The sequence below is a fragment of the Talpa occidentalis genome, unplaced genomic scaffold (assembly GCF_014898055.3).
Source record: "Talpa occidentalis isolate TD23 unplaced genomic scaffold, MPIMG_talOcc4v2.1 talOcc4.3, whole genome shotgun sequence".
NCBI classification, from domain to species: domain Eukaryota; kingdom Metazoa; phylum Chordata; class Mammalia; order Eulipotyphla; family Talpidae; genus Talpa; species Talpa occidentalis.
In genome coordinates this window covers 144,189,848-144,473,142 of record NW_023603184.1, presented here as the reverse complement: position 1 = coordinate 144,473,142, position 283,295 = coordinate 144,189,848, and the positions used below count along the sequence as shown (strand labels likewise).

The 283,295-nt window shown below is 42.0% G+C and overlaps 4 protein-coding genes and 2 long non-coding RNA genes across 18 annotated transcripts; 4 read left to right on the top strand and 2 right to left on the bottom strand.

Annotated features, from left to right (window-relative positions):
* The first annotated feature begins 7,492 nt into the window (after positions 1-7,492).
* SLC19A3 (solute carrier family 19 member 3) lies at positions 7,493-25,652 on the top strand. The gene is made up of 7 exons (XM_037521920.2): positions 7,493-7,525; positions 10,440-10,533; positions 17,148-17,299; positions 19,493-20,321; positions 22,088-22,280; positions 23,720-23,861; positions 24,662-25,652. The coding sequence occupies exons 2-7, from the start codon at positions 10,473-10,475 to the stop codon at positions 24,836-24,838; spliced, it is 1,554 nt and encodes a 517-aa protein (XP_037377817.1). The 5' UTR covers positions 7,493-7,525; positions 10,440-10,472; the 3' UTR covers positions 24,839-25,652.
* Positions 25,653-129,415: 103,763 nt separating this feature from the next.
* On the bottom strand, positions 129,416-202,071 carry AGFG1 (ArfGAP with FG repeats 1). Of its 5 annotated transcripts, none has more exons than XM_037524165.2 (14): positions 201,828-202,022; positions 185,351-185,444; positions 160,558-160,673; positions 156,807-156,969; positions 155,646-155,799; positions 148,377-148,496; positions 147,662-147,733; positions 146,174-146,383; positions 144,585-144,765; positions 141,964-142,043; positions 141,668-141,757; positions 133,175-133,333; positions 132,186-132,277; positions 129,416-131,567 (listed from the first exon to the last, which is right to left on the bottom strand). In XM_037524165.2, the coding sequence occupies exons 1-14, from the start codon at positions 201,992-201,994 to the stop codon at positions 131,508-131,510; spliced, it is 1,758 nt and encodes a 585-aa protein (XP_037380062.1). In that variant the 5' UTR covers positions 201,995-202,022; the 3' UTR covers positions 129,416-131,507. The 5 variants fall into 5 exon arrangements, with proteins under 5 accessions (XP_037380062.1, XP_037380063.1, XP_037380064.1 ...); XM_037524166.2 differs by having other exon boundaries at positions 132,186-132,271; XM_037524167.1 differs by lacking the exon at positions 147,662-147,733 and having other exon boundaries at positions 201,828-202,071.
* On the top strand, positions 201,814-218,311 carry LOC119256273 (uncharacterized). Of its 5 annotated transcripts, none has more exons than XR_008553677.1 (7): positions 201,814-201,877; positions 203,053-203,186; positions 212,337-212,417; positions 212,668-212,777; positions 212,918-212,999; positions 213,370-213,492; positions 213,891-215,190. It is a non-coding gene; the product is annotated as an uncharacterized LOC119256273 (long non-coding RNA). The 5 variants fall into 5 exon arrangements; XR_008553678.1 differs by lacking the exons at positions 201,814-201,877; positions 213,891-215,190 and adding exons at positions 202,490-202,706; positions 217,720-218,311; XR_008553676.1 differs by lacking the exon at positions 201,814-201,877 and adding an exon at positions 202,490-202,683.
* A 9,248-nt stretch (positions 218,312-227,559) lies between these two features.
* On the bottom strand, positions 227,560-256,429 carry LOC119256272 (uncharacterized). Of its 5 annotated transcripts, none has more exons than XR_005127679.2 (8): positions 256,353-256,429; positions 248,476-249,134; positions 247,650-247,800; positions 244,517-244,598; positions 241,998-242,199; positions 236,758-236,845; positions 234,548-234,628; positions 227,560-229,838 (listed from the first exon to the last, which is right to left on the bottom strand). It is a non-coding gene; the product is annotated as an uncharacterized LOC119256272 (long non-coding RNA). The 5 variants fall into 5 exon arrangements; XR_005127680.2 differs by having other exon boundaries at positions 247,650-247,797; XR_008553672.1 differs by having other exon boundaries at positions 247,650-249,134.
* A 7,392-nt stretch (positions 256,430-263,821) lies between these two features.
* LOC119254870 (60S ribosomal protein L21) lies at positions 263,822-264,349 on the top strand. Its single transcript, XM_037521918.2, has one exon. The coding sequence runs from the start codon at positions 263,860-263,862 to the stop codon at positions 264,340-264,342; it is 483 nt and encodes a 160-aa protein (XP_037377815.1). The 5' UTR covers positions 263,822-263,859; the 3' UTR covers positions 264,343-264,349.
* A 7,963-nt stretch (positions 264,350-272,312) lies between these two features.
* Positions 272,313-282,992, top strand: TM4SF20 (transmembrane 4 L six family member 20). Its single transcript, XM_037524164.2, has 4 exons — positions 272,313-272,580; positions 277,538-277,603; positions 280,900-281,051; positions 282,632-282,992. The coding sequence occupies exons 1-4, from the start codon at positions 272,386-272,388 to the stop codon at positions 282,912-282,914; spliced, it is 696 nt and encodes a 231-aa protein (XP_037380061.1). The 5' UTR covers positions 272,313-272,385; the 3' UTR covers positions 282,915-282,992.
* The last annotated feature ends 303 nt before the right edge of the window (positions 282,993-283,295 follow it).

Here is a 283,295-nt window from a genome sequence, read left to right as displayed (position 1 = left end):
GGACAAAACTGTTGGGGAAGAAGCTAATTTTCCTCTACCCTACTAGGTCCATATGGCTAGAAAATAATTAAATTGACACAGAGGAGATTAGCAAGAGAAAAGATAAACTTTAATTAAATAGATTCAGAAATCACATATAAAATAATGGAGCCGATCAAATGAGTATTCCAGGGAGAAATAGCTAGCTTCTAGAAAGTGGTGATAAAATTTGAGAGACAGGGCAGAAAAAAAGAACTTTGCAATTTAAAAGAAGTCTTGCAGAGCAGCTACAATGCACTGGAAACAGGCCTTGCAAATCTTAGTGGAATGATAAAACTGTGTCTCACCTTCAGGGATAGGAAGAGAAGAGTTATTTCCTGTTTTTAGGGAAATAGATAATTAGAAAGACATCATTCTTGGAGCTGCTCTGTCTTGGTTTATTTCTTTTCAAACTAATCAATATCTTGAGCATCATCCAAAGCACTTGAAACCTTCAATCCATAAAGTTATATGCTCTACAATGTTTATTGCAGCATTACTTACAATAGCCAAGCCATGGAAACAGCCTAAATGTCCAATGATAGATGACTGAACCAAGAAGGTATGGTATGTCAACACAATGGAATACTATTCAGCTGTTAAAAAGACAAAATGTTCCCATTTACAACAAAAGGGAAGGAGATGGTGGGAATTGTATGTTGTAAAGCAAGACACAGAGACAAATATGGGACATTTACATATCAGGCAATTCAGCAAGGCAAAAGACATAAAAACTAGCAGACACTAAAAATAGGAAATGAGATTTCTGACCTTAAAAGAGAGGGGAGAGGGAAAAAGGGGTCAAAAGAGATGGTAGGGGGATAAAAGAAAAAATGTCAGCCTGGAACTTTTGCACATCCTGGGGCAGCCTCTCTCCGCCACCCCTTTCTTCACCACTTTTTTTTTTTTTTAAAGATAACCTCTTTTTTAAAAAAAAAAGATTTATTTATTTATTTATTTATACAAGCACTGGGTACAGTCAGAAGCACGGGAGGGTGAGAGAATTCACCAGAGCCAGAGTGGGGAACAGAACAGGCAGACTGATGATACACTGCAGAGGGGAGCAGCGGGTGAGGCAGGAGAGATCTGGGTGCCATGTGGGACCCTCCGCCTGGTGGTCGGGGATCAAACCGGTGCTTCAGAGGCTGCGGGCAGCTTCGCAACCCAGCGATCATCTGCTGCACCACCATGGAGGCCCTCTTCGCCACTTTTTTAAAGAGGAGAATATTGGGCCTTCCATGTGGCACAGCGGGTTGAGCGCAGCCCTGTGAAGCTGGCCAGGGAGCTACCCACATGGCACAGCAGACCTCTCCTGTCTCGCCCCTGCTGCCCTCAGCAGTGTTTTTGGTCCGTCTGCCTGTTCTGCTCGCCACTCTGTCTCTGGTGAATCCTCTCACCCTCCCATGCCTCTGGCATGTACCCCAGCTCTTGCATAAATAAATCTTCAAAAAATATAAAAATAAAGAGGGGAATATTTTGCTTTGCTATTATGCTTAACTGCCTGTGTGCCTTTGGTTTCTGACACTGAGAAAAACTAGATGAGAGTACGAAGCAACTTACTCCAACATTTTTTGAGTACTTGCTGCTTGTAAGTATGGCATCGGGCATAAGCAGAGCAGTGAGCCGCTCCTGTTTTCTTCTACCAGCCACTAGGTATCAGCCCCGTCAACAGCATGTGTCCCTGGGATTCTCTCCAAATATTTCAAATGAAAGATCATATTCTGGGCCTCCCCGGTGGCGCAGCAGTTGAGCGCTGGGTTGCGAAGCTGCCCGCAGCCTCTACAGCGCCGGTTCGATCCCCGGCTGCTCCCCGGCCACCGGAGGAGGGAACCACATGGTGCGCAGACCTCTCCTGCCGCCTGCTGCTCCCCTCAGCAGTGTACTTTGGTCTTCTGCCTGCTCTGCTCCCCGCTCTGGCTCTGGTAAATTCTCTCACCCTCCCGCGCTTCTGACTGTACCCAGTGCTTGTATAAAAATAAATAAATAAATAAATAAACAAATAAATAAACAAACAAACAAACAAACAAAAAAGATCATATTCATGCAACATCATTTTGCAGAACTCAAGGGTTTATTTTGGGGGACCTGGGTGTTAAGGCCATGGCCATTTCAGGCCATGGTATTCAGCCATGTCTGAAGAACTTGTTACTTGTCATGAGTGGGAGACAGGCTGTCATTACCAGTGGCTGGAGAACTGGAGTGCTGCTCAGAGCCTCCAATCCACAAGTCATCCCCCCAACAAGGAATTGTCTGACTCAGCATGTCAGTTATACTGAGGTCGGGAAATCCTGCTCACATGTTTTTTCCATCTGTCATTCCAAACAACACAGTTGCCTGAGACTTGTCTAAATAGATGAGTCAATGTTGAGATATCGAGGCCCTGATCTGCACAAGGTTCTTTGATGCAGTTTCTCTAATGGAACATTTTGTCATTATGTGGGTTAATTTAGAGCAGGAAATAAGGCTATGAGGTAGGACCCCAGCATCAGGCCATATCAAACTGTGCAACAGAGGTCATATCAGTCACTACGTGTTGAATATTAATATTAAAAATACAGGGCCTCTTCTGGTGGTACTGGTTCGTTCCCCGGCTGCTGGCGAGGGTCCCACCAAAAAAAAAAAAAAATTAAAAATACATGTACAGTTAACATATTTTGCTCTATCTATTTGCCATGGTGGGCCATATTATTTTACATGTAGCTTTTTCTCTTAGATAGCAGTTGATAAAAACATCAAGATTCCAATTCATTTTTCATTCTAATTAGAAAATATCTTGTGATTTTAATGCAATAGGAATTATCAGAAAAAGGATAAGCCATCGCCAAGATTTATTTTTGCTTTCTAAGCAATCACACAATGTGAAATATACTTAATAATGGAACACAGAGATCTACCTTACTAGTGGGAGATCGACCTTACAAGCATGAGTGGGAGCTATTCCCTGTAAAGCACTGGGAGGGTCAAAGCCGACTGTGCATGTGACAATCCCCCTTGAGCCAGACCCTCCACTCCTGGTTGACAAGAGGACTCCCGGCTGCCCCAGGAACAGCTGTCTGGGAAAACCAATGCAGTCAGTTACCACAGCATCAGCTCAGACACGGCATGTGGTGTGATGTGGGCTGACGGCTGTGCACGTGGCTGGTGACAGCCCCCCCTTTTCTGGGTCCTCAGGTGCCTTGTTGGAATTTATAGGGCATCTGACTTAGAAAAGTATGCAAGCATTCTAACCAACCTAGCTGGCATTCTAAAACAGGAAGGTTATTTGTGAATTACAAGATTCTTCCATGACAACTGACCCAAACAGCAACAGGGAAGTTGTCATGTGTCCTCCCTCCCCTAACCCCAGGTCGGTATTTAAGGGCCTCCCCCAGCAGAAGGGGCATCAGACCTTCCTCACCTCCTGAGTCTCTCTCCTCACCTCTCCTGAATCCTCTCTACTGACACCATGGGTTGCTGTGGTTGTGGTGGCTGCGGTGGTGGCTGCGGTGGCTGTGGTGGCTGTGGTGGCTGTGGTGGTGGCTGTGGTGGCTGTGGCGGTGGCTGCGGCGGCTGTAACAGCTGCTACAGCTGCAGGTGCTACCGGGTGGGCTGCTGCTCTGGCTGCTGCCCCTGCTGCAGAGGCTGCTGTGGGGGCTGCTGCAGCACCCCCGTGGTCTGCTGCTGCCGCCGCACCTCCTGCTGCACCCCCTGCTGCACCCCCTGCTGCTGCAGCTCTGGCTGTGGGAAGGGCTGCGGGAAGGGCTGTTGCCAGCAGAAGTGCTGCTGCCAGAAGCAGTGCTGCTGCTAGGTGGGCGGCCCTGACGGACTCTAGGGTAAGAAATGCTTGGGGCTTTACATGGAGACTTGGTAAGTCTCTCCTCCATATTTCCTGCCTGTTTCTCCTGTGCATGTGCCTCAGTGTCTTAGAGCTGCTTGTTCTGTCCCTCGTATTCTAAAGTTTTATGACTGGTTGGTTTTTATCCATCATTGTGCTACCCGAAGACATCAGCTTCTCCCTGTATCTTCTAGAACTTAGCATCAAAGAGTTATCTATTCTGTCATGTTTACCATCTTGTTTCCATCTGGAAAAAATCAATAACAAAGAACCAGCAAATATTGTCCCTAGCAGCAGCTGAGGACACAGCTGCATGTGCAAAAATCTATTGATATGAGCTTAGCAAAATGAAATCATAGTATCAAATATTTCACTTGGAAAATGACTTATGATGAAATATTTAAATTTCTTATATTGGACATTCACTAACTTCTCTTACCTTTAAGTCTGTAAAAAAAAAAACCTCTTTCTTAATAAAAGAAATCTTACATTATTCTGATGTGTCTCTTGTTTCTATAAAATGCATATCCTCTTATGGGTGAAAATAATGGTGTAAAGTAGTACAAGGTGATATATAAAGACTCAAGATAGACAATTGACCTGACACTTTTTTTATACTGGGTTTTATAGTAAAAGTAGAAATTAAATGAAAAATCTCAACCTTTGGTCATAAATATCATTGAGAAAAATTGCTGCACTCTCCTTAGCTGCACTGAAGATTTCCATCGCTGCAACCTGGTGTCAGTTTGGACAGCTGCAGTGTGGCAGGTCAGGACTTCATGTCTTTACTCTGTAATTTTTATTCATTCATTAATTCATCAGGAAATGTACACATGCTATGTCAGTTAAGCACTAGAGATCTAAAGATAAATAAACCCTTGCCTCAAGGAGTTAAAATATAAATGGGAACAAGGTCAATTCAATACAATCCCTTATGTCATTTTTTTTGGGGGGGGTCTGGTCACTTCTCCACTTCTATATCATTTATTCATATAGATTTCTGTGTACATGGTTGCAGCCAGATAGTTGAACTCCAACACAGAAACCCAAATCATTGTTAAATAAGCCAGCCAAGTGACTAGTGACTCTCTACACTGTGATTTTCTTTTTTTTTTAATGTTCCTTTAAAAAAAAAAAAAGATTTATTTATTTTTATACAAGAGCTGGGGTATAGGCCAGAGGCGTAGGACGGTGGGAGGATTCACCAGAGACAGAGTGGGGAACAGAACAGGCAGACTGATGAAATACACTGCCGAGGGGAGCATCGGGCGAGACAGGAGAAGTCTGCTCACCGTGTGGGTAGCTCCACTGCACGTCAGTTGGGGATGGAACCAGCACTGCAGAGGCTGAAGACAGCTTCACAGCACTGCACTCAACTGTCTGCACCACCAGAGAGGCCCACAGGGTGATTTTCAATGGGCTCTCCCAGCAGCATAGCTGACCACTCCCTCCTAATAACTCTCCTCCCACCCTTACCGCAACTCTGCCCTTTGCCTTCCCGGTGGGTTCCTACCCAATCCCAAAGCTCAGGTTCCATCCCTCTTCTCCATCATCCTACATCCTCATCTGATGGCTGCTCTTTTATTTTCTTCTCCTTAACCCTTCCTAATGTACCATAAAATACATGAGTTTATCACATTTATTCTACAGTTTTCGCTCTGCCTTCCCCACGTCAAACTAGAATGTACATTCTACAAAATTTTCTCACTCTCTTGGCCACTTATATTGCTCAAGCACCTAGAATAGCATCTGACACCTGCAATAAACAGCTTCACCACAAGTAAATGATATTTTAAATGTTTTTATTGTGGAAAAGGCTAATTGTATATAAAAGTGAAGAATAGAACACTAAATTCCTAAGGACTAACACCCAAGCCAACAATTATCAACATGGCCAATCGCTTGTCATCTGTGACCTCACCCACACCCCTCCACTGGGACAGGAATCAAGGACAGAATTTGCAGTTCCCACAGTTTTATTGGGCTGGTAAACAAGATGTTAAAAAAAATCTCATGACTCCATAAATTTCCTTGGTCCATAGTTTGTTTGTTTGTTTGTTTGACTAATTTTTCCTCAGCCTGTACATTCCTGAGCTATCTTTCTGCAGCTTGTCAAATTGGCTACTATGGAAGGGGCTGCAGACCCTGAGATCAGACCAGGTCAGACCAGACAGTGTGCAGGAAACATTCACCCATGAGACAGTCACGAGTGCTGCATGACCATGGAGTGGCAACTGATGGGTGCTTACAATTAGCAACAAGAAATGGGCCACACTCAGATGGACCAGTGGACCGTAGCCAAGTCCACCCTCTTTGTCATCTCAGCCAGTAAAATTTCATTCCTTCGTTCTGAAATCCCAGCTTTATAACCTACATAGGGCCCTTAGCCCTGGCACCTTGGAGAGCCTCTTTGTATCAGGAGGTCTCCCTGGGGCTCTGTTTTTTTGCTCTGTAGCTTTTCACTAAATCTCTCCTTTAACCAGTGTCTTGAGTTCCTCATTTTAATCTTAGGTTGCAGGTACTCAGTGGCCTGGGTTTCCTCTGGGGAACAGGACACCTGTTTGTCCAGCTGCCCCTGGGTTTACAGCCTGGATCAAGACTTCTTGGCTCCCGGCAGGTGAAGTGGCAGGATTTTCGCTGCAAGGGACTTGGGTGAGACACTTCCTTCCAGGTTACACTCCCCACCCTGGAGCCAAATCCACACGTCATGTCATCTCAAAATTATCAAAATTGTCAAAAAATGTGTCTACATGTCTATGAATGAACGGATTCCTCTCCTCTCTCCGGCTGAGGCTATGACTGAGAGATATCAGAGAAACATAGCATAAGCTTCACAAGGTACATCCCAGGTCATCTCTCCGGATTATGAGGAAGTCATGACACCCTTGACCTTCAACAGAGTCTCACAGTGTCCTCTGGGAGGGCCCAGCGACTTGCAATCTCTTGCACAACAGGACGGCACTCCCACAACTGGGAGCACCTGAGTAATTTCTAAGCCAACTTTCCACAAATCATAGGAAGGTGAGACAACAGAAAACCCAGACCAATAAGACAGTGACCCCAGACACCAGGGGACATATTGAGTCAACTTTATTTCTGCTAGTAACCCATACAGCCAGCAGCGTTAATCTTTAGGGAGGTCTTCTATTTCCACTGACAGATAAAAACAAAATTTTTATTCCATTTTAATCAGAACTCTTTATAATGCTTAAAATAAGCTTCCACTTGATAAAGTCTTTAAATATATGAACTCTTTATATTAGAAAATCCTCAAAGTCACCCACTCCACCATCTTTAATATATATTTTTATATAGTGATTATAAACATGCAAATATACATGTAAGTGTACACATAGTGATTATAAACAATTGCCTTGGAGCCAGGATGTCCTAATAAAAAAATCCAGACTCTACTATTTTTACTGCCTTTTGCCTCCCTCCCTTTTTTAATGCAGAGTGGGGATCATAGTGTCTCATGCCTAAGTTTTAAGGAGAAAACCTATAGGATAGGGCATATTGCAAATAGAGCAAATGATAGACCCTGCATTCAGTTCATCCTGCTTTTCCATGCTGCCCCCACCCCTGCCTGCAGCACCAGGTCCCAAAGCGGTCGGGGTAGCCTTGGGTGCTGTTTCCTGGGACTAGTTATCCAGGCATCTGAGAGCTTGGAAGAGCAGAAACCCCCTGATACAGGTAAGAATAATTCAGGAAGGTGGATTAATTTAAGAGGCAGCATCATCCCGTGGTCACCGCACATGCCCCTCACCCTGGTTTGGGGGGCGCCGGCCTACAGCAGAGGTGGGGACCCGCCTTGATTATGTCATGCAATCCGAGGTGGAGCCCTGTGCAGCCGCCTCTGAGCTCGGCCAGCCCCAGGCTGAGACTCGCCCAAACACCTTTAGCCAGAATTCTCACTCAGTCATCTGGAAAAAGCCGATTAAATAGGGCCAAGATTCTGGTAGAGCCAGTACCCCCTCTGGTTACACCCCTGCTCACAAAATTTCACTGAAAAGGAAACTTACCACAGAATTCCAAAATCAGACCCAAGAATGGCAGAAAGATGCTTGCGAGGAAAGAAGGAGACACTGAAGGTAAGAGGCCCCAGCTCTACTGTGACGTACTAAAGGGTCACACCGGGTCCTTCGCAGGCCCCCAGAAAGCCAAATTCTGAATCACGAGAACTGTCTTCACAAGTTTTATTTGAGATGGCCATCAAGGAAGTCAGCGTGGAAGGTACCCCAAAATAACCCGTTCCTGGAATGGAGGAAGTGCTGTGATAATATAAGGGGGGAGGAGAGTGCGGGATCTCCCCTTTCAGGTCGAGGAGGTGCTAGACTGTCTAGGGGGTGTGAGTCCAGGAGCTGGACTTTCCCAGCAGGGTGTTTTCCCAGCACATTTTCGTTTCTGATGCCACTTATCAACCCTAGAGGGGCACTGAGGATTTATTAGGGATGTAACACAACCAATTTTCCAAGGTCCCAGGAATGCAGGTGGAGCCAGTTAATGGTTAATCAGGAGAGGGGGGTAGAGGGAAGAGAGGACAAAGGGTGGTTACACTTTAATTCCGGTTATTCCAAATTTTTAGTCTAGAGAAGTTTTTTTGTTTTTGCAAAATGGAGGGGATCCGGCTACACTTTACTGAAATTAAAAGAAAACACAGCCATCCGCTGGAAAGGATACCAGATTAGTCCACTGATTTGTGGAGTCGGAGTGGCTGCAGTAAATGTGCAGAGTTTGAGTTTGCGCAGTGCTTGAAGTTTGTAAAGGGTGGAGGAAATCATGTTGTCTAACAATACACAGAAGCGCTTTGCTCCTACCAGTATCTGAACACATTGGTGCCTCCTAAGGCAAAAGGCACTTTAAAATAAGGTTCATGTTGTAGGTCGTCCATAACCTAACCACTAAATGTGGGGTTTTTTTGGTTTTTTTTTTTAACCTTCTTTGCTATCTTAGTAGTAGCTGATTCCATAGTCATTATTGGTAGAGACCAACAACAGTTGGTAATGGTGAGTGCAATTGGATCATAAAGATTCATGCATGAATTCCTTTGCCTGCTGCTGCTTAGCAGTTTGGGTGATGCTGTCTACTGGGTAGCTTTCTGAAATTACAGTTTCTGAACTATGAATGGCCTGCTACATCGATTCTGGTGGAATGTACAATGTTTGCCTGAAGAATTGGGAAGGAAGTTTTATTGAGCCTCTACTATGTGCAAGTAGCAGTCCCTGAACAAGCTGAAGGGGTGTGATTATCCACATTTTAGAGAAGGTTTGAGAGGTTAAGTTCTCATCACAAACAGTGTTGGGACAGGGGAAGAGGAGCTACGACTCCAAAGCTCTGTCCTTCCCAGTGGACACAGTGGACACAGCAAACCCAGACTTGGAGTAAGAAAAGAAAACCAGCCTGAGACTAGAAGACCTTCGGTGAGATGTCCAAGTGTTAAAGGTTGACTCAGTCCTTTAGTAACTATTAGCAAAGCATTTAAATTCAGAGCAAAGAATTGTAGATTATTTGGAAAGACCAGAGCTTCAGTGAATGAGAACAATATTAAAAGATAATTTGGGGGAAAGAATAAAGTCATGACTTCATGCTGATACGAAAATGAAAACACATCAGAGTTTTTGTTGTTTTTTTAACTCATCCCTGAGGAAACTGATGATACTTTCACAACCATATCAAAGTAGAATCCAAAGAATGGGTACATTTATAGATCAGGAATGTCAAATGGAGGAAAGCTGGGTTCCATGCAGGAAAGGGGAAAAGCATTGTCTCTTGACTGAATAGAATCATTTGCATGTCTATTGACAAGAATTCTTTCTCTTTGGTGTCAGTTATCAGAATTTACCCAGTCATCAAACAACTCAAAGGATGCTCAGTTTTACCTTGAAGGGCACAGTGTCCCCATGCCCACCCCCACCCCCACTCCTGGCTTTTGACCAGTTACCCACAGTGCATTTCTGTGGCTGGAAGTGGCCAACTGACTTTCTGTGGGAGCTCTGCCAGGACTACAGTTTTAATAGTCTGGTTCCTTCTGCTGCATCTGAGACTACACTGAGCTAAACTTCGGCTCACAGAGAATAAGCAGCTCGGGAGGGGATGATTGTTTTAGGCAAGTAAAAAGGAATGACGCCATAGATGATAACATGGAATCCTAAGTATGTACCAACACATGCAGTGGTTTTGACCCAACACACACCTGCTCTGGCCTGCATATTAAGTATATGGACCTAAATGAAGTTGAAATTGCTAAATTTCAGCAATGATTCCCTGATTTGGGTTTTGTTTGGTGTGGGGGGGGGTTCTTTTGGTGGGTGTGGGACATGCACAGAGAATTTCTGAGTGAGACATAGGTGATAGGGCTGCTTCCTGGTTTCTGAGGTTCTAATACAAAGTTCCAGAGCAACTAAATTAGGTTAATTTTGTTTTAACATTCAGGAGACATTTTTTGATATGTTTATTTCCCTAATTGTGTTTTAGAAAGATCTGCATCGGGTGGTCTGTTTTTTAAAAAGGGTTTTCAAAGAGGGTAGCTCCGGAAGGAGCTGGACTCCAGGGAATAAAGCCAGCCGAAGGGGTGGACTTTGGTGCATAAAACCTTTGATCTTGACAGCCCAGTTCTGAAGGAGGAGGACTGGCAACCCCAATGGGAGCACAGAGCGTTGTGACCAGGACTAGCAGCTGCTGGCACCAGGAGGGAGCTGAAGGTAGGAAACTGGATTTAGTTCTAGGAAAAAAGAAACCCAGGCTTGGAAAAAACAGGTAACTCTGAATCTCTCTGAATTATTTTCAAGAATGTTATATATGGACAGACTTATAAAGCTTGTTGACCGGCCCTAGATTTGAATTATGGGCACTGTTTCCACTCTCAATTTTCTGAGACAGACCTAATTTCAAAGATGCTGTTTTGGGTTCAGATTAAACAGAGGCCTTGCCCCCTTGTGGAATGTGGAAAAAATGACAGTAAGAGCTATCTAGAGTTGTGGAGTCATACAAAGTAAAATGTTTTGTAAGAAGGAGGATAGGATATTATTTTCTAATTGAGATATAATTTATATACATTATAAAGCATAGCTTTTAAAGCTGAGTGTTTATAATTATATACATCCATGTAATTATATCCCATTAAGATATAGGATGTTTCAACATTCCAGAAAGATCCCTCATAGGGACCGTCCCACCGACCCCACCTCATAGGTGACCACTGTGTAAATTTTATCAACAATGGTGTCATATATCTTCTTTATGCCTGGATTCTTTTTTATGCAGCATAATATTTGAGATTCATTGGTTTTATTCCATGTTCCAGTGATTTGTTCCTTTTTTAAAATCATCTTTCTGGAGGTCGAGTTTACGTGTGATAACATGTGCTATTTGTGCCTTATTATTCAATCCTTCCTCTATCTTCTATCCCAGACAACACTGATCCAATTTCTTCACATAGATTCATTTGACTTGTTTTAGGAATAGATATGAATAAAGGAACCTTGCAGACTTGTATCTGGATTCTTTGGCACAGCATAATGTTTTTGATATTCACTCTAGTGTTTGCAATAGTTGATTCCTTTCTATTACTATATGCATTTTTGATTCATTCACCTTTTAATGGACATTTCAGGTTCCAGCCATGTTTTCACTACTATGAACATTAGAACTTTCCTGTGTAATATGCCAAATGGTTTCCAAACAGCTGGTACCATTACACATTCCCACAGCACACATATGAATTCAGGTGGTCTAAATTTTTGCCAAAATTTGATTTGCCATTCTTTTGTACTTAGATGTCCTCATGATTGTATGAAGTATTCTTTGGTGGTTTTGCTTTCCAAATGTATATTTTTGATGAAATCCATTATCAATTTTTTTCAAGTTTAGTCCTTTTTATCATTTTAATAAAATATTTGCCCATTTGTCACAAAGATCTTTTTTTTTTCTAGATGTATTCTCTATGGTACTAAAGTTTCTTATGTCATTTAAATTGTGTGTAGAGTGAGGGTGAGCTCAGTATAAAAATGCATATGAAGTAGGACGAAGTCACAGTTAAAATACAGTAACTTCCTAGAAATTGGGGACACCCGCTTCAACCCTGGTTTTGTATCCGGGGACAGTAATGAAGCATTTCCTTGAATCCTTTCTCTGCCTCCCATAACCCAGGTCACCTCACCTTGTGTAGTCTGCAGCTCTTTGCTTTACCTAATGGTTAACTCAAAGTTATATTCTCTTTTATTTTACTAATATGTAGATTTAAAGGCATAATTAGTTGTTACATTCTAATATCAGGGAAAAGCAAATGTGTCACCCATCAGTAATCAAGCATGTTGTTTGTGCTTAGTGAGGGGCTGTGTTGAAAGGTGGGCTGTTTGGCAAAAACACCAAATCCTGACCCTATTGTGTTGTTTTCAGAGGGGTTGGCCCTAGGGCAGGTAGTCATTATAAATATAATTTTTCTTGCCAAAGTGCTTTGGAATTTAGAGGCTGTAAAATTCCTGGGTTTTTTTTTTTTTTTTGAAATGATCAATCTATTGTTCTTTATTTGAGCTGGCTATTTTCACTGTGGTAAAGGTTCTGGGGAATAATGTGAAAATAGCCCAGACAGTCAGGCACCCCTGAGAGGTCACTGGCAGAACTAGCGAAGAGGGGTGAACAAGAATTTGTTGGAGGTGGGATACTGAAGAGTCTCCTTCCAATGGCATATTGGTTTGCTCTGGCAGTATCTTCTAAACAAGCACAGAGACTTGATAAAATGACTGCTTTCATTGACCTGGTGCTTTATGCTCCATGATATGAGGAATCGCTGCCAAACAGGTTTGGGGAAGGGAGGGCAGCTGCTCTGACTGGGTCATCTGGTTTCCTGCCTCAGGGATCCCTACAGTCTAAAAACTTGGACTGTAGGAGGAAAATTCCATCTTCTGGAATGGTTGGAGGAATCTGATCTACTAAAGTCTTCCTTTGGTAAGAAATATGTATTTTTTTAATATTTGTGGCCATAGAGTTTTTCTGTTAATACATTAGGTGTGGATTAAGAAATTGGCCACTGTTGATGCCTGAAATTTAGACAAGGTCTGAGTGGACTTACACCAATACAGTTCCCCACATCATATGTAAATAAAATGCAAAAATAATTTGGCATGACCTTGCAACTCCCAGCAGTCATTTTTTCTTTCCCAATTAAAAAATGTTTCCCTTAAATCATAGAATTATTATGACAAGTGAACATTTGTAGTCACTATAAGAAAATTGGAATTTTCAGAGATGATATGACAAATCAAGAAAACAATTAAGATTATCATTTTAAAAAGCACATTTATAGAGAAAAGAATGTTGACTTGAAGCCAGCTGGAAAGATGTAAGGATGAGGCTAAAGAACAAGGAAGGGGGAATATCAGTGACATGGAAACAATTGGAATAAAAAAGGAGGAGAGGTAAATTATAAACTTTTGGATTAGGATTAAGGAAAAATCTATGAGCACCTTAAAATGAAGTCAGATGATTTGTACTAGCAAGGGATTGTTAATTTGAAGCATCTGCAGTATTACACATATGCTAAGAAGGGTCCTTCTGGAAAGGACCCAAACTAGAGACTGGAGACTTCATAGTGGAAGACTAAAGGGTCCTGGTGGCAAAGATGTGGATTTTAGTGAAAAATAATCAGTAGTCCTCTCGCAGTAGAAAGAGAAAGGAACACGTCATTTCTAAAGTAATTTAGATGGGTCACTTCCAGCGCCAAAGTGTGGGTGGTCTTTGGGTCAATCAAGGTTTCCCAGGCTGTGTAGTAACCCCAACTTTATCCCAAGACCACATGACATGCTACACTTATGTGCAGATGGCGCAACCGAGAGGGAGGCAGGTGCTCTGGCTGGCTGGGTGGGTGGAGCTGGAAGACTGAGACCTTCCCCGAGGCCGCCATGGTGTGAGTGAACCAGACTGATGTCAGCATTTGCCTCCTTGATCAGCTGTTGCCCTCTCTCCCCAGGAGCTCCACAGCCCAGCCCACCAAGGTAAGCTGTGTGGTGGAGTTAGCTACTCCAAGTCTCTGCTAGAAGCAGCAGCTGATCCTCCTGTTCCTTCTAGCACCTTCACTATAGATTGCAAATTATGGTAGCCTGATAGATTGACTTTTGTTTGGAGAATGTCCTTTTCTGTCCTTCTTTTAAGCTAAGGACCACATGGTGGTCCAACCTTCAAGCTAAGGTTGAGCCATTTTAGAGGTGGTGCTGGAGCATGTGAGTGAGACGTGAGAGGCAGAGCCACGGAGTGGCTTTGGAAAGGTATAACTTATTTGGAAAGCACTAGGAAGGGAAGCGACATCTTACTTTTGGAAGTGCTTGCTCAGAAAACCACAAACTCATGGCACCAAGTTAGATGCAGTGAAGCAAAGGGATATTGAAGGTGCTCTTTGGAGAAAGATGAAATTAAGGGGCATAAAATGGAATGAAAAAAGGCAGCCCATGGAAAGAAAAAAATTCCTCCTGCCTTTCTAGTTTCTTTGATTGGTCTGATAGCAAAATGACAGAGGATAGATTAAGAGGAGAAAAAGAAATTTAATCATGTATACAGGACCCCCACAAAGATATGGGGCTGATCATTAGGTAGTTGGGTTTGCATGCTATCCTGAGTCAGGGGGAAAGGGGTAGGGCCTGGGACTTCAAAAGGGCAGAAGAAAATTTCCAGAAAGATGGGGAATGCCAGTGTATGGTAGACAGTTGTTTTCTGTGCTATGGAGAGACAAGAACAGAGAAGTATTTGCACAGCAGCCTTGCTAACTTCCTCCCAGTCTATCACATTTAGCTCATAATCCTTTTAGTTCACTCTGGTGATAGCTGCTTCCTGGAACAGGCTTTCTAGCTACTTAATTCAGGCACATAAGGGAGACATAAGGAAAAGTGCTCCTGAGTCAGTTGGGGCCTCACTACTTTCAACTCAAAATAATCCACATGGCAAAGTGGCAAAGTTGGGGAGTGACCTGTTCTCAGCTGCTCTGAGTGGAAGAAAATGTTGCAGGGGGGTGTTTTGCCCTAAGGCTGTGGCCCTGCAGACAGAGCAGGTCTAAGAGGACATAAACAGGTGTGTTTATGAGGAGCAGAAGTAGACCTTGGGTCCTCTTCTTTCCTCTGCTACTTTGATGCCAGTGACAGCAGCACAGTACTAGACAATGTAGTGGTCACATGCATATATTCACACATGGATAACACACACATTTCCGAAAAAAAACAGCTGAGCTCTGAAGTTTAATTTTATATGTAATATTTTTGCTACATTTTAAAAAAATCTACTTATTTTAGCACCCATGTCTGAAAAATAATATTCTAAAATTAACTGGAACTGGAGATTGGAGGAAGGGGGGATGAAGTAGTCAGGCACTGTCAACATGGTATAAAATGTTGAACCTGCAACATGAACTTGAAAGTAGAAAAACTGAGTCCAAGCCCAGTCTCTGATGTTGGTTCAATGTGAAAACCAGCACAAATCTCATACCTCTGGTCCTCAGTTTCCCCATCTGTTAATCAAGGACAAGACCACTTTCTAGACAACTCACAAAATGGTTAAAAGTTTAATAAATTTTCAAATGTAAATAGAAGTAGAAATCACCTACGAAATCTGATGCTCAGAATCATAGGTGGAGACAGAGCAGAGCAACGTCTCCTCCATGCCAAGACAGAAAGAGCAGACAACGCCCCTGGTGGGCACAGTCGCACCATCAGCTCTGCCCACAGCTGTGCCCGGGTGGCTTGAATCGGCCCTGCGTGTGGATCCATCATCTCTGCCCGGCCCCATTGAGGGTGTTATTGACTAAAAAGAAACTGCTTTTACCTGATTTAACTAGGAGAGCAACTGGGCACCTGTCCGGGGGCACCATGGGAAGGTGGGTGGGGGAGAGTGTGCTGCGCCTCTGGGGTCCCTCCCTCCAGGCTGCCTAAGTTTCTGCCCAGGGGACTTGCTTTCCTAGAGTGAGCTTTATCTTTCTTTCTCTCTGTCTTTCTTTTTTTAAGATTTATTTATTTTTATACAAGAACCCGGGTACAGGCCAGAGGCACAGGAGGGTGAGAAGATTTACCAGAGACAGAGAAGGGAACAGAACAGGCAGATTGATGAAATACATTGCCGAGGGGAACAGTGGGCGAGACAGGAGAGGTCTGCTGCACCATGTGGGACCCTCACCGGCCGGCCAGGATCAAACCGGCGCTGCAGAGGCTGTGGACAGCTTCACAGTGATGCACACAACCTGCTGCACCACCGGGGAGGCCCAAGCATTATCTTCTTTCTGACCCACTGTCAGACTCATTGCCTCTGGGAGCTTTCTATATATTAAGCCATAATGTTTAGTGTTGGTGTGTCATAAATACTTCCTTCCCCACTGGAAGGACAGGTCCTGACGTTAATATCAGCTGATGAGGATAACTGGATGCAGATTGTGCAGAGTGGAGCAGCTGGAAGGGCCTGATGGCCTCAGGGCAACCTGGGGTCAAATCTTGACAACATGACTTGAAATCATTTTATAAACATCCATATACTCACTTGGGAAAATAATATATGCTTGCCTGTTATTATAAGGATTTAAGAAATAATATGTGGAAAGGTATCATGCACAAAGCTTTCCTATAAATTATCAGAACTTGACCACATCCAAGAGCACAAAAAGTATAAACTTTGCAGAATAAAACCCCAATCCAAAATATGAGAGGCTAACAGTCAATTTTCCTGTGCACATTGAAGCCACATGAAAAGCAAGATGCTTTCAGATACTAAATGAGTTTGCTTTGTTTTCTGTGCAGTAGCTAATGAAATCTCCCACCAGACTTCTTGTTTGAAGTTTCAAGCAACTTTATTTCTAGGTTAAGAATAGATATGAAGGATTAATGCTCTACCTTCCCCACCGGGTGTGAAACTGCAGAGTTGCAGGAGAAATGGACCCACAAATAAAAAAAAACATAGTATAAGAACAAATACCTTCCTTTCCCAAGACAGGCTTAGCGCCAGTCCAGGAGAGGGAGGACCATGGAATTTCATATTGTTAAAAATGGCAAGTCAGATCTTTAAACAATTTACTTTTTTAACTGAAGAGTAATTATCCTCAGACACCCAGCAAATTATCTTAGAGGTCTATTTTGTGTCGATATGGACAAAGGACAGACTAATGGAAACAATGGGGGTCATAAACAGGCTATTCCAGTGCAAAAGATTTCAGAGGTACAGGGCAAATAGAGAGGGACATGGAAGGTTTGATCACTCCTGCTGCTCTCCTGGGGTGGACCCCTCCCTACCCCTCTGCGGCCAGCCAGAATAAATGCTGATTCATTGTGCTTTGTTTTCATGTGACCAGTCATGGATTGTTTCCAGACTACGCCCAGCTCCTCCTGGGTTTATCCCACTGTGATCCTCTGCTTATTTGGATTCTTCTCCACCATGAGGCCCTCAGAACCCTTCCTCATCCCATATTTAATGGAACCAAGTAAAAACCTTACCAGCGAAGAGGTAAGTGAATGTACACACATGTCGTGCTGCACTTACAACGTATATAGGACAAGGACAAGGGGAGAGTTGGGATTTCCTTCTACTTGAAATAGACAAACACCCCAAGCTCGATCAGCCCCACTTTCGTGGCACCTGTCAGGTAATAAAACTGTTCAAACTACTCCTTCACCCTCACGCTGCAAAATGAGAAACCAAAACACACGCACATGTCACACGTATCTACGATTCTACAGAGCCCCGACACAGCCCTCGTGGGGAGAGCCCCAGTCTCCACCAGTTCTGTCACCCCCGAGCTGACACAAAGTCACTCAGGCACAGCATATCACTGTAATGAACTCTCAGGCCGCTGAGGAGTAAGCAGCATCTGACAGAGAACCGCAGGGGCGCTTTAGGACATCACTAGGTTTTGAAAACGTTTACCAGCAGATAAGACATTGATTGACCTCTAAGCTTTATCTTGCCCAGAAGGTCAAATTCTCTCACTTAAAGCTCTCCCTCTTTTTCTTATAACAAGCACAACAAGAAAATGCACTGACCCAGCAGGAGAATGGCCCCAGCCTGGTTGTAGAACGATAGCTCAGGGAACACTGCAGGGTGTGTGGCTTCAGGAAGGCCTGGTTTATTTGGGGGTGAGTGGTGAGTAAGCGGGAGCTGTTCTGCTATGTTCAGATCATGTAGGGACAATTCTACCTCAGATTCCCAGGGGTCACGTGTCACAATTCAAACGGATATACAGGTTTAGAATCAACCCAGAACCCACGAACCCGCTGGGTTGGTTCTGTGATCATTAGGAATTAGTCAATGTCCCACCCTCAAAAGCCTAGCTCTGTCCTGCTAGACTTTCAGATCACTGAGTGTTCCTCATCATTGGCAACTGAACCAGCCTAGGATGTTATAGAAATTGGGGGGCACAGAACAAGGCAGGTGTCTTGCCTGCAAACATCCTGCCCAAAGACCTACAGCTTCTTCAGTCTTTTCTTTCTATGAATGAACAGGCAGATGCATGCCTTTCTGGCTCAGTCCAGAGAGACCCCTAATAAACAGAAGCCAGTACTAAGGTGAAATCACTGCAGCTGGAGGGAAAGGGGTTTCAGAGAGTGGATTGCCCAGCCCCCCTTGTCCTCAGAATATTGCTTGGCACCCAAAAGTTGCTACTGATTGAGCTAAATGTAGAGTCTGGCAGGGAGCCTCTCACCAGGACAAAGTCTTGGTATGAGGATATCTGCTGAAAACAGCTGACAGACATTATGGTCAGATTAGCATAACCAGCTGGACCACCTTGACAGGAAGTTAAGTGTAAACAGGGACTAGAGAGAGGATGTCTGGGTCAGCAGCAACAATGGAGCCCCCAGGCCACGCCCCTCTTCACTTCCCCCCAGCTTGTGCCAGACAATTATGCATCCCCAGTCCTCCTCCCCCAACACACATTCCTCCACACATTCCTCCACAGACCACAGACTTGCCCACCTCCCCTGAATCTGACCCCCACATAAATGTGAAACTGGGGAAAGAGGGGGCTGGGGGAAAGGCGCTGCATCTCCATAGGCGTGAGCCCCTCTAGGTCTCTTTCTCACTACTTGGACATTGAGTTGTTTTTTCTCCGTCCCACGCCACTCCCAGCACTGCAGCCCAGCCCTACCCTGCAAGGTGACATCAGAGCACAAAAAATTTGAGCATGAGAAAATGAGTTGCATTGTTTCCACACCATAATTCCGCAAGCTGATTTGCTCCTTGACATCATTACATGATGTTCATGCAGACTTTAGGAGGCTGGAAGTCATGAAATTTTTCTAATATTGTAGGTGCTTGATACAATGTTAAGCTTAGAACGACGTGGGAATGGCTGTCATTTGGGAGCCTAAATAACTGGAATATGTCTATGAACAATTTTCAGCTAATGCAAATGTGCGTGCTACTTACTTAATACAGCTCTGACTGCACATTAAGCCAATATTCTACTGCGATGCCTCTAAGTATGGGAAATTTTTTCACGTTGTAAGGGAGAGGCTGTTTTCCTGTCCCAGGGATTTTTTAAAATTATTATGTGCTTTTCTATGATATGACAGACCACCTGTTCAGTCAGATTCAGAACTTGTTACTGGGCCCAAACGTTGGGAGGAGCAAGCATGTCCGAGAGGCGACCCTTCTCCCTTCCCGCGCCTTCACCTCACCTGCCCTGTCTCCACTCCGCAGATCACAAACGAGATCTTCCCGGTGTGGACGTATTCTTACCTGGTGCTGCTGCTCCCGGTCCTCGTCCTCACCGACTACGTGCGCTACAAGCCGGTCATCCTCCTGCAGGGGGTCAGCTTCGTCGCCACCTGGCTGATGCTCTTGTTCGCCCGAGGAGTGGCGGCCATGCAGGCCATGGAGTTCTTCTACGGGGTGGCCACCGCCGCCGAGGTGGCCTACTACGCCTACATCTACAGCGTGGTCAGCCCCGAGCACTACCAGCGGGTCAGCGGCTACTGCAGGGGCGTCACGCTGGCGGCCTACACGGCGGCCTCGGTGCTGGCCCAGCTGCTGGTGTCCCTGGGCCGCCTGCCCTACTTTTACCTCAACGTCATGTCCCTGACCTCGGTCTCCCTGGCCTGCCTGTGCGCCCTGTTTCTCCCCATGCCCGGGAAGAGCTTGTTTTTCCATGCCCAAGGCAGCCTGGAGGTCCCGAAGTGGCCCAGCAGGGAGGCGGTGGAGCAGGAAGCCCCTGGGTGGGAGGCGCCCGGCGGGGATGCAGAGAAGCGGCCCTCGTGGGTGCCCACGGTCTCGGGGCGGCTGGCTGGCGGCCCGGGGGGGCGCGTGCGGGCCCAGGGCGCAGCGAGGCGGTTGTGCGAGCAGTGGCTGCGGGACCTGAGGGAGAGCTTCTCCAGCCGGCGCCTCCTCTACTGGTCCCTGTGGTGGGCATCGTCCACGGCGGGCTACAACCAGGTGGTGAACTACGTTCAGGTCCTGTGGGATGACAAGGCCCCGGCCCAGGCCTCTGTGGTCTACAATGGGGCGGTGGAGGCGCTGGCGACCTTCGGGGGTGAGTGCGCACCTGCATCTTCTTTCAAGGCTGCCCCATTTGCTTAATGGCTCCAGCTGGTAAACGTCTGGGAAATTCAGAAGGAATAGTAACATTTTTTAGGAGTGGAACGCTCTGGAAAATAACATGACTATTAATGTTTTAAAGTAATAATGATAAGTAAGTCAGGAGCTCGGGACTGAGCAGCAGACAAATTCATACCAAATTCCTAGGGTTCCATTGCAGCATCAGGAAGTGAGTTAGGGGTGTCCCACATTCTTCGAGAATTATTCTGAATATCAGAAGGAAAAGACACATTTGTCTATAAGTTTTTATTATTTTAGGTAATGAATTGAACTATGATGACTTTGAAATTATTGCTGGAATATGTACATTAGTAAATGATTTGACTTCGCTTGCCCACCTGTAGCAATTCTGGGGTATACACCAAAAATCTTCCATGAGAATTTTCTTATGAGATTTTAATGAGTGGGAGGTACGTAAGAGTGGGGTTTCTAACGCCAGAGGGAAATCTGCCTTTGCATGTACAATAAATATTTGCATCCTGGTAAAAAGAAACTTAAATTTAGCAGAGACTTTGAAGATATTTTCTGGGAAGTAGGGGAATTCCACACCCTATTTGCAAAAAGCTTCAGAAAACTTGTGCAGCATCTAGCATCTGTTTTACTGCTGCATCCCCTTGGGGAGACCTTGGTTGCTTCCTGGAAATGACTGCGCTGAACCGGGTCGCTGAGATGCTTCCACCTTCATCCCTAATTCCGGGTGGAAGGTTGTTTCCTTTCCTCTGTAGTAATGGTTCTTTCCTAGATCATCTGTGGAAAAGTTCATCCAATCTCAATAATTTGCAAGCATGAATACGTTTCATTCTGCTAAAGAGAACTATAATTACTAACTTTAATCGCTGTTAATTATTCAGTCTCTTAAACGCTGCAAATCAATCTAGGTCTGCTCACCCAACACTTAAAGTAAATTAGGCCAGATTTCGAGGACCTTAAGGAATGAGACCGCATAAGATTATAATTAATGATAGAGACTAAAACTTACTGCCCAACAGATCATATCTGTTACCTGTCATTTAAAAATATGATAAAATTAGACAGGTATGGACAGACCCGGCACATGTGCAGAGCCCGTCTCTGCTACCCCGCGCTCAGCTCCTCCTGTGCAATGACTCTTTGGTGTCTTCCTCCCACTCCTCCCTGGCAGGGATCTTTCCTGGCCCTTTTGCTTAGTACAGTGCTTGGAATGTCTTTGATGCTGATTAAATTTTTGCAACTCACTGATTGAAAGAAAAGCAAAGAGAAAAGCCGAAAGAAAACTGGAGAAAAGGAGAAATTCACATTTAAGCAAATCACACTGTTTTGTGAAAATAATATATAATTCACCTTTCAGAATTACTGGAGACCTGTTTTTTTGTTTGGTTTGGTTTTGTTTAAAGATTTTATTTATTTTTGCGTAGCAGTACTGGGGGTGCAAGGCCAGAGGTGAGGGGGCTGAGTGGATTCACCAGAGGCTGAGTGGGTAGCAGAACAGGAGGATTGTATTAACTGAAACACACTGCTGAGGGGAGCAGTGGGGAGACAGGAGAGGTCTGCTGTGCCCTGTGGGTAGCTCCCTGGCCGGGGATGGTACTCAGGCCGCAGTTGGTGATAGCACTGAGACTTACCCCCTAGCCCACCAGGGAGGCCCAACCTGAGTTTTAAAGGAGTGTGTTGACATCTCCCGTTCACATCTCAGTACATTCCATCCTCCTGTCTGTTTCTCAGGGGCTGTGGCCGCCTTGGCAGTGGGTCATGTGCATGTCAACTGGGATCTTCTGGGGGAGCTGGCGCTGGCCATCTTCTCGGTTGTAAACGCAGCCTCTCTATTCCTCATGCATCACACCACCAACATCTGGGTGTGCTACGCTGGCTATCTGATCTTCAAGTCCAGCTACATGCTTCTAATAACCATAGCCGTGTAAGTATTCCAGCACTTCCTTCCCTCCTAAGACTAAATCACTTTCTCTTTTCTGATTCCTATAGTTCCTTTGAAAACTTCTGAAGGATTTTAATGAATTGCAATATTACATGTTGACTACTCCCATCAAATTAGATACAGTTAAACCATCTCTGGATCAGCAATTAGTCTTCTGAGTCTTGCTAAGATTTGCCATCAAGGAAAGCTTGCTGTACAGGCCCATAAATCAGGAGCAACAAGCCATTGTCAGGCTAGGACAATTTTTTTGGAGTAACTTGCCTTCACATGGTGATGTGGTATGACCTGAATTGGCTTAAGTTTACCTTTCATCCCTGATTTTACACAATTGCTTGAGTTATTCCAGGCACATACATTTGAGTGAAATAAAATCTTCTCAGCAAGTTATTAACAGTAGGATACTGAAAAAACTGGATGTAACGATCACCAAAATAAAGAAACTAAATACCAGAGATCATTTTTTAAAACCACAAACATTTTGGTTCCATTTACAAATGTAGGCAAAGCTGACTATAGAAAATGTGCTTTGATGTTTACCCCCCCCCCAAAAAAAAAGAAACATTGGGATTTCAAATCACATGGGAGAAGTAGACAAAAGCTTTGTAAATTTTGGTTTTTAATTTGTGATAATATTTGCTACACAGTAGATAAAACATAAAATGTAAGTACTTGGGAGGAAATCATAAAGAAAAGAAACAGGATAAAACTTGTTGGCAGGTTTGTCAGTTTAATCGAAATGTGTCAGTTTAATGAATCAAACTTATATGTGTTGAGTTTTTTAAATGTGAGGATTTTGTTAAGGTAGGATTATGTTATCACTTTCTATTTTAAGATATCAAGAACCCAGTCTTTTACCGTTTTACCGAAGAAGGACCCTAACTTCCAAAAGCTGTCAGGATTCATAGTGTTTTGTAATCGGATTTCAGTGTCTTTGTAATTATTAAAAATAAGTTAATTACAAATTCATTCAGCTGTACAACCTATCTCTGGATTTTACAAAAAACAATTCACCTACCAAAATTAGAAACTATCAAAACAAATGGTAATATAAAAAATAGCTCTTCAAAAATTCCTCATTTTGGATATTGCTTGCATTTTCCTAAAAAAATTTACTGTGAAACAGAATCTATGATCAGATATCATCCAATGTTCTCAGGTTATGAGAACCTAGAACACTTAGCTTTAATCTCTGGAAATATTAAATTGGAGAGGAGGAATATTGCCATATTTCCTTTAAACATATTTTACTTCAATATTTAATTGTATTTTTTTGCTCCTTCTCTTGCTCTGTTTTTTGTCTATACTGGAGTGATTGAGGCAAAGAGCTCTGATGATAAGAAACACTTTCTCTTCAGCTTCAGTCTATTAAGGATAAGAATCCATGTGTGTTCTTGTCAAAGTGCATTGATGTCTCCCGGTAGCTTTCAGATTGCAGTTAACCTGAGCGTGGAACGCTACGCCCTCGTGTTTGGAATCAACACCTTCATCGCCCTGGTGATTCAGACCATCCTAACTGTGATCGTGGTGGATCCCAAAGGACTCAACCTGCCAGTCAGAATCCAGGTGAGCTGCCAAACCTTTGGATTCCTACCCATGTCACTGTGGGACTGTGGAGTGGCCAGGTAATCTTCAGCTGTTCTTCAGCCTTGCCACTGCCAGTAATTAGATGCCTTCAACTCTTGGACTGGGCAGATCTAAAAATAAGCACTTCCTCTTATCAACACAGCAAGTAAGTTTTGACAATTTCATGACAGGTCAGCACTTACCTTTGGCTCCCACAATGTCATCAGCTGCCATGCTCACCTTGGTGTCCCCGTGTCTCCTCTCCCTGCACTCAGGTCCCACGCTCACTGCCATTTAATTGGGCTAGGGTGGGGTTCACGATGCAGAACTCTTGTCCCCTTATGCCTGCTCCATGAAGAACATAAAATTAGCCCAGTTAGAATTTCACATACTATGTTTGGATCTGAAAAAAGGGGAGATGAGGCAGCTATGAAATATCCTCAATGTGGAAAATCAGTTGTGGAGCCCTCACACACAGCACTGCACTGTGCTCCAACATGAACACTGAATCAATGGGTTTGTTGTTTTCACTGTGGGTGATGTCAGCTAAGTTTGAATCCAAGCAGCCCTGGCTCCAGAGCCCATACTTATCTTGTTCCTGCATCTCTCACATGTTCTTGCCTGAGTCATCTGAGATGAGAAAAGAAGGAATTGTAGGAATCTAAATGACCCTCATTAACATGCAGGGTCTCAGTTACCCCATGATCCAAGCAAATCAACAGCATCACCGTACACTGTCAGTGACATAGATGATCAGATTTTATGTGAGTCTAATTAATTTAATTCTGTGTTTTCTCCAGTTTTTAGTTTATGGTAGTTATTTTGCCGTCATTGCTGGGATTTTCCTAATGAGAAGCATATACATTATCTGCTCAGTCAAATGCCAGAGGAATGTGCAGCTCTCAGCTCCAAATCAAAATCCATATGGGCCACCACCAGAGATACCAGGGAATGTCACCGCTGGAATATGGCTCTAATTGATGTCACCTGCTACTGCCGCCAAGGAAGGTCTGTGCTGTTTGCAAAGTCACTGAGTATCATGAATCCACACACTTCACAGGGAACTTGTGAGCCCACTTCCAAGAACCTACTCAAAACCGCAACAAATCCAGTGGCGGACTGGACATCCATGCGCCCAGGTGGAGGGGATATAGTCAGTGGGGCCTGTCATATCAATTAAATAATCATGTCAGGCCCTCAGTGGATGGCAGTGACTGGACCATCGTTGCTTTGAGCATGTGTGGACGTGACAATGGCATAAAGTCAAACCACGAGACACGTCCCGCCATCCTGGAGTTGGTGCCCAGACTTGGCCTGTTTCCTGGCTTGTGTGTTTATTTTACCAAACACTGCGTGGGAGACTTGTTGCCACATTTTTCTTCCTCTTTCATTAAGTATATTTCTGTATATTGTAGAGTTCTCTGAGAGAATTGCAAGGTTTAGTCCCATTTCTGAGGACAGCTCTGTTAGCTGGCTGTATTCACAAGCTACTGTTTAATAATATCACCACTTTATTTTTTCATGGTTACTTTCTTTTTGTGCTCTGTTGAGCTTTGTCATTGTAACTCTACCTCAGGAATAGTTCCAGACATGTCTGTGTGTCCTCAGAAGAACATTCAGGTCAACTACCCGGGGCCCCACAGAAGCCCATGAGCTTTCCCCCCACATGACCCCAGGTATACATTTTGGTGCTAAGTCAGTGTGATGTCTGTCTAAGAGACAGAGAGTTCTATACATATTTGTCCAGAGAGTTCTATACGTATTTATAAATAAGAAAACATTGATGTGTGGGCGTACTCCTAATTTTTAAATGGTAGAGATTCTGCTAAATAAAATAATGTTTGTAAAAATATTAAAGAGTCTTTCTACTTTTTTCATGGATTGGCTGAAAATTGTCTGAGCTTATCTTCCTTTGAAACTTCAGTCATAGATGCATTGAGTAGTCTGCCACTGGGAATAAAGAATGCTGAGTAAGATTTGTGCTTCAAACATACTTTTCTCCAAATCCCAAAATTCAGCCTTTGGACTGAAAACAAAGTACAGCCCAAAAGTCAACACACTTAGTGGAGAAAATTAGTAATATTCATACAGACATCAGAAGCAAGGAAAGGATGACTGCTATCCTGCCTTAACTTTCAGTCTAGAGTTACTAGCCAAACCAATGAGACAGACAAGTGAAAAGAATGAGAAGTCTACAATTGGAAAGGAAGAGGTAAAATCATCACCCTTCCAGAGGCTGTATCTATATATTCAAGAGTCAACTAAAAACTGAGATAGTGGCATAAAAATTTGTATATAGGGGCCTTCCTGGTGGTACAGCGGGTTGAGCGCAGCACTGTGAAGCTGTTTGCAGCCTCTGCAGCATGGGTTCCATTCCTGGCCAGCCAGGGAGATACCCACATGGCACAGCAGACCTCTCCTGTCTCTCCCGCTGCTCCCCTCAGCAGTGTCTTCAGTCCACCTGCTTGTTCTGCTCCCCACTCTGTCTGGTGAATTCTCTCACCCTCCCATGCCTCTGGCCTGTACCCCAGTTCTTGTATAAATAAATAAATCTTTTTTTAAAAAATTGTATATAGACCAATAGTTTTCACAATACAACATTTATTTTGAAAACATGGGTATAAGAGGCCACATCTATAGTAGAACAAAAATAATAAGATTCTAAAAAAATTTTACCTAGTAATTTAATAAATATATTATATATGAATAAGCTTGAAAACACTTTTGAAGATTACAAAATTATACCTAAACATATGTAAAAATAATAATAAAAACTACCTTGTGCTTGGTTAGGAAGAAAAATTATATAAAGATATCAGGTCCCCTAAATAAAATGATAAGTTAAATCCTAGCCAGATAAAAAAAACACAACACTCTATTTCAGAACTAGTAAAGATGCTTACAAATTTCCTTTGGAAAATTAACAAAGAAAATACCTTTTAAGTGGAAAACTCAGGTTTTCATGGAGAATAAAATCCTACTGTAAGTTCTTAATTAACAGTAACACTCAGAACATGAATGAGAATCCAAAGTAACACGTAGAAATTCTGAATTAGTCCCTAATTCATGTGGGATTTAGACCATGAAAAATGTAATATGCCATAGGGGAAAAAAGATGTGATATTCAATAAGTAAGATCGAAGTAATTTTTTTCAAAGAAAAAATAATAACTTGGACCTAAGAGGGCTGGAATGACTCTACTAATCTGTAATATATAGCCAGTTGTGGGAAAAAATGAAACTGCAAAAGTACTAAAGAAAGCATGTAAAAAATTTTTTATAAATACACCTTTCTAAAGTAACATAAAACCTAAAAGTCCCCCCAAAATAAATAAAAGCAAACTTATGCATTGCAGAACTGCAATAAACAAAGCCAAAGAACAAAAGATCATCCGAGGGAAATTATTGCAATTTCAAAGTTACTTTCCCAAACTGATAAAGAACCAACACAAATTGATAAGAAAAAGTCAGTAGCCTGATTAAAAAAAAATGGGCAAAGGATATGAACAGAAAATTCAGAGAAATACAAATGACTCAGACTTATAAAAGATGCTTAAGTTAACTCAGAGCAATATAAATTAAAGATACAATGAGATATGATTTTTCACTTGTCAGACTAGGGAGTAGTCCAGTGTGACAATACACTTCATTTTCTGAGAAAGTGTCAACAGGCAACCTCAAAACTTGTCGGTGTGAGTGTAAATTAATTCCATTGCTACAAAAGAAAATTCATCATTTTCAAAATTATAAATATATGTATCTTTCTACCTATATAGCTTTCTCTATTAGATGTATATACTCCCGTGATATTTGCGTGCCTGGAAATAGAGTTGTATAAAGGGTTTTTCATTATAGTACTGTTTCTAAGAATAAAGGGTTGGAAGCAATTTACGTTTTGTTGACTAGATACAGGGAAATATAATCCAATAATATATTCACCTATAATATCAATTAGTAAAAAAATAAGGAAGATCTTTACAAAGTCATATAGAAAGAGCTCTAAAATATACTATTAAATGGAATAAAAGTCAAAAGTCAAAGTAATAATAAATGTAAAAACTCACCTTTTGTGTAAAGGTAAAGAGAAACATATATATATATAAATACTAGTATATATATATATATATATATATATTTAACTTTCTTGGAATGACAAGCACAACTAGTAACAGTGATTACCTGCTGTGAAATGATGACAAAGGGAAAATGCCACTTTTTATGAACTTTGATGTTTGCACCCTAGAAAATTACCTACCCACTTTTTAAAATTAAAATTAGCATTTTAATGCTAATTAAATTTGATTTAATGCTAATTAAAATTAACATTTTAATTTTTAAAAGTGATCTCTCATGAAATAAATTAACATTGAAGAATATAGAGCTGGGGATATTTTTTATGTAACCATCCTGATGCTTTCCCATCTTTGCAACATGCACAAATAACTAAATGTTCATTTGCAATAAAAATAAACAACAGAAGAAAAATTAAGTCAATGTGGATGTGAACAATTTAGTTGAATGGTTATAGAAAAAGACTCCTTCTTGTCTTAAAGCTCCTCACATTAAAACCAACCGCTTTAGGTTGTCAGTTGATTATCAATCCCAACTATAATTTCTCAATTAGAAAAGTGGATCATAGACATTCAGAAATTGGTCTAAGGCTCAGCAGGAAGGAAATAGTGAAGGTGCAATGTCTGACCATGAAAGCTGTGGTCTTCCTTCCTACCTTCAACTATAAAATGAGTCACATCATTTATGAACCCCAAGTAAATTCTAGTACTGGGTGCGGGGTCCAACAATTTTTTTAATTTCAGTCTATGTTACCTTAGCAGGGCTTACTAGTGAGTGAATCTGAACTGTCTGACTCCTTTAGAACATTAACTGAAGAATAACATTCTCCGGTTTCTTCAGGCTCTAATTCTTTAACAAATTTAAGTTGATGCTAATTTGTTCCCCATCAAATTTTGTTATCATGTAAATCCAAAATACTATAATCTGACTCAGCACAAGCGCTTCTGCCTGATCAAGTTCTCTGAGTATGACAACTTGTGTTCAAGTGTTTGACATCTAGTGTTCAGTAGAGACTTAGTGGTGATGGGTGGGGGGTAGATTTTAAGGAAGTCTTGCCCATCAGAAATTCATCTCCGGGATGAAATATGCCTCCTGGCTCTCATTTGACACAGGATCAGTGGCATCTGAGATTTGTTTTAAAAATGTCTTCTGAAATTGACAGCAGTACATAGGACTTCTCCCTGAGATCAGATTTCTACTGTATTAGAAATTCTTTTAAATGTCATAATAGACTCAAGAATTCCATTTCAGTGATATTAACAACATAATATATGCTGCAGATGTAAACATTCTCATCTTTGCCTTATGACTTCAGTTTCCTTTTTGATTTCTGACAATTTTATATTAATATCTCATAAAAGATTCAAATGGGTGAAACCACTTTTCATTTATATCTACAGTTCATTCCAGCTTCCCCTAGAAGTGTTTATGAAAGTCTTTCCTTTCTTAAATAATTTATTTAGTTGTCTTCATCATTTGAGGTTTATATGTTTTATTGCCTCTTAGAAATTTGATTAAGGCTTAAGAGAAAGAAAGTTAGAAGGGAAATGAAAGTCATATTGGCATGTTTAATATTTCGTGCAAACACTTTGAGAGAAAGAAGGAACTGATATTTAAAGTAGAATGAAAATTGTCTTACATTCCCCCGAGTTGCTCCTACCACAGTTACACAGAAAGTCAAAACGGGCACTTTTTATTCCTGAATAGTCACAGGAGTGGCCAAATAGTACACAAAGGAGACAAAAAGTTGCAAAGGAGACAAAAAGCTTACTTTGAAGGTGAAATCATTTCTGATGTTAAAAAAATGCACCTGCTCTGAATATCTGTATATTTATACATACACATAATATTAAAGAGGTGAAACACTAAGCCACATTTTTTTTTTTTTTATGAGACATAATGGCTAAATTGGCAAGATTTCACTCAGGACCCTGCTGGCCATTTTAGTGAGTCAGACAAAGTTCTATATTAAGCAACTTAGTCAAGATGGACCTCCCCATAAGGCCTCACATGGTGCCATTCCATCCTCAGGGCCCGCTGGGTAAGACAAAAGCCCTAATCCTGTTTGGGTAACTCGTAAGGGACACCAGGCCTCCTCTCAGCTCCTGCAGCTCTCAGACACGTGGCATTTGAGTAACAGACCTTGTAGTTTTCTTTACTGTGAACACGACTGATTTTAAGAACTTGGAAAAATAAGTTCTGTACAGGAATTGCAAAGGCCACAATCATGCTGCTTCCAGATGGCTGGGTTTCCCCTCAAAGCCAGCCTCACTCAGATCTTGTCCAAACACAAGCAGTCACTGGTGAGAGATGTGGACACTCACCCAGAGTAAGTGAGGATGCGACATGCACACTAGACAGAATCTGTCAGGTGGGCCAACTGGCTTTTTGAAACATCCACTTGGTCCAATTCTCATCTAGAAGGAATAATGCTTATTTCAGCAATCTGATAGGTGTGACTGATACGTATATGGTGGCTGATATGTATGATTGGTTCACTGGCATTTTTGTAGTAAAATGTCTCCCTTCTGGGGCTGTAAACATCAAAATACCTAAAACATACAAAATATGTCCTTTTATGAGAGCCAATTAAAATAATTTGTACTAGTTTATTCTTACATCCTTTCAAAAGACAGAACTATAAAAATCTTTCTAAATTACAGAGTCACTACTATTCATTTTCCCCTTGTTTTGATGATTACTAATAGGATTTGAAAATTAAAAAATTATTTGCATAATTTGAGTACAATTATTGCCAGTCAATGAAAAACAAAAGTAACTAAAATTTTACCAACAGTAAAATTTGGAACATCTTAGATATAAATTTACCTGCCAAATACTTAGTGTTAAGTTTAAAAATTCATAATAAAGTGAATAAATTAATTGAATTGACAATGCTTCCATTCACTACTTTTTAAAATGATTTCCAAGCAGAAGCCGAAGCCAGAAGAGAGCAAGACAGTTTCCCAACTTAAACTGAGTGGTTGGAACATTCATGATTAGCTTGACATTAAAATGTTTCTACAGAAATTTTACAATGATGTGCTATGCATAAAAAAAGAAACTTTTACTATTCAATCATGTTCCTTTCTTCCGTCTAATTGTTTCTACTGCAAGAGATTTAATACAGAGGCTGTGGAATCAACAAAGAACTTCGAACAAGGTAGCTCATCACATTATCTTTTCTTCTTGCTTTTTAAGGGAAAGAGACTCTAAATTTTCTATTACAATCTTCAGGCTCTGTAGCAGCTGTCACACATCCCAAGAAGTCCTTGCATAATTCTTCAACCAAAATACTATTCCCTACGTGGAACCAGCGTCCTGATGTCAAGAAGCAGTTCTCTTACTACCTCTCTGGCTGGTCCTCACTGCTACTGTGATTCAGGACAGAGGACAGAATGGGGGGCAGAGGTCTGGGGTTAAGGGTTAGGTAAGGTTCACTAACTCTGGCCTTCTTTTGGCATTGCGGTGTTATTTTTTTTAAAGATTTTTTTTAATCTAAAGAAAAGAGCAAGCACTAGGATAAACAGTTAAGTGTTTTGTGATTTCAAATATAAAGAATAGCATGTGAATGGCTGGCCAAGGCTGAACAGTCCCTATTTACATGATTCTCAGAAACCACTGCATAAGGAAAAGATATTTTCTAAGCCTTGTTTTTCACATCTATAGTCTTCTCATGGGTACCAAGAAAACAACTGCATTGTTTAGTAGTATCAGAAAATATACTTAGATATATACTTAACAAAGGAAGTATAAGACTTGTACACTAAAAATTCTAAAATACCATTGAATAAATACCTTTATATTTAGAAGAATCGCCAAAACAGTCTTTTAAAAGATTGGGAAAGGAAAAAGGAGAACTGATTGCTAAGGGGTTTGTGGTTTCTTTTTGAGGGGGAATGTTCTGAAATTAGGTTATGTTGGTAGTTCATCAGCCTGTGAATATACTGAAAAACATTCAGTTGCATACTTTAAATGAGCGAATTGCATGTTATATAAATTATAATTCAACAGAACTTTTTTAAAGTGTGCCCAATACCTTGGATATTATTGTATATAGGAGATAACTGGGTACTTGAATGACGCAATTAGTATTCAATAAAGTTAAACAGTTTTCAAACAGGTAACATCACATCATATATTAGCCTATGAATATATGGAATTTCAAAGTAATTTTATCTTACTTCATTTTTCATTGAAGCGAAAATTCAGGAACAGACTCTCATGCTACCACTTAAAATCTTTATTAAAAAATAACTGATTTTTTTTATTTAGAAATCAGCATTTTTCATTATACTTCGGCTCAAAATTTTTAAAAAGTAGAAGTCAAATTGTTTCATTGTGAATATAGCAACTGTACAAACAATGACGTTTGGGTTTTCTCACGTATCTGTAGTTGTGCAGAGGAAACTGGTTCCACTGGGGCTTATAACCAAGGAACTTAACCTCGATGGAGGTGTTAAATTAGTTAAGCAAGATTGCCATTAGACTCGGGTGACCCTCATACCTTAGTAGCCTACATAAGCAATCCAAGCCTATAAATGCCCAAAGGTTAGGAAATCAAAACCTGAACACAAACAATCACAGTCAGCTAGGCTTTTCCAAATAAGACACAGGTTTAAGGTATAGCCCATCAAATTTCCTCACTTGGCTTCCACCTGAACTCTATAAAGGTCTTTCCTCCAGCTCCAGTCAGTGGAGTTCTAACCATTTCCAGTTTGGTGATAATGGGTTTAAATAGATTTTTGCTCAAATAAACTTAAAAATTTTAATATGCTTCAGTCTATCTCTTTTAACAGGATTTTCACTACTATGCACCAATGGCATGAATGAGAGAACTATTTTATGTAAGAACTATTTTATGTGTCAAGGTAGTCTACTCAAGCATAACAGAATGAGCATATTGATTTAGCTAAGCCTTCAAGGCCAAGTTTTCAAAGTACTGTTTATCACTGAAATACATATCCAAAAGCAGTTGCATTGAAGGAAAAGAAGAGAGGCAAGAAACTTCTCAATTCTCTTGTCTAAGTCACTTACTATTATGACATTTGTTCTTAAATGAAAAGAACTGAAGAAAATTCCATGATGGTTCTGTTGGCAATCAGACATGAAGAGAAGTGGTTCTAGCAGGAGAGGTTTGCAAGGCTGGCTCAGAGAAGGACGTAAAGACAGGAGGGTAAAGAAGCAACTCAGCTGTTTCTTAGAGTCTTAGGAAACACTTCCAGTTCTTGACAGTTGTCTAAGCACTGGTCTTTTTTCAAAGGTTAAAAAAAAAATGCCAATTTACAAAAAAAATGAAAGTGTCCCCTGAAACAGTATTATGTCATTCAAGTCAGCTGTTCACCAGAAAATGACATCCCTGCATTCACATCATCAAAGTATAATTTTTAAAAACTTAAATATGAAATCTCATTGCCATATAGCATGAGTATATAACGTTCTACATAGCACACCACTAAGAGAGCCCTCGGAATGGCAAAGCTGGTTCCGAGGAGAATTAGAACAGAGAGGACAGAGCCTGCCACCACAGACACAGGGAATAAGTTTGCTGACTTAAGGAAGAACCTGGTCAGTCAACTACAGGGCAATAAAACTGTAACCACTGGGATTATCTTTTCTCCCACACAGAAATCATTTGCATTTCTACCAGACAAAAGTCTGTGAGTTTATATGCTCTCACCGAGACTGGGCTCTAATGAACAGGAAATAGGAAATCAAATAAAGGAACATTCCCCTACACAAATAATTTTTAGGTGGATCTGTTAGTTCTCCAATATGACACCAAGGACACAGGTCCATTGGCCTTATTTCTAAATTTTGGTGATTTTTCTCAACAGCAAGTTCCCAGATACATTTGAATTCTTAAAGTTCACTATAAAATTCTGAGGGCTGGTATATTTCTTTCTTTTTTTCATTTATTTTTACCATAGCAAAACACAGGTTTAAATATACTATCTTAAATATTTTTAAGTGTGTGGTTTAGTGCTATTAAAGATTCATTTTGTTACATAACCATCACCAACATCTTTTCATTTTGCAAAACTGAAACTTGATACCCATTAAGAATTATCTCCCCATTTGCCACCCCCCTTTCCCCCATACGAGTCCTTGGTAACCACCATCTATTTTCTGTCTCTATGTTTTTGACTATTCCATCTCATATAAGTGGAAGCATACAGTATTTATCTTTTTGTGACTGACATTTCACTTAGCATAATATCTTCAAATTAATCCATGGCACCATATATCAGGATTTCTTTCCTTTCTAACACTGAATGCATGTACATACAAGCACACCCTTATACATATATAACCTTCCGTCCTATGGCTGAACCACATTTTGCTTATCCATTCAGAACTTGATGAGCACTTGGGCTGTTACCATGTTCCAACTATTGTGAATAAAGCTTCTATGAACATGGTATACAAATATATCTTCAAGACCCTGCTTTCAGTTCCTTTGAGTAGACACCCATAAATGAAATTGCTGGATTGTATGCTTACTCTTTTTTTAATTTTTCAAGGAAACTTCATGGTGATTTCCACAGAGGCAGAAACATTTTACATTCTCAACAGTACACAAGGAATCCAATTTCTCCACATCCTAGCCAATACTAATAATTGCCATGCACTAATAATTGCAATAAAGGAGGCAGATGTTTGAAACTGAATCCTAAAAGACTAAATCAATTTTAAGACCCTGGAAAAGGAGACTTTATCAAGGAAGATGACATGGGGAAAAAACAACCATGTTGTTTAAGGGTTAAGGTTAAGTTTATGTAGAGGTTGAGGTTAAATGCCACAGAGAAAAAGGACAAATGGGTAGGCTCTTAAAAACTACCTTAATTAGATGTTCCAGGATAAATCTTGACTTTGCAAAAGATCCATAGCATGAGATTAAAATATGAAGCTGGTGAAATGGTAGGAATGTGACCAATCTTTGGTCTGTAACAAAATTAGGTGCTGAGAAAATCCAAAAGCTTGACTTCTCTTAGAAGCAGTTGATATAAGAACAGTACTTATTTTTAATGCAAGGAAAAATCAGTTCCCAAGGCAAAGATTTCATGAATCTGTTTCAGGAAAACTTGACTTGCCCTCTCCTGCCTGCCTTACAGGGCAGCATGCCACTGCATGCTCTTTGCTCAGTCAGGATTTGTGACAAGTGTTATCTGTCTGCCTTAGAAGACATGACCTTTGATACTGGCTGATTGTGTGTTGGTGGAGCAGAGTACAGAACTCTAGCTCACCTTGTTAATTCCATTTTTTTGCTGAGTAACACTCTCCCTTTGTGTAAAGCCTCTCCTTTTCTTTTGCTTTCAAGACCACAAAGATAAGCTCAGATCAGCTCTACTTATCTGCTGGAAGAAGCGGCTGATAAAAGACTGTCTAGTTTTTGCTTCAGACATTGGTTTCACAAAATATCAGACCTAACTTGCTCGATCCTAATAAGTTAAAGCATGGAAAATTAATGATTCCCAAAGAGAAGGAAAAAAATGTTTCTGAACAGAAAAGGCAATAACAAAATAGTTATATGGAATTCTGATTTCTAGTCCTCAGTGTCTGTTATGGAGAAGCTTCACAGGAGTCATATAATAATTAAAGTGTCATCAATTTTTATAACTTGCCCCAGTTTAGAAAGAGGCTGCAACATTTACTGAAAATTATATGCTCTTTGGTGCAATAAGATAGGCAAAGCATCTTTGAAGCTATCTCCAAATTCACCTAGTTGCACAAGCAAGAGGTTAGAGGGGAAAGAAGGGACTTTACCTTTGTTGCTTCCCTGGACCTCAGATAGAGCCACTTTCAATGCAGAAGGTACAATGTCCTTCCCCTTCCTCCTGCACATTCAACTTAGGAACTTTTTTTTTTTAAAATAATAAATTTTATTTTTATATTCCCCATACAATTGCAACCCCCCCATTCTGACCCCAATCCCTCCCCTCCCGCCCCCCACCCCCAAAAAGTGTCTCTGGTTCATAGTTTTTTGTTGATTTTGATTTTCACTTTCTTATAGTTATTCATTTTCCTGGTCCCTTATTTAAGTTTTCTAGATTCCTGCTATGAGTGAGACCATCCGGTATTTTTCTTTTTCTTTCTGGCTTATTTCGCTGAGCATGATCCCTTCCAGTGCCATCCATGTTGCTGCAAATTGCATGTGTTTATCTTTTTTGAATGCTGAGTAATATTCCATGGTATATATGTACCACATCTTCTTGATCCAGTCATCTATTTTTGGGCATTTGGGCTGTTTCCAAAGCTTAGCTATTGTGAATAGTGCTGCTATAAACATAGGGGTGCAGGTGCTCTTTGGAATTGATGTTTCTGTGTCCTTTGGGTAAATACCTAGGAGTGGAATTGCTGGATCATATGGAAGCTCTATGTTTAGTAGGTCCAGAAATCTCCACACAGCTCTCCATAGTGGTTGGACCAGTTTGCACTCCCACCAACATCAACTTAGGAACCTTTACAAACAGATGTGGCGCAGCATCTTGCTAGAACTTCACTGGTGGATGCCACGAGCCGTAAAGAGCTCAGAATTACTTTGGCCTAAGGAACATCTTTTGGAAACTTCCACTAGTCAAAGAACAATTGTGAAAGTCCATTGAACTGATTTCAAGAATGAATGCTCCATTTATGTCTCTTGGCATAACAGATGATCTTTTAACGATACTTATCATTTTAGATGGCAACTTGAAAGCCATATACCATGCAGATGCAACTTTTGGGTGTAGCCAGTAAGGACGGAGGAAGTAGCCAAGACCATGGAATAACGTGAAAAGAATATGAAAGAACATGCTCCACACTAGCAAGTAGAAAAAGAAAAGAAAAGGTCGGGGGGGGAGCTTTGCAGCCCTAAATGGAATCCAGCCCTAAAACGGGACCCTAAACTGTGTAACGCTGTTAAGTCATTACCTTCCTGCATTTCTGCTTTCTCATTCACCAAATGGAGACAATAATTACTTTGCAAACTTTTTCAAAAGATCAGAAACAGGGCAGGAAAGCAGAGTACAAGCACCTGTCCCAGCAGGATTAGGTAAAAAATGGCAGCTGCCCCCCAGGTTAGCTTCATGTTCTTGTTGATAGCATCAATATGAGTCAGAAGGAACTGATGTGGTTTTGACGGAGAATTTTGCTGCCATGCAATCTGAGCACTCAGAATCTCAGAAAATGCAGGCAGACAACTACAGTCAGACTGAACTGGGTTGCTAGAAGCCATACCTAGGGGTGTTCCATTTAAAGATATAGTAGAAGAAAATGGGTTGGTTTTTCCACTCCCAGGAATGCCAGCAGGTGTGGCGGTGGTGAAGTCCTAGGTGGGCTGAAGACCTGCAGCTATTTCTGTGCCCATCTCTGCCCCATAGAGCCCTTTCGTGCAGCACTAAACTGGGGGGCAGTCTCATTTGACACTCAGATGGTCCCCTTTTTGGGAAAGCTACCTGGACAGGGGTGCCACAGCCATCTCCAACTTGGGGGTTGAGCACATGTAAGCCAGAGAATCATTGAGTAGCAGCTGAAAAGTACTCCTCTGGGGAGGGCATTCCAGGGTCTCCATGAACCATGGGCGTGCCCTGATGGAAGCCTCATGGCCCACATTTGTGGGGGGCCACAGTGCTGTGCACCCAGAGGGCTGCCCAGGGAGAGGGTAAAATGCAGTGTTTCTCAGTCCCCTGCATCAAATGCAACACATGGCAACACCAGGGCTCCTTCCATATGCAGATTCCTGGGCTTCGAGCCTGACCTGCTCAATCAGAAGAGGACAAGCGTATTTCACCAAGATCCCCAAGTGACTCTGATGCCAAGAACTATTCATTACAGTCCTGCCAAATGGCCTGCATGGGAAAGGATCAGAGATGGAGAGAGCATATAAATCATTCATCCGGGTCAGTTATTCAAACATTGGATAAGGTGAAGTTGGAGGTGTGCCCATCTCTGACCACTTGAGAGGTAGGATTCCAGGCTCAGAAATTGCCCAGCAGCTCTCAGGGTTGAGGTGAAAGGTCACCTGGGACAGGTGCACAGCCAGGAAGTGCTTCTCACCAGGGTGCTTCTCTGATGGCTGCTGAGAACCTCAGCTCTTCTCTGAACCCCAGATGCTGGCTGCTCTTCCCATCTTCCTAGCAGCAAAATTGCTTCTCCCTTCCAGGCTGAGCTCGAGGCCACTTCAGGTGCTCAGGCAGAAATAGGAGCAGGGATTGCGAATCAGAAGAAGCACTGCCGGCAGCTAACCCTGCTTTCCTTAAGCACTGCAACCTTCCCTGCCAACGTTTGTACAACACAGAAACAAACTCTGGGCGTTCTGGGGAGATCGCTGAGGTTAAAATTCCGGCAAACTGGCTCTCAGAAGAGCCCCTCAGCTGTGCCCTTCTGTGCCCCAGTGCCCCCAGGGCTGGCGGCCCCTCTGGCCTGCTCAGCAACTGCAAGACCCTGTTGGGATCTGCGGAGCCTGGCAAGCAGCGCTGACATCCAGGGTAAAGTTAACTTGCCCTTGAAGGGCCACGAAACTGTCATTCTCGTTCAGCAAGTTTCTCAGGCAAGTCCTGCTCACACTCCCATATCAGCTCCTGTTCTTGTGCCCTGAGGACCTCTTGGGAGGTGATTTGCGTGGGCCGCAGCCAGTCTGGCAAGTGAGTTCTGTTCATTCTCCTGGCATCTCTGCTTCCTCTGCCTTCCTGTCCAGTCCGGCCTGTGTTTCACCCTGTGACGTTCCAGCGCTGTGGCCACTCCAGCCCCCGCCCGCTCTTCTAGCGCCACATGCTGCTCTCCGCGGCTCTGTGCTGCCAGCTCTGTGTCTCTTTGGCCAGTGCAGCAACACACAAAAGCAGTGGGGCTCAGACCCCCGTGGACAGCGCGTCGGCTAGGTCAGTCCTCATCCCTTCCACCCGCAGGATCTGGGGTGACACTGTCTGGTTCTCATTTGACGTCATCCCGGGCTGGGACCACAAGCGTGTGGTGCTGAGAGGCGACCTTGGCTGCACCCTGGGCTGTGGGACGCCGTTGACCTCGTCACTCGATCAGGTCTAGCACTGTGACCTTTCTCCTCCTCGGCAGCAGGTCGTGGGCTTTGGCCCTAGCATCCTTTGTTCTTTGCATTTGCAATTATACTTTTCACTTTCCCTCTTCCTTGGCTTTGAGAAGGGCCACAACAGCCTTCCTTCCACACACCGTCCGCTGTGTGCTGCTGAGCCCACTTCTTTCTGCAGCCTCAGAGATGGCCACAGCAGCTTGCAGTACGTGGTGGGTGTGGACAGCCTGGGCCGCAGCTTCCGGGGTGCACTGGCCTGCACAGTAGCAGAGCAGCTTGGTTCAGAGCCTCTTCTCAGCTTGGCTAGAGCTGCTATAGAAGCTGGTGTGCCTCACTTTTGTGCTTCGCTTTTGTTTTCGCAGTTGTGAGACTGTGTAGATTCGTCATTGCTTCTGTTACACTAGAGATTTCAGGTAGGCCAGGCTATCTAAGCTTCTCTAGCCATGGAGCATTATAAAGAAGCATTTCAAAGAGTTTCTGAGTAAGGAATGGGTTTCTCTGCACACTCCCACAATTGAGAATCCATCTGGCACACAGGATAACAACAAAGACCCAGACCCTCCCAGAGCAGAGTATCTAGGGCAGGGTGGAAGGCGGAGGGCACACTTCCTGATGCCATGTCTCTGGCCGGGGTGCCATGCCCGTACCCAGCAGGACCCCAGCATCTCAGCCCCATGGCCAGCCTGCTGGTGCGTGAGGGAGCAGCAGAGGCCCAGCAGGCAGGGAGCCAGGACAACACTCCCAACTACAGTCAAAGCAGTGTGGGCTTTGGGCTCAGAGAGCCCTACAGACAAGTAGGATGCTCGTTACTCTAATATAGCTAAATTCAAGCTTCCTGAAGCCTGTGAGAAAATTCTCTAACATAATCATATTATATAAAAATAAAGCACCATGAAATTTAAACAATTCCTGGAAAGTGTCCAAAATCATACTTTTAACATCAGAAACGCAGTGGGAATTTTCTAGAGGCTTATATGGTGTTGAGATTGTGTAGCTCATATTAGAACTATTTTCTAAAAATACCAGTTTTTACCATTTTCACACATTTTATATGTTACATAGAAATAACATTAAATAGCACCTTTCATATCTCTCTTTGTGTGTATGTTTGTGTGTAGGATACCTTTGTTTTTTTCTGGCAACTCCTGACAGATAAAATATCAATCTGCATAAAATGTTCATGGAAGGCCTCCCTGATGGTCTAGGGGTTAAGTCTAAGTGCTATCACCACTGTGGCCTGAGTTCTATCCCCGGCCAGGGAGCTACCTATATGGCTCAGCAGACCTGACCTGTCTCTCCCGCTGCTCCCCTCAGTAGTATAGCTCAGTAGAGCCACCTGTTCTGCTCCCCACTCTGTCTCTGGTGAATCCTCTCACCCCCTGTACCTCTGGCCTACACCCCAGTTCTTCTACACCAAATAAATACATGAAATCTTTTTAAAAAAATGAATGTTTATGGAGTATCTACTAAGTCCTAAGGATAGAGCAGACACTGAGATGGATAAAGTCCCTTCTGTTATGGCACTTTTATTTTCAAGGAAAGGAAAAAAAAGTTTAGCACATTAGTATGCGCCAGGTCATGACAGCTCGGGATGGGGAAATGGAGAGATGCAGGAGGCCATCTTGGACAGGGGGCTTGAGAGAGATCAGTCTACCCAGTGACGGGGCACCGCCTGTAGGTGCCTGAGAAAGAGTTCCAACAGGCAAGTGAGGAAGAAGCAAGACCCCACAGCGGGAGTGGGTGCAACTCCCCGGGGTGTCATCATGGACACTGCTCGTCCACCTCGGCCCTCGTCCTGTGAAAGCGCCCTGGTCTGCAGCCATTTTATCTCCTGGCTTCTGACGCCTCATGGAAGTGGTGAAGGATTAGGACAAGACCCATCTCCTTTCCAAAATACCCACAGTCAGGGCCTCCCTGGTGGCCTAAGGGTTAAGTCTCAGCGCTAGCACCTCAACCGCCCACCATGACAGCCAAGTGCTATGGCCAGTGCCCTACGGCCTGAGTTCGATCCCAGGCCAGAGAGCTACCCACACGGCGCAGCAGACCTCTCCTGTCTCCCCATTGCTCCCCTTAGCAATGTATTTCAGTAGATCCACCTGTTCTGCTCCCCACTCTGTCTCTGGTGAATCCTCTCACCCGGACACCTCTGGCCTATACCCCAGTTATTCTATGCAAAGTAAATAAAATAAATAAAAATCTTAAAACAGACAAAAAAATACCCAGCCCCAAACATTCTATGTCCTCTTCCCAGTCATTCCCATTGTTCGAATGAAGGCTCCAAGGAATATTCCAGAAAAGGTCCTTACATAATGTAATTTAACCCAATGTTTCCAAACTTGTTTGGTATGCAGAACTTATTCCCATTACTGGTAGAATCTGGAAACATTTTTTAAAATTAATTTTAAAATGGATAGGATTTTTTAACACTTTTGGAAATATAAGACTCTGAGAATCCAAATATATGTCAATTCTACATTTGTCTGAATAACAGGGCATAAAATCACACGCCCCCATAGCCCCTGCTGACATGTTCTCTAGCTTACATGTTCTATGACTTTAAAATGATGGGACCCAAGAAAGAGAAAAAGAGAAACTATATATAAAATGTACTATTTTAAATATATTCTCACAGCAGAACCTTTTGTATATGGACATGTCCATGTGAAATATCAACGAACAACACAGAGAGAAGTCCAGGATGCCTGAGCTGAGGCTGGGTCATCAGTCACGTGGTCAACACTGGTGTGGACTGACTGCCCCAGCCTCTGGCTCTTCCCAGGGTGCTGTGACCACAGCGCCCTCTGGTGTCTAATCTTCAGAGAGAGAAAATCACCATTACTATGGCTCTCACTTGCAGCCTGAGACTTGACCTGGAACGCTGTTTGCTAAGCAGAGACTCTTCAAGGAAGGTCCCAAACAGCAGTGCAGCGTCACCTGGGGCATTAGAAATGGAAGTTCTCAATGAGTCTCAACCTTTTCTCCCAAGACCCACAGAATCAGCAAACCAGGGAGAAAGTCAGGAATCAGGGTGAGGCACTTGGGAGGAGGAACAAAATCACAGCTCGGTCCCACTGGGAGTCGCAATCTACTTTCTACCATGTAACATTCAATGGAAAAAAAAATAGGCTTGTTGAAAACCAAATACCCTTCACCAAGAGAAGTTTCTATACGTAACCTTTGCTCAGCAGTTTTCAGTCGATGCTGGACTTTCAGACTCAAGATGAGGTTACTTTACATCCACTCAACAACCCCACCACCAAGACCCAATGACCTTGCAGCACTGCCCTAAACAGCCAAGGAAGGCTCTAGAATGGACCTGGTCTCTTTCCTCAAAAGAAAATTTTGGGGTGATGATGCCCCTGCCAAGGAGCAGGGTTTGCTCGAGCAGTAGACAGGAAGCCCCTGTGCCCCATGTCCAACATGCTGGGAGGGCATCTCCAGCAGGTCTTGCTCTGACCAACCATGAAGCCAGGCTCTGCTCATGATGAGGGACACCCGGGGACATGCATGAATGTTCCCTGCAATGTCACTACCATGACTAGACAAAAACCTTCCCCCGGTGGATGTCTGTTGTTGGGAGGCACAGACCCGACCAAAGGGACCCCAGGAGCATCAGCCAGTCAGGAGACTCCTTCCTTGCCTCCTTAGCATGCTTGTCTCCAAAACTTGATAAAGAGGCATGTGAAAATAGAGAATAACGGTTATAAACATCAGTATTGGGCCTCCCTGGTGTCTTAGGGGTTAAATCTCAGCACTATCACTGCTATGGCCTGAGTTGGATCCCTGGCCAGGGAGCTACCCACATGGCGCAGCAGACCTCTCCTGTCTCCCTGCTGCTCCCCTTAGCAGTGGATTTCAGTGGATCTGCCTGTTTTTCTCCCCACTCTGTCTCTGGTGAGTCCTCTCACCCCTGCATCTCTGGCCTACACCCTACTTCTTCTATGCAAAAATAAATAAAATATTTTTAAAAAATAAGTTTCTTGTGGGGGGGGGGAATCAGTATAAAAGAGATAAGTAATGACTACACTAAAAGGAAAATTATATATTTTTATTTGAAAGGCAACTCCCCTAAAAGAGGACGTCACCCCTTTGCCATTTCTGCATTTTTTAGGACATTGCATTTTTTAAACGAACATTTAAGTCTTTTATGAGAACACTTAAGTTTTCAAACAACCACCATATGGGGTAGAAGCAATCAACATTCATCACCTACTGGAAGATATTTATGAGTAACTAAAAAAACAAACCGGGAAATTCCACTGCATGTGCAAGTTAAGATGCATTTGTTCCATTAATATTTAACAATAAAGTAAGTGTGGCTAGATGGAAGTCTAGGATAGAGTATATTCAATTAAAAAGTTCCAATGTGAAATGCATTATACACTTTGTCCAAATTATCACAAATTCAGATGAAGTGTATAGAACGTTAGATGAGTTTCTGGGAAGCTATTATAAAATACCATAAAACTGCATGATTGATAAACACAGAAGACAGTCTCACAGTTCTGCAGGCTAGAAACCCAAGACTCAGATGTCAGAAGGACGTTACAGGACCCTCAGGAAGGTCTGTAGGTGTCTGAAGCCCACACAGGAAGCCCCTTCTGTGCCTCTGCTACTTCCCGGTGTTTGCTGGCAATACTTGGTGCTCCTTAGCTGGTAGGTCATCACTCCAATCTCTGCCTTTCTCATCACATGGTCACATTGTCCTTATGTGTCCTTGTATCTTGTCTCTTCTCCCTATCAATGCATATCATATTGGATTGCAGAATGACCTACTCCAGTACCACCTCATCTCAACGTAGGCCTCACCCACCCCAGCCATATTTCCAAATAAGATCCCATTGTGAGAACTGTGAGTTAGGACTTTGAAATATCTAGGGAGGTGGACAACTATACAGTCCACCCTCTAATCCCCCAAATCCATGTCCTTCCCATGTGTACAATACATTCACTTTCTTCCCAACATTCTCAAATGTCAGCCACTCCAGCATCAGCTCTAAGTGCCTCAGCTAAAGATCATCACCTCAAGGCCCCCAGTTCTATCATCTAATCATCTAAACCAGTATGGGCAAGAGCCAGGGTATGATTCATTCTGGTGTAAAATTTCTATCTATGAATCTGTGAAGCCAGAGAATAAGCTATCTGCTTGCAAAATACAACATTCAGGCATAGGATAGACATTCCCATTCCAAAAGGGAGGAATTACAAAGGGGAGCAAGAGGGTTAACAAGTCATAATAAAGTTAAAGAACTAGTAGTGAAAGTTCCACTAGATTTCAGGGCCTGACAATAGACCTTGGCCTATCCTCTGGGCCGGACATGAAGTCAGCTCCTCCCTTTCAGCCCAAGGAGGTACCAATTGCCCAATGGCTCCATACCATGGATCTTTTCTAATTCATTTCGTGCTCTCTCTACTGCTTTTAGTCAGCTTGGTGGTGTTTCTGCTTGTACCAATTTCTCAGCAACCTTGTCCCATGCACTGAGTTCAGACAAGTAGGTCCTCCACAGAGCCTTCCCAGATAACCCATCTCTCCTCCTGGCTTCTGCCGAAATGGTTGATTGGATCCATTAGTCACATAACTAATCTCTACCAAATGAATGTCAGGTCACACTCTTAGTTGGTGCTTCTAAAGCACATTATCTTGACACTCAGAAAATCTTTCAAGTTATCAAGTGCTAGTTCTTTTTTTGTTTTGGAGCTCCTTCCTCAATTTATCTCTTTCTTTTACATTTTATAGAAGCAGCAAAGAGAGTTACCTTTCATACTGCTTGGAAATCACCAAGCAAAATATTCCAGTCATTGCTTACAAGTTCATCCTTCCCAACATAATTCAACTATGACATTATAATAACATAATTCAACCATGTTCTTTGCCATTTTATTACAAAGATAATCTTTCCTCTGATATCCACTAACATGTTCCTTCTTTCCATCTGAGACTCACCATCCATCTTTCTAGCAACCTTCTGACTTTGATGATTGGTGTCCGCTCTAAGACAACAGAAACTTTCTCTGGCTTTCCTCACCAGAATTTCCTTCAATGTCCCTATTTCTACCAACAACCTCATCAAGGATTCTAAGTTTTGTCTACCAAGCACACAATACTCTTCCAGCCTTTACTCATTATCCAGATCCAAAGCCAGTTCTACATTTTTAGATGTTTGTATAACAGCACCCCGCTTTCCAGTACCAAAGTTAGTATCAATAATTCATTAATTCTCATGATTCTTGGGTGAAAGGAAAACCCACCATTGATATGAGTCCCTACTTCTGGCTCATGTATCCAAAAAGCAAGATGAGTCCTGATTATAGAAATTAAATTAGGATAATATCTATCCAATATCCATTTTAAAATGATGAGGTGACAGAGTAGGTGTGTATTAACCAAGGCTGCTGGTTAGAAAAGGAAGGGCAAGGTTCAGATGGGAAATGCTGGCTGGAATGTTGATTTAAGTGATCTGGTTAAGAATTATTTAATACTGAGTTATGATGAGCTGAAATACAGACATCATTTCCTCCAGTTCTTTAAAAAGTATGTACAGTAAATGTCCACTAATTTAGACTGTGTGGAGAAGAATCTAAATAAATTAGCAAAACACATGAAAGAAGAATTATGTGTATGTACAGCAAGCATTTTGAGTAGCACACAACCAAACTGACCAAGCACTTCCTATAACAGAAAACTATAAAGGTTTGATTATAAGGGACCTCCCTGGTGGTACAAGGGGTTAAGTCTCGGCATGATGAAGCTATTGGCAGCCACTGCAGGACAAGTTTGATCCGCAGCCAGGGAGGTAACCCACATGGCGCAGCAGACCTCTCCTGTCTCACCCGCTGCTCCCCTCAGCAGTGTATTTCAGTAGATCTGCCTGTTCTGCTCCCCACTCTGTCTCCGGTGAATCCTCTCACTCCCCCCACTCCACACCTCTGGCCTACACCCCAGCTCTTGTATGCATAAATAAATTTAAGAAAAAAGATTTGATTATGAGGCAAATAAGTGTGATTTCTTATTTTTCTTCATTTAAATGAGTATGTACAGATACTTTCAGACAATGTAATTACTTTTTTAAAGATTTTCTTTACAATTTTACTTAAACTGTCGATTTACTTTCAATCTCTCCATATTCTTTTGCTATAACCTTGAAATTAGTTACACATTTCATTTTTGTTTTTATTTTTGCATAGAAGAAGTGGGGCACATGGCCTCCCTGTTGGCACAAGGGGTTAAGCACAGCATTATGAAGCTATCTGCAGTCTCTGCAGCATGAGTTCAATCCCTGGCCAGCCAGGGAGCTGACCCACATGGTGCAGCAGACCTCTCTTGTCTCACCCGCTGCTCCCCTCAGCAGTGTATTTTAGTAGATCTGCGTGTTCTGCTCCCCACTCTATCTCTGATGAATCCTCTTATCCCCTGCAACTCTGGCTTTTACCCCAGTTCTTGTATGCATAAATAAATAAATCTTAAAAAAAAAAAAAAGAACTGGGGCACAGGCCAGAAGTGCTGGGGGTGAGAGGATTCACCAGAGACAGCGCGAGGAAGAGAACAGGCAGATCTACTAAAATACACTGCTGAGGGGAGCAGTGGGTGAAAAAGGAAAGCTCAGCAGTCTGGCCAGGGATGGAAGTCAGGCCATTGCGGTGGGCTGTGGGGTGGTAGTGCTGAGCCTTAACCCCTAGGCCACTACAGAGGCCCTAGTTACACATTCCATACTGATGATAAGTAATTCAGTTTAGCTGGACCTGATACTGTGAGCTTGTGAGCTTTCCTCTATCAGCAGTTCATTGCTCCTTCTAATTTCCAGGGTCATGGAATAAAATCAGATTTCCATGGAAAGGCAGGGGAAAGACATGGTTATTTACTGTGTTTGGGGCTGCCCAGGTCCTGCCCTGTTGATCTCATTTACTCCTCATACACAATAAATCGACCAGTTTTATCTCCTTTTAATCAGTATGACTCAGAGAGTTTAAGATATTTTAGTAACATCAAGCAACTATGATAAAGCCCAGTAGAAAACAACATACAATCTGATAGGTCATATCACAGCAACAGCCAGAATATTCACTAAGTGCCCACCCGCGTGGCCCTGTGCCAGGTCGCGAGCAGCCAGGGCCCCGGTCACCAGGCTGCCCAGCTCACGCAACAGTGGGCTGCACCAGTATCCTAAAACAGGCTCTCAACCCACACAACTTCCTCAGTCAGTCTAGACATTTGCATTTCAACAGAATTAGGAGCAAATCAGGCCTCTGTTTGGTAACATTTTAACCCATGCTCCCATGACCTTTGAGGCAACAGATTAAAAATTAACTAAAAATTACCACTTGTTTGAAATATTCGAAATGACACCACTGGGATTGTAAAAATTCAGTATTTGTCTCTTTCATTAACTTATCATTTCATATCATTAATATGTACATATTCAGCATCATTTTATCATTAATTTCAAAAAGAAAAAGATGCATTGGAATAAGAGCAGCTCTAAGAAGGAGAGTTTTCATCTTTCACGTTGAAATTTTTGCTCTCTTTGATCTCAGCAGAGACCACATAGCTGTGACATAGATTGTGGCTCATGTTTTCAAAGTTCTGCCTGGAGTGTGTCAATAGTTTTCCACAAGCTATAAGGGAAGCCATTTTTATACAGAGGGGGCTGTAGACAGAAAACCAACAGATAAAATAAAAACATACGTTCTCGTTGCAATAAATGGAGACGCCAGCAGGGGGCAAACTTGGAGGCCGCCCTAACTGGAGCAGTGACATTTCATCAAGATTTGTTGAGGCTGTTTCTCCCCCATCACTTGTTAATGGACACTTTCCCTTGTGATGATGATGGATTCCCTTATGTAGTCAAACCAACCAATCCACCCATTTTGAATTCAACATTCTGCTTTCATGAACTGGGATGGAATAGGAAGTTATTGCCAACATAAAAACCTGAAGTCCTGGTATCTTTGAAACAGAAGTGCCTGATCTCAGAAAGGGTGAGAGTTCTCCCTCACACCAACATGGAGATAGGGATTCAGAAAGAGGATTAGAGATTTTCCTGTAACAACCAATGTTCGAAACTGCTTCTGCTTTGCATTTGATGACTAGTACTGCAAGAATCGCTACCTTCAAATAAGCACTTTCAAAAATCGCAATGGATCTGACAGCGAGAAATGGTGTATATTTATAAAGGAAACAATTATATAATATGCCACTCTGGAGGTGGAGTTACTTCTGATGAATGAAAACTCCTCTATCTTTTCCCCTTAAGTTCCTGCAGAAATGATCCCTGAAAATACCAATGTCAATCACTAACCTCACTTGAGACCTGATCGCCCCAGGTTATAGGACCCATCCCAGACTTTCATACGGAAGCATTTTGTAATGCATGAGAGTGCTCTTACATCAGGGGCCATGCCATTCCAATGGAGATGAGACTGAATTCTTCCCTACAGTGCGGGTCATTTTTTAATTTCAAGACTGGAGGGGGAGAGGAGCAATGTGTTTGATGGAAAGAAATGAACTGGATCAAAGATCAGTACCTTACTTGTTTTTTCCTTTTATGCAACAGTTTAACCACCCATGAATTGTTAAACATCACCAAACCACGTCTTGGGTCTTTTCCACAATAAATGTCTACTTATTTGGATTTCTCTCAATGATGAAGCCATGAGAACAGGACCAGATAATATCAGCCTCAGGTGGGGAACTGACATGTTTATCTTACATTTCAGTCTAGTGAGAACTAATGTCTAAATCATTAGGTAAGAGGAAAATATCAGCACTTCTTAACCATTTCAAAAGTGAACAAATGGGTCTTAATGATTTTCATAAAATTGTCATGTACAAATATAAATTCTACCTCTAGCAAGTATAAGATAGATGCAAAACAACCTTGCTCTAATCTTCCGGTTGTACAAAACACAACACTGCAGGACTCCATTGTTTATTATCAGAACCTAAAAGTTATCCCTAGTTATGAATACAAGGTTAGTGTAAGATTTGAAGTAAAGGGCCTCCCTGGGGTTAAGCACAGCACCATGAAGCTATCTGCAGCCTCTGTAGCACGAGTTTGATCCCTGGCCAGGGAGACAGCAGACCTCTCCTGTCTTGCCCGCTGTTCCCCCTCAGCAGTGTATATCAATTAATCCTACTGTTCTGCTCCCCACTCTGTCTCTGGTGAATCCTCTCACACACACCCACCTCTGGCCTGTACCTCAGTTCTTGTACGCATTTTAAATCTCTAAAAAAAAAAAAAGATTGGAAAAAAAGCTACATTTAAAAAAGCTACATTTTAAAAATGTGAAAAATCCTCTAAAAATGTCCCCGTCTTTGCTTTAAATTTTGAGTCAGATCTTAGGTGCCAACCCTAATAGTCAGTGGTTCTCAATGTGTAGTTCTTGGGCCAGTACATCTACATCATCTAGAGCCTTATTAGAAATGTGAATTCTCATTTACGTTTACATCCAGGATCCATTGATTCAGAATGTCTATTTTTTTAACAAGCCTCCAAGTGAATCTGACACTAAAATTTAATACCTTAAGCCACTGAGCAAAAATAAGATCAGATAAGGAATTGTATCAATTCACTTTCTTTAGGAAAAATATTGCAAACATCAGTTTGACAAGTTGGTTATTCAGTAAATGGGACATAGCAATTTTATCTCCCTTTGCTGCGTTATCTCACCCAGCAACCACATACCTTACCCCACACCAAGGAACTGCCCTCTAAACCAACCCTCCATAGCAAACATAAGGATGTGCCCATCTCAAATGCCTTTAGGTTCAAACTGGCTTAGCTGGGAGATATCACTGCACTGTTTAGACTCCAAAGGCTAAAAAAAAACAGGTCCAGAATGCAGCTCTTGGCAAATCTTGCCCCTAGACTGCCCGCCTGTGTCTATGCAGGTGTCTCTTTTTTCTAACCAACCTGCCCTTTTAAAATGCAAAATATCCGGGCTGGCCACAGAGCAACCCACTTGGCACTGCAGACCTCTCCTGTCTCGCCCGCTGCTCCCCTCAGCAGTGTATTTCAGTCAATCTGCCTGTTCTGTTCCTCGCTCTGTCTCTGGTGAATCCTCTCACCCTCCTCCACCTCTGGCCTGTACCCCGGTTCTTATATGCATGAATAAATAAAATCTTTAAAAAAAAAATTGTGGAATATATACTCAATGTAGTACTACACAGTTGTGAAAGAAAAGATGAAATAGTGACATTTGGAACAAAATGGATGGATCTCAATGTGATTATGCTGAGTAAAATAAGTCAAAAAGTTAAAGACAGATATTGCAAGGTTTCACTCACCTGGCATACAAATAACAACGAAAAAATACACAAGAAATGTAGAGTAGCAATAAATCTTGACCTCAGTGAAAGAATATAATAGTTACCAAAGGGAATGTGGAGGAGATAAGAGGCGGTAGGGGACAGCTTCACAGCACTGTGCTCAACCACCTGTGACACCAGAGAGGCCCTATTCCACAATTTCTTTGTCCATTTGTTGAAGCGTAATTGGGTTGGTTCCATAATGTGACAGTTTTGGACCGTGCTGTTGTATACATAGATGTTGATAAGTCTTTTCACATGGAAGACTCCATATTATTTGCATAAATGCCTAATAAAGGTATTGTCAGATCATTTAAAAAATAAAATGCAAAATATATAGAGAGGATGCAGCTCTTCCAGGGTTAGTGATTGCACCTGCCAGGAAGAGCAAGAATACAGTTCTGACCAACTTTTAAGGACACTCAAGTAAACATCTCCCTGGAAGCTCAAAGAGGGTGGCAGGGATTGGCCCCAAACAAAAGGACACCCAGGCCCAGTGAATACAGAGAATCAGTGGGTTTACTTCAGTCCTGTGTGAGTCCCTGGCATTTGAGAGGGGCAGAGAGACACCAAGAGACCAGGAATGTGAAAGTGTCGATAGCCACCTCTTAGACCATCTTTTCTCCACTATCCATTCCTGTTGTGGAAACTGCAATAATCATGTACTGTTGATTAGTTCAGAACATTTGCTAATACAGCCAGTGCTTCATGGGAAATCGTGCCAGAGTTGACTTAGATAAGAGAGCTGCTGAGCAGCTTCTCCTAGTTCATCCACAGAGCCCAGTAAAGTCAAGAATGTGGACGAGCACCTTTCACTCCTGGACACTCAGTCTCAAACTGGCCATTGGCTCCATATGCATCTAACCACCCAGAAGATATGTATCCCAGCAACCTGTCTATCATGTCCACTATAGATCAAAGGTGAAGACACTAGGTACCTCCAGCACTGAAACATCTTTTTAACCTTATGTTTCTAACTTTGAAGATGAATGAACTATTTTATCAAGAGCTCCCAGGCAGTGGCCCCTGAGCAGCCCTGCCTGCTCTGGAGATGCTGTTCAGTGTGAAAGACTGACGCAGGCCGATGGCCTCTTCTCCAACCGCAACACTCATGCAAATTATATTTAAAAAAATAAGAGATCAGGGCCTCCCCTGGTGGCGCAGCGGTTGAGCGCTGGGCTACAAAGCTGCCTGCAGCCTCTGCATGCCGGTTCGATCCCCGGCCACCGGCAAGGGTCCCACATGGAGCGCAGACCTCTCCTGCCGCACCCACTGCTCCCCTCAGTGGTGTGTTTCGTCGGTCTGCCTGCTCTGTTCCCCACTCTGGCTCTGGTGAATTCTCTCACCCTCCCGCGCTTCTGACTGTACCCAGTGCTTGTATAAAAAAAATTAAAAAAAAAAAAAAAGAGATCACTTACAGCAATGACTGCTCATTCTTCACTGTTGGAGTAACGAATCTCTGATCCTGGCAGTTTGTATCCTTGGATTTCAGTTTCCCAGGCTTTCCATGCTGGTGTCAGAAATTCATGTCAAGTATCGAAGTGAACACGCTTCGGCAACAGAATCTTCCAGGGAGCTGACCCATATGGCACAGCAGACCTCTCTTGTCTCACCTGCTGCTCCTCTCAGCAGTGTATTTCAGTAGATCCACCTGTTCTGCTCCCCACTCTGTCTCTGGTGAATCCTCTCACCCCCTCGCACCTCTGTCCTACACCCCAGTTCTGGTACGTATAAATAAATAAAATTTTAAAAAGGGCCATGAAGTTCTTCTGTGGGGTGGTCACCACCACCAAGGTGGTCTACTGAGCCTACATTTACAGGGAGCTCGGGCTAGAGCAGTATCAGAAAGTCAGCAGCTACTGACTTTTCCACAGCAGATTAAACCAGGTGTGGGCTATGCTCAAATCCTGTTGCAATTACAAGGCACGATCCCAGACTTCAACAATATGTCAAGGAGAGGCAGAGGCAGACATCTTGCCACCTCTAGGGGTAAGTATGCAAGACTTGATTTATCCATGCGCACAAAATGTATTCTTAGATATTCTTTGAAAAAGATTTCAAAAAGAAAGTGATACGTAGAAGGTTGATAAAACTGCATGTGGAAAATAAAGTTCCACCCATGCCTTAAAGAAGGGACTGTGAATTGATGTCCCGGGAACCAAATACAGTTTGGTATTTCAAGGTTTCAAAGGTTCCCAAGAAAGACAACCTAAATAATATGTTTGTACCTTATCTCCACAAGTGGGAATTTGCCAATGCTGGATGCCTTCTAAGTAGTACTATTTTTCACATCCATCTTCCCCCTTCTAGATATCTGGTGGATAATTAACCACACTGAGTTCTTACACCCAGTCTCTCTCCACACCCCTGTCCTTTTATTGTGTAATGTTCTCTCTGCCCTTTTATATATATTATACTTTCCTTCACCTGCCCTTAGTAAGAACCAGGGGCACAGAAAGTCCTTGATGATGGAGAAAATGGAAACAGATGACAAAGGTCACTGTGGAGAAAGAAAGCTCTGAGAGACGGGTCAGGTCAGGAGCTTTCAGGAGGATGTGTGTTTACCTGGAGAATTTGTTGCTTCTCCTTGAGTTGGCTGGCACGCGTCAACTTTGACCTTGTTTACCTACAGGTGCATTTCTGATGTTGCATTTTGTCCCATAGGGAAAAGGCAGGGAGACTGAGTGCCCTGGAGAAAAAGGAGAAGCTTCTGGGATATGGAGGGTTTCCAGCCACAGCTACCATCACTCTCAGGCCTCTGCTTTCAGCTGCACCTGCTTCTAAGCAACCCTGGTATTTGGAAATTTTAGATACTTATCTGGGCACTGTTCCTTTGTCCCCAGAACATATTTTGGGACATTTGAGATGCAAAACGAATGAGGTCAGAAAGGGAGGGGTGCTGGGCGGAGGCAGGAGAGGAGCCCAGGGAGCAGCAGCGTTTGATGGTCGCCCCACGAAGAGTTCCACTTCCCTGACGTCCCAAAGCGCCCACATCAAACGGGACTTTGAAGACACTTATTTTTGAAGTCAGGGTGCTCCACCCGTGTGTTTATTGAATCTTCCAGGGCCCATTGTTGAGCTGATATTCTTCTCATTTCCCTTCCTGAATATTCCAATCTGACTCCTAGAACTTGTGCCAGGATCTGGTTCCCCTTAAGCCCGTGTCCTCCTGATTGCTCCCAGGCAGAAGGGGGAGGAGATCGTTGCCATCATCACCCGCCCTTACTCGGGACAGCTGCGGAAAGGCCAAATTTTTATGAAAGTCATTATTTTAAAGCCCTCGCCACACAAATATTCTTCAGCCTCTGTGATTATAAACACCCTATGTAGAGGCACATTTTAGGGTTGGTTTTGTTACAGGACAGGGAGAAGGGCACCCCAGAACCCCCAAACCTGCATGCTTTAAATAGGTTCTGCCATCCACTGCATATAAGAACTTTAATGGAAAGGAATTTTAATACAATTAGTGTGCAATACAGAAAGACAGTTTCCAAATTAGTTTCCAAATCAAAGTGACCCGTCCCCTCGTGGGTAAAAGTCCACCCACATGGGATTGGCCCAGAGCAAGGCCCAAAAGTCTGCCACGAGTCTAAACCACCTTCTGACAGGGACCCGTAAAAAAGGATCCGAAATGGTCAGAGAAGTCTGGGAGGAAAAGTGCAAAATCAAAATCAAGGTAAAAGCCACCATTGTCACCTCCCCACGGGTCTCTCACCCACGTCTGTTTCAACCAGTCCAGGACCAAGAAGCAAGGGCAGCTTCTTCACATATCTCTGCTCCATGTGCCTCCTCCAGGTCTCCTCCTGCTCGCCATCCTGCTTCCTTCCTTCTCAGTCTCTTCTCCAGCTTTTCCTCCTCCTTGCTCAACTCCACCCTCCTTTGGGTGGGGCGGGGAACCTGGACCCACCCCTTATCCTGGGGACCACCCTGTTCCAGTTGGCTGACCTAAAACCTCACATAAGTTAAATCATGTCCTTAAAAGAGCAAGCTGAGGGCCATAACAACCCAAAAATGGATACCGCCTGGCAGGAGCCCATCTGATGGATGACCAGACAGCTCACTTTATTAACTGGGTTTCTTCTGGGGATTTGTCTTATGGCCACATGTGTCCCCAAACACTTAGTGGGGTCAAGATTTCTCATCCTCAGCTCTGATGACACCTTGTCATGGGTGGTGGCGCTGCTGTGCCTTGTAACACTGGACTCTGACCTGCTAGATTCCCATTGCAACACCTCGGCAGCTGAGCATGACCAGCAAGACATCTTCAAATACTGTATTCTGTCCTCTGGGGAGCATTCCCTGGTGGGGGCCACTGAGGATGAGATCAGATTTGAGTTAGGGTAGAGCTTTTACAAGCCTTACTACATTGTATTGAAACTACAAACTCATTTATAGAATCGCTATATTATTTTCAAGAGCAAAGATCCAATGTGTTGCACATTTTCTCACCAAGAATCTAAAAAACACTTTATGGTCAAGTACGAATGAATGAACAAATAAAAGCAAATGCTCAAACAAACCAATGGAGGGAATTGTGTAAAGAGAATTCTTCAAGAGACACCTGGTACCTGTTAAGGATCTTATGGAAATTTTTTAAAAGATGTCACTGCAAAGATGGAGAAATCTGAGATAAGGTTAAAGAGAGGGCGGCCATCTTGCTTGCTTCCCGGTCAGTAAGGGGCCAGGAAAGCTGCTAGACAGTCGACTTGTGAGTTAAGAACCTGTACTTCATGGGTCTCCCTGGTGGTGCAAGGGGTTAAGACACAACCTATGAAGCTATCTGCAGCCACTGCGGCATGAGTTTGATCCCCCGGCTGGCCAGGGAGCCACCCACATGGTGCAGCAGACCTCTCCTGACTTGCCCACTGCTCCCCTCAGCAGTGTACTTTGGTCAATCTGCCTGTTTTGTTCCCCACTCTGTCTCTGGTGAATCCCCTCCCCCCTGCACCTCTGGCTTGTACCCCAGCTCTTGTATGAATAAATAAATAAATCTTTAAAAAAAAAAAAAAAAGAACATGCACTTCACTCAGTCCCCTAAGCATTCACAATTGCCCATTTCTTTCTCTCTGCCTTCACCAAACTTCCAAACTTCCTCAGGCTTCTTTCTTTCCCTTAGATTCCCAAATCCGCCTCATTCCCAACCCCGAGCAAGCACAAAAAAATATGAAATGTGCCATGCCTCCCCTTATCAGCTTCCCCTGGAATTGGCTGACCACAGCTGGACACTTTCCTGTCACCCCCACTGGTGGTTTCCCCTGCCTGTCCAGCTTCCCCTGAAAAGACCTTGTTTATATCTGCTTGCCCCTCCTTTACCCTTGAAAAGAAACCTTATTTCTCTCTGATTCTGAAACACTTGCAGATTTCAGCAATTAGAGCAGCTCCCTGTCACAATGGTCTGTTTTCTAAATAGAGTTTTTCTCTATTTGACAAGCTGAGTGAATTTATTTTTATTTGATACCAGGTTGCTAAGCCTGAGTTTTATTTTTTGCAAAAGGACAAGGAAAGAAAAAAAATGGCCTCTAGGGGTCCTTTGCAGTCTAGGGTATATGGAAACCCAAATTCACTTGATCTATTTCAAACTTTTAAGAGAAAAAAATATGTACAGTTCACAGAGTTGGATCAAGTGATTTTTTTATTAAATCAAATTTCACAAGTCCACTTGTTTTTTTTAACCATAGATTAGAAATGCCTCAATGCTTATACCATTTCAGCATTTAGAACTGTAGCAAAGCAGTGTTCTGCACTGTTATTTGTGGAATAACAAGATGCTACAATATCTTGATTCCTGTCTTTGCAGGAGCTCTAGTGACCTTCACCCTGGGCTATGTGAAGGTCACTGGGATCTGAGGGGTGTCTTGGCTTAGGGAATATTCTCAGTGCAGATGCAGGCTGTTTATTTCTCAGGCATTTTTACAACTGACATTTGGGTGTGCTGTGCTGGTCTTTTGGTATTGAGTCAAGTTACATGCTTCTTACAAACCACATTATCATTCCTTTCTTTTTCTTCTTTTTTAAAGATTTATTTATTTTTGCATACAAGAACTGGGTACAGGCCAGAGGTGCAGGAGGTGAGAGGATTCACCAGAGACAGAGTGGGGAGAGAACAGGCAGACTGACTGAAATCCGCTGCTGAGGGGAGCAGCGGATGAGTCACGAGAGAGCTGCTGCACCATGTATGTGTCTCCCTGGTAAGGGATCGAACTCATGCTGCAGTAGCTGCAGATAACTTCTTAACTCGTGTCTTAACCCCTTGTGCCACCAGGCAGGCCCTCTGGTTTTAACTTTTTGAGCGGTAACCATGCTGTTTTCCATAGAGTTGCAACTTTTTGCATTCTCATCAGTCCACCAGGCTTCCACCTTCTCCATGTTGATTTCATTGTATTTAGCAACATAAACCAATAAGCTGTGATGCTGCCTAATTTTGACTTGGTTTTCTCTCCCAGTTTTTCTTGCCTGCATGAATAATCATAACAGCTATTTCTTTCTGAAACAATTTATCAAATATTCTCAGAGCATTTATAGATGTGAAGCTGTTCTATAAAACTACATATAAAAATAATAAATACCAAATCACACAGTAGTTTAAAAGAATGAAATGTTTCAACTAGGGTAATTCAAAAGGAAAGAAAATGTGTTCAGAAAGTGGTGGCTGTTGCTTGAGAACACTGGAGGGAATTAGGTGGGGCTTCTCATTTCCTATATGGCAATGTGTTTAATTTTAATTAGAAGTTGATCAGAGATAAAATTAACATCAAAAAATGTTTTCCTTAACCTACCATTGTTGTCTGCAAAATCTTTGACCTTAAAATTTTCTAATTGATCTGTCTATAAAATGGAGGTGACACACAGTACCAATGGGTCAACAATAAGAATGAATTGTCAACAAAAATCATGGTAACAGGAAACAATAAAAGGATTTTTTTAAGTAATGACAGTAAAGAATTTCTAAGCTAGAATTTTATACTCAGCAAAAATAGTCTTCAATAACCAAGGCAAAATAAATATATTTTTAAGACAAACAGAAAACGAGGCAAAATTGTTGTGGTGCACACTAACAGAAATACTAGAAAGCAAAGGGAAAATGATCGGGTTGGAATTACAGCAGCACAGGAGAATAAAAAACACAGGAGAGAATAAACATGTGAGTAAATCTAGTAAAAGTTGATTTTTTAAAGCAGTTGAAATAAATTTCTAGTTTTAAATATATATATGTAGATACAGATATATCTCTCTATATAAATACATATGGATATATTGGGTTGTTGGAAAAGTCATGATGTATTTTCTATTTTTCAAGCAAAAATGTGTCATGACTTTTCCAACAACCCAATGTAGGTAATTAAATTCGTGACAGCAGGGGCACAAAAGGAAGGAGAAATAATGGATTCAAAGTGTTACAAAAAACTTATATTTTCAAAGAAATGGTAACAGTACTAATTTGAGGTCAAGATATATGCTGTGATCTCTATGGTAACTGAGATCATTTTGATGAGATGTGAGGTTCAGAAAGAAAAGTCTTGGCAGAGCTCACCTTTCAGTGGCACATGGCAAGTTTACCCAGGAGATGAAGATATTTGCACAGACACAGGTAGGCAAAGGTTACATTTTAAAAGACTTATTAGGAAAAGCAGAGAGGCACCTGCATAGTCACAGGCCAGCAGGAGAGCTGCCTCTTACCAGTGCAGAAATTGTCCTGAGATACTGTTCTTTTGGGGAAGGGTTCATGCCTTTGTGGGATTGTTATCTATTGTAAATTAATTACTTCTAAATTGAGACTAGGTTGATTCTCTATAATGGCCATCAATCTCCATATCACCACCCCCACCCCCAATACTTTTTAAAGCAGTGTAATACTTGCTATAACAGTTGGCACCTGAGGGTTATTCATTTCTATAGCTGATTTAACAACTATGTTAATCATTTCTACTCACATCTCCAATTTCTGGTCTCGTGATGCCTCCATCTTAAATTTTCTACTCTAAGACTCCATCAGTAACCACTAAAAGAATAGTAAAATACGTTATTTCTTGAAAGCTAATAAAGGAAGGAAAGATTTTTTAACTTAATGAACCAAAAGGCAAGAAAGAGAAGAACATAGATCAGGAAAGACAAATATAAAACCCTAAATGAGATGAAATATGTAAAACCAAATGTATTAGTAATTACATTAAATGTACCCAAAATAACTACTCCAATTATAACACAAGAAAATGTCAGGTGAATGGATTAAAAAATCAAGACCTAATTATGTTGCTTTCGAGATACACATCTTAAAAGTCAGAACTCCAAAAGATTGAGAGGAAAAGAATGGGAGAGGGTGTACTATATAACACTAACCAAAGGAAATAGTTCAATGGCTTTCCCTAATAGCAGACAAAATAAGCAATAAGACAAAAATTATTTGCCTTTACATAAAGAATAAATACATAATGATCTCATAATGATAAAGAGGTAAACACAAGTGAATAAAATTATAAATTGATAAGCAATTAACAACATACCATCTGTCCCATGTATACAGGTGGTATACATGTTATTATTAAACCTCCTTTTGACTTCTCCCCTGAAAAATATACTAAGTAAAAACCAATAATTTAGAGAAATAAAAATGTTCACAACTGATATTTTTTATTTAACCATGCCATTGTTATATAGGCACAAACTGAGGTTTTTTTTAATCTCTTAGAAAATCTTCCTATTACTCTCTTTTGTGTTACAGTAAATTTGCAAATGCCAGTCCCATAATTCCACAATACATAGAACATGACCAAATGCAATTTCCACAATACATGACCAAACGCAATTTCAAATTGGTTCTTTTAAATTATAGACTATGCCACAGGTTAGTATCTACTTAGTACTAAACGCCTAACAGAAGAATATGAACACAATATTTTTTCCAAGAATTTACTAACCCTGGGCAATGTTTTCTGTGGGGCTACCTAGCGGGTACCATTGAGAAATGACCTAATCAGAGCTTTGAAATAAGATTTCAGACAACATATGAATGTTAGGTCAGTGGGGATGTAATTTAGGTAACTGGGAAAATAATTTCCAGGTTTAGCCTGAAAAATCTTAGAATTCAATACCACTTTCAGCCTGCACTCAGAATTGTGTTTTCTTCCAAAACCACCACATGCGCAGGTCTTATCCAAGGCCAAGAAATCACTGACAAGCTGTTGAAGCATCCGTACAGATTAAATCATGACTTGGGCCTCAAATGATTTGCAGCTAAACAGGGATCTGCCATTTTATTTATTATAGGTTTCAAAAACATCCATCCAGGGTAACATTTGTTCTAAAGAAAAGTTGTTAACTGAATAAGTAACACCCGAAATCACAGAGCCCATTCGAACCACCTATTACGTTCACATCTCGTGACCTCGGATTATCTGTGGGTTTTGTTGTTTAGTTGGTAATTTTTACACTGAAATGATACATTTTTACTGAATCACATGACTTTTAAATGCTTGTGTGTGTTTTATTGGGAAGGTGTGGAAAGGGAGATAAATGTTGCTCAAACTTTTCACTTGGATTTATAGTTTTAAATAGACTCAAGTTACAAATGTTATAGCGAAATTACATGGAAGAATTCTAATGAATGTTAGTCTTGCCTGACTAAATTTTAAAAAGCACAATTATTGGAAATGAATTAATTGCCAGATCGAATCAACGGTGAAAGAAATAATCGGTAAGTTTCCAGAGAAAAATTCACCTATTACATTCTGAAACTGTTCCTTTAGACATTAGTGATCCAGTGAGCAATTTCCAAATCAGTAAAACGTCCTCAAAAAGAGAGAGAGAGAAAGAGAGAGAGAGAGAGAGAGAGAGAGAGAGAGAGAGAGAGAGAGAGAGAGAGAGAGAGAGAGAGAGAGAGAGAGAGAGAGAGAGAGAGAGAGAGAGAGAGAGAGAGAGAGAGAGAAAATAGGTGGGGGGCAGGGGCCAGAAGTAAGCAATAGTGATGAACTCTTACAGTTTTAAATTCTTATTTTAACACGGCACACTTCGTGGAGTGCTGAAAGATGGCGTTTCTCTCTTCCTTTTACCTTGTTTTCCTTTTTCTCTGCTGGAGGAGCTTTTAGCAAGAAACTGTTAACAAGAACCTGGGCTTCCTGAGCAGAGCAGCTGGGAACAGCACAATCCACAGCTCCGCATTTAAAACCCAGCGCGAGTGTTCTTTCAAAACACTTCCCATTCATGTAATGTTAGCTTTTGGATTGCCCTTGACCTCAGCATGGACCACTATACCCTTGGGTTCAGAATCAGCACCTCAACAACCTTGGGGGGCCAGAGCCTCGTGACTGACCGTGGTTGACAACCAGGTCCTGGGCTCCCAGAGACACCCAGGAAAGCACATTGCTTCTATGCCCACACTCCACGGAAGCATATTTTTAACTCAGTGTATATATATGTCCATATATTTAATCAGATCTATTAAGATATAATTTACATACTACAAATTCATACCTTTTATGTACAGTTTTGTTAATTTTGGGCAAAAATACAGCTACCATCAGAATGGAGATTTATACTAAAATAGTGCCTCACCCCAAACAGGAACGCAGGCCCCCATGTAGTTGATGTGCTCTCCACCCTACTCTCCATCGACCGCTGATCATATATAGCTGTGTCATTTCAGAAAGTTCTATAAATGGAATCATATAGTCTACTGCCTTTTTTTCTGGAATCTTTCAGTGAGCATAATGTCTTCAAGGGCATGATTTTTGTTAAGAAATATAATTACGATGCAGTTAAGATTCATTCTATTTCATGTAAAAACTTTTTAATTATATACAAGGTCTTTTCATTGAGCAGATGAAAGAATGAAAGAACTACCTTCAATACAGCCATGAAATCATTCTAGTTTCAGTGGTTCTTGTTACCTTCGTTAATGGGCTTTCCTGCTCTAGTAAAGTTCATTCTTATTAAAGCTGATTTCACAAATCCCATAATGCTACACAATCTCTGGGCAAACGGCCAACCTTATATATCTCTACAAAGAGTCAATATCGAATAGGCTACTGACCTATCTTCTTTAAACACTGAAAGACAAAAAAAATTTAGGAAACAGTTTAGTGAATACCATCAGCATGTTTAAAACATTTATTTTAATCTCACACTTGTTCAATAGAAGACTATTTTAATTTGCTAAAAATTAAAATGAAGATTCATTGACTTAAATTTTGAGATCATTAGAAGAACAATTGTTACTTTTTAAAATAAAATTTGAATGCCTGATTTATCATCCAGCTTGTGATTTGCTCTCTTGCTTTTCAGAAATTATTGTGTGATAGTATGCAGAAAGTCAAGCTCAATATCAGCAAAATACTGATATCGATCTTGAAGTTTCTTGGGGACTTTTCATCTTGAGAAATTTCAAATACAATTATGAAAGTAGAGAGAAGAGTGGAATGAAGCCTTGTTTACCTACCACCCAACTTCAGTCATAATCATTTTTTGGTGATTCTTTGTTTCATCTGTAGCCTTGCAAACAATCCTCACCCTTGCCGCAGAGATACAACATTTTATCAAATTTAATTGATTTGCTATTTGCTTACAAAACTATATAATTTGGGGTGTTCAATGTCACACCCTAGCATGTGCGGGAGCTTCTCTCACCCTCCACCAAAGCTCCAGCACCAACACCCTATCAAGTCACCTCCCTCTCCCTCCTTCACCCAGTCCCCTCTGGTAACCACGGAGGCAAAGACTTATCTTTGTCTTGCTTTGCCAGTTTGATTTCTTTGCTTATTGATAATCCACTGATAAGAGAAATGAAAAGTAGCCTTTTTCAACGTCTCAATTTTCTCACCAATAAAATGGAGAACATAGCACCCAATTCATGAGGTCTGACATAGATTAAATACCACTCTATAAAACACCATTCCTGCATGTATTCAATGTGTGGGTGTGTTTCTCTCCTTTCTTAATTGAATAAATAACATCTAGCCACATTAGTCAACACTGCTAGGATGCACTTATCTTTTCTAAGGGCTTTCCATTAATCAGCTCCAGATATTTCCTTTCTTTGTCCACAAATCCATTATGCTTTAATTTGAAATTGATGAGTTCCTATAAGTGGAGTAAGCAAAATAGATCTTGGGATGAAAATGACCCATCAATCTGTCTATTCTCCTTTCTGCCATTATTTTTTATAACCTGATTTAAATGTCTGCTTTGTTGGCAAATCAATATAGTTTGGTCTTCCTGGGGAATTCACACAAACATCAAAAGCTAGGATAAAATTAAATGTGGCAGGAAGTCAAACTTCACCTTTGTTGCTCCCGATAATTCAATATTTCTATTTTTTTGACCTTTCTTCACCAAGGAAAATCTTGATTTAAGGCACTCTTTGAAACTCTTTGTATTTCTAGCATAATTTTTCTTCTAGTCTCTGCCGGTAACCTCAGTGCTAGCACAACTTTCATTCAGGTCCTTTCATAGGAGGTTATTTTAAAACCCAGTTCCTAAAGAAAGGGCCAGTTTACCCAGGTGCCAGAGGTTAAGAAAAATTATATAGTCCACAGGCATAATAAAAGACAAAAATTCTATTTCTATAAAATATTTTCATTGAAAAAATAATGTTATTGCAGATCCTTGGTTTTGAAGAGCAAGTTGTTTAAAAATTGCCTTTGGAGAGGGCCTCCCTGGTGGTGCAAGGGGTTAAGCACAGCACTATGAAGCAATCCACAGCCTCTGCAGCATGAGTTCAATCCCCAGCTGGCCAGGGAACCTCTGGAGACCTACATGGCCCAGCAGACCTCTCCTGTCTGGCCTGCTGCTCTCCTCAGCAGTGTATTTCAGTAGATCTGACTATTTTGCTCCCCACTAAGTCTCTGGTGAATCCTCTCACCCCCTGCAACTCTGACCTGTACTTATATGCATAAATAAATAAATCTTTTTTAAAAAAAGCTATAAAAAATTGACTTTGGAGAGGAGTATAAGTAAATATGTCTGAATTAAACATGTAAGAACCAAGAATATAAAGTCATATTGATTAATAACTTCCAGATCTCAGTCATACATCATTTCTCATTGATTATGCACTTTTGATATTCCATAGTTACTTAATATAATGCCAGGTGCCATTTTAAAAGAGTAGAATCTGAAAAAAAAAAAAAAAAAAAAGGAAAAATCAAGTTGAGTCGGCATTTCCACGGACAGAGCTTCATCAGTGAGGAGGCTGGGCTGAGATATCCTGAGGTTCTCCCATTTTCTCAGCATTTCTGAAGCTGTTAATAGAACGTTGGCTCCTGAGGGAGTTCCCGTGGAATCTGAAAAAATGGTTTCAAGCACATCTTAGATTATTGAAAGGTTGGGGGTAGGGGTATCCCATGAGAAAAGCTAAAAGAAATCTTTTTGCCTCATCTGGAAAAAGCTAAGGAGCCATCTAGAGATAATCTTTGAATATGTAACTGGGTAGGTAAGGAATGGTAAAGGTCTCTGTCTCTACTGAGGTCATATTCTGTGTATATCCATGATATAATATAATTGGGGGGAAGAGAATCTTGTTTTAAAAAAAATAGATGAAATCCACACATCTAATGTCAGGGGGATGTAGAGGGAGTGGTGTGAATAACAACAAACCTCTCAAAAAGGCTAAATTTTAGTTCATTCTCTAGTTAGCTAAGTGAATAACACATTCACACACGTTTTACACCACAACGCCCAACTCCTGATAAATAGGTTACCTGTTAGCTTTTTTCCCAACCCCTCATCCCCACCCCAGCTCCACCCTGCAATTTACAGAGATTATCTGGAGAGTGGAAACAGGCTGGCTAACCATCACTTTTTCCTGTGTAGAGAACTGACAGTAAGCCCCTGTCCCCTTCTCTTCCTCCCTGGGTGATCTTGAAGATTAAGGAAGCCACGTTGGCTGCCGTAGAGGAAGAAAAACAAAATTTCCCTCCTACCCTCTTTAGTTCTTGCCTTGTTCTCTGTAACAGAAGACAAATTTACAAGAGAAAAGCTCACAAATTTATTTAATACAAGTATTTTGTCACACGGGATCCTTCCTAAGGAAATGAAGAGCCAGGGAAATAGTTAAACCTGAGGGTTTTTTTAATTCTAGATTTGATAGGAGTGGAACGTCACAGAAGCGGCTTCTCGGCGTGGAGACAGCCGCAGCTGCTGCTCCGGCCCTCGCAGGCCCGCTGGGAAATGCAAAGCGCCCCTGGGCATTCCCGGCAGAAGTCCAGCCCCCCAACCCTGCCTCCCAGGCCAGCAGACGGGGGTCTCATTAGATGGCCTCATTAGATTATCTAGCTAGCGAGACTGCTGCTTTCCTCTGCCTTAATTTAAATAAAACTTATAATCAGGAAAATGGATTTTTATTGTAACCCCAAAGGGCTTAGCAAGAGAAAGGGCACTTTAAACAGAAAGATTACCCAGAAAAAAGTAAAACAGTGATGTCATTGTTTTAAATGCACGCTATGGGGATTCGTGGGGGCTGGCAGCAGCTCACACACATCAAAATTGAAATGCTTCAAATCTGTTTAAAGCAAGCAATATCTTCCAGTCTGGGCACTCAGATGAGTGTTTTCTGTTCATATTCATAAACTCAAACGTGTGGTCTGTGCGGTCTGCCAGGCTTTGGATTTACTAGTTCATAGACTATTTTGTAGTCTTAACTCTAGACTATCTGGAGTTGAAGGTTAGATTTGCACTATCAAATAGAATAACTACCTCTATGGAATTTTCCATGAGTTTGGGTCCTGGTCATTCAGGCAATTCTTGTTTACTCACGTTTCTATTCCAATGCAGATGGCCTCAGGGAATGGGGCTGAATAATTGAGCTCTAAGACAGAAAAGGGCATCAGGTGGGTGTTTGAAATTTAACAAATGTCAACAAGTGTTTTTAAAAACTCTTAAGTGAAGAAAGACTTACTTCCACTAAAGCAACAAGAGATCATCAGGAAAATCCTATAATTTTGAATTCTGACTATAATATGACTATAATGTTGAATTCTGACCTTCCCTCCCTCAGATTTATCTTGTGCCTCTACATTTGTTTATTCAAAAAATGCAATTAATTGTGACAACAAAATAGACTAAGTGCTAAAACCCTGAAGTTTACTATCTAGTGAGGTTGGTGGGAAATAAATACAAGTAATATAAAAAATAAAAATCCTCATTCTACAAAATGCCTAAAATTCCTGGGCATAAATTTAATTTTTTAAATGAAAGGCTGAATTGGTAGAAACAAGAAAAACTCTCATAGGCCAAAGCAAAAACAGGAAATCGAGTAGACAAGGCAGTTCTGTCATGTCCTGAAGGCAGATGTGATTCTCCAGGGACCTGCAGCTTTTGGCAACCTCAAAGGACTACAACCCCAGCCACCAGTGGAATGGGGCAAACTATGCAATTACTAGGGGGAAATAAATAACCCCAGCAAAAAAGACTAGCCTGGGTGGTGTCAGAGGCATGTACCCTAGGAATTTGCCTTCCCTAGTCAGCACTCACATAATCGGGGGCCTAATTCCTGCAGACTACGTTTTTTAAAAGCTAAGGATTTAGTTTCCAGTGGTCCTGATTGTACTGATCTGCCACCTCTTCCTAAACCACTCCCCTGTCCTTGGCATGTTGTTTCCATAGCCAGGCTGCGGTGAACAGTGCTGCAATGAACACAGGAGGGCAGATATCCTCTAAATTAGTGCTTTTTGCATTCTTCAGGTAGATATGTAGGAGTGGAATTGCAGGATTCTCCAGTAGATCTATTTTTTAATATTTTGAGAAATCTCCACACTGTTTTCCTTAGGGGATGGGCTGTTTACATTCCCACCAACAGTGGAAGAGGGTTCCTCTTGCAACAGGGTGGTGCCCAGGAAAAGGGGAGGTTTCGGTTCCCTGCCCCACCCAAGGGAGGGTGGAGCTGAGCAGGGAGAAAAAATAGCTGGAGAGGAGACTGGAAAAGAAAGGAAGCAGGATGGAGACCAAGAAAAAGACCTGGAGGAGGCACATGGAGCAGCGAGACATGTAAAAAAACTACACTTGCTTTTTTGGTCGCAGACTGGTTAAAACAGACATGGTGAAAGACCCGTGGGGAGCTGACAATGGCAGCTGTCATCTTGATTTTGATTTTGCTCTTTTCCTCCCAGACTTGTCTGATTCTGATACTTTCCTCCAGGTCCCCGCCAGAAGGTGCTTTAGACTTTCAGGCCTTGCTTTAGGCCAATCCCATTTGGGTGGACTTTTACCCATGGAGGGATGGGTAACTTTGGGTACTTGATTTGGAAACTATATTCTTTGTCTTTTCTGTATTACACACTAATTGTATTAAAGTTCCTTTCCATTTAAGGTCTGTATGTTTTGTCTTGATGTGGCAGATGGCAAAACCTATTTATTTATTTATTTATTTTAAGATTTATTTATTTATGCATACAAGAACTGGGGCACAGGTCAGAGGTGTGGGGGGTGAGAAGATCCACCAGAGATAAGAGTGGGGAACAGAACAGGCAGATTGACTGAAATACACTGCTGAGGGGAGCAGTGGGCACGTCAGGAGAGGTCTGCTGCGCCATGTGGGTTGCTCCCTGGCCGGGGATGGAACTTGTGCTGCAGTGGCTGCGGACAGCTTCATAGGTTGCGTCTTAACCCCTTGCACAACCAGGGTGGCCCAACAAAACCTATTTAGAGCATGCAGGTTTGGGGGCTTTAGGGTGCCCCTATCCCTGCCCTGTAACACTTTTTCCTCACCAACACCTGTTGTTTCTGATCTTTTTGATAGGAGTCAATGACACAGGTGTGAGGTGGTGGCTCATTGTGGTTTTGATTTGCATTTCCCTGATGATAAGTACGATGAGCATTTTTTATTTGCCTGCTGGCTAGCTGTATGTCTTCTTTGAGAAGTGTCTATGTACCTCTTCTGCCCATCGTTTGATTGGGTTTTCTTTTCTTGAGCTGTGTGAGTTCTTTGTAGATTTTGGATATCAGCCCCCTGTCAGATGTATGTGTGCTATAAATAAAGGTAAACTCTTGACTTTTGCAGCAACATGGATGGAATTGGAGGGGATGATGCTAAGTGGAATAAGTCAGAAGGGAAAAGATAAATTCCACATGTTGTCCCTGTTATGTGCAACATAGAGAAACAAAGGGTCAGACAAACCAGCACTAAGACCTAGAAATCTGACCGCAGAGTTGAGGCCACCAGAGGGCAGGGCAAAGGGAGAGGCCCAGTGCTTCGGTGGTGGGAGTGGGGATGGTAACATACATCTGAAGGGTGCAACCCTATGCCTCAAAATCATACACAATGTTGTAAAACAGTGTCACCTCAATAAAAATATATTCAACTTAAAACTCAAAAGATTAAAAAATGAAGGGGTCCTGATTGGCAGTGGCCCCAGACCCCTGTATGCATCAAAGGTCAGTGCTCTCTGGAAGACTGTCCCCCAATGGAGGACTCAAAAAACTGCCACAAGCAAAATTCCATCAAATATAGGCTTATGCTTAAAAAAAATCCCAAATCATGCAACTGAAATAATAAATAGCAGAATCAGACCAACAGAGAATGATAACATAAGAATAAAGCAAAATGCATCATAAATTATCATGACTATTTGGGAAAATAAATAATTAACCAGAATCAGAAATTAAATAAAAATGTGGTTTAATAGATAGAGATGATACAGATTATATAACTGTAGTTATAAATGGAAATCACCTAGAAAGCAGCCCAAAGAACAGAAATGGGGAAATTGTTAGAGATTAAAGTAAGAAAGTTCAACAAATATCTATTTGGAGATCTTTGAGCAAATGACAGAAGTAGTGGAGAGAAGCAGATAAGGAAATATTCAGAGAAGTTTCCTGGAAGAATAAAAGATATGTATTCTGAGAATTAGGACACCCAAAAAAATTCTCAGAAAGAAAAAAATGAAAAGAATTTTGTATCTACATACACTATACTGAAATTGCAGAGAACCAAAGAAAAATGTTAAAAACATTCAGAGGAATAAAAAGATCATCCAGTAGGAAGAAATAACAATTACATTGACAACTAACTTGTCAGTAAGGCGCACACAGTGGAAACCAAAAAAACTTGAATAATGTCTTCAATATGTTTGAGAAAATAATTGCTAATTATACGCAGAGAAACTACATGTCAGAAAAGAGAGCAAAATGAAGACATTTTCAGACAAACAGCCATGAAACGAGTGTGTGTGCTATCACCACTGACCGTTACAAAAACAGTGTCTTAAAAATTTACTTGAGGAACAAGGATCGTTATTCCAAAAGGAGGAAAGGTATATGATGAGAGAAGGGATTTCATTTAAAAAAAAAAAAAAAAAACCCCAGACCTAATGTGTGAGTCAATCTAAACCAGCACTGACCATGTAAAGAGTAATAATTACATCTTATAGCTTAGGAGGATTTTTTTTTTAAAGATTTATTTATTTGTTTATACAAGTACTGGGTACAGTCAGATGTGCCAGAGGGTGAGAGAATTCACCAGAGCCAGAGCGATCAGGGAGCAGAACAGACAAACTAACGAAGTTCACTGCTGAGGGGAGCAGCAGGCGGCAGGCGAGGTCTGCGCGCCATGTGGGACCATCGCCTCGTGGCTGGGGATCGAACCGGCGGTGCGAGGCTGCGGGCAGCTTCGCAACCCAGCGCCCAATCACCGCACCACCGGGGAGGCCCTAGCTTAGGAAGGTTTTTAAAAATGATTAAAACACTGGAAAATAATAGTAGTCAGTAAAATGGTTTAATGTTAAAGATTGTACCGTTCCGGATGAGGGTAAAAATCACTGATGAGCACTAAAAGTGTGCCAACCTTCTGCAGAATGAGACAGCAGCCATCTGGCAGGGAGTGTATTTTATCACCATCATTGCGTTGAATCTCTGGGCCGTGGCAATGACAACATGCAGGCAGACTTTTAATCATCCTTGCTGTTGTGTTAAAATCCTTGCAGACAATTCTCCCCTTGCTGCCTGCATCCAGGGCAGACGATTCTTTTTTTATTTTTTTTTATTTTTTTTTTTATTTTTTTTTTTTATTTTATAGAGGCATGTTTATTTATTTGTTTGTTTGTTTGTTTTGTTTATACATGCACTGGGTACAGCCAGAAGCACGGGAGGGTGAGAGAATTCACCGCAGCCAGAGCGGGGAGCAGAGCAGGCAGAAGGACCGGAGTACACTGCTGAGGGGAGCAGCGGGCGGCAGGAGAGGTCTGCGCGCCATGTGGGACCCTCCTCTGGTGGCCGGGGAGCAGCCGGGGATCGAACCAGCGCCATAGAGGCCGCGGGCAGGTTCGCAACCCAGCGCTCAACCACTGCGCCACCAGGGAGGCCCCAGGGCAGACGATTCTAACCACCAACTCCTTCGGCACCACTGCTTTATTTACTGAAAAGTTACCATTTTAAGTGTACCTACCAAAAAAATTAGAAATAATAATACAAAATTTCTAAACTGAAGAGAGAAGTAAAACATGTAGCATGGAAAAATAATAACACAAATATTCAAGAAAGGAGGGAGGAAATTAAAGAAAACCTGAGAAACAGGAAACTCTGATGGTAAAAAATAAATATGTCAGTTAGGCCTAAAATAATACATGAACTTCTAAATTTAAATACCAATTTACAAGATACAGAGGATATGGAAGATCTTAATTAATGACATCTACAGATAGCACCAAAATCTGGGAAACTACAGTTTTTTCAACAAATAAAAAAAAAAAAACTCAAGGGAAAAAGAAAGGTTGATTGACGGTGTCCTAAGAGATCTGTCCATCCGTTCACTGTGTGGATCTTATTTGGATCCTAACTCATACCAGGAAACTAAAAATACTATGAGACAATCAGGGTTATTTGAACACTAGATAATATTGACAATATTAAAGAATTGTTCACTTTGGTAGATGCGATACTTTCTGATTATGCTTTTTGAGTGCTTATTTTTGAAGAAATAATTTGAAATATTTGCTATTATTCTACTACTGGTCAAAATCTTAATTGATACAAGATTCAAATTTATCTATGGGAGAAGAGTGTATGATTGCGGCGTTAACAAAACAAGACTGGTTATGAGTTAATAATTGATGAAACTGGGTGATGAATATATAGGCATTTGTTATCTATTCTGTCTACTTTTGTTGGATTTGTAATTTTGCAAAAATAGAAATAAACTATTCTAAGCTAAACAACCCAGTGAAAAATAAAAATAATAAATAATGTCAAGTTGTTTTCAAAAGGATCATGACTATATTCTCTTTACAGGGAACATCTAATACATAAGGACTCCTAAGGTTTGGGGAGGGAACTCACACCACACAAACAAAAAGTGTTTAAAGTTAAAATGCGCCTCCCTGGTGGTACAGGGGTTAAAGACAGCAGCAGACCTCTCCTGTCTCACCTGCTGCTTCCTCAGGAGTGTATTTCAGTACATCTGTCTGTTCAGAACACTCACTCTGGTGAATCCTCTCAGCCCCGACACCTCTGGCTTATACTGCAGTTCTTGTATGCATAAATAAATAAATCTTTAAAAAAATAAAGTTACTATAACCAAATTTCACAAAAGATAAAGCATAATTGAGATCTGTTGAACTAGGGATACATAAAGGGAATCATTAAAAATTATCAAAGGTTCAATTAGAAAGATTATGAATTCTAGATTTTTATTAACATAATTTTAATATTTCTGGATAGAACTGCTACAATTTTTTTCAAGTGTATTATATCTAGGAAAATAATTAAGCTGCCATTTTCATATACTAAATGTGAATGTGAAAAAAGAAACTATCTACATGCATAAAGGGAGAGTTTCAGGACTATAAAAACAGTTAAAATTTATTGAATTCTTACGATTTACTGTTCTGATAGTAAGAATTTTTATACCTCATATGTAATAACTCACTTAATCCTCTCAACAATTGTGTGAGTAGGTATTGATACTCTTCTAATTTTACAAATGAGAAAGTGAGACAGAGTCAGTGGCCTGCTTAAGATCTCTCAGCTATTATAAAGCATCATTAGCAACCTTCAATGTCAAATAATCATTTTATGTGGTTCACTAATATCTATCCTTACTCTTTTTTAATTTTTAGTTATTTTCATATTTAGTTATTTTTCTACTATTGCTGGGATTTTCCTGGTGAGACCCATTTTCATAATCTAATCAGTCAAATAAGAAGAAAAATTTGTAGTTCTACTACTGGCCAGAATCTTAATCCGTTGGATAACTCAGATCCTGCCATGAGCAGAATAACATGGTATTAGCCTGACCTCTCCTCCATGGACTCAGAGGACAGGCTACTCTGAATACACAGGACATAAACTACATGGCACTTTAATGTCCATGAATCTCATCAACACCACACCTAACTGGCAGAGCTATTGGCAGGTGAACAGGCTACAGCCAAGCGTGGAATCAATCAAATGGAAACAAAACAATCTATATAGTTTTAGTGAAGAACTGGGACCCCAGATATGGTTATAACATTCTCAAGTCCACCCCAAAACAAAATGGAAACCAGACAAGTAGAACCATGGAAACATGTCAGTGAGTCATATATGTTGTTAGCCTTCTTGTGACCTACCTCTTAAGGTGAAATTTGTCTTAACTTGGATAGTAGATAAAAAATGGATAGTGCAGAAAGTCAATAAAGAGAAAACAAGCAATGGCAAAAACAAAGTCAGACACCTCTCCAAAGAAGACATACAAATGGCCAATAGTCAACACGAAAAAAACCCTCAACATCATTTACCATTAGGGAAATGCAAATCAAAACTACAACGAGGCATCTCCTCACTCCCCTTTGAATGACCTGTATCAAGTAAATAAACAAATGAAACAGAAACAACAAATGTTGGTGAGGATGTGGAGAAAAATGAACTGTCACACACTGTTGGTGGGAGTGTCCACTGGGCCAGCTCCTGTGGAAAACAGCATGGAGGTTTCTCAAAATATTAAAAATAGATCTACCATATTGCAGGGGGCCTTGCTGCCCCAGCCAGCTAAGACTCTGGTAAACAAAAGAAAGGGCCTCACACAGTGGGGCTGAAGAGTCCCTGCACCCCACACCATGGGGCCGAAGATTAATCTGCAACCTACAAACATCCCCTTGTTTTTTGTTCTTGGTCATATAAGGAATAACTTCTCAGAAAGTACATCGGGCAGTAAATTATATGTGTAAGAATACTGTAAGTAATTGGCATACAGAAATACCTGCTTAAAAATTAAACACTGTAAATTTGGGAAAGAATTTGTTATACATGAACATGCCTGTCAAGCAATCCAGGACAACAATTATAGTAAGTCCTTCTTTTGCTTTTTTTAGAAGTTTCTTAGGAAAGTTTGTAAATGAAGTTAACTGTGTTAAGAAGTTTCTAGGTAGAAAACCCTGTTAGCTGATAACCAGAAAGCAGCTGGTCTCCAGCTGAAGGCCATGTGAATAAGAAGAATCTTCTGATGCTTAGGCTTTAGCTGATAGGAGTGTACCGGCGGCTATCGACTGTCTTAGATAATTTTCTAGCTGAAATAATGAGTTTTAGTGTAAGATTTAGTTTTTTATCTATTAACCTTGAAGGTTGCTAACCTTCTTGCTAAGAGCGCTTAGCAGCCAAAAGACTATGGGAAAAAATAATACACTGATTGCTTTTGCTTTGCTTCCATGCATATGATGATGTCATCTCACTGCTTGCCTTAGTGTATAAATAAAGACCCGCTGGGCCCTCGGAGGAGATACTAACAAAAGACATTGTGTGTGTCTGCCTCATTCCTCAATTGCACCGACGCCATCCCATCCTTCAGGAACCCCTGACACCCAGTTTGCCGAGGCTGGCTCCCGATACCATATGATCTAACAATTCCAGTCCTGGGTATTTATCCCAAGAAAGCAAAAATACTAATTTAAAGGGACATACTCACTCCTGATTTCATTGCAACACTATTTACAGTGGTCACCCAACAGGGGAGTGGATACACTGTGGGATACTACTATACACTATGGGATACTATTCAACTATTACAACAGGTGAACTCTTGCCACTTGTGACAACATGAATGGAACTGGAGGTAAAAAAAAGCTGGAGGGAGAAAGACAAATGCCAGGTGAACAGGAGACATGTGGAATATAGCAAACAAAACACAGGAACAGACAAAGCTAAAGCAAAGCAAACCCTAGAAATATGACTGCAGAATTGAGGCTACTGTGGGTCAAAGGGGACGATGGAAGGAAAGACAGGGTGGGGGGAGCCCAGTGGTCTACAGTAAAGGGAGGTGGGTGCTCTAGTGGTGAATTTATCTGAGGTGTGAACCTACCCCCTGAATCATCTGCAGAGCTGTAAACCAACGTTATCTCAATAATAAAATTTTTTAAAATTTAAAAAAAAAAAAGAAATAGGAAAAAAGAACTATCCGAGCGAGCAGAATGTGCATTAGGAGAACAGCTCTCCCGCCTGCTGTGCCTAGGCGGGTCCCTTCCTTTTTCTCCTTGTCCTAATAAACCTGTCCTTTTAGGAGATGAAAAAAATATATGAAGGGATTAATATCAAATGATCATTATTCTTAAATTAATGTCATATACTACCAATAAAAAAATTAGAGTGGAGGAAATATTTCATTCCCACAAACTGGGGCAAAAAAAAAATTGAAGGAAAAAATTTCAATTCAACTTTTTTGTGAGCTGACATGGAAAGACCGGTCGTTACTGACTTCAATCTTCTCACGCTATTTTGTAAGTTCATTGCAACTTGTAGTGTTGGTTTTATGGTTGACTTGTGGAGGTTATGTTCCTCCTTTATTCTATCATGATGTTTATTCTAATCTAGGTGTTGCTGGGGGGTATTTTGCAGTTGTGCTTAAAGTCCGTTTCAGCAGATTTCAGGGAGGGAACCTAACTATTCTGGATGCACTTGATTCAATCATTTGAAACGTCTTTGGAGCAGAACTGAGGCTTCCTCCAACAAAGAAAACATTGCATCCTGGACCAGAGCTTCAGCTTGTGCCTGAGGGCGCCAGCCCGCTCATCCCACAACCAGTGCTAAGACTTTTGGACTTCACCTCACAGTGAAGTAAGTCAATTCCTTGAAATAAATCTCTTTTATCTCTCCTACTGTTTTGAACCCTCACTGATTTAGATTCTGGTTTCAGGAGAAACCAGAGAATAGAATCCTAAGGTGAGTTTTTTTGAACTGTTTTGGAGTTTTCTGGAACAGGTTATCTCATCTTACTAGATTGACAGCCACCAATGAATATTCCCAGTTGCGAAGAGGGCACTAGCTCTCAAGCAGTGATGTGGCCCCTTGAATGCTCCTAATCAAATGCTCATCCATTTCCTAGGGCAATCCCTACAAACAGAGTGGCTTAAAGCCACAGGACCTTACTCCCACGCAGGCCTGGTAGCTAGATGCCTGAATCCATGCTCTCGGAAAGTTCAATTAGGGGAGGATCCTTCTTTTCCTCTTCCTAGTGCTGGAGTTGCTGGCAACTCCTGGCATTCCTTGTTCTGCAGAAACATCACTCCTGTCTCTGCCTCCACCATCGCATCACATTCTTCCTGTGTGATCTGTGATTCTATGTCCAAATTCCCGCTGTCTTCTACGAACCCCAGTCACATAGGATTTAGAGCCCACACTAATCTGGTATGACCTCACGTTAACTTGAACACCTCTGCAAAGTTCCTAATTTCCAAATAAAGTCACATTCAGAAGTTCCAGAGGAGCATACATTTTGAGAGGACAATATTTAGCCCAATCTAAATGCCTATAGAAAGTAAAGTTCTGACTTGGCATGTATTTGTTACCTTGGAAGTTTTCGTCAAAGCAAGGAGTCTAATGGAATAATCTGGTTGCTTCTAAAAGTGCTAGGGTGGGGGGCAAGGATGACTGCAGGGCTGTAAACTGTTGGCCAAATGCTGCCTTAACCGCCTGAAAACTGCAGAGTAAGTGGCTGAACCGCAATGCAAATAGCAAATCAAGCAAATCAAGCTTCTCGCCCAGCAGGATGTCTCCAGATAAAGTGAGGACATTCATTGGGAAGGAATGGAATCCTAAAAATTAGGATGGAGACAGGTGATGAGGTCCCCATGATCTTGTAGAAAACTAACCCTCTAACTCCACATCCTTGTCAGTACAAGCAGCCCGTCTAACCCTGCCAAGGAGGTTGTCCTGTAATAATTTCCCTTGAGGTAGTGCTTGAAAGGCACTTCTGAGTCTCCTCAGAACCCACCCGCACCTCTCTTTGTTTCTACCTCTATGAAAAGACTCAGGTCTCAGAGGACCCCAAAAGAGGAGGTAAAAGATGTGAGCTACAAAAAGATTCATCCAAAAGAGTCCCACGAATCTTCCAAACTATATACTGAACTCTGGAGAGCACGGGCAGTGATGTATCTAAGGTATCGTGGTGGAAGGAACGTAACGTTGAATTGAGCAGAACGTGTTGTGTGGGCTGACTAAAGGTTCTGGACTAGTGTTTTAGCATCGAGAAGGGCTTATGACCTCTAAGAGTGTGAGTGGTCAGCTGAAACAGGGAGACACAGGAGGCGCTGGCCCCTTTCAAGGGGACAGAGCATTTGTGAGGAAACCCCAGCATTCTTGGAGAACGCTGGTGGTTTTCTCGGCAGGTCACACATTACAGTGAGAACTGCTGCCATGGACCAGGGAAACTTCAATGCAAAGGAAATAAAGGGTCCTGGGGTAACAGGCACCAAGTGGAGCAGTTACAGGGTGCTCCCCAGAAAAAGGGGAGGGTCCAGGCTCTCTGCCCCATCCAAGGGAGGGTGGAGCTGAGCAGAGAGGAGAGGAAGCTGGAGAGGAGACTGAGGAGGACAGAATCCAAGGGCACGGCATATGCCTCAGTGACACAGGCACAACACCCTGGCAAGGCAGCCTGGGGTGTAAGGAAGGAGTCTCTGAGACACAGGGATGTTTCACTGAAGGAAGAGGGTGGACATGCACCCAGCCAGAACCTCTTCTACGACCCTTGCTTATGAGGTTCCATTACAGATATTTTAAAGTCTTGGTTGAGAGACATAGTCTCTTTGAAGCTGCAGAACACACGAACCAGGATTCAGAGTACTCAAAACAAAGGCACAAGGAATGCTGTTTACAAGCAGATACTTTATATTTTATTAGAATATGTCAACAATACCATGTGATAACTCAGAACAAACAACACGAAAAAGAAAACAAATTATGTAGGAGGACAGAGAAGATACAGCTGAAAGGCAGGGACATAGACATCAAAACAAACACTCAAACTGGTGTTGTTCAACTGAGCAGAGAGACTTGCAAAATCACTCACCTGCTGGGTTGTATACGTACCTCGTCCACGGCTCATAATGATCAGTTGGGAAAATACTTTGATGGAAAACCAAGGGATGGCAACAGCAAAAGACTTGAATAGAATCCAGAACCAAGTGGAGATGAAAGGACATGAGATGGGGCGAGGGAAATTTTACCAGTCAAAGGGGAGCACCTGCAGACCACACCCTAGCAGCAGCACTGCTTCTGGCAGCAGCACTTCTGCTGGCAACAGCCCTTCCCACAGCCACAGCCCTTCCCGCAGCCAGAGCTGCAGCAACAAGGAGTGCAGCAGGGGGTGCAGCAGGTGGTACGGCGGCGGCAGCAGACCACGGGGGTGCTGCAGCAGCCCCCACAGCAGCCATTGCAGCAGGGGCAGCAGCCAGAGCAGCAGCCCACCCGGTAGCACCTGCAGCTGTAGCAGCTGTTACAGCCACCACAGCCACCGCAGCCACCGCCGCAGCCACCACAGCCACCACCGCAGCCACCGCAGCCACCGCAGCCACCGCAGCCACCGCCGCAGCCACCGCCGCAGCCACCACAACCACAGCAACCCATGGTGTCAGTAGAGAGGATTCAGGAGAGTTGAGGAGAGAGACTCGGGAGGTGAGGAAGGTCTGATGCTCCTTCTGCTGGGGGAGGCCCTTATATACCGACCTGGGGCTGGGGGATGAGGACACGTGACCACTTCCCTGCTGCTGCATGACTAGACTGACATGCAACGATCCATCGCCTCTTGTTTACTTCCCTCTGACATATCCTTGTCTTCATCACACTTTTAGATTTGTTATTCTTTCATAAAGCTCTGTCAGAATGCACACAAAAATTCAGACGTCCTAAGGGAGCACTGGGGCCAGCGGTCACCAGGAAGGGTACAGCACTCATCGCCCCAGGGGCCAGCAGCCTGTGCTGTGCCTGGCAATTAGGCCTGGGCGGGTACCCCCAGCCTCAGGACACCTGGGACAGGATGTCACTGAGCCACAAGTCTCGTTCAGGGAAGTTTCAGGCCCAACCTGACCTTAGAGAGCTTGCAACAGAAATGAACACACCGGGAGGTGAAAAGGCCAACAGGCTCCTGAGCCACGGCCAAGGCCCAAGTCTGTGTCTGAGGGAGAATGTGAGCACCAGGGAGTGAGGAGAGAGAGCAGAGGCTGACTTAGCTGGAAGGTGGGCCAAAGCCCGAAAAGCAGCGGCAGACATGCTCCCTGACAGGAACTGCATAGCCAGTTGCTGGGGAGTGAGGAGGACGAGAACATTCCTTAAAGGCTGTGGCTTGTTCACTTTGGATATTCATTTCAACTGAAAATGAGGAGAGAAAACCACCCAGGGGGAAGGAAGAAGGAGCTGAGCAACCCCCTGCCTTCTTACTTCAAAATCCCCAAGATTTAGCTGTAATTCTGTGAAAGTTAAGATCCCCCCCAAAAAATATTAGCCCTTTGGTTTGTTTCTCAACCGGTTTTAAGAAGCAAAGCTAAAATCAGCAAATGCATTGGGTCAAATATAGCCCAAAAGAATGTCAACAAGGACTCACCTGGTAGCTGCATTTAGCCCCTGCAGTGGGAACACGAGGAAGTCTCCTGGTCACGTGTCCTGGGTCACTCCCTGTGTCCTTTCCCAGGGTGGTATATAAGGGCCTCCCCCAGCAGAAGGGGCATCAGACCTTCCTCACCTCCCGAGTCTCTCTCCTCACCTCTCCTGAATCCTCTCTACTGACACCATGGGTTGCTGTGGTTGTGGTGGCTGCGGCGGTGGCTGCGGTGGCTGTGGTGGCTGTGGTGGCTGCGGTGGTGGCTGTGGTGGCTGCGGCGGTGGCTGCGGTGGCTGCGGTGGCTGTAACAGCTGCTACAGCTGCAGGTCCTACCGGGTGGGCTGCTGCTCTGGTTGCTGCCCCTGCTGCAGAGGCTGCTGTGGGGGCTGCTGCAGCACCCCCGTGGTCTGCTGTTGCCGCCGCACCTCTTGCTGCACCCCCTGCTGCGTACCCTGCTGCTGCAGCTCTGGCTGCGGGAAGGGCTGCGGGAAGGGCTGTTGCCAGCAGAAGTGCTGCTGCCAGAAGCAGTGCTGCTGCTAGGGCATGGTCTGCATGGGTGCTTGCTCCTGTTGCTAAGGCTCCCTCCATCCCTCTGCTCCTTGCTGGCTCCTTGTCACTTGAACCACCTGGAAATTTTCTCTTCCTGGGAATTTTCTCTTGTTGAGTAGAGAAGAAAAACACATTTCTGGTTTGCTGGATTGTGAGTATCTTATAGTCTGAAGCTTTGGTGATCTGCATATCTTGAGAGTGATAGCAGAACACCTTACTCAAGGTCATCATGGAGAAGGATGGAGACATATTGCTTATTCTCTCTGGTGGCTGGTGGCTGTAGCCCTTGGCGATGCTGACAGTCCTGCTCCTTTGGGGGCGCTGGCCTGGTCCTTGGCAGGGCTTCAGCTGTGAGGGGCCAGATCCCTCAGGCCGTTCCTGCCTGCTGTCCTTACCCTCTGGCCCTGCCTGGGGGACTTGTCTCTCTCATCTCCGTGTGGGGCCTGGGTTTTATGCTCTTCTCTTTTTACCTTGGGGAGCTCAAGTCTTCACAACTGAAAAGTGTCTAAACCAAACCAGGAAAGTATATCCAAGGCTGTGAGCACCTGCAGCACCTGAATAGCAGCCCACGGCCCAGATCCCAGACCAGCAGCATCGAGATCCTTGTACTTAATTCTGGCACGTGTTCACAGCCTTGTCTGCCAAAATCTGCTTTCCCATCTGTAAGTACAACGGGTTCCTGACTTCTCAATTGCTGACATGTATTTCTAACTTCTAAATATTTAATAAACTTTACTGAATCATCCTTCTAATACTGACTCACAGAAGCTTCTTGTCTGGTGGTTCCCTCTGGTGGGGGGGTGGGGGGATGGGCAATGCTGATGGGGGAGAACGTGTCCCCCATGCACCCCTTCTGTAGTGGAAGGCCCTCATTAATCAACACCACATTGTCAAATGGTTTCTCTGTGTGAAATCTATATCGTGACATGAATATTTTATTGCTTTTTTTCCCAACAAAGTCTTAAGTTGACAATAATAGGCAAGCACACACATAGTTGAACAAAAGTTACCTTGGGCTTCAATTTCTACCATTGCTATTCATGTATATTCCTTCTTAGACAAATAATTTGATGAAAACAAGGATTTCACAGTGGCATCTTTTTGAGAATTGGATTTTCTCAACTGAATTTAAAATCCTAGTTTAGTCACAAAAACTAATCTCTATAGATTCGTAGTCAACTCCAACTCCACTTATAATGTAAACATTTCCTGTAATGGAGAAACACAACACCACTCCTTAATTTAGAACTTTGTTTTTTATTAAATACAAATTACCAGCTTTTAATAGTCTAAAGCCTTTCTGCAAACTCTGCATGATTTTGGCACAAGTGAATTTTTCATAGAGAATATCACAGAAACACAAACACACACCACCACCACCATCACCATCAGCAATCCTTAAATAAGCATGAGTAGAGATAACTAGGAAGCTCATCCTTCAAAAGTTCCTCGATCCCACTGGCTGTTTTGCAAATGAACCACAACCCGTTGTATGCCCATGGGGATGGTGTCATTCCTCTGCAATATTGGCAAAGATGCTAAATGGCACTAATTCTTAGGACATTAAAATTGTATATGCCTTCATGTCCTAGGCAAAGACATATAATTGAGAAGTCTGCTCATTGCAGTGTAGCAGAAGACTAGAAAAACCTAAATGTCTGCCCTTGTGGTCAGATTAAATGTTCTAGCTATACCACAGAACACTGCACAGTTGTCCAGGATACTGTGACCTGAGAAGGAATGACCCAAGATCTATAAAATGTTCAAGATGAAAGGTGGAGTAGAATGTGTACAAGATCATTTGCATAAAGAAAAATTTATCAAAAAATTGTATCAGTCAGTGGAAAGATACCAGCAAATATGTGAGGTTCTGTGTGGGTGCCTGAGAGGAAACATGAGATTAGGGAAGACTTCGGGAAGAAATGCCTCATCTGATGGAAATCCTATAGGCTTCTGGATGTCTGAGACATGCAGTGACATCACACATGAGCTGTAGGCACGACCAGGAGCACTTAGCCAGGGATAGCAGTGCTCTGAATTCTCTTTTGTGGGTTCTTGATGTCTCTTCAAGGGCACAGAGATGCTTTGGCACCAGGACTGATAGAATCCAGTCACAGCAGTGATAGTGTGACCATGGCTGCCTTCACTTCCTGTAGGTTTTCCAGTTTCTATAGGTCCCATCCTAAAATAGCTTCTGTAATCAAGGAATTAGACCTATGGTGGTCCCTTAAATTCCTAGGGAAATACACCCAAATGAGTCTTATTGCCAAACACACTGAGAACAGAGCAGAGGATTGTCCCAGAATACATGCTACTCTCCATCACTGTGGATTAGTATGGTGAAGTGACAGATTAGCCAATCAATGCACAAAAGTCTGTTGTATTCCTAGAGCAAACAATGAAATGGAAGAGAAAGAAATGAAAACAGAAATTCCATTTAAATCACATTTTAAAGAAATAAGTATCTAGGAATAAACTTAACAAAGGAGATGTACAATGAAAGCCATAAAATATTGTGAAAAGAAATTGAAGAAGAACACAAAGAAATGGGAAGATAATCCTTCTCATAGCTTGAAAGAATAAACATAGTCAAAAAGGCTGCCTTACACAAAGCGATATACAAATTCAATGCAATCCCTTTCAAAATTTCATGGCATTCTTCAAGAATTAGAGCAAAAATCACTAAAATTTATATGAACTCACACAAGACTCCAAATAATCAAAAAAATCTGACAAAAAGTGAAATATCAGATTCCCAGACTTCAAATTCTACTATACAGCCAAGGAGATCAAAACAGACACATAGACCAATAAAATAGACTTGAGAGCCCAGATATAACCCCACACTTACATGAAAAGTCAATTTATGACAAAGAGGCTAACAGTATACAATGGAGACCATCTCCTCAATAAATGTTGTTAAGAAAACTGACAGTCACTTGCAAAAGAATAAAACTACACCCCTTTCTCACATCCTACACAAAAATTAAGTCAAAATTTATGAAAGATTTGGATGTAAGACCTGAAATCATAAAATGTTTATAAGAAACTACAGATGAAACACTTAGATTTTGAGAGGGAGGTTGTATTTCAGGACTCAACTATAAGAGTTAGGGAAATGAGAGCAAATATTAACAAACTATATCCAGTTAAAAAGCTTCTGCACAGTAAAACAAATTATCCTTAAAAAGAAAATCAGGGCCTCCCTAGTGGCTCAAGGGGTTAGGCACAGCACTGTGAAGCTGTCCACAGTTTCTGCAGCACGAGTTCGATGCCCCAGCTGGCCAGGGAGCTGCCCACATGGTGCAGCAGACCACCCACTGCTCCCCTCAGCAGTATGTTTCAGTAGTTCTGCCTGTTCTGTTTCCCACTCTGTCTCTGGTGAGTCCTCTCACCCCCCACACATCTGGCCTACATCCCAGTTCTTGTATGTATAAATATATAAATCTGTAAAAAAATGAAAATCAGCCCTTCCAATGGGAGAAAATATTTGTACAACATATATCCAACAAGGGGTTAATATTCAAAATCAATAAGAACTCATACCACTCAACCAAAATAAAACAAAGAAACCAATAAAAAAAAAGAAAATGGTCAAAAAAACTAAATAGACACTTCTCCAAAGAAGACATACAGATGGTCAACAGGTACATAAAATATAAATAATAAAAAATAATAAATATAAATAATAAAAAATAATAAATATAAATAATAATAAATAATAATAATAAGAGTTGGCCAAAAATATGGAGAGAAAGGAATCCTCACACACTGTTGGTCGGAATGTAGTCTGGACCAGCCCTCCAGGCAAAACAGTGTGGAGGCTTCTCAAAATATTAAAAATAAATGTACCATATGAACCAGCAATTCCACTCCTTGGTATTTATGCAAGGAATGCAAAAACACTAATTTAAAGTTCATTGCACTATTTATTCCTATGTTCATTGCACTATTTATTCCATGTCAAATCATGGAAACAACCTTAGTGTCACCAACAGATGTGTGGATTAAGAAAGTAATATATATATATATATATATATATATATATTACTTTGTGATATATAACACAATGGAATATTAATCAACTCAAAAGAAATAGAAAATCTTACCTTTCGTGACAACATAGATGGACCTGGAGGAAATTACTAAGTGAAATAAGTCAGAAGGACAAGACAGACACCAGGTTGTTTCACTCATTTGTGGACTACAAAGAAATAAAACCCTATGGACCTTTGGTGATGGGCAACAGGTGCTTTGGTGGTGAGAACATTAGGGTAACAGCACCAGAAGGAGGGATTCCTGTACTTCCAAAATATAAACAACGATGTAAACCAATGTCACTTCAATTAAAAAAAGAGTTTAAAATTCCTCTAACTGTTGGGTAAAATAAGAATAAAACTAGAATTTCTGAATATTTTAGAATTTTATTTACATTTTTAAAAAATTTATTTAATTTACTTATGCATTCAAGAGCTGGGGTACAGGCCAGTGATGCAGGGGTGTGAGAGGACTCACCAGACACAGAGTGGGGAGCAGAACAGGCAGATCCACTGAAATACACTGCTGAGGGGAGCAGTGGGTGAGACCAGAGAGATCTGCTGAGCCATGTGGGTCACCTCGCTGGCTGGAGATGAAACTCATGCTGCAGAGGCTACCAATAGCTTCATAGTGCTGAGACTTAACCCTTTGCGTCACCAGGGAGGCCCTATTTTAGAATTTTAAATGTAAAAAGATCTGAAATTATAAGAAAGAGGAATAGGCAAAAATAACCCAAAACAAACCCTAGAAATATGAGTGCAGAATTGAAGCTCACAGGGTGGGTTGTGTTGGGGGGAAGGGGAAGAAAGGCCAGTGGGCTGTGGTGGGGGAGCTACAGGGCTTTGGTGGTGTGTTGTGGCACATACATGTATCTGAAGAGGTGAGACTCAGCACCCCTAAGTGTCATATAGAGTTATAACCGATGTTACTTCCATAAAAATAATACAATTTAATTTTAAAAGACAGAAATTAAAAAGTACATAATAACCAATTATGTACATATTTTCTAATTTTCTTTTGTCTACCAGAAAATACAATTTGGTCATTTAGCTAACATTTGAAAATTTAAACTCAGATACCAAGTGTAACAAGAGAAAAAAAATATTTTCTTATTTTGAAATTTTCATAGTTATGGCTTTTCAAAATATGGTGAGGTCCCTTGTGCTCCTAATCCAGCTTTTCTCAAAGGTAAAATCAAACAATTATAGTATTTTATAATATAAAGGGATTTTTGAAGTATCAACCTAATATTCCACCAAATCTCCATAAACTCCAAATAAATAAATTGCTGAAATATGAAAACTAAAGCTGTAAGTATAGTATAAAAATACAGTAGAATAATGTTACTTTCCTAGGGTGTGGAATGCTTGGTTAATATGACACCAATGCCAAAAATCATAAGGAAACATTGATATAAATGAGTTATAAAATACTGAAAAGTCCGTAACATAAACAAAATATTAAAACTCAACACCATTTCAAATTTTTTTCAGCTAGGAAAATTGTTTGCTCATACACTAGAAAAAAGATTAATGTATTTATATGTAAACAGACCTTCTAAGTTCATGTGGGAAACTAATGACCAAAGGACAGAAATATAAACTATGTTTCCTAGAAACATGAATAATTTCTGGCTTGGGTCTTAAAATGAACAAGATAAGCCCTGCACACTTCTCACACTAGGAAACCAGGAAGCTACCAGGGTAACAGTTTCATATTGAAAGAACAATTTGAATTTCAACAAGAACAATAGCTACAATGAGCTGAAACACATAAAATATTTTTGAATTCATGAGTTCATAATAATATCCAAAAATAAAATATAAACATCATTACTCATCTTTGGAAGGGACTAGGAAATTAACACATTCTTTTAAAGTGGCTTTTTAAAAATGGTGACAGTAAGAGCAAGACATGTATTCTGCCTTTTCTAAATAAACTTTACCTCAGAGTAACCAAAAGATTGAGGATGGAGCATTTCTTTCTAGTATAGCCCAGGTGAAAAGAAGAAAGAAAATGAAATATCACCATTTTGCAACTCTATTGAATTAATGGATGTAACAGTGACTAACACCAGATGTCAATATCACACAGCAGAACTATGTGCCTCTTTATGGAAGATTCAACACCACCACCAATGATGCAGCCTTGCCCCAAAATAGCAATGGAATCATAACATAGTTCTAAATCTAATTATGCTTCACTGGAAATGTAGGGTGTTAAATGATCCCATGGGGTGCAATCATCAAACTTGAAAATTCAGCACAGGAAGCCCCAAAAGAAAAGCAAATTTCAAGGCAAAAGAGAGAAAGAGCAAGAGACAGAGAGAGAGAAAGAGAGAGAGAGAGTGTGTGTGTGCTCAGAAGGGAGATGGTCAGATTAGAAGATCTAAGAGACACTTAAATCAATTGCAGTGATGTCAGCCTAGAACCCCAAGTCACACTAGATGACTGCGGGTTTTTTTAATGAAGAAGATTTTTTTTAATTAAATAAGTAATTAAAAATTAGTGGGGTAATGAGCATGACTAAATGTTTAAAGATAATAAAAATTACTCACAGGTTTTAGGCATGGCAGTGGTCATGCATCTAGGCTTTAATTCAAGCTTCATCATTTTGATATGTACAAAAAAGAAGCATCTATGAAATAGTATCATAGAAATTTGCTTCAAAATGAATGGCCGTGAATTGTGGAAGCTGGAGCTATGAGAATTTATTCTATGCATTTAACGTTTTTCTTTTCAACAAACAGTTTTAAAATATGAAAGATTGTCCTCGCTGCCTCGACTGCTGCCATCTTCCCAATGAAAAATCTTACAGAGATGGGAGAAAAGAAAAAAATAAAGAGCAGGTGCAGGGGTTGGGGTCATGATTTCTCACCTGCGGGGTGTCCAAGACTCCCTGGCAGGCAAATTACAGATCTGAGACATACAACAGGGCAGGGAGGACAGAGGGGGTCAAAACAGGGGAGGGACAAGCACTAGGGACCCTGGTGAGGGCTCATGGGTGATGTGGTGGTGGGAGATTTATAGGAATTACACCTGACGGAAGAAATCAAATATTGTACAAAAATGAACAATGATATAAGAAAATAAAATAAAGTAAATAAATAAAGAGAAAGAGAAAAAAAAGGAGGTTCTGAAGGTCACCCCAGATGGAAGCTGCAGCAGATAGAATGAAGGAGGAGCCGCCACCTCAGGAGAGAATCACAACTGAATGGAAAAGCTGTAACCCTAAGAGCAAATCACTGCCACTGCCGAGGTGCCTTTTTCCAAGAGGTGTTTGAAATTGCTCACACACACACACACACACACACACACACACACACACACACAAAATTGAAGAAATCTACGAGATTGGCCTGCCTGGGCGCTGACAGCAAGGAGTCACCAATTATGCTGCTTCCCGGGTAACCTGGAGGAAGAGACCGAGGAAGCGGAGGATAAACGCTCATTTATCTGAAATATTTTCTATGAGTTCTTGAATTAAAAAATCACAAAAAAGACAAAAACAAAAAACTACCCTGCTCCCAGATACAAAAGATGGACCAATGGTATAAAATTGCAAATAGAAGTTCAACTCTCCTCAGGGCCAAGAAAAACAATAATTCTCTCACCTGCTCTGTGAGCAAATTGACTGGATTCTGCCTAGGATGGGTCACAGCGCGCAAGGCAAGAGCCACGCAGTCAGGGCGGGGATAACTGGTGGGCATTTTATAGAGGCCACTTTTGCAACTTTTATCATTTTCAAAACCTGGCTGACTTTTAACCTAGTAATTTCACCTCTAGGAATTTGTCCAAAGGAAATTTTCAGAAGAGAAAACGATGCCTTTTGTTTAGGAAACGATTCCTCTAATCTGCAAAACGACCCCGGGGATTTGCTGTTGGGGTGATGGTGAGTAAACCGGTCAGCGCTGGAGCTGGGGACAGAGCTCAGGGAATCTGACCCCACGGCGGCTGGGTTGCGTTTGGACAACCATTACAGCGTCCTTGACAACAGTAAAGCCTCGGAAACCACCCACAAGTCCACTTATAGGACTTGGACCAAATAAACTGTGCTGCCTGCACCGACAGCTGTTACATGGGCATCAGCAGATTTTACTCTCACACCTACAGACTGGGCACCTGCGAGCGTGCAGCCAGTGCGCCCTAGGAAACAGCATGCGCTGGACCCAAGCACAGATGCTGTGGCCACGAGCTTCGTGCAGCCCAAGTCCAGACCCTCTGCTATGAACAGGGACACATTTCCAGGAAATGCCCCTGGCGATGCTGGTGAGGACTCCTCCACCCCGGACTTGCTGAGGCTCATTCCCTCCGGTGCTCGGGGCTCTGCTGCCCTTTGCGGGTCTCATCCAGCTTGTCCTGAGAGAGCCCTGGGGTGGGGTCACACGGCCACCCTCCCTCACCCACATTGCTCCAGTCCTGGCTCTGCAGGGGGAGCGCCTGCTGCCTGGTTCTCGGAGCCCCAGCTCTGCTGGTGGCGCTCCTGGCAGTGTCCCCGGGTGTGCCCCCACTCCTGCCTCTCCCCTCTGCTGCCTGCAGCCCAAGAACGCGGCAGGGTTTTCCTTTCATTCCTGCAAACTTTCAAATCCCAGATTCTAAGCAAGAGAATAACTTGGCGTGCTTCAAAGCCGTGACCCGGTCCAAGCTCTTCCGCTGGCCCGCTGGGCAGGCCGCAGGGGTGGGAGGTGGGGTCTGGGAGGGGAGAGTTTGGGAGGGAGGGGGGCTTTGGAGGGGGCGGGGGGGTTAGGGGGGGTCGGTCAGGGGACCGGACCCCAGCGGCTCCCCACCCCCCACAGAGCACAGCGGTGCCCCCCTTGGGGCCCACACTCAAGCACAGCTGAGGTCCTGTGAAGGGAGGAGGCTCACCCCACCTCCCTTTCTACATGCGCCCCAGATCAAGGCGGGCTGTGGGCCTCGCTGCTCCCTGCAGGGTAAATCCCAATTTCTCCCACCCACACGGCCGCGGTCTTGCCTTGGTTTTGGTCCTGCCGAGGTCAGAGCAGGACAATTAATTCAGAGCTTGATAAACATCTGTCCCACGGGGTGCACCCAGCATTTCAGTTCAAGTGTCACACCGTGGAGGAGCGTTTTACCTCTGCTAAGAGGTGCAGGTGCTGTCCTACTGTGCACACGCTGTTCTGCTGCCTCCCTGCCCTTCACTGGGGCTTACAGAGCTCGGCCCAGGTCCCAGATCACTCGTGAGCACGGGTGCGCAGGAGCCTGCACACAGCACCCCCAGGTCACAGGGTGTCTGAATCAATAGAGGAAAAGAACACCTTCCCCACAGGCCTCCACCTGCGCACCTGAAGTATCTGCCCAACCTCCATGCCTGCTGGAACCCCATCTGTCCAGCAGTTTGGGGTGAAGCTGGTCCACTGTCTGCATCCAATCAACACAGCAGAAGCACAAGAGTAAGGAGATCCCTCATCCCAGACAGACATAGGTTTAATGTTCCTGTAAAAGCTTTCCTGCCCCCACCAAGGTTTTATGGAGGCCCAATTATAGGGGGGGGGGTGACAAGGACAAATTAAGCTTTACATGTTTGAAACTGAACCCTTGATCTTCCCACTGGTAAACACCTCCCCCGCCCCCCCCCAGCTTTTCCACAACACCCCCCTCCCAGTGGATCTCAGTGGACAGCTGCCCCCGACTGAGGAAGTTACCAGACCCCAAGCATCTCTTCACAGCATCCATCACCCCACCCTGCTCTGCCAGGACGAGAGGGCACACAGCTCCTACCCCTTCATCACCGGCGTCAGGGTGCTGTGGAGACAAATCCTCTCCTCACGCAGGCGGGCGCGCGTTGCTCACCCACCCTCCCTGCTGCCTGCTTCACCTCCAGTCGAAGGTGATGCTCGCAGTGACGTAACACGGCACCCACAAAATGCAAGCCCCCGTGATCTAGCTGACCCCCTCGCCACACCCTCTTTCTGCGCCTCTGAGGGCCCTGCCCTCTCTCTGCCCCCTCCTCGGCCCATGCTCTCCTCACCGCCGGGCGCGTTCCCCCCCATCACCCTAGTCGTGGCCCAGACGCCACCTTCTCCCGGGCCCTCTGGGGTCCATTCACCCGAAAACTAAATTCCCAGCACCCAGACTGCTCTCCCCTCCCTGGTCCCCCCACCTCCCCTGTCCGGCTGGGTCCCCACCTCCAGGGCGGTCCTGGCCCTCAAGCCCGAGCCCCTCATACCTTCGCTTCTCTTCAGACGGACTTAGCACATCCCTGTGCTCTTCTCTGGGCATGAACTACCTTCCACTTGTTCCTCTTCTCTCCGGATGAAGGGAGTTTCCTCAGTTTCAGGTTTTTACTACGTTTGACCTGCGGCCACGGACACCCTGTTCACCTCTGCTGGGGCACTCGTGTAAGGATCGCCCCACACCTAGGAGTGGAAGTCCCGATCCTTGTGGAAATGAGCGAGACCAGCCGAGGGAACAGGCGGAGCCTCTTTGTTCGGAGCTGCTGGAGCTGCTGTTGTGGCTGCAGAGATGGGGAGGCAGGCAGCAGTGGGGAGGCTTTATGGGGCGGCAGGGGTGAGCCCCGGAATGCTCTGATAGGAGACTGTGGGATGGGGAGACTGGGAGGCCAACTGGAAGCGGGGTGTCCTATGTACTGGTTAGGGTGCATATTTAGCTTCCTTTGGTTGGTTCAAGATTGCAAGACAGGGTCCTCCCTGGTGGCACGGGCAGTTGAGCGTCACTGTGAAGCTGTCGGCAGCCTCTGCAGTGCAGGTTCCATCCTGGCCGGCCAGGGAGAAGCCCACATGGCGAGGCAGACCTCTCCTGTCTCACCCGCTGCTCCCCTCAGCAGTGTGTTTCAGTAGATCTGCCTGTTCTGTTCCCCACTCTGTCTCTGGTGACTCCTCTCACTCCCCCCTGCCCTGCACATCTGGCCTGTACCCCGGTTCTTGTATAAATAAATAAATCTTTAAAAAAAAAAAAAGGTTGCAAGACAAGACATTAGGGGAGCTGTTGGTGATCCATCAAGTCCTGTCCATTTGGGCTAATGGTTCGAGGGGTCACAGCTTGGTTTATAGGACTGTTTGTTAGAGGTCGTGTCCACGCGCATGGGCCATGTGGGCAGAGGGCAGCGGGCGGCCTGGGCTATCAGCAGACAGTGGGCTGGTCTCTGGGCTGGACGTCAGGGTTCTGCTATCATCTGGAGTCTGGCCAGTGCGTTTGTATGTTCAGCCCTATCCCGTGGTACGTAATACATGTATGCACTATGTCATCACTCTCTCCACTTGGAACGAGTTCAGGGAAAGGAATCCCCACTGTTTTGTTCACTGAACTACAATTCTGGGTGCCTAGAACAAAGCCTAGTACATTACGGGTCCTTGATACGTAGTTGGAAAGTGAGGGGGTATAATCTCTCTAGTAATACATACCTGTAAAAACACTGCTGCACGTTGTTCATTTTGCTGGGTCCTTGAGTGAGGACACACTCAGGCCTGACTCCCTGAGGCAGGCAGCTCTAGCCTCGGATTCTCTCTGTGAATCCCCCCATTGCACCCCCCAGTGTCTGATGGAGCTGAGGGTCATCAGCACATGCTGAAGTGAGGCTTCTGTCTCATACAGTTGGATTCCTTTGATGCTCACACTAATTAGGGGCTGCCAGGAGCAACCAGTCAGCCATCGCCCCCGTCAGTGGCAGGATCACCTGCCATCCCCCGGGACACCCAGACACAGACTTGGGCCTAGAGGCAGCGCCCGGTTTCCTTGAGGTATGTGAGGCCCTCGCAGGGCTGCACCAGGAAGCTCCCCTGACTCTCTTCCTGGGGGGGTGCTCACCTGGCTGGCTGAGCGTTCCCCATCACACCCGGGAGCACCCTCTGTGGGAGTACAGCCAGGAGTGGACAGTGAGGACCCCTGACTTCAAGGTTACCGGGCATGGACAGAGGCAACACTGGCCCCTCCCCCATCTCCACAGCCACCCAGAGCAGATTTAGGGAGAAAATCCTGAGGAGAGGCCCTGGTTCAGGGGGGGCTCACCAACCGCAGCCTGTGTGTGCGTTCACCTGCTGGGAGCCGAGACGCGGCTTGAAAGCATCACCCTGACGTCTGTGCTCAATGTTGTCATGTTCTGCTCACTCCTACAGGGTGGCCAGCCTGGGGAGGGGGCTGGTGACTCCCTGCTCTTCCTCACAGATTTGTTCCTGGTGCCCAAGTTTGTATTTGTGACCATAATCTGCAAGGAGACAGAGCATGGATGAAGGGGAAACTTTCATTAAAGTGATAAAAGCTGCCAAAACCCGACCTAGGTGGACACGCACAGTGGTGAAGGTGTTGAATTTCCGCTGGTTGTAGCCCAGAGGATCACACTGTTAGAAAAGCTGAGCCTGGGGTTTGAAACAAAGTGATGAACTAACTTGCTTGACACAAAGCTTCAAGAATCTTCTCTCTAACTTTCTTCTAATTTACATAAGCGCATAGTTGAATGCATCCAATGTTTGCCATCCCATGAACATCTGCAGAGACAGCGCCCATGGACTATGGTCAGCGCGTTGCTGACATGCAGCAGGGTCTTACTCGCTTTACGGAGCTTGGGGCATCTTCGGGTTAAAAACATTCTAAGAAGAAACAAAAAAAGAAGGAGACCAAGAAATTTCATGCCAATTTCTTTTGCTTTATTGAGAACATATTGTCTTAGTTTTGTAGAAACAGCAAGAAAAGAGACAGCGGATATAGACACAACAGAAGACGAGGAAAGGGATAGAAGCAAACCTTTGAGCAGAACATCTCGGGAGCACGTGGCCTCCAACCACCCACCTGTTTTTCCGGCTCCCACTTAGGCTGCGGGTGGATGGAGCTTAGTGTGGGTGTTTCTGCATCGGAGGCAGGATCTCAGGGACCAGAGGGTGTGGATAAGCTCCTCAGCCTGAGAGCCACTCATGTCCCCCTGGTGACATTCAAATCAGGAGGGACTGGCAGACAGAGGGGAAATCTTACCAAGGACACAGTTTCAGGCAGCACCTGCGCGGAGGCTGGCGGCCGCCTAGCAGCAGCACTGCTTCTGGCAGCAGCACTTCTGCTGGCAACAGCCCTTCCCGCAGCCCTTCCCACAGCCAGAGCTGCAGCAGCAGGGTACGCACCGGGGGGTGCAGCAGGAGGTGCGGCGGCAACAGCAGACCACAGGGGTGCTGCAGCAGCCCCCACAGCAGCCATTGCAGCAGGGGCAGCAGCCAGAGCAGCAGCCCACCCGGTAGCACCTGCAGCTGTAGCAGCTGTTACAGCCACCACAGCCACCACAGCCACCGCCGCAGCCACCACAGCCACCACCGCAGCCACCACAGCCACCACCGCAGCCACCGCAGCCGCCACAGCCACCGCCGCAGCCACCACAACCACAGCAACCCATGGTGTCAACAGAGAGGATTCAGGAGAGGTGAGGAGAGAGACTCAGGAGGTGAGGAAGGTCTGATGCCCCTTCTGCTGGGGGAGGCCCTTATATACCGACCTTAGGCTGGGGGAGGGAGGACACATGACTGCTTCCCTGTTGCTGTTTGGGTCAGTTGTCATGGGAGAATCTTGTAATTCGCAAATAACCTTCCTGTTTTAGAATGCCAGCTAGGTTGGTTAGAATGCTTGCATACTTTTCTAAGTCAGATGCCCTATAAATTCCATCAAGGCACCTGAGGACCCAGAAAACGGGGGCTGTCACCAGCCATATGCACAGCCGTCAGCCCACATCACACCACATGCCGTGTCTGAGCTGATGCTGTGATAACTGACTGCATTTGGTTTTCCCAGGCAGCCATTCCTGGGGCAGCCGGGAGTCCTCTTGTCAACCAGGAGTGGCGGGTCTGGCTCAAGGGGTATTGTCACATGCAGTCAGGTTTGACCCTCCCGAGGGTTTGCAGGGAATAGCTCCCACTCCCTGCCACACATTTCTTAGCTTTGTTAGCTGGATCACTCTTGGTTTACTCCGAAACAAACCTCAGAAAAGAGGGCAAGTGCAGAATGTGTTTATGTGAAACCTACCTGCATCCCTGAATCCAGGGCTGACAACCCGTCACTCCCAAATAACCTCTGAAAGATCATCCCTTCATTGTACAAGAAGGGGAACCAGTTCCTCCCATGGGAGATATAAGGTTTCTGGATCCTGTTGCTTGCTGATTTGCCAGCAGTGGTGGGGGTGCGAGCACGGAGGCCAGCCCCCGGGAGCGCCCCGTCTGTGGCTCTTGGTCATGTGGACACAAGTGGCGCCCCCTCCAGCACGCACACACTCACACTGTCCCCCCTTTTCCCCGCACCCCAGGGTTCCCTCCCTCTCTGGGGACTGCCCTGCCTCAGCACCCATCTGCTCCCTCTCTGGGGCCCAAAGGGCAGATCTCAGCCTCTCAGGCCACTCAGCAGGGGGCAATTCTCTCGGCCATGGATCAAAATCATATCAAGCCAAGGACAAATAACCCCTGGTGCACAGCACAGCGCCCCAGGAAGACACCCTCAGAGACGAGACCTTCAGAGCGTCTTTCTGTTTTACGATGATGATGGGCCTGGGTAGGGGGAGAGAAAGCAGTGGCATGCTTGACTGCAGCAGGAGAAGGCTCCTTCCCAGCTGCTCCCACCATGAAGGCCTCTGGCCTTGGCCGTGGCTCAGGATCCTGTTGGCCTTTTCACCTCCCGGTGTGTTCATTTCTGTTGCAAGCTCTCTGAGGTCAGGTTGGGCCTGAAACTTCCCTGGACAAGCCTAGCGGCTCAGTGACATCCTGTCCCAGGTGTCCTGAGGCTGGGGGTACCCACCCAGGCCTAATTGCCAGGCACAGCACAGGCTGCTGGCCCCTGGGGTTATGAGTGGTGTGCCCGTCCTGGTGACCGCTGGCCCCAGTGCTCCCTTAGGACGTTTGAATTTTTGTGTGCATTCTGACAGAGCTTTATGAAAGAATAACAAATCTAAAAGTGTGATGAAGACAAGGATGTGTCAGAGGGAAGTAAACAAGAGGCGGTGGATCATTGCATGTCAGTCTAGTCATGCAGCAGCAGGGAAGTGGTCACGTGTCTTCATCCCCCAGCCCCAGGTCGGTATATAAGGGCCTCCCCCAGCAGAAGGAGCATCAGACCTTCCTCACCTCCCAAGTCTCTCTCCTCACCTCTCCTGAATCCTCTCTACTGACACCATGGGTTGCTGTGGTTGTGGTGGCTGCGGCGGTGGCTGTGGCGGCTGCGGTGGCTGTGGTGGCTGCGGTGGCTGTGGTGGCTGTGGTGGCTGTGGTGGCTGTGGTGGCTGTGGCGGTGGCTGTGGTGGCTGTAACAGCTGCTACAGCTGCAGGTGCTACCGGGTGGGCTGCTGCTCTGGCTGCTGCCCCTGCTGCAATGGCTGCTGTGGTGGCTGCTGCAGCACCCCCGTGGTCTGCTGCTGCCGCCGCACCTCTTGCTGCACCCCCTGCTGCACTCCCTGCTGCTGCAGCTCTGGCTGCGGGAAGGGCTGTGGCTGTGGGAAGGGCTGTGGCTGCGGGAAGGGCTGTTGCCAGCAGAAGTGCTGTTGCCAGCAGAAGTGCTGCTGCCAGAAGAAGTGCTGCTGCTAGGCAGTGCCAGCCTCTGTGAGGTGCTGCAGGTAAGGCCTTCTCCTCCTACCTCTGTGTTCCTTTAATGAAAAGCCTCACCTGAGATTTATCTACATCTCAGAGTCATTTCTGAGGTTTGTGCTACGGCCTGCATTGAAGTCAGCATCCAAAGCATAAATGTGCAGTCTTCTGTCTCCATAACCATTTGATTCATAGTTTTACAGTATGGAGTCAAGAACATAATGGCTTCCTCCTACATAGGCCTCTTTGTGTTTATATCTTAACCAGAACTTTGCCATGTTTATATACAAAATGCAACTTAAATAATAATAAAATTTGCTAAACCAGTCTCAACAAGTCCTCTTTTTCTTTCTAGTTTGTTGACTCTCCATCGGGAGAATTGCATTTTACATTGTGTGTGTGTGTGTGTGTGTGTGTGTGTATTTCATATGCAAAGGCATTAAATGGCATCCTACTGCACATTACGTCCACAACAGTCTATGTAATGGGCATTCCTGAATGATTAATTAGTTCTTTATCAAGAAGCAAGGAACTTGAGGCACTTCTTCATTACCAACCCTGCCATTGACCCCACGCTTCCCAGAGCTCCCCACTGATAGACTCTCTACAACAGAAGTCAGGGGTCTGGAGGTTTTGGTTGTCATGGTTATGTGAGCCCCTAGGGCGTTGTCACGCTGGAGGCTCATCGTTGGCAGGGCCCCATGTTGCCTCTTCCCAGAGTCTCTCTCTGCAGACTGGTCTTGGGGGCCGCGACCACCGAGCTGAGCAGCGCTCGGGAGGTGCATGGCAGGGGGCGGGACACCATGCACTTCTCGGCCTGTCAGCGCTGATGGACCCGCAAGTCTGATGGGACCATTTTTCAATCCTGTGACTGATTGGACCATTAGCACCAATCAGCTCATAGCTCGCACATGATTGGTCAGTCCACAATCCGAAAGAGTATAAAAGAGGCCTGTGGCGCATCTGCCGCAACTGGCTGGAGGAGGGGGGCCCTGCACCTGCCCCCCCAGGCTGGGGGTAACATGCCTCCCAGCACCCCTGTTTACTCTCAGCCGTTAGGATTGACCCCCAGCACTCCACCCTCTGACTCCTCCTTCCCCTCCCAGACTCACCCTTAGGGCACCCTTGGCCACTCACCCCGGGTTTCCTCACCGAGGACCCCTTACAACCTGCTTCCCCACAGAGGACGGCCCCCACACAGTGCACTCCCAGGCAAGGTGCGGGGCGCACGGATGCGTCGTGTGTCCCCCTCGGGCCGTTGCTCTCCCTGCCCCCGTCAGGGACACGTGGGCTAAGGCGCCCCTGGGGTCCTGGGGCTCTCCTGCGGCCCCCTAACCCCGCTGCTGACCTCCTGCTGTGGACCCGGCTGCTGACCCCTGGCTGCTGACCCCTGGCTGCTGACCCCCACTCCTGGCCCCCGGCTGCTGACCCCCGCTGCTGACCCCGGGGTGTGTCATAAGGACCCCCGTAGCAGGGAAAACAGTCACTGTCGCTGAATGTTGGCTCACCAGGCAAGGCGCTGGTCCTCGAGGGGGTCCAGACATGGGCCCCCCTGATCCGGGAGGGGTGATGCGGGGCAGCGCGTGGGGAGCAGCCGCCGGGCGGGCGGAGAGGCGGCCCCGCGGGACGTCTAGTCACTCCGTGGCCGGGATTGCAGCCCCTCAGACGGCGCGCACTGAGTTCCTCAGGCCCGGGAGCTCAGAACGTGGCTGTATTTAAAGAGGTGATTCAGTTAAGAGAGGTCACGGGGCGGGGGACCCGACAGGTGTCCTGACCCCGAGCGCACGCGCGAGGGGGCTGCGAGGCCACAGGAGAAGCCGGCCCGCCAGCGCCCGGGACGTCGCCTCGAGCGCCAAGGAAGTGGGTGTCTTTTGCCGGAGCCCCCAGTCCAGACCCCCAGTCCAGACCCCCAGTCCAGACCCCCAGTCCAGCGCGCGCGCGGTGCCCCCACTCACCCCCTGCTCGGCGGAGCGGGTCTCTGCGGCATCGCAGCGGCTCCGGCCGCCCCGGACGCTCGCACTCGCTGCCCCTCCTGAGTCTGGGCCACACGACCCAGCTCGCCGAGCGGCCGTGAGAGCCGCCGTCAGGGCCCAGGCCTGGGGTTCCGGGCCCGCCCGCGGTTCTGGAACACTCTGCGGGCCCACATTCGGCTTCTCAGTGCGCTTGGTCAGTGCGTGGAGCCAAGAAGGAATAATATCAAACTGAAAAATAAAAATATTTGCTGAGCTTAACTGAACTAGGGAAATGTTTTCTTGTTGTTTTTTTTTTTTGAATCCTGACCGCTTTTTTCAGTCCTAAATCCACCAAGAGAAATTTATACCTTGTGTCACAGGGATGAGAAAGTTCGTTGCAAATGACAAAATTTACTGTCGGTGACAATAGCTTTTGGTACTCTCTGACTCTGTCCAAACTAGAGGAATCAGGACGGGAGCACAGATGCTGAGCGCCCACAGGAAGCAGCCCCAGAGCCAGTGCCTGAAGCCATCAAGCTGTCTCATCAGGGGGGGCTCTCGGGGAAGGGCCACGGCAGGAGGCACTTGGCCTGGGAGTTCTTTGTGCACAGCCCACCCCACCCAAAGACATGCCAAGCAGAAGCTACTTCATCTTTGAATGGGCCTTAGAAGTGTCTGTATAACTGAGAGTTGCTCAAAGAATATTTATCAACAGAAAGCAAAGATGTCTCTAAAAATTTTAAGTCCTAAATACTACTCACATCTGGAATCATAGAATTCATTTCAATTTGTATCTTTGAAGTGAATGATGGCTACTGAGGATTAATTAAATGAAGGAGACCTGTCCCCATATAATAGTTTTCCTGTTAGGAATTCTCTGTTGCAGTCCAGGAAAATCACACCCATAAAATGACTATGACTAGGCTTATGAGTCTAGAAAATAGAAAGAAATAAAAACAGAAATCACAGCCTAAGTTATTGAATAAGATCTGAAATGGATTTGAAAACTTACACCTTACAATACCTCCTTGTGAGGTCATATTATTTTTTTTAAAGATTTATTTATCTATGCATACAAGACCTGGGGTACAGGCCAGAGACACGGTGTGTGTGTATGTGAGAGGATTCACCAGAGACAGAACAGGGAACAGAACAGGCAGACTGACCAAAGTACACTGCTGAGGGGAGCAGCGGGCAAGACAGGAGAGGTCTGCTGTACCGTGTGGGTTGCTCCCTGGGGGACCGGGGATAGAACTCGTGCTGAAGAGGCTGCTGTTTGCATCATAGTGTGGTGCTTAAGCCCTTGTGCCACCAGGGAGGGCCGAGGTCATATTAATTTAGACAGAAGCACAACTAGCAATTGGTGAGGCCCCAGTCCAGGGCAGGACCTGAAGGGATGAAGATCAACCCTACGGAGACCCTCAGTGAGGATCTGACGCTGACTTACTCAGCACAACTGCATCCTATCACTTTTCATAATAGTTGGGGAGATGGAAAAGCTGAACCGGCCACGCTCAAGCTCCAAGTGTGCACTGCTGGCTAAACTGATAGGGGAATACTAAACAGAGCTGCAGTGAAGTCTGCCCTCCAAACAAGGGTAAATGGATAGCTCCAGCAGACAGGACTCTATGGCAAGTTCAGTCAGCCACAATTTTCAAATTGGTTCTTTGTGAATAAAGAAAACAGGATTTTAAACATCTATTTGTAAACAAAATTCTCATCTCAAAATAGAATTCAAGTTGTAGAGAACAGTCACACTTTCAAGGGTTCTGGTTGCACTGGCATCTGGAACGCACAGACACCGTCCGTGGCTTGCTCGGACCTTGCTACCATCTGCCCAGGGCCTTTCAGAGGGAGTAAGATCTTCCAGGAAGTGGGGTATGGTCAAACCAAAATAAAGGCAAAGAGAAACTTTTAATGATAAATTGATTTTATTAGGAAATTTAGAAAACATCCATTAATGAGTAGGCAAACAAGCGAGAAAGGGGACAGAGAGAAAAGCACAGATGTGACTATAACACATCTCGAGGACACGGGGAATCACCATCTTAGTTGACTGAGCTCAGGGCTGCCAACTAATCTTGGGGAGCTGGAGCTCCATGGCTGCCAATGTTTTGGTGGCTTGCTATTCAGTTGGAGACTTTTCAATGGGAAAACTAAAAACACCAAAAGCAGAAAAGACAGGAACCCAAATCCAGGAATGAGAGTCTCAGTCCAAGAGGTTAAGTCTTAGTCCAAGAAATTAAGTCCCCGGCACAGATGGCAAGAGGTAGGACAGGTGGACAGAATAGAGGACATTTCTCAACATGTCATGCTTGGAGGGCAGAGGCTGAAGCCTCCTAGCAGCAGCACTGCTTCTGGCAGCAGCACTTCTGCTGGCAACAGCCCTTCCCACAGCCACAGCCCTTCCCGCAGCCAGAGCTGCAGCAGCAAGGGGTGCAGCAGGGGGTGCAGCAGGAGGTGCGGCGGCAGCAGCAGACCACAGGGGTGCTGCAGCAGCCCCCACAGCAGCCATTGCAGCAGGGGCAGCAGCCAGAGCAGCAGCCCACCCGGTAGCACCTGCAGCTGTAGCAGCTGTTACAGCCACCACAGCCACCACAACCACCGCCGCAGCCACCACAGCCACCGCCGCAGCCGCCACAGCCACCGCAGCCACCACAGCCACCACCGCAGCCACCACAACCACAGCAACCCATGGTGTCAGTAGAGAGGATTCAGGAGAGGTGAGGGGAGACACTCAGGAGGTGAGGAAGGTCTGATGCCCCTTCTGCTGGGGGAGGCCCTTATATACCACCCTGGGAAAGGACACAGGGAGTGACCCAGGACACGTGACCGGGAGACTTCCTCGTGTTCCCACTGCAGGGGCTAAATGCAGCTAACAGGTGAGTCCTTGTTTCATTTTTACAGACTGTATTTGTTTGACCTCATACATTGGCTAATTTTACCTTTTCTTGTTAAAGTCATTTTAAAAGAAATTTAAACAAAATTAAATCAGCAAATTTGATAGCTTTTTAAATGAACAGAATATACTCAAAACTGCTGGTGGTGCAAAGAATGGCAGAAACTGCCCTAGAGAAGCTTCTATTCCACTTAAGAGACAATATCCATCAGACATGAAAAATGCTCAATGACAAAAGATTTCAAAACTTTTTACACAAAAATAGAGGCATGATGAAGAGGAACTGATTTCATTTTTAAAATTGAAATGGACCTGTTAATAAATGTCCCTTTGGTAATCAAAAAAAGAAATGAAGACTCAGAATATACTAATAATAGATCTCCAACCATTACATTTAATCCTAATAATAATAATACCTCCTATGTAAGAGTGCCAGGATCATTATAGTTATAGTTATGCAAAGACTAAATTATCTTCCTACACAGATGCCATCTAATGGCTTCTTTGTTTTTCTTGAACTTTTTTACCAAAATTAGAAAAAATAACATCAGGTAATGATCAGAATTCATTCCGTGTGTCTCTATTGAGACTCACCTACATCCGGGACCATCAGCTTGGCTCCACTTCATGTGGAGAGACTACAATCACAACCCCAGCCCGTGCAGCCGACCAGGTTGGTGGAAACCACAGGACATTCTCATGTGACCCACCAGGCAGCAGTACAAATCCCTACATAATCACAGCTCACATGCATAGCATGCAGTTAAAAATAACCAGGTGTGCCACTCATAAAGAACACTACGTGGCCATCCGTCGATCAACTTCCTGCTTGTAGTTCTATGGAGAAAGAACAAAATTAGACCAAATCAATAAACATTTGCTGAACCCATATTATATGCCAGTTAACATGGTTGATACAAAGAAATATATTGATACTTTGAAGTCATTCCAAACTAGTAAGAAATAGTGGGGCAAATTAAGAAAGAATAAAGATTTAAATAACAGTCCAATAAAAATCGACACACGGTACTGACTGACTGAGTTCCAGAGGAGTAGTAAGATTTAAAAGAACTGCAAGGAGGGGCTAAATTTCTTCTGAGTACATAGTGAAAAAAAGTTTTCATGAAGAACACAGAGCTTGAGCTGCATCAAGAATGAGAGATGAACTGGAGAGAGGAGGAAGGAGAGGGGAGAAGAGGAAGCATCCTGACTTCCTTCCTGCCTCTTCCCCCTCCAGGTAGGTGACCTGCTCTTTCTCTACCTCAATCTCCTGAGGGAAACAATACCTGTATCATAAGGTTATTGTGGAATGTAAATGCGATAACACATACAAGACACTTAGAAAAGAGCTTGGGGTATGTTCAATCAATGTTAGCCACTATTAGTGATTCAAGGCAGGTTACATGCTATAAGGGAAAATATAAGACTTATTCAGGAAGCAGAAAGGAAAGCAAATTTGCATTTAGTGGAAAATTTTTCAAGGATGTTAGTAGCTGGAAATAAAAACTGAAACTAGTTATGAGCTTTAGCATGTGGAGACTGATATTTCTTTTGCAAGTGAATTATGCTATCTAGCGTAGTAACACATGGTATTTCAGGAAGATGTTTCTGGCTGCAGCCTATAGGATAAAGTAAAGGGGAAAACCTAGAGAGAGAGACCAGGTAAAAGATTACAGGGGGAATTTTATCCTCATTAAATATTCAAGGCTCTCAACTGAGAACATCTTATTAAAATTCTTGTTGATCACAACATGTTACACCAATGGCTACATTGAAGATATTTCCACAAGCTGAAGGCCTTTCTTGGTACTTCCAGCTGACAGATCACCTCTATGTTGGATGCTTCTTTGCCAAAGGTTGTGCTGGGCACTGGGCTGTCAACAAAGTCTACTGAGACAGGGTTCCTGCCCTGTGCTGCTCTTGGCTGAGGGGAAACTGAGCAGATACGCCTAGTCCAATGTCAAAGCTCTTAGCTAGAGATGTGTGGGGAAGAGCAATCACAAGACCCCATCTCTGGAGACAAATGCCATTGAGCCTCCCTGTGGGGTCCTGCCAAATATTGGGGTCTCCCAGCACATACCTGCACAAAGAATGTGTTTTTCCCAACTGCAGAGAAAGTTGTGTCCATATTACAAGTTCTTCCTCCGTAATGCTTAACCTGTTTCTGGGTCTGTGATCCAATATTTTTAGCTCTTACAATGTCCCAGGCACCGTTCTTTACATATATTTCTTGATTTAGTTTTTGCAATAACCTCCCAGAGAATATACTGATAATACTTCCCAAAGATGAAGAAGTAAGATACTGAAACATTAATGGTCTAAGATCGGAAAAATATTAGAGGCAGGAAGGGAGCCCAGGCCGCTTGAGCTCAGAGCCAGCCCTCCCCACAGCCTCGCAACCCAATTCTTACCTTCAAAGTTCAATGTGTAGATCATGGAGCAACAAACAAGGCCCACTTCTAGCCTGCCACCTGCTTTTGAAAATGAAAGTTTTATTGGAAGAAAGCCATGTATACATGGAAGCACTGTCCATGGTTGTTTCAAGTTATAATGACTGAACTGAACAATATAACAGAGATCACATGGCCTGCAAAGCCAAAAATATTTGCTCTCTGCTTCTTTACGGAAAATGTTTTTCAAACACTGGTCTAGATCACACAGAACAATTTGTCCAAAAGGGATTTTTGAGTGCAAAAATGACATATTATGATGAGCTGCAATGCAATGCAAGTTTGACATTCTCGTGCTTTCTCCTACTTGGAGAAAGCCACAGGCTATTCTGTGTACTTGCACTTGACTTTCTCTTAAGTGGGACCTGTGTTGTTCCCATAACCATAACTTCCTATTTGGAAAGTTCCAGTAACTTTCCTGTTTATTTGGGTCACTGATGGCTACTCATGGTCTGAGGATAACCAACCTGAAGTAGTCATTCTTTCCTACCAGTGAATATCATTCCATGTGGAAAATTTATTTAAATCTGCACAGAAATAACAAGAGTGGTCCGGGTGGGCAATATCCAGACCCATGTAATATATCTTCCCAGGGCCAGGACTAGGGTCAGATGAGCGAGGCACTCCCCTGGGGCACAGATTTTAAGGTGGCATCAAAAACTCAGCCAAGATAAATATTTTAATGCAATATTCTTAAAAATAAAAACATAATATCAAAATGTTACATACAAGACCAAACCTTGCGCCTGCCTGACTCAGCCTCCCCCAGGCTCAACCCCTCTTCTAACTTCATGAGAGTTTTGTACCAACTAGGAACCAACTGGGTATTTAATCATGTCAAGATTTCGGCAAATATAAACATAGCTCCACTTCCACCTATTAAAGACGGTGGCTGGAGGGAAGACACATAAGGTCAGCAGGAATCCAAAGAACTTAAGTTTCTACTTCACATGGAATGAATTTTCTTTTTCTTTAAAAAAAGATTTATTTTACTCATGCATACAAGAACTGGGGTACAGGCCAGATGTGCGGGAGGGTGAGAGGATTCACCCAAGACAGTGCGGGGAACAGAACAGGCAGACTGACTGAAATACACTGCTGAGGGGAGCAGTGGGAGAGACAGGAGAGGTCTGCCGTGTCATGTGGGTATACCTGTGGCTGGCTGGGATGGAACCCGCGCTGCAGGGCCTGCAGACATCTTCACGGTCCTGCCCTCAACCTGCTGCACCACCAGGGGGAATGAATTTTCAATTCTACACACTCTAAGAAGTATTTTTGGAGGCTTTTGCCATGTGCCAGTTTCTGCAAGACACAGAGAAGAGCGAGGCCCACTGTCAAGCCCAGCCATCCTGGCTCAACCATGTGATGACTGAGATGTCCTCCCATGACCTAGACCTCCTGAAGTGAACAGCTCCACGAGCTGTCCCTGCCCCACCCACCCACAGCCAGGTCCAGTGTCCCCCTGTCTCTGTGAGAAACAGGCTGCTGTGAGCCAGCGTCAGAGCACCATGCCTACGTGTGTCTCCCACCAGACGGTGAGCGCCACTTACCCTCCAACCCGGCACCTGCACAGTGCACGTGCTGTGAGCAGAGATTCAAGCGGGAGCCCAAGTGGACACGTCAGTGGAACAGAACAGAGGGCGTGACTCATTGTGACACTGATGGGAAAACAGCCCTGGCTGACCTTGAATGGAGCGACGGTACCTGCTTTCCTCAACATAGAACATACATGGTTTCCAAGACCTAGCCACACTGTTAAGTGAGGACACTGAGCATGTATGTGTGTGTGTGTGTGTGTGTGCCCGTGCACATAGGTGTGTGGATATGTACATACACATACATGCAATTTTATGAAGAGCAGCGTCTACTTAGCTGTCCATCTATTTACCTATTTATCTACAATCCCATGAAACCATGCTACCTCTAACTGGCCTTAAGTGGATTCAGAAGGCCTAAGTAATAAGGCTTCAAGCACATGGAAGCTTCCACGTGCTCAGGCCACTCCTCCCAGATAGGGAGGCTGAGGCTACCCATCCTGTGCCATCAGATGGGCCCCAGGATGCAGCCGGCAGCCCCAGGGCAGTTGTGGACTCTGCCAAGGGACTCATCTTCCTTCCAGTGCTAAGGGTAGACATCTACCCCCATCAGGGGTGAGTCGACAAGGCAGCTGTCACCTGGTAACAGATGAAAGGGGGTAAGAAGAAATGACTGAGGAAACGGCAGGAACCGATACAGTATAGAGAAAGGGCAGTAGGGCTGGTGCCAGGGAACGTGGGGTTCAATCAGAATTGACGAGCTGTTGGCCAAGTTTCTCCCCGCTGCCTCCCCCCACCCAGGCCTGAGTCCCTCACCTGTGAAGTGGGTCGAATGCATCCCAGCTCGATGGTTTGGAATGAGTGACAGAAGCCACCCTGGGTGGTAAGTGGGGCTCAGGGAGCTGGTCACCCACTCCTTCTTCTAAGAGGAGCAGGAGCAGGGTGCAAATGGAAGAAGAGGCTCCTTCTGCTTCATGATTGCGCGGCTGGGCTGAAAACTAGGGCTGGTCCTGATGTCAGGACTGTTGAGCTCACCGGACAGAAGCAGCTGGGACAGCGAGGCCCCTGCCTGGGCCTGCCCAGCGAGTGCACTCCATGAAATCAACAGAAGCAGGGAGAAAACAGAGTCCTGGGATGCAAGGCCCAGGAAGAACCAGCAAGAAAAAGAACACCCCCACTCCCACCCTGGGGCCCCATGGTTTTCAGAAATAGACATGCACAACAGAGGCACAGGCAACGCGTTCTCCTCTCTCCCTTCCTTCGGGCCCACTTTCCATTTCTTACATCAGTTTCAAAACAAACACCCACCCCACAACCCGCTACTGTCCCCACTCTCCACCCCACCCTGGAAGACACTTGGGTGAATCTGAATCCTGAGGCCCACCCCCCCACCCCCAGGTGAAATGTCATTTCTGGGCAGCAGCCAAGGGAGAGGTCACCGCACTGAGTGGCGTTGGGTCCAGTCCCGGCCAGCTCTGGCCTTGGTGCAAGGGCTGGAGAAGCCAGCTCAGAAACTGATCAGAAATGGACTCATGAAGGCTGTGATTGTGCATTGAGTCATTTTATTAGGAAATTAGCAAATCCAGACAGAGCAACAGCAAAGACTGTTGCTCCAAAATGGCCTGATGCAGCCTGCATGTTTGCGAGGCTGAGCACTGCAAACCAACACGTGGTTGGGCCTCGGACACTTGGGCTTTGCCCAGTTCTCTTACCAGTGGTTCGTTGGTGGCATATCTGTTTCCCACCGTGTGTTTTGGGCAAATGTGTGCCAAGTGTGTGCAGAGGAAGATCTCACTGAGCCTGCAGCACCGGAGGCATGAGGGGAAGAGCCGGTGACAAGGTCAGGGAAGGGAGCAGGTGGAATGGGGTGAAGCAAATTCTTACCAGCAGGACAGAGTGTGGCCTCCCACTGCTCCTGTGCAGAGGCTGGTGGCTGCCTAGCAGCAGCACTGCTTCTGGCAGCAGCACTTCTGCTGGCAACAGCCCTTCCCGCAGCCCTTCCCACAGCCAGAGCTGCAGCAGCAGGGTACGCAGCAGGGGGTGCAGCAGGAGGTGCGGCGGCAGCAGCAGACCACGGGGGTGCTGCAGCAGCCCCCACAGCAGCCTCTGCAGCAGGGGCAGCAGCCAGAGCAGCAGCCCACCCGGTAGCACCTGCAGCTGTAGCAGCTGTTACAGCCACCACAGCCACCACCGCAGCCACCACAGCCACCGCCGCAGCCACCACAGCCACCGCCGCAGCCACCGCAGCCACCGCAGCCACCACAGCCACCACCGCAGCCACCACAACCACAGCAACCCATGGTGTCAGTAGAGAGGATTCAGGAGAGGTGAGGAGAGAGACTCAGGAGGTGAGGAAGGTCTGATGCCCCTTCTGCTGGGGGAGGCCCTTATATACCGACCTGGGGCTGGGGGAGGGAGGACACATGACAACTTCCCTGTTATTGCTTATTTCATCTACTCCAGGAAAACCTCAGGCTCCTTTTACCAGTACCCTAATAGACACCTTTATGTCTTATGACAGTCTCATTATGTCACGTATTTTCAGCTTAGCTAAATTTAGCTGTTTCACTCAGTGGGAATATTTAGCAAAGGATCTGTTCCTATTTTCAAATGCAACTGGTCTTGGAATAAATGAGTCAGAGAAACCCATCTTCCATTGATGTTTTCCTCATTAGCTAGTATTTTCCCAGGATAATGTCCCACCATCTCTCCAGGGAAAATTCCTGTGGATCCTTTCAGAAGGAGAAACATAGACTCTTAAATGAATGATGTGACTTGTAACACCTGCTATTGTCACCATTACTGCAGACACCTTAAATCAGCAAGGGCACATCTCTCTGGTCTAGCGGATGTGTCTGTTCCTTCTACCTGGGATAGAAGCAAAACCTAGATGATGCCCTGAGTGCAGATGTGAGCTCATTTGGGAAATGGCCACAAACACCACTCCAGGGAGTCCGCGGTCTTTGATCCCTTCTCGCCCTCCCATCTCTGTCTGGTAAACTGCTCCTCTCACACAAGTCACCTCGGGAAGAGCCATCCTCATCACAAGCAGGTACACGGCAACCACAAGGTGAGGGTTCAGTGCCCCTAGGAAGCTCTTGTGTCCCCTAAAGTGTCCCTCATAGATATCTCACGTCTGCAGCCTTAACTCACATACATAATTGACCGCAGAAGGGCCGTAGTCTCCACTAACCCATACAGATGCGAATGAATGAATGAAGATGAGTGAATGAAAGAATGCATATCTCGACCTGATCAGAGGTAGCTGCATTGCTCAGCAAATTGGTCCTAGCAATTTAATCTGTACCCAACAGAATATGGTAACTCCAATCACTCGACAGCCTCACCAACATTTGGTATCATCAAACTTGAACCTTTTGATTATCAACGGGTATACAAGGTGGTTTTAGTTTGCCCTTTTCCAGTTCTTAATAGAGTTGAGGTTCTCCAGTTGTGACTTCTGGAGAAATTCTCAATTCAAATCCTTCATGGGCTTTTCTTTTGTTTTCCTTTTTAAAATTGATTTGCTTTTTAGCTTGGGGCTTATTTTAATTTTTGTTTTCAGCATCTTTTCTTGTAAAGCCATTTTCTTCTCTTTCATATATTTTCTATTTAATCAGCCTCTTCCTTTCATTTTAAGAAATAATTTACTAATTTATGTCATAAAGATAGTTTCCCTTATCTTCTTAAAATCTCAAGTTTTTCCTTTTGTTGTAGATCTTAAAATCATTTGATATGTGGGATAAAGAAGGATCGTCATATTAATTTTATCAGCATGAAAAACCAGTTATTTTGGTACAAATATTGAAGAATCAATATTTTCTCCTGATTTATGTGTCTGTCACATACCACATTTCAACATATATGTGACTTTATTTGGGGGCCACTTGAGTCCATCAGTCTACTTCTCTCAGCAATAACATATCACACTGTTTTAATGATCATAGATTTAGAACTAGTTCCAGTATCTGATAGATGAACTTCCCTTTTCACTGTTCTTTAAAAATGTGACTTTTTTTATCAAATGGATTTTGATATTTTAACATTTTGTTTTATCAAATGGATTTTAGGGGAAACTGTCAAGTTAAAATCGAACAATGAAAAAAGATAAATTTTTGAAAATCTCTGAGATTTTTAATAGAAAATAATTTATTAATTACTTTGAGAAGGATTGACATCTGCATTTATCGGGATAGAATCAATAAGATACATAGGTAAAGATGCAGAAATACAAACATAGATACAGACATAGACATATGATATAGATATAGGATAAAGGAACTGGCCCAAAGGATTATGGAGACTGAAAAATCCCACAATCTGCCACCTGTAAACTGGAGAAACAGGAAAGCTGGAGGTGTCATTTGGTCTGAGAACCATGGGAGATGCTTTTATAAATTCTAGCTCATGTTCAAAGACCTAACAATCAGGAAGTTAGGGTGTGAGTCCTGGTCTTAGCTAAAGGCTCCAGAAGCAGGAGCAGTGATGGTCAAAGTTGGGAAGATGAAGTCCAGCCTCAAAAAGCAAGTCCCCACCTTCTCCCCTTTTATGCTATCCAGGCCCTTGATGGACTGGGGGCACCCTACAGTGGTGAGAGTGATTTTTTTACTTATTCTACAGATTCAGATGTAAATATCCTATGTAAATACCCTCACAGACACCCAGATATGATGTTTTACCACATAGTGAGGTTCCCTCAGTGAGTCAAGTTAATACATAAAATCGAACCATCACATTATCTTTTTTGCTATTTTCATCAGTTCTTTCAAACATTACCTTTTCTATTGATACATTAGATATTTATTTATTGTAGAATGTTGACTTTTTAGACTTTTTTTCTCTTTAGTATGCTAGTGCCAATTTCTCAAATGGAGATATAATAAATAGCACTTACAGGGCTTATTCAACTATAAAAACCATTTTAATAGAAACCCTATGTACTAAATTCGCTGGTTTTGTTTAAAGGGTGACTTAATGAGATAATGTACATAAGATGTAAAATGTACATAAATGAAAGATATAATTGGTGGTAACTTTCCTCTGGGAAGTTGCTGACCTACAAAAGAAGGGAACCAGGATCCCCTCAATATCGATCATCTGGCACAATGCAAAGAATTACTCTCCACAGACATCATGAAAATGCAGTATTTTACTAATTACTTCAGTCAGTTCTGATTCCATTTTTAAAAAGAAGTGGATCTGTCTAAAATTGGAAGACACGAAGTTACATGCATCCATGAGGAAGTAACAAAAAGGAAAGAATGTCCTCTACAAACTGTTCAAAATAACCCTAAGGAAGTGAATTCATACCATGTGCCAAGTCCCCAGGTGGATATTTAAGGGGCCCTGGCTGAGATAAGCATCAGACCTTCCTCACCTCCCAAGTCTCTCTCCTCACCTCTCCTGAATCCTCTCTATTGACACCATGGGTTGCTGTGGTTGTGGTGGCTGCGGCGGTGGCTGTGGTGGCTGCGGTGGCTGCGGTGGTGGCTGTGGTGGCTGCGGCGGCTGCGGTGGCTGTGGTGGCTGTGGTGGCTGTGGCGGCTGTAACAGCTGCTACAGCTGCAGGTGCTACCGGGTGGGCTGCTGCTCTGGCTGCTGCCCCTGGTGCAATGGCTGCTGTGGGGGCTGCTGCAGCACCCCCGTGGTCTGCTGTTGCCGCCGCACCTCCTGCTGCACCCCCTGCTGCGTACCCTGCTGCTGCAGCTCTGGCTGTGGGAAGGGCTGCGGGAAGGGCTGTTGCCAGCAGAAGTGCTGCTGCCAGAAGCAGTGCTGCTGCTAGGTGGCCGCCACTGGCATCTTCCTGTGATGGCACTTGCCCCCAACCCCACCCCACTGTCCCATTTCCCTTTCTGTGACCTAGAAGTCACTCACACACTTGGACCTAGAAGTACTCACATATGCTGTAGTGCTGTAATTTGATGTAATTTGTCACATCACAAATAGATCATTTCAAAAGACCCTGCTAGTGATGTAAAGAACTGTGAAAACCAGAGACAGCCCAGCTGCTGGAGAAAATTCACATGTTTAACAAGCAAAATGGAATCATACTTATTAACCTTTTGTTTCGCTCAAATTCTTTCACACAGCTTCAGTGCTTGGACTTTTCCCATCATGATCTTATAATACCTGCATTTTCTTCTATATTCTCATGTCCAGAGGGCTGTGTGTTCCTGAAAACTAAATGCACTGATGAAATAATGCAGCAAACATTGATGGCTAAATAGCTCTTTTTTAATTTTTATTGTCTTGCTATGAAAATACCTTTTGTATTCTATAAACTCATGCAAATTAAATAAAGAAATCCTTGTTGGGAGAATTTCCTTTGTGGACAGATTCATTTCTTGTGTGATCACAACTGCACTGCAGTGCATTATGACCCCAATACCTGGGGCAGAAACACTGGTCTGGGTTCATGGACCTGAGTTCAATTCTCTTGTTTCACTGTTTGTGACGCGCATTTCTTTGACGTCAACAGAAACATTATTATTCATCCCCAAAATGCTTCCGACCCACCGTGGGTTGAAGGAACCAAATTTGAGATGCTGCCACTCCAGGAGAAGAGCAAATGTTTCACCCCAAATCAACTTAATACATTCCTGAAAAGCCTATTCCTAAAAAAAGTGCAATATATCTTCACGTGTAATATATTTTCAATGTGCCTTATATGGCTTTTAACACAAAATGGTTATCACAGAGAGTGATTTGGGGAAGATGACTGGGTCAGGCAGGCAGGTAAATAGCTATGGCTGCCGTGGCTGGAAGGAAGAGGGGGAATATGGACAAGAATAGGTGTGTCCACAGGTGCTCTCAATCCTCACTGATTCATGTTAGGCCTATAGCTGAAGCTTTTGGTGCCAGTCTCTTCATTGTTATTTTGATATTAATTTTAGAATTGATGAAAATATTTTACTTTGTATATGCCAGTTTCTGAGCAAATGTGAAATTGATCTAAGATGTTGACCAAGGACTCACCATACAGTATGTGCACATTTATATGGGGACTGAAGGTTTTAAATGCCCCCCATGATATGAGGGTTGGTGCTGCAATGACTCAGACAAAGAATACACCAGGTGCCTGATCGTTAAGACCCAGGAGGTGTCTTCTGTGTAAGTAAAAGAATACAAGTCAAATGTAAAGAGAAAACAGCTCTGTAATCAAAGAATTCAGTGACTGCACTTAGTAGGATTAGCATCTGGAGACAGTCTATACTGACTTTGGAGTACAATCTACATTTTTAGAAACTTAATAAATTACCTTTAGACAAGAGAACTTCTAGACAATTTAAGACAAAGGATGGCCCATGGCCTATGGCCTATTTTCTCTAGAAGAATCCTGATATAAAAAACCCCCTGCCCACAACTGTTGGCCCAACCTACTGTACTGCCATCCTGCACCCAAGGTCTTCTATAGGAAGAGACACAAAATCTTCCCGGGTCTCATGCTCTGCCGTGTCCACTGCAGACCCAAGAACGCAGTTCTGCTTATCTAAAGTCAGCACAGACTTGAGGGCAGTCTTCAGTCTTTTTGTTGTAATATTCAACAACCCCAAATTCTTAGCTTTCAGTTATCATCACTCAAACTGGGGCCTCTGGGGGTCTCCCCTGGTGGCGCAGCAGTTGAGCGCTGGGTTGCGCCAGTTCGATCCTCGGCCACTGGCGAGGGTCCACAAAAAAAAAAAAAAAAAAAAAAAAAAAACGGGGCCTCTGGGCCCAGCAGCACCAGCACCACCTGGTACCTTGTTAGAAATGAAACTCCTCAGAGAGCCCAGGAGTGGAACACGAGACCCATGGTCTCACAAGTCCTCCAGGGGACCCTGGCTCACGCTCAAGTTTGGGAACTTTAGATTGTATCAACATGTAAGAAACTTTCCTGTTTAGACTTGGAGTACCCTCCCATTGAGGTAGGCATCTAGTTAACCTCACACTTGGTGCAAAATTTAACTGAAAATTGAAGATGGATGTGAATGAAAAACATAAAACTCTACAATTTTTAGGGGAAAAAAATAGGTTAAAATCTTCGGAATCTAAGGCAAGCTGAAAAAGAATTCTTAGATGTGACACAAAAAGCACAAACCATAAGCAAAAAAATTGATAAACTAGACCTCACCAAAGTTAAAAATGTGTGTGAAAGACCTTCTTGAGACTGTCTTGAGAGTATGAGAAGAGAGGCTTCAGACTGGTGAAAATATTTGCAAGCCACATAACTGGCAAAGAACTTGTATTTAGAGCACATCAAGAGCTCTCAAAACTTAACAGGGAGAACAAACAACCTGTTAGAAAATGGATAAGAGGCATGAACATTCATTTCACCAAGGAGAACACACAGGGGCAGATAAGCACATGGGAAGGCGTCCAGCATCTTTAGGAAAACGCAAATTAAAACCGCAATGAGATACCACTACACACCTGCCAAATGGCTAAAACAAAAATAGAGACACCACCAAAGGCTGATGAGGATGCAGAGAAGCTGGACAGCCCATATCCAGCCATACCCGGTTAGCAAGGATACAAAATAGAATAGCCATTCTGGAAACTATGCCACTATTTCTCACAAAGCCAAATATGTGCTTATGTTATAATTCAGAATTGTACTCTTGGAAATTATTCCAGAGAAATAAAAAGTTATGTCCACACAAACAACCATACAGAGCTTTATCCATACTAGCCAGAAAGTGGACACCACTCAGCTGTCCTTCCAAAGAACAGTTACGCGAAGGTGGTAAGCCTGCGCACAGCGCCCTCTCCCACATAACAAGGAACTTGTGATTCATGCAAGACTCCAAAGCCCTCAAAGAAGTGATACAAAGTGGAAGGGCCCCGCTCAAAAGGACACAGACTGAATAATTCCTTTGCTGTAACACTGCTGACATGTCAAAGAGGCAGCTGGAGAACAGATGCATGGTTACTGGGGAGGGGAGATGAAGGGTGGGGACTGAACGGTGTGACCATAGAGAGTGGTCCCAGGGGTCCTGGCAACAGGGGCTCTGGGGCTTGGGCCCAGGTCCACACAGGCGCTACAGCCTCATCACCGGCAACCTAGTGAAGGCTGCCTGTCAACCTAGTGGGATCTGAACACCCAACGTGATGCCTGTCTCCCGGCTGTGCCACTGTTCCATCACCATGCAAGATGCTGCAGTGGGGGGCACTGGGCAGGGCGCTCAGGACCTCTCGGCATTTTTTCTTCACATGCATGTGAATCGACAAACAGAAGTTAATAAAGTGCTAGAGCAGGTGGAGGTGAATTGTGAGTTCCTCTGCAGCGCCTCCACACACACCCCTGTCTCTCTCTCTCTCTCCCTCCATCCCTCTCTGTCCCCGACTGCTGTCTCTTTTCTGAACTACCGGTGTCACCTCCCCACTAAGCAGCTCTCCGTGCTTTCCCCTTCATCCACTAAATTCCAACTTCCACACGGCCGTAGCCTCTGGACCACACACATCTAGGAGTTGCTGCATCACCCCGGCCTCGGGGTCCTACTTGGTCTGACCCTGCCCACCTCACACCCCTGCCCCCCTTCTTCCCTCTCCTCAGACCTAAAGCCTATGTCTAGCTGTTTCTTCAGCCTGGAATTTTTTCCCAAATCTTTGCACAGTGGTCTTCCCTCATCACACATCTGAAAAGCCCTTTGGTTCTGTTGTCTGTAAACAGCCGATATTTGCTTGTCAGTCGACCCTGGTTACTTGTTCTCTTTCCTTTTGTAGAGGTGAATCCTCCCTGCCGATCTGCCCACCAGATGAGTGTTCCGGTGCCTGCAGCATGCCAGGCTGAGGAGACACACACTGAGTGAGCGGAAGGCAGCTCTAGAGGCAGGCTCTGACCTGCTGTCCTCCCAACCCCTCAGGCTGTTTCCTCCTACCCGAGCTGGCACCCACCTTTGGCATGATCTCAATAGTGTGCTGGTATGTGTGTTGGTATGTGGACACTATCACACATTTTGTAAGACCTTGAAGCTCTTGAGGGCAGGGTCCACGCGTTTTGGGTTTTGAATTCCCAGGCCCTTTCATGGCATCAGGAACTGATTAGTAGTTGATGAAGGAATGACTTCACCCTCTCTGTGGGGGGTGCGGGGTAGGTGGGCACATCATCAAGAATTCATTAAAAGCTACGTCCCAGGCTGGTGATGAGTATTGAACAACGTCTTTGTCAGCCCTAAGGGTCAGACACAGAAGACCCAGCACGTCCTTCTCATCTAAGTGCACAATCAGCATGTCACTAAAGCTTCTGGCCAAAGATATTTGTCATTGAACACGCACAAAGCAAAGGAGCAGACAGCAAATGAAACTGTCTCTTCTACAGACATTTTAAATACAAAGGGCACATGATCTAAAACAGCAGGAAAAGGAAATGACAACACAATGATTTTACTCAAATGAAGTTGCCAGTTTTTGTCAGAGGGGCTTGGGTCACCTGCACGTCCAGCAAGGTTCCTGGGCGCCCACCTGGGCAGGTGATCGCAACTCATTGAATAAAGTCACCTTGAAAGCAGGTATTCCTTTCTTAAATCCCCACTACTATAAGGCCAAGCTGATAATCTAAAAAAGACATAATGATGCTGATTCATCTCCAGATTTTGTGACTTTTATTGCTTGTTGCAAATATATAATTAGGTATAAGCAAAATGGAGCGACTAAGACAAATAATTACAAGGCTCACAGATGAGCAATAAAAAGAGAACCTTGGGAATGAGGGACCTAAAATCTCTAATCAACATGGGTACTTTGACACATCCTCCTTCCAGGTTTTCAATAGGCTGGAAGCTCATTTCCAGAGAGGACTGACCCCAGCTGAACCGGTCTGCACCGTGGACAGTGCTACTTCCAGAGGCTGGTGGGCGACTCCTTTGCCCTGTTCAGCCCCCAGTCTCCCAGGCCTGGGGTAAAAAGTCTCACCGACAGGATGGAGGCAAGAACAAAGGCAAACACCTATTCCCTGAGACCTTCAAAATGGCTGCTGTTTTTCATGGAAGATGTTAATGGATATTCTTTTCCTCTGAGTTATTCATGGGACAGAATCAAGAAATCAAAACTGGGCCTCCCTGGTGGCGCAAGGGGTTAAGTGTTAGCACTAGGAACCTATCCACAACTAATGCAACACTGAGTTCAATCCCCAGCCAGGGAGCTACCCACATGGTGCAGCAGACCTCTCCAATCTCACCCATTGCTCCCCTCAGCAGTGTATCTCAGTGGATCTGCCTATTCTGTTCCCCAATCTGTCTCTGGTGAATCCTCTCACCCCCACACCTCTAGCCTGTACCCCAGCTCTTGTATGCATTAATAAATAAATCTTAAAAAAAAAAAGAATTTAAAACTGAGATCCATTGACAGGAACATAAACCAGGTGTCAGGGAGACACCAGTAAGCCACCAGCCACCAGCAGGTAGGACCCAAGTCCTCACCAAATACTTCTTGATGAGATCCAAAGTCTATGAGGCTGAGGGTTTTTACCCAGAAATCACCAGCTCTGTAAATGTGCATGGCACCGTGGGGATACAGTGGGGATGGTTATAACCACCACTGGCAACTCAGTGAAGCCTTTGAACTTGAGGTCCGAAGGGATTCTGGGTGTCATGAGGCTGATAGACTAGGAAGGGTTACAAGGATGGGAGAGAAGGGGGATGAGCCCTGGTGAGTTCAAACAGGTACCTCAGGGAGAACAAAAGGAAAACCCCCAAGACAAGTGACCAGTGTCATTATCTGTTTCTTGGCAGAAGGGCTGACGCCTCAGGACAAGCCTTGAATGGACACAGAGACGCCCGGTTCTGCCGTCTCGCTGTGCAGCTGACGGTGGATGCGTCACTAGCCTTCTCGAAGCAGCCATTTCTTCCCTTGCAAACACTGGGCTCAGCAATTAAATCTCCAGTGAATTCAGTGACAAAACATTTTAACTAAAAAGCATTCCCCGGATACATGCAGAGTTTTGCCATTTGTAAAATGAGGATCAGGTTTCTCTAAAGTGGGAAGGAGGAGATACTTTCATTTGACCTGGATGGAATATTTCATTTTTATTAACTTGGTGTATACAACTAATGTGTGAAGTGATTTACATCAAATTTATTTTCAGGACAAGAAGTTAAGCACATAGAACTGTCATTAATTGAAGTAGATAGACCTAAATTTTTATTTTTACAAATTAGGTTAGATGGAAAAGGAATTTAGACTCTGAACAAGTAAACACTTGAAAAATAAAGGTCATGATGACAAAATGAAGGTGCAATAATAATTACTATGTGTTGAGGACACATGATATATAGGTCAATCCACTTTCCTCCCGATGACAAACCTGAAAGCCCATTATCAGACCCACATTTTACAAGTGGAAAAATTAATGTTCAGAAAAATTAAATAAGCTGCCAAAGGGGCAGGGTTTTTCTGGGGTGTGGAGCTGGAATTTGAAACCAGATTTGACAAGTCTCCCAGCCCATGCTTTTAGTCACTGCACAGCAAAACACCAGCTGGTGAGGGTGTGGTAGGCTGCTGGCTACACAAGGACAACTGGGAGTGGGGGTGACCGTGTGTCTTCAACGTGTTTTAGCAGAAATTGCCAGCATTATTCATTCTTTTGAAGAAGGAGAATCAATGTACCAGGAAACACTTAATGGACAACTATACTCTTTCTGGATGCGCGTAAGCTCAGCACCCCAGGACTATACAAGTAGGAGATAAAGGTAGATCCCACCTAACCCAGGCACAAGATGCCTGCCCATGTGTACCTTGGCTGGTCCACCACTGACTTTTCTCTCTGCCACTCGGAGCTTCTCCTCCTCCTCATTGCAGCCCAGGCCCAACGTGGTAGAATTAGTCAGATTCTCTCATCACAGGAAGGTGCCATCTAGTTTCTTCATCACTGTTACAGGGTGTCCTGAACAGATCTTAAAATGATCTCCAACAAAGTGCTGGGCCATTGTGAGTTGTTACCAGGCAGCTCATCCTAGCCACTGGAGCAAGTGGTCAGAATCTGGTAAGTGGCTGTTGGCAAAAGTCATTCCAGGAGAGGAAGCAGTAAAACCACCAGCGGGAAGGCCTGAGTCATAGGGACCCAATTTTATCACCCCTGGGAAATGAGTCAGAGGAACTCTATTCAGGATGATGTGTGCATTTAGTTTGCTTGCTTAATTGCTTTAAAAAAAAAAGAGAGAAAGCGCCTACCACTTGCTCGGCACTGGTTTAGGGGTTAGGGATTTGGAAGTTCCCATTGTCCAAGGGGATATTAAATATTTGAATAACTTGTTCATTCATGCAGTTCCTTTATTTTTGAATTAATATATAATTGATGCAGTATATTCATAATATTAATTTCATAGCATTTTAATCATCCCCAAATGATACTCTAGACCCATTAGTGGTCATTATAACCTCTCTGGCCCAGGCTCTAAAACCAAATTCTACTTTCTGTCACTACGGCTTTGCCTGTGCTCAGCTCTTCATGCACATGGAATACATGTGACCATCTGTGTTTGGCTTTGTTTATTTAGCATGAAGTTCCAAGGCCCATCCATGTTCTGACTGGTAGCACAACTTCATTCCTTGTCGTGGCTGAGACTTTCCCACTGTGTGACTATCCCATGTGTTATGTCCCCATCTATCAAGATGATATAGACTTGGGTTGTTTTCACTTTTTTGGCCACTATGAATAATACTGCTGCAACCACTCATATGCAAATCTTTGTGTAGACACATTATTTCTCTTAGACATATACTTACAGTGGAATTGCTGGGTCATATGGTAACTGTATATTTAACTTTTTGAGAAACTGCCAAACTGTTTTCCAAAGCAACTGTATCATTTTACATTCCTAACTTCTCCACATCCCTGCCAACACTTGTTATTGTTCATCTTTTTGATTGTAGCCACCCTCGTGGATATGAAGTGGTATTCCATTGTGGTTCTGACTTGTATATCCCTAATGAGTAACTAATGATAGTGAGTTTTTGTGTATGTTTATTGGATAAATATCTAGTCAAATCCTTTGCCCATTTTTTTTTTAACTTGGGTCATTTGTCTCCTTGTTATTGAGTTTTAAAAATTGCTCCAAACAGTTAAAAGAACATTTTTCTTTTTATATGTTATGTTATGCCAAGTTTGTGAAATAATGTTTATAACTCATATGGTAAGCATATTTCTGTCTTCAATTTCAATAATTTTTTGTGAATTGCTATTATGGAAATTAAGTTCTGCCTATGGTTATCCTCTAAATAGTAAACGTAAGAAATGTTAAAATCTCTAGCAACTTTTAAATAGGGAGTAATAATAAAAGTACCAAATACATTTAGATCTTATTCTAAGAAAATAATTTATTTGCTATCATATTTGGTCACTATTACACTCAATAAAGATTGACCACATGACTTTCCAATAGTAAACAGATGTCTAGCAACCATCAATAATTGTCTTCACAGTATTTGAACCACAAATGATTCTTCAAAGTCAAATTCATTCCTTTTTTCCCCACAAGATGTCAGAACAAATGTTATGTGCCTCTTATTATTAGAGAGATTCAAATCAATTTTTCAGTTACCTCAAATAATCTTTTTTTTAATCTTTAAATCTAGATAATTCTTAATTACCACAATGGTTGGGTTTTTCTGCATCATATATACTATTCAGGTCCTGGTTCCCAAGCGAGGACAAGGAGATGAATGATATCAGATTTATTTCTTACAGCAATGAATGTCCAAACTCAAATGCCTATCTGCAGCTGAGACCTTTCATTTGAATCTCTGTAACCACCTGCTGGTCATGTCTGTATATGTGACTTTCAAGAACACATCTAAATCTGAGTGCCGCACTTCATCCAATTACTTAATTCAGCCAATATCACACTTGTCCATCCATCTAATTCCTGAGCCACAAGTTAGGAGTCATTCGTGATTATTCTCTCATCCCTAAAACTTACACCAGCTCCCCATTATGCTGGCTCAAGTCATCATTTCTCACAGAAATGACTAAAATCTCTTAAGTGTATCCCTGCCTCTACTTGTTTTTTCTGTACATTCATTCTCCATTCTGCAGCCAAAGTCATATTTTAAAGCAAATCTGATATCATTCACCTCCTTAAAACTCTTCAACCCTGAGTCACTTGCTCCATCCTCCCCCCACCACCCCGCCTCCGCTGTAAGCAAGTCAAAACTCCAAAAATGGCATTGGAAGGCCTTCAAGATCTGGCCTCTATCTGCTCAGTTGGATCGCTCATCAGCTTGCCCCCAGTCTCCATACTTCCCATACTTTGACATTTTTCTAAAACCTTGAGTTTCCCGCTAACCCCAGATTTTTGCTCTGGGTGATTTCAGGTCTGTGTTTCCTTTGACCCAAAACTAGATTATCCCTGCTGTTTATCAGGTTTCAGCTGGTTTTTCATTTCTGTAGAAAACCTTTCTCAATGCTCTGGTTTGCTAAGGTGCCCCTCCTTCCTGTACACATAATACCTGGATCTCCACCAGAGTTCTGAAATGATGGAGCACTTGTGTCTCCACGTGCCTGTACCCCATACCATTGTGGCTTACAACACATGATAATTTCTAGTTTCCCACCAGATCTCAGGATAGGCACTGTTATATCTTGTATTTACTGTTATATACTGTTAAATCTTGGTACTTAACATAGCTCTGGGCTCCTTGCACATACTTGGTATTTATGTTAATGAGAATATTTCCAAAAATTTTAATGAAATAGTTTAAGAACCATTAACATTACAGTATCAACTTATTTTCCCCTAAGCTGACCACCCCCCCCCCAAAAAAAAACCCAACTCATTCATCCAAGCAACAATTACTGAATAGTTAGGATCTGCCTAACCCAAGGGTGGTCACAGCAATCCAGGGATAAGAACAATTTCTAGAAAACTATAACATGAATTAAAAGACTAGGAGTTTTGTATACACAAAGGCTCCCAAATACCCACTTTCAGGGATTAAGTTATGGACCTACCTGATCAGAGATGCTGGAGTGAATACACACTTAAAGGTTGTTCAAGCGAGGGGGGCAGGGACAGACACCATGTTGCAGACTTACTGCTGAGAGCGGTTTTCACTGCTCCAAGCCTTCATCTGGTAACTGCAACAGAGATCACAATGCCTGCAACGTCTAAACACAAATATCTGGTCATTTAAGGTTTATAGACCCTTCAACCGCAGGACTAGTAAAGAAAGATATAGTCTGACCAAAAAAAAAAAAAAAAAAAGCTATCATAGAGCCATTAAAAATTTGATTTTATACTCTTATGATGGGAAATGTACTATAAAATATTAAAAATGTAAAGCTGATGACACTGCATTTACACAAATTTTACAAAAAACAGAGTCAAGGAAAATTCTACATCCTTTAAAATGTTGATACTGGCAATCTCAGGGTGATGAGGCTATTTTGGGGCCGTGGGTTTCCTCTTTTAAGTTTTCTCTAATGAACACACCTTACTTTTGTAAAAAAGCATAACAGCAGACCTGTAAAGTGACTACCTTTAAGTTTTCAAAGGTAAATGGTTAGGGTATAAGAAGGTAAACACCATTGGCTCAAAAAAAGCAAGCAAGCACAGGAAACCGCAGCCCTCTTTAGTCAGTTCCTGGGGCTGGGACTCCCCTGGGAAGCAGGGTGCATGTGTGAAGGCGCTTCTGGGCCAACCGCTCCAATGTGGATCAGCCTGGTTCAGCCATCACCAGCAAGTACTTCAGGTGACCTCAGGGCTGCAGAGCCCCTGCCCAGTTCCAGGCTCCACGCTGACACCCAGGCTTCTGCTTTTCTGGTTCACAACACCCTCTGTGGCCAGAAAGTTTGCTTGTGATAAACTGTGTTTGTTTGACTCACTCGATAAAGGCCAGGTCAGGATGTGATGTCAGGAAAGATTTTTTTTTTGGGGGGTGGGGGTACATATTTGCCATTCTCTCAGATTGCTGGCTTTCCATAATAAAGAATGCCTTATGGATACAATTCAAGTCCCTGTCATTGTTTCCTGCCAGTGACAGGCAGTTCAAACACAGCATTTCCGGCTACACCTCCAGAGAAAAGGCCTGCCCCCTTCACACCAGAGCAGCATCTGATGCCCAATCTTGTGTTATTGTTATAGGGCAGCCGCTTTATGGTGACCAATGCAAGAAAAATTACTTTGGGCTGGTCAACCACGGGTGAAGCTTGGAAACCACATTGGGCACCAAGCTGTTATAGGGCAGCCCCAATATTGAACGGGTTGCCTGGATGTGGGTCCTCACTGGCGTGCTTAAAAGGGACTTATTAATACTCTACTACAGGCACACATAAAAGGTTAATAAAAGGTTTATTTACAAGGGAAAGGGAATTAAGGAAATGTACAACTCAGGGAGAAAATAGGGAAATAAAGTCTTTAATGCATCCTACCCGATCAGCCGACCTGGAAACCCAAAGGCTCTCTCCGAGCTGGCCGAACCCTGCGAGCTGGCAGGGAGCCAAAATGGGGGAACCCCTCCAAAGCCCACATGTCTGGCTTTATACCCACCTGGCTGCTTAACCCCACCCTCCGGTCCCAGCCACCTTCCCTTTGGTGGTGATGGGATTTGGAGTGGGGAGGGTGGAGTCCACAAAGCCTGTATGGAAATAGCTTTAGGACATCCTTTTCCCCCTAACATTATGAGATCAATACTGGCATATTTCTTTACTAATTAATTCCTTTTTTAGTAAATAAAACACCCTCCACACACTCATTCCTAAAACCGTATTAAAACTAAACATGCCTGAATTTAAATGTGCTTTGCCATAATTACTAATTACTTCATGTTTTTCCCCTAAATTTACCTTTTAAGATTCTCTAGAGCTATTAAGCAAATTAATTTTTGTAAAGATTTAAAAACCTAAATACCCCAAAAAAAAAAAAAAAGGCTTATCTAGGAGACAGTACATAAACCAGAGGTCTTGACTTGAATACACATGCAAATCATCTGAGATGTGTCAAATGCAGATTCCGATTTACTACCTGGGAGATTTTGCTTGGCCAACAAACTCCCAGAAAAATGACCATAACCATCTTCAATATAATCAGTACAACATATAAACTGCAGAAAATTCAAAAATGGAAGTACTCACACACACACACACACACACACACACACACACACACGCCCTCCGGAAAATACTAAGTGTCTTCAAATAGAAGCTTCTCCATCAATTGTGGGGTACCCACAATACATGACCTCGACTTCCTTCTGCTCCCTAAAATATGTTTAACCTTTCCCCTCAAGTCTTAAAGTCTCCTGTTCCATCAACGCTACTGCTCATTTGTAAATCTGTTGCACGCAGCCATCCTTTCCTGTCCGCGAGGGACATTGGCACACCTCAGCCTGGTTCCTTCTGGAGTGGCGGGGAAGGTTTCTGAGCACTAGCACCCAGTCAGAGCTGAGCTCAATGCTCAGTTCTACCACTTGAGTGAGTAAAGCACTGCCTTGGTCTGCTTTGTCTGGTAAAATAGGAATCACTCCTACATGAAAGGATTTGAGGACTGTAGGAACTGCTTAAAAATCATTTAGCAAAACAGCACCAAATTAATACCCACCAAGTGGAAACTACTGATGACATATAGCATTACACAGCAGTTCTCACACATCACTTCAAAGGTCAAAACTGTCCTGATTTTAAAGGTCTTATTTCTAAATAGGGAGAAATTCAGAATACTGGGAGTCTCAAAATGGCCCACTAGAACTTGCAGCTTCCTGTAAGTTAAAATTCTCAGTTCAGGATGTTGAGCATCTTACCTGGAAGGCCTGGTAATTCCCCTGTCCTCTGAGAGCATTACCCAAATAGTTAATAAATCAAATAAACCATAAGCTTGCAAGGAACTGTATTGTTGTACAATACAGTAAGCATTGTATTCTATAAATTTCAGATACTCTTCTGTGATACAATGGGAAATTAGTCTGAATTGACATTTATAACCTTAAACATTTAAAATATTTAAAATCCGAAGGTTCCGTAGAATTCTATTTAGTTTACTAAAATTCTCTTAAAAACCTTAGAAGTTAATGCGGAGTACATGAAAGAAGTATTTGAAGACAGAGGATCAAGAAACTTGCAAAACTGGTAAAAACTGCAATTCAGACTCAAGATGCCTATCACATTCCAGTACAAGATAAAAAAATACACACCCACATCCAGATACATAATGAAACTAACACATGGGAGAAGTGTCATATCTGTGTGCAGCTAATACAGGACCGGGAGAAAAGACGAGCTTGTGAGCTTAATATGGCTAATTCAACTATTATCTAAGTAATCATTCTCTGTTAAAAAAAAAAAAATTACAGAACTGTTCAATATTAAGGAAATTTGGCACTAGTCTAGATTTGGAATTCCATTACAGGTAAGGTTACTCAGTCTAAGAGTTAAATGACCTCATTAAGTTCTCATTCTTGCCTCTGGAAACTCAAATCAGTACAGAATGAGGTGAATAAAAATATCAACTTAGATGATAGTTAATATTCATTTAAGTTTTAAAGCAATTCACCAATAAGAAGATGCAGCTTGTAAGTCCCAAGGAAAATCACCTTTACCAGTGACCAAAGAAACAAAGTAAAATGAGGTATTACTCCATATCCTTAAAATTAACCATCTCTGCCACCTGAAGGTAGAAGTCAAAATGTCCCACATGCCCTTTCAGCATTTACAAATATTAAAACACTCCCGTAAAATTGTAATTTAGTTGAAAGGATAAAATGTTAATCCTTATAAGCCAGTAGTGCGATTTTATAAGAATTTATTCCAGGACATAATACATATGAAAGATGTATATATACAGCAAGATATTCAATTAACATTACATTATAAAATGATAAACATGAAAACTACATAGCAATATAATATTTGGATGTCTGTAAGTTAAGATGTACATTGGTCGGTAACTTCATTTCTAAGAAAACATAACACCAAATCAAAACGTAAAGGCAAAATTCCTGTTAACAAATGAAAACTACCTCAGTCTCCACCCTGGAGATGCAAACACCATGCAAGGAAACCTCAGAGGCAGGTCTGTATTTGAAATTGAAACAAATCCATGAGATGTCAGGAAAAAGGTAACACATAGCATGATTCCATTCTCTGAGAGGTTTTTAATAGTTACTTATACATGGAACAAGATCCAGATGTACTTACAAAATATCTACACAAGATTATCTTTTTAAAAAATAATTTCATCTATTTTCAGATTTACAATAAGCAGTTAATTTCACATTCAGGAAAAATAAATGTATCCAGTTTAGAAGACAAAAAGTGCAATTAAAAATTAACTGGCTATGGAGCACAACACAAAATGTCCCATGGCAAGAAGCAAATGCTTGTGAGTTTTTTTTTTAAACCCATACTCATTTAAAAAATGCCGAAGTAGGAGCTTCAAAATAGGACTGTTGATAGAGGATGAATTTAGACAGTATTTTATTTTTCCCACTAAGTAGCTATACAATCCTGAACATCTATGTTCCTGTGACCAACAACGCCTGGAAGCGCTGGCTGCTGTGGCCACTGAATGAAATCAACAACCAAGATGCATGTCACAGACGAGGGCATCAACAGTAGCCGTTGTATTAAACTACGCATTGCTGACACCAGCTAGTTTTGATCAACAGAAACACCAATTTCTTATATTTAACCTAGCAGCTATTCTGAAATACTCAGTTCTAATTCTCAAAGTTAATTACTAACTTAAACATGTGTTCCAGATGGCTGGCAGGAATGAGGTTTTGCAACAGGGTGGTTTGACCATTTGGAAGAGATCTCATTTTAAATTGGGGAACTTGGGAACATCTAAGTAATGTGACCAAACACTAGATAATGGCATTAACTCAAGACCGGCTCACTGAGACCTTGACTATGGGGTCTAGCCTAGTGCTTCTCAGCCACACATGCTCTAGTTCAACAATGCCTGTCAGCATACCATTCCATGCAAAAGAAAAAAAATAGATTAAAAAATGTGAAAATAAAAGACTAATTACAACATTACCTTCCCCCAGTGAGAGGGGCCAGGTTTCAGTGAAAATACTGATGTTAAAGTAAATTTTCTTCTGTGTTCTGGTGGTTACTAAAAACAATTTTAACAAAAATAAAAATGTAGAGCATTGGGACTGATTCACAACAAATATGAAGATTTAGAGTGTGAAGTAAGATTAGGGTCGTGAAGACTGTTCACTATTTACCTTTTAAATTTCTATAGACACAGTAGGTAAAAGCCAATTACAATAAGTCTTAAAAACAACCCAGATCAACACGTCTGGGGACAGGAGGGGCAGGGGGGAACACATCAGCCTTTGAGGAAAAGAAATATTAATATCGGAAGTTCCATAACAAGCATGTGCTTTCAACAAATACAGGTGTTTTGAATGTAAAAAGCAGACAAATACTGATAAAGCAGTTACTAATGTAAGGTTAATGGAATAGAAAAAACTAAGCTGGAAGCAGATGCGTGAGCTAATACAGAGAAAAAAAGATTCTTCCAATATTCCAGTTATCTCATTATATAATGTGACAAAGAGGCTATCTCAAATGGTACACAAATTCAAGTCTTTATTTTAAAAAAATTCAACAGTATTTCACAATGAACAAAAACGTATTAACCAATTTACAATACAAAAAAGGGCTTTAGAAGTGAGTATCGGAAGCAGCCTGTAAATTTTCATACAATACCTAAAACCACCTCCTGCAGTCTGGTCCGCCTTCCTACCTCTCAGCAGGCTGAGCTGCTTCCTTTCAGCCTTCTCAGGGGATTCTTGCTCCCTGCTCCTAGCTTTCCGGTGGGAAGGTACTTTTTCTCTCAGCTACTAGGAATGTCATTCCTCATAAACACACTATTCCAGGGGGCAGATGCTGCCCTTAACAATGGTAAATACATTCACTGGACTTAGGTCTTGTGAGGAATGAAATCAGAACTCCGTTACTATTCCAGTCGTTTCTAAGGCAGAGAGGCTAATTTTGGAAAAAAAAAAAAAAAAAAAAGACTAAAATAGGTGGTCATGCCAAAATAGATTTTGCTATAGCAAATCTGAACTTTCTTTGCTTAAAAATCAGGTCTATTCTAAGCTAATGTAAGGAAGGTACAATACCATCTAGGATCAATAGAAAATAGCCTCAAACTTCAAATTAAGGAACTTCAAGAATCATTCATAGGGACAATAGAAAAATTAAGGTGCAAAATCGAAGTGAATTTGCACCATCTTTCAACATATTGACTGAATGCCTTCATACTTCAATCACAAAACATGTTTTTCCCCCCAAATCTTATTTTAAGATAATCAAGTTGAGAGACTTTTCCTTCCTCAAATGGAAGAATGTCCTAAATGGAAGCACAAGATCATTACACAGCTGGTGTGCCTCTAAACAAAATGTCTCTCTATATTGAGTTTCCAGTCAGGCAGAATCGAGTCATCTTCATATATGCATAAGGATATTCTCAATGCAACAATGCTTTTAGTAGAAAAAAATCTACAAATGTTGAAAAGGGATGTCCAGATAATGATACCTTGGAGCCATTAAAGTAATGAGCCAGGTAGGCAATGTGGAAAGGCAACCAAAATTAACAAGTTACAAAATTGTACATTTAAGATAATAGAGGACATGAGAGACATACAAAATAAGCAATTACAGAAGAATACAAGAAACTATCCTCTGGGTACAGAAATGAAATCACAGGAAGCAAACAGTTCTTCATTTTATACATAACTTGGTATACTGCATATTTTTAAAACTCATAAACATGTATTTTGTAACATAAAATAACCTTAAAGTCTTTAAAAAACCTGATTGTACCCAAAGCATTCTATGCAACACTGACTATATAGCATCAGCTTGCAAACCCTTGCTGTCTTTTAGTGAATATAATTTAGTCAAAATTAGAAGGCTCATTGGTGTTTTGCTTTCTCTGCCCTTCCACCCAAGATTGAAGGAAGATGTTGAAAATTTAAGTTTGTATCTTAAACTATACCTTGGATAACATTTACTCAAGATTCCAGAGAACCAATTTAAAAAAACATTAATCTATGAACATTTTAATCACCAACAAAAATGTTATCCAGTATCAATTTTCCTTTTAACAAAAGCCTGAATCACAACATTCTGTTTTCATTAAACTTCAGTCCTGTGAGTTAGATAAGCACAGATTTCAAGAGTATTTAAATATATGTTGAAATCTTATCCTTCGGCATAAAGTAAGCAGAATATGGAGGTTATCAGCTCTGAAAGGAAACACATTTTTTGACAAGTTTTCACTAGTAATTAAGATATTAAATTCAAATCCTATATGACTTGATTCCAAATCAAAACTGTAAGTGATGGCGTAAGAGCCCTTAATGTCTACTCAGGACCTGCCAATCCAAGGCCTTAACACAGAGTTAGGTGTGGAAGTAAGAAAATGGGTTGTTAAGGCCACCTTGAGAGTACAGACCCTCCAATTTTTAAAATACTGTGCTGGTCAAACAAAACACAACTCTGGGGAGAATTCAGAGTATGTGCCATGAATGTGCAACCCCTCTTCCAGCACAATAAATGAACTTCAAAAACCGGAGTTCACACTTGGATGTTTCCAGATTAATTACCTCAATGTCCAGTACAATTCTAGAAATGAACCAGGTACAAATGCTTGCTGATTTAACAATATAAAACAACAGCCTCTTTAAATACTGGATACAATCGCCAAATAACCAATCTACTTTTGAAGGCATAGAACCATGTCGGTGCTGTGCTGGATGGAGCTCGTTCACGAAGGCTTGGAGGGAATTGCTGGCTCCATCTATCTCCCGCTCCAAGCTTCATGGCATCAGATGGGTAGCTGCAGTCAGCTGTGGTGAGAGCATTTTATACCACAAACATCAAGGAAATAGTACCCAACAGGTCACTTTTCATTAGAATAAGTTGCTAAACAGTTACTAACACTGGATTGCATGCTGGACATGTAATCTCATTTGCTGAAATACACTGAACCAAATGTCTAATTAGTGGTATTACAACGTTTTAAAGTATACAAAGAAAAATTAACAAATGAGGATGAATTCATACAATTGGCTAATTTAATACAAACTTTAATAACAGCATCCTTTACAAAGTAAACTTTAAAATTATCTAGGGCACAAGCTATTGTCAAATTGGAATGTCTCACAAAACAGAGTCATTGCGATGCTTAAGGTCTCTAGTTTAAAAGATGCCCCACTAATGACCCACTCATTTACTTTTTATACTTTAAAACCCTAGAGAATAAGCTGTACTGATTTCATCAAATTATGAATGGAACCCAAATGAAATGACTAATTTTATAAGGTACATAATACAGAGAAAGTAACTCTCTTGAAATTTCAAGGTTTTTTCTTTTTTTAATCTGACTCATAAATGTGGCTGCATTTTATTCCAATGAGAGACTGTATTTGCTTCCTCAGAGCAAAAGCCTTGTCATGAGTTTAATCTCTCAATGTGTTATCTGAGTCCACTTTAAGGATTATATAATGAAAAGCATTTAGCAAGCTTCTGATATACTGAAAGGGCTTAAAACACCCTGCCCCATAATACCATCACTATTATTATTTTGAAGTCATTATTTTAAAAAATAAATATATTCATAATGGTCCCCTAGGTTAATTCCCCAATTTAAGTCTGGGATTGTAAGAGGAGGCCAAAGATGGAGTAAGCCATGCAGTGCGGGAGCAGAAAACATGGCCCAAGAGGCCCAAGAGGCAGGGCCCAGGGTCACCCACGATGAAAGCGGAAAATTATCTCAAGAAAGCACGTTTACACTACACCACCACCAACAGCAATGAAGCAAGACTTTGTGGTGACTACTTATCCTAAGCCACCTTTTAAAATGTCACTGTGACTTCAAAAGAATTTCAAAATATTTTGTTTAAATGAAAAAAGTAACAGCAAGGGTTCTCTTTAAAAATAAACTGTAAAATCTCGTTGGGAGATTCTGAGAAAATTCAGAGGAAATCTTTTTCTTAAGTAGACACATTCCCTTCATTGTACTAGCTGACTTCCTAGAAGAGTTACTTTTGTTTGAGGAATCTATTTGTGTGTGTATGCGCGCACGCGTGCAGCTGAAATTCTTTATTAAATATGAGATTAAGAAACTATTCTTCATTTTGAAGTTTTCTTCAGTAAGGTGAAGAAAATCAAAAATTTTAAATAGCTATTTGATAATCCCCCAATTATACAATCTCAAAGTGGTCAGAATAGTAAATGTTCCCAAAATAAACGCCAATACCTAAGAATCAGAACTTGCAATATCCTTTCAAAAAGGAAATATCCACCAATATCATCATCATTGAAATAGTTTCAAATAGAATTAGAAAAACATTAAAATGTTTGCAATTTCAACTGTAATTTCAATTTGTCCCCCAAACAAAAAAACCTTAAAAGTTCAGAGAACAGTAAGCTTACCCTCCTACTAAACACTGTTGTTCCAGGAACAAGCAAATTTAAAGTGTAGTGCATAGTTCTCAAGGTATGGCCTGAGGACCCGGGAGAAGGGGGGAGGAGTCCCCCCAAACTCAAAGTAGACACTAACTTCATAATACTCAGATATTAATGCCTGCTTCACACAGGATTTCACAAGAACACAGAGGACTTTTCCAGTACCCACATGCCATGTGATACACAAAGAACCACGAGGCATAAGGGGATGAGAATCCCACTACTTCTACTAATAGATATTAGAGATATGAAAATGTAAAATAATGTCCTCTAATTAAACTTTTTGGAAAGTCATTGTCATCAACATGGCATTCATGTTAACATGTAATGGGTTGAATATTATTATTATTACTGTTATAATATTTAAATGAATAAACAGGTTTTTTAAAAGTCTCAGTATTACAGTAAATGCTGACAGATACAAGCTACATAAACAAAAGCTCTCTGGGGATCTTGAAAAAAATTTAAGTTATTGTCCTGAGACCAAATATTTCAGAACTGTTAGTGTTAAGGTACAAAAGCGGTCAGTTACTCACCATTTTACCAATTTAGAGCAACTGCACCAAAAAGGATGCACCTGGGTAACTCACGGATAGAGAAACTATATACTCCTTCACATTTACAGAAGGAAATATTTTAAGGAAGAAAGTGATTTCCTGATCTCTATTTTCACAAAGAGAAGATTAGGTCTTTAAACTAGATCAAGAAAGTTTGCTACCCTAAAAGGAAAATTTGTCTGAGCAAAGACAGGAGAGATTTGATTCAACCAGTAAGTCGGAAAAATTGAAAACTTTCTCTTTTTGAGCACTCAAAACAATATATAAAAAATTAGAAGCAAATATGAATATGAAAAGTCTAACAAAAGTTGATTTAAAGCCACATCAATCTGGCCTCTTTCTTAAACTAAGCATTTGGATTTTATAAGCACTCACTTGAAGTCAGTAAGAGGTCCCAATTAATCACAAGCTTCAAAATTTACCCAGGAGATGTCTTTAAAATTATTTTAATAAAAATTGTTTAATTTATTTATTTCATAGATGGAGAGTTCTGGTAGGTTATTTGGGAAATGACCTAAAATTATGTAGCTTTGTACATATGAATTGACTGAGATCCAATACAATCTAAAACACAGAAATTTTACCTCCATGAAAAAGTACTAGAGGGAGGAGAGCCCAAAAACAAAGTCATTTCAAGTATACACCAACACACACCTAGACCTTTGCAGGATCCATTTAATTCTCAGAGAAGAGGCACACTGTTCAGAAAAGGGGCAGAGACCTCCCAGTCATTTTACTTAATCAGAAGGGTTCAGATAAACCACATTCACTTAGATACAGAGAGCAATGTTTTAACAAGCCTGAAATACTACATAGATTTTAATATATTCTTCTAGGAATTCATGCAGTCACCACTGAAAAAGGTATTCAACATGAATGCAATGTTTGAGGAAACTGATGTTCACCTATTTCAACATCAAAGCTTTAAAATTATTTTGATCATTACAAAACCTTCAAAAATGTATTCTATATTTGTAAATGTAATGTCACCTTTCTTGATGACACAGAGTTACAACAGTAGACAAATATCAGAAGATAATTTAGTGAAGTCCTCTTGGCTGGGCTGTCTGTCTCTGGATCATAGTATCTTCTATCTCCTTCCTTTTAAGCCATTACATCTGACCTGCTAATATGCTATGGGCTAGAAAATAAAATAATCAAAATTTCACATAAAACAAATGTATGAGTCCTGAACATACAGCCTTTGTGACTTAGGTGAGTTGCTCTAAGCCATTTTTTAAAAAAACCGATTCCAAGTTTCTCAGTTGTGTTCCATTTTGAGGAGACTGCCAGGTTATCTCTGGGTGAGTGAGGCATTACTTAACATAAATATTTAAACAAATTTATCTGAATATTAACAAAAAATACAACTAAAAGATTAGTATCTTTGTCATCTTAATCCAAGTACTCTATAACTTTGACTGGGTTTCCAGTTCCTTTCACCCCAGAAATGAACATGAACAAATGTCCTATTAATAATATCGGTTTGTCCAAAAGAAACAAAAAAAACCAAAGAAACTGAGGTGCAATGGTATCACAGTTAATGCATGTATGCTTCCAATACATTCAAAGACAATATTTTTTTTAAATCAAGTTAAAATAGGTCTTTTGCAGTCGGAGAATTCAAGATACTTTAAAAATTTGTAAATACACATGCATGCAAATTTATATATACAAATGTTCACAAAATTAAGTTGCAAAGAAATTAGGAGGATTATGGTAAATCTGATAAGCTACATTTAAATGCTTTACCACTGACATATTCCTGAATATAGATAGCAGTCATAGTTTCAATAACTTTTCTACATGGCCTTTTATAAAATTTTCTCTTTTAGACATAAAAGTTAGTCACTAGAAGTCTTTTGAAATTCTAATTTAAGAATTCAAGATGTTCTCAATTCACTACTCATATTTAAGGCCACTTTGGTAAAGGCATTGCAGCAAGAACACAAAAACAATAGCATATTTTCTAATATTTATTTTTTTCACCCGCAAACTGTAGCAAAACATGATCAACTTTATTACGCAGACAGGTATCCCTCTACATTTTTAAAGAATTTAGGCATGTATAAATAGAAGAGCTCTTTAGAAAGGAAAAATTCAAGAATGAATAAAACCTTCCAATTTTGACTTTGTAACTTTCTAGTAGCAATGGTTAAAATGATTTTAGGTCATTCATTCCAAGATATATGACAGCACCTTAAAAGTGGCTGATCTATTTCCCCAGTAACATTTCTCACATAACAATGTGTTAAAGTTACAAATACTGATATGCACAAATAGCTAATTTCTAAGAAAAATATGTACAGTACTGCAGCATAATGAATGTGGTATCTGCAATAACTTAATATTAGCCAATTTTTAATATACATGATACCGCTACCTTTTTTCTGCCAATTCACAGGTTAAAAGGTGTTACTGGAGCCCTCTGTTTTGCACATATTACCTGGTGTTTAATACACAATGCAGGCTTTTTAAAGACTTCTCTTGTGTTTAAAGCTAAGATCAGTGAAACAAGACAACAGTGCAAGAGGCGGAGAGATGTACTGTGACCACATAAAAGTTCGTTCCAGTAAAGTGTCTATATAAGGCTATAAGAAAGGATTGGTTGATGAGCTTCCTGTTGGAAATTGTCCCGTTGGTGCACCGGTCTAAAAGAAAACATAAGACAAAACAACAGAAAAGACAAGTAAAAGTGGTGTGTGTGGAAAAAAATGAAAATAATAAAATTCATTTAATTAAATCTTGCTTTAAATAGTATTTAGGTTAGGTATTGTTTTGTAAGTATTACATTATAAATATTGGCAGTAATTCTGACTCATTATGACTACTAGAAACATACTATAATAAAATTATTAGGTGTCAGGTTCTGTGTTGTCTCTTTTATACTTATTATTTCATATAATTCTTATCCACGAGAAGGGACTTGGCCCTAAAACAAATTAAATTTATGATTCAAACCAAATCTGACTCCAAGACCCCTTTTCCACATTGTTCACTGCTGTATAGGTTCTCGTAAATGCATTATTTTGTTAGGAAAACAGGTTAAGTTTCATGTTATGAAATAGTTTATTTACTATCAATGCTTTGATTTGCAACTGATTAATTTTGTTTAAGTCACAACAAGGATGTGGCTGCTATGATGTGTGATCTAACTACGCCATAGCTCTAAGAATACCAAACAGCATCTAGGAGCTACATCCTGCTTTTCCTAATTTTAAAATGACATGCAACAACTTGTAAGTTATTTAAAATAGTATCTCTCTTACCATAAATGGGTTACTAGATACTCCAGCAGCTGCAACTTGACCAAAAGGGGTCACCACTGGCTTTGTTTGTCCAAATGCTGCAAAACCTGCACCTTGTATGAACAAAACCATCAATTATAACTCAAACCTTTGAAAGACACCAGACACAAAGTTTCATAATGAGTTTTGAAGGAATCTGACCAGAAAAACAATAAAAAAAATATCAGTGTTAAATTGGTGGGCCTCATGCTTTTTCAAATGCCAGAAACAAATTTCTCTGCAGCATGTTTTAAAAGAGCTTTCATTCAGTTTTCCAGAAATGTTTAATTCCAATTGGTCTCAGCTGTGAACTGCTGACATTCAAAGGATTTACCAGATGAGCTTGTGACTATTTCAACGAGGCCGTGAGAACAACACAGTGTGTTTCTGTGTGAACATCAGGAAAAAATTTATTGTTACGGCTTTGTGAGGAACCCTATTTCCAAATTTTACTTAATCCCTGACTTTTAGAAAGAAAATATATAACTGTAAATCAAGAATTATCTTCAAATGTATGGAATTCAGACTTAGCAAATGAACAAAATGGGTTTTTAAAAAAACCAAACTGGTCCCAGTGAATCTTCCTGAAAACAAGTAATACATTCTAACCATAATATAATTGCTTATTTAGAAAATTAATCTATCTCACTAAAAAAGAAAACTCCTGGCACACAAGCAATAGTTTGCTGATATAAAACAAAAAACATACTAGATCTATTAAAGTTTTCTTCAAAAGTCAAGAAGCATATTAGAATATAGAAAGTAAGACAGACAAGACAGACAGAAGAGATTCTGAGATAGAAGTAGCAGTCTTAAATCTAATCTGGCCACAAAAACTAAGTCACTCAATTATCTGAGGCCAGTAAACATTCAGTAGACAACAATACAGCATCTTTAGAGAAGTCCTTTTATCCAAACACAGGATATGTAAAGGACCCCATCAGCATACTTACACTTAGCCTACATCTTACCATTAGGCTGTTGAGAAAAAGCTGTCTGTTGAGGGAAAGCTGCTTGGGCTGGGAAGGCAGGCTGCTGGAAGCTGCCACTAAAACTGGTGGGAAGACTATAGGGTGCAGGAGTACCGAACCCCGCAGGCATGCTCATGGACGCAGTGCCAAAGGTCGCCGCTGCCAGGAGAAAAGGTAGATAGTGGTTTTGTTTCTCATAGTATTATACAAAAGACATCATTTACCCTGAAGAATATTAACATGTACATTATTACATTATGCTATGCAGCTTAACACAGCCTAAAAATCTCATTCTTCTGAAAGCAAATAATTGCAATGAAACAACAAAGCTATTCATGGAAATCATAAGAAAATTTCTCAAGTAATATAAAGTTCAAGTCTAAAGAGCAATCTACATAGCCCATCGTCATGCAATTCACATGTATACTAGTATACATTTTTGCTTTTAGCTTTGATTTGCTATATATAGTAAAATAGTCAAAATTTAATTTCACCTACTAATTTTTTTGCCACAATGTTAATATGTGCATTCCTGAAAATAAAAATTTCAAGCCTCTGCAAAAGAGTTCATTAAAAATAACAAGGCTTATAAGAGAAATAGGGTTAGAGGCAGGTCACTCAAAATCTATACAGCTTCCTACCTAAAAGTCAAGAAAATGGGGGATAGTTCTAATACAAAAACACTAACAAAATTAAAATGACATGTTAAATTCCTAGTAAATCAACTCCAAAATAAATATATGGACTCCCACTCCTTTTAGGGAAGGTAAATGAAAACTGCTTTGGATGAGGGATAGAAGGAATATCAGGACTGCTAAATTACAGAAATGAAGGCAAAATGCACAGATTGAAAAGGAAACTAAATAAACATTCCTAAAATAGAGAAAGAAAATGAGAACTGTGTTTACTACTGTACTCCTCCATAAGTGGCATGTCTAGCCACTATTCCTCAGTGGACCAGTTTTCCCATACTTGGGAAATCTGGGTGTGAACTATAGCTACTCATACAGTATGCAGCTATGGTTCCCCCCTGGTATGACTACTTATATACTAAAATGCATTAGCGAAACACATGTAGTGGCATTACATTATATTACTTATTGCAAGTGAACATTAAAAACAACATTCCAACTGTATGTTTTAGGAAGGCCTCAGTGAAATAAGTGTCCTTTTAATATAAAATATTAGCAATTAGTAAAATACATTTAGCAGGATATATCAAAAAGCAATCTCTTGCTTTAAAAAAAACTACCAACTTGATTGCATACTAAAGGCACAGAAATTAATACTGAAGATATTGCTTAGAAATACTTTAAGGAAAAAAACGTGTTACGGATGTTGCCCAAATTTCTACATTGCTAATGTATGTAACAATGCAATTTTCCAAAATGAACCTAATTAGAATAACAACTTTTTTTTTTTTTTTTTGTGGGACCCTTGCCAGTGGCCGGGGAACGAACCAGCGCTGCAGAGGCTGCGGGCAGCCTTGCAACCCAGCGCTCAACCACTGCGCCACCAGGGGAGGCTCTAGAATAACAACATTTTTAAAATTGCTTTTTTATTAATGATGACAAAGAAGGGAAAACAAGTCACTGGATAGCAAGAGAATTAAAGGATAAGCACACTGCAAGGGAAACAGGAGGGTTTCATAACAGACAACAAAGCACTGACATAACTTAGACAAATCACTTTTTTAAGAAAGCACTGAGAAGCAAAACTTGAATACAGTTAAGCAAAACCAAACTCCATGAAATAATATGGTAAAATGGCTTGGTACATCAAAAAGGTGTCACTCAACATATTATGAATTTTCAAACTCAGGAAAAATAATCGAAAAAGCTATTAACATTCTAATGTGACCATGGAGGTAAGCAATAATGCTTTTCGGCATTAAAACATGAATCCCCACAAAATTTTTTCATTTAACTTTAAATACAACGTAATCCCAATGCCACACATCCATGCCCACTCCATTTGAAAACATGGAAAAAACTTAATTCCACATGCAGGGATCGAGAACACTAGCAGAAGCTTCCACAAGCAAGTAGACAAATTGCCACACAAATCTAAGTATTAGTTGTGGCCACCTACCAAAATGAGCGTGAGGAAACACTTGAGAATGCATTGCTCCAGAAAGGAAAGCCATAAAAAGACCAATGTCAATTAACTTATGGGTAACTATTGTCAAATTTGTTTCATTATAAAGTTCTAAAATGAAAATGTACTGTTACATGGTGGATAGCATAAGAATACATAATAAGAACACTGAAATATATATAAAGGGGAGATAAGAATAACAAATAATGAAGAAATATTTATAAAATTCATTTTAAAAATAAACAGCAACATTTCTTTTCATGTATAGATAGAACTGTAACAAAAAAACTTTGTAGGTCTCACCATTCACATCCTAAAATGCTATTCACAGGGCCATCTAAAATTACCTGGCATCCACTTCAGCATCTAAAGTCAAACCTTGGAAAGAGCATCTGATTGTTCTTCAAACATTAACTAGAAATTTATAACAACTCCAGTGAACTCAGGATTTAGGGTAAAATTAGTCAATGTAGTTCATTAGAAAGTCATGCAATGTGCTCAGTTTAAATGTGCTTGCGAAGAGAAGAAAACTGCATCTTTGCATAGATCTTACCTGGCATTAGATGAGGTCAAAGTTATATATAAATAAGTTTAATAGAAAACAAATTTAGACTGTTAGTTCTAGAACCGTTCTATTTTAATTGTTTTAACCAACCAGAGTGGGATTATTTATTTTTATTTATTTATTTTTTTGGGGGGTGGGGGGAGACCCTTGCTGGTGGCTGGGGAATGAACCGGCACTGCAGAGGCTGCGGGCAGCCTTGTAGCCCAGCGCTCAACTGCTGTTCCATCAGGCGAGGCCCCAGAGTGGGATTATTTTTAAAATATGTGCCCTTGCATTTTTAAATGGCATACTTAAGCAACTAAATTTGGAGGGAAAGAGAGAGAGATCAGTGTGGTTCCGGGTTTCAGTTCTATCATTTTTCTAACTATAGGAAGTTACTTAGTTTCTATAAGCCTCAGTTTCCTTATCTGCAAATGGGGCAGAGATAGACAGGGAATGTAGTGGTTACTTTGCAAAACTGCCATGAAGATTAAAAATTAAGCAATTAATTTTAAAAGTGATATATACCAAATACTCAATGAATAAGTATTTTCTTGGTAACTTAAAAGTCTGAACACTTCACATTCGCCTCCGTTCTTAAGAGCACACCGAAGGCTCTGAGAGGTCCTACATTATTAATACTAGTTATATTTTATTTATCTCAGAATTTCCCACATGTATCTGGGCAAAGCACCCTTTTCCATGGAGTACTGATAACGACACTTCAGGAGAAATGTTCGGCAAAAATTGACATTTAGTTAACAGTGACTGCTGCCCACTATTAACCACCGTAAGACAGTTTGCAAAAACGATGCCCTCTTACACTCACTCCCAGGCTGCTATAAGAAGTTTGTGTACTATTTTTAACAGTTTTGCAATATGTAATTCACACATCACATAATTTATCCACTTAGCAAAATATTCAATGTAAAGGCTTTTTGAGATATAATTACATATCAAAGAACTCATCCACTTAAAAGTATAGAATCAATGTTACTTAATATATTCATGTTTGTAAAATCATCATCAGAATCTAATTTTAGAATATTTTCATTCCCCCTAAAAGAAATTCCACACCTATTAACTGTCACTTCCATTTCATCCCTTCTATTCCCCGTCTCTATAGATTTGCCCATCTGGCATATCATATAAATGAAATTATGTCATTTGGCTCTTTGTGACTAGCTTCCTTTACTTAGCCTAATGTGTGTAAGAATACCCAAGTACTTTGTTATTTTTTATCATCAAATAAATTCCGCTATATGGTTATACTATTCCTGGTTTTATCCATTCATCAGTTGACAGACATTTGGGGTGTTTCCATTTGGGGGATATTGTGAATAATATTGCTATTAATATTTCTGTATAAGTTTTTGTATGGATATATATTCTCATTTCCTTGGGTATATTCCTGAGTTGAACTGCTGGGTCCTATGATAAATCTGTTTAACTTTTTTAGGAGCTACTCAATTGTTTTCCAAAGAAATCACATCATTTAGCATTTCCAAGAGCAACATTATCTAGTATCTAATTCCTCAACCTTTATTATTGTCTCTTTTTGATTTACAGACATCCTAGTAGCCATGAAATATCTCACTGTAGTTCTGATTTACCTTCCCTATTGGCCAATGATGGTCAACATTTTTTCATGTGCTGTATAGCTTCTTTGGTGTAATGTCTATTCAAATCTTTTGTCCATTTTTTTTTTTATTTGAGTTGTCGTTTTATTAAGTTGTGAGTGTTCTTTTTATATTCTGGATACAAGTCCCTTAATAGATACATGATTTCTAATTTTTTCTCCAGACTGTCCTAAAGTTTCTTTTTTTGTGTATGAATTTTAAAAATTTTACTGTCTCTATTGGCTGCTACAAGCACCCACTGCAGGTTCAAATGATAGAGATATTCAAAGATCCAAGCACTAAGCATATACTGGGTGAGAATGTAAATCAGTTCAGAATCTAGAAACAAAATGTCCTAAATAGCTCATGTAACTTTCTATTTAGGATTCTATCTTTGCTTTTCCTCATCTACACTCATCCCACTTATCCTATCAACACTCATTTTCAGAATGTTAAACAGGTAACATGATACTGAGTACTTAGATATAAGCAAGAATATAGCACATGTGCTCACTCATAATATTTCAAACAATGTAAAACTAAATTAAAAATATGGAGGCTAGGGCTTCCCTGGTGGCACAAGGGGTTAAGTCTCAGCACTATGAAGCTATCAGTAGCCAATGCAGCATGAGTTCAATCTCCACCAGCGAGCTGACCCACATGGCATGGCAGATCTCTCCTATCTTGCCTGCTGCTCCCCTCAGCAGTGTATTTCAGTCAATTTGCCTGTTCTGCTCCTCAGTCTCTCTGGTGAATCCTCTCACCGCTCTCCCCGCCCCCCTGCAGCTCTGGCCTTCACTCCAGCTCTTGTATGCATAAATAAAATAAATCTTAAAAAAAAAATGGAGATTATATACCGTACTGGAATTGAAACAGTGCTGATCTAGATCAGTCATTAAGTAAATCTGAATGCTTAAGGCAAATTCCTTAACATCTTCACAAGTAAGGTTCCACCTACATAATAAAACAAAATGCTGGGCTAGATGCTATCTATAAATTTCTCAGTTCTATATTTCCTTTTTTTAAAAAATGATTGATTTATACATACAAGAACTGGGGTACAAACCAGATGTGCGGGAGGGTGAGAGGATTCACTAGCAGCAGGTGAGACAGGAGAGGTCTGCTGCGCCATGAAGGACCCTTGCCAGCCGGCCAGGGATCGAACCGGCGTTGCAGAGGCTGCAGACAGCATTACAGCGTGGCGCTCAACCACCTGCGCCACCAGGAGAGGCCCTCAGTTCTATATTTCTATTCATTCATCATTCGTTCATTCAAATGAATGCTAGGAAATAAAGCACCTGGAGAGATGTAAAAGTTACGAGAGAATTTCTTAATAGAAAACTACATTAACTCTACTAATTACATTTGAGGGCTCAAGAGCTCTGAGATAAAGAATTATAGACTCTCAACATTATATCATGGTCTTAGATCATATTGATTAATCTCCTAACAAAGATTTTTAACATGGCTGGGTCTCCCTGGTGGTGCAAGGGGTTAAGCACAGCATTATGAAGCTATCCACAGCCTCTGCAGCACAGCACAATTTCGATCACTGGCTGCCGAGGGAGCTACCCACATGGCGCAGCAGACCTCTCCTAGCTTGCGCCGCTCCCCTAAGAGTGTATTTCAGCCAGTCTGCCTGTTCTGTTCCACTCTCTGTCTCTGGTGAATCCTCTCAATCCCCGTACCTTTGTCCTGTACCCCAGTTCTTGTGTGCATAAACAAATAAATCTTTGAAAAAAAAAAAAAAAAGATTTTTAACATGGTAAAAGGAAGATAACGTATCAAAACTTTGTAAATGGAGGGGGGGAGGGGGGATTAAAAAATATATATATACATATTTTTAAAGATTTATATTTTATTTATACAATAGCTGTGGTACAGGCCAGGGGTGTGGGGGGGTGAAGAGGATTCACCAGAGACAGAGTAGGTTACAGTACAGGCAGAGGGACCGAAAGCACTGCTGAGGGGAGCAGCAGGCGTGACAAGAGAGGTCTGCCGCACCATGTGAGCATCTCCCTGGCTGGCTGGGAATCGAACCTGTGCTGCAGAGGCTGCGGACAGCTCCACAGGACTGTGCTCAACCTGCTGCGCCACTGGGGAGGCCCCTAAAATGTATATTTTTAAAAATGAAATTATCAATAAAACTTTAAGAAACAAAAAGTATTTCCTAAAGAATTAATATTAATTTTGATGATATAAAACATTAGAAAGTCCTAGGCATAATGTATTTAAGTATTGCTTGTATTTAGATTTAACAAACATATGTAGTGAACACTTATTTTGATTTAGTTAACTCAGTAATAATCTAATAAAGGTGATAAAGGTGATGAATTTAAAATAGTTTCTAATACAAAAAATATTTTACCTTGAAATAAAAACTGCATGGAGGCCTAGGCTATTATTAAAATTATTTTTTATCATCTGAGCATACAATACATTTTGTTATTTTACACCCTATGAAGAACTTCAATTTTAAAGGACCTACATACTCTAAATAAACAGAAAAAAGTCCTTAACACTAATGATAGAACCATCTCAGAGGTGCAGTCATGAAAAGAACAGAAAAGATTTACCAACTATAATATGACCACACAAAGGACATGCAAAGTGTTTGGCAACCTCTAATTTTCACATAACCTTGTAAAAAGGGCAATAAGGCTCAGAAAAGGTAAATCACTATCTTAATCAAGGCATAATTTGAGTTTCCACTCTACAGGTGTTAAATGGGGTTATGATAACTATAACATCTCAACATTACTTTGCAAATAACTTTAAACATTTCTCTCAATAAATGTGAATATACCTCCCTATTACCTTTACTCCATTCATTAATAAATAATATGCAAATAGCTTTCTTAGGATTCAAGTAACAAATACTAAATCAGGATTTGAACACAAATATGTTTAAACTCAAAACACACAACTTTTCTAAGCCTGTTTTCTCAGCTGTCAGAGTTATTAAATATTTATGTGATGAGTGTTAAAGGATTAGGTTTGAAAAATATGTAAAGACCCATGTGCTAAGAGACATTTTACAAATTCATTTTACCACATCAAAATAATATGCTAAGTAACAGAAATTTTACATATATCACAACTGCATAGTACAAATGCTTTTGTCCAAAACACCATCAAAATTAAAAATAATCACTAATTAGGTATACTTGAATTAAAAAAAAACTTTTAAAAATCAAATTATGTGTTAAAATTTAAATACTTAATGAGTTGGCAAGATACTCCTAGTATCATAATTGTTAATCTTACCAATGACAAAGAGATTTGTTAATGATTACTAATTCTTAATGGTGCAGGTTTAATTGTGAAGTTACAAGTAGCTTCTTTCAAGACTTCTCATCAATATATGCTATAAATGAGTTTAGATTTTAGCTCTAAAATTACTGGGACACTTACAACAAAACAAAGCTAACAAACTCTAGATCAACAGGCACTGAGTCACAGCACATTGACTTGCTGACACTCAAAGGCACTGGCAAACAGGGCTGGTGTTTTAGGTAGCAAGGTGAAAAGTCAAAAAAGTTCAATACCAGAAAATTAGCTGTCTTACAGTATGACCCAAAAAGAAAAGAAGAGACAGGATTACAGTAGATTAAGAAAAAGGAAAAAAAAAAAAAAAAAAAAAAACAAAACCCAAAGAAAACACATTCAAGTATTATACCCAAAATGACGACTGATTCCCACAATTTAAATCTGCAACACTTTAAAAGACATGTTCTGGAAGGTCTAATAATCAAGACCTCTTGTGACCTTTTGTAATTCCATGAAGAGGAACAAAAGAAACAAAGATAAAGATCTTCTCGTAATTTTTTCTATTAAGAGTGAATGATTTACAAGCAGTAATTTTAACACAGACAACGACGTAAGGTAGAATCCCTATGCCCAAGCCGCAGCTCCGTCCTAAATGCCCTGTGTGACCCTACGGGAGTCTTGTCGCCAGGCCTGAGTTCCTGCACCTGGAAAATGAAAGTCTGGCTGGGGTTGGGGGACCCTAGACAATGCCAAGCTCTTTCTCAACATTCAATTCCAGAATTACAAATTTTGTCTAGTTTTTGTTTTGCAGAAAATTTCTAGGTAGTTTTTTCATTGCAGACAAATTCTTCCATACATTTCCATTCACTTCAGTAAGAAAGCAGCCTCATTTTCTGATGTTCTTTCACATGGTGTTTTTGTAATAAATACTTTTGCCAAAATTTACTGTTCTGTATTTCCTACCTGTTGTGCCTCTGGCATTAGTCTGAAATGGATTTGTAGATGATACAGAAGGTCCAGCAGCAGCCACAAATGGATTCGTGGAAGGCGGAGCTTTAAAAAATTATAAAATACACTATTAAATTCCACTACTTTTGGATTTAATTACTCAAAACATTTGATTCATAGTTATGGAAATAGAAACTAGAGCTTCTGGGACTAAATCACCTCTTTGACTTTCTCTAGTACCCCTAAGAAAATGCTACACAATATGCATTTGGGCTCTTTAAAAAATACGGTATATATTTAGAAAGACATACCTCCAAATGCAGCAGGCACACTTGAAGAAGCAGGCTGTGTCTGTGCAGAAGCACCCACTGGCACCGTTCCAAACACATTGCTGAAAAATGAAGAGTTCATATAAAAAACAAAAACAAGTATAATCTATATCTACAGGGTGGCCATAAAATGATAAAATATCAAAGCAGAAAAATTATTGAGAACTTCAAAGGAAGACTTAAGTATGCTATTACAAAGAAAATCTTAAAAATATTTAAAAGTAACAAAAAGCCATTTTATGCTAACATAAGTAGTATTTTTAAGGACAAATATATTTTGCAAAAAGAAAAGAAACTTAATGAGGAAACTAAAACACTATTTGATTATTTTTGCAAATTCCTTTAGTGGCTGGATTAACAGAAGACCAATCTGGTGTGGCACGTTATTCAGGTTGAAGTCCATGGAGAAAAACTGGCTTCACATACAGACACAGTTGAACTGGAGTATTTCAATAGCTGTTATCAAATAATTGCAGATATTTTCTTTGATAGCATAACAGAAACAGTGAGCATTTCCTAAAAGTTAGTTGCAATGTGGAATTTGAAACCCTATCCGTGAATTTTTCATTCTCCATTAAGGTAACATCTGTGAGGCATTGTGAATGAATCTTTTAGTGAATTTTATATCACTTAGAAAACACTTGATGCCGGGCCTCCCCAGTGGTGCAGCGGGTTGAGCGCAGCGCTGTGAAGCTGCCCACAGCCTCTGTAGTGCAGGTTCGATTCCTGGTTGGCCGCGGAGATTCCCACATGGCGAGGCAGACTTCTCCTATCTCGCCCACTGTTCCCCTCAGCAGTGTACTTTGGTCCTTCTGCCTGTTCTGTTCCCTGCTCTATCTCTGGTGAATCCTCTCAACCTCCTGCACCTCTGGCCTGTACCCCAGTGCTTGTATAAATAAATCTTTTTTTTTTAAAAAAGTATTTGATGCCAATCTTCCAAATGTTGACAGACTTCCTTAAGCAATATGAAAAAATCACATTCATTAAAACATATGTCATCTGAAAAGTAATGGGAAGCTGATATGGTCATACTGGATCAATAAATTTTCCAAAATTTTACTAATTGCTGAAGTTATTTTCTTTAAAGTGACAGAAAAATGGTCCAAATCTGATTAACAATGATTTTTCTATTAGTCATATATTCAAAGAAAAATGTTCCATAAAACAATTCGCTGATTCATTTCATAACTCATACAACCACACAAGTTGATTTTCCTCTAAATAGTCATCAGATTTCAATATAAGTATTATCTGACATGTACCTTACTTTTTAACACATAGAAAATTAAGGAGACATATTTAAAGGTTAAAGTTTAATAAAATTAAGTTTACTGAATTAGCAAGAACACTTATAAGAAAAACAATCAAGAATATTCATAAATAAAAGGAAATGCACATAGTAAGGGAAATAATGGGCATTCAATGACCACTTGTACACCTCAGTGCCATGCCTTGATTTGTGCTAAGGTGCCAAGAAGTTCTACCCGCCACTGCTTTTGCTCAATCAACACAAATTTCAATTTGTGCAAGCACAACCTCTCAGAAGGATTATGAATAAAGTTTTATTAGCCTCATGAACTTTTTCTCAAAGGGTCTCAGGTAACCAAAACATTTTGGGGACCACTCATGTGCTCTCATGCAGCTATCAGCAAACTCCTGTCTGTGTTCTCACACTTTACAACAACCTTTTTATAGACTGCTATTACGTATGTCTAATGTAAGTAACACTCACTAAACAAAAAATATATACATATTCTAAATTTTATTCTTTGGATTCAATTTTTCCCATCTGTCACTGAAAATATTTATTACTAAAGAGTCCAAATAGTGAGCACTAAAATCCTACATTTCGCTCTAGAAAAGGAGCTAGAGAGAAATAAAAGGTTACCAGAGTAACAAAAGATGGGAAAAATTCAGGATGAAAAAGATGGGTAAAACGCTATACAGGTAAGACGATCTTGTACTTCTAGGTTGGTTCCCTTAAATCTAAAATGAAGTGGTCACAACTAAAATGTGTTAAGACTCTCTGCTGCCAAGAATTCCTGTATACCAGACATACTGGAGAGGTACGCAACAGATATGACTATCCATAAATACCAGTATGACACTGAAGAGATATGGAATTTGCTAGGTTCTGGCATAATCATTTCTAAAAATTTTTATTTACAACTAAGGCTAAACACAATAAGGCTACAACAGACCACTATTAGGTATGTCTAATGCACGTAACACTAACTAAACAAAAAATACACACTCCAAATTTTATTCTTTGGATTCAATTTTTCCCATTATGTCACAGAGAATATTTATTATTAAAGAGTGTTAAAACTTCGTGACTGAAAGCTGTACCTAATAGCTTGACTGCTAAAAGGATTCTCTGCTGAGTATAACTATGTATATAACAGTCCGTGTTGAGATATGTACATAGTCATAATTATATTCTATGTTAACTAGCAAGGTATACTGTTTCCTTAAATTTACCAAAATATTTATCAATTTCAAAATTATGCCCCAAATACTCATTATTTAAATTATTACTCAAGGTTGGAAAAAAGATTTAACAGCTAAAACACAAAGCAGGAGCACTGGCTAAGACAAGGTACCTGCTGGCATTACTTGTAGAAGTGTATGCATTACTAGAGGTGGCTGCAGAGCTGAATACGCTGTCTAGTTCTGCCAGGGCTGCATACTTGTCTGAAGATGCACTTGACTGACTGGGAATCGAAACCACAGAAGCAACAGGAGCTTTACCTGTGGTCCCAAAGCCACTCCCCTGATCACCACCTGTGAACAAACAAAAACAAATTAAATCAAACTTCAAGTTATATTTTCAATTTGTTATCAAGCACAGCTGCCATGAAATACATATACACTTAAAACTGACTGGAGCCAAACAAATAAATGGACAAGATTCTAGAGTCTTATCTAATAAATAATCTAAAAAATAATGGACAAAATTAGCTAGACATATCATGGCACAAAGACAGAATACTGGGGCCCCCCCGGTGGCACAGAGGGTTGAGCACAGCACTGTGAAGCTCTCCGCAGCCTCTGCAGCACGGGTTCAATTCCTGGCCAGCCAGGAAGATACCCACATGGCATGGCAGACCTCTCCTGCCTTGCCTGCTGCTACCCTCCGTGTCTTCAGTTCATCTGCCTGTTCTGCTCCCCACTCTGTCTCTGGTGAATCCTCTCACCCCCCCAGGCCTCTGGCCTGTAGTTCACCAAGTTCTTGTATAAATAAAAAATAAATATATTTTTTAAAAAGACAGTATACTGTTTCTATAACAAAAAGTAAGACTCTGTACTGACTACATATTCTACATAAAGAAGAAATGCTCAAAAATGCTACATTAGTATATCCACGATAGGTAGATTTCATTCCAGTGAACATATAAATTGACAAAGTGCTGGATTTAGTATGAACAGCATTTAATATGAACAGCCTATTAATATCATTTCCCAGGTTTTTTTCATGGCAACATCACCATGTATTTACTATGTAACACCATGTATTTACTATGTAGTAAACACCATGTATTTACTATGTAAATACATAGTAAACACCATGTATTTACTATGTTCCAGGGACTGTTGTAAATGCCTTCCATCCAGTAACACAGTAATACAAAGTCATGATTCCAATGCCATTACCACCCACATTTTGGAGATAAGAAAGCAGGTCCACAGATAAAGTCACAGAATTCAGTCTGACAGCAGACTCTTACTATTCCAATGACACAATGCACTGAGAGGCAAAATATTGGCCTTAACATCAAAACTAGTTATAAATATATATTGTAAAAGTCATAGGCTTTAAAAGGATAAAAAAAAAAAAACACCCAAATTGTTAATAGAAAATAGTTCCAAATGAATATAATGTAGAAACCACCAAATAACCCTCCTATTAGCGCTAGCTATTAGTAGGAGTTCTTGGCCCTTTATGGCCTTAGGACAGTAAAGCATACTTTCTAATACAAAATTAAATCTGCCAATTTTTTTTTAAACTATAAGTTTACAAGTTTGTTTCTATGCCTTCAGATTCAAAATCTACCAACTAGACATGGATATTTAGTATACAAACAAATTTTCCACACAACTAAGCATAATATCCTCAGATTTAATGAATACAATCAACTTTAGAGAACTATTTAATAAATGAATTTGCATTTGTTTTGTTTAAAGGTGATACCTTGCCCAGCACTGAAGATATTGTCTAAATTGGCAAGTGCCGCATATTTATCTGTAGTCTGTAGACCAGCTTTATTCATTGCAACTTTACTAACAGTTGATGTTGTTTGATGACTCTGGGTAGTACTGAAGGTTCCAAAATCAGCACTGGAGGATTTGGGGAAGTTATCAAAATGAGCAAAATTAGCATTTACTGATCCAGCATTTCCACCTGTAACAGAATAAATAGAACACCTGAAATTTCTAGACTTTTCCCAATATACTGATAGATTTTATAATTTCTTCCTAAATTAAGCATCCTATAAACAAATCCTGCACTCCTAAAATTAACAACTGGCATATGGCACTAGCTTTAATTATTTACATATGACTTTTTATAATTCTCAAACAGATATTCAAAGGCTCTGACAACATAAAGCTTAATTTTAAAGCTTAAAGCTATCGGTAATTTTAAGTTTCTATGGGTAATTACCTATCCAAGAGTGAAAAATTCAATTCACAGGTGAACAACTCCATGCCACCTGGTTTGAGACGGTTTACTTCATAGAACATTCCAGTTATATACTAAGACCTTTCATGATTTCTCTCTAAACAAACTCTGCAAGCAAGAAGCAAAATATCTTACACAGAAGCATTTGTAGCTGCAATGGAGACTTTGTTGACACAACCTTAAAATCGAAATTTAAAACGTACTATTTTGATGCAGAATTTCTTAAAATGTGGTGTTTGAGCTTTGTACTTACTAGTTCAAGGAATAAAAATTATAGTACACAATATATAATTTAAATATTATAGCTTTTTTTTTTTTTTTTACTTTATAGAATACATTTAACCAATGGTCACTGTGGTGTATATCTTCCTAATATAGTCTGTTCTGTATTCTACAGACTTCCCTAAAATACTACCAAAAGACTAAAGCCAGTGTATTTCATTCTATGCTTTTGATCCTACATTTGATAGTGACTCTACTCCTAAACATTAGTTTCAGCAATCCAAATAGGATATACATGTGTCTACATATTAAGGAGACTGCACACAAGTATTTTTAGAACAGACTGTATACACCCCAACTAAAATCCACAAACAACTTTCATCAGTTTAGACATTCTAAAGCAAATATATACAATAAAAATCCTTTCAAGAATTTAAAATCTTTCTTTTCAATTAAAGTTAAGCACAATATGTTTGTGTTTAAAGGACTGTGATCTATTACAAGTAGCTGATGAGCAAGTAGCTTAGAACATACTAAGCTTTCAAAATTTGTATGAAGGAATTTATTTCAAATAAAAAAAACCTCAATAATTAAATCAAGTACTTATTGTATACTGTGTTCTCTAAGCCTGAATTTAGTAATAGTGGAGAGGAAACATGAAAATTTATTAAGAGCTATTATTAAAAGATGGTTAGCATTTTCTAAGTGAAAATACCAAGAAAGATAGCATAAAACATACAAATTAGTAAAAGATGCCTACTTGACAATAGAACTTACTGTTGGTGGCCTGGAGAGGAAAAGCTGAAGTAAGTTCACCAAAACTGCAGCTAGATGAAAGCATTCTAAATGCTGGACAGCAGAAATTATATAAATGATGAAATTTAAAGAAAAAAAATTGAAAGAAAAGGCTTTGAGCTAATACACAGAATTAAAAGTTGAAAAACAAGTAATCAGACAAAGCGCTAAACAAAGGTGCAATGAGTTTCTGAAGACAACAGTGTGTGGGGAGGAGTATTCAATATTTGAAGAACAATTTCTGCACAGAAAACTACTTCTAAGTTTAATTGCTAAATAATATACTCTTGATTAATAACATTTTCTTAGGCCTGTTGTTCTAAAAACTACTTATATTTTTTAGTTCAATGAAAGCAATCAGATGGCTTCATTCGTTCAGAACCTAAATTAATGTATTCTGTGAACCTAAATAAAATTTAGTAATTTAATTCTTCTATATATAGAAAATTTAAGAAAGTTTCATGTGCAGGAAAAGGAGTAGGTGTTGTGAATTAGACAACATATCAAGGAGTTCAGACAAACAAATACAGAAGAAAAAAAACAAAAATGTCAGGTTTCCCCAGAGCTTTGTAAGATAAACTTTTAAAAAATCAGATAATTAAAGAATTTAAGTTTAAAGTAATGTTTCAAAACTACATCTAATTAATCTTGTTTTATTAAAAGTAAACATTTAAGTGTAATGCTGGAGAAGCTCTACCTGTAGTTTGGGGCTGAAAAGGAGGGTGACTTGCTGTGGGGAAACCTCCAAAATTACTCGAGCCACTAGACTGTCCAAATGCATCAAAGTTTGCAAAATCTGCATTTGCAGAATTCTGAGCTGTAAATGGTAAGGAACAATAAATGTTAATGAATGTGAAACTATAAATGAAAACTATGACAAATGAATTTAAGCTATTATGAAAAGTTTCTATTATCTCATGACTTACTTTAAAGAGGATCCATTAAGAAATCAGATTTTAAATCCTGCCAGTGTTTATCCAAATTACATGCCATTTAGTAAAGGGTATTCAGAACTTTCCAAAAATGCTTTGTACAACGCCAAATTTATATACAATACCCTCTGAGTAACTTAGAAATAATAACATGACTATTAAAGGAAACTGAGTTAAGAGCACTAAATACATGAATTACAGTAGAACAGACAGTGATGTAGGATACAGAATGTGTTCTGAAAAATTCAGATGCAAAATGGTAATGAGTAACAAGTGAACCTAAAATACTGATATAAAGGTGGCTTAATTACATTAATATTCCTACTAGTTTATTTGGAGTTTACAAATATGGCATAAAATAAAGAAAATTTAAAAGGATATAACCAAATACAAAGAAGATATTCACACTGTATTAGAAGCCTACCATTGTGGAGCATGTATTAAATTTTAAGAAATAATGAAAACTAGTAAAGCTTATAATTGCACCTCATACTCACTGGAAAAGACCAACTGGTGATTCCCAACTGGTCATCATCTAAGAGCAAAATTCTAGGTTTCCCTAAACTTAATAATTTTTTAAAGGTGGAAACAGATGCTGGGTAAGAATTTTATAGAAGATAAAGTGAAAAGGGAACTGATCAGTGATGAGTTAAACAAAGCATGTCTAAAAAGATGGAGCAAGGGTAAGTATCATCAACACAGTAAAAGTTACTTTAAATCTTTTGCAGGCAACCCTACTTCTAGGAAGTTTTTATAAAATACAATCTTGCAAATGAATGAGTATGGCTAAACTCTAATAGGTAGACAATGTTATCTTTTGTAATAATGAAAACATTAGAAACCCCAAATGACCAGTTGCGTTAAATATATTATAGAACATCATATAATGGAAATACTGCAGCCATTTTAAAATCATGTAATGCTGAGGCCTATGCAAAAATGTATATGACAAAATAATATGAACAGGTTAATAAATTCAAGATACATTTTCATATAAAGCCACTAGACATAGTATATGTACATAGAAAATACATACTTTAATTAACCTGCAGTACAATTTCACCTAGGTAACATTTTCTTGTTTGTATAATCTGGTTTTACCAAGCTTTTGCAATGAGTATGTATTCTACCCCAAAGAAGTTACATAAGCAAATAAATTTTTCCATTACCAAAGTAACAAACATTTTTCTAAGGAAGAGAATCAGGAAAATATATAGTATTTTATGTAATTACCGTTTGGCATGTCTGAAAGGGTCTAACAATACGGAAGAAATACACCTAAAGTGGACTTCATCTTACTAGAGACTGTTCCACCTCCCTTGAGTTCTCATGTCTAGCATTTCTGAAATGCAGGATATACTATCACACACAACACTGCTCATACTTTGTTCTTGAAAAACTTTTAAAAACATGTTTGTCCTATCTCTCAAACACTACACAGAAGCACCTAAATTAAAAAGCCTGCTTACTGCTCGATTGAAACAAAGTAAGTGTATTTTCCAAATACAGTGCAATCTTTTGTCCTTCTTTTACCTAATATAATAAAATTTCACTTCTTCATAGGCTGAAATTTTGCTTTCCTATAATGAAAAAAAATAGATGAATTTAAAATTTCTTTAAAAATATTTTATAAAAAGTGTCTATAGGAATATGAACAATAAATAGACATAAGTTTAAACGGTTATTACCATTTAGTATTGCTTGAGAACACCAGTAAAGTAGTACACTTGTTCCATGAAAAGGGAATCTGAAATCTGACTCAGAGTTCCATCCTAACCTAAGTAACTGTACAGCACTGGACAACTCCCTTAATTGTTCTGGCTCTACCAATTTTCTCACTAGCAAAACAAAAGGATTCACTAGATGATCTTTATTGCAAATCCACTGGTTCTGCAGTATGTCTAAGACTTTGAAATACTAACCCAAGATGAAGAAAACTCTTTTAAAAGACAAAATATACTTGTTTAAGACCAAATATAGACTATAGAAACAGCTCAACTATAAATCAAACAAATTGACAATATGATACAGGGAATTCTCACATTTTGAGTGGGCTATTTTAGAAAAGGCAAGTTTCTAAGTTTTTTTAAGCAATGCAGTTGTACATTTGAGAACAAGAAATGGAACACATTTGCCCTTGTACAAATCAGAATTAGGTCCATAGTTTTATCATTTATAACTTCAAATGTGTATGAGTATATAGTATATAATCATAATGTATATAGCACTTAACTTAGATCTAGAACATGCTAGGGAGAGAAAAATAAATGCCTTGTATGTTTCAAACATCTATAGGGAAAGAAACATTTCAAAACAATTAGGCAAGTCTATCTTATCAAGCTAATAGATTTCCAAACAGAACACCAAACTAAACATTAATGAAATGCCTACACATTCTTGCCAAAGAGGAATTAGTGATACTTCTACCAGTTCTTATTTGCAGACACTTAATCTATTCCTTGTCTGCAACAACTGGTTACAGAAATGTCTACAATGTGTGTGGTCTGTGAAAGCTTGCATGTTTTCCCTGACTTTTGCAGGGCACTCCACTTTCCTCTCATTATCGCAAAGATGTGTAGGTTAGATTGGTAAGTGCATCTAAACTGTCCCAGGCTGAATGAGAGTGACTGTGTATGAGAGACGCGTCACCTGAGATAGAACGGCCCCCAATCCAGGGTTAGCTGCCACCTTTCACCCCGAGTTGCCAGGAGAGGCTCCAGCAACCCTTGAAAACTCAAATAAGGAAAAGAATAAACTAATCATTTAACAAATTACTGGTGAATAGTGTTTTAGGTCTCGAAATAGAAATTTGGTAATGCTTCCGTGACCAGAAAATATGCCATAAAAACTTAACTCTTCGTTAGAGCTGACCTTTGAACAATGTGGATATGACCTGTGCAGGCCGACTTACAGATGATGTAGACTTACAGTATCAACACACACAGTACCATTCTGCAAATGTACTTACTTCCTTATGATTTTCCTAATTTTCATTTCTCTAGTTTATTGTAACAATCCAGAATGTGATATATATAACCTATAAAATACATGTTAATTAACTGCTTATATATAACTGGTAAAGCTCTGGACAACAGCGGGCTATTGGAAGTCAAATTTCAGGGAAGTGAAAGTTCTACCAGGATTTTCTGACATTATGGGGGTTGGTTAAACTGTTTATCAATTAGCCTATGGTAAAATTGGTTCCATTATTTGTTGTTTCACTTGCAGTAAAGATTTCCAAGACCCTACTGATAATGTTAAAAGAAGACTTACTGTGTAAAGTGTGACCAAAAAAATCAGTTATAACTTACAGTTGGTAGTTTTTGTGATGTGTGCACTACCAAACAAAACTACCGCCACGTTCTGTAAGTAGATTATATTTCTGACTATATGCGTGTTTCTGTAGATTACTTTTCCTGAACACAATAACGAACCAAACAGACACATCCACAAATAAAAAAAAATCATCTCAGCTGGATGTTCAGATAAAGGAGAAACATTTCCAGCTTTTAAGTGATTAACCTATCTACAAAAGAACATTTCCCTACAAAACAATGCTAACCAGATTGGCATATCTAAATTTGCTATTAAAGGTTCCATTCACTCCATCAATCTGTTCAGGAGAAAATTTTCACCTAACATTAATGAGACAGAGAAAGAACTTCCGGGCAAGAATTGAGTCATCAATGACTTTCTGACATTGGTTTACACCTAAAAACTAAACCAAGGTAAAATGCAGAAGATGGTAACTCTATAATTGGAAAGGAAAATACTTTTATTAACCTCTTCTTGCAATATACACATATACTTTGTTCTACTGGAATTAAACAAAACAAAAAAGTGATTTAAGTAGTGATTCACAAAAAAGAACTTTAAGCTGTAAGACAACTATTTCCTGGGCAGTCTTACCTAATCTTCATTATTGGTAACTATTTCCTCACAGACTCAACTATCTTACCATTTCTATCACACTGGAAAAAAACAAAATAGTTAAGAACCCCTATCTCCTATCAATCTTTGATAAAATTATAGCTTTCTTTTTTTTCTTTACATTTTCTACAATAAATAATACATATTATTTTCAAAAAAACACGTTAAGGAAATCACTGAACGTATGAATGCAATCAAAGTATAAATTAGTCTGTGTAGTTACAGTGAATAGCCAAACTATTTTTGGCTAACATGGCTACACAGAAACATGTTAAATTAATTTCCTGACCTGTGAATACTCATAAATTGCATTTACAGATAAAAACACATCGTGTACATCTAAAGCATGAAAATATGTAAGAGTGAATTTTACAAAGTTTACAAAACTTACAAATATTTGAAATATTTGATTCTGATTTATTGGAATTCATCATTTCAAATTATATTTCTGTAAACCTTAAATTGAGATCAATGCAAAATATATTCATAAATTACAGAAGGCTCATTCTATTGAATATATTCCTTGATTCTTCCAGGTACTCTTTTTGTTAACATTCAAAAGCAAGAGATGAGACCAAACAGCTGGGGCTACTGATTGGTCAAGGGGGAACTGACTTACTTCCTACCTGGAGCATGAAGGGAAAAGTCAAGTTTTCTGGAATTTTACTGCTTAGCTAATGCAGGATAAGGAAAACCTACCAATTTAAGTTTCCTAATTTTCTTTCCCTTCTCAGTATAATCTTGCCTAAAATTAGAGATTATCATCATCCTAGGAACCATTTTAAAGCAAACACACACACAAACATACATACAAAAATTACACCATAATTTCCTTCTTCAACATATCCTTAGAATATGCTTTTACTGATATTTGAAACAAAAGCCCCTTTAATGCTTGCTAGAAAGACATGTGGTCAAAGAGCAGCTTTTCTAGACTTTTAAAAAACTATCTCAAATAGCTATTTCTCAATATGGATGCATGTATATATAAATGATATACTTTGTACCTTTACTATGAAGTTATAAGCCAGTTCAAATTGAAAGGAAGAGAAAAAAAATATAGTGTCACAATTTCACAAGGCTGAATAAATTCATATGAACAGGAAATCAATTCTGTAAACACTGTTTGCTATGTCATAAAATATATGTTTTAGACAATTTGAAAATTTTATTATAATTAAACTTATGGAAATTAGTGACAAAGAAATAGCAACTTTCAGTTAATACCCCATGTACCCCTACACATATATGCAAAAATATAAAGTTGCAAACTATCAAAAATAAAAAACTGCTACGAAATGACCAAATCAATTCTTAATTTTGTACATCTGGTTTGATGCTTAGTCTATCACTCACAAATGCAGAAGGACAAACTTTCTATGACATATATCAATGCTTACTGGCATTCGAAATAGATTCTACATAATACTTCTTATATAAATACAGTATATGCTTTTAGATTGTTTACATCACACCTTCTAAAAAAAGTACAAGGAAGCATAAAGAAACAACTGTACTAACACAAAAAATTAACGAGCTATTAAGATATGTATCTAAGCCATCTGGTGAACCTCAGTTAAGATTCAAGAAAAAAAAGGATAAAGTCTACAGATATGACTCCATATGTATACCCATACCTGTGTACGTAACATATGTACTTATGTGTACATATAAGTGCATACATGTGAAAGCAAGAATAAAAGGGTGAAAAAGGAAAAACAATATTTACTGTAACTTCTATACACTCAACCTCTTACATTCACCATCTCATTTGAACCTCACCACTTGCCCAAGGTTATACAGAAAACAAGGAACCTGGTCAGCAGTTGAACTCAGGTTGTTCTGACTCCAGAGTTCATTTCTTTTCACTACATTATGCTGCTTCATTTTCCAACAGACTGTTATCATTACAATTGGGAGAGGCGCAAATGATTACATCTATACTTCAACAATTATTTTTAAATATTAATATTTGGGTTGATGCTTATTCTATCACAGATGCAAATGAACAAACTTTCTATCACATACATATCAATGCTTACAGGCATTCAAAATAGATTCTACACAATAATTTGTAACTCTGAAAGGTTTGTTTGTATATTCATTAACAAAACTCCGTAACTTCTAACTTCAGGTGAGGTGCATTAAACTCTTCTAACACATTAAATCTGTGAATAAAATAAGGAATGATATCTCTTCAGGGTCAAATTGAGAATGTTCTTACTCTAAAGATGGAAGAATGTTAGCATCAATAAAGACTACTGACTACAAATTTGAGGTACACAAAATGCTTAAATCTATGAGTTTCTAATACTAAAGTAAAATGAGATCACCACTAGAAAATGCTACAGAATCAACTCATTATGCTGATATCTGATTGATCAGAATCATGCATTCCAACTTTAATAATTATATTACTGGAAAACCAGTTTTTTAAAGCATTTTGGCTGACAAATGAAGGAATGATATAGAGTATCACCATTTTGCATAATGGATTGAGGCATTCAGCATCAACAGCTAACGCTACAAAATCAGATTGATACTCTGTGCTTATTAAATCCTAAGAGGCTTGCCCCTTCCCCAAGTTTGTAAGTGCAACAGTCAATTAAGAGAAAATAGAGGAAAGGCAGCTATTAAATGACACCACAGTAGTGCAATCAGATTCAGACTGCTGAAAACTGTACAGGACAAATAACCTAGTAACTTCAACAAGTAAATTACAGAGGAGAAAAAAGGAAGAAGCTACAGATTAAGAGACATATCTAATAACTAATTTGTAAACCTTTTGTGAAACCCATCAGTGATATGTACATGAATTTCATATTATCCGGTCACTTATGAATATTTGCAATTTTCCATTAAAAAAGGATAAAATATTTAAAAGTCTTTTCCCATTTTCTCTGAAAAAGTCTTTATTCCAATATCTGATATAATCTCTTTTGTGATTGAAAAGCATTAGGGTTACATGATCACCTATTACAAAGACTTTGAACAGAACATGTTTATAGATAAAAATTAAGTTTACTAAAAAATGGATTATAGCCATTATACACATCACTGGTTGAAGCTGATGTTGGGGGAAGGGGGGAAGCGAGGTGACTTACCTGCATGACTGTTGAAATGTGCAAAGTTAGCAAAATTGGCCGTAGCTGTTGACTGAGGAGGTGGAGCAGCAAAGATGTCAGAGCCAAGATCACTTAAAAGGTCAAACTGCTTCTTTTCCTGTGGTGGTCCTTGAGACCGACCTACAACAGGGGACTATAAAATCATAAATTAACTACAAAGAGTTTCCAGTCAGTTCTGCTAATTTTTTATAACACTATTCCCACCACTTCAAGCTTAAAATATTGTTTAAAACTTATGTTTTATTTGTAGTTTTAAGTACTTTAATGCTTTTTTGAACAGATGTTCAATATCTATTCCCAAATTATCTCTCAACTTTAAGTACGGTCTCAAAACCAAAGACATGTAATGACATATTTGTTGCAACTCATGATACAAGATGGTCTTACTGCTAAGACAGCAATGATAAGGTTGTCATTAAACACATCCTTTATATAGAAAGTTACAATATACTGACTTAACCTTCTCTTTCTCACTCAGATCTTTTGAAAACACAACTTATCCAAATGCTCTACTATGCATTATTAAAAAGGGTGGGTTTTAATTCAATTATCAACAGTACCATGCCTCAGAACTAATCTTGTGTAGAACGCATACTCCAATGCCACATGGATAAAAGACATTTCATGTCTCAATTGTGAATGAGTAATGAAGTATAAACTTTAGGTGACAACTTATGAAGACTTTAGTTTATTCAGTTTTTTAGAATAAATTATGCAATGCAAAGTCACCTCTGTTTCAATAACAAACATACTTCACAATCAGGCATGAGGGAAAACCACTGCTTGAGAAATCTTTTCCTGTGAAAGCACACCTTTGTGACTATGCTTCTGTAACTCTGACAGTCAACATAGATTCATATATTGATAACTGTATGTTATATGATAGAGAGCTATAGCAATGTTTCTGTATACCTTTACAAAGCTATACAGAATTCAAAGAAACTCATAAAAGCATTAAGAGGAATAAAAATATATACATTTCCAACCACTTAACCAACAATATTTTTAAGATAATACAAATCATTAGAATATGATGCTATTAGGAAACAAGGTTATGCTATTGTCTTAATGAATTTTTAAATTCATGATATTTAATCCTCTTCAAGTAGAAGCCATTGAAAAAACTTAAAAATTACTCACTTGACTAGGTGTGCCCTTATTTAAGTGCAATGCTGGTGCTGAATCTCCTAACAGAGATTTCAGTGGTTTGACCTCAGGTGTGCTGCTTGTGCTACTGGCAGAGGACCCTGAAATAGATGCATGAACTGATGCCACCACTTTGGCTTGTTCTGGTGGGACATACCTAAAGTACACGAAAAGTTGAATAGGCAGTTAACTAAGAAAATACATATGGGATACATAACCAAAAATGATAAATTTAATTCCAGTTTTGTATAAGGTTAATCTTATTTTCAAATGCATCTTAGAATTGATCGTTACTTTAAATGTAGTTTAAGGTAACATTCAACTGAAATAGTCAGAAAAAGGGTGTTAGACTAACCACAGAATTTGTTTCAATTATTTACTTAATTTCCCTAAGATAATAAATATCATGTAAGAATTGCTAACAAAGAATCTACAGTTAATGCTGTAATTCTGAAATACTAAAGTACCATAAGAACGTAACATTTGGTAACACAGCAGAAGGGAAAAAATCCACTATATTACAGCTAATAGATAAAATATCAAAGCCTCTTATAAATCCATAAGTCCAACAACCCAATTTTAAAATGGACAGAATTAACAGAGACAAATGAAAACACTTGTGATGTAATAAAAATGCAAATTAAAATATCATTAGCATTTAATCTGAGTGTAAATTTCACATATTTTGTTACTATCTATTAAAACACATAAATAGGTATGCTCAGTACCTCAGAAGGACCACTGCCTGAGAAACTCACCCTTAGGACTGGGTAAGCACAGAGATACATGTAGATGCATATTGCCATAGCACTCTACCTATTTTTATTAATTTTTTTATAATCAAAAGGCATCCAATCAAGAATTGAAGTACTGATTCTTCTCCACAATCAGGGAAGTCCAAGCTGCATTCTACCAGCACCAGGACATACGGAAAATTTAAAGGACCAAGCGAGGCAGTGGTCTAGCTAAACTTATGTCACTTGTTTGAAACTTTCAGATTGGTTTATAGGAATCTTTAGGAAGAAAGCTGAAGTATGGGGTCTTCTGCAACAATTAGCACATGACCTTCCTTCCTAGTCATTGATAAGGAGAGAACTCGGTGAGTGGTCTTTCCTAGTGGCTGACAGGGAGTTGAATCAGATTGCTTACTTTTCACCTGAAGTTTTAATATGACAGACTGGATAGTCAGATTCAAAAACAGCTCCACAGTGATATCTATTTTTTTTTTTTTAATTTTACCATACATCTCTGATTTCATTGTATGATAGCACTCTTTTATTTTCAAAAAACTGGGCAAAATAAACCAAACACCTATCAGGAGAAAAATACTTCAAAAGATTATGCTAAAATTTGTATAACCCTACATAGATACTCTTATAACATGAAAAATGTCCCTAAGACTTTCTAGGTCTTTCAGGCTTCGTCCTAGTAGTGTAAATACAGGACTCACAGGAGAATGAAAAAGAAGCAGAGCCAGTAAGACATTAATGTCCAAATATTGCTAATGTTCATCTCCAGGGCCCTGTACCTGGGTTTTGTCCTACCCTACTACACCTTACCCTCCTCCTCACACTGCACAAATCAAGTAGGAAAAGAGAGTGGTCAAGGGCATCTACCTCCAGTAATGGGATTCAAATGCCAGCTCTACCATTTGATTGTTGTAGAACCTAGATTTCAACTCTTTGAAGCCCTGACTTTTTTAATCAATAAAATGAAAATATGATTGCTGCAAGGTATAGGTGAGCTAACAGTCACAAATTACTTAGAAAAGTTCCTGGACCACAAGTGTTAGCTGTGTTAGGTGTTAGCTATTATCAAATCATATAATAATCACAAACAATAAAACTGCTTTTTCCAGCAAATAAAGAATTGATGGGATTTGAAATTGAGTACAGGAATTTAAGCTTTCCCATAATTATGCATATCACCAATGATAAATTTTGAGTCCAACCAAATCTTACCAAAGGATAAAATCAAATAGTAGTACTTGGTTCAAAAGACTTGTCTGACCAAAAATAAAACTAAGTTTGTATAACACAATAAGTGAATATGAAAACTGGTTGAAAGAATAATTTCTTTTCACTTTCTCAATTCAGTGAGGATTTTTAGGGAGACTGAATTTGGACAGTGCTTATGCCACATTAAAACCCAATACATTAATCCCCAGTTACATGTCACAGGTATGCAGAAGGATAGGTTTAAAATGCACATGCTCTGAAGCTCCTGAATGTTAGTCAATCCCTCGCCCCATGTACCAATTAAAGCTTGTGTTTGCATTACTCAGTATTACTGTCCTGTTTCTTACAGTATTCTACAAAATAGAGGTTTACCGTTATTAGGGTTATAGCTTGAAAGAATATTTATTATTAATTATTATAAATGCAGGGGGAATTCCTAAGGTTTTAATATCAACTCTTTATTTTTCTCTTGCTAGCTAAAGATTGTAAAATTTACCAGAAATCCTCACTAAGTTCTATTCAAACTAACTTTCTGAAATGGTAACAGCTGTTGGGGAAATAAAAAATTAGGCTAGGGCTATACAAAGAGAAAGGTGTTAACTAAAAGATGGACAATCTAAGAAATAAAGAACTAGCATGGTGTAAGGATCATTCTACATTTCAAGAGAATCATGTGCCACCAAGTTTTCATTATCAGCTCACCTAAAATTTTCTTCTTTCCTGAGCTAAAATTTTTCTGGTTTCTTTTTAATCCATACTCACATCTAATGTGTCCAGTGTCACTGAAGACTGCCCTGGCCACACCTGCCTAGCAAAAAGTAGTCTCCGCTAGAGAACAGTAGGGACACAAAATTCATAGAACATATAAATCAGAGCTACTTCTTTCTAATGTGTCTACTAAGTGAAGGTAAAGATATCTCATCCAGAAACCACAGCAAGTATTCTCTCAGGACCAAGACAGACCCTGGACTCCATCATTCTCTGGATTAAAATGCAGCTCCTCAGGGAAACAAGAAGCCATTTATGTCCTCATATCTGATCCCCCTACTTGTGACTGTCTCCTTCATCTTCTTAACCTTTCCAGAAAGGAAAGACATGTTACTAAATACTGATTTAAAAAAAAAAAAACACAACCAAGAATTCATCATTAATGAGCTTTAGTAAATTGACTCAGTGTTCATATAGCTAAAAATGAAGTCAAAAGTAGCTGAATATTAGCTCTCAGGATACACTCCCTGCTCTATTTTAAAGGGCATATAAGCCATATGTCCAATCTGTTTTAAGGTGGATTTAGTTATGGGAATATAAATAATCCCTTCTTAACCAGGTAGTGAAATGATGTTAGGTGGGGAGTGAGGGATATTTAAGCAAAGGCTTAGTGTCACATACAATGAAGTGAATGGACCAGACAGCAGCACGAGCACAGTGCCCAGTATACAGAAAGAGTTGAGTGGACACTTGCAAAATGACAAAGATTTTAAGAAAGAAGACTTCATAGGACTAAAATGTCTAAAGAAACAAACAGGTTGGAGAAGGTAAGGAATAAAAGGAAGGATTCTTAACTTTCAAAAAAAACAGCAGGAGGCCTGAGTATGAAACCCAGGCAGCTGCTAGGCAGGCACAGATGAGCCAAGAAAAGGATTTTGAAAAACAATCTAGTGAAAAGCTCAGGGTCCACCTACCCTCCCTCCTCCTATCCATATCTTTCCTTCCTATGTCACACTAATCTTACCCATAATTAATATGATTCAGGGGAGCCTTAGCTTAAATGCAAACTATTCACTCACCATCTTTTCTTTTCATATTTCTCTTGTAGGAACTCTTTCACTTTTTGTGGATCCCTGAAGTCTGGAATTGCTGAAGATCTATCATCAAACAATCCTAGCCAAATCTGTTTACAGACCTTTGGAAAAAATTTAAAAATACAAGTGTTAAATTCAACATCTTTACTCGATGAAATTTTAACCAAAATTGTGAAAGCTCTCCTACTTAAGTAACACACTGCTTTCAATGAGGATATTTGATACAATGAGAAATGAAGAAGCAACAAATGAAGGCACTAAATTTATTTTAATAAGTTACTGTATGCAGTAAAATTAGCAGCGGTACCTCATACAGAAACAAAGAATGAAGTAAGATTCACTGTCACTGGGATTTTTTTCTTTTCTTTTTGGGTCTTGGAATATCCATAAACTGTAAGTCATTAAAAGTGAAGTCACATAACCTTTATGAACCTCAATTTCCTCACCCCATAAAACAGAGGAATTCGGTGAACAGCAATTTCATGGATCCTTAACAGATTTAACAAACAACCATCATGAACAAAAAGTGCTAGATCATAAATAATCTGTTATTAAAGTATAACAAAATACAAGGCAGACATAACTCCACAGTTGCCTCCTACGCTCTTTTATAGCTAAACATGACACTCAGAGATACTTTGTCAGAAAAACCAAAGAAGAAATAAAATGACGAACAACTCAAATGACACAAAAAGTGTAGAGAACTATAAAGAAAAAAAAAATGAATTACATCAACATTAAAGACTGTTTGTTCTTCAAAAACCTTAAAAGAAAATGAAAAGGCAAGTCACCAACTGATAAAAATATTTGCAAAATCTACACAAACTTGAAAGAACTTAAAAATGCCAGTGATTTAAAACAACCTTTTGTTTAAAGAATGGGCAGAAAATTTAAACAGACACTTCAACCAAAGATGTACAGATGGCAAACAAGCTGCCCAACATTATTAATGTGTAAGAAATGCAAATTAAAATCCCATACATAGACACCACCAGAATGGCTACAAATAAAAAGACTGAACATATATCAACAAAAATGTAGAACTGGAACTCTCAACAATGTAAAATGGTACAAGTACTTTGGAAGATAATTAGCAGTTTCTTTAAAGTCAAACATACACCTACCATATGACCAGCCATCCCACTTCTAAATATTTACCCAATAAAAAGCACATGTCCACACTCAGTTTTGTTCACAAATGTTCACAGCAGTTTTACTGATAATTCCAATCTAGAAACAACCCAAATGTCCATCAACAGGGGGATGGATAAATTTTGAAATATTCAAGTAGGATACTATTCAGCAATATAAAGGAACAAACTATATTAGCACCTACATGAATAAAACCTCAAGATAATTATGCTGAGGGAAGTCAGATCACTTCTTCAAAAGTACATAACTGTATGAGTCCATTCATTTAAAATTTGAGAAAATGTAGACTTTCCTATAGTGATGGAAAGCAGATCAATGGATGCATCACAAAGGGGCTCAAGAAAACTCCTGGCGGGCCTCCCAGGTGGCGCAGCAGTTGAGCACTGGGTTGCGAAGCTGCTTGCAGCCTCTGCAGCGCCGGTTCGGTTCGATACCCAGCTGCTCCCCGACCTCTGGAGGAGGGTACCGCATGGTGCGCAGACCTCTCCTGCCACCCGATGCTCCCCTCAGCAGTGTACTTTGTTCCTTCTGCCTGCTCTGCTCCCTGCTCTGGCTCTGGTGAATTCTCTCACCCTCCCTCGCTTCTGACTGTACCCAGTGCTTGTATGTATGTATAAATAAATAAATAAATCTTGGGGAAAAAAAAAAAAAAACTCCTGGCAATGGTGAAAAATGCATGTTATTTCGTAACTATAGTAATGGTTTCACAAACACCAAAATTCAACAGACACTTTAAAATATGCACAAGTTGTGATTATTCCTCAGTAAAACTATAAAAACCAAGTCCACACATTTCCAAAGTTATATTATTTTAAATAAGCACTAATGACACTATGAAAATAAAACACAGTATCTAGCCTGACAAAAGACGAGAAATCAAAAAAGGAAGGGCAACAGTCTTCTGATTCTTTCCCTGGAGGCTGAGGAAGAAATAAGAATAGAAGAAAGGACTCACCCTCTGCCTTTCCTATCAAGTCCCCAAACATGTTTCCAAACATTTCTTGTGGCTCCCTCCTACTCTGGGCTCAGTACAGATATAATAAAGTCATTAAGGCAGTAACAACTGACACATGTGGGCCCTAGATATGGCACAATCTCATTACAAAAACATTTCAGAGGCAGAGCACAAGAAATGCAGACACCCAGGAAAAGACATAGCTTACTACCAAAAATACTATAAACTCTGGAGAGGCCCATCTTCTCCAATAAATATTTAGCTACTTAAAAAGAACCACTTGGAAATTTCCTTAGGCAGAAACCTTAGTAATGGTTCCCTAAAACCTGAGTTTTAAAAATCTCATGGCTTTACAATTACATTCATAAAGAGAGAATGAGAAGTTTCTAATTCTTCTATTTTAAAAAGTTCCAAGCAAGAGAAACAGCAGTCATTTGCCCAAAGCCAAAGAATTATTAACTATAATTGACAGAATCAGTTCAGAATACTTTTATGACATTAGTCTTCATTCCAAAACCCTCTAGTAACTATTTTTTTTAAACTAATTAACAATAAACATACAAACCAAAAAGAAATGGGTTGAAAACACAGATCATAAGGTTATAGCCTTGGCATTTAGAATAAAAAGCAAACATGCAGTGCTTGATGGGAGCTTTCACAGCTACCTGGTGTTAGCAGAACATAGGACTCACTTAAAATTCTGTGCTAACTGCTAATGGTTCTGCTTTCTGACTGTCCAAACTGCTAGGAAAACCCATTTACAAATTCATGTTATGTCATCATCAAAGTTCTGTGAGATTATTAATTAACTCATATCTATGTTAGTGCATAAGAGTTATTTTCTAAATTGTTCCAAATCTAATCATACCTGCTACTTTTAGCAGTTAAATTCTTACTCAAGTTAACTGGCTCTCTAAATATGATTCCCTAATTCCCTGGACCAGCAGCACTGGTTGAACTAAAAATTTGTAAACTCAGATTTTCAGGAGTCACTCAAGACTTATGAAATCAGAACGTCTGGAAGGTGGTATCCAGCAATCTGTGTTTTAGCAAGTCCTACAGGTGACTGTGAAATAGGCTGAAGTTTGAAAACCAATGTTCTACCAAAATCAGCAGATGGAAACTTCCTTTTTCATATATATATATATATTACATACAGTTTTCAATATTTCTCAAATTTACTTAAGACACTAAACTTATTCCTGGGCAAGATTTATTTAGTAAGAGCCAGTGTTTCAAGGTCACATATGGAGAAATGTCAGTCCGTGTGGCCCACTCACATTTTGATCACTGAAAGATGGCCTCTACTCCCACCATTCTATTAAAACTGCTCTTTCATATTTTTCAATTTGCTGACAGGAGAATACAAAAGTCTCTATTCTGCTTATTTGATCTTTGTTGTTCATTTAGCAAAATAGTAAATAAACGCCACTGACTGAAAAGGTTGAAGGAAAATGGCAGAGTGAATGGACTAAGACTACATGCAGCACTGAGAAACTGTGGATATGTGCATCTCGAGTGAAACCAGACAGAAGAGTTTTGTGTGCTTTCCTCCATCCTCATCTAACTGTTCAGGTACAAAGTAGGTAGAGTGTTATCTTTAATCAGGTAAAATACAACAGGAGGTAAAATGGAGTGATTATAACAACTGATCATGGAATCTAAGCTAGGTGAAGTAAATGAAAATATTATGAGGGTTGACAGACAATGAAAGTCTTGCATCAGTGGACTGAGCTCCTAATAGTTTGTCCCAAAATTGCTGGTCAGAAATTAGCGGAAATGAGCTAGAAAGAAAAAGATAGAGTGATGTCAGAGAAAGGGATGCTTAAGCTTGAAATCTGAGAGATGATTATTACAGGTAAGTAATCTAAAATAAGTTAAAGGATGACTGGAAATAAAAAATCAAGAAATTCATGAGGCTGAATTATCCAGTATTATGAGAACTGTGTAGTTACGTGGATAGCAATGTGGCAACAATGATTAACACTAATGGAAAAATGACATCATGTAAGGTGCTAAATCTATAAGGAATGAGGGAGCTAACTGCTATGACTGCAACAAGGTGAAAACCCCTACTGACATGAGAAGCATGGGGCTCCTTACCCTCTGAAAGGGCTGCACACGTTTTAAAGGACATTAGTTTTAAGGATCTCCTTTGGGGGAGGCAGGTAATAATCATCTCTAATTACAGAATACAGTGATGGTTGTGGCAGCTTTGAATCTGGAAGAGGAAAACAGACTGCCTGAGTTTGAATTCCAACTCTGTTTAATAATAGAACCTACTTCATAGGGATATTAGGAAAGTTTAATGGGTTAATACATATTATACTCAAATCAGGCACATAGACAGAACTTTAAATAGTATTAGTTATAATTTGGGTGCTTGGTCTCTCAAATCATTTTCAGAGGTGGCTTATGAAGTGACAAAATAAGAAAAGTCCGGGAGGTAGATCTGTCTGGTGTAGATCACAATAAACTGTGGGTCTCACTTCACTCCTATTGCAGACTGCATCAAAGCAGTCTTGAAGGAACAATATCCTGCCTCTAAACTTTTACAGGACTTTTAACTCTCACATAAAACTCATTAAAAATTGCTTTCTATGAAAATTACAGTGTATGTGTCTCATTTACTTTGAATTCCCCACAATGCTCGAAACAACTGTTGTATCATATTAGAGGTTCAATAATATTCAAACCAGATCTTTGGGAATTAAAAATGAACTCACACACCAGCCAAAGAATAAATTCATGAACCTGTCACAATATTCTTTTTTCTTTATTTTAGTGCTAATCACCTTCGAAGTGTAATCACAATAGCCACTGACAGAATTTAAAATACTTTAAAGCACATTTATCTTCATTGCTGCCACAGGAAACAGATGGCAAAATCAATTTGGATAATTTGAAGAAAGTTTAATAGAGACTGTTTACAAAGCATAAGTAGGCTATAAGGAAACCATGCATTAAGAGTATAGTATCCTGGGTATGTAACAGCAGGACCACTGGCAGTGAAGAGGGTAGGAGAAGAAAAAAGTAAGGAGAACCTTAAAACAAAGAGGCCATACTTGATGGGAGCTCTGACCTTCAATGGAATGATAGTATCAGGCTGCAGAAATTCCACATGGGGAATGAGGAAGTAAATACCCTATCCTCTGACTCAGTCCTCTTTGATGTGCTGACAAAGTTCCCAATCAGCTGAACCCAGTTAGAAGCCAGAGGGTAAAAAAGTCTTTTTGTGTATCCAAACCAGCTGCCTAGAGCCAGAGCAGTGTAAAGAATAGGGTTAGAAGGGCAGATGGAAAGATATCCAGCAGAGCACCTAATTCATGATAAATAAATACATGCAGTACAAGTGATTTAACAAGTGCAATTGTGAACACCAAAAATAGGAAACACTCATATTAATCTCAGTTACTCACACATAAAAAGGGTAAAAAAACAGTGCTGCATCAGGCTTGAGAAGAAAAAAAGAGATGACATACTGCTCTGTAATCTCAGGGACAACAAAATAGAGTGGACACTTGTGGGAATGAAATCTGTCTTTATTCAGACAAAGCCTTATTTTCATACAAAGAACAAATAATATGACATGACCGCCTGCAATCTTTAGATAATAGATACTAAAATAAAGACAGAATGATGCCCTGAAATTAAAGAAACCTTTTTCCATTAAGCTAATCTACAGACATTCAAGTAGATTTCAGTTTTTATCGAAAGTGGACAATGGAAGATCTTCCTTCTGTTATGCCTCCTTCAGTATGTAAGATATAATGACAGTATTAGGTAATACTGCCCATAAAACACAGGAACAAATAATAGGAGACTTACAGAATTGCACGTAATGAACAAGTAAAAAATATAAACTTTTTTGAAGCAGAAAGAAAAAATGAACAGAAATAAATATTAATAAAAAGGAAATACCACTAGTCATTCTCTAGTTATACCCTAGGCCTAATAAAACTCTGTCATCAACATAACATTTTGCCCTAAAAAGAATAAACAGTTTTGGCCCCAAATTATTTTGTCCTTCAAATACACAGAAAAATAGCTCAAGTATACATTGTGACTCGAGTAAACCGTATAATAAGTAGCATACTATTAACATTCCTTACACTCTTCCAGCCTACATTAGTTAATACAAGTACATTTCTAGAACACTACCTTGACAGGTAATCCTAATTCCTTTAGAGAGGATAAGAATGCACCAACAGTGCCTGCATAAACAAAAACACTGTCCATATTCCTTACGCAAGATAAACAGTCCTGCATTTACGCGCACCTTTTCAGGACTGAATGACTTATTACATCTTAAAATTTGGTTTTATAAAGGTACCGGTAAGAATGAGAACATATGCAACAGAGCCACTGAATGCAGACACAAGCTACACATGCAGTCAGATCACTGAGACCATGAAGCCTTTGTGAGCCAGACTGATAATGAATGTGAGGGAATATCATATTTGTGAGACATCAAATTCAATTTCATTAACCCCACTTTTTTTTTTTTTTTAAATTTTCACATAAGAACCAAAGTCTTCATCCTGGCCTATTTAGGTCCCACGGGATCTAACCCTTGATTAATTCTATAAACTCATACTGTATTATCCTCTTTCTGGCCACAGAGACCTCTACAGAAAGTCTTCCCTGAACATCCTATTCAAATAAGCAACATTTGCCACACCAAACCTCAGATGCATATTTCACAACATATTATTTTCATGTCCTTTATCTCACAATTTCTAAATGAAGCAGAAATCTCCTGATTCATCACCTGACCCAGTAAGCACTAAGTATCTGGTGCATGAGTAAAAGCAACTTCCCAACAGTCTTGAAATACAGGTACACAAGAAATTTCCATTCTTTCCTTCCTTCAATATATAATATATACATGCTGCCTAGAACACTTAGCTTACCCACTTTTTCTTACATTAATAATAAATTCACTCATCCAAATTCTATAATATACAGACCAGAGGTTAGTAAGTTAAGATGTCAAAAGGCTCAATCTGGCCTATGGCCTGTGTTTGTAGCTATAGCTGAACTGGAACACAGTCATGCCTACTTGTTTATCTATTATCTAAAGCTGCTCTGTTGGTAGTTATAACAGACTACATGGTCCACAAAGCGTAATAATTACTCTCTGATACTTGACAGAGAATGTTTGCCAACCCCCTAGCTTAGCTGTTAACCATGGACTTAAGTACCACAGCAGACATCCCTCCCCATCCCACATACTGAAGACCCAGCTACAGATTAGTTCTCCCTGACATATAGTGTCATCTACTGGAAAGTAGAAGTTCTGCACTCTTACTGTTTAGAAAGCAAATAATAAGATGAAAAAAAAAAAACAACAAATGGGGGGCCTCCCTGGTGGCACAAGGTGTTAAGCACCGCACCATGAAGCAATCCATAGCCTCTGCAGCACGATTTCGATTCCCGGCTGGCCAGGGAGCAACCCACATGGCGCAGCAGACCTCTCCTGTCTCGCCTGTTGCTCCCCTCAGTAGTGTATTTCAGTCCGTCTGCCTGCTCCCCACTCTGTCTCTGGTGAATCCTCTCACCCCTCTTCCCCCGCATCTCTGGCCTATACCCCAGCTCTTATATGCATAAATAAATAAATCTTTAAAAAAAAAAAAAAAAAAACAACAACAACAAATGGCAATCTGCATCCTCAGGGGAATACTACACCACAGAAAGAGAACAAATCTCCTGAACCAATCACAAAGATATGGAAGATCTATTCTTTCTATCAGACACAGAATTCAAAATTTCTATGAGAAAGAAACTCAAAAATGGAAGATATCATTTGTTTTATCTATTTCGCTTTATTTTTTTGATTGATTTATTTTGTTATACAAGCACTGGGTACAATCAGAAGCGTGGGAGGGTGAGAGAATTCACCAAAGCCAGAGAGGGGAACTGAACAGGCAGACCGACGAAATACACTGCTGAGGGGAGCAGCAGGCACTGGAGGAGAGGTCTGCTGCGCCATGTGGGACCCTTGCCAGTGGCCGGGGATCAATCGAACAGGTGCTGCAGAGGCTGCAGGCAGCTTCGCAGCCCAGCGCTCAACCGCTGCGCTACCAGGGGAGGCCCTCGCTTTATTTTTTTTTAAAGATTTATTTATTTATGCATACAAGAGCTGGGGTACAGGCCAAAGATGTGGGGGGTGTGAGAGGATCCACCAGAGACAAAGTGGGGAACAGAACAGGCAGAATGACCAAAACACAATGCTGAGGGGAGCAGCCGACGAGACAGGAGGTTTACCTCACCATGTGGGTTTCTCCCTGGCTGGGGATCGAACTCGTGCTGCAGAGGCTGTGGATTGCTTCATAGTGCGGTGCTTAATCCTTGAGCCACCAGGAAGGCCCCTATTTGGCTTCAGATTAAATTCTTTCCAAAACATTTAAATCAGAGCCATGGACCCTTTATCATAAATATGTCTCTCTCAAAAATAAGGGCATTCTTTTACATAATAGTAGCAGTTATTAAAATCAGGAAATTAATACTTCACACTATTATCTAATCAACAAACTAGCCAATTATCTGATGTCCTTCACAGAAAGAGGATAATGTTCTTCTCCTGTACTGAATCCAGAACTGTTTTTTGTCTTCTTAAATCTAGGTTAGTTCTTTTGTCTCTGTCTTTTATGACCTTGATATCTCTGAAGTGTACCAGTCAGCTATTTTATAGTATATTCCTTGATTTAATTTCCTCATGATTAAATACATGTTATTAAGGAATGCCACATAAGCAATGCTGTATCTTAGTGCATCATACCAGGATCATATGATGTTGATTTGTCCCACTGTTAGTGATGTCAAAATAACTTTTGACCCCTGGATTAAAATGATGTATGTTAAATTTCTCCAAAGTAAAGACACTATTTTCCCTTTGGGATTAATAAATATCTTGTAGAAAGCTACTCTGAGACTACTTTGTAAATTTTATGGCTTTGTGTTTTTTAAATTTTAACTGTAAAATCTTTCCAAAATTCAAAGACTGTCCATTTTATTGAATAATCAACTTCCACAGCAGATTGCTGAACTTCATTTATTTATAAGTTCATGTACATTTAACATACACATGTACATTTAACATACACATTTAACATACACATGTACATTTAACATGCACAAAGATTAGAGTACATCTCAGGATCTATGCCTATGTTGTACCAGCTTCAGAATGTTGAGGTATGTTCAGATATGCCTACCTTGTACCAGCTTCAGTACATCAGGATCTATGCCTATCTTGTACCAGCTTCAGAATGTTGCAATTACCATTAAGTTTATATGGCAAATTATTGCCTATAAATATTTATTTAGTATCTAGTACAGTCAATCCTATTTACTCTGATTTACAAGCTTTTCCTTGTTAGTTATGTGTGTTCTTTTGGATCAACTTTAGAATGATTTTCTAAAAAGGAAAAAATATTCTCACCAGTGTTTTGATTCTAAACTTTACTTGTGAAGTTTTCTAAAGCAAAAAAAATTCTCCTTCCCAAAGATAGTGTGATCTGATAAGAAAGCTTAACTAGAAGGAAAAAAATAACCAAAGGTTTGTGTTTTTCTCTCTCTACAGAGAAAGTTTTACATTTTTTTACATTTTCCAGATTATAACTAGAAGAAATGAGTAGCTGAGCAAGGGAATAAAATAGAATGTACAATGGCCTGGTATTTCCTTTAGAATCAAATATTAAGGACAGTTTTATTTATTTGTCTTGATATGAAATCAGAACAGTTTATAGATTACCAACGGTTTAGGGAGAGCATCAATACCACTGTTACCTCCTCTAATGTGAACACTACTCATTCATTGTTCAATCTATGGCTCAATGATAGTGATCAATCTGAGCTGACACTATCGTCTGGTTGTCCAGGTTACTAAAGACATGCATTTTCCAGGTAGTTTTGACTGAGGTTGGAAATGCAACCTTTGGACAAGGAACAGAGAAAGCATAACTGACCCTAATGCAAAACAAGCCTCTAAAGTAAGCCTGTACCATATTCTATGTAATCATGAGGATGAGGAGAAGAAATGTTCAGTTTTCTTTGAAAATCTGCCAGTGGTTCACAGGTTAATAACAAACAAGTGGAGTATTCAGGCAAAGCTCTTCTAAGTAAAAACTAGATTTCCAGCAGAGATATGTTTTAAGTAGGGTTCGAAAACATTGACTCATTGTCCACAAGGGACAATTTGAGCACCAATAAAAATGACTGCAACTGAATAACATATATCACATAAATAGTTTCATTTCATTTTTTTTTAAACCCTACTTGGTCACTGTTGGAGAATGTTAATTCATTATTTTGAAAACAGTTATACACTGAGAACAAACTGCTTTGTTTGTGTGTGCACTGTGTCTACTGGTATTTATGAGTTGCTTTATTAAACTTAAAAATAAAATGACTGCAAGTGAAAAAACTTATTCTCGAAAATAGCTACACTTTCTAAAAACAAAAGTCTAGTGAAAGAGTGGCACTATTACATATTTATAAACTTCATTAAAACCCGCTTCAATAGAAAACTGCTTATTTCTATCTGCTACTGCATTTTCTGAGTAATTTCTGGAAAAAATCCACAGTATACTCCTAAGAATAGGAATAACAACATCAAATATTAAGTTATTTTTTGACCCTACAAAGCCCCTAAAAAGATCTCACGGATCTCCCACAGGTCCCCAACTGTACATGGAAAATCACTAAGTTGGAATATCACCATTTGATAAACCCTAATTAACAGACGTAGGCGGAGAGTGTTAGCAGCTGCTAAAATCAACCCCTACACCAAAAAAATGTCTCTGATTAAAGAACACATCAACCAGCCTATGAAACGGTGGGTCTTCCCCACTGCCCAAATAAATACAAATCTTAAGAAGCTACTAAAACATAATTATTAATGTATAGGCAGCTGAGAAAACAGAAACAGTGACACTGCACACAATCAGTGAAACCCACAGTGGGAGCTGCTGAACAAATGCCTGGGCTGAGCGAAGGGAAAAGGGAAAGAGGGGGCCAAAAAAAGGGAGAGGGGGGCCCCCCTGGTGTGCAGCGGTTGAGCGCTGGGCTGTGAGGCTGCCTGCAGCCTCTGCAGCGCCAGTTCCTTCCCTGGCCGCTGGCGAGGTCCCAAAAAAAAAAAAAAAAAAAAAAAGGGAGAGGGGAGGATGAAAGAGAACAAAAGCAAATGAAGGGGCAAGAAAACTTACTGAACAATAAAAACAAACTTAAGAGCAGAGTAGATGACATCAAAGCCCAACGTGCCAGCGGGCAACAACTAGAAATCCTGGACGTTTTGTAAAACCACGAGAAAGCACTGAAGCGCAATCATGACACTTGTGAGAAAGAAACAGCACTAGGTATTTGCTGTTCTGTTGGGTTTTTTTTCCCCCAAGGATCGTCTTTTGAAAACAGACCCCAGCCAACAGCAACTGGAACTGCTAAAACTCAAATAGAAATCCACAAATTTTCAAGTTTAAAGACAAGAGCCCCAGCAATTGGAAAACGAGGGTGGAAAACCAAGAAAACAGTGGGAGCTGCAAAAACTGCTCATCAACTTTGCCCAAATTTCTGCTTCGCCCCTGACCTATGCAGGTGGCTGGCCTGACTCCAAGCATTTCAGTTAAATACTACATGAACTGACTGAGAAGAGATTTCAGCTAGCACTTTCTGGAAAAGCAGAGTCTACTAAAGTAAAAAGTGAATAAACTAAACAAACATAACAAATACACTTTGGAGAAATAAAGAATCCAGGGCCCTATATCCTACCATTTCCAAAGTTCTGGATATAACCCTAAGTCAACGGATATACAAAGAAACAGACAACTGTCACCTTTAATTAAAAGAAAAAGCAACCAGTGAAAACATCTGAGATACTAAAGACTCTGGGATTAGTGCACGATTTTAAAGCAGTTGGTAAACTATATTCGAGAGCATTAAATGCTTACCATGAGTAAAACTATATGAAATCTCAGCAGAAAAACAGACTATAGTAAAGAACTAAATGTAAATTCTAGAACTAGAAAAGCTAGTATCAAACAAACTCTGAATGAAAAACTGGAATTCAGATGTAACAGAAGACTCAGATCTTGTGTATAAACAGAAATTTTTCAACCTAATGATAGATTTTAAAAAGTAGTAAACTAAACATAGATAGCTGAAAAATAAAACGACTGTGAAAAAAAATTAACATGGTGCTTAAGATGTGCTACAATACCAAAATGTCACACGTGTAGTGTCGAAGAGCCAAAAATCAGGTAGAAAAAACTTTAAATTTTCCAACTTAATGAAAGACAAATTTGTAGATTCAAGAAGTCCAGCAAACTCCAAAATGGATAAACATGTACACACAAAGCACATATTTGTACATCACAGTCACAGGACAACAAAGAAAACAAAATGGCCTATTACCACAGAGAAATAATCCATCTATAGATGCAAGCTAGAGTGAAAATATAATGCAAACCCATTAACACTGACATACTGATATTGTGATTCATTCTGGGACAGCATAATTTGAAAATTTTAGCACATAATTCAGCTTACATAAGACTTATTTGTACAATAAAACAAAAAAAAACTAAATGTTTTTATTAACATTAAAAAATGAAATTTAAAATATGTAATAAATTAGAAAAAGTTATTTAAAAATCACTTAGGAATTTACTAATAGAGTTCAGTGGGAAAAAAAAATTCTCATGCCAATTCACTAATTCTTATGCCATCCTTTTTTAATCACGTTTCAATTAACTTGAAATTTCCTTTTTCTTTAGGACCTATGGTAACAATTTAGCACTTATTATATAATCAACAAAACCACTATGTGAAAGGACAGACTAAAAACACTTCTATACTAAAAAAGACCTTCTGGGACCCATATAGCCAAAAAAAAAAAAAAAAAAAAAACCAAACCAAACTTGATTGGCTCATATGCTACCAGTAATTCAAATGTCCACCAACAAATACCCCATCCACAAGGGCTAGTTGGTGGCAACCGTAATAGGAAGGATTTATGGTAAATTAATCTCTGGTATAAAGTGGGGTATACAGTGTAAGTGTCAGATTAAGTAAATTTCAAGGAAAAGCCTATTACCAAAAATTAAAAGAGATACTGTATAATATGACTGAATGACCCCTTTATTAAGAAGACATAAAATATTGACACCTAACAAGTTTCAAATCATGAAGTAAACAATATGTTTAGAGAACCTCAATTAGTTGGCTGACTTCTATCAACAACCAATAAATTAGACAAAATTGGTAAAGCAGATGTACAAGAGGTCAACAACACTATCAATCACAAACCCACAGATGACAAATCTCAAACATTGTACAACTTCAGAAAACACATTCTTTTCAAGTGCACAAAGTATGCTCACCAAGACAGACTATGTGCTGGACCATAAAACAGGTCTCAAAAAATAATGAAAGTACAGAGAGTCTGTTCAGATAATAACAGATGTAAATCAGAAATCAGTTAACAACAACAGAGGTAGAAATTAAACAACCTCTTTTATATAATCTTTGGGTCAAAAAATAATCACAGAGAACCTAGGAAACATTTTGAATTGAATAAAACACAACATCAAAATTTGCGCAAAGCAGTAAAAAAGAGCTTCAGAAAAATTTTACTGTTTTACAATATTAATATTAGAAAAGTTTTCAAATCAATGACCCTAGCTTCTACCTTGCAAACTAAGAAAGAGTAAGTAACCCAAAGAAAGTAGAAATAAGGAGAAATATTATAAACTCTACACGTATTAAAAATAGGAAGGGGGCCTCCCCTGGTGGCACAGTGGTTGAGTGCTGGGCCGTGAAGCTGCCTGCAGCCTCTGCAGCGCCGGTTCGATCCCCAGCCACCGGCGAGGGTCCCACATGGCGTGCAGACCTCTCCTGCTGCGCCCACTGCTCCCCTCAGCAGTGTATTTCGTCAGTCTGCCTGTTCTGTTCCCCGCTCTGGCTCTGGTGAATTCTCTCACCCTCCTGCGCTTCTGACTATACCCAGTGCTTGTATAAATAAACAAACAAACAAATAAATCTTTAAAAAAAATTATTGGGGAAAAAAAAAATTGGAAGGGCCTCCCTGGTGGCACAGGCGGTTGGTTGAGCACTGCACTGTGAAGCTGTCTGCAGCATCTGCAGCACAGGTTCGATCCTGACCTGCCAGTGAGAATCCCACATGGTGAAGCACACCTCTCCTGTGTCACTCACTGCTCCCCTCACCAGTGTATTTAAGTCCGTCTGCCTGTTCTGCCCCACACTCTGTCTCTGGTGAATCCTCTCACCCTCCCATGAATCTGGCTTGTGCCCTGGTTCTTGTATAAATAAATAAATCTTTAAAAAAATAGGAATATTACAAATAACTGTCCATAAATATGACCACACAGATTGAATGGGCAAATTCCCTAATAATTATCAATACAACTCCTCAAAACTGATTTGAGAAACACATTATCTGAGTAACAATCATCATTATAATTACTTTCACTTTCTGGTGCAGGGACATTCAGATTCTATCCTTTCTATTGTCCCAGAGAGCCCTGTAATCTCCATTTGGACAGATGGCCAAGGGTGACTGGGTTATCAACTCCCAGATAAGATTCCACTACATGACACCACAGCAGATGCCAAGGAGGGGAAAAAACTAGGGCAGAGAGGGGCAACTAGGCTTGTTCTCCATGTCAAGCAACAGCAGATTGCAGTTCACACAAAAACAGTCAACAGATCAAATTTGGCTGGAGAGTAAGTTTCCAAACCCTTTACCTATAAAATGTAAAGCAATATTCAAATAAAAAAGAAAAACTGGAGTATCTGCACTACCTGACTTCAAGACAGTATAGTACTGGCATTAAAAACCAACAAATACATGAAACCTAATAGCCCAGAAAGATACCCATACTTACATACACAGTCATTTTTCATTTTTGACAAAGGATCTAAAACAATCAATTGAGAAAAGAGTTTTAACAAATGGAACTGGAAAAACTGTATATATTCATGGAAAAATATAAACCTTGACCTCTAACTCATTTTACACTAAAATTTGAGATAAATCATAGATGTAAATATAAAAGCTAGCACCTTCAAAACTTCTAAAAAAAACACAAAAAATGAGCTCATTCTCCTAATTTGGGAGGCAGGGATTCCTAAAGACAAACAGAGCAAATAAAACAAAAATTGATACATTTCATTAAAAAGGTTAGTGGTGCAGGGGTTAAAGTCTCAGTGTTGTCAAGCTATGGCTAGTGATTCACAGCCAGAGAGCTGACCCAACTGGCACAGCAGACACATGGCGCAGCAGACCTCTCTTGTCTGGCCCGCTGCTCCCTTTCTTTAGCAGTGTATTTCAGTAGAGCTACCTGTTCTGCTCCCCATTCTGTCTCTGATGAATCCTCTCACCCCATGCACCTCTGCATTACACCCCAGTTCTTATATGCATAAATAAATAAACCTTCAAAAAGAAAAAAAGGCAAACTTCTATCAAAAGATACCAATAAGGAAATAAGAAAGTCAGAGACTGGGAGAAAAGAGTCACTCAAACTTACCTGATAAAGAATGAGCATATTCTAATTTATACAACAGACTAGTACTGGGCAAGAAAAAAAGGAACAAGCTATGTGCATCTACAAGCCTAACTCTCAAGAGGTTTTACATAAAAATACACATTTTTATTATTTCTATGAATAAAAATCAAAACAATGGTTGCTGGCGGTGAGAAATGAATAGGAAAGGATATCAGAGAACTTTTTGAGATGATAATAATGTGCTATATGTCCTCAATAGACTAGCATTACCAAACTGGATGCATTTGTCAAAGCTCATCCAAAGGTACAAAATTTTATATTTCATTATATATGAATTAGACATACAAAGCCAATACTGAAGACCAATTAATGATACACTGAAAATATTATGGGTTACAGGAACTGTTTACAAAAGAAAAATAAGATGGACGGATGAGTAGAAAAGATGAGCAAATAAGATGGTTATTATAGCTGTATAATTTTTCAACTTTTAAGCATATTTGAGTTTTTTTAAGAATAAATGGTGTGGGGGGTGCAGGGAGAGACAGGTAGATGAGCCCATAGTGCTGTGACTTTGCATAACCTCTGTCTGAGACCTGAGTCTTACCATGGTCAACGGTCACCCATGAGAGGGGGTTCTCAGACAATATAGTTGGCAGCCCAACCAGGACCCCCTGCAAACAAGGCAGCTGCTGCACCATGGCACTCACAAGACAGGAGACCCCGCGGTCCTGTAGTAAGACCAATGGCACCATGCTGCAGTTACCTGGCATAAAACAGGACAAATTCTGGAAAATGACTAGAAAATGACTGTTCACAGTCACACCATCCTTCAAAAGATCTTTGCATCACAGACCAATATTATCATCTTTGAGGGAAACTGACAGATCCAATAGAAGATATTATCTAAATCTCCAAGAAGTTCCCGCCAAGTATGACCTTTGACTACTCCTATCTGATGAAAGATAACCCAAAAGTCTTCAATATCATTACCCAATTCCTCAAAAACATATGCAGCCAGCCTGTTTCAAGTTTATTCTTACCAGCTCATAAAACCCCACACAAACCAGATGGCATCCCCTGTTGCCAAGATGAATGCCAGTTGCTGTCCTAGCAACCAAACAGGCTTCCTGTTCTGTACTAAGAAACTAACATCAATTTTCAGAAGCCTTAACAGCAGTTGATGCCAGAGCAGTGGAAGAGACTACAACTCGGACGTGGACTATGGGGTGCTAGTGCTGTGACTCTGACGGCAAGAGCTAGGAGATACCTAAGCTGTTCTACTTCCTAGGAACTTAAGCTAGCAGAGCCCCCAGATTACAGCAGCCACCTGATGTGAAGTCCCCACTCACTGTACGAACACAAACCTGGCTCTGGCCCAAAAAGAACGCAATTCAATCCCCCCAAATTTGCCTAGTTCTCGTCAAATCTTTGCAGGTAATACTGTGACCCATCTAGTCTCCAATTCTTTGTCAACAATACAGACTTTCAAAGACCATATTAAATCACTCAACATGTGGGCCACATGTCCAGTGGCGTTCAGACTATTAAGGGAAGGAAATTTATCAAATTAAAGGAAATCTGACACTGGCTGGAAAACTGGGTCATTATTAATTTTTGATAGTTAAACTTTTCATACAGTCCTTATTTTTTAGAGATAACATCGATGAATTTACAGATGAAATTTTATGTATGGGATTTGCTTCTAAATAATAAAAAAGGGGCCTCCCTGGTGGCGCAAGGGGTTAAGCACCACACTATGAAGCAATCTGCAGCCTCCGCAGCACGAGTTGGATCCCCAGCCAGGGAGATACCCATGTGGGGCAGCAGACCTCTCATGTCTCCCCTCTGCTCCCCTCAGCAGTGTATTTCAGCAGATCTGCCTTTTCTGTGACCCACTCTGTCTCTGGTGAATCCTCTCACCCCCCCCTGCATCTCTGGCCTGTACCCCGGTTCTTGTATGCATAAATAAATAATCTTTTTAAAAATGAATAAATAAATAATAAAAAAGGTAAAAGCTAAGTGTTGATGGCAGTTTGTTATACACTCTACTTGGGTAAATAATCTCATAATAAAAGGTAAAAAAAAAAGTCTAATGATCTGTATTTTTTTTAGAGTCAAGTTAAGATTTTTTTAAAAGCTAACACACCTAATGGCTAGAGAGAATTATGAACGCTAAGAGGTTAAGCAGCAGCTACGGCTGAGGCAAAGAGCTAGGCCATATCAATGAAATAAGAAGTTAAACAATGCTGAGAGTAGCTCTTTCTACAATAGCTCTTTCTACAATACTCTGGGGTTTTCAGCCATCATTCATTAAGACCCACTTTAGAATTTCACAAAATACACAAAACAAAGATAACATTTCCTACAGTTATTTTGATTAATCAATATAATTAGGTATTTCTCTGAAAGCCAAACAAGTAGTAGCATCACAGAAAGCACTGAGTATTTTAAAGATTATTATGCTATTAAGGATTAGTTAGAGCTAGATTTAAGAGAATTCTAACACAGACCTTAAAAAAATGTGCATTTCTTCATAACATGTACAAAATAAACAAATATGCTCTTAAGCAATACAATAGGATGTACCTCAATTATTTAGCTTTAGACCTCAGATTATTTCATTAGGAAGCTGTTCCCTCAAATACATTACTATGGTTAAAAAATGTAATGTCACTATTAATACTAAATTAACTTTTCACATTAATACCACTCCACTAATAGAAATTCTGAAAAAATTTCTTACACTACAGTCATTAAATTCAGTTCCAAACAGGGGCCTCCCAGGTGGCGCGCAGCACTGTGAAGCTGTCCACAGCCTCTGCAGTGCCAGTTCAATTCTCGGCCGGCCAGGGAGAAACCTACATGGCACGGCAGACCTCTCCTGCCTTGCTTACTGCTCCCCTCAGCAGTGTTTTCAGTCGTTCTGCTGTTCTACTCCCAGCTCAGTCTCTGGTGAATTCTCTCGCCCTCCTGTGCCTCTGGCCTGTACCCCAGTTCTCATATAAAGAAATAAATAAATCTTTAAAAAAAAAATTCTGTTCCAAACATATCACATAATGCTTTTTTCCTCAGCTTACAAATCAATCAAAAAGTAGTTTTGCACACAAAACTCTTATCCTGCATCTATTAATACATCAATTTTCATAATATCTTTACACACAATCTTCAAATCACCCTCATGATGTAAGGAGAACAGCAGACTCAACCTCCTATGCATTACAAAAGAAAATAAAGTGCAGAGACAAGAAGTTTGCCCAAAGGGACAGGATTTGCTAATTAGAGGTATGAAACTAGACTACACATTTGTTTTCTGTCTGAAAGTCTGAAGTCTTTAGTAAATAAACTGGTTTTCTTAAATGAAATGGTGGTCTATAGCTACCAGTATCAGAATCACAAGGGGGTCTTGCTGAAAAATGTAGACAGACACTCCTGTACCTTACGCCCTACAACCAACGTCAGAATCTCTGGGGGGCAGAGCCCAGGAATTATTATCAAAACAAATACAAAAATACTGATTTTTTTCACACAAAGTAATTCCAGTAAAAGAAAGTTTAAAAAACTCACATGGATATAAAGTTTAAAACTTCCTTGGATATAAACACTTGTACATCCCCACTGCTCCATGAGCAATGAGAAACCATGTAAGATCAAGATGGAAACACTTAAAAAATGTTTTGAGGGTAATAAGACTAATACCGAAGAAACTACAAAAGCAATAAAAATAGTGTAAATCTTACAGTGAATGCTATTAAAAAAAAAAAAAGCTTAAAATTGAAACAGGGACTATAATGTAGACACTGTGGGTGCGGGCTAAAATATTCCTGAAGACTTGTTAGAAAAGTAAAAATTTTGATAGAACTAGAAAAATATTCATAAAATATAAAACAATGAACAAAATGACAAGAAAATGGAATACAAACAGCATATATGGAAACTAGCAAAGAGATAATCAGTTAAATAATTCTGTTGGGAATGAAGAAAAAAATCAACTATTAAAAGAAACCAGGTTGTAAGAGAATTTATATTGAGAACTGAAAATTTTGGAGTTCCATCGATCAGGAGTCTTTAAGCAGCCATCTCCAGATCAAACTGGGTAAGTGACCTGTTTTTGTACTGCCCCTGGTATAAGAATGGTCTTTATATTGTTAAAAGGTTACAGAAAAAAAAAAAAAATGGTTTTTTCCAAATAAGGATATAAAACAGATATCATAGGTGGCATGCAAAAAGCCTATGTTATTTACTATCCGACCCTTTATAGAAACAGTTTGCCAACCCTTGCTATAAGCACCAAAGTAATTATAGATCCTGAAGCAATGAACAGAACTGTGCCACATAGTAGTGTTTAATATGCTCTTACTATAAAAACTGCCAATTGTTATAATTATTTAAGCTCAGAATAATACTGTTTCCACAATCCCAAGCATCTGCAAACTTCAAACTAAGGTACTTACTTCTTATTCTTATACCAAAATGGAACTGAAAACCATCTATATTTATTGTGTCCCCTCCCCCCCCATCCCCACCCCCAGACTGTCAGTTGTACAAGAGGGCAGGAATTGTATGTTTTGCTCATCACTGAATCCTGGGCCCCAAGGATAGTTCCTGACACAAAATAGAAGATTAATCAATTTCTGCTTCAAGAATGAAGAAAAGACCCCATCATAAATTTTAACAGGGAAAAAGTATACCTAACCTTATGGGTCTAAGTATTAGAGGGATTTTTAAAATGCAATAGTTTCTATCTTGGTTATTATTTTTATAACCTAGGATATATATGATCAAATAGTGCAGATCAAGTATGATTTTATTTCTAATGTGTAGACAACATGCCTTTGGAGCACTGAGAGTAACTGTTTTAATCTCAGTCCTAAAATATAATTGGGAAAGTTCACTTGCTTCTAAAAAAGAAAAACTTTCAAAATAAAATTACTTGTACATTTTCCTTTTAGTCAATTATCTACAGCATTGTTCACTGGTCCTCCTTCCATTAACTTTGACTATCAAACATTAACCCCTTGGTGAAATTCCTCTAACCAAAGGACCATGATTTACTACCCACGATGTCACAAAAATAAATATAAGGAAGACACCCAAGTTTTTTAAAAATAATTTCATGATACAAAAGAAAGCATTACAAGATAAACATGTGGAAAAGTTCTGTGAAGTATTTTACTTCAAGAAAAAATATCAAAATCTGTTTTAGCAAATAACCTACAATGTGCTTTGATTTTTGTATTTGCTTATTTCACTAATATTTGGCATATGTCCTATAATCCTAATGTACATATCCACTCCACCAAACACAATGCAGACGTCTGAGAATGCTAACCTAATAATCAAGTAATTTGTAAGTCAAATTACTGCAGAAACTAATACTAGGTTATAAATATTAAATCTGTCTTTGATACATTTATCAACAGTAATAATAACACTATTTGCTTCCCACAGCTACCAATGCAGATGTACTAATGACTCAAACACCATGAGTGGTGTTGCCATCACTTTGTGATTTTCCAGGAGTGAACAATTCTTACAGATTTCTGAATGAAAAGTGAACTGTCCTAGATATACAATGTGCTAAGCCACTGACTGCATTGATGATCTCAATTAACAGCATCCCGCTATCAATGTACTGTAAGCTAGTAGTCTCCTCCCACTTGGTTCTGGACTTGACAGCAAATTGTTCACAATACAAACACGCAAAGCACAGATGCAAAAGAGAATTAATTTATAACACAGAAGAGATTGTAAGCATTTAAATATCTGGAGGAATATTGAAAGCATGTAGAATGCAGGTTTAATTCTGTTGTGCACATTGTAAATCATCCATAACCAGAGCACTACCCTGAATAAACCTGGCAACAACCCCAAATCATGACAACCAAACATGCCCCTCAAAACACTAAGACTCCCACGAAAGGGTAGAAGACTCAAGATTGCTGTCAACGTCAATATACTTTATGAGCTGTTTTTTTTTTAATTTTTTTTAAGATTTATTTATTTTATTTATACAAGCACTGGGTACAGTCAGAAGCGCAGGAGGGTGAGAGAATTCACCAGAGCCAGAGCAGGGAGCAGAGCAGGCAGAAGGACCCAAGTACACTGCTGAGGGGAGCAGCGGGCGGCAGGAGAGGTCTGCGCGCCATGTGGGACCCTCGCCAGGTGGCCAGGGATCGAACCGGTGCTGCAGAGGCTGCAGCAGCTTCGAAACCCAGAGCTCAACCGCTGAGCCACCGGGGAGGCCCTACTTTATGAGCTTTTTAACTTGCAACAATCATCTTCAGAATTGAGCCCATTCATGCAGAAGATGTATGATAGTGCCTTGAGGCCAATATCACACTAATACCAAAACCAAACAAAGGCATCAACAACAAAAAGGAAAACTACATGTCAATCACCCTAATGAACACAGTGCTAAAATTCTCAACAAAATCTTAGCAAAGCGAATCCACCAATGCTGCAAAATGATCATATACCTTGACCAAGTGGGATTTATTCCAGGGACACAAGAATGGGTCAACATCCAAAACCCAATGTAATCTACCACATTAACAAAAAGAGAAAAAAAAAAAAAAAAAAAGATCATATCAACACACTGAAAGCTTTTGATTAAGTTCAACATCCATTTATGATAAAAGCCCTTGAAAAACTCAGGATGAAAAGAATATATCTCAGGGCCTCCCCTGGTGGCGCAGGTGGTTGAGCACTGCGCTGTGAAGCTGTCCGCAGCCTCTGCTGTGCCAGTTCAATCCCGGCTGGCTGGGGAGGGTCCCACATGGTGCAGCAGACCTCTCCTGTCTTGCCTGCTGCTCCCCTCAGCAGTGTATTTCAGTCAGTCTGCCTGTTCTGTTCCCCACTCTGTCTCTGGTGAATCCTCCCACCCTCCCGCGCATCTGGCCTGTACCCCGGTTCTTCTATAAATAAAAAAATAAATCTTAAAAAAAGAAAAATGTATCTCAACATAGTAAAAGCCATATATGACAAACCCACAGCTAGCATCATTCTCAATGAAGTGAAACTAAAAGCCTGGCCACTAAGATCTGGAAGGGTTGATGCTAATCAAATTTAGTCAAGAGGGGAGGAAATGATAAATTGGATAATCTCACTTCTGTGTGGAATATAGAAAAACCAAACAAAGGGTCAAAGACAAACCTTGAAAGTTGACCATAGATGTGAGGGATTGGGGGAGTGTGTGTGTTTGTACACACACACCATGGGGGGCAGAGGAAGAAACACAAGGAAATATGGTGATGAATTGTGAGCACTCTGATGGAGGGAGACTATATTATCACACATGAGGGGAGAAATCATATATTGTCCAAAATTAACAATGATGTAAGAATAAAATACTATATTTAAAGGCTAAAAATATTATACATATATAAAGCTTGCATACTATATATCAACTTTTTAAGAAAGTAATTTAAAGTTTGCAATATGAGGCTAACCCCAAACTTTACACAATTATCAATAGTTCAAGTATTTTTACTTGTTAATATATTATTTTATACTTACAGTGATAAAAACCTGCATTTTCACCTAGCTTTAGATTTCCCAATAATGTACCCACATCAGTCTGGAACTTGATCACTCAAAATAATTTATCACCAAAATTCAGAGATTTCAAAGTATGCTCCCATCTCTAGATGATGTATTTAAAAAAATATTTCGTAACTGTGAACTTACACATCCTCACTACTTTCAAAGTATGCTCCCATCTCTAGATGATGTATTTAAAAAAATATTTCATAACTGTGAACTTACACATCCTCACTACTTTAGAACAAAAAACACGTTGAAATTATTACTATTTTAAAGTAATACAAGCAATTGCAAGTTTAAAATATTACTATCAAAGTGTTAGGAAGAAAGAAAAGGAGAGCAAAACTTTTGCAAAACATGCTGTGAACATAAAAGAGAAAACTGAAATAAACGCTAACACTTTTCTTCTGTCCCATTTATGAAAAATATGCAATGAGTATAGTACAAGTAATAGTTTTTTTAGGGAGTGACAAGACTTCCTTGTGAAATAATAGCTATTATTAACCAACTGGGTTGACTGGCTCATAGTGACAAGATAATAAAACACGCCTATGTCTTTGTTACTGATTTTGTCCTTAAAAAAAAAAAAAATAATAAGTTCCCTACTTTCACTAATAGCAAAACATGAAATTTAAAAAAAAAAAAAAAGGCAGAATGGAATTGCTAGAAACCCATTACAACAGAGAATGAAAAGATACCCAAATTTGGGCTTCCCTGGTGGTGCAAGGGGTTAAGCACCACACTGTGAAGCAATCCACAGCCTCTGCAGCAGGAATTCTATCCCTGGCTGGCCAGAGAGAAACCCCACATGGCGAGGCAGACCTCTCCTATCTTGCCCGCTGCTCCCCTCAGCAGTGTATTTCAGTCAGTCTGCCTGTTCTGTTCTCCATTCTGTCTCTGGTGGATCCTCTCAACCCCCTGCATCTCTGGCCTGTAACACCCCAGTTCTTGTATGCATAAATAAATAAAAATTAAAATAAAAGTTACCCAAATTTTAATTTAATCATTTTCCCATGAGACCAGGCTGCCTTCTCAGAACTACTTACCACCTCCTTACTGAGGACCTGCTCAATATTAAATATCCCATGTACTTTTTAAAGTTAAAATGTAATAAAAAGGAAGGAGGGAAACTCAAGTGAAAGCTGATCAAATAACTGCCTAACAAAAGTTTACTATTTAGTACCACAAAACTAATTCTCTCTTTCTAGGTCTTTTATTTATTTTTTACATGTTAAAAGGACAGGTTTATTAGGAAAAGGAGAAAGGGAGGCAAAGAGCTGCTGCTTTTGAAAGAAAAAGGCTGTGAAAATTGCCTTTTTCTTGGTCTTTTAAAGAAAAGACTAATGGTCAGTTACTCCAATGCCAGATGTCCACCAAAAAAAGTCTTTTCCATTCAACACTGATGAAATTTAAAAATGTATGCTTCACCTCAGGTTTAAGGCTAAGTATTTATGTAGCAGACATTAATTCTAAACACATTATTAAAACAGGAACTCTAAAATAGCTAAATACACAATACAAACATAGCTCACCATTCTATATAAATTTTAAATATTAAAACGACTGACTTCAAAAAATAATTCAAAACTATAAAAATACTTACTTCATTTCCATGTTTTTGCAGGAATTCAATTTCCTGTTGTGTGAATGTCGTCATAGAGATAGATTTCACCCTGTGTGGAGGATTTAACCCTCGCCTAAAAGATAAACACATTTTAAAAATTCACCATTATATCCTGTAGTATTTTTTAAGTTACATGTAAATGCAAAACATTTTTAATCAGCATATTTAAATTTGGAACAGTATTTTTATTCCATAAACTAAAGGTACTTAAAATGTATCTTAAACTGTAATCCCCACAACAGATACATCAAAGTTATATTGGTTAGTCTCACACCTGTACATTTAAAGACAAATTCACAAAATAATGTAAGTCACGCCATTATGCTGTATACTTTAACTCACACAGTGATATACATCAATTATATCTCAATAAAATTGGAGGGAAATATGAATAAAGATAAATTCAACTAACTACCTTACTAGAAACACACAGCATCTATAAATACATGAGCTTCTAAGAAATATATATTGTGTTTCTGATGGAAGAAGAAGATTGTAATACAGAACTTCATGAAAAAGAATTCCAAAAGTAATTAATTGTTCAAATAAATATTTTCATATTTCCTAAGAAAGAGACAGCAATGTGCTAAGTTTGGAGCTATACAAATAGTCTAATCAAATGGCTGTTACCTTTAAGTGTGGAGCTAATTTAGAGTACTGAAAACTAACAAGGTTAATAATCAGTAAGGAAAATGGTCCCATCTCTCCATAAACTCAAGTAAGGACTTCTAATAAAAGGACCTTTTTTTTTTTTTTTGAAATATTTTAAGTGTATTTATCTGGCATAGGACTTTTATACAGAACTTACAAAGAGGTTTTTCAGCTCAATAGTAAGAGGACACTTAATTTTAAAACTTTAAATACTTCACAAAAACCATGCGAAAGGTCAAAAGGCACAAGAAAAGATGTTAAATGTCATTAATCCTAAGAAAAATGGAAATTAAAACTACAAGGAGATAGCATCTTATACCCACTAGAATGCAATTATTAAACAGACAGCGCCAATAATGTAGAACCACAGAAAAGCTCATACACTGAAGTTGATTGGTAGTTTTTTTTAAAAGTAAAACAAGCTTCTGCTATATGACTCAGCTACTCTTAAGTATTTGTTCAAGAGAAACAAAAACTTAGTCCACATAAAACCCCTGTACAGCAATTCTCATATCTTTATTTGTAGTAACCCCAAACTGGAAACACTATAAATATCTATCAATGGTACATAGGCAACATAGAGGAGTAAAACATTGATATACATAACAACATCAGTGAATTTCAGTCATGTTAAGACTAAAAGAAATCAATCACTAAAGAATATGCTATGTGGTTCTATTTATACTTGAAGAATGTGCTATGTTATTTTATTTTAAAAGGACCTTTTTAATCACTCCAGGACACAGCAACATAGGGAAGGGAGTCAAGAAATAATTGAATGCATAATTAAATGACTTTTACAACTTTGAAGCCTTTTCTGTATAGATGGTCTTGTGAGGAATATGTAAGTTTCTTGATGTTTCATCATCCACATGAACAACTTAATAGAAATATACTCAAGGAGAAGAACAAGTAGACATTCTAACTATCACAAAGCGGCCTATTCTACCCACAAGAATAAGGGTTAAAATAATATCTGCAAAGAAGTAAGTAATATATGTTAAGTTTCCTAAAATTACTTTGGAGTCATGTCCTCTGGTAAAGAGTTCATTTGGAATCCAGAGTAGATTAGTATTATTTTTACAGGATTGTCAAAATCCTGCAATCATCAATGCTAACTGAGTGATTTACAATAATAAAAGAACAAAAAAAAAAAACTTTCAAAAATACTTGGAGATATTTTTGAGTAATTATATATGTGTAATAGCTAGATATTCACAATATTTTAAGTGAAAACAGGGTGAATTCAGAATTAAAATCTTCTCAATTTTCACATCCTAATCCTCCTTCCTCCCCCCCCTTTTAACTGTCAGATTACATGCCTTTCAGATCATGTTTTGAATTATGATAAGTTACAATTTATCTGTTCCACACTTCGAAGTGGAAAAAAATATTCAATGGGTTTTGTTGTTTTCATGTTTTGTTTAAATTTTGAACTAGGAAATTACTTTCCTTCTAATTCCTGGTATGTCATAAAATACAGGGGAAAGGACTGCATATAAGAGAAACTGAACACAGCCATCTTCCACCTAGGAAAATTTTCAAAACTTAACCGTGAAGAAACAGCTACATTATAATTACTTTCAAATAACTTCACAACCTACATCAAAAATTAACTCCACAGGGCCTCTGGTGGTGCAAGGGGTTAAGCACCGCACTATGAAGCAATCCGCAGTCTCTGCAGCACGAGTTCCATCCCTGGCCTGCCAGAAACACACATGGCGCAACAGACCTCTCCTGATGCCCACTGCTCCCCTCAGCAGTGTATTTTGTCAGTCTGCCTGTTCTGCTCCCCACTCTGTCTCTGGTGAATGCTCTCGCCCCCCACCCCATCTCTGGCCTGTACCCCAGCTCTTGTATGCATAAATAAATAAATTAATTAAAAAAATTAACTTCACAGATTAGTTACAGATTTTCTAAATTGAAAATTTACAAAAGCCATTTTTTATTCACTTAAAGCATGACTTTTTCAATTTTATATAAGAATAAAAACTCACCATTTTCAGGGCAGCTTATTAATTTATTGTATGCATTTACAGGCTATTCTATTCCAAAACAATTTAAGAAGGAATTACTGTTCTCTCAAATTCCTCTCTTCTATTCCCTCCCTCCCACTAAGCAACTTTGTCTCTCCTTACTCCATACCCCCATTGTGTTCCAGCCAACCCCTCACTTTTCAACCTTCCTTGTAGAATCCTTTCAAAAAATAGAAAAGGCAAAGGAAATGGAAATGTCAAACACTGTTAAAAGAGTATGTTCTGGATAAGAAATTTTGAATCAAATAATTATACCATTATACTCAAATCATTAAACGAGGAAATCCCTGACTCTTCCCATGTTGTAGGTTTACAGATGTAATCTCATGAAAGCAGCACAGTACGTAGCTTATTTCATTCATCAGGAGTTCATTTACACAAAAGGTATTTATCTTTCTTACAAAAATGAATAAAACTTTGAACTTATGAAATACAACTAGGATGCATTCACAAAGTATGAAAGCCTATTTTTTCCCATTTAACAAGAACACTATTACAAGATTTCTTTAAATGAGCTCTCTCAATGCATTTTAGTATAATTTTCAACATACAAAACTAGTATACACAATTTTGTAAGGCTATAAGTAACTCCAAGGAAATTTTACATATTTCCATGTTCTCTAATTGTTCTTTTATCAATATATTCCATTATTCCATTTTATCAATATATTCCATTATTCCTATAGTCTCAATGCAAGGATATACAAAGACTTTTCCTTTTTTACTTTCTAAACTTTGTACATGGATAGTATGTGTTTATTATAAAATGTAGCTTAGTAAAAAATCTAAAGACATTCTATCAATTCTGTAAGTAGAATGTCGATTAGTCGGCAGTGATAATGGGTGGACCTGATTGATGGTGGGATAATTCAGCAATTTGTATCAAGAATCTTATTCATGCCATTTAACTCAATAATAAATACCCATTTAGGAATCATTTCTAAAGATGGAATCTGTAACAAAGCTAGCTAATTATGTACAAAATGTTCATCAAACGTAAGTCATAACAGAAAAACATTCAGTACCAAAAGGGAAGTGGTTAAAAAAATGATAAAAAATTGTATAACATTATGCATACTTTTGCTTATGTTTTAATTTTCTAAAATGAAAATTATATTCTCAGAATGACATAAAAAAAATCTGAAAACAGGAAAGCCAAATAGCCCAATGTTAAGTCTTTTGCATGTAACAATAATGGAATTGAATGGTTTTTTCCATTTATTATTTTCTATTCTTGTAAAGTTTTCCACAATGAATTTGTACTATTCTGTAAAAGGAAAAAATAACGAAAAGTCCAACTGATAAGGAGTAGTGGTCAAAAAAACTGGACATTTAGTTCTGACTACATAAATGTGAATGTGCTGAAGAATTAGAGAAGGGAAATAAAGGGCGAAGATAGGTGATGGGAGACAGGCAAGGAGGGGATTAGGGGGCACTTGGCTCTGTGCATCAAAGGATATAGAGTTACATCTCTGACATCTACTAACAAAATGTTAGTAATATCCCCAACTCAACAGCAACCATCAAAAATGTTTCCATTATTGCCAAATCTTCCCCCATGCTCAAGGAGAACAATCTCTACCACTGCTTTCAATACACCAAAATGTTGGTTACCGAGTAAAATCAACTGGTGAAACTGCTTTTGGTCCTGATCTCAGTTGAGATGTAAATTCTACCTCAATCCAATCTACTACAAAACATTCAGCAATCTCACCCCATATAAAAAACAAATAAATTTTCCTTTAACTTTACCATTTCCAGAATAACTAACAGAAAACATATATTAATACATCTTTCTATGAAATAATAACAAAACAAACATACAAATCTAAAACTTGTGGAATATTTATTAAAATTTAAATTTGAAAAGACTATGTCCACAAAAATAAGCCAAGATTGAACTACATGATGTCAAGTTCACATACACAAAGTGGTAGGCAAAATGATAAAGTAAAAGGAAATCTATATTTATAAAGTACTTAAGACTGCCACTTTGATATCTATTCTCAATTCCTACTTCCAATACTACAGCAGACTGGATAATCTAATAAAGACTCCTCTGCTAAATATGACAGATACTCCACAGGTTACAAAAAAAGATAGTAAAACAATTATTAACATATTGCTGGTGTCCCAGAAAGTAAGGGAAACTGTGCTCAGCTCCACCCTCCCTTGGGTGGGGCAGGGAAACTCCCCCTTTCCTGGGGACCACCCTGTTACAAAACCTCCAAGTACCCCTAAAAAAATATTACAACTTGAAAGTAAGCTGAGATCAGAACAGCCCATTTCATATACAAAATGCTGTGCTGCTCAGAAAGTAAATACCAACAATAGCCAAGACAAGGCGAGAGTAGAAACAAATATTCTTGTTAAAACTAAAATCCTAGATAGGGAATGAAGTAGCTTCAAGTTGGTTAGTATCCCTGGATCCCCACAGAACAATATGCAAATTCCCTTAGGAAGATTTGGACATATTAGGTTGAATAAAATATATCAATCATCATCATATAACAAAACGAGTGAACTTGAGTTAGTAAGAAATGAAATTTAATACCACCTCTCCCAAAGACTTTAGAAATTAGAATTATCACACACAAAATACCAACCAAGTATACAGAATTAATTGAATTAAATGGAATAAAAATGAGTAAGAAATATTCAGTTAGCAGGATAACCAGGCAAATCTAAAAACCAAAATTCTTAGATATGCAAAATTCTAAATGTGAGCATTAAAAATCCAACAAAGCAGTTATTGAGTTAATGAGGAGACCCACAAGGAGAGAGAAAAGAAGAGTTGTTGGGTGGGGGGCGCGGCAGAGAGGGAGAGAGACACTAGAAAGAATAACATATCTAATCAATAATTTTGCTTTTGAGAGAGAACTGAAAGAACAGTGAGGAGGAAATATTTGAAGAGATAATGGCTGAGATGTTTTAAATCCAATGAAAGGCACACATCTACAGATAGAAGAACAATTTGTCAAAATCCGGATAAGTAAAATCCATACTTGGAAAAATTTTAGCAAAACTTCAAAAGCAAACCAAAAAAAAAAAGCCAAAGGAAACAAAATAGACTTTTCAAAGGAAACTAGAAGACATTTGAATATTATCACCAAATAGGGGAAAAAAAAAAAAAACAGTTGTAAACCCAGCAAAACTGTCTTAAATAGCAGATAAACAAAAACCAAGAGTTTACCTCAGGAGATCTTCATTAAAATTCTAGACACTTTAAGAAGAAAATGACCCCAAGAAGGTCCTGAGACGCAAGGAGTGAGCAAAGGAACTAGTAAAATACAAAGGCAAATATAAACAAACAATATCATCTGATTAAAATAACTTCAATTTACTGGGGTGGGGAGAAGAGGACAAATTTAACATTTTGCCAACAATAGCACTTAAGTGAGGAGGGTACACTGTCTTCTAAGGCTCTATAGCATCAGGGGAAGTTACTGATTAACTTTAGAATATTAATATAAAGAGTAAAATTGTAATGATGACTATTAAAGTGCAAGAAATTTACAGCTTGCACACAGTACAATGAGAACATCAAAACAAAACCCGCCCCCCAAAAAAAAGTCATTTTGAAAACCAACACTTGTAAATGATCTAGCAATCCCACCCCTAGGTATTTATACAAGTGAAAAGAAAACTTACATTTACCAAAAAATCTACACATAACTATTAAAGCAGCTCTATTTGTATGCATCAAAACTGGGAAACACTCCAACTGTCCAAGAAATGGGACAACAAGCAATGGAACACTACCACTGGATAAATAGATATTCCGATAAACTTTCGAAATATGCAACAACTAAAACTCGAATAATCTTAAAGGTACCATACTGAGTGATGAGGCAATCTAATAAAGTTAGATACCATATGACTCTATTTCATATAAATTACATGAAATTTTCAGAAAGAAAAACTAAGATATTGGTGGACAGACTGTTAACTGCCAGAGTTTAAGGAGAGGAATGAAGGTCCCATGGAGTGACTGTACAGCGCCATATTCTGTTTGTGCTGGCAGTTACATGAAACTATGTATATGCTAAGGACAGAGCTGGACACTAAAAGTTAATTTTAATGTATGTTAACTTATATAAAATACTATAATCCTGACTCCCTGTTACTATGCATAATAACTACAGTTTTTATACTAACAAAAATTATTTTCTCATGAGCACACCAACTACTCTACCTACCAAGTTTGATTATTTGAATGAATGACATCCTTAGATCATCAAAACAAAATTACTTACTTACCTAGTTACTTTTAAGTTGTATTCCTAGAAGTTGATACCATTTCCCTTTATTTGCTAAGCCAAATCTAGCTGTCATGTGAATTCAGTGTTTACAGTTTACGGTAATGACATCAGTCATAACTATTGCTGGGCAAGTAAACCAAATCATTTTTGAAGTGCCAATCCTGAAGCACCCCCCATTCCATATCCTAAAATACAAATTTTAAGTCTTTAGGTTTATGCAAAAAAAAAAAAGATGAATCATTTAGTAACAGTTCTGATATTCTGAAAGTCTATTTGCCAGTTAATTGGTTTCAAGAGTTTTCAATGTCACCTACTGGTGGCACCATGTTTTGCAATGCAAGTAAGTCACATGCAGGATTCCCCAGCAGTTCCAGTTTTAATGACCCCCACCCTAGGTATGACTGACGCCAGATGATGACTCATTCTGTATGTTCGCAAGCATGCTACTCCTAACTGTGCTTCAAAGTATCTTGCAGAGCTATCTGCTGAACTCAAATAACAATGTGTACTAGATGAATAAATAAGAAAGCTTACTTAATTTTATCATTTTTCTCCTGCTTGGAGAGAAGTTGGTTAAAATATTTTAGTAGGCTGTGGAAATTTAAATGGTTGGTTGCAAACAATGTTGACATAAACTGAAGAAAGTTAACTCAACATTTACATCTAAGTCAGTCCTAGTTATTTAGTAAAAATATTATTTATATCACATTATAAAAATTATACATTTAAAATCCACAACAGATGGAGGTGCCTTAAATAGGCTATCAAGATTTCTACAGACTATTGACATCAAGACATTATAAATACTGAATACTACAAAATTTCAGTCTGCCCAGAACGCAACTTTAAAACACTGGAAATACAGAGCCGCCCTGGTGGCCTAGGGTTTAAGTCTCAGCACTATCACCTCTACAAAGCCTGAGTTCAATCCAGGCCCGGGAGCTAACCTACATAGCACAGCAGACCTCTCCTGTCTCGCCCACTGCTCCTTCTCAGTAGTGAATTTCAGTAGATCCTCCTGTTCGGCTCCCTACTCTATCTCTCAATCCTCTCACGCCCCACACCTCTGGCTTATACCCCAGTTCTTCTACGCAAAAATTAAAAAAAAAAAAGAAAAAAAAAAACGAACAACAAAAAACACTGGAAATACAAACATATACATACACATATATAACATGCTCTAAACCACAACTGAATTTGGGGGTTTGTTTGAAAGTCACAAATACTACATTGTAAGGTAATGTAATTCTTAGGAAAAACATCTACAAAATAATAGTCAAAAGCTAACGAATCTAATTAAGGTATTCCAGTTAAAAGTGGTGGACAAAACCTAAGCATGTCTTCACTATCTCTCCAAACTCCAATGAAATGATTTAAGTGAATCAAAATAGTTAAAATCCCAGTTCTCCTATAGCCACAAGACTACCCCTCCCAGGCACCAGACAGACGTCTGAAGGGAAATTTATTTTATTATTATATTTTTTATTTTATACATTTTTTACATCATTTTTCATTTTTGCACAACGTGAAGGGAAATTTACTCTGGAGATTATACCAAATAGGATCTGGATTCAGGCATAACTAAGGACCGTTATTAAGTATCAGACTAAAAACTGAGAGCTCAGTTATGAGTCTACATATGAGTAAGATATCAGATGTCCCCAGACCCCGTTCTTAACTTCCTCCCCAGAAAAGTGGTAGCCAGGCTTTTTTTTATTACTCCCAAGAGTCAATGTAACATTTCCAAACTCAAAAAAGCATGAGTTTCCAAATCACTGAGTCTAAAATATGCCTAAAATACTGAACAAAAGACTTACACCCCAAATGCTTCAATATAAATCTCAGGACAGCAGGGATAAAAAGATCATATACACTCTCAGGCATCCCTGGTGGCGCAGCAGTTGAGTGCTGGGTTGCGAAGTTGCCCACAGCCTCTGTAGCACGGATTCGATCCCCAGCTGCTCCCCAGCCACCAGAGGAGGGTCCCACATGGCGCACAGACCTTTCCTGCAGCCTGCTGCTCCCCTCAGCAGTGTGCTCCGTCAGTCTGCCTGCTCTGCTCCCCGCTCTGGCTCTGGTGAATTCTCTCACCCTCCCGTGCTTCTGACTGTACCCAGTGCTTGCATAAATAAATAAATCAATAAATCATCAAATCCTTTAAAAAAAAGATCATATATACTCTCAAAGAGGGAAGGGAAAAACGGGGCACAAAGGATCAGTAATAAGAATGGCATCAGACTTGACAGCAGCAATACTGAAGCTTTGAAAATAACTGCACAGCATCTTAGGGTAAAGTGTTTTCACCCTTGTGAATGCAGACAAACTTATTTTAAAAATGAGAGTAGAAAAACCAGGTAGCTCTTAAAAACAATCTCCAGTTAATCTCTAATCAGCAGACTATAGGGATGCCGGGTTCCTGCAAAGAGAGGGTCAAACACAAGTAAGGTATAAAAGTAATTTCCAGAATGAAGGTATAAGCAAAGTCCCACAATTACAGATTTACAGCATACAGTGCAGCATTTATAGATAAGAGAATAATAGAAGTATCTATAAAGGATTTATCAAAGAAAGGATTTTAAAAAGAGACTCAGTATGTCTGAACATACTGAAAGAACTTTTATAGCTCAGCCAGATAGCATTTATCCAGGAATATATAATATTTATGATATATATATATGGAAAAATAAGCAAATGAAGAAAACAAAGACAATCATAAACTTTGGGGGGGGCAGGGAGATGGGCAGTACAAGAAAAACAGTAATACACTACATGACTCAACAGAGAATATGCATGTAGTAGCAATAAAGCAAAAAGTGAAATGATTCAACCACAAATCTTGATACTTGAGGGGTAAGAGGAGAGTACAGATGTCAGGATGAGAAGGGGTTCAAGAGGCAAATCCTTATCTTTCTCCTTGTACAGTAGGGAAGTCAACAAAAGACAAAATTGGAAAAAAAACCAAAACTATATACTAGTTAGAAACACGAAGGCAAACATAGAAGGAAAGAACAAGAGTTTGAAGTTACAGCCCACGGTAATCAAAAATGGAGGCAGAGAAGCAGTGACTGCTTCATTTAAATCTCTGCTTTTTTTAATTACATATACATATTCTTTTAACAAAAACTGAATTTAAAATTAAACAAAAACGAACTGAAAATAAATGGTCCTTGCTCTTCAAAGTCAAACAACATCTACTTCTAAGTTGTTTTCTTTGATGAAAAAGCACCGAGAAAAAGCAAGGAATTCTTAAATTTCAAAACTATCAAGTTTCTTTACTGAACACTAGCAACCTGTATAGATGTACCCACTGAACACAACTGCTTGAAGTCTGAACTTACCACGATTCACTGAGCAAGAGAAAAAGGTTAGGAGAAAAGAGGAAGAGTTTTATCTTCCCAACATTATCGTTTTTATTGATTTTTATACTTCTCCATCAAAGATCTTATAAAATGTGACAAATATAAGGGAAATGTCTTTTCCTTTTCTAAATACATGTTTCTCAGTAACTTCCATACAGTGGTCTCATATCTTCCCCTAGGCAGCAAATGATCTCTACCAACAAGCCTTAAATTACCCAAAGAGAGCAACCATGTGCATCAATTCCCAATCCCTAGTCTTTTCCTCTTTAAGTTAATAGCATTCCTGTTTCCTGCCAAAGATTCGCATTGATAGTTTCAATCCTTATCACCCTGATAAAATTCCTTACAGTTTCAGTTTGTAAAAGGACCTCTTGAAACAAGCAACCATAATAAAAGCAAGGTGTAATTATGACTTCCTTCCCTCCAAAAAACAGTAATAGTACTTATCAAAAAGATACTTTGTCTTACTCAGGAGTGTTTGAAAAAACACGTTCTAACTTTTAAAAAAGCAGTCATTCTCTATTTCAGTTGATTCAAATTAAGTTTCCCATCCGACTATGAAGTTAAGGAAGTTCATTACAATCATGTCCAATCAGGTGTCTTATACAGATGTCACGATACTCACTGCTAATGAAAGCATCTAAAGGTATACACATGATTTACATTTTTTTTTAATGAGCAGAGGAATACAAGGCATGTACTCCTAGATAACCATCACTTTGATTACTTAAATTACAAAATGCATTAATGAGTAGGGAAAAACTGGAAAGGGTAATGAGTCCTGAATACCTCCATAGGAGTTTCTCAAGAATGTGAGCATTATGCATATTGCATAGAAAAGAGTTAAAATTTGCTTATTTTCCCAAGACAGATACTGAAATAGATACAGAGGTTTCTAAAAAGGCAATGGTTTTTATCAATTGAAGTCCAGAAGTGAGCAAGTTCCTTGAAACATTTTCATTTTTTCACTTAAAATCCAATTCACTGATACTTAAAATTCCAATATAAATTTAACATATACTAATATATACTGTACAGACCCTATTTTGAAACTGACTAAAGTCAAAATGTTTGCAATCATATTATGTCAAAAAACATAGACAAATGAGAGAACTGAGACAAATGACATGAAAATGATGCCTTTGTACCAAAGTTAAATGATGCTACTATGCCCTGTGTGCTGCAGAGTGCTTCTGGGACAGAAGGTGCTCACAGCACTGCTGAGGAGTCCCTTTTAATCAATTTACTTAATGAATTTATGTTTTTCCTTCCCAATGAAAATCCTATAGCAAATGTCTACTGTACAATGATCATTTATGGCTAGATCATCACTCTCTCCTGCTCTATCCAACTCAACTGAAGTTTATGCTTATCAAGAGTTGTTTGGGGGCTCCCCGGTGGCGCAGTGGTTGAGCGCTGGGCTGCAAAGCTGCCTGCAACTTCTGCAGCGCCAGTTCAATCCCCAGCCGCCAGCGAGGGTCCCACATGGTGCACAGACTTCTCCTGCTGCGCCCACTGCTCCCCTCAGCAGTGTACTTCGTCAGTCTGCCTGTTCTGCTCCTTGCTCTGGCTCTGGTGAATTCTTTCACCCTCCTGTGCTTCTGACTGTACCCAGTGCTTGTATAAATAAATAAATAAATAAATAAATAAATAAACAAACAAACAAATAAATCTTTAAAAAAAAGAGATTTGTTTGGTATAGTACTTCGTGATAAAATTGGTATAGTATCTGATAAAGTTTAAGTGAAAACACTGACACAAGTGAAAATTGTTTCCATAAAAAATAAGTGAAATAGGGCCTCCCTGGTGGCACAGCGGTTGAGCGCTGGGTTGCAAAGCTGCCCGCAGCCTCTGCAGCACCGGTTTGATCCCCGGCTGCTCCCGTGCCACCGGAGGAGGGTCCCACATGGCGCTCAGACCTCTCCTGCCGCCCGCTGCTCCCCTCAGCAGTGTACTTCGGTCCTTCTGCCTGCTCTGCTCCCTGCTCTGGCTCTGGTGAATTCTATCACCCTCCTGCGCTTCTGACTGTACCCAGTGCTTGTATAAATAAATAAATCTTTAAAAAAAAGAAAAAATAAGTGAAATATTTTAGAGGCAACTAAATCAAGTCACTATGAAATGTTATTTAGTTGCACACAGGAAATGTAAAAGACAAACAAAAAAGATCTAAAACAATTCAGCACTCAAACTGCTTTAAAAGTAACTTAAATTGTAAAAATCATAAATACCACACTGCAAGTCTTGGTTATATAAAGGGGACATCACATTCAAAGAACAGTCCTAGGCGATACATGGAAGTATTAGCAAATTAACAGTGATATGTGAAAATAAAAAAGCTGAATATATTTATATACACATATGTATATGTATGTCTTTATGCTGTCTTCAAATGACTTTCATAAACCTACCCACTATCAATCCTACATGCACAGGATGAGAGCTTCGAATTACAGTTCAAAGACCAACAACAAGCAAGAGAGATGCCAAATTTAAAAAAAACAGTATCGAAACAGCACCATATACCCTTTGACTCACAATATGCAACAATAGTTTCTGAATAAAATTCAGTTAAAAATATATCTGAGGTTATGAAGTTCCTTTTAAAAAAGTCTTAAATGTCTTAAATATGAAACAAAAATCTATGACGCATCCTGACTGTCCTACCTTTTAAAGTCCAGTGAAGTAAAACTTACCATTCAAATTACCGAAATACATAATTCACATTTACAGTAATTCATGGGAACTCTCTACATTTGTTAGTAGTAGAATCCACCTCTGTTTTAGATCCTAAGTTAAGTAAGGTATCACAACAAAGCACTGAGAGGATACACTAAGTTTACAATTTAAAGTCCTGGGGGTAATAGTACTTCCTCATGAATGTTACAGAAGAGTGCCTGGCACACAGCACTCCATAAGTGTTACTAGTAATTATTATTATTGTATCTTTCATTTCAATAAGCACTTTAGTTGTTGTATTCCCCAACACATGTACTACTGACTGCCACCTGATATTTGCTTTACAAAAAACTTCTGCCCCTCACAACTGAAAACATTATCAATGTTCCCACTTACACATGAAATTGTAAGTATACTACACTGTCAAAGTATCTCATGGAATATAGCCAAGTTAGAATACTAAAAATTGTGAAAAATGAATGAAGGATATAAATCACTGCCCACTGTGACCTCATGAAGTCTTCAATATTATAAACACCTCCAAGAGTGCTTGACTGTAATCCACTCATGCTAATACCTGTATAAAAACCACCTTTCAGGGCCTCCCCTGGTGGCACAGCAGTTGAGCGCTGGGCTGTGAGGCTGCCTGCAGCCTCTGTCTGCAGTGCCGGTTCGTTCCCCCGCCACCGGGGAGGGTCCCACAAAAAAACAAAAACAAAAAAAACCCACCTTTCATCAGTCCAAGTTTAATTTTAAAAATTAAAATTCTTGCGATAAGTATTCGCTATAAAGTCAAAATGTACACAAATTAATGGATTATAAATTACTATCCGTTTACTTATCTCCACCTGTGAAATTCCAAATTTAAATGCACTGCTCACATAAATAGCTTGAGTTCAGAAGGACCAAGTGTTTCTCCAATGTTATTAATTTTTTCTAAACCCTCTTTGAAAAATTCCAGAATCATTTTAAGGATAGGACAATATTCTCATATTATTTACTAATTACACTAATATTAAGTTTCCATAGAACAACTTGATCTAAAACTAATCTTTAAATCAACTAAAAGTTCTTTAAATGTATGTTTAATTGTTGACTGTAATAGTGTCCTTACATCATTTTTTCTGTAAACAGAAGAAAGCGACAAATTAAGCACTAAGAACACTCCCCTCCGCCTTACTAATAAATGGTCTGACCACATCTAAATCCAATCTATTTAAAGATTCTGATCTGAATTCAGTCACATACTCCAAACAAGCATCATATAAGACATCTAGGGGCAAAAATGGGAAAGATTAGCTCTGAAATTAGTAATGTTATTATAATTTTGTTCAATTTATTTAAACAAAGATATTGCTACATGTATGGTAAAAGGCATGCGACTGCTAAAATTTAGAGTTCATGGTACCATTTACTGTGTATGAGCATTTTCTAGGCACAAGTTTCTGAATGGCAACCAGCATGTCTACTTATTTGTGTACGTGCTTAGCTACACAGTATGTGTTCAATAAATATTCGATGAATTGAACCATTTAATCCTAACAACCTTTAGCTTTATATTACTGTCCTCTTATCACATAGAAAAGAATCATGGTTAAGGGTTAGATTCAAGCCACAGTGCATGTGGAGAGCTGGCTTAATACCTTGGCTAAGTCACAAAGTGCCAGTGTCCAAAATCTGTACTTATTTAGAATGCAAGCTTAAGAACAGCTGAACCGAGTAACACCGCGCTTCCCACGGTGTCTGACACAAGCCAAATGAGCAATAACTGTGTATGTAATAACCACGAAAGAGACGTCAGGTTCTATTATTACAAATTAAATACCATTAAATAAACTAGTGTCATACTGAGATGGGCTTTAACACAGAAGTGTTTCTGAACGGTGGACTATAGGAGGAAATGTGTAAATACGTCTCGATGGTTCGCATCTACTGCAAGGAAACCTTGCTCCGCTGTACTCACAAAGGGCGACTCAGAAACGCCACAAGCCCCCACCGCACAGACACGAATCTCTCACACGAACTCTTCAAATGCTATCAAAGGATGTCGTGTTTACTAGAAGCAGGAGATGTGCCTCTACGACGCATACAGTAACAGGCAAACACACTTAAGATAAACGAGACTGCTGGCTTCACTGAGAGCCAAGCTGCCCAACAGAAGTCACTTCCCTGCAGTCTCAAACGCTCAGCAGAGCGCGCCGTCTCCACACCCGCCTCGCCCGTGATTCCGGCCTCACCAACTCCCCAGAATCATCAACTAATGATCCATGTCTCAGGATCCTGCCTGGCTTTCACCTCTCGGCAGACACGGTTTCTCAAGTTATTTTACTGAGTGTTTCACTACTGACGCTACTACCACCCCCCACCGGAGCGCCGGCGGCGAGGCGGCGAGGATCCCGCTGTGGTCAGCGCCCCGCGGCGGCTCAGGGCCCGGCAGCCCCCAGAGCTGAAGCAGCAGCGCGAAGCCCAGCTGCCTTCCCCGAACTGAAGAAGAAAAACAGCCGCTGCGCTGCTGAACGGGGCCTGCCTTCTCCAAAAACGGATTTTCCCGTGTACATTCTGTCTCAGCAGTAACCGTACAAAAGATGGGGGGCGGGGGTGACCCAACGCCCCGGAGACGCGGGACGGCCGGGGACTCGCGCGGACTCCCACCCGGAGCCTGAGCCCGAGCCGTCGGGGCTTCTCCCCGGTTCCAGAACCATCTGTGAACTTTCCCGAGGAAGCGCCACGCTCGGAGGCCTCACCGCGGGCAGCTCCCGACGCCGTCCACACACCCCAAGCGCCCGGTCCCCCCGAGGGCCTCGGGGCGCGCACCTCCAGCCCGCGCGGCCCGTCTTGGGGCGCTGGGCGGCTCCCCGCCGCGCGCCCCCGCAGGACGGCCCCTCGTCGAGCCCGGCCCGGGGAACACCCCCCCCCACGCCTCACGGCTCCCTCGGGCCCTGCTCGCTCACCTCCGCAGCTCGCCGGCGCCCTCCGCCCCTCCACAGGGAGCCTCTCCAACTTTCTCCCCGGGGCTTCCCGTCGCGGGCCCCCGAGACCCGCTCGCCCCGCCACGACTCCCGCGTGCCCGCGCCCTCCCGGGCCCGGGGCCGCCCGCCCCGAGGGGCAGAGCCCGGCGCGGCGTCGCCGCGGTCCCGCCGCCCCAGCGGGCTCCGGAGCCCTCGGGGGCCCGCAGGTGCCGGGCGGGGGGCGCGCCGGGCGGGGCGCACAAAGGCCCCGCGGGGTGCGCGCCCGGGCGAGGCCCGAGGGCGGCGGCGCCGACTCCCGGGGGCCCAGCTCGGTTCGAAGGGCGCCCCGCGGACCCCCGCCCCGCCGGCCCCCGCAGCCCGGCCGCCGGCCCGCGCCCCCGCCCGGCGAAAGCGAAAGCGCCGCCCCGGCCCGCGGGCGAACGGCCGGCCCCACCCGCGCCCCCGAGCCGAGCCCGCGCCCAACGGCCGCCCGGCCCCCCGCGCCCCGCGCCCGCCGCACTCACAGGCTGCCCGAGCAGGACGTGCACACGAACGAGCCGACCGTCATGTTCACGTAGGTGGGGCCGCGCTGGTCGCAGTCGAAGCACTTGCGGTTGTGCGGGAGCCCCGTCATGTCCCGCAGCATCTTCAGGTGCTTCTCCTCCTGCTTCCGCTTGGCGCTGGCCGCCATGGCCGCGGCGCCGGGGACCAGGCCGGCCCGGCCGGCAGCGGGCGGCGCGGCGCCCCGGGCCCCGCGCTCCCCCCGGCCGCCCTGGCCGCGGCCGCCGCCCTCCGCCCGCGCGCCGCCCGCCGCCCGCCGCCCGCGCGGGCCCTGGCGGCCGCCCTCGGCTCGGGCGCGCTGGACGCGGCGCCGACGCTGCGGAGCGCGGGCTGACGGGCCACACCGACCGGCCGGGCCGGGACAACCGCCGCCGCCGCCACCTTCCCGACTTCTCCTGAGGGGAGAGGACGAGCAAGGGGGACGGCAAGAGGAGGCCCGCCCCGGGCGGCCGGAGGCCAAGTGCCGGCCGGCGCCCCCTGCTGGCCAGGAGGAGTCACTGCGGCCGCGCCGGGCCCGCTGCGGGAAGGGGCGGGAGCCGGCCACGCGGGGAGCCGCGCGGAGGGTGGACAATAGGGCCGCGGCGCCGCCGGGTGCCGCGCGCGGGGCCTGGGCTGCGCCCCCCGCCCCGCCTTAAAACGCGCCAAGGCTGCCCCCGGCTTTCGGAATAACTCCAAGCGCCTCATCGTGTCCCCCAAAGCGCCCCCTGGGCTAGCCCAGCCTCTCTCTCTCATCATCTTCCTGTCCTGGGCCAAACTGCCCGCTCGCTTCTGCTTCGGGAGCCTCGCCACCCCTGACATCCTGGACTAGAGGACTTTTTGGTGTGTGGACTGCCCTATACATTGTAAGATGCTGAGCAGAGTCCCCGGTTTCTACCTACTAGGTGCCAGAGAGATCTGCCCGCCCCCCAACTCCCCCTCACCTCCTTACAGCAACCAGAAGTCCCTGACCTGGCCAAAGTGGAGCAAGAATAGAGGCAGGTGACCCCAGCCTGCTGAGAAGGCTGGACGGCCCCGACTTTGAGGCCTGCATGACAGACAACTTCCCTTTGGGGAGACCGACTGAATGTTGGCAACCCACCCTCCTGGAAAGTCGCTCGCACACATGCTATGCTGTTTTTTCCTAATTCTAGTCCTTTGAGTCCAGTTTCTTCTTTAGCATTCACAGTGTTGTCTGGCTTCTCCTTTTAGACTCCGAGTTGCCCACTCTGGGTGTTTTCTTCACTCCTCTGTCGTCTGCCCTCCCTGAGCTGGAAGCTAGCTGGCCAATGTTGTAGAGTGGACGCACTGAGTATCTCATTTAATCTTTGCAAGAACCCTTTGAGGTAAGCTTTCCATTTTACAAGTTTGGAAGCCAAAACTCTGGGGGATTGAGTAAATTTACCCAAGGATACATTTGGGGAAGCTGGGATTCCAACGTAGACAGTCAGACTACAGGACCCAGATCCCTTAATCACTGCAAGAATCCATGGTTAGCAGGATGCTCAAAATCATCCCTGAACCTCATTTCCCAGAGGGGTGCAGGAAGACTCAGAGGGCTGATGTTCCAGGGTCCCTCAGCTGGTGAATGGGAAAGCAGAGTTAGAATCCAAGTTTCCGAAGTTTCCATGAAAATAACTGGATGATCGACCAAGTGAGGCTTCATATTAATGCCATATTATTAATAATAATGTTTCAATATTGAAAACAGATCAACAGATATTGGATTAGTCAATGGATTTTTATAATTTTTTATTATGGGAAAGATCAGACTCCCAAGAGCCTATGGTTTAGCTTCAATAATTCTCAGCTCATGGTTAATATTCTTTAGCTGTAATCCCACCCTACCGCTATTTTGGCTTTTCCAAAAAAATAAAATCCTGCTATCTTTGCATTCATCTGCACATACGTTAGCCTAGATGGCTAGAAAAAAAAAAATCTTATTAAAAGAACCATAATACAATGAGCACACTTAGAAAACTTAATTCATTAAAATCACCACACATCCATCAGTCTTCAAGTTTCTGATCATTTTATCTTTAAAATGATTTTTACAGTTTGTGTAAATCAACACATTGCAACTGGGTAATATGTCTCGTAAAAACTCTTGATTCTGTTTCCTCGCCAACTCTTTCTCTCACTTTGCAATTTCTTTTAGGAACTGGGCCCTTTGCTTTGTCATTTCTATTACTATATCACTTAACATTTTCCTCTCTCCTTTTTATTTGATCGTTGGATCTCTTTCACTTGTATCCGGTTCAATAATTCTTGACACAATGTATGTGTTCTTCCATGAGGAAGGCCATGATGGGAGGGGGGTTCTGTCTTTTTATGGCGTTAACAGTCATTGCGGTCATTAAGAATTACAAATTGTGACATTCTAACTCTGCCCTTGTTCTTATCAGCGAAATACCTTCCCTTTAGTTACCATTTGGCACAGTTCATATGTGAAAGACAGGATACATATTTGATTCCTTTCTTTTATTCACAAATTCACAAAACAATGTATACTGGCTTCTTATCATCTTGTAACAGTGATCAGTATTTTTTTCGGTGTCATTAGAAACTCAAGAATGGAAACCAATTTGATAGATTTCAAATTCCCTTGGTGTGCACATTGTCTTGTCATTGGCCAGTAGAGTCTCTTAAAAGTCCACTCTTGAGTCTTGTTGAGAAGACCTTTGACTTAAGGTCAACTGGGGTGTCCTTGCAGCCCACGCCTTCAAGAAATGAAGGCATCAAAATCTCTAATTCTGGACTGATCGTAAAAGAAGGCTAACTCACCAGCCCCTTTCTGGCTAAATAGAAGGCATCTCATAGTCTCTTATTCATCACCCACAAATGCACTTGCTCCACAGCCAATGGAGTACATATTTGTTTCTATATTTGTAATACTCACTTGTCATGGGTATGTTTTCTCCTTGTGCTTCTCTCCATGTGATAAATTCCAAAACCAGAATGCATGATGACATACCTTATACAAATAGTTTAATAAGTGGTTATTGCATGATTGTATTGTTGTTTCAAGAAGCAGAAGGTATTTCCAGACCATCAATCTGCAAGAAGGTAAAATTCAGGTGACGCCTAAGACATTTTCCCAAGTGAAGCTGAAAAGCCATATGACCTGCTGAGTTTGGGCTTTTTCATCTCATAGATAATAGAACAGTAGGTTTCGACTTTTAAAAATTCGAAGGAGAGCTTGCAGTGTGCCAAACTAGACTATTTATCTTAAATTCCTTAAGTCTCACAACAATGTAGAAGAAGGTATTATTATCTTGTTTTATAGATGAGGAAGCAGAGGCACAGAAAGATGGGCTTGCCCACGGCCATGCCAGAAGTAAAGCACAGAGCTGGGCTTCAAATGTAGATCTGGTTGCAAGGTGCTGGCTTCTGCTTCTGGTCACTGGGCACTGACCCTGTTTATTCTATCCACAAAGCAGAAATCACCTTCAGAGATGAAAGCACTGTAGCCCCAATTATCTTTCAAAATGCAAATACGATTCAGGCATCCAGTCTCCTCCCCTGCTTAAAGCCATGGCTCTAAGGATGAAAGAAAGCCTAGGAGGCCCGGAAGCTCTGCCCAAGGGGCCTCCTCCATGCAGACCTTGCTAGCTCTCCCTTGCTCTGCCTCAGCCCCATTGTGCCCCAATGCCCTGTGCACCACCCTATGCCTCCACCACTCAGCTGCAGCCCCACTTGCCTCTTTTATCTTTTTTACATTCTCCTCTCTCACCCAGGACCTTTGCACTTGCCCTGTTCTTCCCAAAACAGCAAGCCCTCTCCTTTTCCCCTTCTCATCCCTCCGGCCCAGCTCAAAATCTGTGTTTCTGACAGCCCCTCCTTGTCCAGTCTAAGCAAGCCAGCCTATGACATGAACCCCTTGTACCATATACTGCTCACGTAGAGCATTTGCTGCAGCGGCTGTTTATTTTGCTGGGTGACTGTCGGATAGAGTCCCTGACCCCGCTACACTGCAGACTTCATTTGGGAGGGCACAGAGCTGCATGTGCTCACCGTTATTTCACCAGCACATTGCTGGGCCTGGCACTTAGAAGGAGCTCAGGATATACTGGTTGAATGAATAAATACATGTAGCAATGGGGAGCCAGAGAATAAAGCTTCTCTCCTCTTCTGCAGTGGGCTCAGCCTTCTGTTTATTGTTGTGTCTGCTGTTTTGCTTCCCAGAATGAGGGCAGCTCCATCAAGGTAACCACAGTTTTGTTAAGAAACTTGCAAATTCTGAAACCAAGCCTCTGAGGATAAAGGTCTAAAACCTGACTTGTTGAGTGGCTTCTGTCTGTCTTATCACCAGAGGTGACTCAGGAAAAATGCCCTGAGCAAACCCTGGTATTTGGAAAGGCCCCAAGGAGCCAGCAGTCAGCTGCCAGCTCATCTGGGCGGCCCCACCCTCCATGCCTGCAGGCGGGGCCCAGAAAGGAGGCCCCTCTGTGTCATCTGGAGAGCAGAGCAGGACCTGCAGAGCAAATACTAAAGCGTGGCCAGAGGTGGCTTCCATGCTCCCTGCTTGATGCTCTGAATGAGGGCAGGGTTCCCCCTTCGTGAGGGGCCTCAAATGTATGCTTTTGACCACAGCTGAGTTACAGTGTCAAGGGGACCCACCGACTAGAAAGATGTTCTCTGACACACATGCTGTTCTGTGTCCGTCCTCAGCACCTACAATGCACCCTAAATTCACACTTCTAGTAAGTTCTCAACTTACCTGGTGAAGAAGTTTTCTTGGTTTATTTGTGTATTAAAAGGGCTTATTTAAATATGACTATGGTTAATTATGGCATGGTTTCTATGACTTTTGTCATCTTTCCATGTTTTAATATCCTAGGAATCACGAAAAAATTGAAATGGCATGCGCTCCCTCTGAGGTGGCCCCCTTTTTCCCCAAGCCCCCAGACTCCAGGCCACCTCTGCCCAGCCCCAGACCTTAAAGCACAGATCTCCTCAGTACCCCCAACCCAGATTTCAGGACCCTTGTTCCAGGATCATTGGGGAACCTAGATTCTCCATTCCAGGGGGCCTTCAGATCGTCTTTTACCCCGTCCTGAAGCTGCTTTCTGTTCCAGAAAGGAGGCACCTGACAGCAGGGAGCGTGTGCACTAGGGAAAGCTGGAGCTGTGGGCTTTTCATTAACATCTTCCCTCACACAGCCTGCTTTTTTCCAGCTCGTGGCCCAGGAGTCAAGGCTGGTTTTTATGGCCTGTTGAAGTCATGCAAAAGGAGAGTGATGTCAGTGCCATTAACTCCCGCCCCAGGGGTTTCTGAGTGGCTCCAGCCCTGCTGGGATAATATTCAACTCAAGGTTTTTTTCCCCTTTCTCTTTTGAAAGCGCCTTCCTTTAGCTGTGGTTTGATTATTTTTAACATTGCTTTCTGACTTGCTTTTTAATTCACAAGAAGCAGTAAGATAGAAAAAGAAGGGGAGAAATAGCCTACAGAGATGGAGCAGTGGGCGCACTTCCGGGAGGCCTCAGTGTGCCTTGGGTCCCCTCCACAGACCCCCAGAGTCTCCTGGCCTCCTCCTCCTCCCGGCAGCCCCGCCCTCCCACTGCCCCGGTGCTGGAGACCAGCCCCTCCTCCACCTGGGCTTACTTCACGCGGTGGCGTGCGTGTGCTCTGTCCCACCAGTGGGACACTGCCCCCTCAGAGAGCAGGGACTGTGCCCCGTGTGTGTCAGGTCACAGATGAAGCAGGTTGGCTAACCCGCCATCCATTTAGCAGAAAGACAGTTTCTGATTTTTGAGGGAAACCAGCTTTTGTTCATTCATTCATTCAGTGGATACTTACTGAGCACCTACTATGTTCCAGATGCTGGGATTTAGCACTGAACAAGAGCGAGCCCCTAGTCTCCTGGAGGTGTGGGAGAACAAACAACATAACATGCTAATAGACACAGGCCAGGGGGTGCTACTTGCACCCGGGAAAATGAAGCAGGGTAAGGGAGCACATGGAAGGCAAGGACATGGCCGAGTGGACAGAGCAGGCCCAGCAGAAGGTGAAGCCAGGAAACTCGAAGCTTGTCCGAGTCCAAGAACACAGAGTCCTGGAGACTCTGCAACCTAACAGCTTCCCTCCCCTCATCAATTTGTGGCAGAATCAAGGATCTTGGGCACCGCGGGTGCTGGTAGACTTGAATCATCATCTTCGGAAGCCAGGGGAGAGAGGAAAGGTCTGGGAAGCTGCCGCAGGAAGAAACGCTCCATTCACGATGTCAATAGACCGTTGTTCTGGCCTGTAACTGGAAAGAGAAAGGGGACCTTCCCTTCTGGCTCAGGGGAAAGAAAGAGGCCCCTGTGGGGAGAGAAACCTACTCTACTTACCAGAAAAGAAACCCTCAGAGATAGGACTCAAGGGCTGAAAGGAATGGAAAATGGACCCTACTCACCAGCTCTCCATCCCAAACGGGTCAGAGACACATTTTAAAAGTAGGTCTCTAAAAATTACCCAGCACCTTCCTTTTTTCTATTTCTCACCAAATGCCAGCAGATTGGTAATGGCTGGTGACACCATATGGGGGAACCGAGCACTTGGGGCTCTCTTGAACCCAGCTGAAAGGTTGCAACTGATGGAAGTGATTGCGCAGAACTCACTGTTCATACCCCCATAAGGATGATTGAGGCTTCTGGGCCACAGCCCCAGCCTGGAAGTCAAGCACCTTTGGTAGAGAAACTCCATTAACCAGACTTTGGCATTCGTTTCACTGTTATGCTCGTTTCACAGATGGAGAAGCTAAGGCTCTGTTGCTGAGGACCCGGCCATGGTCACCTGGCTGGAAAGTGAGGGGGCGGGGGTTCACAGGTCAGTGGTTTGACATGGGAGCCCACAATTGCACCCCATAGTCCGCACGGCCCTGTCTGCTAGAAGTTCCTGTGACTCAAACCCCGCCGTCCGTGAGAGCAGTCGAGGTCAGGAGTGTGCTCGTGCTCCTGGACTCCATCTGCTCGGGGCCTTGCACACTCTGAGGTGAAACAGGACTTACTTAGCCCCAGGATTATGCTTCATGAGGACGCCACCTCGCCCCAAACTTCAGGCTGTGCACTTGCGGGGCCTGCTATCTGGCGAGAAGTTATCCCGAGAAGGGAAATCACCTGAAAAGTTAAACACACCAACCTCCCCCAGGGAAAGTGTCCCGAATGTTCATTTAGATCATCCCTGCTGCACAGATCGATCTTACCCAAAGAGGCCCAGATGTGCCCAGATGTGCCCAGATGTGCCCAGAGCCACATCGCAAAGCCCACAGCAGAAGGGGGAAGTCCGGGGAAATTCACAGAAATACACCCACAGTCATTTTCGATGTAGGGATAACCCACTGCTTTGCTACCAGCCACCATCCCAGCCCTGGGGCTATTAATGATTCAGAAAGTCAGAAATGATCCTCACCACAGCCCCAGCATAGGTGTAAGCCCCGCTACGATGACCGTTCTGTGTTCCGTATGCCTGCTCATTCCTTCCCTTCTCTTCGCTCTGGTGTGTGTGGCTTGTAAGTCACCAAGCCAACCACAAGTGCAGCTGAGCTGAAATTTGCGGGAAGCATCTGTCAGTGAAGCCGCTGTGGGTGGGGGCTCTGACAGCGAGGCCGCAGGTTGGTTGAAATCCCCTGTGGTCTGAGTGGTGGAGAGGCCAACAGCAATGCACCCTCCTCAGCTAGCACTGGTTTTCAATTGTTCTAAGTAAATATCTGGCAACATCCAGTTCAATAGGTTCTGCAGATGAAATGCCCCAAACACGTCTGACCGTAGCAGCTACATGCTCATTTAGTGTTTCCACCCCGAGGGGCAGGCGGAGGACATGTGATTGTGTGTTTAGGAAGTGGTGGCGGGTTTCTTTGATGAACCCTTGTCCCCTCTGCTTCTGCACAAGAAGAGACCACACAAGAGAGTTTCTGAGTCACTCGGACTGGACCCCAGTGCTGGTTCTCTGCAAGTCACTTCTACTCCCTGCGCCTCCCTGGCCTTTCCTGTAAAGTGGGGGAACTAGAAGAAGCAAAAGGAGGTTCTTCTCTAGAACCTTCAGAGGGAGCCTGACCCTGCTGAGCCTTTGGTTTCAGATTTCTGGTCTCCAGAACTGAGAGCATCAAGGCCGGTGGTATTCAGCCATCTACTTTGAAACTAGGAGTGAAAATGTGCGACACAGTCCTAAGGTAACTAACACACCAATGAGTTATGCCCCAGTGTCTCCCACACATGGTCCCCCATGCACATTCCCTCTGTTCTCAGCAACTTGGCTGCCTTTCTGGATCTTTCTGTGTGCCTTGAGACACCTCTCCAGTGCATTTCATCAGTGGACGGCAGCCACATGTGGTAAATGGGGCTAAACCATTCTCATGATAGTGGCCAGTCCCTGGAGTCTTGCTGGGAGCCTGGCAGCTGGGGATGGCAGCAGGACAGTCCTGTGCAGCTGCTGTCCCAGGGGGCCACGGGACCTGTCTCCCATGAGCAGTGCTTCTGATTTACAACCATTAAAAGACAAGGAAATCCTCTAGCACCGTGTCTGCTTATTCATAACTCACAGGCTTTTAGGGTAATTTTAACAACCCCACTTCCTCTTTCTCAGGCAAGTTACATGTCGTCTACTCTGTCATCATCTACAAATCTGATTAATAGGGGTCCATTAATGTTAATATGGGTCTACTTTCTGTAACGGATGTTACCATTTGAAGAGGCTTTGCCTGCATCTTCCAGCTGGGAGCATAGTTATGGAAGGGGATCTTCAAATGCAAAGTTTCCAATTGAAAGGATATTAGAACCCCCCCCCCCAGGCCAATGATTCTTAGCAGTTTAGGGGTTATAGCCCCTTTGAGAATGTGAGAAAAGCTGTGCACTCCCTTCTTAACTATGAACAGAACGTGTATAACCTCAGGGTCACCCTCGTGCTTAGGTTAAAATCCCCCTCATTTTATGGATGAGAACAATAAGACTCCAAAAAATAAAGCCCAAAAATTGTCCAAGTCAGAACAAGAATCCAGGTTGTCCCTGACCCACCACCCTCTCCCCTTTTTGCCTTGGTTTGAAGACCCCGGTTTGCATCAAGGGAAGAGTAGCCCCGGATGGAAGGAGACAATAGTCAGAGGAAAGGGGGGGCCCAGAGTCCCCCCTCGGCACAGATCACAGATGGTGCCAGGGCACCCGGGTGGGCCCAGGGACGTGGCACCCCTCCATTCACCACCAAGGCCAGGACAAATGAGAAAGAACTTTTCATAAAGCAATGAGGCTTTGGAAAATGCAGGGAGAACTTATTTTAAGCAACAATCTTTGCATTTGTGAAAGAAGTTTATATAATGTCCTCTCCCGGCCTATTAAAAATAGAATCGCATCTCATCTTCCTAAGATGCTTTCAGTGCAGAAAGATGTGAAGGCAGAAGGACCAGGTGAGGAACATCAACTATGGGTCTGTCCACCCCATTGCTCCTTCCTGAGCCCGGCACAGCCATTGCTCATCACACTGGACCATTTCCACATCAACACCAGGTGTGGCCCCAGAATCCACAGCTCAGCACAGACATTACCCAGTTGGCATTGAACTTATTTACCTCCAACAGCAAAATGACCTTCCAACAACGTTTCCAGTCCCTCTTGAAGCTGTGTCCCTGTAGTCCCATTTAAACTTTGCGATGGCTTTACTTGGTTCAGCAGAGGCCCAGAGACCCATCTTTCTAGGCCAGTAATCTCTCTGGGGATTTCTTCTAATAGCTGTGCGCCTGCTTCTCAGTCATGTGAAATAATTAAGAGAGCCCTAAGAATTCCTGCTTATCCCTTACTGATGTGTACATAGGTGATGAAGACAGGTCTTTCGAAGTTTCCAGTCTAGCCTACTGCCCACAAGTCTTGTCTTGATTTCTTTACACCCTCTTTTTTTTTTTTTAAGATTTATTTATGCATGCATGCAAGAGTTGGGGTACAGGCCAGAGATATGGTAGGAGAGAGGAATCACCAGAGACAGAGTGGGGAGAAGAACAGGCAGATCCACTGAAATACACTGCTGAGGGGAGCAAGTGAGGGGAAAGGAGAGGTCTGCTGTGCCCTGTGGGTCAGCTCCCTGTCTGGGAATCAAACTCATGCTGCAGTGGCTGCGGATAGCTTCATAGTGCTGTGTCTTAATCCCTTGCTCCACAGGGAGGCCCCACTTTACACCCGCTTTTGTATCAGTGATTAATCTCTCTCACTCTGAATATGCCTCTAAGGTTAGAGTTTGAGAAAGGGGGAAATAGACACAGTCTAGGCTGCGCAGTGAAGTTCAAAGGCAACAGAAGAGTGAAGCAAGGCCGGGGCATTTACGCCTCATTGCTCTGGATAGTAGGGCCTGGGCCATGCGGCCCCATCAGTGAGCTACTCCAGTGCTGGGTGCTGGGCACTTTCTTGACTGTGCTGTGCTTGCATCAGCAAACATTCCAGAACTACTTCTGGAGCTTTCCAGTCTTGTTTTTGACCAGGCTTTGTCTTCTGTGATATTACTGCACTGACACGCCACCCCCACCCCACCCCCCAGGGAAACACCAGATGAACGTAAGGGGACTCCATGCGCCTCCATGGAGGAAGAAGCCTGGTGAAGGAGAAGAGTGACGTTTCTGTGCGTAGATGGAGTGGGAGGGACGGACTGAACGCGTGTTTCGTTCTGTTTTGTGGTTCTAAGTCTGGTCTAAAACAATGTTAACCTATGAGGCTTCTGATGTAACTTTAGGAGGTCACTGGTCTCCCTGCTTCCACACTCTCCCTCACTGTCCATTCCCAACCTGGTGCTCGGGACGTCCTCTGAAACAGTGACTGTGTCAAAGCCCTGTGATCACAACCCGCTCCGCCTGCCCCTCCCCCTCTTCCAGGCGCCTCCTTCTCCTGTCTGCTGCAGGCCTCTGGCCTTCTTGCCACATCTCAAGACACCTGGCTCCTGCCTGGGGCCTTTAGCCTGGCTCTTGCCTCTGCTTTAAGCCAGGTATCTTATCTTCTCTCATCTCACTTTCTCCCCAGCAGGGTCTGTCCTGGTGATACTATTTAATAAGGACACCTGCTCCTCCAGCCCCCCACACTCCATGTTGCCTGCTCCCCTTTTACTTCCATCTTTATTTTTTCCAGGGCACTTACGAACTGCCTAGATATCACATCATTCTTCCTTATCATGTTCACTGCCGATTATCTGACCACCTCCCACTAGAATGTAAGCTCCCGGAAGAGGGAATGTTTTCCTGTTTTGTTTTGTTTTTTTTTTTGAAGATTTATTTTTATTTATTTTTGCATACAAGAACTAGGCTGTAAGCCAGAGGTGGGGGTGTGGTGAGACGATTCACCAGAGACAGAGTGGGGAGCAGAATAGGCAGATGTACTGAAATACACTGCTGAGGGGAGCAGCAGGGAGACAGGAGAGGTCTGCTGTGCCATGTGGGTCAGCTCCCTGGCCGGGGATCAAACTCAGGCCACAGTGGCTGGCAATAACTTCATAGTGTTGAGACTTAACCCTTGCGCCACCAGGGAGATCTTATTTTCCTGTTTTTTTCTGAGTGTGTTCCAAGTGCCTTGAAACTTCATAGGTGCTCAACTAATATTTGATGTGGAAATGGTTGATGAGTGAATAAATAACAGGAGAAAAGCCTTGGTTCCAGGATGGCTGCTGACTCACAGCTAAAAAACATCACCTCTATGGAGTTTCTGAGGTAAGAAAATGGGAGTTGGGGGAATCCACAAGGCAGAAAAGGCTGAACATTGGTGACAGCATTTACTATGACAGCATTTACTTCTCTGCTTAATATCTACTCACTAATAGTCACGCGCTTTGATAGGAGCAAAACTGACAAGACGGATGGCATGGTCTTCCCAGTCATTTTTTAAAATAAAGCAATAATGCTTTTCTTTCTTAACAAAAAAGAAGGTTATAGCTGTTGCTTGGGTCTTTCTGGCCAGAAGCAAATTGCTAGTAGAACATGAGGCTTCCCTTTACTGGAGTGGAGACGGTCGGGCAGGCCCAAGGCAGTTACATAAAAGTCATATTTTGGCAAAAGAAAAATGCTTTCACGATTGAGTGGTGGAATAACTTATGCTAATTACCTTTCAGTGACTCTAATTTCACATGCGGAGGTGAGCTCATGTGATTAAGAGCCAAAAAGCCTTCCAGGGACATGCCCTCTGGACTGTTAATGAAATGAGGGCCAGGGGTGACACTGAGGCAGCGTCATGCACAACCATTGAATGACACCATCCCTCCAGTGCACGCCCAGGAAGCAATCTGGACTCTAAATGCTCACTCTACTGAGCTGTGTGCAAACGTCCTGCTTTCACTGAGAGCCTGACACTTGCAGCTCTATGAAATTGTGTGTGTAAAACTCAACATCTGAAAAGAGTAGAGGAAATCCCTTATGCAAAGGAGACACGAAGAAAACACCAGCATTGTGGCGGCTTGTGCTGTAAAGACTGAGGGTTGTTGTTTGCTTCGAGGTTCATTGCAGAAGTGTTCTTCACCATTAGATGCCGGTGTGATTAATTAAATATGCACACGCTGACATTCTCTGGTGCGAGCTTACAAACATTGCAAGTCTAACCTTTTAAAAAACTACCCATGATGGCTCAGGCCCAAGGAGAGGCAGCACCAAAGGAAGCTTTGCAAAAGAATCTCTGGTGAAAGTCAAAGGTCAGCAGCATTTTGTGGGCAGAGAAGGACAGAATCTTGGTTTCTGGGACAAGCTAGGCCCTGAGAAAACCCACGCCACATGTTTATACCTGGCCTGGATTTGCAAAATCCACAGCCCTGTTCTGCTCCCTGCACAGTCAACAGGCATTACCTGGGCTCGCGGGAGGCCACGCCCATGACCTCTGTCCGGCCACTATGACAGCCCTGCCCCCGCTTGCCCCGCATCCCTAAACTTTCTCATCACACAGTTTCTTTCTGACCTACCTCCTCCTCCTCTTTATATTGTTTCTTCTCAGGAGAGGATGATCCTAAGTCTTTCATTCATCTTCTCTGCTCCCCGAGTCCTGTAACCGCTCCCCAGTCCCCTGCTCCTTTCTATGCTCTGGTCATGACCTGGGGCGCAGTAACCAAACTGCTTTGATCTAGAACCTGCTGTGCCCCTCACCATCTGTAGGGCTCAGGATGAATCTCCTCTGTCTTCTCGTTAGTAAAATGTGGCAACACTAACAACATTTGGGGGCCTGACCTCTGAGATCGTCCACATAAAGTGTGGGGTGCCTCTTAGCCATTGCTATCACTATCTTCACATGCAGGAGCCCACTTATCTTTCAAGTCTCTGGTGAGACTATCATGTTCTTCAAAGCCTCTTCAGCTTTCCCCAACAGATGCAATGGCGCTTGTTTGTCAATTTAAGCTCTGGTGATCCTAGAGGGGTACTTTTCTTACCCCTTGGAAAGGTACCACATACCAAGCCTGTGGTATGACTCGATATTTCAAGCATATTATCTTATTTCGCAGATGAAGAAAGCAGCACATGATACATCGCTTTTCCAGGTTGACAAAGCAAATATGATTGAACTCATTTGTCTCCTTAACATCGCCTCTAGATTAAAGGCTCTCAGAGAGCAAGGTCGCGTCTCTTAACATCCTATTCCTTGTACCTCCTACTGAGAAGGTGCTCGTACACACCAGGTATTGATTTGAAATGAGTGTATAGTTTGGGTACTTGAGCATTGGCATTAAGAATTGGCATTTATAGAGCATCACACCTTCCGATGCATTGACACCTACATCATCTCACTAAATCTCTCAGCAATTCTGGGAGATCCATATTGCTATTCCTCATTTCTCAAGTAGGACAACAGGAGGTAAAGAGATGAATTGACTTTTCCCCAAACCAAATTGTCAATAGCGACTGAACCAGGCTCCAGCCCAGGTCTCCTTCCAGAAGCCGACCACTTTGCCTTTTCCCCAATGCCGCAAGGCCCAACCAGAAACACAATGTCTTGGAGACAAAATAAACTTTACATGCATTTCCAATACTGCTAGAGTAAATGACCACAAGTAAGTAGAAAATATGAAATTGTTTTGCCAGAGTTCAGAAGGAAATCAGACAGACTGACCCAGAGCCAGGCCTGCTTGAAGAAATCTCATTCTCATTCTATGGAGGAAAGACTCAGCTCAAATAGTTCCTTTAATCCAAGTATGGATTTATAGGAAGTAACAAGTCAGTGGTTTCTCAGGACCCTGGGACCTCTCCTCCTGTGTCAGAATTCACTGCTGGAGCACACTTTCTTCTCCAAAACATCAGGCAGATTTCTGCCTCTCTTGCAGGGGGAGAGCCACTGAGGGTCTGGACCAGGTGATGTCATTGTTTTTGCATTTCTAAATATGAAAGAGCAGGTTGGTATATTATACAACAGAGACAGGAAAAGAATGACTGTGCCTCTAGCAGTTGCCCCATTTCAAGAAGCAGCCAGCGAGGCTAGGGAGTTGGTTCTCCACATGTACGTAAAAAGAACAGAGGCAAAAATGCTGACACACGTTTGCAAAGAGAATGATTACAACATCTGTGCAGGGAGTTGAACTGCAACTGGCCTTTGCCTTTCTTCACCTGATGCAGTCAGAAAGAGGCACTATCTTGCCTTCCAGAAGGACTTACTCAGAGCAGAGCAAGTATCAAATCTGGATATGCTATCAGAGGGGCCATCATTTAACATGCTATCTACTGAACACCATGGACAAAGTCCTCAGCGACGTGGCTTCAGGAACAGAACCAGGAACCAGCTGCTGATCCTTCCCGCAAAGGGTTTCTGTACAATAGGGAAGGAAACATAAATCACCCCCAAGAAGACAAAGTGTCACAAGAGGGGTGAGACAATGGCAGTTCAAAGGCAGGCCTCATTCCCACGAATGTGGGAATAAGGATAAGAGAAGGGAGACTTCCTGGAGGAGGTGGCAGTTGAGATGGGCAGGATTTGAAGGGCACATGGCCCGGGGAAGAAAGAACACCCCAGGCAGAGGCAGTGACCCCACCATGACTAAGACTGGAGTGTAAAGCAGAGGAACCTGGTGCAGAAGGAGAAGTCACTGTGTTCATAGCATGGGATGCCTGCATGTTAGACTTAATGGCAACTGCTGTTCATGAGAGTCAAAAACCAGATTTTAAAAGTGGTGTCTTTCAATAAAATGAAGTTCTTATCAACTAGCCAGTCACTTGTCTGAAGCCCTCTTAGCTCTCCTAGCAGAAGACAATATTTTTAGAAATATAAAGCTGCAAGGATGGCAACCAGTGGGCCAGGCACCCAGTAGGAAGCATTATTCCAGGGAGGAATAATGTTTAGCTTTTGCAACGAGAGACCTGCCCTTAGTTCACACAATATGAAAAGTGTGCAGCAAGCTACAGAGAAGCTAGTAAAACCCACACTCCCTTCCTGATGAGCTTGCTAAGGCAGCTGCTGGGTTTTAAATGTTCAATTGAACACGAACAGAGAATACAATACTTGTACCGACACATCCACGACTCGTGATTGATTTCACAATCCAGATGTGTTGAATCAACTTTTCTTATATGTGTGAACACAATAGTAAAAAAGAAGAAAGAAGAAAGGGAAAATGGGGAACAATGGTTTTCCCCAAGTCTAAATTTCTGCACTTCATAATTCAGCTGAATTTAGGCAGCAGAGTATAAGTTTCCCAAAAAGGGAAGAAGGTGCTTCTGCCAAATTGAATATATAGATTTAGCTGTGATAGTTAAGCCACCTGGTAACATGTTTCAAGATCTCTTGGTGACGGTATCTCAGCTCCATCTGGACACAGACGCATACTGGACTTGAATGCAATGAAAGGCTGACATTTTTTTTTTAAACTCTGCTTTTAATCCCTAACATTTTCTGTCTCAGGAAGAACGTGTATGCAATGTTGTGTTTGGCCCAGGCTGCAGGAGAACTTGACCCTGTTCCCGTTGTTTTCTCAGCACATTTCCAGCACCAGCACATCGATTGTGCTGTCATTAGCCAGAACCCTGAGACAGGAAAAAGATCTATGAGGTCATCAAAGTCTACTGCTGGCATGGCCTCAGTGCCCTGGACAGACTGCGATGTGTCACCGAGGGCCAATGTCCCAGGCAAAGGGAGAGGCAGTTGGAACTGCCCTGCTCGGGTTTTGAATGCTCAAAGTTTCTGAAATAACACCCAGAAATTCCTCATCAGACACTGCTGAATTTAGATCTGTGGTCCTCAATTGGGGGTGACTTTGCACCTCTCCACGCCTCTCCCCCAGGAGACATTTGGCAATACCGGGGACAGGTTTGATTGTCCCAGCTTCTGGGATGGGAGGGTGCTACCTGCAGCTATTGGATGGAGGCCAGGGACGCCACTTACCAGTCTCTAATGCCCCAGGCTACACACACCCCCCCCCAAGAAGCACCTGGTTCAAAGGCCAATATTGCCAAGGTTAAGAGACCCTGTTTTTTCCCTGCTGTTATGATTCAATACTGAACTCCAAGCAAAGTGGCTTCTTGAGGACAAGACTCTGAGGAGCACATGCTATTCTGAAATTATTTCAAATAAAATTCCTACTAATTCTGGTTCTCAGTCTGAACACAAGCAATGTTTAACAATTATGTAGAGAAACAAAAGCTCCTTTTCTAGTTATTTCAAGATTTGACTGTGTTGGCTTTCATAAGATTCCAGAGGAAGTAAATAAGGAAAATGCTTAAGGAAAGGGAACGTGCTCTATTGTCAATCAGATCTTTTGTTATTTGCTTCCCAGAAGTTCCTATAGGCAGAGGAGATCTTTACAGTCAAAAATAATGAGAAGAACTTTTGGGAAGCAAGTATCTCAAGAATAGTCAATATCTGCCCTTTCCCTCTCCTTGCCCCTGCCCCAAATCGAATCCACCATTCATTGTCTTAGAAAGTAAAGAAGGGGAAAGAAAATAATAGGAAGGATGGCAGGATAGTAAGGCAAAGTAGATAGAAAAGGAGAGATATAAACAAGAGTTTTGTTTCCACAGGTCAGAAAGGACTTTGCCTCTTAGAAGCTTCCAGCTCACCTCCTCAGCCCCAACCCCTGGTGCAATTCAGCACAGGCCTTGGTCTCACCTGAGGTGCCAGTTTCAATTTCAAATTCAATGCTACTGGTCAGGGGGAGATTTTAAACAATTCTTTTTTTTTTTAAGATTTATTTATTTTATTTTATTTATTTATTTTTAAAAAAGATTTATTTATTTATTTATACAAGCACTGGGTACAGTCAGAAGCGCAGGAGGGCGAGAAAATTCACCAGAGCCAGAGAGGAGAAGAGAACAGGCAGACTGAGGAAGTACACTGCTGAGGGGCGCAGCGGGCGGCAGGAGAGGTCTGTGTGCCATGTGGGACCCTCGAAAGGAAAAACGCAAGTGGAGAAAAAACAATTAACTTTATGAATGGTCGCCAAAATAGTAGCATCAAAAAACAAGTGGTGTTTCAAATACATCAGCTGAGCAAAGTTGTTACCAATCTCAGGTTAGGGCAACATTTTGAAAATATGAGAAGCCAGTCAGATCCACAGCAATCCTTGCTAAGTATGGGCTTCTGTTTAGTTCTTGAGGTCAGTAGCATAATCATACCTGTACATTTGAAACATCAGAAGACATACCCTCTCTCCCCTCTTACGGAGTCTACCCTTCCTTGAAATGGAATCTTGGCTATGAAATTCCTTCCTCTCCCTCACCCCAAACAGAACCAAGTTTGGATTTCTACACTATTGAACTAACTTGAATTAAAATCTGTCACTTGTATTCAGTAATAACGTGGTTACATTTCCTAATGAAATGTGTCTGATCTTTGGGCAGTTCCTGGGGTATTTATGGTGCAGCTGAGACCTCATGGCTACTTCCCCATGACACTTAGTACAAGCGTCTTTACAAAAAATATAGTCTAGAATCTTTGCCCTTTATTGTTATTAAAATCAGTCACCCACATTCCCTCCCCCCCACCCCCCCAGTGATTGAGGCTGCCCAGGATAACTCAAAAAGTTCTTTACAGGAAAGACAATAGCACAGCTGATAACAGAACTTTTGATAGAGCTCGATAAATAGGGTTCTAACTTTCTCTATAAACTGGGGGTACATGTAATGAACCCCCCTTATTTTTATCTTCCTCAGCTTGCAAAAATTACAATAGTCATATAAGCTCATAATGAATGAAAAAAAAAAAATACCTACCATACAGAATGGAAGTGAAAGCAAAATTTTCTTTCTGTACCTGCCCAACCTCCAACCCCACTGCTCAAAAATAAGCACTATTAATAGTTCCTCATGTGTTCTCCTAGAAATTTTCAGAGAGAACAGAGGAAAAATGATTTTTTTCTGTGCCCCAATTCTACCTCCCTTTTTTTTTTTTTTTAAATTTCCAGAGCTCACAGTACTCTGTCTTACCACAAAATCTTTACCAGGCTAGTCCCATAAATATCTCAAGCTATTTCAAACAAGTTAGAGAGCCAATTAGAAAACAGAAGAGATGGTGAATAATGTGAGCGGGAGATGTTAAGTAATGTTTTCCCAGCTGCCAATGACCTCTCGTTCTTTATCAGCTTTTCATCCACGTTCTCAAGTTCATTTTGCATGTTGTAGCTGTTTTTCTTTAATTACTCAAAGGGCTCTATTGAGTCAAAATTAGCGGAGCCTTAAAAGAACACGAACCCCAGGATCTGCAATGGGAAAGCAGGGGATTTGGGAGCAGACACAGACCCGAACGCGGAGGGTAGTCCCAGGTGCTGGGATGTCCCGTTGCTTCAAGACCAAGACGCTGGACCCTCACTAAAGCGGGGACATGTCACTCTCCTGCTCTTCCTGGCGACTTTCCTCTTCTCCACCGACATATTTTCCTGTTTGCATTTGTAGAACACAAACCCCATTTTCTAGGTTGGCCCTCCCCACGACCCCGCTCTCTGTGGCGTCTTTCTGGCCTCTTGCTGATTTAGGGGAACCCACCAACTTCACCCAGGACGTGAAGGGGCCGCCACCTGGTACCAGTCCCTGCCTCCCCTGGCCCCAGCACTGGCTCTCGCCGTGGGTCCCTCCCCTTGACGCTTTGGTCCCTCTCAAGACCCAACTGGCTCCAGCGGAGGCCTTCGCATCTGTCACCGCAGCCAGAGAACACGTGGAACAAAGCGCCTTTCTCTTCTTAAATTCAAGTCAGCCCAGAATTTTAAACACCTGGTACAACCTCATTAGCAGACACAAACCGAGTGAATTTGCAGAGAGGCATAGAGGCCACAGTGGGAGTGAGGGCTGATGGGCCATCGGGGGGTGTATCATTAGCCTCCATCACCCCTCTAGAACCCCACATTTGCTCAGGACAGCCCTGAGGTCCCCGGGAGCTGCTGAGCCTCAGGGCCTGGCTGGTGAGCGAGGTCCCACCCCCACTGCCTGCTGGTGCAGGGATGGGCATGTAAGTCAGGGTGATGAGGGAGTTCCTGGGGCTTCTGCTGCCTCTCCTCACCCCTCTGACGTCGGATCTTCTCCACATCAGCCTGCAAATGACGTGGGACCGCAGGGGAGAGCCGAGCCCAGCGTGCAGGCGCGGCAGCGGGTGGACCTGCCAGCCCAGGCCACAGGCCCCATCAACTCCTGCCCTGTGGGCTGAGGCAGCTGCTCCCTGTTTAAACCGGTTGCTTCAGTATCTGTTACTTGACACCAAAAGCATTCTGAACGATGCACAGATAGAGAAGCCAGCATCCAAGGAACAAAACAGAATTCCAATTCCACAAACCACATTCTCTCCTCTTGGAGAGAGTTACTGCTCTGGACAAAGCACCATGTGGGTACTTTTCAATCCCCTATGGTTTCCTGGAACGGGGCTATAACTTACATTGCATTTGTTTTTTTTGTTGTTGTTGTTTTTTTTAAAGATTTATTTATTTATTTATACAAGCACTGGGTACAGTCAGAAGCGCGGGAGGGTGAGAGAATTCACCAGAGCCAGAGCGGGGAGCAGAGCAGGCAGAAGGACCGAAGTACACTGCTGAGGGGAGCAGCGGGCGGCAGGAGAGGTCTGTGCGCCATGTGGGACCCTCCTCTGGTGGCCGGGGAGCAGCCGGGGATCGAACCAGCGCTGCAGAGTCTGCGGGCAGCTTCGCAAACCCAGCGCTCAACTGCTGCGCCACCAGGGGAGGCCCTGCATTTGTTTTTTAGCCTGTTTTTTCTTTTGGTGTATAAGAACTGCGGTGTAGGCCAAAGCTGCAGGGTGGAGGGGAGAGGAGTCACCAGAGACAGAGTGTGGAGCATAACGGGCGGATCTACTGAAATACACTGCTGAGGGGAGCAGCAGGCAAGACAGGAGAGGTCTGCTGCGCCACGTGATGGAATGCAGGCCTTAGTGGTGTGAGCGCTGAGACGTAGCCCCTAGGCCACCAGGAAGGATCCTTTTTTTTTTTTCTTAATGGAATGAAGATTCAATTTATGAGGTTTTGATTTTTTCTTTCTTTCTAATTTACAATCCTAAGACATAGCTAACTATGTATATAGTCAACACACACACACAGTAAGAGTAACAATTTAAGACACTGGACTCAACATGGAGATATGGGAGGAGGTGTGAACAAAGATGAGTGGCATCCAGCTAGACTTCAGCCCATTCTGACACATCCCCATGGAATAATTGAGAAAGAAGAACTTGTGTAATTCTAACTGACCGTGGCCTCAAGTAGAGAGGTGACGTTGGACCTGAGCCTCGACGCACTTGTTTTTTAGGTAAAGGAATCTCAAACATAAAAAAAAATGCAAGAAATCACGTAAGAAGAACTCACCAATTTTTATAAATACTAGCATGTCATCATGTTTGCTTCAGATTCCCCTCTTAATTAAACTTCTTATTTTGAGATAATTGTAGATCTACATGAAGTCTAGCTCAGAGATCCCCTATAAACTTTACAAATTTCCCCCCAATGGTAATATCATTTTTTTATTAAAGTAGCATTGCTCTATAGCATTATCTTAGTTTCAAGTGTGTGTCCTTAAAAATCAATATGTATATATTTTGGTTACACCTTGCAGAGCTATAACACAATGTTACTACCAACATATCTATATTGATGTAGGAAACACCCTCAGATTCCTTTCAGCGGGTCTTATAGCCACATTAACCTCTTTTCCATTATCACCATGGACTTGAAACCTGGAGACCACTGTTCTCCATTTCCATACTTCCATTATTTCACAAATAAGTAACCATTTACATACACTGTTAACCTTTGGGATCTGCTTCTTCAATAGGTCTAGTCTCTGAAGTCCTGTTTATTATTAGGCTGTGAACATTCATGTAGGTTTTTGTGTGAACATAAGTCTTCATTTCTTTGGGTTAAATGCCCAGGAATACAATTGCTAGATCATAGTTTCACATTTGATTTTTTAAGAAGTTGCCAAATTGTTTTCCAGAGAGACTGTACCATATGAGATTTCCACCAGTGGTGGGCGAATGTTAACTTTCTCTGCGTCTTTGCCAGCACCTTGTACTCTCACTGATTTTTAATTCCACCGTGCCGATAGGTAGTTACTGACATCTCATCCAGGTTTTGATTTGCATTCCACTAGTGACCGGTGATGTTGAACATCTTTTTATATGCTTATTTGTCGTGGGTATCCTCTTTGGTGAAAGGTTTCTTCAAATCTTTTGCTCATTCTCTAATTGGATTATTTTCTGTCTGTTTTATTCTTGAGGAAGATTTTTATATACCCCATCTACCAATTTTTTTTAAGATTTATTTTTAATTATTTATGCATATAAGAACTGGGGTGGAGGTTGGAGGTATGGAGGTGGGAGTGGAGGATTCACCAGAAACAGAGTGGGGAGCAGAACAGGCAGATCTCCTGAAATACACTGCTGAGGGGAGCCGCGGGTGAGACAGGCGGGGTCTGCTGCATGTGTGTAGCTACTGGCTGGGGATCGAACCCAAACTGCAGCCATGGTAGATAACATGATATAATAGACAGGGTGATATGACAGATAGCATGATAATGCTGAGACTTAACCCCAATGCCATCAGGAGGACCCCTGTCTGCCAATTGTGGTTAATAAACATTTTCTCCTTTTCTGTAGCTTGTCTTTTCATCCTCTTAACAGGTTCTTCATAGCTCTGTGTTTTACACTGTGTGCAGGATTAATTTGGGGTCAACATTTTAATGATCTGAGACTTAGGGTGGGATTTGAATGTTTACCCAGGGACGGTTGTTCCTGTTGTTAAAAATTCTGTATTTCCTCCATTGAATTGTTTTGCACTTTTGTCAGACATCAGTTGGGCATATTTATTTATGTATGTCTGTTTCTGGGTTATTCTGTTCCACTGATCTCTGTGTTTAAGCTCCCACAAATCCCATTTTTGCAGCTACTATTGCAGCTATTGCAGCTACTCTTGCAGCTACACAAGACTTAAAATCAGACAGGCTGTCTCCTCCCATTTTATTCTTTTTCAAAATCTCTTTAACTATCCTTATTCCTTTCCCTTTCTGTATCAATTTTAGAATAAACTTGCCTGCATCTACAACAACCTGGGATTTTAATAGGAATTGTGTCCAAAACTTATATAAATTTAGTGAGAAATCACATCATCATTCTGTTTAATATACCAATCAGCAAACTGTGTCTTTCAATTTATATAGAACTTTTATTTCCTTGATTAGCATTGTGTAGTTCTCCGCTTACAAGTACTATATGCATTTTATTGGATTTGCACCTAAGTATTTCATTCCTTAGCATCATTGTGAATGGCATTGTATTTTTGATCTTATTGTCCACATACTCATTAATCACTATAGAAATACAATCGATTGTTGTAAGTTTACCTTGTACCCTAAGAACTTGCTAAACTCACTAGTTCTGGGAGGGGTTTTTGCTTGTTTGTTTTCCCCTTGGAATTTTCTATATAAATAATTATATAATCTTCATGGAGACAAATTTCAATGTTACGTTTCCATTTTCATTCAGGTAAATATGCTTCAATTCAATTTCAGTTCCCCTTGAGACTTCCTCTTGCCCCATGGATTATTTTGCAATGTATTGCTTTGTCTCTAAGCATTTAGAGATTTTCATTTTACATTTCTATTTTTAATTTCTAGTTTGATTCCATTGTGGTCGGAAAAAGTGCTATATTTCTATTTTTTCAGTTTTTTGAGACCTGTTTTGTGGCCCAGGATATGATCAGTCTCGGTGTATGTTCCATTGGCACTTGGAAAGAATGTGTATTGTGGTGGTTTTAGATGGAGTGTTCTATAAATGTCAGAGAGATCCTGTTTATTACAGCTACTGGATTCTACACCATTTTTGATTTTCTGTTTAGTTTTATCAATTGTTGAGAAAAATTGGTGTGAAATTCTCCAAACTACAATTATGTATTTGTCTTTTCCCTCCTTTTTGCTTCACATATTTTTGCAACTCTTCTGTTTGTTTTGAACACTTCTAGGATTGCTATGTCTTCTTGGTGAACTGGCCCTTTTAAAATCCTAATATCATGCCTTTCTTCTGGTGATTTTTATTTGCTCTGATGTCTACTTAATCTGATGTTGCTATAGCCATTATTGCTTAGCTTTGACTAATGTTGGTATGATCTATCTTTTCCCATCCTTTTGCTTGCTATATTTATATCATTTTATTTGAAATAAGTTTCTTGTAAAGGCATATAGTTGGGTCACATTTCTTAATCCAACCTGCAAATCTCTCTTTAAGTTTAGACCACTGATTGATATATTAGGACTGAAGTATGACAGTTAGTTGTTGTTTTCTATTTGTTCTGTGTGTGTGTGTTTCTGGGGTTTTTTTTGTTTGTTTGTTTGCTTGTCTTGTCATTTTCTGGGCTACCTGAACATTTCTTAGAATTCCATTTTGATTTACCTGTTTTTTGATTGTCTCGGTTTATCCTTTTTAGTTTCTGTAGGTATAGACACATAACTTCTTATAGTCATTTATTTATACTCCCTGGTTATAACTTTATTATCTTAAATATTTCCTCTATACAATGAGAACCACATGAGAAAGTATTATAATTTGGCCTCATAGGATAACATAATGTACAAAATTCAAGAGAAAGAAAGCCTATTTATTATATTTACCTGTGATATGTTGACAACATTCTTTTTTGTTTCCTTAAGTTCCTCCCTGTTGAGAAAACCTCTTTTCATCATTCCCTTAAAGCAGTTGTGCTGGCTGTCACTTCTTTTATCTTTCCTTCATCTGTGAATGCATTGATTGTTAAAAGACTATTTTGACTGTATATAGGAATCTGAGTTGCCAAATATTGTCTTTCAACATTTAAAAATTATTGAGCTAATTCTAATTGTTTATATTTGTTTTAAATTCCCTTGCCATAGGCATGCATCTTCATGTCATTGATATCACAGAATTGATATCACCAATGTTTTCAATGTATTTTGTTTTTTTTGTCTATCTCATGTCTAAATCTTTAATCCATTTGAAGTTTATTCTTGTGTGTGGCATTAGCCAGCCATCCAACTTCATTCTCTTATGTATAATTTTTCAGTTTTCCCAGCACCATTTATTAAAGAGACTTTTCCCCATTTTATGACAATGGCTGCTTTATCATAGATTAGGTGCTGGTATGTATGTGGTTTTGTTTCTGGGCTTTCAATTCTGTTCCATTGGTCCATGTATCTATTTTTGTGCCCAAACCATATTGTTTTTCATACTTTTGCTTTGCAATAAAGTTTGAAGTCAGGTAATATGATTCCTCCATTTCTCTCTTTTTTTCCTCAGTTTATTTTGCAATTCTAAGGCCTTTGGTGGTTCCATATAAATTTCATTAATTTTTGGTTAAGTTTACTTGAAAAAATATTGCTGGCATTTTGATGGGGTTTACATTTAATTTGTATATCATTTTGGGCAACATAGACATTTTGCTGGTGTGGTTCTCCCCATCAGTGAGCGTAGGATTTCCTTCTATCTCTTTTTATCACTAAGTCCTTCAATAATATCTTCTAGTTCTTGTCTTTTTAGGTTGATTCTGAGGTACTTAATTCTTTTTGAAGCAATCATGAATGGAATTCACTTTTTAATTTCTTCTGCTTCTTGTTTGTTTTCTGGATGTAAAAATACGTAAAAATCTATCTAAAATATAGATCTATATTTTAGATAGATTTTTACATATGTTGACTTTGCAAACTGCCACTTTGCTATTTTCATTTATTGTGACTAATAACTTTTTTGATGAAGTCTCTAGGTTCCTGTATAGATAATATCATATCATCTGCAAATGGTGACAGTTTTACTTCTTCTTTCTTGACTTGGAGTCCTTATTTACTGTGTGTGTCTGATAGCTCTGGCTAAAATCTCTAGTACTAAGTTAAACAGAAGTGGTGGCAATGTGTATCCTTGTGTTGTTCTGATTTTAAGGAGTTTTCCATGTTTTACCATTGAGTATGACACTGACTGTTGGTTGGTGAATGTGCCCTTCATTATGTTGAAGTTGGTTCTTTCTATTCCCATCTTCTTTGCAGTTTTCAGTGATTTTTTTGTAAAGATTTATTTATTTATGCATACAAGAACCGGGGTACAGGCCAGATGTGCAGGAGGGTGAGAGAATCCACCAGAGACAGAGTGGGGAGCAGAACAGGCAGACTGACTGAAATATACTGCTGAAGCGCGCAGCGGCTGAGACAGGAGAAATCTGCTACACCATGTGTGTATCTCCCTGGCCGGCTGGAATCGAACCTGCGCTGCAGAGGCTGTGGACAGCTCCACAGCGCTGCACTCAACTGCCTGCACCACCAGGGAGGCCCTTCAGTGATTATTTCTTTTAATAAATTTTCTGTCTTCCCCTTTCTCTTCTTGGAACCCTATGATATGGATGTTATTTCACTGTAAGTCATCCCCGAGGCCTCTTACACTAGTTTCAATTTTTTATTCTTGTTTTCCCTCTATATTACATTCATATGTTCTCCAAGATTGCATTTTCAAGCTCCTTTATTCTCCCCATGCTTCTGCTGTCTGCTGTCTTCTGCTCTCAACTGCATTTTTTTTTTTAATTAGCCATAGTGTTTCTTGGTTCCATTATTTCTAATTATAGCTGTCTCATATCATTCCTTATCTTTATTCTGTGGTTGTTTTATATCCTCCATTTTTTTTCTGAGTTCGGTAAGCATTCTCAGACTGTTGCCCTGAATTCCTATTCTGTTTTGCTCTTCAACACTGCTGAGCGAGGGCTCCTTTCAGTGATTATTTTTGTTCTGGCATTTGTGATGTGTTCTTCTATCTCTTCATTGTAAATTTTTAATGGGTTTTAATAGAGGTAGATTTTTGGACTGTTGTTTGCACCTGTTGAAGTAATCTGAGGACTAGTACCAGTGAGAGGCAATAGTTAAAGAAGAGTATGGGCTGTATGGCACCCAAGCATCACCTCCAGCAGATCCAGGAATTTGAACTTCCTGCTGTACAGTGGGTGCCGCAGTTGTGGGGTGGGATCCACAGAGATCCCCTCCCCTAGATCAGCTCCTCAGATTTAATGTCTCTTATTTAGTCTTGTGTCCACTTCTACTCTAGGTGGTTTTTAAGTACGAGATGAAGCACGGGACACAGATTATAGTTGCTAGGTGGTCACAGGCTGGGGGGTGTCCTCTTTTCATTTCCAGCACAGAGTATAATCCTGGGGTGTTTGCTCCTGATAATTAGTGGGTACTGGAGCTCTAGTTTCTTCAAACAGTTCTTTATTTTGGCTTTAGCCCTGGGGTGGAAAGTGGTAGGCATTTTCAATATGTCAGCCCGAACTTTGAGTAGTAGCCTCTTCCAGAAGGAAACCCAGTTGGTCTGACCTAATCCAAGCTACATCTGTCAGAGCCTCAGCTCAATTCAGTGGTCCTCATTCTGTACCCCTACCCCTGCATCTCTCCAACAGTGCTTCTTCCATCCTAGATGTCTGCTGGAGCACCCCCTTATCCAGGGCAGTGCTGGGCAGTGTTGGCATGTGCCCGAGTCTATAACTGTAGAGGGTTCTGCACAGCAGCCTCTCCTCCGTCTTGTGAGTTTAGTGTCCTGTTATCCTTGTAAACGAAAAGTTTTTCCTACTCCTCTCCACGCAGACCAAAGCTCTAGTGTGTGCTGTCATCATCTGTTTTTCCTTTGGGGTTTTTGTTGTTGTTGTTGGCTTTGTTTTACAGTGAGTATCTGGAAGATGTGAGCCCAGGGTCCTGACTCTGCTGCCATCTTGCTGACTCTTGTTCACTGATGTGCAATGCATTTTCTCCCTGTTCAGATTTTGTAATCTCTCTTTTTTATCTACCAGTTCACTGATTCTTTCCTCTGACCTCTCCATTCTGCTATTAAACCCATGCACTAGGTTATTCTAAAAGTTTAGCATTGTATTTTTTCAGTTCTGAAGCATTCATTTATTCTCATGTATCCTGACTCAGAAATTTTTTTTCCTTTGTTGAGGCTTTCGACCTTTTTTGTTACAAGGGTGTTAGTCCTTGCAGCTTGTTGTTTGGTATGATGGAAAGTTTTTGATTGTATTTTTTCATATTATGTTATGAGATTCTGGATCTTATTTAAACCTCCTATTTAAGCAGCTTGCTGTGGCACTGCTAGGCAAGGGAAGGGGGCTGTCACTTCACTACTTCAGGTGGAGCTGGCTTTCCAGGTTCCCTGCTTGGTCTCCACTAACCCCTATGGGACATGTGGCTCCTTGTTACTGCTGCTCAAAGGTAGGAGTCCTGTCCCCCTCCTGGCCTCCACTGACACTTCACAGGATGGTGGTACACGTGGGCCAGTTGCAGTTTCCTGCTTGGTGTCTTCAGACACCACCCCAGTGGGGTGCTAGGGCATGTTGCTACACTACCAATTTTTCCTGGTCTTTTGCCTAGAGTGAGAAGGCTTTTTTAGAGGTTTTTTTTTTTATGTGCCTGTTGGGATTTTCAGTTGCCATTTTAGGCATTTAGGTTGCCAATTCCAAGTCCAGATTATGTATGAGACCAAGAAATCCCACTGAAACACACCAATATGTCATTCCTTGGGCCCTGAGATTCTGAGTTGGTCTGACCTTTTTCATTCCCCTTTTTGGAATCTTCTTGTGTTTATTTTACATACAATGTCCAGGCTTCATAGCTGCGCTCTGTGAGAGGAATAGGAAAAATTACATGTACTCATAACTCTTAGATTTCATTATTTTTAAGGAAATAAAATATTATAGTTACTATTGAAGTTTCTTTACAAAGTTTACCCAAACCTATGGTTCTCTATCACATTTGCTTTTATTTTCAAGTAGTGTTTTTCTGTGGTTTAATAATTTACAGGTCAACTCTTATATGTCCTCTCTTATACATGTCTCTTAGACCTAAATATAAGACTTAAGGCTATAACCCTTTTTGTTTTTGTTTTTGTTTTTTAAAAGATTTATCTATTTATGCACACAAGAGCTGGGGCACAGGCCAGAAGTGTGGGGTGGGGGTGAGAGGATTCACCAGAGACAGAGTGGGGAACAGAACAGACAGAATGACTGAGGCACACCGCCGAGGGGAGCAGCGGGTGAGTCAGGAGAGGTCTGCTGCGCCATGTGGGTTGCTCCCTGGCCAGCTGGGAATCGAAATCATGCTGCAGATTCTGCGGACAGCTTCATAGGCCACGTCCCAACCCCTGCACCACCAGGGAGGCCCAAGGCTATAACCCTTCTTGAAGACAGCAAAGGTTAGTCAAAGTATTCTTAGGTAGGATGCAAATAGCAATGGTCTATATTAAAAAATTAATAAATTGGACTTTATTGACATTAAGAGTTTTTTCTCTGGGAAAGATACCTTTAAGAAAGTGAAAAGAAAAAGGAGAGTGTTTGCAAATCACATATATGACAAATTATAGATGATTGTTGGCCAGAGCATTAATGGGTCTGGGGAATAGGGTGAGGTTTAACCACCTAAAGGTAGCAAAAGTGAATTTGGGAATCTGTGTGATGAAATTATTCCGTATCTTGATTTTGGTGATGGTAAAATTACACTTTTGTCAAACTGTAGAATTACACATCATAAAGTGATTTTAATATATGCTACTAAAAAGTAGAGAAAAAATTTACATGAATGCCATCATGCTTTACACATCCTTCTGCAAATTTCTAATTCATTCAACATTTTTAAAATTTTCAGATCTATCCATGTCTTGGAAAATTTTCAATAGGTGAAAGGATGATCCAAATGGAGGCACTATTAGGAACAAAGGCTTAGAATTGATATGACCCTGGAGTCATCTAGACACTCAGTTCTAAAATGGAAAATGTCATTAAATGAAGCAGGTTCCAGATGATCCCCTGGGGAGCATCACTTTGGCATGAAGGTTGACAGAGGTTATCCATCACAGGCCATTGACTCTGACCTTCAAGGCTGTTATTTTCAAAAGGTGAATTCTTCCAGGGACCTCAGCTATACCAACATCAAGTGAAAAACAAGAGAGAAACTCATCTCTACATTCTCTCTAATTTGTTTCTGTCCAATCCTGTAAGAATCAAATTACTTACACAAAAAGGTAGGCTCTCATCCCCTTCTATCACCTAAAGAGTTGGCAAGTCATTCAACTACCACTGACCCTAGAACAACATAGTTTGAACAGCACAATTCCACTTATAATGTGGGCTTTTTTTTCAATAAATACACAGTTGACCCTTGAGCCCCTACAGCCAAAAATACTATAAATGTATTTTCTTTTCCTTGTGAATTTCTTAATAACATTTTCTTTTCTCTAGCTTGCTTTATTGTAACTACACACAACATACAAACTATGTATTAACCGATTGCTTATCCTATCAGTAAGACTTCTGGTCAACAGCACAGAATTAGCAGTTAAATATGGGGAGTGAAAAGTTATATGCAGATGTTCAATTGCACAGGAACTTGTCACTACTAACCTCCGAGTTACCCCAGGGTCTATTCAACTCATAGTTGTTTTGCTCTTCCATAAGAAGTTGCATTGTGCTAGATTATTTAAAATTTTTTTCTACATTTAAAAGACCATACGATACTTACTAATCAGCCTCTGAAGCATTCACTTGTCACCTGTCTCAGGCAGGGCTTTATCTAGGTGCTCTGTATACAAATCGGAATAAGGAGTTTCCAATTTGGTGGAGGCAACAGCCACAGAACTCAGCATTGGTGAAGACCTTGGAGAGGCCCAATGAGAGAAACTTTCACAGCCAATGCAGGGGCAGGGGAAGGTTGAGAAGGACAAGATTGCAAAATAAGAGCTAGACACCCCCTGGATTCATCATGGCTTCTCTGTCCAACACATGTGATTTTGTTTGAGAAAGAATAGGAAGCCATTCCTCTACTTCCCTGGCCTGTCTGTGGATGTAAATGAATAGGAAGTTATGGAATCTCGGTCAGATGAAACACTTAAGTCTCTATCCTCTCACATCTTCATTGCTTATTTTACAAAACATAAAATGTAAGCCTCTGAAACTGGAGGGCCTAGTGTTACAGTAAATGTGAATCTCTAAAAGCTTTCCTGGTGATGAGTAAGCATTTAGAATTTGGTCTCTTTTTGTTTTTAGTTTGTTTTTAAGTGGTAACAGCCTAGCTTTGAGAAATGCGTGTAGCACATTTTCCCACACTTCTTCCAAAGAAACAACAAAATAAATGAATATTCTAAAGGATGATTTTAGAGAGTGAACATAATTCCTGCCCACATGATTTGATGCCAGGATGTTCATTTAAAAACAGTTAACCTAGAAATTTAAATGACAAGGAAATTTATTGTGGTAGGAAGTGAATGACCCATTAAACTAATACAATTTCACACGTAGTGGAAAAGCATTAGAAGTTAAATATGACACAAAAATTACATTTGTATTTGGAATGTATTTGTCAAAGACAGAACAGGATTTCCTTATAGGCTGGAGAAAGTTGACTCATCACAAAACTCTTATTCAAATTTAAATAGGAAATGGGAAATAATTTTTTTTTTATAGAGGCATGTTATTTATTTATTTATTTGTTTGTTTGTTCTGTTTATACATGCACTGGGTACAGTCAGAAGCGCGGGAGGGTGAGAGAATTCACCAGAGCCAGAGCGGGGAGCAGAGCAGGCAGAAGGACCGAAGTACACTGCTGAGGGGAGCAGCGGGCGGCAGGAGAGGTCTGCGCGCCATGGGGGACCCTCCTCTGGTGGCCGGGGAGCAGCCGGGGATCGAACCGGCGCCGCAGAGGCCGCGGGCAGCTTCGCAACCCAGCGCTCCACCGCTGCGCCACCGGGGAGGCCCGGGAAATAATTTTTTTAACACTTGAACATCTACTGTTGAAACTCTGATTAAACTACAAAAGCTTTCCTGACTTTCTAAGCACAAAGAAATCATCACAGTTGAATTAATCCTTAAAGGGTGAGGTATGAAATATCCATGATCAAGGTCTATTCCTGTAGGATCCAAGACTGAAGGCCAGTACTCACAACTCAAGTGGACCTTAGAAAGTCTTTTTGGAGAGGGCCTCCCTGGTGATGCAAGGAGTTAAGATGCAAGCTATGAAGATGTCCACAGCCACTGCAGCACGAGTTCGATCCCCAGGCAGGGAGCAGCCCACATGGCACAGCAGAATTCTCCTGGCTCACCCGCTGCTCCCCTCAGCAGTGTTATTTCACTCAATCTGCCTGTTCTGTTCCCTGCTCTGTCTCTGGTGAATCCTCTCACCCTCCACACCTCTGGCCTGTACTCCAGTTCTTGTATGTGCAAATAAATAAATCTTAAAAAAAAAAAATTCTTTTTGGAGAGCTCAACCCCTGAGGCTAGCTTTAAAACACTGTTTAAATTCCCTCCTTTTCATCTTTCATCAACAGTTAGCAAAGGGCAGCTTCCACATCATCAGTTTGGCCAGTTGTGATTCTGGTGTCTTCTGAAGCATGCTCATGGGTACAGATGCTTATAAATAATAAGCTCAAGTACTAGGTCCCTCCCTAAATAAGTTTAGTTGAAAAATGTTAAAACCCAAAATTCAACTAAGTACATTTTAAAGCTCTTAATAGACTTTGTTCAACGATTTGTGGATCAGGCAACATCCAATCTCATAAGTAGACAGGAACTCCGAGGAGCTTAAGAGACTTTTTATAGGCAGAAGGCTGCAGAAACAAGAACGTTATATAAGGCAAAAAGCTGATTGGTTATCACAAGGTTACTTTCCTTAGGGGATGGCAGTGTTCTATCAGGCAGATTAAGCAACTAGTGTCCATCAGCCCATTCCTGGTTGACATTTACGTTTCCATTTCTGGAACTAAGCTGAACTTAATGAAGTCTTGGTTTGGTGATATGTGGGTTTGCCAAAGTGACTCCATTTTGGGCTGTTGTTTTGCTTTTAACAGGAGGATAAAATAGTACCTGGAAGACATCACTGTCACCAAATGACTAAAGATAACCTAGCAGCAATAGGACTAATGAACAACATGGATCCCCAGAGAGGATGCTCTGAGTACATGTCAGCATCACCCCATGCTCCAATGCATGCCCTAAATGCATGACCTGCATGTAGTCTTGAGGAAACATCTGCCAAACCTGAGTGGAGAGACTATCTACCGAGTAACTGGCCTATACTCTTCAAAATGTCAGTATCGTAAGTATGACTTTGGCAACCATTCCAGATCACAGGAAGAGATAGGTGACTGACTTCAAATTTTTGAGGCTTTTGGTATAAATGAAATTTTGGGGACAATTGACAAAATCTTAGTAAGGTCTATAGATTAGATAATAGCATTGTTTCAGTGTCACCTTCCTGATTTTGTTGTGTAGTCATGCAAGAGAATGCATGTTTTCAGTTAATACAAAGTGAAATACTTTTAGGAAATGAAAGGTTATCCTACCTGCAACTTACTCTTCAATGGCACGAGACAACTTGTGGCTCATAAAGATGTTCCATATCTTGACTGCAGTGGTTACTGTGGCTGCATGAACTCACATATTAGTCAAAGGTCATTGAACAAAGATGCATGTGTTTTATTGTTTTAAGCATATCTCAATAGCCAACACTAATTTTCTAAAAATGCTGTTCATTTTGACATGGTATGATTTTGTTTGGTGACAGAGCAACTCCAGTAATGTCACATGGACTAACTTCCTGTTCTTTGTGTTTCTGGGTTTGTATTGATTGATCGATCGCCTAGTCCAATGCATGAAATTCCATAAATGGGCACTGAACTGTTCCAAGCTCAGTCTCTCCTCATTTTATCTCATCCGTTTAAGTAGTCTGCAACTAGGTTTGTTGGTTCTCATTTAAATTTTGCTTGCTTTTTTCTTTTTTAAGAGCTGCAAATATTTTCTGTCTAAAAAAAATCTCCTCTGGCCACTAAAAGGTATCACAACATAAAACAATCCTTATATTTTATATTATATAAAAATGAAAAAAGAAAAAGGAAGAAAAGCATGTGGGCTGCTTCAAAGGAAATGAAAAACTAGGACTGTGGCCATTTTTGATCACTAAATAATAGGATTTCAGTGACTGTGTGTTTCACAGGCGCTTAGCTATTAACTCATCTTAGGAAAGGGACTGCAAAATGGACCATTTCCTGTTGTGAGAAGGTTGTGGTGCCTTTACATTGTGTTACCAAAGGCTTGAAGAAAGGTGAGCAGCCAGGGTCAGCGAATATCATAGAAACTGACGCGCAACCATCAGGGGTGAGAGGCTGTCAGTACAAGTAGAAGCAATTCTAATGAGCAGGTGGATTTGGACCTGACCCACATTAATAAGGCAGGAGGGGGCTGCAGGCTGTGGCTGCCTCCAGGGGCCAGAGTGGAACAGAGAAGTGAGCTGGAGACGCAGCTTTCCTTGGTTCTGGCTCTACCAAGTTAACTGGGTGACCTCATAAAGTCCCTTCTCTGGGGTTCAGTTTCCTCTTCTGCAAGAGGAGGGTTGCATCAAATGATCTTTCCAGCTGGCTCATGTCCTGCAATTCTGAATGACAGCTTCTTTGGTATGGAACACAGACATTTTTTTAATTTCTGCCATTGCTCCCAAATGTGGCAATATTGTCATCGTCACTGTCTTAGTGCCTCTCGGGCAATCTTTGGATAAGCGGAAATGTTTAAATTATTTCCATTGTGATTTTGCTTCCTGGGAGAGAAAAAAGGGCTTTTTTTTTTTTTTTTTTTTTTTGAGCCACTAATTCCTGAGAGTAGCTATAAAGCTCTCCACAGCACGTACAGTAAGGGAGGACAGATCCAGCTAATAGATAAAATGCTCTATGCTGGCTTAACTTATGTCCCCAGGAATTTCTAAGTAATCTAATGACATTATCTGGCAGGTTCTAATAACATCTGTGTGAATGAGCCTGGGGAGGCTCTTATCATTGTCTACAAATTAACAGATTCTAAATTTAAAAATGACTTGCTTAACGTGGGGACTTTTTTTTTTAGACTATCATCAAGAAATGGATAGGAAAAAAACATTTCAGGCAATCTATGAAACCAGTTCAAGCTTCAGTTTAGAACCTCACCCAACTTTTTGTTTTAGTGAAAATGTTGGTTTAAAGTTGGCCAAAGCTCTGAAGCTGAAAAATGCTGAAGGGTACCGGAATCTGCCACCTCCAAATATGCCTCTTTGGCATCTGGATTATTTTGAGAACCAGCAGATACAGGAAATGCATTAAAAACAGGACACAAATTTGCCTTTTGAAAAGGAAATGTCCATTTTTAGAAACTTTTCCTTCTGTACTGGGAAGAGGACTCTTATCAGAGGGAAGGTGCCCCAGTGAACATAATCAACATAATTAGCGTACTGAATCCTTGTTCACCATACTTTTCTACCTCGCCTTTACCTTCCCATAACCATCTCCTGTTTCTCTGTTTAGCATACAATCACATGGAAGCGCATGTTCTAACTGCCTGTTGGGTTCCCCATTCCTGGGCACCCCCATATGTGTGTACAATGCACATATTCACAACTTTTCCTTTTATCTGGTTGATTTGCCTTTGGCCAGTCTAACTTCAGACAAGCTGAGATGGGTAAAAGAGAGGAATTACCCCCCTTCCTCTCCAGTGCTTGGCCTAGACTAAAGTATTAAAGCAGAATTTTTACCTTCAAGAAGAATCATCTGCCCAGGCTGGTGGAAGAAGTCACTTTTCATCCTTTTAGGGTTGCCCAGCACTGGTTGGCAAAGGTCTACCTGAGAATAATAATGAGGGAAAGAGGTGCAGGTGTAATAGGGGGAGTCCCCATGAAAGGGGGAGGTTCCAGGTTCCCTGCCCTACCCAAAAGGAGGGTGGAGCTGAGCAGGGAGAAAAGAAGCTGCAGAGGAGACTGAGGGAAGGAGGATGGAGCTGGAAGGAGACCTGGAGGAGGCACATGGAGCTGAGAGACACTTGAAGAAACTGCGCTTGCCTTTTGGTCGTGGACTGGGTGACACAGATGTGGGTGAACCTCGTGGGGAGGTGACAATGGTGGATTTTGTCTTGATTTTGATTTTGCTCTTTTCCTTCCAGACTTGTCTGGTTGTTTCTGACCCTTTTATGTGGGTCCCCACTGGAAGATACTTTAGACTTGTGGCAGGCTTTGGGGCCTTGCTCTGGGCCAATCCTGCTTTGGTGGACTTTTACCCACGAGGGACAGGTAACTTTGGGTGCTTGATTTAGAAACTATGTTCTTTGCCTTTCCTGTATTGTTTACTAATTGTATTAAAGCTCCTTCCCAGTAAAGTCTCATACATTTTATGTTGATGCGGCAGATGGCAGAACCTATTTAAAGAAGGCAGGTTTGTGGGGTCTGGGGTGCCCCTATCCCTGTCTTGTAACACAGGGACAAAGGGCTGCTGAGACTCTGTGGCTGGAGAAATGCCACTGCCCTGTGCACTGGGGTAGCGTTGAGGCCACACTGGTTGGCAAGGCTCTGAGACTTTGGTATTCATTAAACACTTTCAACTCTATCAGGAAACAAGGGAGACATATATTAGAACTTCACCCATCATCAAGGATGCCATCAACTTCTTAGCCAAGTCAGATAATAGATTTGAATATGGGAAGACTATGTCTTCAAGTTGTGATGCTATTTACAATGTAATGGCTGCAGACATTATTCCCTTTAGGTCTAACTTACCTTAACATTTTCTCTACCACTTGATTAGGTCTATACCAGGAGTTAACAGTCTACTAATTAGGAGCTTTTCAAATCTAAGTGACTTCAGAAGCTTTTCCACATGAGCTGTTCGGCTTCCACAGGACACACTCTAGGTAAATCAAATTTAAGGAACCCCACTCATTTTACTGATGAAGAGCCCAGAATAAATTTAGATCTGGGCTGAGAATGCTTTCTGATTGGTCCCTCTGACACCCCCAAACTTGTTTAGGGCAGGGGACAGGGTCTACCTTGGGGTATAGCACACTGGGCAGCCCTCACTTGCGGGTGGGCACGATGTAAGGTTGGCAGAGGAAAAGGCTCAAACAAGCTATTTGCCTCCCTGTCAGTAGGAAATGGTTATGGGCAGAGTGGGGTAATAATAACAGGAGGAAAGGATCCCTGCTCTTTCTTATGACTGACTCCCTCCAGATTGTAAAACCTCAAACAGAAAGTCAGAGCTGGAAATCAGATCTGGAAGGTATGATGTTTTCAAGATAAAGATCTTAAAGTACAGGGTCCAAAGATGACTCAGCTCCTTGCAAATCGTGTGACCCATTCTCTGCCTTAGTTTCTTTGTATAAAACAGGAAGGTACCTATTTTGTTAGCTTGTTGTGAGACCTTACAGTTAGAACATACCAGAGGGGGAACTCACTTTCCTGTGCCAAACAGCCCTTTCTGTTTTCCACCACTCCAACCACCTTCTCACCTGAACCAGAAACCTTAACAATGGGTGCAGATGAATGTGTAACTACCAGCTCTCCAGAAAACAAAATGTGTGCCAATAAGCACATACATTAATTGAGCATTTCGTTAATATTAAGAATGAGAGGCACATAATTTACAAACATAATCAAGTATACAGTAGTCTTTATTGTAAATTCCATTTAGCCTATTGATTCTTGCAGAATGCGTTCATTGATTTTCACCACCCTTGGGTAGCCATGAGAGTTGGCTGAGTGTGGCTCCAACAGGGAGCTTTGCTTAATATTTTTTGTTACTATAGTGAACAGGAAAGAAAGGAGACATATATTAGACTTCACCCATTCATCAAGGATGCCATCAACTTTTTAGCAAAGTCAGATAATAGATTTGAATACAGAAAGAATGTGTCCTCAAGTTTTGATGCTATGTCTAATGTAATGGCTTCAGACATAATTCCCTTTAAGGTCTAACTTACATTAACACTTTCTCTATCATTTTACAGAGTCTACAACAGGATTTAACAACCTGTTACGAGGGAAAAAAAAAATCAGGCTGTTGTCTGGTTTTCTAAATGGGTGCTTCCCAGAAAAGGGGAGGTTCCAGGTCCCCTGCCCCACCCACGGAAAGGCAGAGCTGAGCAGGGAGGAGGAAAAGCTAGAGAGGACACTGGAGGAGCAAGGAAGGATGGGGAGTCAGAAGGAGGCACATGGAGCAGAAGAAGCTGCCCTTGCTTCTTGGTCCTGGACTGGTTGAAACAGACGTGGGTAGGAGACCATGGGGAGGTTAACAATGGCAGCTTTTATCTTGATTTTGATTTTGTTCTTTTCCTTCCAGACTTTATATTATTTTTATTTTAAATGAAATCCAATAATATTTTATTGGAAACAACCACGCTCATTCGTGTATACGTTGTTTATGGGGGTAAAGTTGAACAATTGTAGTGGAGACTGCCTGGCCCAGCATGCTAAAAATATTTACTATCTGGCCCTGTTGACCTCTGAGCTAGAAAAACCAACAAAGCAACATGTTAAACCCTGAGTGTAGCTTCTGCCAATTTCCACTATGTAAATATCCCCAGCATGGCGCTTTCAAGCTGCTCTTGCCATGTGGTTGGTTGTGGAGTTGGGAAGAGCAATGCACAAGGATGTATTTCCATCAAAAAGGTACAGCAGGTGCAAATCACCCCAAGGGTTTGGATGATAACAAAATATAGTAAAGGAATTAGGAAGCGATTATTCGAGAATTCATTACCACCTTTGTTTTTAATATATTTCATTGCAAATGTACATAATGTAATTTTTAGTGCTGGCACTATTGCTTGCAAGTGGGTCTCCTGCTGGCTTTGGCATGCCACTGCTTACAGATCAAGTAGCTCCCCAGTTGCTCCTTGCTGGCCACATCGAATTAATCCTCAAGTGCTCTGATTCTAGTCCACAAGCCTCTGTAACATCTGTTCTCTTCCTTCCTCAGTGTTAGAGCTTTTACTCTGGACATCTCCCCCTCTTACCCAGACTATGATTATAATAATTGCTTAAATCCTCTAGTTGATTGCAGAACACACCCCTCCAATCCATCTGAATCATCCAGGATTCTTGTTAAAATGCAGGTTTTGATTCAGTGGCTGTGGGAGGGGCCTGAGATTCTGCATTTCTACCAAACACAGGGCAGTGCTGTTGCTATTGGTCCTGGGTCACCTTTAAGCTGGAGACTAAATCACAATTGAAGCCCTCTGCAAAAATGTGCCTCTGCCACTGTTACTCTTCCATCAAAACAATCGCCAGCTCCTCAGCAGAGCAAGCTTCTCCACATCTCCTCGGGCTTCTTAATATGGCTCCCACTGCCTGCAGCCACGGCTCCCTCCCTCCCCCATCTGCCGGAAACGCCTTCTTCTCTTTCAAAGCACAGCTGTGTGGCAGCCTCAGAGATGACAACGCCTCTTCTGACATCCCCAGTTAGAAATAAACTCCCTCCCCGGGGTCCCGCTGCTCCCTGTCAGCACATCCATCTCTTGACGAGGCTGCATTTATTTGTTTACGTGACTTTCTCCCTCATTAAACTGACAACCAAAATTCTGTAAATCATATTCTGACCTCAACTCAAATGTCACTTCCTCAGAGTTTTCCTGACTTGCCCCAAAAGCCGGCTCACCCCTACCTTGTCACTCTCCAGTAACACCGTGTGTGTGTGTGTGTGTGTGTGTGTGTGTGTGTGTGTGTGTGTGTGAGTGCTGTTCCATCCTCTTGTTTTAGTTTTTAACAGATGTCATCTTTTGTCATGCCATTAAGATCAGCAGTTGGTAAGTTGGTAAAAAATCAGACACTAACGTTGAGGAATCATAAAAAGTGACATAATAGGTATGTTAAATATTTTGTGAAAAATCTAAACACAGGCACATTCAGTTGCCTTGGTTTTAAGCCAGAAGCAAAAACATCATCCTCAGTAAGAAGTTGTTGTGGGGTTCAGCATCATCTTTCTAGCGTAAACTGTAGCTATAAAGCATCATTTATAATTTCTGCTTTCACTTTTTTAAAGTGGAGTGTGAGCCTAAGGAAATTTGGAAAGCAAGACTAAGCTTTTTTTCCCTTATCTTTTACAATTAGGTCTTGCCCACGCCTAATTTAACAGCATTGTTTAGAAGCAACCCACCATTATCAAATCTTCCAAAGCCTATAATTTAGATTCTTTTAAACAAACATTTTATTTTGGAGTAATTTTAGATTGCAGATAAGTTGAAAAGATAATGCAGAGAGTTCTTGAACACCCCTCACCAGTTCTCCTAGTCATTAACATCCACATGTGCCCAAACTAAGAAAGCAATGCTGGGGGCCTCCCTGGTGGCACAGGGGTTAAGCCACAACCTTTGAAGCTATCCACAGTCGCTGCAGCACAAGTTTGATCCCCAGCCAGGGAGCTGCCCACATGGTGCTGCAGACCTCTCATGACTTGCCCTCTGCTCCCCTCAGCAGTGTATTTCAGTCAATCTGCCTGCTCTGTTCCCCACTCTGTCTCTGGTGAATCCTCCCATCCCTGGCACCTCTGACCTGTACCCCAGTTCTTGTATGTATAAATAAATAAATCTTTTTTTTATTTTTATTTTTTTTTTTTTTTAAATTTTATTTATTTATTTTATAGAGGCATGTTTTTATTTATTTATTTGTTTGTTTGTTTTTTGTTTATACATGCACTGGGTACAGTCAGAAGCATGGGAGGGTGAGAGAATTCACCAGAGCCAGAGCGGGGAGCAGAGCAGGCAGAAGGACCGAAGTACACTGCTGAGGGGAGCAGCGGGCGGCAGGAGAGGTCTGCGCGCCATGCGGGACCCTCCTCCGGTGGCCGGGGAGCAGCCAGGGATCGAACTGGCGCCGCAGAGGCCGCGAGCAGCTTCGCAACCCAGCGCTCAACCGCTGCGCCACCGGGGAAGCCCAATAAATCTTTTTTTAAAAAAAGAAAGCAATGGTGGTACATTATTATTATCTAAACTCCAGGCTTTAATTGGTCTTACCCCTTTTTCCATGGTCTCTTCCTGACCCAAGACATCCAATCCAAGGTGCCATGTTGCATTCAGTGCCCATGGCCCATAGTCTGCTCTGTTCTATGGCAGTTCCACAGCTTTCCTTGTTCTTCGCGACTTTGGCAGTCTTGAGACACGCTGTCTAGGTATTAGTATTAGTCTTCCCTTAGCCTGTGTTTTTCTGATGATTAAACTGATCATAAGGGTTTTTAGAGAGAAAGCACAGAGATGAAATGTCCTGCCCAGGCACATAATGTCTATTTGTATCACTTCTGCTAGTAACTTTCATGTAATATAGATTTATAATTTTTTAAATTTTTTGATGAAAGGCTGCTCATCCTTTTAGCACTTGCATTTTATTGGTTTACATACTATTTTACTAAACAGTGTAATCAGAAGTATAAATATAGTAGTTCCCCCCCTTATCTGTGGGCCACACATCCCAGGACCCCCAAGGGACACCTGAAACCACTTAATCCAATCCTACTGAAATACTACTGAAGCCAATGGAGATACTATATTTTCCTCTATGCATATACACCTATAACAAAGTTAATTTATAAACCGGGCACAGTAAAAGATGAACAACAGGGGCCTCCCCTGGTGGCGCAGCGGTTGAGCACTGGGTTGCAAAGCTGCCCGCAGCCTCTGCAGCACCGGTTCAATCCCCGGCTGCTCCCCGGCCACCAGAGGAGGGTCCCACATGGCGCGCAGACCTCTCCTGCCGCCCGCTGCTCCCCTCAGCAGTGTACTTTGGTCCTTCTGCCTGCTCTGCTCCCCGCTCTGGCTCTGGTGAATTCTCTCACCCTCCTGCGCTTCTGACTGTACCCAGTGCTTGTATAAATAAATAAAAAATAAAAAAATAAATCTTAAAAAAAAGATGAACAACAATAATGGATAATAGAACAATTATAACAATATACTATAATACATTCTCCCCCTCCCACCCTCTTCCCATTTCTCTCCTCACCCCGCCCCCCACCCCCAGCTATATGTTATTTAGGTAATATTTTCCAACCACAGCAGATCATGTGCAGTATGGTCTGCACACAGTAGACCCCGGAAATTGAGATCACAGACAGGGGAAATTTGCAGAAAGGGGACTATGGTACAAAGCGCGCCCACAGGATGGAGAGTAAAGTCAACTGATTTTGATCAATGTCAGTCCCTGCGGGTGGGGACACAGCATCTAGGAGCACTGCCATGAGTCTGGCAGAGACATCAGCCTGTGGGTTTCACAATGACCTGGAAAGCACTGGCCATTTCAATATTATCAATTAATTGAAGCTACAGGAGCATTAACCACAGTGGGGATGAAGAGTTAAAATCTCTGCGTCTGCTAAGTGGAGGTGGGTTGAGAGATTCCATAGGCTTGTTCATTGTCCTCCTCCCTCTGAGTGCAAGAGCTTCTCTGACTCACTTATTGCTGCATCCCCAGCAAGTGGCACACACTGGGAACTCACGCTGGAACTCACACATGGCACAATTGATGGATGAGCCACATAAACACAGCAAACTCTATGTGTACCAAGGGGAGACCAATCAGGAGATAGTTGAGCAGAACAGAACTTGTTAACCAAATGCAACTTTGTTGACTAGATAACAGAAACAGCAGCAGGATAGCACTAGATTATGGCAGAAGTAACAACTATAGGAAGCCGCTCTCCCCCTACAGCTGGGGGAAGAGAGAGAAGAGGCTGCCATGATGAAAATTTGGACGCTTGCAGGAAAAGCCCCAAAGGAGGTGCCAGCGGCTGGTACTGATGTCTCTGGTGAGACCAGGTCTGTAAGTGTTGAAAACAAAAGGGGTTCAGGGTCTGACTCAGGCAGGAAGTTGCTGCTTCAGAGATGTCACCAGTGCCGCTCACAGAGCAGGAAGCGGTTGGAAAGGACCTTGTCTGTGTCCCTCCAGTAGTGTCCCTCTGGCATCCCCGAGTGGGCAGAGCCTTATGGGGAGGGGGTTGGAGACCCAACTCCAGAGCCAAAATGAGGTTTGCAGAACCCGGTCCAGGAGCCCCAAAACAGTGAGTGCAGAGGGTGGGTCTGGAGTTGAAAGAAGGCAGCTTAGTGACTGTCTGGATACAAAATAGGTGACTATTGATGCAGCATTTCACTGCCTCAGTTTCCCTTCTTCCCCACATCACTGCAGGTTCCCGGCCCCATTTCTTGGCTCCTTTTCCTTCTGACATCTTTGCGGGGAGGGGTCCCCTGAGATGTGTCTCAGGGAAGCAGGAATGTCTTGGTGCAGAGGTCATACTGCCCATGTCTCCAAGCCAGTACCCAGGGAGCTAGCCTGACCCTTCCCTCCAAGGAGCAGCTCCCCCTCTTCTGGGCTCTGTCTTCTTAAATGTACCCCACCCAGAGTGCCTGGGCTCACATAACATGCTGAACTAGACTATTCTTTTAATTTGACATAAGGTCTTTTCCTCCCAGGCCATTGGCGCACCTCCATTTTTCTGGCTGGGCCAAGTAGGGGTTCAAGTAACAATGACACCAAATTTTAGACTTACTTGGTTTCTGAACGTTGATCACCCATGGACTGCTTGAAGTCGAGTCTTTACTACCTATCCTAGTGCTGTGCGCCCATTCAAGCTGTGGATAGACAAACATTTATTTTGGCAATAGTATAAAATATAAGTGGATACACTGATAAACAGTAAGAATGTGTACAAATATTTAATAAAAAGGCAGTTTTGTCAATATTTCTTGTAGGAGGTTTGTCTTCGTAAGGTTTCTTAGATTAAAAGTCCCACAGAGTTTGCACTGAAAATGCTCACCTCTCCAAAAAATCTGCTCCATTGAGGTAGCTGCTCCTTTTCACAAAGACTTTCAACTCAAATTCCAAGCAAGGACCATTTTTCTTGAAAGAACTATCCCTAGGCCTCCCTGGTGGTGCAGGGGTTAAAGTCTCAGTGCTATCAAGCTATAGGCAGCCACAGTGGCTTGAGTTCTATCACCGGCCAGGTTGGTGACCCACATGGTGCAACAGACCTCTTCTGTCTCGCCCTCTGCTCCCCTCAGCAGTGTGTTTCAGTCAGTCTGCCGGTTCTGTTCCCCACTCTGTCTCTGGTGAATCCTCTCACCACCCCCCACACCTCTGGCCTGCACCCCCTTCTTGTGTGCATAAGTAAATAAATCTTTAAGAAAAGAACTATCCCTGGCTGCTCCTTTCCTCTGATGCTGATGAATAATCTGAAGAACCTTTTTGGGGAAGATCTTCTATGTTCTTGTATACAAATCTCAGCAGCTTCCTCCTAAACTCTGATGTGATGCCAACTAGTTTGCTGCCTAAAATGATCCAGTCATCCTTCACATGGGTCACAAACATTTCACTGAAACTGCTCCAAACATTTCAAGGTTTGAAAAAAAAGTCAACAGGCAGAGCCTCAAGCACTAGGAGGGCGGTGAGACTATTCTATATGATACAATGATGGTGGCTACACGCCACTTTGCATATATCAAGAGCATAAGGTATACAACACTCAGAGTGAACCCCAGTGTAAACGATGGACCTTAGGTCACAGTGATGATCCATGTACGTGCATCGCTGTGACGAATGTCCTGCTCTGGGGCAGAATTATGACAGTGGGGGAGGCTATGTCTATATTGGGGTGTTCTTTGCACCTTTCATTCAATTTTGCTATGAAGCTAAACTGCTCTAAAAATTAAAATCTACTGAAAAATAAAAATTAAATTAAAAATAATGTCTTTGCTGAAATCATGGCTTGGCTTAAACCATGATGAATTTTTCTCGTTAAGGAATCATGTGGTTTCCCTCTCAATTTTGTGTGTGTTGTCCATCTCCACCCTCCCAATATCTGGGAACGGATGACAAGGAAGAAGTTTATGTATATAGGAGGGTGGTCAGCAGACACACTGAGGCTCAGTTCTGGAACATCCAGAACCCCTGTCCCCATGGACCTTCAGTGGCAGAGTCCCTTCAGATGAGCCCCATTTGTCTTGGTTGCTCCTACCCCCTGCATCTACTGTAGTGTCTGGCACATACATTTGCTGGATGGATGTTTGTTGAGTGAATAAATGAGCACATGAGAAAAGCAAATGGAGACTCAAGAGTGAGTGGAGACATTTCATGGACAAAAGGTTGGAAGCAAATGGCAGAGATGGACGGCCAAGCTCATATTTTCAGTAGCCCGTCTTCTGGCAACTCCCATGTGAAAAGCAGCAGGAATGGAGCCAGGAAACCTAACTCCAGGTTTGGAAAACATTGTCAGGATGACAGAAAAATCTAGTCTCTTGCCACCTGCTGGCCCACCTCAGCCTGGCTCCTGGCTAGGGACACATGGGGTAGAGGCCAGCCTCTTCCGCAGCAGTGGCTTACAGCACCCCAAGAACTTCAGCATCCAGAAATAAAGGGAAGAGCAAAATTGGGTGTGAGCCTGGGCGGGTCAGAGCAGTCGCAAAGCCACACGCGTGGATACCACTCACTGAGGTGAGGTTTTGAACTGCATCCTGATGAGACACAAGTTTCAGCCTAGTGTGACCTTCAACTTGGCAGGGCCACCTGACTGGGCCGGGAGCCCCAGCCTGGGGGCCCGTGATTGGATCCAGGCCATGAACAAGAAGATCTGGCCTAAGTGTTGATCTTTTCATTTTAATTCGGTGATGAAGTTTAGAAATCGGGAAATTTCAGATCAAATCTGGCTTTCCAGCTGTTCATGAGGAAAGCAGGTCTGGGAACAGCGGCCTGTTTCCTCCTGGCCCCTGTGTGCTTCCAGAGGAGAGTGGCGGCTCTTGCACCTGGCTGCTCCTGTTCCTCCCCCCACCCGCCTGGGCTGTGGACACTGGCCTGGGCATCCACTGGGTCTTCCTGGGAAGGAGGTTGAGAAAAGACTGTGTCATCCCCCAAAGGATAACCTTATGTTAAGGAGCCTTTTGTGGGCAAAGAAACTCCCTGGCGTCTTAGGTTATAAGCTCCAGCAGAGACTGTCACAGAGCTGTAATTGAGTTGGGTGATGTAAACAGAGGAGGGTCAATCTTTGAAAACAGGACCCAGAGTTTGCTCAATTTGCTCAGGTCCATCTTGCCTGGAGAGCATGTTTGCTTTGATACTGTATGTCTATCTGGACCAAATGTCCCCTGCAGTTAAGCTTCTTCCACATTCAACATCCCGCCCTAACACAAACGAAGGAAGAATTGTCACGAGAAATAAGTCTTAAAAATTGACCGAATGAGGAAATTTGCACTTATTCAAAATACCATTTCTTACTGACATTTTCCTTCCGGCCGCCTTGGCATGAATGTAAGAATTATTTATGACTCAGCATTTCCTGCAACTGCCCACAGGACCAGGCACGAACTGAGAGAATGAGGAGCACCATGCTGACTTCACCCTTCCACGTTCCTGGCAGGAAGGAGGCGGGTATGGGCTTCCCCAGGGCCTCTGGGGGTCAAGAGCTGGCCCCGGAATGTCGGGGCTGTGCATCCTAGAAACAACCAGCAAAGATTTCCTGGAAAGGGCTGGCTCGCCTGACTCTCAACACTTTCTGCTTGGCCACCTTGTAGCTCCCCCCACAATCACTCAACTCTGGTCAAGTGTCTTGGTGCAAAACCAGCCAGTCATGTAGACAGATTCACTCCCAGGACTGCCAATTAAGGTACCATGATGGAGCTTGAACCACTGACCTTATTTTCTCAGCGTTCAGGAGGCTGGAAGTCCAACACCCGGGGGTGAGCAGGGCTGGCATCTCCTGGGGCCTCTGCTTCTGGCCTGCAGACGCCACCTTTGCTGTGTGGTGTTCCGTGCTCTCCCCTCTGTGCTGTGTCCTGACACCTTCTTACAAGGACACCAGTTGTGTTGGATCGGGGCTCACCCTGGTGAACTCATTTGACGTAACTGTTGTTTTAAAGGCCCCCTCCCCAAATGCCGTCACATTCTGAGATACTGGGGGTTAGGACTTGCGTCTATGAACTGTGTGTGCTGAGGGCTGGGGCATGATTCAGCCAGAGCGGGGAGCGGGTCAGTGTGCAGGCATGTGTTCCCAAGAAGTTTTCCAGAACCAGGTCTCAGCTAGACTTGGCCTGCGCACCCAGTCTGGGGCCCACAGCTCTCTGCTCCTGCAGCCCTCCCTCCGGCCCAGGCCTCCGCCAGCTCTCACTGATCCCCGCCGTCCTGCTCAAAAGGCCTCTGACCTCAGCTTCTTGGCCTCCATCAAAATGAATCCCACTCAGGTGCCTTCCCACTGGGTTTTCTTCCTGGGCTCCAGGGAGGCCGTGGATTCCTTCCCCTTCTCCATGACAGCCCTTTCCTGCTTCTCTGCTGTCACCTCATTGGCTTCCCAGCAATTAAGTGTTCAATGACCTTAAAGCTCAGGTGAGTCTCCCTCCCCTTCTTGCTGCATAGTTTCTTCCAAGGTGATTTCAATCTCCATCTATAAGCCAGAGCTTGCCGTTGCTTATCCTCATTATTCCTCAGTTTCCTCGCCTGCAGAAGGGCCAGGTTACCACTTACCTGTGTGTTAAATGTACAGCATGTGGACAGGGGCTGGCATTCATAGAGGCTCCTTTTTCATTTCACAAATATTTTCCGTGTCCCACAAATGTCACAGGCACTGGGGCTACAGCAGTGAGTGAATTAGGCAAACTCCACCTGGGAGAGCAGGGGGCTCCTATTCTGGAGAGGGTGCCAGGCAGTAAAGACAAAGCCAGGTGAGAGCACAGAGATTGATAGTGAGTGTTAACTGTGGGGGTCAGGGAAAGCACCCCCTCAATAGCGTGATTAGAAGCAGACGCCTGAATGGAAAGGGGGATCCACAAACATCATTCTTCTCGCTGCTCCCCTATAGAGAGAATCCCACTCAGGTGGTTACCAGGGAGAAAGCCAAATCCTTTCTGTCTGGGGGTGGGGGTAGAGCAGTGCCAACAAAAATAAGGGGTGGGCATTACAGTTAGAGCTCACACCACCCGCTGGGGTTCACCATCTGGTCTTGGGGCTTGGTTACTGAATTGCCTCAGAGTTGATGTGCAAACTAGATCAGCGCCGAGAAATGCTCTGAATAATGGAACTTCTGCTTGGAGACAACAGAGTAAAAGAAAACTCCAAGAAATCCTAGGTCTCTTTTTTTGTGGGTTTGAGGTAGGACTTGGCAGGCATGTTCTGCCTTGGCTTGCCTGTGAACAGAAAACTGAATGAGTCAAAACGCAGCCAGAATGGAATAACGAGAACTTCAGGACTCTACCGGGAAACCTCAAGGATTACCCGGGTTCTAGGAAGACAGCAAGGCTGACAGTGCCCTGGGCACAGCTGCTTGTATTTCCACTCTGGTCTTTCTCCTTAAAGAGCAGGGATGGCTCGGTTGAGTAACTGCCTTAGAATGTTGAACTTGAATAAAGTTCAAAAACCCTAACATCTTTGCCTCAGTACTTCCTCCTGAGTTGGCTCCACACGCCTCCTCTTGTGTATTCATGGAAGGGAATGAGGAAGAGAGAAACAAGGCTTCCGGGAAGAATGCAGAACGCAGATGCAGCAGTGACATCAAGAAACCCCAAGCCAAGTCAGCGCCTCCTGTGCCCTGAGTCCTGCTCAGCTACATCTGCAGCATCAAGGGGCAGGTCCTTTGGCAGCACAGACACATTTGGCTGCCTGAGGGAACCCAGAGCTGTCAACCTATAAATAAAGCATTTCAGTCTAAACAACTGAGCCAGACACAGCTGAGAAAATCGTGAGGGTGTTGATACAATAAGATTTAGGAAACAGATATTTTAGAAACATTTGACTGGTGACCTAGTAGTCACCAATTCTCACAGTCCCCGCACAGCCGGGGGCACACACATGGGGCTGGCAAGGGATGTTTGACAGCAGATAAGCATGTGGTATTCCTGAAGCAAATCTCTTAGCAAGGAAACCAGACTCTTCTCAAGCTCCTAAAAGTCAAACAGAAGCAATCAAGTGACCAGGTATCCTTGAGTCCAGGTTAAGGTAAAGAACTTTAAAGGACACGCCAATAAAATGAGGGTGTGCTCTAGAAGAAATGTGATTTTGCTCATTTCCTCATTTCCCTCAGCATTCAGAGGGGTGGACAGGGTTCGCTTCTCGATGCTATAGAAGAATAAAAAAGATGAACTCAACCCACTCTTGGGCCTTGAGAGCTGTCCCTGGGGTGGGGGGAGTTGGAGCAGGACAAGTAAAAAGAGCAACGATTGACTTCCTGTGCTCGGCAAGGACCCACAGCTAAGAGCTAACTAGGCCGCTGGCCATCTTCTGGCCCAGGGAGGCCTGTTACTTTGAGATCTAGCCACCGTATTAACATGACAAGTGTGTCTACCTAGACCTACCCAGGTCAGTGCCTGCAGCTCCCAACTTGCCCCCAGTGCCCAAGTGTCCCCTCTTGGAGTGGAGCCAGTTGAGTCCTCAATCAGCTCCTTTGGGGTTTGTTATAAAAGACCTCACCTTAAAAAACTCTGTTCCTTGATCTCAAGGTTTGAGTCCCTCTTTTCATCTCAAAGGGAAACAACTAAGAACTGTAAGGAGGGCCTCCCTGGTGGAGCAAGGGGTTAAGCACAGCACTGTGAAGGTGTCTGCAGCCTCTGCAGCACGAGTTCCATCCCCAGCCAGGGAGCTACCCACATGGCACAGCAGACCTCTCCTGACTCACCTGCTGCTCCCCTCAGCAGTGTGTTTCAGTAGATTTGCCTGTTCTGTTCCCCACTCTGTCTCTGGTGAATCCTCTCACCCCCACCCTGCACCTGTGGTCTGTACCCTAGTTCTTGTATTCATAAATAAATAAATCTTAAAAAAAAAAAAACTGAGTAAGGAATGTAAGGAATGATGATCTAGACATTAGGGAACAAGAAACACACCATATCAGACTCCAGAGTACGCGAAATGTTTCCAGACTGATTACACATTCAGTTGCATTTCTGTTTGAGCAATTGAATAGAAACCAAATTCTGTGGTCTAGCATCAGGGCTCTAACTGAATCAATGCTTTAATTGAATAAACTTAGTATATATTAATGTATCTTAGTATATTGCCTCCAAGGCTCATCTGAATTTAGAAAGAAGTTACTCTCCAAAGACATATGACGAGTATCTCTGCTAACCAATCCTGGGACCATCTCTAAGAGGACAGAAGACCTGGTACCAGGTTGCTTCTGATGAGGAGAACCAGGTGTGCAGGAAACAGGGGCTGGGAATGTGGAGGCCCTCCCCCTGTATTATTCCTTGTAAACTTTTAAATTTTGAACCATGTGTATGTATTTCCTATTCAAAAATAAATAATACTTTTTAAAATGTATTTTTTTTACTTTACATTTGCATTATTTTGTAACCATCAAAGTTAGAAATTCTTTCAAGGCCTGAGGAAAATGATGAATTAAACTTTTCCTGACAGGACAAAGTCTTCAGATTATGCCTGATGGGTAGAATGAAGACTCCTGGCAAGATCCAGGGCGCTGACAGAGAAATACGTGTCTGACAGAACTTGGACTATTCACCAAATGAGAGTGTAAGAAGCGAAACCTGTTCAGAGTTGTATTTTGCCTCTTGTCAATGTATTTAATGAATCAGAGCAGTTTAAGCATTGCATCCAGTTTCCATCCTCATCCAACAACTTGTAGAGTCTTTTCTCACCTCCTCTGAGGTGACTGACACAAAATCTCAGAGTCCCACATTTGTGAGGAGCTGGGCCTAGGCTTTCAGGGTGCATGTCTCACTGTACGCAGGCTCCCCACGCCCAGGAAGATCTGTCAAGGCCATGGTGCCAGTGAGTGGCAAGAAGGGGTGATGTGACAGGAATAACAGGCCAGACAGCCAGTCTCCTGAGGAGGGAGGGGAGCGTTCAGTGGACTGTTTGACAGAAGTACCGGGGCTTACATATCAGATCACAGCCCAAATGCTATTTTTGCTGTGCCCTTTGACCTCTTCTGGAAGGCAAGCCACATTCTATCAATAATATATCCCCACCTTTAAAGTGCTGCCCTGGCCGAAAAGAGATAAGGAGCTATTGGCTGTCACCTGAGGCCCTTTCCAGAGGGAGGGTTCCTGGATTTACAGCTAAGGGGGATTTGTGTGTGCGTGTGGGAGTGGGGTGGGGTATCTGTTCGGTTAACAGAGTCTCTCTGCTCTTCATTTGATTGAATCCCAATTTTTAATTTATTTTTGTTTAAAGATTTATTTATTCACGTATCAAGAACTGGGGAGAGGTGAGGGGGGTGAGAAGATTCACCAGAGACAGAGTGGGGAACAGAGCAGGCAGACTGGCTGAAACACACTGCAGAGGGGAGCAGCGGGCGAGACAGGAGAGGTCTGATGAGCCTTGTGGGTAGCTCCCTGGCTGGGGATTGAACCTGTGCTTCAGTGGCTGCAGATAGCTTCATAGGTTGCGTCTTAACCCCCTGTGCCACCAGGGAGGCCCAGATTGAATTCCAATTTTTTAAAAGCTAATGACAAAGCTGTTTCTAGAATACGAAAAAGCTGGTAATGAGATAAAACGTAGCGCCTCAGGCAGGGATCTGAGGAAGACTTTGTCTTCCTCACAAGGACGACAGCAGGTGGGATGTGGAGGAGACAGAGCTCCTGACTGAGCCGAGGAGAGGAGGCCCCGTGGGAGAGGGGGCACACTGGTCGCGTTGTTGCATAGACCCAAACACCAGGCCTTGCCCGAGACTCTCTATGGCACAGACTACACATCACCCCCTTTCCTCGTGTAAACTCTGGTGCAGTCACTCCTCTCCCTCCAGACACGGCAACCGGGGCCAGGTGGCCTCTCAAAACAGGAGACGCCTTCTTTTTCAGAATCAGGACAGGTAACACATAGACAGTGTCCCTCCAGGCTGGCTGGAGAGAAAAGAAATTTAGACTCACGTACCTGAGGTTAATAGCAAGTGCACATGAAACTGTCCTTGAATGGGGGCCTCCCTGGTGGCGCAAGGGGTTAAGCACCACACTATGAAGCAATCTGCAGCCTCTGCAGCATGAGTTTGATCCCTGGCCTGCCAGGGAGGTGACCCACATGGCGCAGCAGACCTCTCCTGTCTCCCTGTGCTCCCCTCAGCAGTGGACTTCAGTCAGTCTGCCTGTTCTGCTCCCCACTCTGTCTCTGGTGAATCCTCTCTGGCCTGTACCCCAGCTCTCCTAGGCATAAATAAATAAATCTTTAAAAAAAAGAAACTGTCCTTGAATGAATGATGCTCTTTCCCAGAACAAAGTTTTTGTGATCCGAGACCAAGGCAGCCACTGATTCTCTCCGTTCTGGGTCTGAATGTCCACTTCATTGCTGGGCAGCCGGACAGAGGCCGGTCTGATGACAGCAGCGCTCGCCCGATGCTGCACACCACCCCTTGGTGCTGAAACCTCGGAAAAGAATTCCTCTAAGCTCCGGACAGGCTGTCTCCACACTCTGTCTTGATATTCATATCCAGCCTCTTTAATCAGGTTTCGGGGCCAATCCTGCCCCTCCCAAACACATTTTATTAATCCCTTTTAGGTCTGGGAGTTAAGCCAAAAATTCCTGGAGGAGGTGGAATTCCACCCCCTCCACCCAGCCCTCGCCCCAGGTTGACGTTTGAACACACACCGCCCCCTAGCGTCCACGGCGCGGCCCACCACCCGGGTTTCAGCACCTGCTGGAGCGAGGCACAAAGAAGCCCCTTTCAGCTCTTATGCAGAAGGGCTCGGTCTAAGGGCGACGGAGAACAAACACGCCCATTTTCTCAGAACGTCCAGAACAGTCCAGAATGTGGTGAAGATGGTACTAACGACACAGCCCGCAGCTTTGAAAACATTTTTAAAAAATCAGTCACGATAAAATCAAAACTCAAGAGCTCATGGACAGAAAATATCCCTTCAAGGGGAGCTGGGCATTTTCCATAAGCTGAACTTACTAGAAAGTAGGATGCCCTTCCCAGTAAGTGAGATGCAGTCTGAGCATTTCATATACAATGTGTTGCCTTTTGAGTCACGTTTCACTCTGCCTTCTTGTCCACTCACATACATACACACACACACAATGCATGCATCTGCTGGGGGTGTGTCTCCATCACAATGCAAGACTCCTGCTTTTGCTCACACATCTTCTGGTGGGGGCAGAAGGGCCTCGGATGAGTCAGCCTGTCCAGCCTTCCTCTCCTTGCATTCAAGCAGGGGTTTTTCTGGCACAGCCCTAAGACTACCTGACATTAAAGTCCCCACAATCACGGCCCCAAGTGTGGCCTGGAGGAGACTGGTAGCTCAGGCCTCTACTCTGTTGGTTGTTAAACTAAAGAGAATACAGAATAAAAGTAATATACTATCAACATTATATGAATCATCTTCTGTAAGTGGGTTAAGTACTACAAGAATGAAAAGGACACAGTTAGCCCTGCAGGGACATATATTTTATGACTCCACCCCTCACAGAGGGAAAACTCACTTTCAGAAAAACTGCTAGTAGAACTCTGAAGGAGGCCCCGATGTGATGGAAACTGCTCTGGCTTGTGCAGTGCACAACCTGAACATCCTTACAAAGCCACCCTGATAAAATACCTTCTTGACTAAAGAATATGACAGCTTGGACTAGCCCTTTACGGCTCCATTTTGGTCCCTCTTCAGCAAATTCGAGGAGCAAATCAGGCTTGGACTTTTCTGACTCTACTTTTGGATTCCTATTCCAGAGGTAGATGCTTTTCCTTATCTACTTTCATGCTGTTTCCAGTCTTTGCCTTCAAGCTGCACTCTGTCTCCAGTGGGGCGGAATCCCTTACCTCAGAGGAAAAAAATCTGGCCAGCAAACAACACAGACCATGTTAGTGAGACAGGAGAGAGGGAGGTGTTTGGGGTGGTGTGATACTTGTCTCTCTCTCTCTCTCTTTATTTTATTTATTTTTTTAAAGATTTATTTATTTGTTTATACAAGCACTGGGTACAGTCAGAAGCGCGGGAGGGTGAGAGAATCCACCAGAGCCAGAGTGGGGAGCAGAACAGGCAGAAGGACTGAAGTACACTGCTGAGGGGAGCAGCGGGCGGCAGGAGAGGTCTGCGCGCCATGTGGGACCCTCCTCCGGTGGCCGGGGAGCAGCCGAGGATCGAACCGGCGCTGTAGAGGCTGCGGGCAGCTTCGCAACCCAGCGCTCAACCACTGCGCCACCGGGGAGGCCCCTCTCTCTCTCTTTTTAAAAAGATTTATTTGTTTATGCATACAAGAGCTGGGGTACAGGCCAGAGATGTGGGGGTGGGAGAGCAGTGAGAGGAGGATTCACTAGAGACAGAGTGGGGAACAGAACAGGCAGATTGACTGAAATACACTGCTGAGGGGAGCAGTGGGCTGGACAGGAGAGGCCTGCTGTGCCATGTGGGTTGCTCCCTGGCTGGGGATCAAATTCGTGCTGCAGAGGCTGCGGATTGCTTCATAGTGTGATGTTTAACCCCTTGCGCCTCCAGGGAGGCCAGATACTTGTCTCTCTTTCTGCATACTTTTCATGTCTGATTTTGTCAGCTCTAAGGGAAAAAAAGCCTCTCTTCTTTTTTCTTTCTTTTTTCATCCCAACCTCACTGACCACAGGACACTTGGCTCCAAGGCAGGAGAGGAATCTGACCTTTGGCTTTGGGGCTCTGGTAGCTGCAGCACCTGAGTTTGTGTCAATAGCACAGGAGGAAGAGGAAGAGAGTCTCTGAAGGAAATCGTTCTAGTAAATTTTTTTTCTGATTTTGCATGAGAGTGCATTGAAATGAAGGGCAAAGGGCAGACTCTCTGGGTCCATGTTCTTCCATTGTAAAAGGAATTAGTTTAAACACATACCCACAAGAGATTAGATTACAACCATAACAACCTCTCAGTCGTCTGCTGGCTGCTTCTTAGGAAGTAGGACACCCAGTTATATTGCCTGGTGAACACTTTAAAGTGGTTCCCACAGATATTTCCCTTGTCCCAGGCCTGAAAAGGAGCTCCCATTGGGTAGAGAGTCTGAGCGAAGGAAATGCCTCTCACTTGCCCCCATTTTTCCACCCCGCGCTGACGGAGCCCGCCAGACACCCGACAGCTCTTTCCCGGCCCCTTGTCTCTAAATCCAGTCCGGCAAGCTCTTCCTAAAGTGGGTTTGACCTGTTGGAGGTGCCTGCTCTCTCCTGAAACATTCTCTTCCCTCAGCATCTGTGACCACAACGCCCTGTGCTTCTTTTGTGACTCTTGGGGACTCCTCCTTGGCCCATCCTTAAGTCTCGGGCATGTCCTTCTAATAGCTGACTTGGCTCTCCATGTAGGCAGCCCACAGGTATTCCAGTTAAATGCAACTGACCAGAAAGTCAAGATTTTGCCCTCACTCCAAATAACCCTCCACCCCAAAACTGTTCATCCTACACCTGTTACTCAGAGCTTGGAGCAATTCTCGACCATGGCCCTCAGGCAAGACCCACCTCCAGAATCCCCCTGGTCTCACCGCAAGCTGTTTCCCCTTCTCCAGAGTTCACAGACTCTATTTCGCTTTCCTCATTTCTTCTAATTCCAGAACTTTCCTATCTCAGTGTCATCAATGTATCTGGAATGTTCTAGATTCATGACCAGCTCCTGTTGAAATTTCAGCTCTCAGCTATTTTCTCTAGGAGTGTCTTCCCTGATGCGCAAACTAGTTTTAGATTCCTCTGCTATCAGCTACTCCTTCACAGCATCCTCGCCCCTGTCACTAGAAACATCTTTTTATCTTTGTGACCACAACTGCTTTCTAAGGAGGGCGGGACCTGAAACTGAAGGGCCCTAAGGAATCTGACTATGAAGGCTGCTGGGAATACAGAAAACCCAGCAAACACAGTGGTGGGAAGTAACAAGAGCAGCAATCCTGGATTCCTAGGCAATCCCAGACACAGGAGCAAAGGCAGATGGTGGGCTCTGTGCATGCTGTGGGCCAAAGTGGAGTTATTGGAAAATCTTTTGGAGAACAGAGTTGACATTTAAAATAAAATATGCTAGGACCAGATGACTTTACAAGTGAATTTTATCAAAACTTAAAAAAAAAAAAATGCCCATTTTACTCAAATTATTCCCAAAAACCTAAGAATACTTCCTAATACATTCTATGCTATTCACAATATCCTATTACCAAATTCAGTCAAAGATATCACAACAAAGAAAGATATAGACCAATATCTCTGATGAATATTGATGTGCAAACTCTCAATAAAATACTAGCAAATAGAATTCAACAATATACTCCAAGGATCATACAGCATGACCAAGTGCAATTTATTCCACAATGTTGGTTTACAATACTTAAAGAAATTCAATACATCAACAAAAGAAAGGATTAAAGACCATCTGATAATATCAATAGATGCAGAGAAAGCATTTGATAAAAATACAATCCTGTGTATGATGAAAACTCTCAACAAGATGGGAATATAAGGGGCCTACCTCAACATAATAAGAGCTACATAATCACAAATCTATAGTCAATATTATATTTGGTGCTGAAAAAAGCTTTTTCTTTAAGAGCAGGAATAAGGCAAGGATGGCCATTTCTCTTTAATTTTGTAGATAGGGCAATCAGAAAACAAAAGGACTCTAGATTGGAAAAGAAATGAAACTATCCCTATTCACAGACTATATATATTATATATAGAAAGCCCTCAAGACTCACCAAAAAAACACTGAAAACAATAAATGAATATGGTAAATTGGCAAGCTAGAAAATTAACACACAAAAATTAATTTAAGTTTTTATATACAAATTATACAATCATACAAACAATGAGGTCCTTCTTGGTGGCACGGGGGTTAAGACGCAACCTGTGAAGCTGTCCACAACCACTGCAGCATGAGTTCAATCCCCAGCCAGGGAGACACCCACATGGCGCAGCAGACCTCTCCTACCTCGCCCGCTGCTCCCCTCAGCAGTGTACTTCAGTCAATCTGTCTGTTCTGTTCCCCACTCTGTCTCTGGTGACTCCTCTCACCCCCGCCCCACACCTCTGGCCTGTACCCCAGTTCTTACATACATAAATAAATTAATCTTTAAAAAAATGAGCAAGAAAACAATTTAATTTATAACCATTTCAAAAATAATTAAAGACCTGGGGATTAACTTAACTGGAGAGGTGAAGTATTTATACAATGAAAACTAAACAACACTATTAAAACATATTTAACAAGACATAAAGAAATGAAAAAATATTCTATGTTCATGGAAGGGAGAATTAAAATAGTCAAAATGACTATTTTACCAAAAGAGATGTATAGATTTAATGTGATCCTCTTTTACATTCCAATGATAGTCTTAAAGGAAATAGAGTAAAAAAATATTAAAACATATATGGAACCATAAAAGGCCCTGAATAGCAATTCTGAGAAAAAAACAAGAAAAATGGAGGCACCATTTTACCTGATTTTAAACTATATTATAAAATAACAGTAATTTAACCAATATAGTATTTACATAAAAAATAAAAACTGACACACAGACCCATGGGACATTGGAATTGAAAGCCCAGAAATAAACCCATACATGTAAATACCTAATTTATGACACGACCATACATTGGAGAAAGGACATTTTGCTGAATAAGAAAAGAGCCATACATCACAGAATGGGTTAATATCCAGGGTATACAAAGAACTCATCCAACTTAACAACAAAAAACCAAGCTATCTAATTAAAAAAAAGATGGCAGATCTGGACAGACGTTTTTCCAAAGAGGATACACAGAAGGCTGACAGATATATGATAAAAATTCTTATCATCACTTTTAATAAGCGAGATGCAAGTCACAACGACAGTGAGAGACCATCTCACACCTGTGAGAATGCTGAAGAGGATGTGGAGCAAGAGGAATTAACTGTTGTTGGGAATGTAAACTCTTGCAGCCATTTTGGAAAGCCGCCTGAACTTGTCTTAAAAAAACTAAAAGAGGTAAATCCATGCGACCCGACAATCCCACTTTTAGGTAGTGATCCAAGGAACACATATCATTTTGGAAAATGCAGCATTATTTACAATAGTTAGGACACAGAAACAATCTAAGTGCCCAGAGACAGAAATTGGATCAAGAAGACGCGGTACATCCGCACCACGGGACACTATTCAGCTCTAAGGAAAGATGAAATGTTGCCATTTATAGCAAAATCAGGGGGAGCTTGAGGGGGTCATGCCAAGTAAAATTAGTCAGAAAAATAAAGATGAATATTAGATGGTTTCACATAATGATAACATAAGGAAACAAATTGGATGAAATGACAAAACAAAATATTGACTAGGAAACATGGGTTTTTGCGGTTCACAGGGATGAGAGAGGGAGAGGAAAAGGACATGAGGGAAGGTAGTGAGGGGAAAAAGAGCATGCGTTCCCCTCCTCCCCGCCCCCCCCCCCCCCCCCCCCCCCCCCCCCCCGCCCCAAGAAAAAAGAATGAATCTGTGAAAAGAGATGATACAGCTTTCCTCTAGGAGGGGGTCCTCACCCCAGTGTGGCCACTGGGAAATCCTGGCTGGCATACCCCTGGGAGCAGCAGATCCCGTGTGCGTGATGACCCTCAGAGAGTTTCAGACAAAAATTAAAAAAAAAAAAAATCAAATGAAACGTTTTATTTACCCGGGATGCTGTCACAGATCCACCTTTCTAAATGACAGCCTCCTCCCTAGATAACTCAACACCTGTTCAACGTGGATCTATGAAGAATTTCTCTTCTAAGGAGCAAAGAGCAGAGGGTAACGATACCCTCTGCAGGCGCAGACAAGACCAAGGCAGAATCCGGAGTGATTCTGACCACCCCCACCTGCGAGCGCAGCCTTGCAGAGGAAGTGCTGGCAAAGGGGAAAGTTGAGACCAGGGGTGGGGGTGGCCGGGCGTGAGGGGGGCAGGCGTGCCTCTGCCCCACAGTCCTCACTTCTCAGAATCCACTGGTCTCCAATCTCTAAACATCACCTTGGAAATTCCCCACCATCAATCATTAGCTGACAATCGAATGTTCTCAAAGAATAGAAATAAAGGCCCTTTTCAGCCAATCTGTGTTGTCAGGCTCCAGGGGACAGGACTAAATGCTGGGACGGGAGGAGAGGAACACGGCGCGGCCAGCGGTGGGACTTCAGACAGTCGGCCACCCTGTCTGCATCGGCCTTTGGACTCTCCCCAAATAATCACAGTCAATACTTACCTAATGAAGAAGAGCGTCTGCATTCTAATCAATCAGGAGAAAGACGAAAAAGCCCAGAGACTGACCTTCCTTCCGGGCGGGGCCTTTCCTGAGAAGGGTCAGAGAGAGAATCTTCTAGACATTGTGACCACCACCTGACCCAGCCACGTACTTTTGTTTTCTCTCTGTTTTTGATGCCCCCTTAACGTTGTAAAAACCATTCTGAACTTGGGGATGGAAGGAAGCCAGGCCAGGGATAGACTTTTTGAGGTGAGGCCTTGATTTGCCAATTCTCACTTTAGAGTAAGGGGGGAAAGTAATAAGGAGGCAGATGCACTTTCTGAGTGCTCCTGAGTGGGGAGGGGGAGAAGGGAGAGGAGGAGGGAGAGGCGGAAGAACAGCAGGAGCAGGAGGCACTAGCTGCTGGCAGGCCACTTCCTCAACTCGCTTAACAAGAAAAGGTGGAGCCCAGCTCAAGCTCAGCCACCTGCCTCTTGAGCCCAGCCCGTCGCTACTCTGTGGGGCCCCTGGTGTGCAAGCTCCTGGCCACAGGAGAGTGGGGGGCAGGCCTGGAAGATGGCCCTGTGGACTCCGCACCCACTCAGTGTGCAGAAGTGGGGTGCCCATCCCACACAGGTGTGCAGAGTCCCTCCAAATCCACAGCTCATGGGCTTTCTCCATCTTTGAAAAGTCACTCAAAATCATTTTTATTCCATTATGAGGTCAGAGTCCACAGGGTGAGTGTGGGGTCTGCACGGTGAATCAGGGTCCACTGCTCTGAGGTCGCTGCTGCCCTACAATTCTCTTACAAAGAAGGAACTGCAGGGAGCCGATGGGTCTGGGCAGGGGGTCTGCGGGCCTGGGCTCACCGCCATGGGCCCTCGCAGCGGCGGGTGCATACTGGGGCTACTCCCAGGCCCTCCCGCAGCTGCAGAGGCAGCGCATCCGCCGCGGGGTGGGAGAGCTCAGGGCTGCAGTCTCCCTCCGTGTGCTGGTCAGTGTGTGAGATATCGCAATGGTGGGGTTCGGGGTGCATAGGCCCTGCTTGACCCCCCCTCCAGGGCTCCCCCTCAGCAGTGGTGTCCTGACCTCCCTGGTCCTGTAGTCCAGGCACTGGCCCAGAAGCTAAGAGGCGCCATCCCTTCCCAGGCTTCCATGGGCCGCATTTGCCTCCTGGCTACATCTTTCCCTCCATCATGAGCAATTTCCAGAGCGGTCTCTCTCGCCCTGATCCCGCGACACACGCAGGGAGCTGGGTCCGGGGCGGGGGCCCAGCTGCTGGAGAGGGACTGGCAGTGCCCAGCAGGGGGAGCACACTGGGGAACCCAGTGCCTGGGGAGGTCAGTGCCCACTCCAGGAGCCTGTCAGTCACCCCAGGAGTCTGATTTTATTCTGGACCCTCAGGAAAGGCACTGGGGGCTGCAGGAGGTGGGGTGGGGGGATCTAAACAGAAGATGGGAAAAAATGGATCCGGCCAGGCTGAGGAAACACAGAGCTAGGAAGCCTGTTAGTAGTGATAATAATAATTAAAGCTGCTTCAATATCATGGTCTGGATAAGAAAAAAAAAATGGCAGAAAGGTCATTTGGTCATTTTGTTGTCACCTGAAGAGCTCTGTGATTTCACCCTTTGCCGGATATTTTCGCCTATTCTGGGGACAGTGGAGGAGCAGCCTGAAACCACAGCACAGTGGGCTAGTGACGTGGAGAGAGGTCCCTGACCACAGAGAGGCTAGTGAGTGTCCCTTTTCTAGGGGCACTAAGAGGCTATGATAGACAACCGATGAGTTTTTTTAAGATTTATTTATTTATGTACACAAGAACTGGGGTGCAGGCCAGAGGTGCGAGGTGAGGGGTGAGAGGATTCACCGGAGACAGAGTGGGGAGCAGAACAGGTGGGTCTACTGAAATCCACTGCCGAGGGGAGCAGCAGGGAGACAGGAGAGGTCTGCTGCACCGTGTGGGTAGCTCCCTGGCTGGACACCACTCTCAGGCTGTTGCGGTGACGGTGCTGACACTTAATCCGCAGGCCACCGGCGAGGCCCCGACAACCAATGAGATCTGACTGGCTGAAATCAAATGTGAAGCCTAAGTCCAGAGCCGCTGGGTCCATGTGGCGAGGGACATTCTGATCTTGTGTCTGTGTCCACTCTCTCGGGCTGGGATTGCCCTTTGTGTGCAGAAAGCTGGTAGCTGGTGCCCTAGAAGGCGGTCAGAGAACCTTCCAGCCAAAGAAGCAAAGTCTGGAAATACAAAAGCCTTATAACACTATCACGGTACATACAAATGCCAATAAAATGATAAGGGACACACCTCAAGGTTAACACAGGACAGGACATTAGTGACGTTAAGTCACCACACACTAACAGCTATTTACTGCATATGTGATAGGTCTGTGGCAGGGACCCAGGCAAGGGACCACAGTAGGCAGCGATAAAGGGAACAGGGCAGCCACGGAAGGCCAGGAGGACTCGGTCAGGTCGAGGTCCAGCCTCAGGCTGGACATGGTGATGCCTGAGGAGTGGGATGTGGACCACGGCTTCCTGCGCCTCTCATCTGTCAGCTGCGGGTCCCCCAGCAGCTGGTCATCACTGGGCTTTCTAACAGGTGGGGCCTGAGGGAGACACAGAGACTTTCTACCCTGAAGCTCAAAGGCAGGAAAGCAAACCTAAAACTGGATCCCAGATGTGGGGGTGCAATGATGTAGGAGCCCCCTGTCTGGGAAAAACTGAAAAAGGCAGAGGGACACGCGAGAGGGTGGGCGGGCTGTGTGCTCTCTGGCTGCAGGCGCAGGATGGACAGAGTCTGCCCCCAGGGTCGCCCCGTCCTGGCTTAGAGTCACCACTCACGAGGACCTTGGGCAAAGGGCTTGACCTCGTTGAGGCTCAGCATCCTCGTGTTTAAAATTAGAATCCTGGAGACTTTCACTTTCTAGAGTGAGTGGGGGGAGGGAACGCTTGACCTAAATCTAGTTAAATGGGAACTAAAGTTTCAGTTTGTTGGCAGCCCCATCTCGAAAAAGGATGCATGGAAGTTATTTTGTTTTCTAGAGAGCAAAATGTAGACTATAATCACCGCAATGTGCCAGCGTCTAGAGCAAGGAAGGACTCAGTTTACTTAATAACACCCTGCACCCTGGGGGGCTTCATCCGTTGTTCTGAATGTCTGGCCTTCGCTGTGACTGGTCAGGAATTCTCTTTCCATGATGTGCCTTTCCACTGTCCAGATTTTCTCTGCCAGAGCAGACAAGGAATGGACTGTGGTTTGAAGTGTGGTTTGAAACTTTCCTTTTAACTTTATGTAGTTTCAAAAAAATTCTACAAATCATTTCCATTCCTGATAAGATGGTAGACTGGCTACCCCAAAATACCTTCCGTTGCCACAAACCACCAGGAAGTTCAGCACAGAACATACCAAGGCCCCCCCTTCAGCGCAGTGCTGTCTCAGAAGAGGGGCAGCCCCAGGGGAAGACATGGAAGAGGATGTGAGGAGACTGGCGGCTGCCTGGACCCCAGCAAGAGGAAGATCTGGCCTCTCTGGAAATTGGGGAGCTGTACCCTCAGAAAGCAGGGCTAGGAAGAGACCCATCAGGACACAGTGAGAGAGGCCACCCCTACCCCCGCCTGCTGTGCTCGGGTGGTGGAATAATGGGAGAGTCGCAGAATCGTGTCTACACACACACACACACACACACACTAAATTGTTCCTATTGTTCTATAATTTCCTCTTAATTTCTCTCTTAGGTATGTTCCAATATGTTCTCTACGCCTTTATCTCAACTTTTTAAAATCCAGTAAGTCGCCAAAATGACTAACACAAAGGGAAAGAGAAGAGGGACCCGCTATATGTTCTCTAGGCCTTTTAGAAAACATGGAGTTGTTCCTTTGGCCACATACATGCGAATCTATAAGAAAGGTGATATTGTTGACATCAAGGGGATGGGCACTGTTCAAAAAGGAATGCCCCACAAATGTTACCATGGCAAAACCGGAAGAGTCTATAATGTTACCCAGCATGCAGTTGGCATTGTTGTAAACAAGCAAGTAAAGGGCAAGATTCTTGCAAAGAGAATTAATGTTCGTATTGAGCACATTAAGCACTCTAAGAGCCGAGATAGCTTCCTGAAACGTGTGAAAGAAAATGATCAGAAGAAAAAGGAAGCCAAAGAGAAGGGTACTTGGGTTCAGCTGAAGCGCCAGCCTGCTCCACCTAGAGAAGCACACTTTGTGAGAACCAATGGGAAGGAGCCTGAGCTGCTAGAACCTATTCCCTATGAATTCATGGCATGATAGGTGTGCAAAAAGAAATAAAAGAGCTCTGGACTACAAAAATGTTTCACCTAATTGAGTAGAAGTGTGGTGTCCCCTCTCTAAAAAATATTTAAAGCAAACTTTTTAATTATATCGTAATTCATTGGATGGTGTCTTTATTAAAATTTAGTGGGTTTAAAAAAAAAAAAAAAAAAAAAAAAAAAGTTGCATAATGGCCATATTATGGATACGACTTCATTTGAAATCACAAAACCACCCCACGCATCCAATTCTCCTTATGTTGCTTTACTCTCCCATTGATAGGACCACTTTCTAAAATACTCAATATTTACCTGTCGTGTTTGTTTTTGGCTTCCTCCCGTGAGCATGTCAGGTCCAGAGGGGCTCTCATCTATCATGGGCTTTGTCCCTGCCTCCCTGACTGCTTTTCTGGCACAGCCCCTCCCTGCCCCTTACATGCGGCCCCCACCACTCCCCTGAACACATGCTGCACCGGGACCCTTCTGGACCTCAGCACCAGTGCCCCCACTTCAGTTTGCAGGCAGGTCTAGCCCTCACACTTGCAAAACGGAGATTGGAGTAAAGCAGAAGCCCATGGACTGTATGTCTAAATATGGAAACATTGGGGGCTGCCCTGGTGGCGCAAGGGGTTAAGACGCAACCTATGAAGCTATCTGCTGCCACTGCAGCACGAGTTCGATCCCCGGCCAGGGAGCTACCCACATGGCACAGCAGACCTCTCCTAACATGCCCGCTGCTCCCCTCAGCAGTGTATTTCAGTCAATCTGCCTGCTCTGCTCCCCATTCTGTCTCTGGTGAATCCTCTCACTCCCCACACCTCTGGCCTGTACCCCAGCTTTTGTATGCATAAATAAAAAATCTTTAATAAATAAATAAATAAGGGAACATCATAGATCACATTCACAGACCACTAAATAAAGTGTTGTTCTTTCTGCCTTGTCAAATACATCTCCACAGCAGCCAGATAAAGAAAGTGCGTGTGTGTCTGTGATTGGTAGATAAATATCAAAGAATTTAATTGCTCTTGCATTATGACCTGGTGTTCTGCTGATGGGTCAGGATGTTGGGTGAGTAGTAAAAGATTAATTAATTAATTAATTAATTATGTAATTAATCGATAAATAGATATTTATTTCTGGGTGTTTTTCCATATCTTCATTTCAGCAAAGTATTAAATATTTGTAATAGTAAAGATTTAATCCATAATTTATAGTCTATGGCAATAATCATCTGAAAGTATTAAAACTGAAATGGAATAAGTAGTATTTAAGCTGTACAAAATTTTGAACATATTTTTACCAGATATATTTCAGATATCTACTACCAGATTAATAAATAAATAAATAAATATATATATATATATATATATAACCAGGAACAAGGTAAAGGGCAAATGTAAAAAATTTTCAATCTTGGGCCTACCCTGGTAGCGCAGCGGTTGAGCGCTGGGTTCGATCCCTGGCCCTCTGCGAGGGTCCCACATGGTGCAGCAGACCTCTCCTGCCGCCCGCTGCTCCCCTCAGCAGTGTACTTCAGTCCTTCTGCCTGTTCTGTTCCTTGCTCTGGCTCTGGTGAATTCTCTCACCCTCCCGCGCTTCTGACTGTACCCAGTGCTTGTATAAATAAATAAATAATTCTTTAAAAAAATTTTTTTTAAATATTTTTCACATGCTTAAAAGTTGCCTTTCTTGAAAAAAAATCTTCAAAGTTAAAAGAGAAAATCAAATGATAATGAACATTCACATTGAAAATAAAACCATTTAAATCAAGCTGTAATGTTTATTTTTTAAGTGTAGTTAAATATTGGCAAATATTAAGTAAAAGTATTAAAACTCTTCTCTAGTCTAGCAATTAATGTCCATTTGTTGCCAAGGTAAAGGATAATAGCCTGCTTTTGTTATGTCTAGCTCTGTGTGTAATAAAAGCTAAGAGAAATAGGATTTGTTTAATATTGCAAAGATTGCTTTGTTAATACTTGCGACTGTGGCAAAATCAGACTAACATGAGACCCTCCAGCATCATGAGTTACATCTGGAGGAGACTCAAGAAAATGGGTGTTTGACACACCTTCCTGGAAATGACACTTTACTATGCAAGAGAGTTTTGTATTCTGCTGAGTGGAGGATGGGGTGAGTCAGTCTGTCTTTTCTCTTGCCTAAGTGTTTCCCCCACACTGATCCTCCTCCACACATTGTGAAGCCATCATCCGAGGAGACCCCAAGACAGTCCCAGGCAGGCAGCTCCTCGGAGTTGTAGATGAGCGTTCCTGGGCCTAGGCCGTGGGGGCATCCGTCATCTCAGGATCTGCCAGGCTTAGATCCAGGCTGAACTCTGGATCAGGGGAGCCGGATGGAGGGATGGGGGCGTGCAGGGGCCCTTGTACTCTTTGGTGTAATTATTTTGTATGCTGGTGGTGGGGGTACCCTACCCTGCCCCCAGGGGTCCTTTAGCCCAGCTGTGCTGGGTGCCCCAGGGGGGCCGGAGAACTGTGATGGCTGAAGAATCACCAAATCACCGGGTGGAGACCTCCTCTGTGCTGGGGGGCCCATCGCTGGGGCCTGCCTGGGCCCTTTGACTCCCAGGTCCCAAGGTCCCCAGGCAAATGCCTGCTCCTTGAGGGCCTTTCTTGCAAACAAGATCTACTTGGACCCCACTCTGTGTTGTATTTTGAGAGAAATGCATGTTTGACAAGTGCAAAATGATAATGACTTCCCCTGCCACTCCTACCATCCTGCTTATGGGCCGGGGGGACGGGCATCTTGCTCAGGGAGAGGCTGTGTTGGCTACCACTGAGCTGCCGGGGTTTAAGAGTAGGCCTGTTTGTGTGCACCTGCTCACACCTGTGAGTGCAGGATGACATGGGGTGGCACACGGCTTGCACCAGGGCTCCAAGTGTTGACTCTGTAACCTAGTCTTGCCACACTCAGAGTCCTCCTTTTGCTAACTTTTGAGTGACTCTTATTTGCAGAAGCTGCATGTTACTGGGGCAGCAAGAGACCTGAAAAGAGTGAAAAAGGCCTTACCAACTCCTCTTGAATCTGGGGCATGGGAGATTCAGGAAATGGCAGAGTTGAGGCCTCTCCTTGGTAGAGATGGCAGCCTTGAATGTCTTTCTTTTCACCATCTCTTAGTGGATCAGTGAGGACATTTGAATAAAAATGGAAATGTTTGCATATAGTAATTCTACTCATACATATAATGCAGACCAAGACTTCAGAATCAGATTTGCATAGCTTGTGCAGAAGATAAAGGTGACAGTAAAATATTTCAGCTCCTCAAAGTCCTAATGTCAATCGCAGCTGTAGCTGCAGGAAGGGCTGTTGCCAGAAGTGCCCCTTCTGGAAGCATTCCTCCAGCTAGGCAGGCGGCCAGCCTCTGGGCAGGTGCTGCTGGGGGCCAGGCACCCTCCCGACTTTGGGCATTCTGATCTCTCATTTTGGGCATTCTGATCTCTCATCTCTTCTGCATTGCCTAGATATCAAGCCTGTGATTTAAGAAAAAGATATCTGAGCATAAATCAGAAATTTCAACTTCAACTTCACATTGTGGGAGTGCAGCCTGACAGGGATCAGTCTTCTTAGATTCCCTGAGTCTGACCATCTTATTTACTCTCTTATAAAATAATAAGATTGAAGTAAGAGTCTCTAAGTCCCTTCACTTCTTTTCAGCATATGAATCTACTCAGGTCTCAAAACTGAACTCACAAGTTCACTGCCTGAAAGACGCTCTTATATACCTTGGCTACAGGGGGCATTAAAATTTGTTCCTGTCTCCATGCAAACAACTCCCAATGCACATGGCCCATCAACTCCACTGCATGAAAAGCAGGCCCCAGCTTGCACCTGTGGGTGCAGAACATTACATCAGGCAGCTCAGTGGAATGAAAAATGCCTTTCAGTACACTTTCTTCTTTGGAAATACACATTTTTGTTTGTGGAACTTCTGTATTTGTCTGCCTGCTTATACTGGGTTCACACTGTATATATTTTTTTTTAAAAAAGATTTATTTATTTATGCATACAAAAGCTGGGGTACAGGCCAGAGGGGAGGGGAGGGGGGGTGAGAGGATTCACCAGAGACAGAGTGGGGAGCAGAACAGGTGGATCTACTGAACTACACTGTTGAGGGGAGCAGCAGGCAAGACAGGAGAGGTCTGCTGAGCCATGTGGGATAGCTCCCTGGCTGGGGATCAAACTCATGTTGCAGTGAGTGGCTGTGGATAGCTTCATAGTGCTGAGACTTAACCCCTTGCACCACCAGGGAGGCCCCACACTGTATATATCTTACAGTTTCCTGTGTTCCCTAACTTTCCTAACCATAATTTCTGGAACAATGTTTCTGGCTTGTCATATAAATCCCACCGAAGTTAAGAAGCACTCACAGTGTCAGGTCAAATCCAGTGTTCCAGGGCCAGGCACTAGGTGTGGGGGTGTGGAGGGGCAGTACCAGCCCCAGCCAGTGGCTACCTAGATGGCAGTTGAAATGGTGTGTGATTGAACTTGGCCATTCCAAAGTGGCTTCTTGACTTCCCTGTCTTTCTGAGGACTGCAGCGGCAGAAGCTTCCCTGGGGTCGTTCAGTAGTCATGTCCTAGGAGGTATTCCTGGGAGCCAGCCCAGAGTCTGTCCTCTCAACATTTTTGCTCACATAATTCCCCAATTACATCTCTTCCTCCTTCACACAGCTAGAAGAATTTTGGTTTCTGCAACTGACACTGGGGTACCAAATGCCACTCTGAGCATCTTTTATGTCAAATTCTAGACATCCTTCAAAGTTGAAAGGAATTAGAGTTCTCCGTCCATCTTATAATCCCTTTCTTTCCATGAATTCCTTTTGCTATTTTAGTATAGCATGTGACAAGTTATTAGTATCCTTTTCTCCTTTATTTTGGTGGGTTTAAGTTGTAGTATTTTTGTTTGCAAAAAAGAAGAAATATTAGACACTCACTATTGGAAAATAAAGGGATATTTTATTATTATAAGAATATAGAAACATCTCACAGGAAAAAAAAAAGGTAGGATTTCAAAGGGTAGAAAATAAGAAGGAGAAAGCCATTGAGAAGTCAGGTTAACCACCTTTCTCTGCCTCCTTCTAAACCACATGGTCTCTAATTTCTTTCTCCTCTACTCCCTCCTTTTGTTTGCAGGTTTGATTTCTCTTTCTCCTGGCATAGCTTGTGAGTTTATATGATATGGTAAAGATTACTAGTTGCCTACCCAGTACACTCTGCCTCCTACCTCCCCACCTCCCATTACTGTTCTAAACAGGCATGCATCACTTGAAATAAATACTAACTTGTCCCAGACTCCCTTGCAGCTAAATGTTGCCACATGGCTACATTCTAGCCAATGAGCTGGGTCTTTAAAAAGAAGATGGATCAAAGAGATGGTGGACCCATGAGTTGAAAGTGGCAATCCCAGTTAGGCTCTGGAATACCTATCTTTGGATTATTCTGTGTAAAGAACTAAATTTCTATTCCCTTTAAGTTATTGCTAGTTTGCATTTTTTTTCATGCAATGAAAGCCTAATCATAACTGATAACACATATCCTTCCTTTGCATGTACAGTGAAGAGTAACTAGGGTGTCTTCAATTCTAAGCTCCCAGGAGAGAATGGAAGAGCTTAGTTTCTTTGTCTACCTGTATTCCTATAAGCAGTGACCAGGGGAGTAGATTTCCATAATACAAAAAAAAAAAAATGCAGAAGATCTATTCAAGGAAGTTGTGGGGTTATTTTCACAGAGGCAGGCATTTAGGCTGAGAGGAGACCTCGAAAGTTGTCTACCATACTTTTTCTTTTCCAGTTGTTAGCAAGTTCCCATTTTAGGTTTATCCTTAAATATCTCCCCCTTTATAAAGTACAGATTAGGGCCTCCCTGGTGGCTCAAGGGGTTAAGCACCCCACTGTGAAGCAATCCCCAGCCTCTGCAGCACGAGTTCGATCCCCGGCCAGCCAGGGAGCAACCCACATGGTGCAGCAGACCTCTCCTGACTCGCCCGCTGCTCCCCTCAGCAGTGTGTTTCAGTCAGTCTGCCTGTTCTGTTCCCTACTCTGCCTCTGGTGAATCCTCTCACCCCCCGCATCTCTGGCCTGTACCCCAGCTCTTGTATGCATAAATAAATAAATCTTAAAAAAAATAAAGTACAGATTATATTCCTACATTTTCTCACAATTCTTGAGATACATACTTTTTTTTTTTAAAGATTTATTTATTTATGTATACAAGCACTGGGGTACAGTCAGAAGCGCAGGAGGGTGAGAGAATTCACCAGAGCCAGAGCAAGGAGCAGAACAGGCAGACTGAGGAAGGACACTGCTGAGGGGAGCAGTGGGCGGCAGGAGAGGTCTGCGCGCCATGTGGGACCCTCGCAGGCGGCCGGGGAACGAACCAGCGAACAGCTTCGCAGCCCAGTGCTCAACCGCTGTGCCACCAGGGAGGCCCGAGATGCATATTTTTAGCCAGAAATCTGAGAAGCACTTAACGCAATGGAAGTAAGTTTTGTGGTGTCACAAGGAAAGCATGCTACATGCTCAGTTTTGGCTTTGGAGCAGAGTCTAGAAATCAGACTCTCGATTCTCAGAGTCAGGTAGAATCCTCCATTTGAAATTCTATGAAGAAACCAATATCTAAACAGCTTTTTAATTCAACAACTTGTGACGTCAGGAAAAGGATTTAAAATTGCAGAGTCTACATTAAAAAAATAGCTACCTCTTGCCAGGCAGTCCACCCAGCAATAAAGATTTAACATCTTTATATAATATTATAATTACATAATTTGTGTAATCCAGAGGGAGGGTAATTTTAAATGTTAATTTTTTTAACATTTATTTATTTATGCATAAAAGAACTGGGGTGTAGGCCAGAAGTGTGGGAGGTGAGAGGATTTACCAGAGACAGAGTGAGGAGCAGAACAGGCGGGTCTATTAAGATACACTGCTGAGGGGAGCAGTGGGTGAGACAGGAAAGGTCTGCTGTGCCATGTGGGTCAGCTCCCTGGCCAGGGAATCGAACTTGTGCTGAAGTAACTGTAGATAGCTTCATAGTGCTGTGTCTTAACCCCTTGAGCCACCAGGGAGGCCCCTTATATGTTAATTTTTAGAAAATAAATACACAGTGGTTCTAGACACCTCAGTCACAAAGCATCCCAATTATTAAGGGAGGCATCTCCCTGCTGGGTCTGCCAGTAACTGCCAGGAGCGGAGCCCGCTGGTCAACCCATGATGGTCAGTTAGCATAAGTGGGAACTTTGTATTTTACTGCCTATCCTCACTCCTAGAACTTCTTGAGGAGCTCATAAACTAGAAGGGGGACAATATGGAAACTGAGTCCAGAGATGTACTGTACATAACCAGGTAAGAGTTGAAGGTGTGACAATAAGAGATATGATGGCATCTCTCCAGTCGCTCTCCTAGTCCTGTTTCAGGTGAGAATGTGTTCAGTCTAGGGGCACTAATCACACCTCCCGTGAGTCTGAGATGGGCCACCTCTGAGTGGATTTGTCTACCAGACTGGAATAAGGAGTTTTCGTTTTGTGTGTGCAAACCTACAAACTAAAGCTGAACCTGGTCAAGATCATTTGCAGCACAGGAAATCTGTCCCCCAACACCACTATATTCACTTTCTCATTGAACAAGTTCAAAATTAGAAACGTCCATTCCTGTAACAGTATTAACCAGCAGGAATAAAAGGTTTATGGAATTACTCGGTCATCTCGTTCTTACTTTTTGTACAGAATACTAGTAAAATTTGGTAGAGAAACATTTTAAACCTCTTCTTTTTGTTTTGTCTTGATCTGTTTACATGCTTATCTAAGAGAAACTATAGATTTTTCCCCTTTCTCCCCCGCATCCCAGGATAATATCAAATTAAACTTACTTCCTTAATAGTTCTCAGTTGACTTGCAACACTGGACTCTGGACTATTTCCAGAAGTCATTTTTCATAATTGCTAAACTTTAACTAGAACCCAGGATAAAAGGCAGGCAGCGCCTCTGGCCGTGCCGAGCTGCCAGACAGACTCTCGCTGCACCAGGGAGGAACCATGACTTGCTGTGAAGGCTGGACGTCCTGCAACGGGATCAGCCTGCTGGTCCTGCTGCTGCTGGGCATCATCCTCAACGTCATCCCTCTGGCTGTCAAGTTCGTCGATGATGATGATGATCATAAGTTTTCTAAAAAAAACCCCATCTCTTGCTTTGAGTGGTGGTTTCCAGGAATTATAGGAGCTGGTGCGATGGTGAGTAATATTTCTTTGACTTGACTTAGAGAAAAGTCTTTACCTAATTCCTAAAAGCGTCTTTCCATGGGGTCATGAATGCCAGGACTCGGTTTGCATGTGTGTGAGTGCATGCGTGCCTTTGTGTGCGTGTGTGCACACATGAGTGTGTGCATGTGTTTTACGGATGATCAGTTACTGCTGCTGGTCTTATCTCCATATTGGATGAAAACTCTCCCTGGCCATTGTCTGTTAAACTTCGGCTGGGTACATTGGGCTTGAGTCCAGTTCGGCATCAGAAAGCTACGTGAAGAAGCCCTCCTCCAAAACTGATGGTTTCTTTTCCTTTAACTTCGTGAACGATCTGTTCATCCTGGGTGAGGTAGGGAGCGCCACTTTGAGGAAGAGCTTCTGGAAAGCTGTAGGTTATTCTTCAAACTGCCATGAAAGTTCTCTGCTGGGATGGGAGAAAACACATCCCTCCACGGGGAGATGCAAAGGCAAGTCCTGTGCCCATTCTCTGCCCTCCGCCAGTCTCCTCTCTGACCATTCACCTCCTGTGAGCTTACGTTCCTTGGCATCTGCTTAGACCAGACGCCAGGGGCAGCTGGCTGAGCCTAACCACTGAGGGCAATTTCCAAGAATTCCTCAAAGTTGCCACATTAAAACACCCCACTTTCAACAGAAATTGGCTCAACCACAAACCCCAACAATACAAAAAAGTTCTTGCTGGCGTTACAGAGCCTGAGGGGGTGACGGCACAATATTCTCCGGGTGTTCTTAGGGAGTGGGGAGAGGTGAGAGGAGACCCAGAAAGAATGCCTGCCAGGTGCAGCTACTGTCACACCTGACACAGGAGTCCCATTTCATCTCTACAGCTATCAGCCTCGGCAGATCTTATCATTTCTATGTTAACAGCCCAGTCAGAGTGTTTGGAATGTTCACAAGGTTACACACACTCACTTTGTGAAACGCTGGAAACCCAGGTCCAAATTATTCCGACACCATCTGAGGCTCTACTTTCCACTCTGTATGGGGTACAGAGTCTCAACACCTGTATCCCAGCTGAGAACAGGAAAGGGAAAAATCCAAAAATGTAAGTGATCAGGAAACTGAGGCATAGATAGATGATATGACTGTGAGAGTTTCAGAGAATCTGGACTTCCTTGTTCTATGACTAAATTCATTTTATCACCCCCAGTAAATATTAACAAAGGGCATCACACCAGGCTCTCTCCATTACTTCGTAATGTAGAACACCATCATCAAAGCATCAAGTCACTGTTTGATAACTTCAACAGGCACTTTGTAGATTCAACCTCAAGCTCTAGACTAGACTCACCAGCAAAGTAGGGGCTCACAGAGTACTGAGGATACAGGCTTGTTGTCATGGTCCTCAGCTAGATGGAATGTGAAAGAACATCTTAAAAGGAATCGTATCTTTTACAACAAGTCAAAATAGGGACTTGTTGATAATATTAAACCCTGACTATATTTGGAAATACACAGAAAAGTTGATACAGAAGAAATCACTGCCAGTATTCAGCATTTTTATCAAGGTTCTTGAAATCTTCCCCAAACTGCTTGGCATTGTCAGTTAGCAGACCTTTGGAACAGGGCAGTTTGCAGGGAGTAGCTAATAATAGAACTATTATGATGTATCCAAAACAGAGGTAAACATCTGCATCTTTGAAACCATGACTAAGAGTCAGATTGTTTTGAAATTAAGTATCTTCAACTATTATCTTCTAAAAGGAAAAAATCAATGCAAGTTATTTTTCCAAGTACTTAATAAAGACTTGAACTGTTCCTTCTAAAAAGATAAAGGTCATTTTATCTTAAATAAGATTAATTGGAAGTCTGATGTTACTCATGCTTGTTAGTGAGGTCACTTGTTACATAATGACAATTCATCAATTATGAAAATATTAACAGAGAACAAATTATTGAATGCTAAGCAAATTAGAAAAATTGAGCATGAGAGTTTTTAAAATGCAGTTTGTATATTTTTGATGAGCTATGGGCTTGGTGTTTTTAAAGGTTTATTTATTCATGCACACAAGAACTGGGGCATAGGCCAGATGTGTAGGAGGGTGAGAGGAGTCACCAGAGACAGAGCGGGGAACAGAACAGGCAGGCTGACTGAAAACACTGCTGAGGGGAGCAGTGGGAGAGACAGGAGAGGTCTGCTGTGCCATGTGGGCATCTCTCCAGCAGGCAATCGAACCCGCGCTGCAGAGTCTGCTGACAGCTCCATAGCACTGCGCTCAACCACCTACGCCACCTGGGTTTTTTGTGTTATTCATGCTCAAGTACTTAGAGGAATCCCCAAAGTTTGAATTCTATCACAGAGGTTTAATGGCCTACAGCTCTTTGTACTTCGTTTATGAAATCATATGCCTTATTACTAAAATTGGATGAAAGTATACTTTTTTTGTAAGGAAAATGAACTACACTATTCCTTTCTTTATAAAAAACAAAAGATTATCAAGACTCAATTTCACAAAAACTCATGCATTCAAATGTGCTTAGGAATCAAAGAGAACACATTCTCATAGTTATTTTCATAGATTATCTGGAAGATTTATAATCCAGTCATATATATACTTTTGCACTTTCATATCTTAAGGTCCATTCTATACAAAGTCCCTTCAATTCCCAAAGCTCTGAATGAGCAAAATGACTGCAGTACAGTGAGCTATCAAGTTACCCACAACAACACAACAAAGATGTGTTAACATGCCATGAAGTCAGTTGGGTGGGGATTCACACACTAAACTTTATGAAACTGCTTTGCCAGGGAAGGGAACTATGAAAGTAAAGATTCAGCATTATCAAAATAAATTAATTTCAAGAAAATGAGCAGTTTAATTTATATCAATGAAGAAAAATGGAATGATTTATCCATTTAAGTTGTTGTTCCTTTTAGCAGATTCATTAATTTTCCAAATAAGGGATTGGTAAGTTGTTTTTCAATGAAGAGCCAGATAGTGAATATTTTAGCTACACTCTCTCACAACTATTCATTTCTACTGCTGGTGTGCAAAAGCAGCAATGGACACATGTGAGTGAATGGATGCGTTCTAATAAAACTTTATTTGTAAAAAAGAGATGGTGGGCCAAAATTTACCAGTTCTTGCTCTGAATAATTTGTTCTTTAAACTCAGAAGCCAGTACAAAAGAAGCTTTGTCCGTGAACGCTGACATGGGACTGAGATTTGTTTTCCCTTCTGGGCTCTCAGTTACACTCCAAGATGGCTGAGCTGCAGCGAACATGTCAGCACTGAGTTGAGGGTGTTGGTGTTTGGGGAAACATGTAATCAAAGCTTGATAGCAAGACGACCCACGGAGTCAGAATGGGGTGAAGTCTACCAGCGAAACTGCCTTTTAAAGATGTAAACCTTGGGGCCTTCCCTGGTGGCGCAGGCATTTGAGCGCTGCGCTGTGAAGCTGTCCGCAGTCTCTGCAGCGGCCTCCGGCGAGGGTCCCACATGGCGTGGCAGACCTCTCCTATCGCGCCCGCTGCTCCCCTTAGCAGTGTATTTCGTCAGTCTGCCTGTCCTGTTCCCCGCTCTGGCTCTGGTGAATCTTCTCACTCTCCCGCACATCTGGCCTGTACCCCGGTTCTTGTATAAATAAATAAATAAGTCTTTAAAAAAAAAAAAAAAGATGTAAACCTTGGACCTGTTCTGCAAGCACAAAGGCAGACATGGTCTTGGAGGAAAGGGCCAGGGAGGACAGTGAGGGGTGCCAGGGTGGTGGTGGTGGGGAGGATGAATCTACTCTGGGCAGGGATGGAAGAGAATTGCGAGAGTCGTGGTTGAGAGTCAGGGCTTGCAGGCCCACTGCCAAGTCCTGAGCCCCAACTCTTCCACATTCTTTTCAAGTTACTCAAACTTTCTCTGCCTGCTTTTTCATTGGTAAAACTGGGATAAAAATAGCAGCTCTCAGGGGACTGTTATGAAACTGGAATGAACTAAAACATGTATGAACGTCCAACAGCGCCTGCCATGGAGTTAGACTCAATAAGAGGTTTAGGAAACAAGAGCAGGAGGCAAGAACAGAGGGCCGATATGCCGAGATGGCAAAAGAAACTCATGACTAGAATTTCTTAAGTGGAAGGAAGTGCTTGATAGTCACTCCTCAGTGACACAAACTTCCTCCAGTAAGAGTTGCTAGTCACAGCTGGTGACTAGATCTTGTGAAAGGTGTGAGCCTAGGGTGTGGCGGCATTTCCTGCAGCTTTCCTCAGGCGAGCATTTCCCTGACACAGATGGTGAAGCACACAAGCCTTCTGGACACAGGACAAAGCCAGGCCATCGCAGATCATGGGCAAAGAACAGAAAGGGGAAAGTGGAGCCAAAAGTAATGCTCAACCCATCAGTGTGGGGAGCCCGTGGGTTGGCAGTGACCCCGAGAGTGAGAGAAAACTCAGGGACACCTGGGAGAGGGAGGCGAGAGAACTCCTAGTTGGCAACTGCCAGGGGAACCCGGCCTTTCATTTCTTTTCTGGATGCTTGCCAGATGGACCCACAGAATTTTGGGGCAATTGTCTAAGTCACTGCAGATGACCCTAACCACTCCTGGCTTCCTCCCTCCCACCCACCCCCCAGAACAAAAGGAAGTGAATTTTGAATGATGCAACCAATTCCTTTAGAAACCATTCTTCCAAAATGCGGGAGTAAGTCACTACCTATTACACAAAGTTTCTTTAACGATGCCCAGAGTATACTGAGCAGGTGCATGGCAGACCCCAGGGCTACTATTCTGAAGTGCCCATGCCAGCCCCTTGGGTAACTGTTCACCAGGGGAGGTGGGGATCACCAGGGCCGAAGGACTGAAGACATGGCCAGGTCTCCCTTGTGATCTCTGGAGCCCTGATTTCCCAGCACTGGCGGCAGCTGCGAGGACGCGGTGACTGCCTCTCCGTCTGGTGAGAAGGAATAACCATCATCTTTTCTGTGGATGTCCTTTTCAGGCCATTCCTGCCACGACAATGGCCTTGGCGGCAAGAAAAAGAGGATGCTGCAACAACAGAGTTGGAGTGAGTATGGGCCGTGGCCGGGAGCGGGAGGTCCCCGGAGTCACAGCATCTCTGGTGGGGGGGGGGGTGTCTCGTCTCAGAGACGCTTACAGTGACTCAGTGATGAAATGGACAGTGACGAGGTTTTCTTCTGTCAACAAAAACACAGCTTGGTGGCCTGCAAGCCACCTCCATCGTCAGCTTCCCCCCAGGCATTCCGAGAGGGGGTTGCTGAGTCATGCTCGGATCTGTGAGCAACTTCCAAACAGTCCAATACTTGTTAGTTTTGGGGTGTGTATAAAATCCTTAGGGAAAAGGTGCCCTCAGTTCTCTTGTGCCTATGAAAGACCAATTTCACAGCATCGGAACGCTAATTGTTAACCAAGGGAGACACTAGTTATTTTTCTCAGACATCTGGTACACACCTACCATATAGAAACTTGGAACTAAAGGGAAATTAATATTTATTAGCCTTCTGTCACTTAGCTCATAACCCTTAAATATGTTGTCTCATTGAATTCTCCCAAAACCCTTAAGTGAGAAATACTAGGATCTCTGTTTTATGGACCGAGAAACTAGTCCTCAGAGAGGTCCCACAGCTGGTGTTACGTTTCTCCAGCGTCCTCAGACCGAGTTCACAGTTGGGGATCAGGGACAGCTCCTCTTGCTGTGAACATTGTTCCTAAGGACGCAGAAGTCTCTAGTCTCCTCCAAGCGGGGCGGGGGAAACAGATCAACAAAGGAGCAGTCACTATGCCTGGCGAGTGTGAGGTCTGAAAGCAACGGTTCACAGCACCATGGGGACATTAGCTCCCCTAGGAAGATCCTGAAGACACCCGTGCCAGGTGGTCCCCAGAGATTCTCCATCAACATTTTTCTAGGCCCCCCAGATGATTCCAATGTGCCAAAAGGGGTGAGAATCAGTCTTTAAAAGGGAACAGGTTTATATTTCAGAAGATATTTTCCTGACACTGATATGCATCTAGGATTGTCATTACTAAGCTAATTCTTTAGTTTTTATTCTTGGTACACTATAGGTACTCAATAAATAGTACCATTCAGTTTTCCTTCCCTGTCACCTTTCTTTATAAGTAATTAAGAGTTTGACTTTGTGTTATGTAATTTCTTCTTGCAACATTCTTGAGAAAGATAGCGGAGATATTTCTGAGTCCCCAAATTCAAAAATATCAAAAACTCAGATTTTTTTTCTCAAGCTCTATTTCCTTTTTCCTGCACGTCTTTTCATACAAATGCACCATCTTTCCAATGACCAATAACGTCTGCTCTCTCCCTTGAGGATACAGTGAGTAGAGAACAACAAAGACACTTTTACAAGCAGCCTGTGGGTTTAGCGCACCAGGTTTTGCTCCCCTAGACCAGCCTCAGAAATTGGAATTCAAGCTTCAGCAACACTAGAGTTTATTAGATGCTGGGGAGTGTAGGCTCCCGGAGTTCTGGGGAAGCAGGTGCTGTGAATCAGGCTCATGCTTAATTAATAACACAGCCCACAGGCCATTATATTGATTAACTGCAGTTATCTCACTCAGTGGCAGCCATGTGAGGTCACTGTTTGAGTCAGATCTCCTTATCTTCCCAGTCTAGATAATCCCAAAGAAAGTGACAAAGGTTAGACCTTGGGAGAGCAGGAAAGGGGTCACCCAGACTGGGCCCCCAACTTTCTCTGTTCCTTGTTCTTTGCTGTGCCCAGATCTTGATTGCTTCTGAACCCTCTGGCCTGGCTGAATCGTTTCAGTGAGCTCCTACTCTGAAGGGGATTCAAATCCCCAGAATCACTCCCAAAGCCAGACCCTTTCACAGTGGTGAGAAGTTAGAAATCATCGGTGACCAAAATTTAAACGGAGTGGCACTTCTTGATGAGCAGAGCGAGGCAGCCTATGCAGACCGCAGGCTCATGGAATCAGCAACAGAATCAGACTCCCAGGCTGTCACTCTGGGCTTCCAGCTGGAAAATCCTGGCGAGGTGATGGGGTCTGTGCATCGGCGTTTTCCAGCTGAGATCCTGGTTTGTCAACCTCCCTGAATTGCAGGTTTCTCATTTGTAAAATGGGAATAACAGCACCTACCTTTTCGGGTCACTGAAAAGATTAAATGAGGACATATGTGCAGCCAATGTCCCTTGACACACACCTGTGTAGGCAGCCACTGATCCTGCCTACTCATGGAAGGCAGAGCCGAAGAACTCGAAACCCTCTACCATCCACCCTATTATCCCACCCACGGAACAGGGAAAGTGTTCCTTCACTTCATTCCTGCAGGTTTACAAGTGATTTAATTATCACTAAAGCAACATAGAGCTTCTTTTTGGAAAACACACATATACCAGTTTTCACTTGGGCCCTACTGTTTCCTGTTACAAGTTCCATCAGTGCTGTGTTTCTGCCACTCTGACTCATGAGCTTAAACGTTACTTTTCTCCTCTGACACAAGCAGTTCTCAACTGGGGTAATTTTGCCCCATTCAGGGGACATTTTGCACTCTCTGGATTCATTTTTGGTTGTCACGGTTGGGGGAGATCTGCTACTGGCACCCAGTGGGCAGAGACCAGGGATGATGCTAAACACCCCACTATGTTCAGTAAGGGCCCCAAGAAAAAAGGCACAATGTCAGCAGAGCTGAGGATGAGACACTGACTGGTCAGCAGGATGCTGTCCATCTGGAGGTCAAGAGACCAGATGCGAGGGGGCCTCCCTGGCGGTGCAGGGGTTAAGTCTCAGCGCTATCACCTCTATGGCCTGAGTTCAATCTCCCAGCCAAGGAGCTGACCCACATGATGCAGCTCCCCTCAGCAGTGTGTTTCAGTAGATCTGCCTGTTCTGCTCCCCACTCTCTCTGGTGAATCCTCTCACCCTCCCCCCACACCTCTGGCCTACACCTCAGTTCTTCTATGCATCAATCAATCAAGCAATCAATCAATCTTTAAAGAGAGAGAGACCAGATGTGAAAATGTGGGAGGTTAAGATATAGTCAAGTTTCTGTAAGCAGAAAGTTCACAGAAGAGGGTGGGAGGAAGCAGATCTCAGTAGAGTTGAAATGAACAGCCCTCAGGTTAATGGTTCAAAATTTTCAGAGACAACAGCAAGCCCCACAGACTCCTAGGGAGTCTAGTCGAATGGCAGAGGCCTTGTTCTCTACCTTGTCTGCTAATGCACAACTCATCAACCAGTGACCGTAGGTCTAGGACCCTAAGGTGGCTGGAAAGCAGCAGCAGCTCACTCAGGCGGCGACATAAACTGCTGAAACTTGAAAGAGACCCACGATGGGGGATAACGTGCACATGGACCTATTTTATTTTTCAGATGTTTCTTTCATCGTTTTTGAACGTGATCACCATCCTTGGTGCCGTGTACTGCATGTGGGTTTCTCTGTGCGCTCTCTCAGAAGGTCCTCTCATTTGTAACCCTCAAGACTACAAGAATGTCAGTTGTGAATTTTCGTTCAAAAAATTAAAGTGAGTAGATTTTCAATACCTCTCTGCCTTATACAGCTGCAGCTAGTTAGATGGCAATAATGCTGTGTTTATCTTTGATGAAACTGCAGCGGCAGATTCTTAAGGATTCAGTACATTAATCCCAAAAGCTCAGTCTTGGGAAGTGGCGGCATCACTATGTGGGTACAGTTGCTCGGCGGGTATGGTCTCGTCTAGGAGTTGGTTCAGATGGCTTAGCCTTGTCTTTTAAAAATCAGTGGCTGCATATGTGTATAAATATTTTCTGGAAGTATATACCAGAAACTTAACTTGCACCCTGTAGGACAGAGGGGAACATTTACTTTCTATCCTACAGAACTATGTGTAAGTCTGAGCATGTACCGCCTTTATAATTTCAGAAACTGAATGAAAAACTCACCCAACAAAGTCTATAGCATGATCTATAAGCCAGAAAAGAAACAAAGCAGCCAACAGGTTCATGCAGACATACTATACTATAAAGTAGGCATGGGAACGAATCGAGTTTGTCATGTAGTAACAACTAATACTGAAGAGTTCTATGTAACTAGTTCACTGTAGTCTCATATCGTGGTTCTGGACTGAATCTAGGCACAACTTGTAAAAGTGCCAGAATAAGACAATCTAATTCAGTAGTTACACAGACGTAGCTCAGTTTGAAAAATAACCAGAATTCACTTTTACAGTCACATTTTTCCTCCTTGTCCCTTCCTTGCCTACATTAAAAAAGAACATCGAAATATATATGCCACAGTTGTCTAAATCCAAGCCCAAAAGAAATTCCCTTTACTAATATTTCTGACGCGTAAGATTAGAGATTTCAACCACAGACGCCAGACACAGGCAGTCCTGTGCTGATGCCTGCTCGCCATGTGAGTAGGTACCAGGCGAGCCTGGAGACAAGAGTACTCCAGGTGTTCCCACTCTAGCTGGGGAGAGAGTCACGGAGAGCAAACTTACGCTCGCTGCAAACTTCCAAGGGCTGACTCATATTGCATGTGCTAAAAATACTGTTTTCCCAAATTGAATGTGAGCTGTTGATAACAACACAAACTCTCAACACTATTTCTCTGTCATAAACTAATCACCTCAGAGTTGATGTGTTACGGTCAGAAGTTTCTCATTTTCCGTATTTTACTACAACAGGCCTAAAACATCTTAATCAGACATATTAAATATCTTTTGTGAGCAAAAGTTGTGTATCTGGTTGCGAGACACAATGCTGAAGTTTTGCATTAGGAACTGAGTTCCTTGAAAGAGGGAGGCGCTTCATTGCCACAGTTTAGCTAGAAGAGTGCTGGGAAAAATAGCTTCAAGCACATAAATTGTTGGTATCTAGCGAGCTGGGAAAGAGACTGACGACAATTTCATGTGGCTCCATCTGAGCCGGTACCATAGAGATGTCTGCTAACTGATGGGATATATAGAATGTTTTGTGACTATGAGGTACGTGGCCCAGCAAGCTTTCTGCGTGTTTTACAGTACTCGTCCGTTTCTGGGCACAGCGCTGTGTTTTTTTTTCTTTTTATGATGGTCGCTGATATTCCCATATATCTAACTCTGTCATTTCTTTGATTTTGCAGTGAGTTTGATTCAGAATCCTTCAACTTGCAGTGGTTCTTAAGTGAATCTTGCAGATCTCCCATTGGCTCCAATAACCACACCAACATCACAGGCAATATCTGGGATAAGGACAAATGGGATTTAGATTCTCAAGAAAACAGAGAGAGGGTCATCCACATCTCCGTATTTTTAGGTCTCCTGCTCGTGGGCATCCTGGAGCTCCTTTTTGGGTTCAGCCAGATAGCCATCGGCTTCCTGGGCTGTCTGTGCGGGGTCTCTAAGCGGAGGGAACGGTACGTGTAGTTCCAAGCCAGTAAGATGGCAGGATAAGCAGCTGGAATCATGTGCGATTACATTTACAAGACTTTCTTTTAGAAGTTAGAAGTTCAATAATGGAACATTAACTAGAAAGCTTATTTTAGTGAGCCATTTTAGTCCAAAGAGCTGTTTTTAAGGCTACCTTGAAGGTGATTAAAAAAAAAAAATCCACTTCTCACATATAAAGCAAGTTGGCAGATGCACAACACTTTCATATGGCAAGGAAAAATCATCAGTGGTTGACTTTGGGGAGAAATGGAGAGAAATTTGTTTCCTATTTTTCTAGACTTCTCTACAATTTGAATTCTCTAACTCTGTATTCTTGCCTGGAGAGAGGAAAAAAACAAGAGGGGAACTGAAAACAAG

Coding starts and splice junctions, on each gene's coding strand:
- SLC19A3 (XM_037521920.2), top strand. CDS start 10,473: ATGGGAGCACAGAGCGTTGTGACCAGGACTAGCAGCTGCTGGCACCAG. Junction 17,300..19,492: donor AAAACCTTACCAGCGAAGAG/GTAAGTGAATGT, acceptor TCCACTCCGCAG/ATCACAAACGAGATCTTCCC. Junction 23,862..24,661: donor ACCTGCCAGTCAGAATCCAG/GTGAGCTGCCAA, acceptor TGTTTTCTCCAG/TTTTTAGTTTATGGTAGTTA.
- AGFG1 (XM_037524165.2), bottom strand. CDS start 201,994: ATGGCGGCCAGCGCCAAGCGGAAGCAGGAGGAGAAGCACCTGAAGATG. Junction 155,800..156,806: donor ATAAGGGCACACCTAGTCAA/GTGAGTAATTTT, acceptor ATGATTTTATAG/TCCCCTGTTGTAGGTCGGTC. Junction 146,384..147,661: donor TCCTCTCCAGGCCACCAACA/GTAAGTTCTATT, acceptor ATTCTGTTACAG/GTGGAAATGCTGGATCAGTA.
- LOC119254870 (XM_037521918.2), top strand. CDS start 263,860: ATGACTAACACAAAGGGAAAGAGAAGAGGGACCCGCTATATGTTCTCT.
- TM4SF20 (XM_037524164.2), top strand. CDS start 272,386: ATGACTTGCTGTGAAGGCTGGACGTCCTGCAACGGGATCAGCCTGCTG. Junction 272,581..277,537: donor TTATAGGAGCTGGTGCGATG/GTGAGTAATATT, acceptor TGTCCTTTTCAG/GCCATTCCTGCCACGACAAT. Junction 277,604..280,899: donor GCTGCAACAACAGAGTTGGA/GTGAGTATGGGC, acceptor TTTATTTTTCAG/ATGTTTCTTTCATCGTTTTT.